This window comes from Sitophilus oryzae, unplaced genomic scaffold (genome assembly GCF_002938485.1).
Source record: "Sitophilus oryzae breed Bouriz unplaced genomic scaffold, Soryzae_2.0 scaffold_1576_pilon_pilon, whole genome shotgun sequence".
NCBI classification, from domain to species: domain Eukaryota; kingdom Metazoa; phylum Arthropoda; class Insecta; order Coleoptera; family Curculionidae; genus Sitophilus; species Sitophilus oryzae.
Window position 1 is genome coordinate 7,879,280 of NW_022146254.1, and position 240,624 is coordinate 8,119,903.

The 240,624-nt window shown below is 32.7% G+C and overlaps 4 protein-coding genes across 8 annotated transcripts; 2 read left to right on the forward strand and 2 right to left on the reverse strand.

Annotated features, from left to right (window-relative positions):
- Positions 1–8,721: 8,721 nt before the first annotated feature.
- Positions 8,722–16,094, reverse strand: LOC115879284 (26S proteasome non-ATPase regulatory subunit 12). Its single transcript, XM_030896030.1, has 7 exons — positions 16,010–16,094; positions 15,658–15,858; positions 15,419–15,602; positions 15,064–15,360; positions 14,847–15,012; positions 13,596–13,789; positions 8,722–9,263 (listed from the first exon to the last, which is right to left on the reverse strand). Exons 2-7 carry the CDS (start codon positions 15,851–15,853, stop codon positions 8,942–8,944), a joined length of 1,359 nt encoding a protein of 452 aa, XP_030751890.1. The 5' UTR covers positions 15,854–15,858; positions 16,010–16,094; the 3' UTR covers positions 8,722–8,941.
- Positions 16,095–18,451: 2,357 nt separating this feature from the next.
- Positions 18,452–51,133, forward strand: LOC115879355 (testis-expressed protein 2). Of its 3 annotated transcripts, XM_030896133.1 has the most exons (18): positions 18,455–18,708; positions 18,838–18,968; positions 19,255–19,407; positions 21,044–21,174; positions 21,248–21,467; positions 21,526–21,830; positions 21,882–22,066; positions 23,285–23,522; positions 34,581–34,819; positions 34,884–35,067; positions 41,767–41,859; positions 41,915–42,019; positions 42,091–42,294; positions 42,365–42,473; positions 43,787–44,071; positions 49,559–49,789; positions 49,848–50,065; positions 50,129–51,133. In XM_030896133.1, exons 2-18 carry the CDS (start codon positions 18,923–18,925, stop codon positions 50,195–50,197), a joined length of 3,015 nt encoding a protein of 1,004 aa, XP_030751993.1. In that variant the 5' UTR covers positions 18,455–18,708; positions 18,838–18,922; the 3' UTR covers positions 50,198–51,133. The 3 variants fall into 3 exon arrangements, with proteins under 3 accessions (XP_030751995.1, XP_030751993.1, XP_030751994.1); XM_030896135.1 differs by lacking the exon at positions 18,838–18,968 and having other exon boundaries at positions 18,452–18,548; XM_030896134.1 differs by lacking the exon at positions 18,838–18,968.
- A 2,826-nt stretch (positions 51,134–53,959) lies between these two features.
- On the reverse strand, positions 53,960–83,919 carry LOC115879356 (ankyrin repeat and zinc finger domain-containing protein 1-like). 2 transcript variants are annotated; one of them, XM_030896136.1, is made up of 11 exons: positions 83,869–83,919; positions 82,352–82,486; positions 74,538–74,732; positions 74,344–74,486; positions 71,811–72,080; positions 67,157–67,382; positions 66,956–67,097; positions 61,100–61,291; positions 60,654–61,044; positions 58,503–58,670; positions 53,960–54,150 (listed from the first exon to the last, which is right to left on the reverse strand). In XM_030896136.1, the coding sequence occupies exons 2-11, from the start codon at positions 82,470–82,472 to the stop codon at positions 53,986–53,988; spliced, it is 2,013 nt and encodes a 670-aa protein (XP_030751996.1). In that variant the 5' UTR covers positions 82,473–82,486; positions 83,869–83,919; the 3' UTR covers positions 53,960–53,985. The 2 variants fall into 2 exon arrangements, with proteins under 2 accessions (XP_030751996.1, XP_030751998.1); XM_030896138.1 differs by lacking the exon at positions 83,869–83,919 and adding an exon at positions 83,224–83,360.
- A 5,149-nt stretch (positions 83,920–89,068) lies between these two features.
- LOC115879126 (unconventional myosin ID) lies at positions 89,069–197,636 on the forward strand. Of its 2 annotated transcripts, XM_030895787.1 has the most exons (14): positions 89,069–89,306; positions 154,340–154,446; positions 157,233–157,406; positions 162,905–162,940; positions 163,237–163,478; positions 165,883–166,041; positions 175,305–175,881; positions 178,742–179,061; positions 179,923–180,167; positions 189,156–189,373; positions 189,431–189,609; positions 191,491–191,893; positions 193,671–193,812; positions 197,114–197,636. In XM_030895787.1, the coding sequence occupies exons 1-14, from the start codon at positions 89,218–89,220 to the stop codon at positions 197,310–197,312; spliced, it is 3,090 nt and encodes a 1,029-aa protein (XP_030751647.1). In that variant the 5' UTR covers positions 89,069–89,217; the 3' UTR covers positions 197,313–197,636. The 2 variants fall into 2 exon arrangements, with proteins under 2 accessions (XP_030751647.1, XP_030751648.1); XM_030895788.1 differs by lacking the exon at positions 162,905–162,940.
- Positions 197,637–240,624: the final 42,988 nt, after the last annotated feature.

Here is a 240,624-nt window from a genome sequence, read left to right on the forward strand (position 1 = left end):
TTTAGGACATACGTTTATACGAACTTTTTTACTTATTTTTATCTGCAGAATATGCTGCCAAAGTTTCCGGAATACAATTCGGACCACCCTGTATAGTAACGCATCGAGATGTCTAGAAAGTTTCATACCTCAACAACAATTTTTAAATTACTCTCTCGTTTGGCGATTCTATTTCATTTTTGTAAGAGCGAAAAATGTTTTTTTTTGTACAATTAATCACCTCGAATTTTTTAAAAACAACACATTGGGCATATCGTCCCATTGCTGCCAAAATTCACTAACTTACTTTTTATTACTTCCGAGAAAAATGCGTCTAAAGATTAATTGCATTGCATAAAGATGTCATAGTTAGTAACTATTCGGTATTAAAATAAAACATAAATAGCCAGAAATCGTAGTTAATGACTTTTGCAATCGATTATCCGCTTCAAAGTCCGCTTCAAAACATAGTTAGTGATTGAATTTGGTTGTTCGGAAAAATGTTAGTTAGTGACTTTTGGCAGCAATAGGACGATATATCTATAGGTTTCTATAAATAAATACATATACAGGGTGTCCCAATATTCCGTGGACATAGAACTGCTGCGTATTTTTGGAATCAAAATAAATTCATTGGACACAATTTACCTCTATGCAAAGGGTCGGGAGCCTACCTCCTACCTCTAAACCCAACAGGCGACACAAGCTACCGTTTCGTCTACCCGGCCTGGGTCGTAGCTCCTCGACTGTGAGGGACACGGGTCTCCGTAGGAAGTCCTGGGACTGTATGATGAGTTATAACTCAAGAAAGGGGGACACAAGAGATCTCTAAGGTCGCAGAGATTAACCCCCCTCCCACTTATTCTAATTCTAATTCTACCTCTATGCAAAAGTGCTTCGTTTGTCCGCTAGAGGGCATCAAACTTTAAAAAAACATAAAAATACACATTTTTTCAGGTATTTTAAGAACCGTCATTCCGATTTGAATGAGATTTTGGGTGTCTGGTTTGTTAAGTGCTTTACCATTTGGCTTTCTCAAAAATCAAGAAAAAATACGGGAAGACTGAAAACTACCCCCACTCCTACATAAATTTTAGTACATACATTTTTTCCAACTCGACCAACGACCGTTTTTTTTCGTAAAATGGAAGTGAAAGAAAAGAAAAAGAAGAAAACGCCACGACGAAGAAGGTGACTTCCAAAAAATGTTTTTTTGTCAGATCAAACTATCGAAGCACATAAAATCTATTATGCTCGAATAATCTAGATGGCGAGAATATGGAATTTTATGTTGGTATCAAAAATAATAATTGACAATAGCTTCATAAAAAGCTTAAAAAATTAATAAATTTTAAATTAATTAACTTCCGGGTTCATTTTTGATTGATGCATGTCCTCTAACGGACAAACGAAGCACTTTTGTATATAAGTAAATTATGCGCAACTAACTTATTTTGATTCAAAAACTACGTAGTTGTTCTATGTCCATGAAATATCGGAAGCCCCTGTATATTTATTAGAGGTCTGCTTTGGAAAAATAAATTCCCCAAAAATATTTTTCTAAAAAAACTATGCGATGTGGTCTTTTTGACAAGAGGCAAAAAATGTAGTAAATACTCTAGAGGGACCATTATACTAAAATAAAATCTGTCGTCGGTGGAGTTGGAAAATACTTATACTAAAATTTATCTAGGAGTGGGGGTAGTTTTCACCATTACAATAAGTCAAATATTAAAGCACTTACCAAAACATAGACACGCAAAATCTCATTCAAATTGGAATAACGGTTCTTAAAATATATGAAGAAATGAGTTTATTTTTTTAACATTTGATGCCCTCTAGCGGACAAACGAAGCACTTTTGTATAGAGGTAAATTGTACCCAATGAACTTATTTTGATTCCAAAAATACGTAGCAGTTGGATATCCTGCATATGTATTTATTTATAGAAACCTATAGATATATGCCCAATGTGTTGTTTTTAAAAAAATCGAGGCGATTAATTGTACAAAAAAAAATGTTTCGCTCTTACAAAAATGAAATAGAATCGCCAAACGAGAGAGCAATTTAAAAATTGTTGTTGAGGTATAAAACTTTCTAGCCATCTCGACATGTTACTATACAGAGTGGTCCGAATTGTATTCCGGGTGTCCCAATATTCCATTCACGGAATGTTGGGACACCTCGTGGGACAGGGTGACGCCTCTCATACGCCACGGAGGCTCCAAGAAGAACGATATTTTATATCGAAATGAAATTTTGGCCGCATATGTAGGTTAACTGAAAGCATTTTATAAAAATATATAGAATTATACAGGGTGTCCCCAAAAAAAGTTACACATCAAAGTTGTGTTTTTTCTAATGGAACACCCTATATATTAATTGATTTTTGGATTCTAGGAAAAAAATAAAGGTGAGTTTTATCAAAGAAGCTTATACCTAAAATCTAAGGATTTAGACCATAGATTTAGACATATTTCACATCTTGTGAAAATAAAAAGAGTTAATTTTAAATTTCGATAACAGCTACCTAAATTTTAGTTGACCTTATATAGCCTGATATTGAATTACAGTAACCATTGTACCTATGTTAAACCAAATTGAAATTTCAACCGAAAAGTTATACAGGGTGAGACAAAATTAATATAGAACATTAGTCACTTTTAAAAGCAAAGTTACTCCTTTATTTTAAACGGAACACCCGATATACTTTTCCGGTGTTCCATTGGGAATTTACACATATATCTTCAAAATATTATTAAGGTTGCCCAACCTAACCCCTCAGACAAAGATTTTCCTAGATATTTTAATTTTTATGATTTTGCGGCAATAGATCTTAATTATTTTAAAAAAACTAGATGTCTGTGTGATAACCTTTTGTTAATTTAACAAAAATAAAAGATGGTGGAGTAAAATACCCAACGGTAATAAACGCGTTTAAAACAAATTTTAATTATTATAGAATTAAAACTAGATATAAACCTATAATTATGTGACAAAAATTAGCTGGATGAAATCAAATGCTCAAAATGCTTCCTTTCCTGTTAACTGCATAAAATGATTGTCTTTTCAAAAGGATATTTTCATTTTAAAAGGCATATGTGGAGTTCTACCTATATATACAATAATTTCTCTCATATTGTCGACAATAGTTTGGTCGAGTTTTGTAAACACTAATAATTGGTGAATGCACACTGCATTCACCAACTAATAGAATCATATCAATTCTCTCTGATGTAGGATGTTTGCATTTTCGGTAAATTTCTGAGAATTTTTTTTCTTTTAACTCACACAAAAAGATAACTAGTTATTAAAGTTGGACTAATTAGACAGCTATGATGAAGTAACGTCAGACATATCACAGCCACCTAGATTTTATCAAATAATAAAGATCTACTCAGATCAAATCATGTAAATGAAAATATCTAGGAAAATCTTTGTTTGAGGGGTAGGCAACCTTAATAGTATTTTGAAGAGACATAAATTCTCCATTGAATATCGGAATAATATTCTGGATGTTCCATTTAAAATAAAAGAGTAACATGCTTTTAAAGGTGATCGGCCAATGTTCAATATTAATTTTGTCTAACCCTGTATAACTTTTTGGATCAAGTTCTAATTTCATTTAAAGTACAATAGTTAATTTAACTACAGATTAGGCTATACCGGGTAAATTCCAATTTAGGTAACTTTTATTGTAATTTAAAAATTGTTCTTTTTCTAGAAAATGTTAAATATGTCAAAAACCTTACATTTTAGTCATATACTTCTCTCATAAAACTCACCTTTATTTTTCTCCCAGAATCCGAAAATCAATTAATATATAGGGTGTTCCATTACAAAAAACACAACCTTGATAATATGTAACTTCTTTTTCCTCTATATTTTTAAAAAGTGCTCTGAATTAACCTACATATTCTCACAAAATTTCATTTCAAAACAAACTGTCGTTCTCCTTGGAGCCTCCGCGGCGTATGAGAGGCGCCACCCTGTATATTATGACGTTGACATAAGTTCACATCTCATGTTTCCAAATTATGTAGGAAAGAAATCAACAATCTTTATCGGTGTACTTAAATATAAAGACCGCCCTGAATATATTTAGCGTTCATTAAATAAAAGAGTAATCAATTATTTTAAATATAGATTATGATATTATCTAAAAGTAATTTATTAATTGAAAATCCAAAAAAATACATAATAATGGAGATATACAATAATAATTAATTATTATCATTAGGTATAGAAAAATAGGGTTTTCAATTACAAAACGAATTTTTGGAATTTTTTTTAGTTTTTAGTTAAAAGACATAGTTTGCTGATAATATGGCAACATAAGTAGTAAATTAAATTTACAAATAAGAAAATCCAGAAAAGATCCAGTGGTTCTCAAAATTTCAGCAAAAATTTTTTTTTTTTGGAAATTTTCGTAAGTGAATAAAATAACTCGGTTATTTTGGATTTCTTTGAAAAAACGGTAAAGAAAAAATATGTTTCTTTTCTCGATATCTACCAGCCCTGAAAATATTTGCACTTACTTAAGACTCGCCCTGTATATTTGTGGTAATAACAATTTCACGTGGTAATAAAATTCGTTATAGCGAGTATAATAAATTATTTATTTATCTGTGAAACAATAAATCCTTTCGCAATATGATTACGATGCAATAAATTCATTAAGCAATTATATCCGCATATTAAGATTGTAAATGACAGTGCCGTAGGTAGGTATACTTAATTTTTTCTAAATGTAATAGAAATCTGGGTCACAACTCACGCCTGAACTGGTAATGAATAACTTCTACTATATATTATATCTCCGATCTAAAATACTTCTTATTATGATAAAACAACCATTTTGATCATAAGCATTTCAAATCCAAACTCGGATAAAATAAAATATGTTTTGTGCCTTACACAGAAAGTGTCAAACGTTAGTAGCGTATCGGTAATTTATAAATCTTGTGATGTATGTTAGATAATACCTTTATTATTATTAGAAAACAGATTTTTATATTCGGTTTTAAACTCAAAATAAATAAAATTGTATAACGTACACCACTGCCTACAAATTAACAAATGACTGGGATTAAAAAATTCAACGATATTAAAACGGAATATGGAACGACAGCTTAATCGTAACCAGCCTGTCGACTTACTTTTTTTACTTACTCATCATTTAAGGTTTTCATGAACGTACGTGACCAAAATCTGTATTTTATTATATCAATGAAAAATAATGAATCGCTTATAGGGAAACAAACTACAGTGCGGCGGGACGCGGACGCCAGCCATCGCGTCGCTAGGAAATCACATCTTTACATGGAAATGTGCGAGCCTACTTTATTCGTTAATTTTATGTTACATACCCATTTAACGTACCTAACAAGCAAGTGGGAATCCGAATAATACACTGAAACTTCGCTTAAAAAATACGACTAGTGTTCAAACTACTGGCATGTTAGAGAAGATGACTATTGAAAATAATCAACTATTTAAAGTTGTTTTTATTTGTTTGGATGTGAGTCAAAATAAAACTCTTTGGCAACTGCTGACCGCAGGTATTTGATATCGTTTAAAAAACACGCAAATAGACCTGCAATTTTTCGAAAGAAATTAACGTTTTTTATAGTCCCCGAAATTTTGAATTTTGACTATATTTGGTTCTGAGAGAGTGAAAAAAATAAACGATGATATACGTATTGCCTTTTATATTTAAATATTTAATGTTAATAACCTTATTGTTTTCAGTTAAAACCGCTAAATTCTATAATATATATTTTTTTAACTACTATTTATTTGTCTAGAGTTGTATATTTTTATTTTATCTTTTGTTAATTCTACTTTTTTGTATTCAATCTATTTGTCTTATTTGTATTTATACTATTTGGAAGATTTTCGAATACACTTTCAAAAAGGTATTCAATCAATGCGCACTACCTGTTCTAACGTATGGTGCGGAGACCCTAATATTAACCAACAAAACTGTAAGCAAAACCAGAATATCGCAAAGAGCAATGAAAAGATCAATGTTGGAGCTATCGCTGAGAAACAAAGTACCGAATATCGAAGTACGGAGGAGACAGAACAAAAGTCATGGATACCATAGAGAAAATAACTAAAGTATGTCTACTGGATCTATGTCTATGAAAGGAATGCGAACAAAAAAAATATTTAAATAAACAGCAATATATTTTATACGTCGACTTGACGAGTATGTCACCGCAAATCGCTCCGCCCACTCATTTTATTGGCTACTTGCAAATTTGTCGAATTTTTATTGCTGGGATGTGTCGTATAATTTTTTACGAATAACATCGAGAGATATCGTTTCCCTTCTCACGGATACCCCGTGGCTACAGAACGGACAGACGTACTGTACTTTAAATTACTATATAAATTGTTAGTAGTTAAATATTATTTAAATTGTTAGTATATGACATAAATTGGGATTGATTGACGTATTCAATTGTTTTCGGTCACTTCCGGTGTCACTGGAAATTACTAAAACTTTTGATGGTTATTTAAATGGCACCCTCGGTATTTTTTTACTCTATTCGATAAACTGTTAAATTGACACTGTCATATGACACTCTGAATCGAATGACGTATCACATGTCAACTTTTGACATTTTCGCATATGGTTTATTTGAAATTGTAACATGCGGTTTATAACGACAATTTGACTCGAAATACCAAGTGTGTGGTATCAAATTATTCGTAAAAAATGCTTTTTCCAAAAATGCTAATGAGTAGTGATGGGAAAAACCGATTAATTTCAATAATCGAGTACTCGAGTATCAAGCGATTGCAATAACCGAGTGATCACTCGAGCGAAATATCGCTCGTATTTAAAAATACGGTTTTTTGTCCGTCGCATGTTGTAAGTACTCGTTAAGGTCAAGCGCCAAGCAGTAAGCTGGGTGGCAAGGGCACACATTCTTTCGATAATGAACGGGAAGTAGTATGCGGCGAGCGTATTTGGCGGCGGGCGATTCGCTTGATCGCCTGATTTAGTTTATTTCGAAGCATTGTCGATGTAGGTCGTAAAATTTTGTCTCTCAGATACGCAACGGATAAATGTACCGGATTGTCTCAAAAGTGGATCATCCCCTATAATTTTTTTATTTTTTCAGATAAAACAACGAGATTTGGTATGTTAATATATGACATAAATTAGGATTGATTGACATATTCAACTGTTTTCGGTCACTTCACCGGAAATGACTGCAACTTTTGATTTTTAAATCGCACAGTCGGTATTTTTTTACTTTATTCGGTAGAAAATGACCTCTGAATAGAATGACATATCACATGTCAACTTTTGACATTTTCGCATATGGTTTATTTGAAATTGTAACATGCAGTTCATAACGACAATTTAACTCGAAGTATCAAGTGTGTGGTATCAAATTATTCGTAAAAAAATTCTTTTTCGAAATATGCTAATGACCCACCTTCGTTCCATTTGAAAAAAAATGAGATATGATCAAAAATACGATTTGGACATATTTTAACCGGCCAGGGCAAGACACTAAAAACATTAGACAATCAAATCTATTTTTCCAAGGCTCCTTGATTAAAAATTAGTGTTTTTAACACAGCAATTTAAAATACAATTTGTTTTTAAGCGAATATGTCAAAAGTTGACATATAATACGTCATTCTATTTAGAATGTCATTTTCTATCGAATAGGGTAAAAAAATACCGAGGGTGCCATTTAAAAATCAAAAATTGTAGTCATTTCCGGTGAAACACGAAGTGACAGAAAACAATTGAATACGTCAATCACTCCTAATTTATGTCATATACTAACATACCAAATCTCAATTTTTTATCTAAAAAAATAAAAAAGTAATAGGGGTGAGCCACTTTTGAGACGCACCCATATATACGGCGTCGTATAAATTTGCTACCTGCAATGTATGTAGAAAATTCGCTCGGCTTTTTATCGAGTAGGTCACATTAAAATCGGATTTCAATTTATTTCATTCTAGGATCGCTTGGTACTCGTCACTTGCATCGCTCGTTCATAATCGAGCGATGTCGGTTATTTCAATAATCGAGTACTCGAGCGAATTTTCGCTCGAGTTATTCCATCACTACTAATGAGCCACCCTTGTTCCATTTGAAAAAATTGAGATATTATTAAAAATACGATTTAGGCATCTTTTAACCGGCCAGGACAAGACACTAAAAACATTAGACGATCAAATGTATTTTTCCAAGGCTTCTTGATTAAAAATTAGTGTTTTTAACAATTCCGCGGTACTCTAGATTGAATTTTAAAATACAATTTGTTTTTGAGTGACTATGTCAAAAGTTGACATATGATATGTAATTAGATTCACAGTGTCATTTTCTATTGAATAAAGTAAAAAAATACCGAAGATGCCATTTAAAAATCAAAAGTTAAGTAGTAGAAAGTTAGTAAGTAGTCATTTCCGTTGAAACCGGAAGTGACCGAAAACAGTAATTATTGAATACGTCAGTCAATCCCAATTTATGTCATATATTAACACACCAAATCTCGTCTTTATCTGAAAAAATAAAAAAGTTATATATTAGTTATATAAGAAACGCACCCGGTATGTACACCTAACTCGTTTTGAATTAACAATTCGAACAAAAATACTTACTTTTTAAGTTTTATTTATTATGTGTTGAAAAAATTGGCTATTAATATTTTCAAATATTCTTTAATAAATACTATGTTTTCTCAGAATAGATATGCTTTTAAACAGAGGCAAAATGTATTAGATTAGTAGATGTTATATGTAATAAAAGGTCAGTAAAACACAATAAATTTTATAAAAAAATCATATCGTCCACACTTCAAAAAAATCCATATTAATTAATATCTTGAATTTATGTAGTAGAAATAACTTAAGTTAAAGTACACTACTAAAAATAAGACACACTGTCTCTATAAAAAAATCGCGACGATATGGTCTCATACTCTCATGCACTGGTAGCTTGTAAATGTTTGTGGACACATTCCTCCTTATTAATGAGATGAGTCGTCTTGTTGACCAGTTGCATTAACGAAGACAAGTCCCTCGCCCAGTCATTAAGAACGTCACTAGGATCTTTCTGTTGTTGGAAATTCACAACGCCAGCCGGTCTATCTGTTTTAGCTTGGACAGTCTTATTTACGACCATATTTGACAAGAATTCCTCGGTTTCGGCCGGTGACAGGTCTAGGAGTTGTGCCATGCGAGTTATCTTGATTCGTGTGTAATATTTTGCCATTACACGTATATTGTGTTCTACTACTCTAGACCTAGTAAAAAGGCAAAAAACATATTATTAAGTGGTGAGAATTGAATTAGGGAGAACGTGCTGATGCTTGACGAGGAAAGTAATAAGAAAAAAGGTAATAAAAAACGAGAAAATTCAGAATAAAATTTAAAAAAACAACTAATTGATTTTCAACTCAATTTTCTTCGGGGTAATTATAAATTCTAGACATTTGCTCGTTTATATATTCGTTCGTTCTCGAGGAATGTTTTCCATAATAGATTTTCGAACATTTTACAACAGTATAGGTGGTTTAAAGGAATTTTACAACAATTCAGAAATTAAAACCGCAAATAAACAAATGGTATAAATATACAGGGTGGTACGAACTGTTCCGGAAACTTCGGCAGCATATTCTGCAGATAAAAATAAGTAAAAAAGTTTGTATAAATGTATGTCCTAAAATGTTTAGTTTTTTCGATTTTCTCCAAATAATTTATGAAGCAACGTTAATATTATATGAACGATATATCCCTGGAAGTAACGTCAATATTTGGATAAAAATTGGTATCTAGGAGTTTTAAGACAGGAGAAATTTGATTTTGATGTCAATATGACTCCTATTTGTAGGAGACGCCACCTACATGTCGTTTAACTGTTTTGAAGAGTAATAACCTTTCATCGGTACCTGTATAAAACTATTGTGAAAAAATATACATTTCCGTGATTTTCTACATAAAAAATGTCTCTTTGTAAAAATCGCTAGGAGCAACCTATCTCGATATATTTAGAATGGCAATAATCAATACATGTCATTATTATCAAAAAATAACATGTTGAGTAGATAGTTATTTGACTGAAATGATAAATTTGGGAACTTTTTATTTTTTTTTAAATTAATCATAAATTTTTCTTCGAAAAAATAATGATAAAACAGTTTCTGTTGAACTTTTGCCACAAAAACATTTCAAATTTATGATTTCAGTCTAACAGCTATTTAGGCTGTATTCCGTTGGAAAACCAGGCGAACCAGACCGGTAAACTACGGTAAAGAGCGGTTCCTGAAAAACATCGGTTTGATACGGAACGGTTTGGTAAAATACTGGAAACGTCAAATGTTGACGTTTTTTAAATTTCAATATTATAAAATTTATCTTTTATGCATTTTTAATGTACCTATTCTCTGCTTTTAAGTTTGCTTCTTCTTTTCAATGGAATTTAACCCTTAACAGGCGTGGTCGGAAATTTTAGCACTCTATGCGTTGCGGAGTCCCTAGGACTCCAAAATATACAGGTGCGCTGTATTAGTGTTATCATAACATAATATTTTTTTTCGTTATATACATCGTTAAACACTTACAAGGAAATATATTTTTATTTTTACAGCCGTATTATTTACACAATAAAGTAAAAAAAGCAAACAAACCAAAAGTAATAGAGTTTGTACAAAATGAACATTATCAAAGTTCTACAGTTAATTTTCACTCGATTTTTCCTCCACTTGACTTCAAAAGACACAAAACACACGTAATAACACGAATCAAAATGCATCATCGTCCAAAACGCAGAGTATTTGACAAAAGTTGTCACAAAATTATAACCTATAATTTGGCAAGACTTTGACAAACGTCAAAAATCTAAAGGCGAGTTCATACGCATCGACGTCCGTTTGTCGTTCATCGTTCCGTCAAACCAATAAAATTGAAATACGATCTGTCATTTTTGAAATAAACCAATAAAACTGGTTAAAAACAACAAGTGACGACGCATGACGAATTTATATTTAACCCTTAACTGGTCCGGTAATAGATATGTATCATAAACGGTTCGGCGTAGTCTGTGGGACTACGCCTTCTAAAAAGTGAAAAAAACACACAAAAACTAAAAAATAAGAAATTTTTATTTTATTATATATGATATTATGTATTATTGAACTAATATAGACAAAAATGGGTTCAATTAATATAAACTTTAAGAAAATATAGTACAAAATAAAATAACATAGGTACATATAAATTTGAAAAAAAAAACAAAATAGATTTTTACTAAGCTCTAAAAAATAAAACCAAATTACTAACAGTCATTACAATATAGAAATATGTTTTTAGTACTATATATAAAAAAAAATAAGCTATAAAACTGAAATTAAAGAAAAGGTTTTTAGTTACAGCATGAGGCAAAGTTCATTGTTTTCCTGAACATGTTTTACAAAATGAATTCGTACATTCTAAGCATTAAAAATAATTAAACTAGGACATAACATTGTCTTTAACTAGGATAAGAACTCTGGGATAAGAATATCTCCATGGGCGCGTTCTGGTTGTACAGGAATTGCAAGTATTCTACCAATTGTAAAGTATATTTCTCTTGGAATATTTGACATTGTCAAACGCATTTGTCTGGCAGATTGTCATATTGTCACTGTCACAGTCCTCATCATATCATTTTAATAGAGTTTCTTCATAACTAGAGTCTCGTAAACGCACTCTTTTCGAAGGCCTGGCCATATTTTACAAAAGTTTATCAAACACAAAATCTTACGCAAACGGTCCGGCGTCGTCTGAGAGACTACGGCTTAAGTAACTTCTGCCATAACTTCTAAAAAACTAATCCAGTTTGGGCATAAATATGACTATCAGTAGTTGACCGAGAGGGGGAGGATTAGCTGGAACGCCAATTGTGTGGGCGGTCCCAGTAACTAATGAGAATGAGTTAATTATTTGGCGTAGTCTGTCAGACGACGCCGGACCAGTTAAGGGTTAAACCCATCCATAGTTAACTTAAAAATTATTAGAAACTTTTTTTAGTAAAATAAATAGATTGGTATGGGATGTCATCTGCTTTTCTTCTGTCATCGTCTGTCGAAATCTTACCTGAGAAAAAAACAGAGTATAGCTCTCGTACTATCCATCTCATCTTGATCATCAGATTCATTGGCAGACATCTCACTCGCCATGTCGTGATCACTTGTGATAACATTTTCTGTTGTAACATGGCTCTCAGGTTCTCCATCTTGGTCAGAAAACTTTTCCTCACTTTCATCAAACCATCTTAACATAGTTTCTTCAAAGTTAGGATCTGTGGCTTTAGCCACCTTTAATTTCTTAGACATAGTCCCAAAATTGATATCATTACACTAACGGCGTCACGGACTCCCACGGACTCTAAGATGTTTGTTAGATGCACTTGCCGTGATAACAGATCGAAGTCGTCTCAACATCCGACGGGTACCATCACCATAGGAAGCTACTAGACGACGCGCATCGCTTGGTCGACAAATACGAAAGTTATAAAACAATTTATTTTTACTAGAGTCCCAGGGACTCCGCAACGCCGGTTAAAGGTTAATATTGAAAAGTGCTTTATTAATAAACTGTTAAACTCGTTAGACAGCTCAAGTGAAGATTTGCAGGTCCAATATTAAAACAGATCAATAATAAATAAACAAATCTAATCAATATTTATATTTTTATAGCTTACAAAACATTCACGATTACTTGTTGTCTTGTTTTTCATGTTTTCTTTAAATGTAGCTGACTTTAAGAAACAATGGCTGCATGATAAGTTTAAATGGTCCTAAAAAGTCATTCTATTTAGTTAATGAAATTTATTTATCTTTACTGCCTACCTCCATTTCTTTTGGATGTAAATACAAAAAATTATTACAAATTTTAGAAATTAAATGATAATTTTACTTGAACTTCCAATATTTGCTTGATTTCTGTCACATAAATGACATTGATTGACAAACAAAACCAAAAAACCCAGCCTTCTCGCGCTGGTTAGTTTGGTGACAGTTATAACCGAATTTTTCAGGAACCGTGTTCCGTAATAAGAAAACTTTCAGGAAACCAATAGAAACGAAACATAAAACCATAACCAAGGTAAGCAACGGAATACACCCTTAGTCAACATGTTTAATTTATGTCAATAATGACAAGTATTTATAATTTCGATTCCAAATATCTCGAGAACCATTACTCGTAGCGATTTTTACCAAGAGACCTTTTTTACGTAAAAAACGTCGTAAATGTGTATTTTTTCTCAGCAGTTTTATATACATAGGTACGGACGAAAAGTTATTACTCTTCAAAACAGTTAAACCACATGTAGATGGCGCCTCCTACAGATAGGAGTTATGTTAACATCAAAATCAAAAATTAAATTAAAAAAATCCCAGACACCAATTTTCATCGAAATAAAAATGAAACTTCCACACCCTGTATCTTCCGAAACTAAACATTTTAGAGCATACATTTATACGAACTTTTTTACTCATTTTTATCTGCAGAATATTTATGCTGGTGAAGTTTCTGGAATATAGTTCGGACCAACCTGTATATAAAAAATATATTATAGTGAAATTCAAACTTACTTCAGATCTGCCCATCGTTTAGTAGCTTGATCATCTCCACTAAATACTGGTGTAGACTTAAGTTCTTTTTCATATAATTCACATAAACCTGACCACTTTATCAACTCTGGAGTAGTAAAAAGTTTTAAAAGAGACTTGTACAATGGTATTTCTTCTAAAACTTTGTCTGCTATAACTCTATAGGTAAGATCAGACTAAAATAAAAATACTAGTTAGATCACGCCTAGTTTTATTAAATTATTACAAAAATTATTTCAGGAAAAACATAATTTAAGTCTTTATTTTGACTAGGTCTTTTAGCTGTATAAGATGTCAATTACTTATACAGAGCGGATAAGCTTCCATTGAAGCGGGTGATACGTCGCATCCCTTCAAAATATTGTTTATTTAAAAGTCACTGAGATCTATAATACATTAAAATTTTCAATAAATTTATTCAAATAAAATTCAATTTCAATTATTTAATGTGTGTATTGGTTGAGCCTTAGATATAAAGCTAAACGCTAAAAAATCTCGACAGCGCGATGATGCGACTGTCCTCGTTACTTCTTGAACGCCGCCAAACGCGAGCCGAGGTCAGCGAACTTTCCGGCCGCGATTTCGTCTCCCGTTCGCCTATTTAGTCGATGGGTGACGCGGTTTCATAACCACATCGTCCGCGGAAAAAAATAAAAAAAGACCGTCGCGCATCGTGATGAACGGTTCGATAGTAGAGAGCAGGTATGCGTTCTTCTCCTTCATTTCAAGAAAATGTAATAAAAGTTTTTGGAAATATGCATATACTGGACGAATTTATCTCTAAACCAAACAGATACTTTCACAGATTTGTTGTTTTGTACCTAAAATTTAATTCTTTATTTAAATTGCTTTATTTTTTTAACCTGTTACATTTTTTGAATTTTTTATTTTTGTAACTTTAAAATTAAATATTTTAATAAAAAAAAAAAACTTTAATGCGTTAATAAAATGTTAATTGCAGTTGCTTATTACATCCCCTTGTATTCACGCCACGCTACGCCGCTGCTTATACAGGGTGGTGACCCAGTGCTCAGAAAAAGCTTTTTATTTTGTGTCTGGCTCGATATTATCACTCCAACCTTAGTTATAAAGTATATGGATATGGATAATAATAGTGCACATTTTAAAAATAACTTTGGCAGTCTACAGATCAACATATTTTGAAACTAAAGATATATATTCTTAAATGGAATGTTATACATATATTTTTTGATTCCAACAAACAATTCTTACCTGTTCATTATCATAGGGGGCTAATATTAAATATAATACTACTGCTTTAGCTGATTTTTGCCTTTCTTCGGGAGATGCTTGTATGCTTGGCGTGTTTAAAACAGCCCTGTAATGCTTACACGTGGCCAAGTAAGATCCTTCATGCTGGTCTAAATCCATCATTAATCTAAAAGATAGAATTTTGAATAAAGTTTAATCGCTCCATAAAACAAGTTACCTGTAATATTTTAATTTTAAATCTTGTGTTCCTTCGTCCTCAAAGAATTTCGTATTAATCTTTTTGGAAATTATTTGAGTTCTGATATAATCTTGTTTTGCCAAGCACAATCGCATTTGTTCTAATATTAGCTCAACTTTTTCACGCTTCTCCATAGAACCATAAGTTTCTACTTGAAGTTCCTGAATAATATTAGCAGCCTCTTGTATATCACCTTCATCTTCACGGAGTTTAGCCAATTTGTGAGTTAAGCGAGCTCTTTCAACTTCTACATAAATTTTTCCCTCTGTCACTTGCCTATAAGAAACAAATACCAACTTATATTCTATACATTTTAAATAATAAAAGTTATTACCTCAATGTATCAATTAGTTTTATCATGGTATCTTTGTCTGGTGTTTGATCGACATAAGAACAGCATTCCTGAACCATTTTAGCAACAGCCTGTTTCAATTGGGATCTACGTTTTGTAAGCATCACAATATGTTCATTTAAGGCATTCCAATTTTTAGCTTCTTTACAAATTTGGCATATCGCAACTGTAAATTAAAGAAAATAAACTTTAATTTATTTTTGTTAACTATCGTCTTATACCCAAAACTCTGCCAGTAGATATCATATCAGCCCCTGTTCGAGTCTGTTTCTCAAGAGCCAAGAGCTGATCAAGTGCATCATGTAGTTTTCCCGATTTTGCTAGTTTTTCACATTCGGGAATCTTTTCATCACAAGTAGAACTATAGTCTACTTCCATTTTAACAATTTTGCCAGAATCCGTAGCTATTGACTCCATTTTTACTAAAAACAAAGAATTTAGTTATACTCTTCTGAATGTTAAAAAATTAACAATTTAAATATTCCACCATTCTTAAACTGCAATGGAACATAGTTAAATATATCTAGGTATACCCATATCTATTTTACGTATTATTATTTTTGGTATACTTACATTCTTAGGAATTATCTTTTATTTTAGTTTATTCTCCAAATTTTCAAAACAATCCGCAAGTCACTGCCAGAGAAAAATGAGAATTGACAACGTCAACGTCAAAGAATGTTTTATCTTATCTATGCCTTATACCATAGATGTAGAAAACAGGAAGTTACCATTGTAACCAGGGTTCGAAAGTAGTTAACTAAGACGTAATTTACCTGATTAACTACGTGTAGTTTTTCTTCAAAAATTACGTCTTTTCCCGTTCATTAACTACATGAAAAGTACGTTAATAAACTATGTATTGATATTATGAATAATTTTCCGGTAATGGTGTGGATCCGGTGGCTGACCTTGAAACGAGTTTTTGCTGCATATAGTCACAGACACTACGCATGCGCACATCTTCGATGTTGCCAGATTGCAAGTTATTTTGGAATTATTTTCAGTAGAAAACAAATATATGCTTTTCAGTGTTTTTTTGTCAATATATACCGTATGATCAAAAAAACGGCGTCCAGTTGGCTGGGAAATAACGATTGAGGACATTTCCCATATAAAATAACAGAACGATCTTTATTTCATAGTCATCGCCAGGGTTCGGAAAACTACATGTTACTTTTAAAAACTACATAAACTACATTACATGACTCATCGCTGCCGCTATTTTTTTTCAATCATAGTACGCGGCATTATTTATATTATTATTTTAATATTTCGCACAACACGTGAACGCTTATTATGTATTTTCATAGTCAATAAAATTAAATAGAAATAAAACTCTAGATTCCTATAATTAATCAAATTGCTCTAGATTATTATGCTACGTTTAAAAAGGGCTTTATTAAAAATTCGGGAAATTAAAAGGGATGTGTCCAAGTTTTTTCTTTTTTTTTTAATTTTTAAATGCTGTAGCTTCATGTCATGTTCATAATAGTTTTTTTAACATTCCATCAAAACTACGGAGGCCTTAAAAGGCCTTTTAGCCTCCGTAATTAAAATTGTGTAGAATCAGCTTCAGCAACATTAACAGTTACCTTGTTTAATCCTGCTTATACATATATTGCATTAATTTTTCTGCTACCTTAAGATTTCTTTATTCTTACACCTAATTTATGTGATTTTCTTAGCAAAATATGATTTATAAACCATATTTTTCCTAATGGAAGGATGGAATAGGATATGCAAAATTAAGATATTTAACATTTATTTTCCAGACAAAGCATAATATAGTATTAAGATTAAGACATAACAAATATTATAAGAAAGATCTTAATAAATCACAAACTAAGTCTTAATTTGGTCTTGTATAAACACAGGTATAAAACTAATAAGATAAAAACTCAACCTTCACCATATTGACAACATTTGGCATTATAGGAAACAAAAAATTACAGTAAATTAAGAAAAGAATATCAAACTACACGATATTAAATACTGTAATTCTACGACACAAACCATCTCCCTTATAAAGAGAAATTAAAGATAAAACATAAAGCTTATTTTAGTCTTATCACCACACTCTTCGATAAAATATATGTCTAAAATTGCTATTAATCCACTAACTTGATATTTTTAAGAAATTATGATACAAACATTATAATCAAAGTATATTATATTAGTAACATTATAGGTAAAATGTTACCTCTATCTCCCATTGACGTGTATTGTTCTATAAGACTCGTCATGGGAGTACACTCAATACATCAATACATATAATCAGAACTATTGTTGCCTGTAAATAACTAGAAATTAAATAACTTGAAAGAAATAAAATAATTCTAATAAGTTTAAAACCATTAAGAAAAAATTCGTAAATGATAATTTTTAATTCTAATGTAAATATATAAATAAATGTTATTAATATTACAATTTTATATATTCAATTTTATATATTATTCCTTAAGTTTGGATATCAAGATAAATCTGAAATTATAAAATTAATTAGAGAATTTGTATTATTATTGATTAACACTGAAAAGAAAATTTTCAACTGCAAATAATTCGAAAATAAAGTGCAATTTGGCAATATCGACGATGTGCGCTTGCGTAGTATCGATGATCAAATGCAGCAAATATAGGCTTCAAGGTCAGCCACCGGATCCACACCTTTACCTATTTTGTTTTTTACAAGTAAATCAACAAAATTTTTATAACCCCATCCCTGTTTATCTGATTCAGCAAATTTCATTTATAATCTGTGGTATTTGGAGTAATATATATGATTTTTTTATATCTTTATAAAAATTGTTTTAACCAGTTATTAAGTGAATCTGTGAAGTAGTGAATTATGTAAAAGTGTGCTTGTCTATGTGGTACATAAAACTTCTCACTGTAATTATTCTTTGAATAAAAAATTATTAATAGAAATCTGAAAATGCATAATATATATGACGCAAATTCTACTAGAATATGACTAGGATTCTACAAATTGACAGTCAGCTGATTTTGATTTTTTTCATTTATGAATCAATCGATTAGAAATTAGAAATAAGAATAATTAAAATAAGATAGTAAAAGTTGTGTGCATCAGTTTTATAAAAAAAACTTTGAAGTATGTTTGCTACACCATTTACTAAAATAGTTGCTTTCTTAAAATGACTTTAGTGCACATATAATAAGCATCAATTAGTACTAAAATTTTAAATCGTACCTGTTCATGTGTTTTACATTGGTTTTACCTATAGCTATTTAAACAATGGATTCAAAAAAAGGTGCGTACTAAATTTGTAACATTTCACTTTATGTAATTTAAAAAAGAAAAATACCCGCTTATACTTGTTTAAGTGAAACTTTATTATTGATCAATTGGTGTGCTTCTATGCTAGTACTTGTCATTTCAGCAAAATTAACGTTTCTACTAGCTGTATGCGTCTTCTATTTTGTAAGTGTCTCCTACTAGTAACTTAGTTTACTTGACTTAATAAAATGACATCCAAAAAAGATGGCAAAATTACTTTGGCGATGTTAAAAGGTAACTGTAAATGTGTTGCTTGACTCTTCAAATATTTATTAGTAATATGTCTGCAAGAGTTTTAAGTTCCTTCTTTTTTTAGTATTTTAATTTTTAATTTTGTATTTATGCACAGTATGCACCCAGTTCGTTTTCTTTTTTTTTTGAATTCATTGTTGCTATTACACAATTGTTTTTCTTGAATCTATATATTGGTTGTATGATTATGTTTTTTGAGAATAGTTTCTAATTACTTAATATAAAATATTTTAGTAAAAATTATTTAGATTGTTACTGATGTTTTTAGGAAAACCTGTAACAACTTCTGTACCATCAATATCAATCAAGTTTCATGCAAATGCTGAGCAAATTGAAGAACTGAGATTTAGTGATGATGATACTCCAAATTCAGATGAGAAGAATCACCAATTTGAGAATTTAAACCTGGTGTCAAGTTCAAGTAAGCATTTATAAAATGTTAAATTAATTATATGTATATTATATATTTTACCCTTGTACCTTTTATCTTTTCTGAAAAATAAATAATAATGAAAATTGTTTGTATAGCAGGATTTAAATGATTTGAAACATATTGAACTTTTGTCAAAAATAATGATGTTTATGTATTGTAAATACACCTCCTTAAATGTAAATATACATACACATAGAGATAACACACATAAATTTCTTTATTTTTGAATGTTTATCTATTTTAAACTTATACAGAGTGACCCTTTCATTCCAAAAATATACATACACATAGAGATAACTCATGTAAATTTCTTTATGATTTTTGAATGTTTACCCATTTTGAACTTTACAGGATGAGTCAGCGTTCTGAAAAGGTCTATTATAAATTTATAGTGTGAAATTTTTACTATCCAGTAATCTTTTTTCTCAAATAGGTTTTGTAAAATGACATATCAAACCAAAGTTGTATTTTTTTAAATGGCATATTGTATATCCTTTTAAGCATAGCGGATTTGCCACTTAATTCCCCAAAAAAAGTTACATTTCTAAGTTATGTTTTTTGTAACGGAACACCCTATATATTAATTGATTTTCGGATTCCAGGAGAAAAATAAAGGTGAGTTTTATTAAAGAAGCATATACCTAAATATTTCATATTTTGTGAAATTTGACCCGAAAAGTTATACAGTGAGACAAAATTAATATAGAACATTAGTCACTTTTAAAAGCAAGTTACTCCTTTATTTGGAACACCCAGTATATTTTTCCGGTGTTCAATGGGGAATTTACATATCTTCAAAATATTATTAAGGTTGGTCCTCAGACAAAGATTTTCCTAAATATTTTAATTTTTATGATTTTGCCTCAGTGGTTCTTTATTATTTGAAAAAATCTAGGTAAGTGCAATGAATTTTTTACTTGGCAAAAAAATAAATATATGTTATTGTACTGATGCTGTTGGAATTTATCATTATAAAACAGAAAATTAGTGTTATAAATATGTATATTGGATATGAACATAATTTATGTCATAAAATACAGTGTGATCCATTTGAAATAGTGGAGAAAAATAAAACGTGGATAAGTGGGCCGAAACACTCTGTATATTTCGTGTAATATAGTGAAAGAAAACTATATTATAAACTAATTAATTACAGTTATTAAAGAATGTAACTTAGCTTAAATGGAAAGAAAATTTGGTCTAAAAACTTATATTTGAAAAAATATTTTCAAAACCGCTCTGTAAAGAATATGATTATTTGACACAAGTTACTTTTGGAAAGGGAATTTAATAGCAAATTGATTATTCAATTTTAGCTGAAAATATGTTTCAATCACTCTATGTATGGACAAAGATATTTTAAAAATGTACTTTAGAACTTTAAACAAGTATTTTGTAAAGAATGGAATAAAAATATCAAACCAAAAACCCGATACAGAACTTTTCAGAGCGCTTAGTCACGCTGTACCTCCTTAATCGTAAAACTAATACATCCTTATGATTTTTAAATGTTTGTCCATTTTGAATTGATATTTATACTGTTTATAAACCTTTCCAATTTTTATATTAAGAAGAAATAACGTAGTTACCTCATCACTCGTTTGAATTTTATTTATATATTTAGGTGACCAAGATACAAGTCCTTTAAAATTATTCCCAAAATTAGTGAAACGATCCACTAGTATAGATGTGTCAGCACAAAGTTTAAGTTCTTCCCCCCCTAGTGATCCATGGAGATTTTTTTCAGATATCAAGGTCGGTTTTTCCATTAGATGTATTTTTTTAACTTTCGAACAATTAATTTTTTATGTGAGAATTTTATCGACAGGGAAAAATCACTAAAAGTGTTGAAGAAAAAATTACAGAAATTAAAGCTAGACATGATGAAGGTTCACCACTGCACAAATCAAAATCTGAACTAAAGTCTAGCAAAGAGACAAAGTCAGAAAAAGACCCTACCAACAAAGATAGTTCCAGTTTGTCAGACTCTGAGGACCAGTCTGAAAGTAGTATATCTAAAACTTGTGGTGTTATCTCTACAACTGAAGGTTGCAAAAGTTTCCAAAACATAAAATAAAATTTAATGGCCAGTAAATTATCTTGTAGGAGTGGAAATGTCTTCCGATGATGACACGCCTTCCATAAACAAAGATAAGAAATTACACTCTCCAAATATTCGTCATCGTTTTCGTTTTCTCAAAAGTCACGGGAAAAGTCAAACAAAAGAAGGAACTATTAACATTAATAATTTCTCTAAGTTGTACAATATTAATGCTGAAAATGTTGATCAGGCGCTTCCAGAACATAACGAAGACATAGAGAGCGCTGTAGATGCTCTAGAAGAGACTGTTTTTATGGATACCTCGGGAAATATTGAAAAGGGGATATCCAATGAAGATATATTAGAAAAGGTAACAAATACTAATATAAAAAATGTATTATTTTAACGCTATTTGCGATAGGTTGCTCAAAAAATTGATAATATAGACTTAGGCCCGGATAAAGTTATAAATATAAAAGAAGTGGCAGGTGAAGATCTTAAAAAAAGTTTTTTTGCTGGAGATAATAAAATGAAAACTGTATTTGCGCCTGTTGGATTTGTTGATGTTAGAACAACTAATTTTAAAAAGGATGAAAAAAACATTATGTAAGTACAATATTATTTTTATTTGTAGTTTGTAGAATAACTTAAACAAATAATAGGGGGTAAGTATAAAAATAGAAATCAGCCAATAACTACTTACTTCACTATTGTATCTATATCAAAATTAAAAAAATTGCCTATATCACACATTCTCTACATCATTATTCAGACTTCAAAGTAAAGTATTTTAGGTGAACTAACGTTTTGTTTTGCATAACACCAAAGGTTTCATCTCAACCGTTTCGATCATATCATTATTACAGTGGAATCATATTTGTTAGACAATAAAGTTATTATTTATTTATATTTTTTATTTTAAGGGATATCTATTTTTCCACATAAAAATAAGATAGTTATTGAGTATCCTTTATAGGCTTGGTGCATTCTCTGCTAGTGCTGCCACCATTGGAGAATCCCGTAAACAACCGGGTCATACAAATACACAAGCTTAAATAGCGAGTACACGAAAAATGTATTAAAATATTATTTGAAAAGTGCTATTTGGTCTGTAATGAAATTTTTTAAAGGTACATAATTATAATTTTAGAAGCTTAGAAGATTAAAAAAAATATACCATTAATATTTATCAAATTATATGTTATCCTCATAATATATGCCTATTCATTTTTTTTATTACATAATGGGAACTGTATTTACTCAGTTGTTTTGTCGAATTGCCTGAATCCATTTTTGCTTTTGATCAAATCGGTGTGAGAAGGCTGAGAAGCTATAAAATGTTGTTCCCGGAGGTTGTTGCGCTCAACAACCATGCAGTTACACCCTCCTTTACATGTTAACATTTTTATGGCAATTTTATTATCATTTGAAATTTTCTTTCTTACTTAATTTTTACTACCCGAAACGGTGTTACATCACACAAACTTCATACCTGAAGAGTTTATAGTTTTAATAACTGCACTAAGTAAAAATCAAAATACTTTAATATTATTACATTACAACATGAACGGTAACCGGGACGGCATGAAGTAAAATAGCCGGGTAGTTCTGATTTCTGCCGTACCGAGCGCTGCTGTCGGAAAAAGTATTTGTTGTCAAACGCACCAAGCCTATTACCTACTCAATGTTAGTGATATGCTGAATATTTTTTTGTTAGTTGTATAAAAATTGTGTTGTCACAAAATTTGAATTATGTCTGTCAAAATTGTAATTTTTCTCATTGAACAGACTTTACATAGGAATTTACACCAACTTTTGTTTTAGACCATGGATAGTTTTAGGAATCTACTTTGTTTTGTATGCAATTCTACATACTTATATTCCATACCTTGCCGGCTTGCTTTTAGGCATTTCATTGGCCTTAATTTTTGGCTATATATACTTGAAACTTTACACAAACATTACTAGTCTAGATCCCACAGTCTATAATAAGCATATATTAAATAACAATATTATGGAAATACCAGCTGCGAAAGAATATCAGCCATTAACGAAATATGAGGTAAGTTTCAGATATATCGGGTATGTTTGAAGGTTCTGTATGTTCAAAACCATATCATTTTTATTCTTTGAACTGATCAGAAAAAAAATAGTGTTTTACTTGTCGGCACTTTCAGGGCCAAAATCATAATATAATATGGTTGAAAATAAAAAACTTGCTCAACAAAGCGCCTAGCATGCAGCTCACGTTTTTCTGTCAAGTATTCATTTGATTTTAAAACGCCTAGTTAGTTTTTGAACACATCCCAAGGACATTTATTAAAAATGCCAACCATTATACAGGGTGGTCCGAAATGTATTTCGGAAACTTTGGTAGCATATTCTGCAGATAAAAATAAGTAAAAAACTTCGTATAAATGCATGTCCTAAAATGCGTAGTTTCGGAGATACAGGGTGTAGAAATTTCATATTTATTTCGATTCTTTCTAAATAATTTCTAAAGTAACGTAAATATTTCGATGAAAATTGGTGTCTAGGAGTTTTTTGACATGAGAAATTTGATTTTTATGTCAATATGACTCCTATTTATAGGATGCACCACCTACATGTGTTTTAACTGTTTTGAAGAGTAATAACTTTTTGTCCGTACCTGTATAAAACTACTGAGTGAAAAAATATACATTTCTGTGATTTTTTACGTAAAAAATGTCTCTCGGTAAAAATCTACTAGCAACCGTTCAAAAGATATTTAGAATGGAAATAGTCAATACATGTCATTATTGCCAAAAAATAAACAGTTTGAGTATATTTTATAGTAGTTATTTGACTGAAATGATAAATTTGGGAACTTTTTATTTTTTTAAATTAATCATAAATTTTTCTTCAAAAAAATAATGATAAAACAGTTTCTGTTGAACTTTTGCCACAAAAACAGTTCAAATTTATGATTTCAGTCTAATAACTATTTAGTCGACATGTTTAATTATGTTAATGATGAGAGGTAGAGATAATTTTGATTCCAAATATCTCGAGAACTCGTAGCGATTTTTACCAAGAGACCTTTTTTATGTAGAAAGTGTCGCAAATGTATATTTTTTACTCAGTAGTTTTATACAGGTACGAACAAAAAGTTGTTACTCTTCAAACCAGTTAAAAAATATGTAGGTGGCGCCCTCTATAAGCAGGAGCCATATTAACATCAAAATCAAATTTCTCATGTCAAAAACCTCCCAGACACCAATTTTCATCCAAATATTGACGTTACTTCATAAATTATTTCGAAAACATCGAAATAAAAATGACCTCTACACCCTGTATCTCCGAAACTAAGCATTTTAGGAAATACATTTGTACGAACTTTTTTACTTATTTTTATCTGCAGAATATGCTGCCGAAGTTTCCGGAATACAGTTCGGACCACCCTGTATATTTTTGTAAGCTTTTTCAAGTCATTTAAGCAAAGATTATTTTGAGTCATTTATTAAAGTAGAGATATTAAAGTAAACGTTATTATGTAAATATAAAAATAGTTTTTAGATATTTTAAAAACAATATTTCCAAATGAGTCACCTAGATTAACCTGTTACAATTTTTTTATTAGGTTTGTTCTCACAGCGTGTTCCCAACATGTTTGTGACTTCTTCCAAACCGGTGTTAATGCGCAGGTCTCAAATAATGCAGTTTCTTGTCGATTTCAAACATGTTTCAAACTGTCTGTGCGAACAGCGAATCCCCTACTCTTCTTTTTTGATCTAATAATACCACTAATTTTAACTCCTACATATATATATATATATATATATATATATATATATATATATATATATATATATATATATATATATATATATATATATATATATATATATATATATATATATATATATATATATATATATATATATATATATATATATATATATATATATATATATATATATATATATATATATATATATATATATATATATATATATATATAAATATGTCATCTATATATATGTCATCTTTCAGATGAAGCGGAGCGTCCGCGTGTACCGTCCTCGCTGTTTTTGTGCTGCTTGTTATTTCAAGATAACCGTTAGACGAAATCATCCGGACGGGAGCATACGCGACTCATGTGAAATTGTTCATTTAAACTCATGGAACGCTCCATCTGAAAGCGCTGTTAATGCGACATATTTTAAAGCTAAAAAAGTGTCGACATATTCACCAGGGACGTGCATAAGGGTTATCACTGCAATATTTTTCTAAAAAAACATGTACCTCACTGATTTTTTTCTCCTGTTAGCGAATTAGTGTAAGCAGTTTAATGCCGATTAAAAGTTGTCTCTTGATTTTTCGTCGATTTCGGCTTCCTTAATGAGATAAAAACGCAATTTTATTAATTTGCCTGGATCCAAGTGTAATAGCAACCTTATTATTATTAGTTTTTTTTTGTAATTATCTTAAATACCATTATTTTATTTATTTAAAATTGCTGTAAGTTGGACTAATAGTAATAATAACTAATCGTGATAATATTTAATAATACATTAGGTAAAATATATAATTTATTAATTTTATTTTTATTTTAATTTTATTAATTGTGATTAATAAAATTGTGTTTATCTCAAGACCGAATTAGGGCTCGAACACACTGACGACCAGGCCGCACCGGCCAGGCCGCAGCACCTCTAAAACCATTAAATCAAATGATATAGCGCACACTAACGTCCTGGCCGTCCGTTGGTCGTTGCGACCAGAAGACTGCACGGAAATATTATTTTCTGCCGCTTGTTGCCGGTTTTCTTCCAAATTAATATTTTTTCAGATGAAATCCCTCAAATTCAAGGCATAATATTTGATTTTCTATAAGATATAGTGTTTTAGTGTAGTTTTTGCACACGTGCAGAAAATCCAAAGAAATAGTATACAGACTGGATCAAAGGTAAACTTAAATCTAATCCCTTTTTTTATCAAGGGTCGATTCTAGTAAAAACTCAAAACATTTTTATATGACATACCTACTCTATTTATAGTTGGTATGATACCTGTTATTATACCTTTGAGTTTCGAGGTTAAAAAATAAAAAAAATAATATTTAAAGTTTTTCTACAACCACTTGTTTTTTTTTATTAAATTAGTTTTTTTAGTTGTATTCTAGTCATGTACAAGGAGGACAACTGTATTTTAAATATTATATTTAATTTAACGTTTTTCAAACAGGGTTCATTAGACTATATTTCTACTAGGTACATTATTTTGAAAAAAAAATTTAAGAAAGTAACTTAAACATTCATAAAAACAAAAGTAATTATTGTTGTAGATTCTTCGTTATATTGTAAACATTGAAATAACTGGAAGCTAAACTTTCTACCTGCTTATATTTAGAGCCAGTGTCTGACGATCTTTTTTTACGATGGCCCTAATATGTTTGCTTCTAAAGTCGATAAGGGCGCCATATCAGTAGAAAAAAGAAACAGAATATCTCCCTTTTTGTCGGTCGCGCGTACACAATGCTTTTTGTTTGTTGTGAATAGCAACTTCGCTTTTTAGTTAACTCGGATATTTTAACATTTCTGAAACAATATTTTCTAGTTGGTAAAACGTAAAAAATCGTTAGATTTGACAACTCTGTTGAAACTGGTCGTTCATCTGGCCGCAGCTAAAACGCAATACATCCGGCCAGCCGACGGCCAGGTCGTTGCGACCTGGTCGTCAGTGAGTTCGAGCCCATAATTTGATATCAAAAGAACAAAAGTCAGTGGCCCACATGTTTTTTTTTAAAAAAATAATCCAATGATAACCTATATGCAGTAATATGCACGTCCCTAATGAATTTATCGACACTTTTTTAGCAGTAAAATATGTAGCATTTAAAGTAACTTTTACCCTCAAAATTTCATTTGAATCACTAAAAGTACTTGGAAAAAAATTATAATAAATCGAAATATTATTAAGACTTTAACACCCTGCAGCTACGAAACAAAGCAGAATCGGACCTATGTTGATATGAAAAATAAATCTTATTTTTACGTGAGGAATCTCCCCACGAGAGATAGCACATGTTTCTTGAAATACCCTGTATAGATGAAATTTTGTTACACATATATTTTAAGACAAAATTTCTTTCAATATAATATTTTCAATTTTTTTAAGACTGATTTTTAGACTGAAACTTAAAACATTATTTATCATTTCTGCTATATTACTACTTCATAATAATTAGTTTTGGCGTCAATAAAAAGGAACAATTAAAATAATTATTTCCATTTTGTTTACCATAAAAATTAACAACCTAGTATAAAACAAAACTATATAATTTGGTTAATTTATGCTTTTTTACACTGTGATTAAAATCCACCTTATTTGCTGAGTTAATTTTGTATGTCTTGTTTTCCATTCATTAATTAATAGGTTTACTAATTACAAGGGAGTTTCAAGAAATAAACTCGCCACGAAAGGTATAAGTATTATTCACCTATTAAAGGTAACGTAAATAATTATATATATATATATATATATATATATATATATATATATATATATATATATATATATATATATATATATATATATATATATATATATATATATATATATATATATATATATACGAGGCATGTTTTTAAGTAAGTACCGTTTTGGAATTAAAAAAAAACGTGCAAAGAATCGCAATAATTTTATTTTTACATGAAAGCCTGTACCTTAATCTATTTTTCTACATAATTTCCGTGAATATTGAGGCACTTGTCATAACGTGGCACCAGTTTTTCAATACCCTCCTCATAAAATTCTGCCGCCTGACTGGTTAACCACTGTATCACAACTGTTTTGACTTCGTTAACGTCTTGAAGACGCTGACCGCCCAGGTGTTTCTTCAAGTGCAGGAATAAATGGTAGTCACTGGGCGCCAGATCAGGGCTGTATGGAGGATGATCTAGAGTTTCCCATTTAAAAGATTTGATGAGATGTTTGGTCCGATTAGCCACATGTGGACGGGCATTGTCATGCAGCAAAACAATACCCTTACTCAACTTGCCACGTCTTTTGTTTTGGATTGCACGGCGCAGATTGTTCAATGTCTCACAATAAGATGCTGCACTGATTGTGTTACGAGGCAGAAACTCCACTAGCAATACTCCTTTTCTGTCCCAAAAAACTGTGCACATGATTTTCCAGGCAGAAATTGTTTGCTTAAACTTCACTGTTTTGGGTGATGATGAATGTCGCCATTCCATGGACTGTTGTTTCGATTCTGGTGTTTCGTAGGCCACCCATGTTTCGTCACCAGTAACAATTTTGTCTAAAAAATCTTCACCTTCATTGTGGTACTGCTCAAGGAAAGTCAATGCACTGCCTAAACGTTGGGTTTTGTGCAAATCCATCAACATTTTCGGAACCCAACGTGAACACAATTTCCGGTAATTCAAGTTCTCGGTCACAATGCGATACAAAACACTACGAGAACATTGAGGAAAGTAGTCGCACAATGATGAAATTGTAAAGCGTCTGTTTTCTTTCACCTCTTTGTCCACTTTCTGCACCGAATCTTCATTAACGACCGAAGGACGCCCACTCCGTTCTTCATCATGCACATTTGTGCGGCCATCTTTAAATGCTCTCACCCTTTTCCTTACCATTCCATCACTCATAATGGTTTGTCCGTAAACTTCACAGATCTCACGATGAATATCGATCGGTTTTACGCCTTTAGCACTAAGAAATCGTATGACAGCCCGTACTTCACAATCGGCGGGGCTCACGATTGTCGGAGGCATCTTAAACACTCAATAAACAACATATACAATGAAGAATCAGACTGTACTGGCGTCTGTGCATAGACAAGAGATGCAGGTAACCAGCGCGCATGCGCGGAACGCCGACCGTAGCGCTGCGGCGGCGGAATCGCAAAACGGTACTTACTTAAAAACATGCCTCGTATATATATATATATATATATATATATATATATATATATATATATATATATATATATATATATATATATATATATATATATATATAAAAAAAGGAAGTTATCGTGGAAACTATAAAAACGAAGAAAAAACGAAGAAGAATACTGGTCATGTATAAGAATAATGGTCATGTATCATGACTAATCTTTCTGTGGACTTGCCCAATAAATTCTTTCTTATATATATATATATATATATATATATATATATATATATATATATATATATATATATATATATATAATTATTTACATTACCTTTAATAGGTGAATAATACTTATACCTTTCGTGGCGAGTTTATTTCTTGAAACTCCCTTGTAATTAGTAAACCTATTAATTAATGAATAGAAAACAAGACATACAAAATTAACTCAGCAAATAAGGTGGATTTTAATCACAGTGTAAAAAAGCATAAATTAACCAAATTATATAGTTTTGTTTTATACTAGGTTGTTAATTTTTATGGTAAACAAAATGGAAATAATTATTTTAATTGTTCCTTTTTATTGACGCCAAAACTAATTATTATGAAGTAGTAATATAGCAGAAATGATAAATAATGTTTTAAGTTTCAGTCTAAAAATCAGTCTTAAAAAAATTGAAAATATTATATTGAAAGAAATTTTGTCTTAAAATATATGTGTAACAAAATTTCATCTATACAGGGTATTTCAAGAAACATGTGCTATCTCTCGTGGGGAGATTCCTCACGTAAAAATAAGATTTATTTTTCATATCAACATAGGTCCGATTCTGCTTTGTTTCGTAGCTGCAGGGTGTTAAAGTCTTAATAATATTTCGATTTATTATAATTTTTTTCCAAGTACTTTTAGTGATTCAAATGAAATTTTGAGGGTAAAAGTTACTTTAAATGCTACATATTTTACTGCTAAAAAAGTGTCGATAAATTCATTAGGGACGTGCATATTACTGCATATAGGTTATCATTGGATTATTTTTTTAAAAAAAAACATGTGGGCCACTGACTTTTGTTCTTTTGATATCAAAATTATGGGCTCGAACTCACTGACGACCAGGTCGCAACGGCCTGGCCGTCGGCTGGCCGGATGTATTGCGTTTTTAGCTGCGGCCAGATGAACGACCAGTTTCAACAGAGTTGTCAAATCTAACGATTTTTTACGTTTTACCAATTAGAAAATATTGTTTCAGAAATGTTAAAATATCCGAGTTAATTAAAAAGCGAAGTTGCTATTCACAACAAACAAAAAGCATTGTGTACGCACGACCGACAAAAAGGGAGATATTCTGTTTCTTTTTTCTACTGATATGGCGCCCTTATCGACTTTAGAAGTAAACATATTAGGGCTATCGTAAAAAAAAGATCGTCAGACACTGGCTCCAAATATAAGCAGGTAGAAAGTTTAGCTTCCAGTTATTTCAATGTTTACAATATAACGAAGAATCTACAACAGTAATTACTTCTATTTTTATGAATGTTTAAGTTACTTTCGTAATTTTTTTTTCAAAATAATGTACCTAGTAGAAATATAATCTAATGAACCCTGTTTGAAAAACGTTAAATTAAATATAATATTTAAAATACAGTTCTCCTCCTTGTACATGACTACAATACAACTAAAAAAACCAATTTAATAAAAAAAAACAAGTGGTTGTAGAAAAACTTTAAATATTATTTTTTTTATTTTTTAGCATCGAAACTCAACGGTATAATAACAGGTATCATACCAACCATAAATAGAGTAGGTATGTCATATAAAAATGTTTTGAATTTTTAATAGAATCGACCCTTGATAAAAAATGGACTAGATTTAAGTTTCCCTTTGATCCAGTCTGTATACTATTTCTTTGAATTTTCTGCACGTGTGCAAAAACTACACTAAAACACTATATCTTATAGAAAATCAAATATTATGCCTTGAATTTGAGGGATTTCATCTGAAAAAATATTAATTTGGAAGAAAACGGGCAACAAGCGGCAGAAAATAATATTTCCGTGCAGTCTTCTGGTCGCAACGACCAACGGACGGCCAGGACGTAATCACAATTAATAAAATTAAAATAAAATTAATAAATTATATATTTTACCTAATGTATTATTAAATATTATCACGATTAGTTATTATTACTATTAGTCCAACTTACAGCAATTTTAAATAAAAAAAAATAATGGTATTTAAGATAATTACAAAAAAAAAACTAATAATAATAAGGTTGCTATTACACTTGGATCCAGGCAAATTAATAAAATTGCGTTTTTATCTCATCAAGGAAGCCGAAATCGACGAAAAATCAAGAGACAACTTTTAATCGACATTAAACTGCTTACACTAATTCGCTAACAGGAGAAAAAAATCAGTGGGGTACATGTTTTTTTAGAAAAATATTGCAGTGATAACCCTTATGCACGTCCCTGGTGAATATGTCGACACTTTTTTAGCTTTAAAATATGTCGCATTAACAGCGCTTTCAGATGGAGCGTTCCATGAGTTTAAATGAACAATTTCACATGGGTCGCGTATGCTCCCGTCCGGATGATTTCGTCTAACGGTTATATTGAAATAACAAGCAGCACAAAAACAGCGCGGACGGTCCACGCGGACGCTCCGCTCCATCTGAAAGCGCTGTTATAATAAGTTTTACAGCGCTTTCAGATGGAGCGGACCGTCCGTCGTGTTTTTTCAAGATAGCCATCGGACGGAACATACGCGACCCATGTAAGATTGTTCATATAAACTCATAGTACTTGCTCGAAGTCGCGGACGGTCCGCTCCATCTGAAAACTCTATTACCCTCAAAATTTCATTCGAAACGCTAACAGTACTTGGAAGAAAATTATAATAAATCGAAAAAATATTAAGATATTAACACCCTGTAATTACGAAATAAAGCAGAATCGGACCTATGTTGATATGAAAAATAAATCTTGTTTTTACGTGAGGAATCTCCCCACGAGAGATGGCACATGTTTTTTGAAACACCCTGTATAAAGTATCTGTATATACAGGGTGGCCCATCGAAAACGTTCCGCAAGGCATAATGGCCAGGATATTTTTTTTTTTCAAAAAATCCAAAAACACGTCAATTTTGTTTGTGAGGGGGACAACTTTTGCCCCAAAAATGATTGCAAAATCTTCAACCCTCTAAGCGGGGGTGTCATCCCCAACTTTTTTCAAATGGGAAGGGGGGGTCAAGTGGTACCGCAATGAAAAGGGCTTTTTATTCTCTATACTTTCCCGCTTCGTTTTTGAAAATCGGTCGAGTCATTGAGTAAATATGAAGGATTGAAATTTGAAAAGTTTATTTAAACATTTATCAGAGTAAATGATAAGGATAAATTCCTTCGACCAATTTGCTGTTTTTTCTTATTATTTCTAGATGTTTACGCATTTTTTCACTTACCACAAGGTTGAACGATCAGGTGCGACAGTTGCTAGATAGTTGTTCTGTGACTTGTGCGTTGAAGTTCTTCTCAATATCGTTAAACTGACCTAAAATAGAATTTCCAAAAATACCAGCCCACACGTTCAATTTCTGAGGGTTTTGTGTGTGCACCTCGTGAAAAACCCCTCAGCCCAGTACCGACAGTTATGCCGATTAACTACACCGTTCAAAAAGAAAGTACACTCATCCGAAAACACACATTAAATAGGAAATTATTATCATTCGCCACTCGTTCACTCACAGTTTCACAAAATTGCAAGCGACGATCAAAATCGTCTTCGTTGAGTTCTCGTACCAACTGAATTTTGTGCGGGTGGAACTTGTGTTTTTTTAATATCCTTTGGACACTGGTACGATTCACGCCGGCTAATTTTGCATTGGCTGATTTTCTTGTACTCAGCGTACTATCCATGGCAACTTGGCCCAATACGAATACCTCCATAGCTTCATTTACTACAGGGTTTTCCCTCTGCCTCTTTTTATTCATAACGGAACCAGTTTCGCGAACAATTTTGCCATAAAGGTATTTTTCAGGATGGCATTCATTGAATATCTGCGGAACCCGATTGCTGCATTCATTATTTTGAAAATAAAGTTCGATTATTTCCACTTTTTCTGCAAGTGAGTACACCATAATTGTTAAAAAGTTTAACGATATTGAGAAGAACTTCAACGCACAAGTCACAGAACAACTATCTAGCAACTGTCGCACCTGATCGTTCAACCCAGTGGCAAGTGAAAAAATGCGTATAGTAAACGCCACGAATGTTTGGGAGCGATTCATCGGTCGCTACCATGTGAACTAATCTGTTCAAGGTCACATAAAACTTAATTCCAGTGCCGTTGTGTTTCAAGTCATATAATAATCAATATATAATCTGTTGTAATTTGTTGTTTTAACTGTCAAAGTCTTGTCAAAACATATATTTGGTTATAAATATAAAATGGAATGCCCCATTGGTCGCACTGCAGGCACACCAATGGACTGACGCACAAAAACGAATCAATCAAAGAAACGCGATATAGTATCGTCTTTGTCAATCACGCTAACATTTTAGAATAAGTAAGAGGAGAGCAGGCAGATGATTAGACCGGGCTTTAAAAACCTACGTCTGCGGTAAAAATTTACGTTTTTAATGTAAAAATGATAGCGCGCGTGTCGATTCTAACTTCATCAAGCGATGAATCACTCCCAAACATTCGTGGCGTTGACTCTAAACATCTAGAAATAATAAGAAAAAACAGCAAATTGGTCGAAGGAATTTATCCTTATCATTTACTCTGATAAATGTTTAAATAAACTTTTCAAATTTCAATCCTTCATATTTTCTCAACGACTCGACCGATTTTCAAAAACGAAGCGGGAAAGTATAGAGAATAAAAAGCCCTTTTCATTGCGGTACCACTTGACCCCCCTTCCCATTTGAAAAAAGTTGGGGGATGACACCCCCGCTTAGAGGGTTGAAGATTTTGCAATCATTTTTGGGGCAAAAGTTGTCCCCCTCACAAACAAAATTGACGTGTTTTTTAATTTTTGAAAAAAAAATTACCCTGGCCGTTATGCCTTGCGGAATGTTTTCGATGGGCCACCCTGTATGTTATTATAAGCGTTAAGGAAATTTTATTGCAGTCTAATTTAAGTCTAAAAGTATTTGATAACTGGATTTTATACAGTCTCTTTTATATCAGAATTTTCCTTGTCATTTTCTTATTCAAAGTTATACTTTGTATTACAGGGGTGGGTAAATGAATACCCTGAAACGTACGACCCTTCAACCTATCATATTTCACAAACACAATCAGTATTTTTACGCTTACAAGGGAATTTACTAAGAATTAGTCATTCTAAAAGTAAGGTGCCTAAAAGAGCTATGTGGAACGAACATGAAATTAAAGCACAATTCGCTAATCATAGGATATATAACCTGCTTGATGCTAAGCTATCATTGCTTCCGGATGGTTTGACTAAAATAAGGTAATAGTGTTTAATAAATTCTTAACTAAGTAATATTAGAGAAAATATAAATGAATATTTGCAGACTTTGGAGCAAAAAATATCCAATATGCATAACGCTGAGCAACGACCAAGCCAATTTTGACCCTTCCATTCTTAAAATGGAAATGGATGACGAGAAGGAAGAGAAAGAGAAGCAGACTGAAAAAAGAAAGTCGCCTAAATTGAAAAAGAAATTTATTTTTAAGAAAAAGGAATATCCATATATGGTAGGTAGTTTTATTTTTAACAGATTTTTTTCTCTCGCTAGCTACTTACACCAAACTATTGAACTTAAGTTAGCTTTTGTTGTATATTACACGAAAAAACTTTGTTCTGTTATACAATCAGAGCTGCCACAAGTCACTTTTTCAAAGACTTGTGTTTTAAGTAATTTCCGGTGAAACAGGAAGTGACCAAAAACAATGGGCTCTTTCACTATATTTTGGAATTAGCATAATTGAATAATGCAATTAATTCTAGAATCTTCTGCTATCTCACTTTCGAAAAATTTGAAGTCGTTCTTAAGAAAATAAATAAAAACAAAAAGCCCAGAATAAAAATCCGCACCTTATTTTTAATACGTCACACCTGGCATGTTGAAAAGCGGCAACACGGCCGGGCCACCATGCTGACCCACCACCACCTCCACACAAGGCCATTCAATCTTTTCCAATATGGCGGAGTTAGAAGTGCTTTATTTGGCGCGTATTTTAAAACCTCTTTTATTTCCAAATAGACATTTTTCACACAAATGTCGGGTTAGATTACGTAATATTTCACTAATTTTTTAATATACAGGGAGTCTAAAGCTCTCCACATAAGTATGGAATTTTTTGTATTATTACTTTTATGAAAACATCAGTTAGTTACTTTTTATAAAAAGGTCTGCTTTCTCAGAAAATAGGTAGGTAGTGTACTAGTTTGTAAATATTCAAACTTGAGGTAGCATATATAGGGGGTGTTCAAAATCATCGGAAAAAGAAATAACCAGAAATATATGACAGAAAATAGCAATATAAACTAAATATTCAATTGCAAACACTTACCTACCATAGTTTAGAATTTACTCCACGTTTGATAAATATATACTATTATGGACAGTATAGGAAGTTACTTGTCTTAGTAAAAGCCTTGGTAAATGCTCTTGGTATTATAAACTACACTGGCTTGGGTCAAAAAATATGGAATACTTTTCTTATGTTTTGCAGCATTACACAAATGGGAATAAATTTAAACTATAATAGGTGAGGATAACTAAAAAATATAATATGTGTTTCAAGATTTTATATAGAAAAAAAACTAAATACCTTTTTATAACGTCATTTCTTTTTTTTGCATAGTTCTTCAATAAAATATTGGATATTCTGAACAAGATGGATTTAATAATAAATTCTGACGTATGTGAGGGGTAATTGTGATCTAAAAAAAGACTTACATCCAGGCCATTTATATTTTCAAATGTGAATGTTGTCAATATCTTTCTGTGATCTTTTTGATGTAAAAAGCTTGACTATTCTCCCAATATTTTACTTGTAGCAAGGTAAGTGTAGGCTGTAGTCATAACCAGGGGGGTGACAGTGATATAGGAAAATTGGAAACAGTCATTAGTGTCATTCCTGTCATCTCCTGACGACAAGTATGGCCGCCTAGACAAGGACAGCAATGTTTCTCTCTAACTATTGTCTAACTTCACAGTTTAGAATTGACAGATTTCAGAGACAACTTCAGATTTGTTCTAGAACAAATTTCGACGCCATTTTAATTCTCTCCGTTTAGTTTTGTTTTGTAAATTCAATTTGATATTTCGGCAGAAATTTATAAATATAAAGGTAATAAAGCATATAAAACATATATTACATGAAAAATCCTGGAGAAAAAGACGTTTCTGCAGTACTAGGTATGTCCCATGTATATTAAAAATAGGTAGTAAATAAACACTATTTCTGTATTTTTTAGATGCAAGAAAATTTTGTTATGTTTATGATCGGCGATTTTTTTGAAAATGGAAACAATTTACAGCAAGGTAAGATCATTTTTAACTATAGCCAACATTAGTTATCTCCAGTATGTGCGATTTATTGTCAATAATGCAATAAATCTGACTGATACAATCCGATTGTTATCCGACTAAAAGTCTCTTTTTGCTTCTTTTTGATTTATAAACCAGGTCTCTTTTTTTCATGTTCCTGCCCCCGTTTTCTGTCCCTGATGGCTGTGAATACGTGTATTTATTTACAAATTACTGTAAGTCATGCTTACTAATTTACGTTAAAATTGCATATAATTAAGTAATTGCTGTTGAAATCATTCAATTCTTTATTTTTTATATATATATTTAGTCACGTTGTCTCATATTTCAAATAAATATGTTTGAATAAAATTTTGTTTTGTTTTACTTATGATAAGAAAGAGTACAAAATACATTTAAACTGAAAGAGGGCCCGCCATTGGATAACCGGAAACGGAAATAAATACGAAGCCATCATGTCAACCTGTCAATTGGAAAATTAGTTCTCCAGACGACAACGAAGGCTTTCGGTGGCGTATCGTGTTTCCACGATTTAACACAGAGTTGACACTTCTTTCTAGTTAATTATTTTATGGTCATAACTACATCCTCACTAGGGTAACAGAGGCTTTGGCCTTTGGCCTTTTTGAGGCATATTTAATGCACCGATCTTACCCTAGAACTACTAGTAGGAGTGAAATTATCTCTTTTAATAGCCGTCAACCATTTTTTACGAGGCTCGTCATTTTTGGGGAATATAAAAGCAGAAACCTTGGGACCCCCTCTATAATTATCGTGACAATTTGGAACAGAGCATGTAAAAGGTATGCTACAATAAAATGTTACTACCTATCTTTTGATTATTGTAAGTAACCATTATAAAGTACTATGCAGACTGGAGGTGAAGGCTTTTTAGTTCTTACCTTAAAATAATTAATAATAGGGTACGACAAGCACAAAAGTTCTCTATGTGGAATATCTGGTTTGGATTTTTATTACACTGTTATTTTATCACAATTTTCTGATCACACCTTGCACTGAACACTAAGAACTAAACAAACGTGTTGCAGAAGCACAACAAACTAGAGATAATTAATTATTTCTGGTATGCAATCGGAACGAGAAACCACTACCGGCTTTTCAGGTTAAAGGTAAACAATTTAATAATGCGCTGCCTTCGTCGCCATATTTGCCTTGCCCATATCATGTTGATTGGCCTTGAGTTGAGGTGGTGCTAGTCAAATCAAATCGCAATGTTGCCAGTTGTTGGCTGGCGCACGAGCACGGTTCTGCAGTGTGATTGGGCGTATTTTTCATACGTCATCAATTGGCGCTTTAAAATTATTTCAAATTAAAGCAATTTTGAGGGCCTATAAAAAAATTATTCAATGTCATGGAACTATTTTTTTTGGATAAATATACTGAAAATAGTCTTCTATTTCAGATTTTATCCTTGAATTGGGTATTTAATTTTTTGTGAAAGAGCCCATTGAATACGTCATCGATCCTAATTTATGTCATACTAACATACCACATTTCGTGTTTTTATCTGAAAAAATAAAAGATACATACATACGTACTGCCATTACTCGCTGACGAGTATTCGACACGCATCAAAAGATGGTCACGCAAGGCGTTTTCTTTCATGAGCTTTTCTGTGACTGAAAAGCCCGATACGTGATGTTATTTGCCTACCGCACTCCGGACATTCGAAAATCTCATTGCTTTGTTGCCTCTTTACTTTTTGGTTGTCGCTGTTAACTGAGTTTACAATTCTTCTTCATTGAGTTCTATTGTGAACTGCTTCTTCCCAATGATTCTGCATGTTAATCCCCTTTAAGTTTTCGTGGAAAATGTCCTTGTACCTTTTGAGCTGTCCACCTGGCCTCCTCTTACCGTCTGCAAGCTCACCGTAAAGCAGAGATTTTGGTATGCGGTTTTCTTGCATTCTGCATACGTGACCAGCCCATCTTAAGCGGGATTTTGTAACCATGTCTTCAATACTCTCGCAGTTAGCTTTTTCAAGGACCGATACATTTGAGACATGATGGAACCACCGGATTCTTAAGAGTTGTCTAAGGTGTCTCTGTTGCAACTTGTTTAAAGCGTTCATGTGTCGGCGGTACGGCACCCATGTTTCGCTCCCATATAACATGGTCGGGATTATAATTGCTCGGTACACTGCTAGTTTCGTTTTTGTACTCAAGTCATGATTGTAGAAAATCCTGTCTTTTAATTTCCAGAATGCTCTTGAGGCGCTGCTAATCCTGTGCTGAATTTCAGAGTCTATATTGGCCTTTTCGGAAATCAAACTGCCGAGGTAATTAAATTCCGCTACATATTCCAGTAGCTCTTCTCCGATTTTTATAGCATTGGAAAAAAAATAAAAAAGTTATTGGGGTGAGCCACTTTTGAGACGCGCCCGGTATATCGATTGCATAAGCTAAGGGCTGGAGGATTTTAAAGTACTCTTCGAGAGTTCGAGATAAATTTCTTTCGTTCATCTTTCGGGCTACATAACGGAGTCGGAGATTCACTTGAAAGACAACAGACTCACTACGCACGTGTTACATGACAATAATATTTAAATCTGGTTCCGAAAAACTAACGTTTTATTTGCTAGTGGTATTGAGCATTGTTTTTTTATTCTGTTACTTGGCTTTGTTTAAAAAGGTATACTGCTGTTAAAAATGTATCATACAAATATATAAAAATCTGACTTAAGTCTTTTATAAAAAGACTTAAATTTTTTTAGTGACTTAAGTTTTTTCTAAAAAGACTTAAATCTTTTTCTATTTCGGAATAAATTTAAATCAGAAGTCATTTTGAAAAAGACTTAAATTTTAAGTCTTAAGTCAGCTTTCGAAAAATGACTTAGTCATTAAAATTTGGGCTTGCAGCTCTGTACAGGGTAGCGCCTCTCATACGCCGCGGAAGCTCCAAGGAGAACGGTAGTTTATATTGAAATGAAATTTTGGCAGCATATGTACGTTAACTGAAAGCATTTTATAAAAATATATAGAATTATACAGGGTGTCCCCAAAAAAATACTCATCAAAGTTGTGTTTTTTGTAATGGAACACCCTATATATTAATTGATTTTTGCATTCTGGGAAAAAAATAAAGATGAGTTTTATTAAAGAAGTATATACCTAAAATCTAAGGATTTTGACATATTTCACATTTTATGAAAATGAAGAGTAAATTTTAAATTTCGATAACAGCTATCTAAATTTTAGTTGACTTTGTATAGCCTGATATTAAATTACAGTAACCATTGTATGTTAAACCAAATTGAAATTTGATTCGAAAAGTTATAAGAGATCAGTCACATTTAAAAGCAAGTTACTCATTTATTTTAAATGGAACACCCTGTATATTTTTCCGGTATTCAATGCAGAATTTATATATCTTTAAAATATTATTAAGGTTGCCTACCCCTCAGACAAAGAGATTCCTAGATATTTTAGTTTTTATGATTTTGCATCAGTAGATCTTTATTATTTGAGAAAATCTAGGGTGGCTGTGTGATATACCTTTTGTTAATTTAACAAAAATTAAAGATTGTAGAGTAAAATACTCAACGGTAATATAAAGATACACGTTTAAAACATATTTTAATTATTACAGAATTAAAACTAGATATAAACCTATAATTATGTGACAAAAATTAGCTAGATGAAATCAAATGATCAAAATGCTTTCTTTCCTGATGTTAACTGCATTAAATGATTGCCTTTTCAAAAGGATCTTTTTATTTTAAAAGGCATTATGTGGAGTTCTACCTCGGAAAGCAGCTACAATAATATCTCTCATGTTGTCGACAATAGTTGGTCGAGTTTTGTAAACATTGTCTTTAACACATCCCCATAAAAAAACAGACTAGATAAAATCAGGACCATTTTTCTATTAATTGGTGAATGCAGCGTGCATATAGAATCATATCAATTCTCTCTGATGTAGGATAAGTTTGCATTTTCGGCAAATTTCTGAGAATTTTTTTTGTTTTAACTGACACAAAATGATAACTAGTTGTTAAAGTTGGACTAATTAGACAGCTATGTTGAAGTAACGTCAGACATATCATAGCCACCTATATTTTATCAAATAATAAAGATCTACTCAGATCAAATCATGTAAATTAAAATATCTAGGAAAATCTTTGTTTGAGGTGTAGGCAACCTTAATAGTATTTTGAAGAGACATGAATTCTCCATTGAATGCCGGAATAATATACTGGGTGTTCCATTTAAAATAAAAGAGTATCATATCTCTTAAGTGCGACCAATGTTCAATATTAACTTTGTCTCACCCTGTATAACTTTTAGGATCAAGTTTTAATTTGATTTAAAGTACAATAGTTAATTTAACTACATATTAGGCCATACCGGGTAAATTCCAATTTAGATAGCTTTTATTGTAATTTAAAAATTGTTCTTTATTTCTAGAAAATGTTAAATATGTCAAAAACCTTACATTTTAGTCATATACTTTTCTTATAAAACTCACCTTTATTTTTCTAACAGAATCCGGAAATCAATTAATATATAGGATGTTCCATTACAAAAAACACAACTTTGATATGTAACTGTTTTTGGGGACACCCTGTAGAACTCTCTATATTTTTAAAAAGTGCTCTGAATTAACCTACATATACTCACAAAAGTTCACTTCAATACAAACTGTCGTTCTCCCAGGAGCCTCCGCAGCGTATGAGAGGCGCCACCAATATGATCGAAACAAAAACCGGCGTCTGCAATGGCTATGAAATGAAGATCCCTGTCATTTATATGTAAAATTACAGGAAGAATATCATCGATCGCCATTTCCAAGCCAACTGGAGTTTATATTACAACAAAAAAGACAAATACTCTTTATTACTATATTTATCAATAGGAACTTTCATCTGTTTTTTAAGGCTCAGCGATTTAGCAAGCTTTCTGAAGATCAAGATATGGATTTAGATTTAGATTCCGATTCCAGAGCAAGCACGCCTTCTTCAGAACCACCGGTAAACAAAACAAAAATGCGCAAATGATATAACATTTTTGAACTAATCATTTTAGGAGTCAAATCCAGAGGAAGTTTTTCAGCTCCAAAAACAAGATGACAAAAATGAAGATGATGATATGCATTCCATACAAGACGATTGGTCCGCGAGTTCACGAAATGTAAGCGTTGGTTTATTAAATTCTGAATTTAAAATTTGATGTAATTGTTTCTAAGCGGACTTACATTTTAGGGTAGTCCTGTAGAAATAAAGCTTTATATTTTTGGAAGAACTGACAGAGAAAAAGAAGACTGGTTTAGACGTTTGGCAGCAGCTACGCATCATCACGATGAAATAAGTGTAGATGAAACAGACAATCTTAAAGGCAACATAAATTTACTTGAAGATGCCAAGACTCAACTTGAATACATCAAATACATGACATTTTTTAACAAAGTAATTTCACACATATCCAGTTCTTTATAAATTCCTTGCGTATATAACATTCTTTTTGATTTTCTTTTAGCTTAATGTGAAAAAAACAAGGGATGAAAAGTCTGCTATAGAGAAACAAAATTCTGCAGATAAAGAAGATCCAAAAACTGAATCTCAGTTATGGTTAAATACTTTCATAGGTATTAGAGTGTATTCCATTTTTATATTTATATTTTTCAAAAAATTATTATTTAATGCCTATTTCTATTATACAGGGTGTCCCAGAAATAAGTGCAAATATTTTAACTGGTAGTATAATTCAACCCCAGAAACAATCCTATGAGGTTTTTAACGCGAAAAAATTTTTTTTGAAAATTCGAAATTTTTTTAAAAAAATTTTGGAAATTTTTTTTAGTTCTTAGTTAAAAACATAATAGACCGATAGCTGGCTACATAAAAAACCTTATCATCATTACGTGGCTAATTTTTTGTGTGAAGTATCCTTTTGTGTGGCCATTGTGAAATAGTCATGTCTGCCAGCGCGATCCCGGGGCTTAAAGCGGGGGTGGCCAATCGAAAGGGTGAAATTTTGACACTAAAAATATTATAAGGTACACGAGTTATAATTGCCAAATAGCTTTTATTTATTATTAGGAAACGTGTAAAATTGTTGACAGACATTTTTCTCGTGGCTGAAATGCCGGCAGACAACGCGAAAGAGGCATATAATTTTGACAAAAGAAAATCATCGCATACATGCATGTCGGTTGGTGGAATGTGTTGTTTATTGTTAATTAATTTAAAAAGCCGTATGCAAAAGGGCAGACAATAAAAATCGTTATTGAAATAATAAAAAAATATATTTATAATATAATCGTATATTATATGATTTATCTATACTTAAATGGATGAGGCGGCCAGCGTTCCCTGAATAAAACATGCCTCTTTCGCGTTGTCTGTCGGCATTTTGGCGACTAGAAAAATGTCTGCCAACAATTTTCCACGTTTCTTAATAATAAATAAAAGCTATTTTCGCAATTATAACTCATGTATCTTATAATATTTTTAGTGTCAAAATTTCACCCTTTCGATTGACCGCCCCCGCTTTAAGCACCGGGATCGCGCTGGCAGACATGACTATTTCTTAATGGCTACACAAAAGGATACTTTACACAAAAAATTAGCCATGTAACGATGATAATAAGGTCTCTTAGACTATAATTTCTTGATAATATGGCAACATAGGTGTTAGTTTAAATTTACAAGAAAGAAAATTCAGAAAAGATCCAGTGGTTCTCAAAATTTTAGCAAAAAATCATTTTTTTTTTTGGAAATTTCCAAAGTAAAATAACTCCGTTATTTTGGACTTATTTGGAAAACGATAAAGAGAAAATATGTTTTTTTTATTGAGATCTACCACTCCTTAAAATACTTGCACTTATTTCTGGGACACCCTCTATATTCAAATAAAGGAATTGTCGTGAGTTGTACAATATTTTTTATATCTTTACAGGAAGAATATTATTTGATTGTATGAGAAATCCAGATTTTATGAAAAAAGTTCAAAACCGAATACAGAAAAAGCTTCAAACAATTAAACTTCCATATTTTATTGAAGAGATTACCATTACTGAATTAAATTTGGGTAAAACGCCGGTTTTTATATTAAACAACGAGAAACCAGTCTTGGACGAGAGAGGATTGTGGGTAGATTTAGATGTTAATTATGAGGGATTGGTGGTACTGACATTACAAACAAAACTGAATCTAATGAAATTAAAGAATCCACCTGGAAATGGTAAGTTTTTATCGGTTTTTGTCTACATATGAATATAGGACATTTGAACTACTATTTTTTGCACCTTTGGAGTTATCCATTTACAAATTATGAAAATATTTAAAAAGAATTAAAACACGAAAGTCCTTAAAGAATAAAAATGGTATAGTAGTAGAAATAATATACATTACAAAACAATAGTCTAACGATGTCACTTGGAAATAGTAAGTTTCTCTCGGTTTTTGTACAGGGTGTCTCATTTTGGTTGAAATCATATGGGTGTCCATCAAGGGTGTCCCATTGTTAGTGAAGATAGAAGGGTGCGGTTTGCACAGATCTGTCCCACTTTTTGTCAAACGGAATATGTTGTAAACAAAATTTTCATATCCCTCTTCGTTTCTGAACTAAAGGGTCTTTTTGAAAATTTTGCAATTCGGTACACACCCCTTATCTCTGTTATTGTGAAAGGTATTGAGAAGGTAACGTAAATCTCTTGTCGTAGGTTTTAGTATCTTGGTAGTAGGCTTATTGGTCTATAGTTTCTGATATGTCTTCTTTGCTGCCTTTCTTATAAATTAGAATTATGTTGGCGCTATTCCAGTCTTGTGCTATGTGTTTTCTCCCTAGACCAGCTGGTGTATATAATTAAATAATATATTAAGAGAAATTACATTATATACAAACAAAATTGAATATAATGAAGTTGAAGAATTCACCTGGAAATAGTAAGATTTTCTAGGATTTTGTGCACATATTAATATGGGACATTGAAACTACTATCTTTTGCACCTTTGGAGTTCATTTACAAATTATGCAAATATTTAAATCCATAATAAAATAAAGATAGTTTATTAATATAATTATATACGTTTCTCTTGGTTTGTGTACATCTGTACAAACGAGACATTTGACCTACTATTTTTTGTTCCTTTGGAATTCATTAATAAATTGTTCAAGGGTCAATAATGAACGTTGACGACTCCCATGTTAACAATATTTGTGTATCACTCTCGGTCTTTGGAGCAATTTATCCGAGTTTAAGCCTGTCCATTGCCGCAAGTTCCTCAACCACGATAGCCTCTTGCGTCGAATCCACTTCTTCCCTTCGATTTTTCCATTAAGGATCAGTCGGAGAAACTGGAGGTCCTCTGGTTATATGGCCAAGCTATTCAAGTTTTCGGCGCTTGATAAAATTCAGAAGTAGTCTGTCATGCTCTATTCTTCGAAGAACTTCTTCATTTCTGGTGAACTATTTGAGAGCAGCGACTTAAACTTCTGAAATGCATTTCTTGCTTGTTCTACCGGTTCTATGCGACATCTGATTTCGTATGAAGGTCGATATGTTGGTTAATCCAACAGCCTAGGTATTTAAACTCCACGCCACTCTTTCCAACGTTTCTTCATTCAACAATAATGAGGTCTTGCCAGCATCTATTTTACTCACAACCATATATTTAGTAGTGATGGGTTGTTATTTAACTATCTGTTATTTTTTAACAATTATTTATAAATAACATAACGCAACCGTTACTACTTCTAAAAAATAACAGATATAAAATAACGACACGTAGAGATCGGCCGCTCGTGAAACGAAAAACGAAGTCAGCGCTCTGCACCGCCACGAAATTCTATGCTGCTCGAAGCAATTCCAAAAAACAACTAGTATGGTTTTAAAACCTGTTATTTCATCAGCCATCGATACAGGCGGCGAGACAACGGACAACGGAGTGGGGAATGCGCTACGGCGAACGTAGCTGCTTCGGTCGATACCGCTTAAAAATAATAGGATATAAAAGAAGCAGGTTCCAGGTGGATGACACTTCTTATGGGAGAACTGGAAATGGTTGAAAACTTGACTACAAGCGATTTTCTAGGAATCTTCCTTACCGATAAATTATTGACAAGAGTGACAGATAAAACCTTGACATTCTTTCAGTATAACTGTTCATCTCTTTTTCTTTCTAAAGTGTGCGTTGAAAGGAGACAAAAACAATTTTTTGTAACCCATAATTTGTTATTCGAACACCACTTTTCTCCTTGTCGGGTCGTTGACGTTGACTTGTCGCCATTTTATTTCTTTTGTTTACAAGCTGCAGTTTGCTTTTAAATTGAATACATAAATTATTTAGGCAAATATAGGTTTTTGATAAAACTCCTTGGACTAACGTGTAGGTAAGTGTTGATAAATAAGTTTTTTTTCATCTTAACAGGCTCATTGTCATTCTCCTGATTTAGGTGACAGAAAAGGATCATCAAATCAAATTGAATTTTATATTTTTTCATCCCAGGACCGATAATAAAATATATATTTTATGGATACCTTCCTAAACATCAACGAGATGAGCCATCGGAAGAAAGGGACCATAGTACAAAACAGAAGGGTGATCTTTTTTCTTTCCACTTAGGATATTGAAATTATTATATACTGTAGTCGTGTTCGGCATTATGCTCTGAGAAATATAGATAAACAAAGAACAACAGATATAAAGCATCCCAGAGGAAAGGAGAGGCAATACCTGTACTCTCTCTCTGATATTTGTGAAAGTTACGGCAAAGTATTATTGTTGTAAATGTCATCTTTTTAATCGACCTGAAAACTTCGAGCAAAAAGATGACACTTTCAACAATACCCTGACAGATATCAGAGACGATACAGGTTCTTCCTCTCTTTTCCCTGGAATACTTTTTTAATTTATTATTCTTTGTTTATCTAGATTTCTAAGAGCACTATGAACGAACTCAGCTTGTATGTTTGAAATAATCGTCCAGCTGGCTTAAAAATGATGATCGATGACATTAATAATATAACAATATATATATATACAATAATCCTATATAATTCATAGATGGCTTCATTTCTAAGCCATCTATGACGCCATTTTTTTCAGTTTTGTTATAATTAATTTTGTCTCTTGATCTACTTGTAACATTATTCTTTTAATTTTATTAATTTATTTTGTTGAAATTAATTTCTGTTGTATATTTGATAATGATATTAAACATATTTTTAAAAAATGGTGTATTTTTTGTGTTTTTATGTATGTCATAATTAAAAATAAATGAAGAATTAAAATTTTTTATTTTTTAAACTTCCCGCCATGCGTTACAATCTAGTCCGTAGTTCCTACAAGCGATATTGGGGGCGCTAGTAGCAGTAGACTTGTCAACAGTGTCAAATTTAAACGTCAATTTCGCTTTCCAATATTTAGCAAGGCGCTCGCACTTCTCCTTGTGTATGTGTTTTGTGGCAGGTTCTTTGAAACAGTTGCGGGCATAACGCCTGGCGGTTGAGATAACAGGAGTGGGAAAGTATCGCTGCTGCATCGGTCGATTGTCGATGGAGGTTCGAAACAGGTTGGAGAATAACGCATCAGTTGTTTTAGATACATTGTTTTTCAACCTGTTACGAGCATAACGGGCGGAGGTCGAGATATTATGGCGCTGTATGTTTCAGTACTTACTTATTAAGTTTCAACATTTAGGTATTTATTTATTCTGAAAAATTTTCAGAATAATATTTTAAGATTTTTTAAAAATGTATACAGGGTGTTATGAAAAAGCTGGTCATTGATTAAACACGATCCTGCTTAAAGCCCTTGACGTAAAAAGCTGATTTTTGGAAAACGGATTGACTTTAGCGTGTAGAGGTTCGATAAGAAGGGATTTTTCGAAACTAGAATTCTAAGGGGGTGAAACTACCCTCAAATATTAGAATATTTTGTTATTTAAAAACCGGTGAGTTTTTCGGAAAAACTCTTAAAACACGTAAATTTTATTATGTTGTTTTACATATTTTAAGATTTTTTAAAAATATATAGGGTGTTTCATAAAATATGACCATTGAGTAATCACTATTCTGCTTAAACTGCTTGACGTTTAAAGCTGATTTTTGGCAAACGGATTGACTGTGGGTTTGAGGTTCGATAAGGAGGGGTTTCTCGAATCTCAAATTCCAACAGGGTGAAAACGCCCCTCAAATATTACAATATTTGTTATTTAAAAACGATTAGTCTTTCGGGAAAACGCCTGGACACGCATAGTTTATTTTGTTTTTTTACATATTTTGAAATTTTTTAAAAAATCATACAGGGTGTTCCAAAACGTTGAGTAATTGATTAACCACGATTCTGCTTAAACTGCTTGACGTTTAAAGCTTATTTTTGGCAAATGTGAGCAAATTTTATCCAGTTTGTATGTTAATGGAAATTCTTGTTTTGCTTTATCATCACCATTAAAATTATTAATTCGACGCGAACGAAGTCGCGGGTACACGCTAGTTTAAGTGTAAAATTAATTCGAACTCTAGTGTGTAGTTGGTTTACTTATGAAGAATATACTACACATTTTCTTATATTGCTATTTTTTGACCGCAAATGGTAAAATCATAACTAAGAGCTTCTCGCCTGTCGAGTGAGATGCACCCTGTACACTGCTACGCAATTCAAGATCTACGCGGATCGAGGGGCAGGGCGTAGGTAGATCGGAATGTATAGGTATAGACGAGTGGCGGAATTTTGGCTTTTTTATATCGCAATTTGTAAACAGCGCTTATTTGTAAACAACCACCGTTTTTAGAGAGGTATTTTAGATAACAATCGATATTTAGAAATGTTTTGACACCCTTGAAATACTACCACCGAGCACGTCATTGTTGCAACTTACAACTGCGTTAATACGCCTGGCGGTGACCGCCTCATAATCTTTCAGATATTTAGCAGTAAAATAAAGAAACCTGTTATTTTTAAGCTGTTATTTTAAGCTGTTTTTTATAAATAACTATAACAGTTTCAACTGTTATCTAAAAATAACAGTTTTGCCCATCACTAATATTTAGTTTTATTTATGGTAATGGACGGCCCCCAGTTCTTACAAACTTCATTGACTGCTTACTAATTTTTGTAGATTTACGAGGTTTTCTGCTAAAATTACGGTATCGTCGGCATACCTGATATTATTGACTATTTCTCCTCCTATTACAATTCCTTTTTGGCCACTTATATGTTTTCTGAAAAAACGTTAAAGAGGGTGGGGGAGAGTGAACATATATAATTAATATATTAATCTTACGAAAGCATAGTGATTTCTCTTTTTACTTTTTTCTGTTATTGTTATTGTTAGAGGACTGTATTGTTCATAAATAAACAGAACATTACATTATATCGTGAGAGTGTACTGTCACACTAAAAAAAACGTTTATTAAAATAAACACATCTTTTCGACATTTTGACTGTTTGATAATAAAACAGAAACCTGTTATATTAAGCTGCTGTTCCAACTATTATTTATAAATAACCGATTTGTTCAACTCTGGTAGTCACGTACTAGGACTTCCGAATTTTTTTAACTATAAATGTGAATTTCTTTTAGTAGGCGGCAAGTTTGCGAGTTAATGTAGGTTTAAGAGAAATAAATACGGCATATTTATATTTTTATATGTTTATTTTAGCGATATTTTCACAAGAATAACTGCGATTTTAACTTTATTGCTTTCTTATTACATTGTTTTAGATAAAACTTTAGAAATAATAAGGTCTGCTATATACCATTCGGACGTAGACGACTCGGCAGAAAGCAGTTCAGATGAAGATGGACCGCAGGAAATACCACTGGATAAAGAATCAGGAAATCCCCCTCCAGCTCACGGAAGTAAAAAGTTTATCAAAATGGTCGACAAACTTACCGAGTCCAAGTTCTTTCAAGCCGCTACTGAGAACCGGTATATAAAAAAAGCGATGGAAGGTATAGGGCTGAATATTTTGTTGGAATATACTTTATTGAAATTCAAACTAAATTTTAGGGGTATCTAACACAGAACTGCGCCTTACGGTGGAAATTAAAGCAGTATCTGGGACTTTAGTATTGAATATCCCAACACCGCCCAGCGATAGAGTATGGGTAGGCTTTAGACCTGTTCCAGAGATTATTTTAACGGCAAAGCCTATAGTGGGCGACAGAAATGTCACCTATGCTATGGTAACCAGTTGGATAGAAAAGAAACTTTTTCAAGAATTTCAAGTAAACATTTATTTTTTACTTTAAACCTGTCAGAAGAAATATATATATATTTTTATTTTACAGAAAGTCATGGTAATTCCAAATATGGAAGATTTTCTTGTACCTGTGATGAATCCAAAATTGCCAGATTAAATTACTGATTGAATTGTTTCATATAGTACTTCATTGTTTATAGAAATACTGACGAATTTACAATACATTTATTCAAAAAATACTTTATATTCCAAAAATATATTTTTTCTTCTTATTTATTTCTGTTAAGCAGACTAACTATAAGTCTTGATTAAAATATATTAGAACAATTATTTTTGTACAAAATATAAAAAGAAACAAATAATGTACTGGAAATTGTCAGTTGATAAATTATTTTCTCCGAGCCATCACACGCAGCAACAAGCCAAACCTAAATTTTAAAGTACAGTAGATTCTCGATTATCTGACTCTCTATTTTTCAATCGCTAGGGTAAAGCCCACATTATCTCAGATAATTGAGAGTCTACTGCATTAAGTTTCTGTAAGTTACGTAACTTCAACACAACCAAGTTTGAGTATCATTAAAGACTATTATTATAGTCTGTACTACGAGCGTTCAAGGTTACGTCATCTTTATTTTTTTAATATAGATTTTTAGCACGTATATGTGATCAGTTCATATTTAGAAAATCTGAAGTACGTTCCGAAATTAGTAATTGAATGCGTTCCGTTTTTACTAATTTTAAGTAAAGTTTGTCCAATGAGTCACCAGAGATTTCGACAGACGACATCTAAGCATGATATAAAAATACGACTTATTTGTAAATTAAAATGACAGACAGTAACTGTCACTGCCAGGTATCCCCTGGTTGGACAGACTTTAGATATGTTTGGACTTCCGATTGTGCTTCGGTTTCCATTTTTAGATGTGCGTACCAGTTTTAGTATAAGCATTTATTTAAAAAACACCGGACTTAAATTTTGTTAGATTATTCAATTTTTTATTTTGACACTGATCGATATCTGATAACAGGATCATAACAATATACAGTGATTTACGAAATTACGTCTAGAATCTATTTCATTCCTTTTTAACTTGAGATAAAGACACTTTATCTCCGTGGTCTGTATTTTAACGCATGCGACAGAGTTTAGAAAACCAGTTTACCGACAGAGAGACCAAATAAAAAGCGGCATTACAGTGTTGCCGGTTTTTACGTGTGTCGGCGGGGATATGTGTGAATAGGTAATATACTTCGCACTTTTCTCTCTCCGACTTATAAGATCGGTATAGCGATTCACTTCTAGACGTAGGTAAACGCCACCAAGACCCTTCTTCTATCGATCCGGTATAAATATATTATTATCTTAGCCTTAAATAAATTAGAAAAAAAAAGCAGTTACATATTTTAAAAACTTTCATGTATATTACTGAAATGAAGATAATACATCTAAGCTAAATATAATCTATATCAGCTGTAGTCAAATGAGTAACTAATTGTGAAAAATAAAGTTCCAGTACTAGATCGTAAACGCCTACTTATGCGGTTTGAAATTTTGAGGCAAAATCCGACAATATCGCATAGAAGAAATGTATCAACCTAACTTATCTATTATACATTCGATTTTTCATTAAGCTGTCTACATCACTGTCTTAAGGGCCGTTTAGACTCTCAGATAATTTGCGCAAGCCACACTACAAAATTTGCGCAAACCTATTTTTTCGTTTACACATTCAGGTTATTTGTGCACAAAGAGCACAAACTGACGGATTTTATATAAATAACCCGAAAAGAAAATAAGCGTAACCTCATTTTTTATTTGTTTACGGCTTGGTACTTAAACTATATAAATATTTCTGGGAAACCAGTAGGTATTGTATAAACAAATATAATATTAAACTACCTATCTTAAAAAACTCACCTAACAATGAAATACAACAAGCGTCTAGAAAATACCCTGGCGTCATCTGATCACAGCTAGATTTGACAGGAGTGTGCATGCGCAATAACCCATAAACGATACTCGGTCGGGTATTTCGCGTGCAATCTAAACAAAAAATAACCCCAGAGGACGGCCCTACGGCGTGTTTTGATTGCTATTACCGACAGCTTTAAAAAAGTAAAACAAATTCTATATTTGTAGAATTCGAACCGTGGACCTCTCCAACCCCAAGCGACCGCCTTACCAATGGAGCCACAGCTGCTTTTGCAAATCAGCTATAGCTCGGCATTACTTAGTTCCGCCGTACAACCGAAGACAAATACTGTCAAAACAAACAGGATCAGATGTCGTCACGGCATTCTCTAGACGCTTCTTTAAATACACATTCGATAAACAAAACTTGTGAGGTTAAATGTTCACCAGCAAATGCCACAACTATCCAAAACCGTGGTAACGCCCGGTTAAAAATCAAGACGAGACAGATTTTACTCAAGCCAAATTTTTGAACTGCACAAACTAACGATTTCTGTTTACACTTTACGATTTATTGGTACAGTTTGGTTTGCGCAAATTATCTAAGAGCCTAAACGGCAGACCGTTTAAAATCCAGACCACGCTTTAGCGACGACCCGATCGATATACGTAAAATTAAACCTTGACATATACTTGATCACATCATAACCCCTACAATACTATGTTATTAATAAAACAAAATGCTTAAAAATTAAATCTGTTTTATGTGCAAAAATACAGAGTATGCGATTATTATACGTCAACAAAGTCTTTCCGGTTGTACTAACGTTGTGACGTACTTCACGTTGTGTAGTGTCCATAAAAGTCTATCTTTTAAATTAAAAGTATATCAGCAATTTTTATTTTAAGAGGGATTTTTCTTTGGTGATAATTAATTCTTACCATGTATTTTGTGACTTTTTATTTACTTGAAACATATAACATATACTTACAGCGCTTTCAGATGGAGCAGACCGTCCGCGACTTCGAGCAACAATTTCACATGGGTCGCGTATGCTCCGTCCGGATGATTTCGTCCGACGGCTATCTTCAAAAAACACGCGGACCATCTGAAAGCGCTGTTAGGGTTAGGTGAAAAAAATTAACCAGGTCTTAACCTTTCTCAAACCAACGAAAAATTATGATCTTCACTGAATTACATTGAGACAAATATTTCATGGATATAAAATGATTCTATCGAATGCAAGAATATATTTGTGACAGTTTCCTGTTATTTGATTGAAAAGTACAATCCATTTCTGTCATTTTTTTTTGATGTCGTTGTAGAAATCATAGCAACTAATTTTCGACAGACTATGTTCTAAATATATTTTTTCAGTTTCCTTTTAATCTGGTGATAGTTTCAAACACCTAAATTCTCTTCAGATACAATTTGATTGCTCAAGCAAATGGGACTGTTTAAGTTACGTCAAAGATTAAGGATCGTCTTTAGCCTTTTTTAAGCGATATTAATGCAAAATGAATATATGATAAAATACATTTATTAATAATTATTTTACCTACTTGTGATGTATAAGTGTATTTTTGCTTATTGAAAACTAAATGTGATATTTTATCATAGACAGGCGAGAATTTTTTGTTGAGTTTGTATAAAATTTACTATATTTGTGTTTTTCTGTTATAGTTTTATGTTGAATATATCTCTCAAATATTAATTTTAATCCTAAACACTATTTTATTATCCTACTATGGACCAAAAATAAATCAATATTAAAAAAACAATAAATATGAAAAAAGAATGTTCTTTGTGTAAAAGGCTTTTCAATAGATTTTATTTAAATATAAATAGGTAATTGATATTGACATCATCAAGTACCAAAGATATGTTGTGTTTTTTAGGTTGTTTTACATTTTATATTTTTTTAAGTAGGTATATCTAGTTTTTGATTAAAGATGAAAATTGTATTAAATAAAGATGTATGGAAAATATTAAAGACTTTTTAGTATTATTACAAATAAATTTATTTCCGTTAATGTATTTTCAATCTATGACTTTTTAAACATTCAATTGAACAAAACCTGTTTTCTAAATACTCAAATGGGGTTCGTCCAGCCATATCGGATCCACACAAAAAGCATCGTGATATTACTTTTCCGTGAGCATTTAAAATTCTTCTTTCTGCGGCCAGCGCCCTCTAGAAATATTTGAATAATTTAAAAAATCAACACGTCTAATATCGCATAAAAGTTTAAGTTACCAGAGATTAATAGAAGTCTACAGTATTTTTTAGGAATCAATGCAGTTACCTAATCATACAAAATAAGAGAGGGACTCAAAAAAAAGTAGGTAATGATTAGACGGTCGGTGGATCTTAAGTAAGGTTAATGTCTCGATAAGCGTGTTTTGATTGCTTTGATGTCAACCTTTTTGTGTTTTTCTGTGTTTTCGTTTTTCTTTGTTTTTTTTAATGCAAATTTGATTGCTTTGAATATTTAATTAAATTTATAATTTTAAAATTGAATGTTTTACATCAAGAACTAATAGGATTGCTCATCCTCATAAGACGTACGTTCGCCTCTTCCCGCGCTTCAGCTGACAGATGTGACGTCATTGCAGTCCTTGTCATGATAGTATGTATTATTGTTTGCCTATGGTAAACTAATAAAAAATAACAGCTGAGAAATTTTGAGTTAATTATTTTGTCGATTTTAAATGTGAAAAAGGTGTTTTTAAGGTTTTTAGAGTTATAGAGTTTATAAATACGTTCATTTTGTATTGTGGATTGTGACTAAGTGCTTACGATATTGTTTATATGGAAGTACTCTAAAAAGAATGCCTGTAAAAGGTGATGCTTGGAACTGCTGTTCTTAAAAATGCATTATGCGGTTATTTAATACGATTTATACAGTTAATTTTCTATACTGCACACATATAAGGTATAAGGTGTTTAATTAAATAAACTAAATAATGAATGTTTTGCATACGGCAACCAATAATACACACACTATCATCACAGATTAGGTATCCTATAAGTATACAGATAAAAATCTTGTCCCTAATTCGTGGTACGAAAATTGTTTTTTATGACGATGTGCAAACGAGTCAAATTTCCTGTGCGCGAAAATAAACTCGCGTAAAATAACAATAAACAGCGTAATAGAGAGATATCGCTAAACCGAATAGCGTGCATGGACGTTAATAAGGCCAGGTGTTATTTCCTTTACGTGAGGTGGTATTAACTCTCTTCATTTATAGTTATCGGATCGGAAAGAATTCTGATCGCGTCGCGTCCGCTATTTAAACTTAACCTAACTTTGAATTTAAAACTTTGAAATTGGTTTGTTTACTAGGTATTTTAAAACTAAAGGGCTAAAGTGCTTATTTCCAGTGCTTTATTGTTCAACGTCTGCCAGTGGGTTTAGGGCAACAAGCAACAAATTCTCTTAGAAGGGCTAAGTCGTCATCTGCTGTAAACCTAAGCCTCTCTGTAGATTCTTTAATATTGAAAGAGGTGGAATCCATATTTTGGGCCATATTTATTTAATTAAAACTAATCCCAGCTACTTAAATATCAAATTACCTAATAAAACTAAAGCAATAATTCAAAACAATTCAAACATAACCTAAAATAAAAGATCTCGCCGGCCGGCTCCGGTTGTCAAATACCCGCACATGCCCATAGACCATTCCAGAATGACGTCACTGACGGGTCGGCAAAATTTGCTGGGAGGCACACAATTAACTTTCTCTATGCACACAAACCAATTAATTTTCACGTTGTCCATATGTAAACACAATAATCCAAGGTTTAAACGAACTTAAAACAGTAAAAAATGCCTCATTTTTGTTGTTTTGTTAAGTGTTTAATGCGTGATAATGTCTAATTTTTCCCAAATCATGCTGCTTTGACCAACAGAGGAAATAATTTAAATGCATTATCTAATGTTCGAAGAGAAGTGTGGTTAAAAGCTTTGAAATGAAAGGCCCCTGTATGAAAGTGAGATTTAAAAGAAACGAATTTGTTCCAAAGACTTTATAACTGGTAAGTCCGTTTTGCAAAATTATCATTTATTGAGTTTAAATTAGCGAAAAATACGTTTTTGTTTTTAAGACAAATTATGTTAGGAGATAAGTCTAATTCAGCCAAAATTTGGGATATTCTTCCTTTCTCCAACTACTTCCTGTCTTCAACCCTACAAGTCATCTTCTAGATTTGACAGATTAAGAAAAAGATTTAAAAATGAATCAGAGGTTTGTTATTTATACTAAGATATATACAAGCGTATAAAGTATTTTTATTTTTAGTTAAAGATGTTGCTATAAAAGATGAAAATCGACCAGTGAATTTTCATAATCCTCCAATCGTTAATCAACTTTATTCAATTTAAATCGTCTGAGATAGAAGACGATAAACCCAAATACACGACAAGGATTGCACTTCTGGAAGATCAGCTGAATAAGAACGATAACAGGACTTTGGTCAGATCAAATATATACCAAGAATATTTTTCGTGAAGTCTCGGCTGAGTATGCCTATAATACAAGAACTGTGGATTTTGAAATCCTAAGATAGCTGAGCCTCTTTGAGAAGGATCCTTGGTACATGAGTGTAAAGTTGTTTAATAGGTTGCCACTTGAAGTCAAGTTAATAGAAGTAAAGAGTAGTTTGAGACAAGTAAAGAGTAGTTGCATAATTGAAAAATTTGTTAATTTGATATAGAGCCATATTTCTCAGATTTCCTGTAGACAAGTCAATAAATATTGTGTGACGTCATTTCATTTTCTGTATATACTATTTTGTATTTTTACATTTGTATGTTACATTCCTTGAAGTAAAGATTATTATTATTATTAACTACTAATAAATGTAATTTATTTAAATATAATACGATTTAAAAAAAATATGTGTTTATTTTTAATAGTATAAACCTTGGTTTATAAAGTTTAAATATTATAAATTTTAAATAATATCCGAACATCAATCCATGAGTTAAACCTGGCAGAAAAGCCTAACCACTTCACATAAAATTGTTTATTATTATTTTTCTGGTGGTGACCTAGCATTATTTCAACTAGATCAATACCAGGAGACTTTGTCTTTGTCTTCTGTAATTCGGCCTCATAAAAATACCCCTTAATTGGTTGACCTACTGATTCTAGGATAATTAAAATTGAGGATTAAAGAAAATTAAGAATTAAAAAAATATGTCTATAACGCTATAAAAGACTAAAAACACAAAGAAATGAATGCAAGTTAATAGTTAATTGATCCGCAAATTACGTCAGGCGGTAACGTTATTAGCGGGTGTTGCGTTAAAAATTGACTCGCGCATATCGTAACCATGATAAGGTACGCGTAAATACTGGATGACGCTATTCGGTTTTCCGATATCTCTCTAATAATTGTGCCGGTCAGACGCTGTGCACAATTTTAGAGGCCATAAGTGGGCGTGCTTTGTGCGCAAACTAGATACCTAAGTAGTGCCCGATTTCGAAAATTGGAACCACGAAAAACAATAAAGAAAAAACAAAGATTATAATCTGTATAATCTGTGCTATCATGACAATTTTTTTTACAATGACGTCACAAAGCGAAGAGTTTTCGCATGCACCTGACAGACACTTTCGGCTGAATGAGCAGTCCTATTAGACTAACTATTCTTGGTTTTACATCACATTTTTATGGTGCCTCTGTTGTCATACTTCCTCAGTCTTATATAATATTGCTGAAATATCAATTCGCGGCCAACAGGTTGGCAAAAAAACTTTTTTTGCTTGTAAAAAATCTTAAGGTGAGATCACTTATTTCGCAGCTGGTTTCGGCATCTTACTTAGTTTAAAAAGTTTTATTGGTGGGATCTTAAAACAAATAAAATATAAACGAATCTTTGAGAGACAAACAAATATATCACACGACAGATATGATAGAACGGCGTCTAAATTGTGTGTGAACTATCAATAGAATTAACTTTTATTTTCTTATTAAATCTGGCAACGCTGAAAAATTCCGGCAATCGAATGTCACGTTTGTAAGTGGGAGATGTTTATTAAGATTATACTCTTTTAAACCAAATATGGTGTAATAGCATTGATTCGTGCAAAATAATATCGTAGACTTTTTGATTTACAGTTTTTTGTAATATATGAGATACATCTTAAGTTGTTTGGAACAAAAAATGACCTAGTAAAATCAAATTATGAACTGAAAAAGGTAGTTGCATAGCACAAAATTTAAAATAGATTAGAGATTGCCTACGTGTATTCTATATAAAATTCAGTTATTTTGCTGTTGTAACACCAAAGGTTCCAATCCCCCAACCATAATAAAATTCAGTGTCTCATACACAATATAAAATCATGAAATGAGGAAAATTAGATTTCTGCTATAAAAAACTTGAAATTAATCCTGAAAATTCCCTTATACGACGATTAATTTTTTTAGTATCAACATACTGTATAGGAATACTACCCTTTGTAACTGCATCTCTATTATTCATAATTTTTAGTAAGTTTTACCAGTATTATGATTGAAATTATTGCACTAACCTTTTCTCTATCACTCAGATTTAAAAATCTATTTGTTTCTTCGTACTCTTTTTGTTTAATGTAGTTTTCTTTTTTCTTTTCCTTTTCTTTGTCTTTTTTTACTTTTCTTTGAGCTTTCTTCTTTTCCGCGATTTCTTGATCGGTTAAGACATTTAACGGTATCTGAGCCTGAAATAAAATTTAGTGGTGTTGTCAAATTTCACTTAAAACAAGTAATAAAAGAAAAGACATATCTAATATGATGACGAAATTTATCTATGACACTATAATATCTATGTATACAGTCTGTCTAACAAGAAATTACATGTCAGTGACAGTTGTTATATGAGTGTTATTTTACTTTACAAGTATATAAATAACATGATGTCATCAAAGTCATTTTTTAGATGTTGTCTGTCAAAATATCCCCTGACTCGAAAGGCTAGACGTTATACTTTATTTCTTTTGTTCGTATTTAGAGTAATTTATTATAATTAGTGTTGTAATAGAGAGAATCTTCCCACTCATGAAGAGAGAACGCTTCATTGTGTGGGAACGTTCCCTTAGAGCACGTATGAACACAAACGAGGATTCTACCTCTATTATATAGATTTAGCTATTCATTTGCCGTTTTAATTGGCTTCTTCTCAAATCTTCTTTTTTTCTAGATGTTCTCATTTTCTAGATGTTCTCAGTCTTCTCGAGAATAATAAGAAAAAAAAATAAGAAAATTCAGAATAAGTTTTATAAAACTTATCTGATAGCTTTTCCAACCTATTTTCATATATACAGGGTGTCTCAATATTCTGTGGACACAGAACTAACGTATTTTTGAAATCGAAATAAGTTCCACATAAGTTCATTGGACACAACTTATCTCTATACAAAAATGCTTCATATGTCCGCCAGGGGGCACCATACTTTAAAAAATTAAACACATTTTTTAAGAACCGGTATTTCGACTTGAATGAAATTTGGAGTACCTATGTTTTGCTATGCGTTTTAACATTTGACTTAAACATACCGTGCACTTGTGCGAAGCGCGGCGCAGCGCACATTATATTACATACAATTAATCCAATGCAGTTTCTCGCCGCGCAGCGCTTCGCATAAATGCGTGGTAAGCTATACACAGAAAATATACGAGAAGAGTGAAAACTACCCATCATACTCCTACATAAATTTTAGTAGAAATATATAAAACAATCCTTCTAGTGTTTACTACATTTTTGTCTCTCGTAAAAAAAACGCCATCGCGCATATTTGTTGAGAAAAAAACTAGTTTTCCGATCTGACTTACAAAAAAATATTTCTTGACACATCAACCTATGTAGGCGCAGAATGTGCTAGTACATACGGAAAATAAATGTTGTTATGTTAGTATCACAAATGGTATTTGACAATAAGCTTCAATGTTCTAGGTTATTTGATGCTCTTAATTTGATTGATGCCCTCCCGATAATGGACAAACGAAGCACTTTTGTATAGAGATAAATTGTGCGCAAATAACTTATTTTTATTAAAAAATACGTAGTTGTTCTGTCCACGGAATATTGAAAAACCCTGTATATTTTGTAGGTCTGGTATAAAAAAATATATTTTTTTTTCTTAAATACTATGCGATGTGGCGTTTTTACGAAGATAAAACATGTAGTAAATACAAGAAGTACCATTTTACGAAAAAAAATTTCATTGGTGGAGTTGGAAAATATTTCTACCAAAATTTATGTAGAGGTGGGGGGTAGTTTTCACCCTTCCCGTTCTTTTTCTTTTATTCTGTGAAAGTCAAATGTTTAAGCTCTTAGCAAAACATAGGGACCCCAAATCTCATTCAAATCAGAGTATCGGTTCTTAAAATAACTTAAAAAAATGTTTATTTTTTTAAAGTTTGATGCCACTTAGCGAACAAACGAAGCACTTTTGTATAGAGGTAAATTGTGCCCAATGAACTAATATTGATTTTAAAAATACGTAGTAGTTCTATGTCCACGGAATAATGGGACACCCTGTATTTCTACCCTATTTGCTCATTTATTCTCGTTCGTTTTCGGTGATTGTTCTCCGAAAATAAATGTTCTAGCATTTTAAAACACTAATTATAATAGAAAAAAAAACTGGGGAAACTAAAGGGAATTTGTTAGATGATTAACAATTAACACAGAGCGTACTTACCTTATTGTAATCATATTTATCTGGGTTCTCTTTTGCAAATTTCCGAAATACTTCTCTAACAGTTTTACTTTTTGTACAACTATAAGGGGTTTGTTGATTTTTATTCTTTGCACAAGGATCAGCGTTATTTTCTAAGAGATATTGTATCATTTCGTCGTGCTCGTTCAAAGCTGCAATATGTAAGAATCCATTTCCTTTATCATCTAGAACTTCACTATTGAAAAACTCCTTTGCTAGATCTGACTCTGGCATATTTGGAATATCTTGGAATGTTTTTAAACGTTCTTCAAAAAGCTCCTTCATTAATATCACATTCCCTTTAGTCAAAATATCTACCAAGTTCTTTTTCCTCGCCTCTTCTTTCTCCCGAAGTTTTTGGTTTTTACTTTTCCTACAAATTATTTAATGGCAGTCTTAATAAATAAACATATTATTTACTAATATACTTAGGTTTTCTTTTGTTTTGATGATTTCTTCTTTCCTCCGGGGTTAGACTATCTGCATATTCCTTCAAATCATCAAAAGACACTTCTAAAACATCAGATACAAGATTATCGTTTTCACCAGCATCCTCCAAATTTTCTGATTCTAGTCTGGCATAGTTTACATTAGAAATATTTTCCTCCGAGCTGCTATTCCTGAAAGTGATTCAGGAATTACTGAATATATAGTGTCCACTAACAAGGCTTCATCAATTTTTTTTCTGTTGTCAGAAGCAGGTAAAAATATCTGCTTATCTAAAAAAATTGACATGCCTTTATTTATTAAAATGTTTAAAAGTATTGTCTAGTTTTAAATTTTTTGCTATTTTCCAAATTTTGTTACCCTAAAAGCCCTACGATAATATCAATATTTTGACATTTTTTCAACTAATTTGACTAGTCCCTAAGGGAATCCAATCTGTGGAACCAGACCAACTACGGTCACTCGAGGATATTGCCAATGATAGGGAAAATCATGGCGAACACGAGTCCACATCTGCTAGACCAGAAAACGGACTATATGCTCACCAAACATGACTTGGAGAAAAGATAAGGATTCGCATCCCGACTAGAGAAGAATGGGAAAGCAATCTAGTAATGAACACTCAAGAGATAGCAGTCTACACAGATGCTTCCGTTACTTCAGGAGGCACAGATATAGGCATCTTCTCACAGGACCTAGACATCCGACGATCTTTAAGGCTATTGGTCATATACTCTGACAGCTTGGATAGTTTAAGAAGCATCTCCATGTAATCAGTGAGATCAAAAACTGTGATGGACTGCCAAGAAGCACTATTCTGGCTGCGTCAATATGCGGGGCTACTTTCTGCTGGGTGCCAGGCCACAACAATGTGGTGAGCAACCAAGAAGCGGACAGACTCGCCAAAGAGGGGGTCAGGGGAGAGGCCGTGACGGACGACCCACCACTTGTGACTATCAACTCACTGAAGGAAGCTATAGAAACTACCATCAAGGCCAAGCAGCAAGAGCCGTGGTAACACCGTGATTACTGCGCTAGAAGACTATGGCCAGTGGTAGATAGCAAAAAGACAAATCAACTACTAAAGTACAAAAAGAAGCCTAGTACGCATAATTGTAGGTATCGTCACGGGAAACTGTCCCACGGGGGTAAACCTGCAGAAAATTCGGAGAGGAAGAATAAACTATAGAGCACCTGCTGTACCACTGTCCGGCACTGGAAAACCGATGCTTTAAAACTTTAGTGCACGGTTTTTTGGACGGACTAAAGAACGCAGCAGAAGCCAACATCAGCAACATCGGGAACTTTGCGAAGAGCTGGAGGTTCTTTAACGCAAAGAAAGAATGAGAGATTGGCATCCAGTACGTATTCGCATCCAAGTTACGTAAATTAATACAATGGACCCAAGGCCTCCGAGTGAGGGATCAAATAAGATCCCAAACCCCAGCAACCTAACCTCACCTACCCTAAAAGCACTACAACAATATATTAAATTTCAATAAATACAGCAACAAGAGAAACTTCAATAAATACAGCAACGAAATAAAAACGTTCATAGAAGAAATGTCGACCAAATACAAGATACAAACACCAACAGAATGTGTGGACCAAATGTTGAAAACCACTAGGGAGTGTTCTTTATAGGTTGCCACATATAGTGGCAAATTGTAAACAAGGCACTCTCCTCTAACAATATATTAAAATCTAACATTTCTAATGAGTATTTAAATAGTTTAGTTTCTATAAACAGTAAAATATACTGTAGGCCAATAAATAAACAAAAATATTGCACAATATCGTGACAACTAAATGTTCGGACACTTTAAAAAGAACTGTTCTAATATGGCGTTACATCGGCATGAACTATTGCAACCACTGCATGTCTGTTTGGCATTGTTTTTATTAATGATTGACATACGCCAGAGTAAAAATTTTGTCATAATTCACTTAATATCATCGTCAAGTGGGCAACGGTTTCTTGAGGATCGTGGCACAGTTTTTGTTTTGTTTTATGCCATATATCTCGATAACATTAAGGTCCGGACTATGCGAAGGCCATGAGGGGACCTTGATGTTCATGTCCCTAAACCATTTTTAGTAGTTTTAGCCCAAGGACTGTATATATTCTAAAGGACTGTTCGATCGCGTCAAATCGCCGCTGTCGTAGTCGCCGTGGAATGCTACGTCACGCGCTGACCAGCGCTCCACAGTGCGGCGGATGGTTATTCTAGCGGGACAAAATCTCAAGAGCAATGTTTGGGACTTAAAATCTAAGAACGTAGCAAATGGTCTAATATATAGCAACTATATGGTTAAATTTATTTATTTATTAACAACTTAATTTATTAACAAATAAATACAAGATAATAAAAGTATGATATTATTCGTACATGACACACAAAAATCGTATTGTAAACTATTGCCAAATACATAAAATTATGATATCAAAAAACTCTTTAGCAGTTTTTTTTTAATTAATTTGTAATCTTGTGACACCCTCTATAATTTATTTAAAAAAAATATATATTTTATTTTGAAAATAATAAATAAGATAGATATTTTAATTTTAATTTTAACACTCGGTAATTGTAAATTCATATATAGTAAGTATCTAAGAAAATTTTTTAAACTCAATGCCTTTTGATGGAGTTGTTTTGTTTTTATACTATCCGATTGAAATTAATCTTTTTGTGCATTCACCTGTTAAGCTTGAACTCCCTGTGACTGTAACTACCTGTGTTGGTAACTACTGGTAACTCAAAAGATCTATATCATTCAATATATCGATATTTGAAAAAAAAGTGAAAGTTTGATATCTGCAGAACAAAGGCACGAAGGATTATAACAAATAATATACGTACAGTAGAAAAGTACATATCTTTGGCAATCTTCAACATAATTTGGCTTTCTAATAAAATGTATAAGCACTTGTAAATATTTTGTTTTCGTATAATCTCTGCCTTGCTGAGCAGAAAACGACCAAGTTTGGTTGATAAAAATGTATCGAAATACAACGAATATTCATACATTTTTGTATCAATTGGAATGTCTACTATTTATTCTTATCAGTACACATTTTTTGGCTTATTTCTAACCAAACGCTTTTGTCCCGCTAAATTTATCTTCCAACGCACTGTGCGCTCGTCCGTCAAATGCAAAAATAACTGTCACTGTCTAAAATCTTTAGCGCCAACTTCAACTCGGTCAGTAGATGACGTAAAAAAACTGACAGTGCAGGAAGATAGGAATCGAACTATCCTTATCTCTTTCAATAAGAAGACTAAGGAAGGAGCATATCAAAAATCTTAGGTACACCGCGATGGGCCTCAAATATGGCCGACTTAAATTCCGGTTTATCAATGTCGTTCTAATTTTATTTAAAAAATGTAAAACTATGATGTAGGGTAGACGTGGGGTAGACTCAATAATTTGTTGTTTTATTTTACGTTGTGAATAAATGTTGGTAGTTATTAAAATTGTTATAAAAATATATAATTCTAATAAAATAGATAAGTTATAATAAGTATTTATTAACACAAACATCCGATACGCTACTGAAGCAGGTAAGTCAAATTAACGTATCTAAATTCTTTGACAAGTAATAAATAAAAGCTAAAATGTAAGAAAAATATATAATTTAGTTAATTTAAGTGAATTTCATAAATGATCGGTTTACTACACGTATGTATATTATATAGTCACTTACTAGGAAAAGTTGTTCCATTATTTCCCTCAATTTTTGCCGAGATCTACCGCACGCTACACAACCAACTATTTTAGAGTCTTTTTCGATAAATCGCGATAGTGTCACTGTTAATTTAAGTTCTGCCACAATTTCCATCTAGATTTACTACCTTTATACAACTATCAGTAGTAGAATAAATAATAAATAACATAAAATAAGCCCCGTAAAGAGTGACAAATCCACAAAATTTCAAATCAAATTCAAATGTGTCAAATGAATCGTCAAACAGAACTGTCAAGGATCCCCACCCTAGAGTGCTTTTTCCGCCCACCATGCATGAATACATGGATAGCATTATGCTCCTTCCTTAGTCTTCTTATTCAAAGCCTTATCTCTTTAGTATCCTTGGTTTTAGCCATATCGCATGCTCCGCCATCCTGTTGAAATATAAAATTCATATCCTGGTAAAGGTCTCTCACACTTGGTACAAAACTGTTTTTCAAAAGTTCTTGATATTTTGACACATTAGTTGTGCCTTTCTACCACCTCATACCTTCCATAATGAAATGGATCCCAACTGGAAAAAGAAAACGCCGATGACTGGATGGACAGAAGGCAATGGCGGCAAGGAACCGGAAGGCGGATCACGCTGTAGAACCGGACTTTCCAATCGCAAATGGCAAGTGCACGAATTACATGTGCACATGAGCCACCTTAATATCGATATAATTAACACCGCTAGAGTGGAGAAGATTGCCTCCAAAAGACAGTGAAATTTCCTAAAAGCATTATGATTTGAAGGAGTATGTCCAAAATAGGCTCAGAAAAGTATGAGGTGGTAGAAGGCATAATTGATGCGTCAAAAAATCAAAAAATTTTGAAACATATTCTTGTGTCAAGTGGGAAGGACAAAGGTCCTTGTAACCAATTGTTCTGGCAAAGACCAGGACAATAATTTTATATTTCAACAGGATGGCGGGGCATGCCCTACAGCTGAAACTACTAAAAAATGGTTTAGGGACATGATCATCAAGGTCCCCTCATAGCCTTCGCACAGTCGAGACCTTAATGTTATCGACATGTGGCATAAAACAAAACAAAAATTGTGCTACAATCCCCAAGAAACCGTTGCCCATTTGACGATGATATTAAGTAAACTATGGCAAAATTTTTACTCTGCCGCATGTCAATCATTAATAAAAATAATGCCAAACAGGCTTGCAGTGGTTGCAAAAGTTCGTGCCGATGTAACGCCATATTAGAACAGTTATTTTTTAAAGTGTCCGAACATTTAGTTGTCACGATATTGTGCAATCTTTTTGTTTATTTATTGGCCTACAGTTTAATTTAATGTTTATAGAAACTAAACTAGTTAAATACTCATTAGAAATGTTAGATTTTAATATATTTTTAATGTACTTCTTAAATGTAAATAATTCAGTTAATGAAAATAAAAATTTTTAATAAATTTTTGTTTGTCCGAACATTTAGTTGTTAGGGCTCGTATATGCAAAATCGAAATATTACTTAATGTAACAACAACTATTTTCAGAAATATTTTAACTGCAGTCCTTTATTCTATTTAATTCTTAAGTACCGTCTACACATAACGTTTTACCCTACGCCTTAACTGTTCAGACAAAACGTGTTAAGTTTAAACACAGTATGTAGATGAAAAATCTACTTGAAAATAAAAAAATTACTTGAACTGAATTAAAACCGTTTAGAGAACTGACGGGATCACAGTTTCACAGCAAAACTATCGTTTTTTCTACACTAAAAACTATAAATGAAATTACAAAAAATATTCAGGGGAAAAACATGATAAGCGCCATTTTACTAATTTTACAGGAGAGTCAGAAAACTCTTCAGAACCTAATAATGTGGCAACTATTATACCTGCAATAATTATGTTTTGTAAGTTTACTGATTAACAATGATTAGTAATAAAATCACTGAGTAACAGGAAATGAAATAAACACAAAATTTTAATGAAAATGTGAACACCTAACAAACTTCTTTTTATGCGAGCAAAAATTAACTATGTCACTTATGTTTATCTGTTTGCTTTAATAAAAAAAAACTCATATGAAGCTGGCATTTTTACGCACACTGTGTAAACAAAAAAATATAGAAGTTTCAAATATTTTACCCTGTATCTCCTGGTAAGGGCCTCTGGATTATTTCTCGCGATTTTGCGCGATTTATACAACTTGAGCGAACCTTATTTCGTTTGGTTTCCTTCTCTGGCGATCTTTGTTTAGCAAATAAAGAAGCTGCTTCATCCAGTGTTTCTACAAGAATAAAAAATTTAATGCATGTCAATGAGAAAAAATGCTTCATTACTCATTACCATATATAACGCCTGAGACCAGTTCCAGATGCACCCTTTTAACTTCCTTAAATGTGGCCCTTCCTGTTGAAAATGGTATAGTTCTAAGCCTAGGATCATTTCGATCCAGTATTGGATCTTTTCCTCCAAAGAGAACTGACCGATTGTAAGGGCCCGAAGCTCTATAGAATATAAGACTGCAGTTCTTTATTTCTTCAGTCCATAGTTCCATTATACTTCGAACATGCTAAGATATAGGTAAAACTCAATCTCTTTGCTGAGACAAGACAAAGCCAAAAGATTGATGTTAATCGAAATAAATATAAATAAAATATATACAGAGTATTCAAGTCATTCCACACAAAATATATAATTGATTGATTCTCTTAAAATGTAACAGTTAGAGGTAATCATAAAGTATTTTTTGTGTGTAAATTACTGTTCTCTGTACCTACAATATATATCTCGAAAGTGTCTCACCCCCTATAACTTTTTTATTTTTTCAGATAAAAAAACGAGATTTGGTATGTTAGTATATGTATGACATAAATTAGGATTGATTGACTTATTAATTGTTTTATATATATATATATATATATATATATATATATATATATATATATATATATATATATATATATGGACATATGTATCATATATCAAATTCTGACATTTATTTAGCTTCATTTAGCTTTGGAAAAATAGATTTGATCGTCTAATGTTTTTCGTGTCTTGTCCTGGCCGGCTAAAAGCATAGATAAAGGAAATAAATTTAGATAGAAAAGCCCGTCAAAATATATGTATATTTGATTTGGGTCGCGACCATTGTACGCGATCTGGCGCTGCTATAGCCGTTGCTAAGAACAACCGCAAACAATAACAGAATTTTCTCTTGTCAAAGTCAGAATCTTCAAAAATTATAAAATCTTTCAAAATTTAAACCACCCTCATTGAAAAAATACCGAAAAGTGTTTAAAGCGTCCATTTTCAAGGAAATTATTGCTATCTTGTGCGTTTAATTTCAATTCTATTTACTCAAACCCGTGATAATTGTGAAAAAGTGGCATTAAAAACTTAAAAGGCTGTGTTGTGAACTGCAAAAACTATCATGGGCAGTGGCATAACGTCGGTTTCCAATGTTTCATAGGTATTTCATACATGTCCTTATATAAAATAAAGTTTCTTGTATGCAACACACTGTATTTTATTTATAAAATTGAAAGAAATTAGTAATAAATTTGAATAAACAATATTTGGCGAGAAAATTCCGGAAAAAGCCGAACTGATCCGAAATTATCAAAAGCTTTGGGTCGCGACCGTTGTCAGAATAGCGCCAAATAGTATTTACATTGTCTTTATGGGCACTTTCCAATCTAAACTTGTATCTTTTATCTATGGCTAAACGATGCCCAAATCGTATTTTTAATCATATCTCATTTTTTCTAATGGAACAAGGGTGGCTCGTTAGCATATTTGAAAAAAAAATATTTTTTTACGAATAATATGGTAATTTAGTGTTTTGCTGTTGTAACACAAAAGATTCCAACCCCCCACTGTAATAATTTGGTGCCACACTCTTGGTATTTCAAATAAACCATATGCGAAAATATCAAAAGTTGACATATGATATGTCATTCTATTCAGAGTCATTTTCTATCGAATGGTGCCATTTAAAAATCAAAAGTTGTAATCACTTCCGGTAAAACAGGAAGTGACCAAAAACAATACTCAATCAATCCTAATTTATATCATTATGCTAACAAGCCTAATCTGGTTTATTTATTTGAAAAAATAAAAAAGTTATAGAGGTGAGCCAATTTTGAGACGCACCCGGTATCAGTGATGTCGAATATCTCGATATTTCGATTGTCGAAAAATATTAAAAACACGCAGGCTTATCTCTGCTTACATGACTTCAGAAGCGACTAATGAGAATCGCATTCTCGAAGTTCTACGTAGTGTCGCCAGCGACACTGATTGACACTTCAAAGAACCAATAAGACTTGTACTAAATTTAAAATTGACAGCTGTTTGAATTTTGTACAAATCTTGTTGGTTCATTTGACGTGTCATTGGCGACAATACGAAGTTTTGAGAACGGGATTTTAGATACCCTACTGAAGTTAATGTCATTATTTTAAAATACAACATTTAATCAATAAGAAAAATGCATTGTATATTTACCTATAAATACATAAATACACATAGAGAAAAACATTGAAACTGTTCAAAAGAATTACATTTTTGTGAGGAAAGCCATAACTAAATTTATCACTATTTCGTTTAACTAAACATGTACTAATATACAGAATGTTCCATTTAAATAAATAAAATTAAGGGTTTTTCAATATTTCTTATTTATTTGGCACTCTTTTTTATTTATTTGGACTCTCTCTAGCTGTTAAAAATAATTTTAAATTGTAGCTTTAATAGATACTATAACAATTAAACAAAAAAACTCTTCTTTTTTTAAATCAATTTATTTATATTATTAGTGTTGAATGACATGGATAACCTTTAATACAGGGTCCGGCAATAGTGCGTCGGGCATCTGTAGCTCCCAGAATAAAAAATTTGGACGTTTTGTTTAAGTGCAAACCTAAAGTATGCATCAGGATGTATTTCAGGAAAATATTTTAACTTCTATAGGGTGGCTCTATTATATGGATGATTTTTTTTAAATGGAACACCCTGGATATTATTGCATTTTTGGCTTCCTTTCTGATCACTTTACATAATCCTAAGATATGAGTAAATATATTTCGATAGTTTCAGAGATATTAAAAAATAAATCAAAAATATTATATTTTTCAACCCTTCTTAAAAAAATTATTAAAAATACAAGAACTGTTCTGAAATCAAAACTATATTAGGTATTCATTTTAGATAGTCTGTTCTTACTTTGCTATAAATATGGTAATCGTAAATCATACAGGATGTTCAATATTCTACGCCAAACTTTCTAAAATATAAAATATTTTTTCTTTGTTTTTTTTTAAATAGAACACCCTTTATATTATTTTTTTATTATATGGAGAGTTAAAAAATGAACATTTTTTGTATTTAAAGTATTTCAAAATTCTTAATAGTTTTGCAGATACACGCAGTATTATTTCATATGGCGCATTCAATGGTAAAATACGAGAGAAAAATTATTGGGTGGCTTTGATAAAAATTTACTGTGGAAAATGCCATATGAAATATAAAACCGCGAATATTTGCGAAACCGTTAAAAATTTTGAAATACTCTAAATAAAAAAAATCTTAATTTTTAATTCTCCATCTATTGAAAAAATAATCTACAGGGTATTCCATTTAAAAAAACGAAGAAAAATTATTTTATATTTTAGAAAGTTTAGCGTAGAATTTTGAACATTCTGTACGATTTACGATTTCCATAATTATAGCAAAGTAAGTACAGACCATCTAAAGTAAATATCTAATATACTTTTGATTTTTTTTTGAAGACAGTTCTTGAATTATTAATAATTTTTTTAAGAGAGGCTGAAAAACTTATAATTTTTATTTATTTATTAATAGCTCGGTTCGTTTTCCTGTTATTATCGATTCGGAATGGTCCTAGAACTCTCCAGCGCATGCGCAAATGAAATAATGTCTTCATATTTCCTTCTGCGCATACGCATCACAATTCTAGGACGGTTCAAAATCGGTAATAACAGGAAAACGAAAAAAGCTTTTATCTCTGCAACTATCAAAATATTTTTATTTTTTATAAAAGAGACTCTTATCTTAGGATTATGTAAAGTGATCTGAAAGGAAGCCAAAAATGCAATAATATACAGGGTGTTCCATTTAAAAAAAACTCATCCCGATCCACTCACACTTTTAGAATTTAGAATAAGTGGGAGGGGGTTAATCTCTGCGACCTTAGAGATCTATTGTGTCCCCCTTTCTTGAGTTATAACTCATCATACAGTCCCAGGACTTCCTACGGAGACCCGTGTCATTCACAGTCGAGGAGCTACGACCCAGGCCGGGTAGACGAAACGGTAGCTTGTGTCGCCTGTTGGGTTTAGAGGTAGGAGGTAGGCTCCCGACCCAGGAGGTGGTAACTTGTATGCCACTTGCGGAGGATGGTCTCACGCAAGTGTCAGCCACCTCTCATTGTTACTGTTCCCAGTGTTGCTAGGGGGTTTCCCCACAGCTTCACCGGTGATGTTTTTATTACTATTATTACCAGATCTCATAGTGTTCCCATGAGTCGCTAGGGACAGTCGGTCCACTTCTACAGAGCCCCGCATGTAGAAGTAAGGGGTAAATACAATGGCCCCCGGTGCCCCAAGGTTGAGGCTGTCCGTAGCCCCGCCCGGTATCGTTATATGTCTTGGTGCAATTCCCTGGCCACGACACTACAGTCAGGGACAAGACGATGAGTGAGATGCTTCTTAGACCAAGCCAAGTGCTAGGGGGGATTCCCCCCAGCACCTGACCAAGAGCTTCCCCACCAACGACAATGTCTTGCATCTCCTAGGAGAAGTCCACTTTTTTGAGCCACCCTATAGAAGTTAAAATATTTTCCTGAAATACATCCTCGTACATACTTTAGGTTTACACTTAAACAAAACTCCCAAGTTTTTTATTCTAGGAGCTACAGATGTCCGACGTACTATTGCCGGACCCTGTATTTTGGACAATCTAAACTAGAGAGACTTACATCTACTAATGCTTGCTCATTATATCTTCTCAAAGAAGCTCCCGCGCTCTTTGGATGGGAACCACCCGATTTACTATCTCTGGACGACTGCGATCCTCCCTGTCCAGCCCGGACAGTGTAACAATGAAAAGTCTTATGAACCACCGGAGTCAAATAATCGAATATAGCCCCAGCGAAATGACCTCCTCCTAACATTAACACTGCCCACTTCTTATTATCAGCGCAGTTCTGGATATACTGTTTATAAAAATCTACATTGCTAAGTTCCCCCTAAAAGATTATTCTATAATGCCTTCTTAAGAAATAATCTAGTCATATCAGGGTGCAATGATTTAAATCAATGGATTTTTTTATTTTAATCATGGATTTAAATCAAAATATTCAACTTGTTTAAAAATTTATCATGAATTGAAAGATAACTGTAAAAATTATAAAAACTTTTCCTATAAAGCTATAAAAAAGTATTCCTATATTAAATATACCCTATATCTATTCATCAAATAAGCACAAAGTTATACTTGCTGTTGTAACGTTTAAATACTTTAATAGATCGAAAAATAATTGTAAAAGATTATAGCACATAACACATATCCCCAATATCTATTCATTTATTAAAATGTTGGACCGATTTTTGAAGTTACTTCGTGTAAATCCATTACACTTCCAAATAAAAGAGATTTATTTTGGAACTGTCAAGTGCCAGAAATCCGGTATTTGAATACATTTCATTCGCAAAGTTCTAGTGCAGAACTATATAGTTTCTTCTGATATCAGGCTATATTTATATTCCCGAGGACTAATCAATGTCAAAAGATAAACTAGAGTCATACTAGAGTCAAGGCTGTTTTACACCTTTTTGAAACGCCTGGGCCGTCATTTTCTGTAACTTTGACATAAAAACGTTACGCTTTCAAAGCGGTGAGCGCAAGTATTCGATCAGCGAAACGCAAGGCAGTCGATTTTGGTATTCTCGTTGCCATGCGAATCGTGTTCTGGATACGCGTTGAGCACATATTGGCAACATCACAATGTCTAATGTAGGTAATAGTCAAAAGTTGATAACTGATGGATGTAACAATGAAAAATGTCATTGTTACGTGAATTTCATAACCTATTGTTGAGTTATGTCAAGCTCTATTTTCTATGGATATGTCATTATTCTTATTATACGAGGGAAGTGTTGAAGTTTGCTTCTCAGCATTTTCGATGTTTTGAACAATATTTATAGCTGCGGCAAGTCGTAAATTATCAATTATTGAGGAATTTATAGAAGAAGTAGTAATTTTCACTAAAGAGCAAGATAACGCAAAAATCACAATTTTTTCGATTTTCACTGACGGTTCGACAAGCGTAAACGATCCTTTAAGGCAACCGTTTTCAAAGCGCTTTATTTTTATCAGTAAAGACGCTAAGCGCGTCAGACGAGAATACTGAAATCGACCGTATGCGCGCTCAGCGAAAATTGAACGTCATATACGCTGAGCGTCTAAAAGCGCTTATGCCGTTGTTCTCTATTATTTGAATTAGATGGAAGATATGGAATGGGATATATTGAATAGAATGTCAGTGATGTCAATGGCTAGGGGGCGGAGTACCCCCGGGTGAGTCTTACTATTTAACTATCAATTTTATCCAGATCAGTAAATGTTTGTTTTGTTATTTTCATGAACAATGAGAGAGTGCTTGCCAATGACCAACTAAATGGATATTTGAGGTGAATTTGCATTGTGAGACCCGGTTGAGTAAGCCCCAAAAATTACGATTTTACACCATCTTTTTGTGAAAATAGGGGTATCGGCAAAGTTTACAGAATAAAATATATCGGTGACCCATGTGGAAAAACGACACGCGTCGTAGTAATGTTAATATTGTCAATATCGGGCAGAGTTACAAAGATTACATTTAGGATAGGACTTTAAATAGAAAATTGATTAAAATTAAAAAAATCCGGTTAAAATAAAAAAAAATCTGATTAAAATATAACAAAATGATTTTTTTTTAAATCATGACTTTGTGCACCCTGAGTCATATTGTACTCAAAAAAGCCTTTTGTAGGAAAATTTTGGGGTAGTTCTGATTTCTCTGTTTATTATGTTTTTGGGGGTGCCCAATTCGTAAATATTAAAAATAATTATTATATTAATAATTAAATTAACATTAACTCTATTCAAAATTAAAGTAAATATAATTTTCTATAAAGGTACATTCAGGTTGAGAGCGTCGAGCGTCGCGTCGCGTTTGCGTCGCGTCCGCGTGTCGAAATGGAATCAATTGACTTAACTTAAATTAGACCGTTCAGGTAGACAGCGTCGCGTTTGGCGTTGCGCTAGCGTCCGATGAGCGTCGGGGTTCGAGTTCAATGGGGCGGACGCGTCGCAAACGCGACGCGACGCTCGACGCTCTCAGCCTAAATGTACCTTAAGGATTCAGCGCCCCAAAAAACATAAAGAACAGAATAAATCAGAACTACCCCAAAACTTTCCACAAAAAATATAATTTGACTAAACCTGATTAGATAAAAAAAAGTAAACACCTTTTTATCAAGAAACAGTCCTCGATAAAGTGAAAAAACCTGTCCCTTTTTATTTTGCAAGAATATTTTTCCTTGAGCAGTAGCATACGTATCTAAACTGTCCTCTTCTTCAGTGTCTGATCCAGATATACTTGACACATCATCTAAAAAATTCCTTTAAAGTTCTGTTTAAAATTATAGTAAAGTCTACTCACCGTTTTCTGTTTTATTCAAAAATTCTTCTTCAGAAACTGGAGCTCTTGACTGAATTGATTGCTTTAGATTATACCTATGCCAATCTAATCGATAGTGTTCTCTTTGTTGTTGCACATTTGAAAAATCTGTTTGACAATAAGAACAAGACAAATTATTCTTACTGCTCCAGTTTGTTTGTTTCTTTTCCAAATCATCTAAAATTTAAAATTAAAAAAATATTGTGAGTGCACTATGTATGCATATTTGAGGTGAAACTTCTTACTAACATATTAATTAGTGGTGGGCAAAACTGTTATATTTAGATAACAGTTGAAACTGTTATAGTTATTTATAAAAAGTAGCTTAAAATAACAGCTTAAAAATAACAGGTTTCTTTATTTCCTCTTATAAAGACAATCCGGGGACATACTGTATAAACAAGGGTAATATCTAATTATAGTATTTCAAGAGATTAATTTTTCTTGGTGCGATTCCAAATAATTTGAAGTATGTATAATTTAGCCTTTACTTGTTTTAGTAGTTGAAAAGTAATATCTTTATTTAGTGTATTTTTAGTATCTACCGTTTGTTGTATCAGTATCTCTGAATAGTAAATTTGTTTTTTGAAGAGCTTTAAATCGCAGCAAAACCAACGAATATACATTATTTAAAATTAATATTATACTCAATGTGTTTGCTACGTTTTAAACAGTCTTTTCTTAACATAGTTTTTATTCTTATCACCATCTATAACAGTAATAGTCTTAGACAGTGGTGAAAATACAAAACTATTGCTTTGCAACTACTGTATTGTAATAATTTAAGACTAGGAAAATTTAGAAAAACTCAAAACTTTTTTTCTAAAGCATTTCTTTGGAAAAATATATATACTACTAAATAATTAATTAAATTGTTATTTCCATTTTTTATTAAGTACTTCTCATTATTATAATAAATAAATTAATCGCTAAATTTCTAAGCACCGTTCACAATTTCTTCAAGTAAATATACTAAAATTGTCTTTGAAGAGTTTTAATATTTAGCAAAAATAATTAAAGTATATATTTAAAGATATTAATAAAAATAACTAACTAACTGAAACTTAATAACTAAGTACTGAAACATACAGCGCCATAATATCTCGACCTCCGCCTGTGATGCTTGTAACAGGTTGAAAAGCGATGTATCTAAAACAACTGATGCGTTATTCTCCAACCTGTTTCGAACCTCCATCGACAATCGACCGATGCAGTAGCGTTACTTTCCTACTCCGATTATCTCGACCGCCGCCTGTTATGCTCGTAACAGGTTAAAAACCAACGTATCAAAATTGACTGCTTATTTTCTATACGTTATTCTCCAACCCGTTGCCTCCATCGACAATCGACCGATGCAGCAGCGTTACTTTCCCACTCCTGTTATCTTGACCGCCAGGCGTTATGCCCGCAAGTGTTTCAAAAAAGCTGCTTCTTTTATATATCTGTTGTCTGTATCTCGCCGCCTGTATAGATGGTTGTCGAAATAACATGTTTTCCATCCATACTAGTTGTTTTTTGGAATTGCTTCGAGCCGCATAGAATTTCGTGGCGGTGCAGAGCGCAGACTTTGTTTCACGAGCTGTCGATCTGTACGTGTCGTTATTTTATATCTGTTATTTTTTAGAAGTAGTAACGGTTGCGTTATATTATTTCTAAATAATTGTTATAAAATACCATATAGTTAAATAACAACCCATCACTAATATTAATTATTAAATTGAAGGACTTGAAGGACATGTTTGAGAAAGTGTAGTTTGAAATGTTGAAAAAGTAATAAACTAAAAATTAATAAATAATTTGATTCACTTTCACAAAATTTGTATTAAAATGACCGTCTGTCTGTCTGGGGACTCCATTCGGGTACCTCTATCCCCGTGCCCAGTTTGGTTCCAATCGACACACAATTAAGAAAAATGATGATGATTTCGTCCATTTAGAGGCATCGGTTCGAAACGTCGACAGCGTCATCCTCTAGCCCGTCCCCAATTATGCAGAAATCGACCCACATTTTCCTTCAATATCAAATCCTTAGTCCCACCCTGAAGAAGATGTAAAAGAAACGTTGTATCCAACTTTGCAGAGTGGGAACCGTGTGCACCGTCGCTCACAGTTCGCGATCGGACATCAACTTTTGCCGTTTCTTACGTCATAACTAACTGTAACAGTGACACGTGTCGTACACGGTCAAATTGGCTTTGGTCCAATCTATCGACATACCAAATTTCACTTAAATTAGACAATTTTTTCTAAGCCGTAAGCTGACCTTACCACTTTTCCCCTCGCCTGTCATGTCGCATGTGGTGTCACGACGTTGAGTTGTCACAACATCCTGTATTTTTTACAATAAATCGAAGCAGATTCAAATGCTCTTTCAAACTAAACTTGCGTGCATAGAAATCGGCCCACTGTAAACTTTTGACTTTAACTGTGTCTTTTAGAATCTATTTATCAGACCAAGAAAAAAATATGAGCTGTTTCAAAGACAATTTAACATGCTTTAATATGAGTATAAATTTATCCAAAGTACTTATCGTTTTTATGCGTAGCAACGGGTAAACAAATGAAAAGCATTTGTGTTGTGGTGACAATATGGTGACAATAAGAATAAAAAACTTATCAAATACTGCAATTTACTGTTACTTTGTAATCAAAATTTGCACATTGTTCTTTTATTGTTTGATTTGTTGTGTTTCATTGTTTGATTAGTGTTTCAAAGTAATCGCTTTAATCGAAAATGGACTTCTTAAACAGAGAGCCGCAGCTCGGCAATTGCATATGACACGCGGAGCGGTTCGAAGAGTGTGTGAACGATAAGAGGAGACTCGATCCTTTCGTAGGCGACCTGGAACTGGTAGAAAGAGATATACAACGGATCGTGATGACCGCTTTATTGTGTCAAAAATATTAAGAAATCGGCATCTAAATGATATTCAGGTGCAACAACAGCTCCGTGAAACACGAGGAGTGACTGTTAGTCAGAGGACAGTAAGACGAAGATTGAAGGAAAGTAACATGACCCCCAAAATACCCGCAATTGGTCCAAAACTTACCCCAGCTGATCGTCAAACACGACTGCCTTTTGCACGGAACATCTGAATTGAACACTAGAACAATGGGAATGTGTTTTATTCTCAGGTGAGACCAGGATATGCCTCTATGGTAGCGACCGAAGAAGAAAAGTGTTCCAGAGGCCAGGTGAACGATTCGCAGAATGCTGCATTGAGGAGCGGATTTGCTTATGGAGGTGGTTTCTGCATGATCTGGGGTACAATTTCTATGACTGCGCGAGCCGACCCAGTTTTTATCCGTTGGGACGACCGTGGGTACGGGAGAGGAGGTTTAACTGGTGCTACGTATATTGAGGAGATTTTAGCAGTTCATGTGGTACCTTACGTCGACTAGATTGGGAGCGAATTCACTTTTATGCATGACAATGCGCGAGCAGACACATCAAGAATCGTACACGATTACATTTCAGAAGTCGGTTTTCGGGTTATGGAATGGTCAGCATGCAGTCCAGACTCAAACACGATAGAACATTTATGGGATGAGCTAAAATGAAGGATTTGTGCTAGACAAAGAGCCCCAACCTCTATCCCAGAACTCCTTGTTGCTGTATAAGAAGAGTGGCTTAACATACCGCAAGCAACAATATCAAACTTGATTTAATCTATGCCAAACTGTATGAGAGATGTTGTAAGAGCAAAAGGGGGTTATACGCATTATTGAAAATTTATTTTAGTTAATTGTCAATAAATAAATAAATATATAATGGCATACATCTTAGTAATAAAAAACGATAATTTGTTTCATGCATTAATTTAATAATTTTAATCCAAAGAAACCGAAATACAAATTAATATCTCTAAACTCTTTTCAAAGAATATAAAACTGTCTTTCAAACAGTATATACTTTTTCTTAATCTGACAAATATATTCTAAAAAATATATAGTTAACTTCAAAAGTTTGTCTTGGGCCGATTTCTATGCACGCAAGTGTATATTAGAGTTTCCTATACCTATCTAGCTCAGATTTTGCATAAAAAACGATTTTTAAATAAAATCAGGGGCGGGAAAGTGAAATAGCAACAGCGGTTCCACCGTTTCCACGGAAATCTCAAATAAAGTAGTTCAAGCCCTAGCCACTAGGTGGTAGTGCAATTAATTTTTAGGTTAAGAAGTTGCTACTAGTTATTGCCAGATGGCGTTAAATCAGAATTTTTTTGTAGTTTCCATAGTTTCCAACGGCCATTGTCATATTATTGTCAAATTCTCAAAAAATATTGTCGTTGTCATAGCGCCAATCATAATATTATCAAATAAATGATTATCAAAATGTTTTTCAAACTATAATTTGTTATATGTGTTTTAATTAGACAATTCCTTTTGTTTGTGGCCCTAAAAATATAATGTAAGTCTTTTATTTTTGCATAATTTAAGTACCTATTTATATTTACTTCATTTACAAAACTTTGGGCGTATTACGTTGGTCTTGTTTTATTATAATAAACGACGTTATAGTTATTAACGTAATAAGGCCGATAAACAACAAATAACGGCCGGGCTGAAGTTTGTGATCCGAGGCGATAGCCGAGGATCATAAGCAGCCAAGGCCGTTATTTGTTATCGGCCGTGTTGCGTTCTAGATTTTTCGTCATACTGCAGATTTTTTAGAGCAATAAACACTACTATTTAATAACAAATTTTATTGAACAATAAGGAGTATAATATTTACAAGTAAGGATAAAAAATACATAATGTCTTATACTAAAATTCATTTTTCATGATAATGAACATGGAAATTAAAAGTGCACTTGTTGTTCTTAGAAATCTGTAATCCTTCCCAGGGATTTACAGATTTTATAGAAGAAGATGATGCTACTGAAGAATGGCAAATATTTGTATCCACTAAAGACACATTATTTTTTGGAGCTATCATGAAAAAGTTGATTTGTTATTTTCATTCTTTTGAAAACTGATTTTTCTATGTAAGTTTCTGCCACTGTTGAAGACTCCCATCCTCCTAGCTCCTTTAGCGATAGTAAATCACCACCATTTTCGGCGAGCATGGTTGCTGATGATCTACGAAATGAATGCCCTGTATAACGTTCTGGATTCTCCAAGTTCAAAAATTTTGCAATTTTCTGCGGTACGCTCCCGATGGTATGTATACCGACGATTTGTTTAACACACTTGCCTTTCTTGTAACCAATGAAAAATTTTGGATTGTCAAAGTTACGAGGACGCAGGTTGATGTATTTTTTGTATAAACCATAGGCATCAAACGGAAGGCCCGTTTTGGAATAAGAAATTTCCTATCTTTCTTATTTTAGTATTTCTTAATGAGACAAGAATATTTTTCTCCGAATCTTCGAAATCATCAACTGTGAGTGACCAAAGCTCGCTGCGCCTACAAGCTCCAAGAATACCAAGCACCAATACAATTTTTTCGAGTAACCAGGTGTAATCATCGGCATCCAGTAGAAAATTATTTATGTCATTCTCCGACAGAACTTTGGCTTTTTTGGTGAATAACCTTCGTTTTTGCGCCTCAGAAACATGAACAGTTTACCAAATCTATGAACAAATATAATTTAGATGAGTATGATTAAATATCGAAGAATATAATGGCTTTTACCTTGATATGTCGATGTTTTCATATACTCTCAACGCAAGCTTCAGCATGGATATCTTTGTCCACAGTGATGTAGGAGAATACATTTCAGACATTCTTTTAGCATAAGCCAGCAATACCGCTTCATTTACGCTGTTTATACTTCTATCCTGCCGCCACTTCAAAAATTGTCATATTCCTGCTGATATCTCTCTCTGGTTATAGTCGGAAGTAAATTTTGAGTAGCCGCAGCCGCTTCCTCCTGTATTTCCAACGGAATTTCTCGCGACATCTCGCTATGGTCTATTTTCCCAATTTTTGAAAAGTCCAACTGACAATAAATAGTCATTGTTGCAGGTGACAGACGTTACGATTACCTTAGAAACTTAACGGCCGCCGGCCGTTATGATAACGTCCGGCGGACGTTATATGTATCTTTTCCATTCTGATTTTGCTTATGTTATAATAATATAACAATATAGTATGACGAAAAATATTTGACTTATAAATAAAAACTTTAAATAATAAATAATATTTCACATGTTTGGCTTTAATTCTATTTAATAATTGTATAAATTATACTGTTAAATCTTATTTTTTACACATCACAACGATACTTGTTATTAGTTTGTTGAATTTGTGTAAAAAATAAGATTTAATAATCAAATGTAATTATATATTTTAGAGTAAAATTCAATAAATACGCTCATTTAAAAAGCCCGCGCTTCGATCCATTTAAAACAATCCCTACTCAATAGATGGCGCCACTTCTGTAGGACCCTTTTTCAGTATGGCAGAGTCTATTCTTTTTCTAGCTAGGTATATTCTTTGAATAAAATTGCAATCAAAATGATTCGTGTCGCCATGGCAATTTTTTAGTGACAGTAACTATTTTCAAAGTCGACGTTAGTTTATGGACATTCTTGTTTATAATCTGCTGGCGGAACAAATATATATGTTACTAGTAATTTTATTTTGTGAGGAAAATTGCTTCTTGCCCACAAGGGCTTATGCTCAAAGATAAATCCAAATAGGAATCTTCCTGATAAGCGTTCCTTTGAAAAACTACTTGTCCTATTTCGCCGAGCTGGTAGTGTGGTTTATAAAAAACCTATTAGGCAGAAACCTGTCGTTGGAAGTGAAGAATATGAATTTGCCGTAATTGGCTCTTTTATAGAAAATCCATATATCTACAAGTCATCGTAAAATAAATCAAAGAACTACTTCTTCGTTTTTCTTGATAGAATAATAAATACCGTAATCGAATAAAAACGGCGTCAGCGATGGCTATGAAATGACAATCGATAACATTTCCCATTTAAATTTACATATAAAATGACAGCGATCTTCATTTCATAGCCATCGCTGACGCCGTTTTTATTCCATCATACGATATTATTTATTAAACTATTGTAGGTAAATTAAATAAAAGTAAACTGGTATAAATTTAAATAAGTCCATAAACTAATTTCGATTTTGAAAATAGCTACTGTCACTAGAAACTTGCTATGACGGCACTAGCCCTCTTGGTTGCCATTTTATTGAAAAAATTGCTCTTTATTCAAAATCTGAGCTAGATAAGTATAGGTAGTATATTAGGAAACCCTAATATAGTTTGAAAGAGCATTTGAATCTGCTTCGATTTATTTAAAAAATACAGGGTGTTGTATTTGAAATAACGAAGTTTTTATGTAAAATAAATTAGTAAAATAGATCAGCAAATTTTGGTACTCCTGTATAAATTTAAGGAAGCAATAACATTTTTCTGTAAAGTTTATTTCTCTACCTTTAAACTCTGCACAAGAGTTAATTCTGAAAAGTAATGTACAGGGTGTTAATAATCTATTCTATTGCAGCATGCAAATTTAAATGTCTTTTAATATCTCAAAAACCAAAAATTTTAAATATATTTAACCCTAATGCCTTTTTTTTGGGCCCAAGAATCCAAAAATGAAATAAAATACCGGGTGTTCCATAAGAAAAAATATAACTTTGGTATGGATCTTAGTTTTGAAACACCATGTATATTTCAAAATAATTTTAAATTGTGCACATTGCCTCCCCACATATACCCATCAAATATTTTGTTTCTACATCTTTCCGTTTTCGTATAATCAACCGAGGCGAACGAGGTGCGCCACCCTGTATTTTTGTAAATTACAATTGAATTTTTTGTACATACCTTTAGTATCAGTGACTTTCTCTAATATACCATCTAAAAGGACTGGCTTTACATTTTCATCAAATGCTTGGTAAAATGTTTCATTAAATACAACTTCATTAATGATTTCCCGTTTCGACATGGTGCTTTAATTTACTACAACAAAATAGAATGTATAAATTCCTAGTTTATCTTTGAATATAAGAATATCACAAGTGTTTCTCTTGGAAAACACACACTTACTAACTGTGGACTAAGCTAAGATAAATTAAATACTTCAATATTGCACAATCTAAAATAATGTTTATAATTATTGTCTTGTAAATAGGTGTTCCAAGAATATGATCTGTAATGGGACATTTAAAAAAAGGTTGTTCACTGGGATGTTCGTTTATAAATATTTATTTGAAAAATATATAACTATAATAATCTACTATAAATTACAATTATGCTTGTATCAATTGAATAAGTGATGCTTAAGTATAATTCTAGCAATTATGTATACAATTTTAATAGTCTGATTAAATTATAAGCTACCAAAATAATTATCTACATAATTGTAACTTTGTTACAAAAAGAATTGGAAGTAAAATATACCACCAAAATATTGCAAAAATTGACTATTCGTTTAAATATATAATATAATAAAAATATAAAATGAGATGCAATTTAATAAATTATAAAGCTGCTTATGTAAATGAGTTAAAAGTCTATACTATTTCCATTGCACTTAATACTGTATTGAGACACCTTTTAGATACATAAAAGATGTAACTAGTAAGCCGAGTAACACAGCAAAGACATAATTAAGATGAAAAGTGTGACCCGACTGAATTCTAAAACAACATAAATTTTGTATTTGTAATTTAGAAAATAGTCTTTATAAAACAAACCTTATTTTCTGAGGCGATAATGGACTGGGCGGATTTACGCCTGGTACACTTGAATCCAAATAAACACACATCCATGTAAAGTACGTAGTTAAAAAGCCACATAAAATGGGTAGCCAAAATTTGCTAAATCTTACTGCTGTTTTCCAGGAATTTGTAAACATAACTTGTCCATTCTCGGTTATAACAGTATAGGACACTAGTTTTCGCTCTAGGATAATATTCTGGATGGCTTCATCTGAAAATATCAAGCAAAAAACTTAAATTACTATTTGCTTTACCTTTTTTCGCCATATCTTTGACGGATGGCGTAATCTCTAACCTCTAAAAGCTTTTCTGATGTACCTGTTCTAATAAATACATTAAATCGGAAATAAACTTACAGTTTCCATAATAGAGTTTCCCAAAAACCACCAGCAACGAAAAAAATAGCCCAATAACAGCCCATCTTCTTTCATTAGTCCACGATTCTTCTGGTATATATTTTCTACTTTTAGGAGTTGCATTTACACCATTTTTGACAAACTTTTCACTCAACCGATTTTGAAACATCGCGATTTTTTCTTTCTTGGCTTTTTCGCACGGTAAATTTAATTTAAAAACCAGAGAAAAATTGAGTTCTAACAGAATATAAAAATATTGACTTACCTTCTGATTTTACTGATGACGTCATTGACGTCACCCGTCAGATTCAAATGTAAATAAAGAAATATGAACTAATCCACGGCAAACGTAAATACTGGGTAGACTGCATTCCAAATAATATGCTATCTTTTAGTTCTAACTTTTAACTCTATGTTATTTACCATTTTTAAATAACAAATATATCTATATCAAACAAATATTAGACACAATATTTTATTTTGCTATTTAATTTTAATAGTTTTTGTTTTTTAAAACATAAATAAGATATACCAGGTGCGTCTCCAAAATGGCCTACCACTATAGCCTTTTTATTTTTTCAGACAAAAGAAGAGACTTGGTATGTTTAGTATATTATGCCATAAATTAGCATAGATTGACGTATTCAATAATTGTTTTTGGTCGCTTCCTGTGTCACGGGAAATGACTAAAACTTTTGATTTTTAAATTGCACCCTCTATATTTTTTTTCACTTTATTCGATAGAAAATGACATTCTGAATTTCTATTCAGAATGAGATATCATATGTCAACTTTTGATATTCTCGCTTAAAAAAATCGTATTTTAAACTTCAATCTAGAGTGCCATGGCCTTGTATATATATATATATGTTTAAAGTAGATCAACCTAAGACGTTTATGTACTAAGACTACTAGATGGCAGGAACGGTTTCCCAACAGAAAAATATTTTTTGTTACTCTGAATTTTGAAGCTACCAATAGAAACAGAGAAAATAAAAATCGATAATTTTCGGAGTGTGCCAATTGGTTACTAATCGACCAGATACTTTTTGTCTATTAGATATGCTAAAAAAGCCGGCAATTATACAATTCGACCATTGTAAATACCCGACAAATTCTTCAATACCGACAAGGCCGATGTTTCTCACTGATAAGAAATAAAAATGTTTGTTTAGATAATTTTCGAGATATTTTTTCTTTCTGAATGCACATTTTAAAGTATTTTATATTCTTTGCCCCCTTTACCTATTATCCTGGTTGCACGTATGGAAGTTCTGTTTCTTCTAGTTTTAGAAAATGTTCTTATTTCTTTTTTCTTTGTAGTTGTAGTGTAAAATTAGATTAATTTATTAAGTTTAATTTTATAGTGTTTAGTGTAGCATGTTAGTGTAGTCTACCAAAAATAGTTAAGTAGTGTTTTTATAGTTTATTTTGTAGTTAAGTAGTAGGTGAAGGGATAATTTTGTTATTTTTTCTTTTTGTTTGATAAATTAGTAAGTTTGATAATTTGTTCAGTGTAGAATACAAGAATAAGTAGCTGTGTAGTGTTTTTAAGATATTATATTCGTTTATTTTGTAGTTGAGTAGTAGGTGAAGGGGTAATTGGGTATTTCTTCTTTTTGTTTTTCTTGAAATAATTGTAGCACTTCTATTAAGTATTGTGATAGATACACTATATCTGCCTTCAACTTCGTTGAAAAGTGCGTTATCATATAATCTTGGTTTTCTGGTAGCAGAATATACGAAAAAAAATATGATCAAATTTATTTGAAATTAAATTAATCTAGTCTTATTAATCAAATTAAACTAGTCAAATAATAATAATAGTTAGTTTCAAAATACTATACAGTGTGAGTTTCCTACGATGTTCTCTATGGGTATCTCGAAAACTACTGGAGATAGAGAGTCGGTTAATGGGGAAAGAATTGCAGTTTTGTGGGGTCATAAATATGCGCCTTTCGGATTTTTGAAAAAGTTTATCGCCTACTAGATATTTCGAAAAAAAAACAAATTTTGGTTATTTTAAAACTTGTCCCTAATTCCATTATAATCTATTTTAGGCAAAAAGTTTTCAGATAAAAGTTGTAGATAATCACATACCTAATGAGTTTGTGTTTTCTGATTTTTTCTAAAGCCTGTAATTTTTGACCATAGTTGGCCATGACTTCATAAAAATTGCCATTTTTAAGCTTTTCAGCGATATAGGTATATATGTTTTTTTCGAAAAATTACAGTTAGATACAGAGTTATAGTTATAGCCAATTTTTTTCTTTCTTGGCTAATTTCACTTAGTTAGCATGGTATTTTTACACTGTTATGATTTATAACATAAAAACATAGAATATGTTATTAAACGGTTCTTTACGATTTATATTACGCAAACTAAAACTTCATAATATCACTACCCCATACGCTTAAGTTATTTTAGAAATGTTCTCCCGTACCGCCTCTATTTTCCTTTGCATAATTGTGATATAAATAATTTTTAACATTTCTTTCATTATGGGGGGGGGGGAGATGTCATAATGAAAGTCATGTTGGAACCACCCTATTGATGCGCGACTATCTAAATTTAACTTTTCTAACATGTCTTGAAAACCGTTCTCTAAAAAACGTAAATAGCGTTCAACGGTCAACGTATCCTGGAAAATGTATGGTCATGAAAAGTTGAACCAATAATCCTACACGCTTTTCTTCATTTAAAAAATTCATATTTACAATTTTTGTTTATTTTAATTTACAATTTTGAATTGGAGAGTTTTGCATTTCTGAAGGCAACGACGATTGAACTTGTTTCCATGGCTAACTAAGTAAAATTGTTTTAAAATTATAAGAATTGACTATACTATAACTCAATAATTTTTTCGAAAAAAAACATATTATAGCTTATATCGCTATAAAGCTTAAAAAATGGTGCTTTTTATGATGTCATGGCCATACAGGGTTCTGAAAACTACATGTTACTTTTAAAAACTACATAAACTACATTACATGTAGTTAATGTAGTTTATGTAGAGGGTGTAGTTTATGTAACCTATGTCAAATATCAAAGGTTTGAGGTCAGGTTATAATAAGTTGAAGCTTTAAAAACACATAATGAATTTAAGAAAACAGAAGAAATATGGCTTTAAATATAATATTTACATCATATTATCTCTATAACACCTCATACAAAGGAAAATTATTCATAATATCAATACATAGTTTATTAACGTAGTTTTCTTGTAGTTAATGAACGGGAAAAGACGTAGTTTTTGAAGAAAAACTACACGTAGTTAATCAGGTAAATTACGTCTTAATTAACTACTTCCGAACCCTCATGGCCAACTATGGTTTCCATTTAAAAAAAAAACATGTTTGTCTCATATGTCAAAAATGACAGGCTTTAGAAAAAACAGAGGACGCAATCTCATTAAGGATGTGATTATCTACAACTGTTATCTGAAAACTTTTTGATTAAAACAGACTATAATGGAATTAAGGACAATTTTTAAAATAGCCAAAGTTTTTTTTTCGAAATATCTAGTAATCCATGAACTGTTTCAAAAATCTGAAAGGCGCATATTTGTGACCTCACAAAACTGCAATTCTTTCCCCATTTAACCGACTCTTTATCTCCAGTAGTTTTCGAAAAACCCATAGAGAACGTCGCACTATATACTAGAGATAAGAGACCCTGTGTATTGAAAATACTGAAGACCATATGAAACAGAATAAAAAATAAATCTTGCATTATCTAATTAAATTATTTTCCTGATACATTTTTTTTAATGAAAATGTACTTGAATTATTTCAGTTAGACATGTATCCTGCTTTTAGAAAGTTTTATGGTTTAACGGGATTTGTGTGTGAGTTAAATAATGAAATTTTTATTTTTTATTTCTTCACACATACAAAGTTAAAGCAAACTTGATTTTAAAACTCGGCTATATTTTACATTAATAAAGATTTAATTGGTGTAATAAAGATTTAAATGGTGTATTAAGTACAATATATTTATTTTAATGTCAAATAATATTGAAGCAAGTTGCAATTTTTTGAACATTTAATGAAGAATGTAAAAAGTTTTATGTTTTCAAAAAAAATATAGTAAAATTCGTAAAACACTCAATTTAGAATAAAATAATCTAAGAATGAAATGATTCTTTTATGCACTGCATTAAATCAAATTAAAGTAGGTATGTAACTTTTTTTAAATATTAATTAACAGTAATTAGCATTATCATAAATTATAAAAAATGTACCAACATATCAAAATAATAATTTCTTTGTTAATACGGTTTAGAATTTTTAAAATAACAGGCAAAAATAATGCACAATCTACAATAAAATAAAAGTTTCGTTTGAATTTCTTAATCAGCCGATCACTGTTAAAGATGAGTAGGAGATATTAGCCGATTGGGCTCCTCCACATGCGCAGTTCGCTTGACCTTGACATATGTGGCTTTCAAACCTCCTTGAGTGATTCCAGAAAGAACCTTGTTGTGAGACCTTAAACGACCTTTAAGGTTGACTTTCAGATGTATTTGAAATGCGTTTGTGTACCCTTCACAAGCAGCACAATTTGTCTAGCCGGTTGAGCAACTTAAAGAATATATAAACAAGAGCCATGGCTATGTTAAAAACACTAATATTTAATCATGGAGCTTTGAAAAAATAGATTTGATCGTCTAATTTTCTTCGTATCTTGTCCTGGCCGGGTAAGAGATGTCCAAATCTTATTTTTAATCATATCTTATATTTTTCCAAATGGAAGGGTGGCTCATTAGCATAATCGGAAAAAGCATTATTTACTATAATAATTTGGTACCACACACTTGGTATCTTTGCTTTTAATTGAAAATGTTAAAAGTTAACGTATGCTATGTCATTCTATTCAGAATGACTTTTTCTATCAAACGAAGTAAAAAATATCAACGGTGTCATTTAAAAATCAAATGTTGTAGTAATTTCCGGTGAAACATGAAGTGACTGAAAAGAATTGAATACGGTCGATCAATCCTAATTTATGTCATATCCTAACATACCAAATATCGTTTTTTTAACCTGAAAAATTAAAAATGTTATAGTTAAAAATTAAAAATGTTATAATTTAAAATGTTATACTTTTGAGACGCCCCCGGTAGAAACGGTTATAGGCTTTTTGATTTTTTATAGGGAACAAATTATACTTATCTGCGGCGGCCGTCTGTTCTAGTATCATATTCTCTTTGAATCACGGGCAATATTGCCAAGTTTTATTTTGGTACTTTTAAATATATCTTTCTGTGATTTTCTAATAATTTTATAATATACAGTTGCTTCTTTTCGTTATTTTCAATTTAATTTAGTTCCTGGTTTGCAACTAGTTACATTAAAACAGTTTAATCATTGATAATCCGTTTTTGATGTTACAGAATTAAAAGGCTTATGTTTATATGGCAACACTGTACTTAACCTGTCAAAGAAAAACCCGATTCTACTCACGAAAAATATTCGTTGGTGGTTCACTTTCGTGGGAAACGGTACTACTCGCCGTAAAGTGCGGTTAGTTCATACGCGCGGCTTTTCGAAGGAGAACTTGAAAATATGCAAAAAACTATTTATTAGACCGGTAGTGATTTTTAACTAAACAATGGCAACAACTAGAGAAGTTGGTGTGGGAGATTTTGTCCTCATGGACAAAATCGACTTGGACAATTTTATGGAAAACTTACAGCTGAGGTAGGCAGGTGTACAATATTTTTTCAAAACAAACCACAATAGTTAGCTAACATATTAAGTTGTATCACATTAAGATCCATGCCAATATCTAATCCTATGCAATAGTTGTTCAAAGAATATGTTATATAAAAAAATATTAACTTAGTGTTATTTTGAAGTACAGTACCACGATTTGTTTTTGGTCAATTCAAAGTATTTATTTTGTCTGTCCTATTAATAAGTTTGTTATTTACAAAAATGCACTTTTAAACCTACACCAAAATGATCAAAACAAATCGTGCCATGGACATTGTGTATTGTTGATTTTGAATAGGTACTTCTTTTGAATGCTAATGATTCTTGAAACGGTATCTTATACATATAAATATTCCTAAGTACTTGTGTAATTGAGTTTCGTTGACCGAATTTTCTATAAATATTACTTGTTATTTGAGGCTTATGTAGGTAAAATGAAGTGATATCAGTGTTATCTGTTTTTTGTATGTTATAACATATTTTTTCTATTAGGTTTTTATACTATAGCAGGTACTTATTCATTGGGTTATTACAGTTGAGTAATCTTTATCAGATTCTAAATTACTCATTTATGAAATCATTCTACTCATATTTACATAAATGTTAGAAGGTATTTTGTTATTTAAATTTAGTATCTTTTTTATTTAATGACTAATATTGACAGGAAAACAATATAACATTTTATTAATTGACATTTTCAACAAATTAGTGCATGTTTTAAAAATTTACTATTAAACTCAACTTGAACAAAACCTAGTTTTAGGTAGTCAAATTTTGATTAAAATCTATTTGGTGGTATTTTTGCAGCTAGCGCATAAATTCCTTAATAATTGCCAAGTTAATTTTTTGTGAAAGGTAGCAAATAAGTAGTAATTTTACCCATTTGGTAATAAATATTTAGGTATGTGAAATTTATCTGTATAATACAGGTGTCTAATGTCAGTTACACAAAGCGATACGAGGGCTAATCCAATTTATAGGGCTTTTTTAGTTAGTGTGTCAAATTTATATTTTCTATGCAATTCAGTTTAATAACAGGTCTATAACCAAAGAGTGGAGAATAATACGATTTCTAAATAAAATGCTCGACAAAAAGTATATGGAGGAGCGGACTTTCTATAGATGCATTTTGTCCAAGTTTTCGAATTTTGGTAAACAAAGAAAAACTGCCATGCTTTTTGCAAGAAACTTGCCGAAGTGTGCTTGAAAAATGGATAAAAAATCATAAAAATAGTACACCTACATGTAAAAAATCTAGTTTTGATGATATCTGAAAAAATTGAAAAAAGCTGTTGACTGTCCTTTAGACGTGAAATTTCGCTTTATTTTCCTGCTACCACGGTCCGTATCCTCAACTACATGATTCCCAGTCGTAGTTCCATTCATTATGTTAAGTACCTAGTATTATTTAAAAAATAGAAGTTGCAATACAAAAAAATCTTTATCTGGCAATGACAAACAAACAGCAGTATATCCACAGCAAAGGACATATTTTTGTTTGTTTGTCTACTGCCAATGGACATAAAGCACATATAAAGTCTAAGGCAATATTGGTTTAAGGTATTTTCGCCATTTAATTCGAATGGGATAAAATGTATTTAACGCGTCGCGTCGTGTCGTTTCTGGCATCATATTTTAACTCTGTGTATGTAGTTTGCAATACCACCTGTGGTTGAAAATCTTAAAAAATGGACAAAATGCATTTAGTAGGTCTGCTTCTCGGTCTTTACTTCTCATCTGATATTATGAATTATAATAATTTCCAACAGGTGTTTTAAAAATTATAAACAGAATTTGGGTTAGAATATACCCGGCGCACTAAGGGGTATTTAACCCAAAAAGTTGGCCAATATTCAAAAATCTAAATTCAAGATATCAACCAACCGATACCAGGAATTATTTGTATAAACGTATGTATTCGAGGGTGGGTGGTAGGGGTCAATGTCCCCCCGTGTTACAATCCGCGCCAATCACAAATTGTTCTTCGAATAGACGGGCTGTGTATTGCTGTGCTTTTACAAAATTTACTTAATAATTATCTTAGTTTTTCTTACTAATCGCGATCTTTTATTGATCTTATATTAGTTTGGAGTATAATATGGAGTATTAGGGTACGAACATAGTGGAGTCAGGTTTCTGCTTTCCGGCAGCCAGCGCCGTCTCTGAGCACCTATTGTTGATCACTCGCATCTTCAAATATCGCTCACATCTCGCATCTCCGAAAAAGCCAGATAACAATACACGTGATGCGTAACTTTGCGTATATGCATCACGTGTATTGTTATATGGCTTTTTCGGAGATGCGAGCAGGGTTCGGAAGTAGCTGATTAAGAGGAAATTTACCTGATCAACTAACCTAACCTAACCTAACCATATTGAAACGCCGCGCCCGCCGCGCCGGGGCCGCACATAGGGGTATTTGGTCTATAAACCTAGCCAAAAGTGATATTTTTTTATTTTTATTTTCATTTTTTATCTTAACTGAATACAAATCTATAAATACTAAATGTAAGCACGTTTATTAGCTTTTTTAAGTCGTAAGTTGACTATCAAATAAATAATATATTTCAATTATAAGTATGAATTATCTTGAGTGTATTCTGAATATTTCTAAGATTATAAAATAGTGGAATTGTTTGTAGTGCTTTTTTTGCAAATTGTTTATAATAACTGTCATGATGGATACAGAGCCAGCTGGCAAGTCCTGTTTTATGCCATATTTTTATTTTGAAACGTTTCCTTCTATTCTATTTCTTTATAATGTTTTATATTTAAAAAATCAGAGGCATTTTTATAAGGTGTAAGACTATTCGGCAATATTCCGCATGGAAATTAGCATCCGTTCAATGCTTAAAGTCTCCAGCTTTGGAATATGTACAAAAATCTTGCCAATATTTGCCACGGCCAAAAAAACATTGATTTAAATAGATTCTTAAAGAAAATAGTCTTTACTCTATAACACCCATCCTCACTCAAATATCGTCGATAATATACAAATTACTTTCTTGTTGCTTGGTTTTGCACAGAATGGCCCTATTTGATCGGGATGGAAAGGGTTTCAGAGTAGAGGAAAAAATATTGTGTAGGAAAAACAAAATGAGGTTCCATATTAGCACCCTCTCCTCTAATAATTAATATTACTAGCAAAAAGCAAAAAATCATAAAACATAATTTTGGCCAACTTTTAGTTCTTAATACCCTCTGTGCGCCGTCGGCGCCTGCAAAAGCAGAAATAAATAAATTTTCGTTCCGGTAAAAGCGAGAACGCCGATGAACGCTAGTTGACGGCGCCTACCTGCTTTCACTGTGAACTAGCCGATTTGATAACACGCTTTAATTTTTCAAGGTTATAAGCGCGAGGCGGCGCGGCGCGGCGCTACTATGTAACCATATACAGGGTGTCCCAGAAATACGTGCAAGTATTTTAACTTAACTGGTAGTATAGTTCAACCCCAGAAACACGCCTATGAGGTTTTTTCTAAATATTTTTTTTGAAAATTCGAATTTTTTGATAATATTTTTGCAATTTTTTTGCAATTTTTTTTAGTTTTTATTTAAAAAAATAATTTCTTGATAATATGGCAACATAGGTAGTAGATTAAATTTATAAGAAAGAAAATCCAGAAAAGATCCAGTGGTTCTCAAACAAATCTCGAAGTATTGGAAAGAATATGTAAGGACCAAGAACTATTAGAGAACGCCGGCACACGGTCGAATTGGCTGCTGCTGACACGTATACGTAGACGTAAAGAATCTTTTACGTGTATAAAAAATAAGAAATATCAGAAATGCGCATGCGTACGTAAACGTTTACGTGTTTTTAGGCCGACTCGACGGTATGCCGTTGTTCTCTATTGACTACAATAAAACGACGGAAAGCAGCATATTTTGGTCATATTTTTCGAAATAACAAATATAGTTTCCTACAGCTGATCGTTGAGGGAAAGATTGAAGGACGACGAGGCATCGGGCGTAAACGGTTTTCCTGGTTGCGGAATTTGCGCCAGTGGTTTAATATAGGAGAGGCAAGTGCAATTATCCGTTTAGCCCAAGACAGGGAGGAATTCCAATTGATGGTCGCCAACCTCCGATGAGGAGAAGGCACATGAAAAAAGGTTCTCAAAATTTTAGCAAAAAATCATTTTTTGGAAATTTTCAAAGTAAAATAACAAGAGAAAATATGTTTCTTTTATCGAGATCTACCACCCTTTAAAATACTTGCACTTATTTCTGGGATACCCTGTTTATAACAATACACGTGATGCGTATACGCAAAGTTGCGAACGATGTCAAGAATAGGTACCCAGATTGGCGCTGACTACCAGTAAGCGGCAAACCTGCTTGCACTGTGTTCGCACACTTACTCTTTAGTATAACTGTTATTTTGTAGTTAGAACAATATTAATCTGCTAGTTCAATAATAGACATATTATTTCATTTATAACAGAATGTTTATGTAAACTTTCAGTATGTAATCGAACCTTGTAAATGTAGTGTTTTTCACTTTCAACACCCTGTATCTTAGAAACAATGCATTTCTGGACCTATGTTTATGGGAACTTTTCTCCATAAAATGACCTGAGGAATCACTCAATAACATGACAATACTCGAGGGAGTCTCGACTTAATCTTGTCAATAAAAAAACGCTAAGTATGTATTCAAATTTGAAGCAATTTCTTTATTTTCTCACGTTTTAAAAGGCGAAAGAATGCAAAAAAAAATAAAAATACTATTGGCCAGGTTTTGAGGTAAAATACCCCATAGTGCGGCGTTGAAAACAGGAAGTCCCATGCAAATTTTGAACTTTCAAAATATTGTGATTTTGAAACTCGATTGTGACAGAATTTAGTGCACCACGGGCCATACATTTGGGTATTCCCAGTACTGGCTCTGGACAAAGATAGGCTGCCGATAATCCTTGCCCATCTAGTTCATCGGCTTTTTCGTTGCCTTGGATGTGCCGCTGAGGCCCGACACCCAGATTAATTTAATTATGTTCCTTCGTGCCAGAACTCCCAGTTCACCTAGGCATTCCCAGACGAGTCTCGACGGTACCTTTGGCCTCATAAGCGCCCCAAGTGCCCGCCTGACTGTCCGAGCGTATATTGATGAGCTTACCTGAATAAGTTTTTCTGTTGTTTTCTCTCTCACATTGTAGAATGGAGAAGTTTTCTGCCTGGAATACGGTTGAGCAACCCAAGGCAAGCAACCCAAGGAAAATGATAAGCTTACCCTTGGTCTTTCCCCAAATACTCCAGCTCTTGTTGAATCTTATATCTGTTCACATTCCTCGATCCATTTGGATTAGAGGTCTCCCGATAGAATTCCCCATCTTTAAGTGTCCTGTTTCTGTCCTATTTCCCAGAGACAACACATTTTGTTGTCGATAGAGTCCCATTCTTGCCTCCGCCTGGATCACTATGTGAAGAGGCGGAAGGTCCAGAAGCGCCACCATTGATGAAGTGGGCTTTAATTTCATCGCCCTTGTTATGCTCAGACAAGCAAGTCTTTGCATCTTAGGCCACTATACCAAGGATTCATATGTTACTGAAAGCCTCACTACCCCAGTGCGTACAGCCAGTTCACCATTTGTAGTCTGAGGCCCCAAATTTTTCCATGAAGTCGTCTGTGTACCGCTAGTGTAGTCACCGCCCTCCTTGTGACATTTTTCAAATGTCGCACATACGGGTATTTTGATTATTTAAGCGGCTAAAAGTCAATTTCGTAGAACTCATTGCAGATGGAAATAGGGTAGACCTGGCGGGAGTTGAATAGCGGCAGAATAATAGGCAACCCTGTATTCAACGGCCAACACGAAATTGGATCAGTAATATCAAGTCACCTTTGATCCTCTTTTACAAACGTTTAGTTTCAACAGTGTGTACATTAATTATCCAAGATATATATAAAAAACTAAATAATGGATCCTGATATTGCTGGTAAGTGGTTACATATTTAATATTTAAAAGATTTTAAGTATTCTTAAACACCTTTAGCAGTGTGCAAAATCATTGCATTAGTTTTGCTGTCATTTTAAATAATTCTTTCACATAGCTAAATTTTTTTTGTTATACTTCAGGGTTCGTCCCACATATTTAATAAAGTTCAGTGTCAACTTGAGTGTATATAGAAAATGATTATCACTAGTTTAGCTGCTAACAGCTGCGAAATATTGTGTTATGCAGGTTTTAAATTTCTTTGTATAAAATGCAACATTAATAATTCTAGAACAATTTCGATTCGAAGAGTGTCTAACTTTGTTTCAGGGTCGTCAAATACTCGAGTAGTAAGTCGGAAGTACTTGTGTGATAAAATGCAAGAGCAAGATTTGCCTACTTTTGACGATAAATTAGAGTATCTTGAAAATAATATTTTGGCATACCAAAATTATTCCGAAGACCAAATAAAAGATTTAAAGCACACATTCTCGTACGAGAATATGTTTAAATCTTTTATTTTTTAATTAAATTATGACTTAATTAATGCTTAAATTGTAATTTTAATTAAATTATGACTTAATTAATGCTTAATTAAATTATGACTTGATGTACATCAAGTCACAATTTAAGAAAAAATGGTCTAATGTCTAATGCCCATCGAAATCTTGATAACTTCCTTAAAAAAAACTATGCCTGGTTAGAAGGAACGTTTGAACAACCTTTGGTAGCACACCGTTCAGGGCGTCCACCAAAGGAATTTGCTGAATTAAGCGAAAGAAGTCAACGAAGACGAACTGAAGAACTACGAAGTACAAGTATGGAAATGTCGCTTCAGGTAGCACAAATAGCACTTCAAACCTCGGGAAAAAGAAGTGCCTCGCAGATGCTTAAAGAGATGGTCATTTCACCTAATTGTGCAACAAAATATAAAACTGCATACACTAAAACTCTACAGAATAAAGAAGACAATAAACTGGCACCTATGCGCACTTTCAATGTTTGTTGAGGCTGATCTGATTAGGCGGCAATACGAAATTATTAGAAACACAAATAAAAAATTGTATCCTTGCTATAGTGTATTACAAAAAGCAAAACAACACAAAAAATCGGATAAAACCACTGTTTTGTTTGTGTTTAAACTAAATATACTTTTGGCCGCCTAAATAATCAAAATACCCCTATGTGTGTCGGTTCCAGGTCAGTTTGGTATCCAGCGTGATTTCTAGATACTTGACCTCCTCCGAGAGAGGAATCTCTTCACCGCAGAGTTGTAGAGGTCCTAGTCCTTCCAAAATTCTTCGCTTGGTGAAGGGGATTATTACGGTCTTTATAGGACTAATATTTAGTTCCTCCCGTGTCACCCACGATTCCACAATCTTCAGGGCCTTTAATGGGCTTACTACCAGTTGGTTTAAAGGAGGTTGTATTTTATTTTTATATTGATGTAAAATTATTTTTAAATGGTGTAGTTTAAAATTCGAGAAAAAATATTTTTTTGGAAATAGATTTGTGTCTGAAACCGCTCTATCCATTTTTAATCTTTCTATAATTAGTTTTATGCGAGGTTTTATGTCACTTTTTAGTAAATGACGTCTAGATATTGGCCTCATCAAATTTCATCGTTTGTCATTCCCCAGCCGTCTTTGGCGCCTTTTTTTCGTTCATACTTTTTTTTAATTTTCTATAATGTTTTTGTTGTACAACGTACAAATAAATGTAATCTAAGTAGAGATGTTCGTATTTAGTTAGCTGTAATATAATCTAAGATTTTTAGGTATTTTGCAGAAGTACCTAAGACATATTTAGTAATACCATTGTCATTTTTACGTTTTGGGAGTTCGTTTTCAGTTTTTTTATCAACAATTTAAATTAGTGTAACAGTAATCCAGAAAAGCGAAAATAGATTTTTTTGTCGTGAGAATATTTCAAATTTCAATTTGGCTTCACAGTCACGAGATCCACAGTCCACACCTTTGTGACCTAAAAAGTATACTTCAGTTGTAAATAGGGAAAACCATTAATCCGAAATTCTACTATCCCTATGATTATTGATTGTTGGAACAAGTGGAAAAATTTATAGGTAGATACCTTGATAAAATACCTAGTAGGTAGGTAATAATGATATTTACATAATGATGTTTTATTAATTTGTAAAACTATGTTTCAAAAAAATTGAATTGAAATTATTTTATAATCCGGTTTTTCGGAAATGCTATTAGAAAGCCATAGTTCGATTTCTATCTGCTATCACTACTTTGTAAACTTTCATGTTTAGAGATCCTTTGAGTCGTGATAGTAGAATTCATTGTAAGAAATCTCCGTTTTTTAAATATAAACTACATTTTGTAATTGTTAAACAAATTCCTTAATAGGTATTCCATAATTTCCACAACAAAGAAACTATATTATGTAAAAATTAATGAACCCTTATAAAGATATAATAATAGAATCGTAATAGTATCAGAGTCAATCCACACCATCGTATTAGAGGGTATTAGGTAAAGCAGAATGGCGGATCGGCGTATCGATCTCCACCAATTCTATTGGCTGAAACTTTTGACAGATGAATTTTCGAAAAATTTCAGCCAATAGAACCGCTGCGGTTTGATACGCTGATTCGGCTTTCAGTCTATTCTTTCTGCCTTTCTGCCCTGAAAATATTTGCACTTTAAGACTCACCCTGTATTTCGTTAGTCTTTAGTTAGTTCCAAACATAATTTTGTTAAACGTTTCAATTATTTTATTACTATTTCCTATTTCCACTTGGCGACCTATTTTTACCAGTTAAAAATAGTATAAATGTCACAAAAATTGTACAAATCAACGGTTTGGGAACAATTTTTTGATGGTTTGTGATACGGCTTATAATACAGGGTGGCCCATCGAAAACGTTCCGCAAGGCATAACAGCCAGGGTATTTTTTTTTTCGAAAAATCCAAAAACATGTCAATTTTGTTTGTAAGGGGGACAACTTTTGCCCCAAAAATGATTGCAAAATCTTCAACCCACTAAGCGGGGATGTCATCCCCCAACTTTTTTCAAAACAAGTGGCGTCGCAATGAAAAGGGCTTTCTATTTTCTATATTTCCCCGTTTCGTTTTTAAAAATCGGTCGAGTCATTTTGAAAATATGAAAGACTGAAACTTGAAAAGTACTTTTATGCAAAAAACGCATAAATTGAATTAATTAAAAAAAACTTATCTTATTAATGAAGAAAATGCTGAAAATGTTGCCCGTCAACCTCCATACAGTAATACAAATTATTTTCAACCCGTTCTAGAACATTCTGAAGAACTTGCGGGGTCACTTCGCAACAAACATCAATAATTCGTCTTCGCAGGTCTTCTAATGAGGCGGGTGGAGTGCTATACACTTTACTTTTTATGTGTCCCCATAGAAAAAAGTTTAAAGGAGTCAAGTCGGGTGACCGGGGAGGCCACTCAATTGCACCCGTTCGTCCTATCCACCGAACGGGAAAGTTATTGTTTAAATAATTACGCACATTTTGAGAGTAATGTGGAGGTGCACCGTCTTGTTAAAATATTAGTTCCGCTTTAACGTATCCAGGATTGTTCTCTATGATGTCAGTTAGGGCTGGGTCGATGGTATTTTCCAGTAAATCCAAGTACATATCACCTGTTAGATTTCCAGGAAGAAAAAAAGGACTCACAATAGAATTTCTAAAAATACCAGCCCACACGTTCAATTTCTTAGGGTTTTGTTTGTGCACCTCGTGAAAAACCCTGGGGTTGTCCTCAGCCCAGTACCGACAGTTGTGCCGATTAACTACACCTTTCAAAAAGAAAGTACACTCTACCTATCCCGATCGTTCATCCTTGTGGCAAGTGAAAAAATGCGTAAACATCTAGAAATAATAAGAAAAAAACAGCAAACTGGTTCAAGGAATTTATCCTTATCATTTAAGTATGGAATGGTAATATACGGAAGTACAAATGAACTACATAAAATATTTTTAGTTCAGAAAAAAGTCCTACGCGTTATGTTAGGCATGAAAATTGGCGAATCATGTAGAAATAAGTTTAAAGAGAATAACATACTAACAGTGACAGCTATTTTAATTCAGGAGGGCACTTTATTTTTCTTTAAAAATAAAAACCTATTTAACATTGATAAGCCACAGATAGTATAGGTATAACACCAGGCATTCTGATTATAATTATCCAGTCCACAGGCTTAAATTAACAGAATTAGGACCATATTATTATTGTTTGAAATTATTTAATAACCTACCTGATTATATGAAACAAATAGATAATATCGTACCTTTCAAAAATCATTTGTATAAATTTTTAATAGATTTTGAACCATATAATTTAAAGGATTGCCTATCTGTAAATTAATATAAATTAATCATAAAACTAGGTTAAGTTATTTTTGTTTTTGACTCTGTTTCGTTTTATGTTATTTAACATACTTTTGAAATAAAGATTATTTATTATTATTATTTACCGATTTTTTGCACTTTCTCAGCCGTAGCTGGAAAACTTTTACCTACCCCTTATCTGTCTCTAGTGTATGGGGTTAGGCTCGGACGTATCGAAGGAGAACTTCATCTCATCTCTCTCCGCCCAAAAACTTTCTCACTATATGGTATGTTTGCAATAGTACTGCTTTCTGCATAGTTGTTATGACTGCTAGTGGTATCTGCAGTTTACTTAGGTTGTTTTGAAGGCTCTTTGGAATCATGCCTGTTGCCGAGATGATTATAGGAATACTGCTAACTTCTTTTAATTTCCATACATGTTTTATCTCAATTGCTAGATTCTCATATTTTCTAACTTTTTCAGACTCGGTCTTCTGCAGGTTGTAGCTATTCGGGCAAGCAACATCAATTATCTTTGCTGTTTTGGTATCTTTATTTATCAGCACAATGTCGGGCCTATTATAGTCTACTGTTCTGTCGGTGAGAATTGGTCTGTCCCAGTATAGAACATATTCTGAAGATTCAAGGACTGGTTCAGGGTCATATTTGAAATATGGTGGAAGATTCTTCTTAAGTTTAAGGTTGTTGGCCATCTTTGAGTGAATAATTTTGCTACTTGGTTGTGTCTGCCTAAATATGCATTAGCAGAGAGCGCCGAGCAACCTGTTGTTATATGAGCAATTGTTTCTCCTGGTTTATGGCATTTTCTACACACATCCTCAACTCCATTCTTCAGAATATTTCTCTCGTAGTTTCTAGTTCTTATGACCTCGTCTTGTATTGCTACAATAAAACCTTCAGTCTCTGGATAAAGAAACCCTCTTCTTAGCCATTCCAGAGACCGCTCTTGTCCACATTCTGCTGCTCTAGGGATGCAGGATATCTTCCATGGAGAACTTTTTTCCCGCCACTGTCTGTTCCTTAGTTCTATTAGTTGTTGGTTTTCAAACTGGTCTCGGCAGTCCTTAAGGTTTAACGCAGAGTAATTGTTATCTGCATCCACTATCATCTGGGTAAGCGGGCTGTTGTTTTGTTGGAAATATGTTCTCATTTTGTGCTCTTGATTTTACACAACTCATACAAATTCAGAAGCCCCCTTCCACCTTCTATTCTCTTAAGATACATTCTTTCCACAGCAGACTTAGGGTGGTGCATTCTAAATTTAGTCATTAGTACCCCAGTGAGTCGATCTAGATCACGCAAATCTGTATCAGAATACTTAAGTACGCCAAACGAATATATCAGTACAGGTACAGCCCATGCATTTATTGCTTTTATTAAGTTTCCAGATGATAAATTTGTATTTAAGAGTTTTGTAAGTCTTTTTTTGTACTTTTCTTTAAACTCACTTTTTAGCTTTGTGTGGTCGATGGACCGGTGTTGTGCCATACCTAAATACTTGTACGTCTGATTTAGCGGTAGTGGATCTATATGTTCATTGACGTTTTCTAATTTAATACATCCTTTGCTAATAGTTACGGTGGCACATTTATTTAAACCAAAAGACATACTTATATCGTCGCTGAATGTTTTTGTTGTTTTGAGTAGCGTTTGTAGTTGCGTTTTACTTTCCGCGTATATTTTTATATCATCCATAAATAGTAGATGGTTTATTCGTGTTTCGTCCTTTACTTTTAAGCGATATCCACAAGAGGTATTGTTTAATAGGGAAGGTAGTGGGTTGAGTGCCAAGATAAACCACAAAGGACTGAGAGCGTCGCCCTGGAATATACCTTTTTTTATTTCAATTTCTCCTAAATCTTTGTTGCTTAAATCTATATATATAAATCTGACTGTCCTGACTGATACTGACTCATCAACGCCCAGACCAAACCCTTGACCCTAGAAAGCTGAAATTTTGCACAGGGGTTCCTTTTATGATGTTTACGTAAGATAAGAAAGGATTTTAAAAATTCATCCCCTAAGGGGTAAAAAGGGGTGGAATATTACAATATTTTTTATTTAAAAACGGTCAAGTTTCCGAAAAAACGCTTAAACACGTATATTTTATTTTCTTTTTTTACATATTTTAAGATTTTTAAAATGTATACAGGGTGTTTCGAAAAATCTGGTCACTGATTAATCACGATCCTGCTTAAAGCGCTTGACGTAAAAGCTGATTTTTGGAAAACGGATTGACTTTAGGATGTAGAGGTTCGATAAGAAGGGATTTTTCGAAACTCGAATTCTAAGGGGTGAAACCGCCCTCAAATATTAGAATATTTTTATTTAAAAACGGTCAAGTTTCCGAAAAACGCTGAAACACGTATATTTTATTTTCTTTTTTACATATTTTCAGATTTTTTAAAAATGTATACAGGGTGTTTCAGAAAATCTGGTCATTGATTAATCACGATCCTGCTTAAAGCGCTTGACGTAAAAAGCTGATTTTTGGAAAACGGATTGACTTTTAGGTGTAGAGGTTCGATAAGAAGGATTTTTCGAAACTCGAATTCTAAGGGGGTGAAACCGCCCCTCAAATATTAGAATATTTTATTTAAAAAACGGTCAAGTTTCCGAAAAACGTTTGAACGCGTATATTTTATTTTGTTGTTTTACATATTTTAAGATTTTTTAAATGTATACAGGGTGTTTCGAAAATCTGGTCACTGATTAATCACGATCCTGCTTAAAGCGCTTGACGTAAAAAGCTGATTTTTGGAAAACGGATTGACTTTAGGGTGTAGAGGTTCGATAAGAAGGGATTTTCGAAACTCGAATTCTAAGGGGGTGAAACCGCCCCAAATATTAGAATATTTTTATTTAAAAAACGGTCAAGTTTCCGAAAAACGCTTAAACACGTATATTTTATTTTCTTTTTTTACATATTTTAAGATTTTTAAAAATGTATACAGGGTGTTTCGAAAAATCTGGTCACTGATTAATCACGATCCTGCTTAAAGCGCTTGACGTAAAAAAGCTGATTTTTGAAAACGGATTGACTTTAGGGTGTAGAGGTTCGATAAGAAGGGATTTTTCGAAACTCGAATTCTAAAGGGGTGAAACCGCCCCTCAAATATTAGAATATTTTTATTTAAAAACGGTCAAGTTTCCGAAAAAAAACTTGAACGCGTATATTTTATTTTGTTGTTTTACATATTTTAAAGATTTTTAAAAATGTATACAGGGTGTTTCGAAAAATCTGGTCACTGATTAATCACGATCCTGCTTAAAGCGCTTGACGTAAAAAGCTGATTTTTGGAAAACGGATTGACTTTAGGGTGTAGAGGTTCGATAAGAAGGGATTTTCGAAACTCGAATTCTAAGGGGGTGAAACCGCCCCTCAAATATTAGAATATTTTTTATTTAAAAACGGTCAAGTTTCCGAAAAACGCTTAAACACGTATATTTTATTTTCTTTTTTACATATTTTAAGATTTTTAAAAATGTATACAGGGTGTTTCGAAAAAATCTGGTCACTGATTAATCACGATCCTGCTTAAAGCGCTTGACGTAAAAAGCTGATTTTTTGGGAAAACGGATTGACTTTAGGATGTAGAGGTTCGATAAGAAGGGATTTTCGAAACTCGAATTCTAAGGGGTGAAACCGCCCTCAAATATTAGAATATTTTTATTTAAAAACGGTCAAGTTTCCGAAAAAACGCTTAAACACGTATATTTTATTTTCTTTTTTACATATTTTAAGATTTTTAAAAATGTATACAGGGTGTTTCGAAAAATCTGGTCACTGATTAATCACGATCCTGCTTAAATCGCTTGACGTAAAAGCTGATTTTTGGAAAACGGATTGACTTTAGGGTGTAGAGGTTCGATAAGAAGGGATTTTCGAAACTCGAATTCTAAGGGGTGAAACCGCCCCTCAAATATTAGAATATTTTTTTAAAAAAACGTCAAGTTTCCGAAAAAACGCTTAAGCACGTATAATTTATTTTCTTTTTTTGCATATTTTAAGATTTTTTAAAAATGTATACAGGGTGTTTCGAAAAATTGATTAATTGGTCATTGATTAATCACGATTCTGCTTAAAGCGCTTGACGTAAAAAGCTGATTTTTGGAAAACGGATTGACTTTAGGGTGTAGAGGTTCGATAAGAAGGGATTTTTCGAAACTCGAATTCTGAGGGTGTGAAACCACCCCTCAAATATTAGAATATTTTTTATTTAAAAACCGGTGAGTTTTTCGGAAAAATTCTTAAACATGTATATTTTATTTCGTTGTTTTACATATTTTAAGATTTTTTAAAAATTTATACAGGGTGTTTCATAAAATATAACCATTGAGTAATCACGATTCTACTTAAACTGTTTGACTTTTAAAGCTGATTTTTGGCAAACGGATTTACTGTGGGGTGTAGAGGTTCGATAAGGAGGGGTTTTTCGAATTTCAAATTCCAAGCGGATGAAAACGACCCACAAATATTACAATATATGTTATTTAAATACGGCGAGCCTTTCGGGAAAACACTTGGACACGCATAATTGATTTTGTTTTTTACATATTTTGAAATTTTTAAAAAATCATACAGGGTGTTCCAAAAGTTGGGTAATTGATTAATCACGATTCTGCTTAAACTGCTTGACGTAAAAAGCTTATTTTTGGCAAACGGATTTTCGAAAGTCAAATTCCAACGAGATGAAACTACCCCTCAAATATTATACCAAGTTATATAATAATATCGCCATATTGTTTTTTCTCATGCTGACATAAATGTAAGAAAATTTTATCTTAGTTTGTATGTTAATGGAAATTCTTGCTTTGCTTGATCATCACCATTACAAATGATTAATCCGACGCGAACGAAGTCGCGGGTACACACTAGTGATTAAATAAATTTCAAGAATTTCGAAGAGCCAATCGTGGGGAACCGAATCGTAGGCCTTCCTATAGTCGATAAAGCATGTACTAAGGTTCCTTTTCTTTACTACAGCCTGTCTCGTAACAGCAGTATCCACGGTGAGCTGCTCTTTACAGCCAAGTGATCGGCGTATGCAACCTTCTGTTCAGGGAGCTATTATGTTTTGGGCTGCACAGTGTTCATAAATTTTTGAGTATATCACCGATGTAAACAATTTGTATACAACTGACAAACACGTAATTGGCCTGAAGTTTTGAGGGTCATTTTGGTTTCCTCCCTTATATAGTAAATAGGTGTTTCCTGTAGCAAGATATTTCGGAATTCCTGGGGGTTCTGAAGAGCTTGTTCAAAACATCGGACAATCACGAGAGGTAGACATTTAAAGTGTTTCATCCAAAAAGTTATGTATATTGTCCGGGCCTGCCGCTTCCAATTCTTGAGCTTTTTTATGGCATATTTGATGTCCTCTTCTGTGATAGGTACACTAGTCATTTCTATGATGTTTTTGGCTTTATCTTGTTCCCATTGCACCCAGGCAGCTTTTTTATTATATTCTGCAGGCTTTGACCACATACTGCTCCAGTATTTAAGAAACTCCTCTTTATTAGCATTTTCCACAGTTACTTCTTCTTTGTTATGGTTTTCCAGTGTTTGATAGAATTTCTTCTGGTTTTTTTGAAATTCTCGATTCTGTTCCTTTCGTTTAGTTGTTTTATTGTATCGTTTTAGTCTAGCCCCTTTCACTTTAAATTTTTGTCTAAGCTCATCTCTAAAGCATGTAAGTTTTCGGTTGAATTCTGGGTCAGATTTCTCGAGCTTGATCGTTTTAAGAATATCCTCTATCTTATGCCTTACTTTTCTGCTTGTATTTCCGTTGATGTATTCATGTATCACGTCCGCCCTTGCTCTTAATTTGTCTATTTGGGATAGTAGTCTATTCTTCCAACAATATATTCCGCAAAGAAAAGTCGTTCGCTTCAGATCAAAAGGATTTTTTTCAAACGTCTCAAAAGTATTAATTTTTTGTCATTTTAACCCCTAGGCATAAAAGTAAAGCACTGTTACGCCTAAGCACAGAAGTGCAAAAATATATTATTAAACTGATATTAAGTGTCGAATTCAACGACTGTACAAATTGTTGTTCGATTACTGTTTATATTATTTGCAATGTTTGAAATTGATTAAAAAATAATTTGTAATGTTTAAAAAAAATAGTATGTTCTATGTATTTTTTGTGCCTCCCTGTAACATTGGAATAGCTTTACGATGGTCCTTCAAAGGTATAGCATCGTCAAAAAAAGCATAATTTTTACTCCTAATAAAACAATACACTATTGTTCGGAAATAGTCTTAAGTCGAGAATGAAATTAGTATGTATTATCTAATATCAAAGTGAGTACTTACTCCAGATCAAAATGTCGGTAGGAATTTGGAAAGATACAACCGTTTCAAAAAAAAAATAAAACAACATATTTTCTGACAACAATTATAGATTCTCGGGAATAAAGATATAATCTCTATATTACAAGAACCTAGTTCTACACTAGACTTTGGGAATGATATGTATTTGAACAGCGAATTTTTGTCACTTATACAGAAATTTTAAAATAAATCCTTGTGTTTAGCGGACTAATGGATTCACAGGAAATTAGTTCAAAAATCGGTCCAACAATTAAATTGATGAATAGATATTTTTATATAGTTTTATAACATTTACAATTATTTTTCGATTTATTATCTGCTACATCTGATATAGAAAATGTTTATAGTTTTCTAGGAGACATTTTTATAACTTTTACAGTTATTTTTTGATTTATTATAAAGTTTCAGTAAAATTATTTTTTTTTTATTTAAATCACATGATTAAAGCCTATCTATTATTCCGAGCTATCTATTATTACTGCTCCACATTTGTTTGCAAAGGCTATGTAAGCCCTATTTTAGAATATTTAGGATTTCATTATATACCATATTGGCAAGACAGTCTTGAGTCAGTATATACATACATGTTTAACATAAACATAACACTTTACCACCATACATAACCTTACCATACATAACTTAATCAGACGCTATATTTCATGCACCGCATGAAAATCGGCACCTAAAACCATACCCTGCCATCCTGCATCCTGTATAGAAAATATGCTAAGATGGTTATATAACATACCTTGAAATTAAGGTGTAAGTGTGTTAAGTTTTTCTATTATAGCGAAATATTATCCGTCAAAGCAATTAAAATCCGTCTTATTGAACAACTGGGCTGATGCGGATAACTGCATGCTGCATATCTGCAAAAAAGGAATACCTAATAAATCTTTAGAAAATACAGCAACCAATCATCTTGATAAGTTGGCATATTTGTATCTTACAATTAATTTAATTAGTATTGCTCGGTGCTAACAAAAGTAAATGAACAATTATTTCTCTGTTTTTTTTTTGCATATAAATAATACAAGTATGGACGACGCGCGGTATGACATGATGACATCATTGCGAACAATTTAATTTCTTGCTCGGAATTCTGTGGTGCGCCTTGACTTGGAAGATGAGTCAGTCGCTGTGCCGTTTTATATTTACGTAATTTTAATCTAAATTAGGAAACAAGCAAATAAAATGTTGCTTTTAAGATTGCTAGATAGCATACAGAGTAACTCAAAATAAAATTTATTAGGAAAATTTTATATACATATCAATAATACGTGATTATTTATTATTGCACAAACTGATTCGAATAATGTAATTTAAAAGGGACATTAAGTCAAGTAAGATTAGTAAATGAAAGTAATGAGAGAGACACATAACAGAATAAATAATAACATAGGATAAAATTACAGCGGCAATATTGTAATTTGTTTAGAAGAAATTAAAGGTTTACGTTTAGACATTTCTTGACATTGTGTTTGGTGATAGTGGGGCATAACGAAATGCCAAAAATGACAATTTTTATTGTCATTTGTATGCTGTGATATTTTAAGCTTAATTTTTTACTAGCAGACCTTGCAGTTGAAAATTGCGTTTATTACGGAATGCATATACAAGATGCCGAAGCAGCTTAATAGCCATTGCAAAAAACTTTAGCACTTTTATTAGAATATTTTGAACGGGAAAGCGGTTGTAATGACCTTTATGCCTCTTAAATGCTGTTAAGGAGGCGTGTTTTGTTAATGTAAATAATAAATGTTTATACAATTTATAATTAATTAATTTTTGTTTCCTAAAATATTTTGACTAAAATGAAAATATGTAAAAGTCGGCAACATTGTGCCGGTCTTAATCACGTGACTAAAATTTTATTTGGCATGATCTTTACATATACAGGGTAAATAAATGTAGTGATATGACAGAATAAATATACAATATCGGATAAAATTAGAGGGACTATGGATTAAAACCGAAAATTACTCAATGTATTATTATTTTATTTAGAGAAAGTAAAGGAATTATCATTGTTTGGATATTTGATATTCTGTTTGGTTGTATTGTGAGTTAATCAATATGTACCTCCCAGGAGTGGATGGGGAAGTGGAAACCGGCCCGGGAATAACAGACAACCGGCCCAAATCCTCAAAAACAAAATGAGCATAACTGTTCATGATGAGCATAATAATTCTACTGTTTTATTTCCGTTATTAATTTGATCTTGAATAGGCTACGACTTTGAGAAACTTTAAGACTTCCTGTCATTCAGTCCAGCTGGCCCAATCCTCTGTGAAATACATTATTTTTAGCTTTTCAGGTATATACTTTCTGACAAAATGTAGAAAGAAATTCTCTCTTTTCTGGTACAGCAGAAGCCTCGACGTGTATACATGTTTTAATGTTTGATATAATTCTCAACACGTAACTTTTTTCTTGTTTCCTACATTTGGCATCTTGTATGATAATACCATGACTCAAACGAAGAAAACCTAGGTAATACCTAGGCAGTGGATCTAAATGTGTTCTGAGGTAGATGTTATGTTACGGTCCGTAATAAGAATATTTGGATTTTCGAGACATTAATATTTTATTATCTAATCTAATTTAAACATTATTTAACTCTTCTCTGCTGTTTCACTAATTTTTTCGTAAATTTATTTTAGCAACATTTAAAACAACAATTTAGACTTGACTTCTGGTTCTCAGACTTGGCTTTTAGTCCGTCCCCAATTCAAACCAAGCTTAGAGATAGCCATCTTTATGTTCTCATTCTCTGTCAACCGCAGAGTTCGCGTCAAATTCGTCTACCTTTTTACTCAGATCAACTCGAAAAATATTGCACCGAGGCCCCCAGTTGTCAAGCTAATACGTTAACGTATTCTTAGCTAATGATATTTACTCTTTTTTCTGTTGGACGCCCGAGTCGTTATTAGTTATTAATAAAAGAATAGTGGTAAAACTATACAGTGTCAGTCTTAAAAAAGTGCAAATATTTTCAGAGGTGGTACATTTCGACCCGAGGAACACGTCTATTAAGTTTTTTGGCAAAAAAAAGATGTTGAAAATCGTGCATTTTCTTTTAAATTTTGCTGTCCACCGCAAATTTTCCCACGGTATAGTTACTTAATCTTCGGTCTTAATCTTTGATATTACGATATTACTAAAAGAGATGCAAATACAGAAAAATTTCGAAAGGAATCTCAATTTTTTTTTTAAAATAAATCATTTTTTTTTAATTTCCAAACTTTAATAGCTCGGTTATTTTGGACTTATTTGAAACACGGTAAAGAGAATATATTATGTTTCTTTTATTGAGATCTACCAGCCCGCAAAATATTTGCACAAAGTAGCGCAAAAATAAGGTGCACTTATAGACTCACCTTGTATAATAAAACAATTCAAACGAACAACAAACAACAGATGTTTATTAAAATTATAAGTGTCTCATAGAAAGACATCTAACAATAGTTATTTTACAAATTGGTGTTTATGCAATATTTATATAAAAGCAACTGACGATTATATTGATGCAAATTGATTACTTAGTTAGGCAGTCACTAAGAATCTAATGGTGCGTTTAGACTTGAGCACGCACGAGCTGAGCGTGCGCGCACGGCATTCGTTCGCGCTCTCGGATCCGTTCAAATTAAAAACTTATTTTTCGACGAATGAAGTGATCCATTTGTGCGCGCACAGCAGAGTTGTGTTGGCGAAAATAATGGACGACCAAGAAATAGCCGAGGCTGCAGTCATTGTTATGCACAGCTTAATTATTAAAAAGGAGAAAAATCAAAAACATCGTCGCTGGTGGCTAACCCAATTTTTTAGAACTCGATATAATTTACTGCAACAACTTAGTGTCTGAGGAGGGCTATGATCAGTTCAAAAACTTTACAAGAATGACCAGGCTCGACTTTGAATATTTACAAAATTTAATAACACCAAAAATTACGAACAAAAGATACACATTTTAGAATAGCAATTTCATTAATATCGACATATTCAATATTAATTTTATTTACAACATCCCATAATATAGGCAACTTTTCATATTCTTCAATTAATACTAACGAAGATTCATTGATCCACTCCATAATTTTAATAAAGAAAACGAAAAAAAAGCAAACACGCACGCACGAACGCAGACAAAACAAATTGCCGGTGCAAACTGAGCGTTTGCGCACACATAAAATCTCTTTGAGCACGGACCAAAAACCGACTCCAGACGGCTCACGTTCGCGGCTTCTCGCGCACAGGCAGATTCAGAGTGAGCGTGCGCGCACAGCCGTTTACACTTGAGCATTCGCGGAGGATCAGTGCGTGCGTGCTCAAGTCTAAACGCACCATAACGTAACTTTAGTTTGAAGATTAGCCATTTAATTTTTGCCAAGCCAATCTTCCCACCGGCCCACCGGGAATTTTCCCGTTTTCCCATATGGCCCGTCCACCCCTGGAGTACCTCCTGTAGTGTAAAAACTGCATAAGGGCCGTATTTACAATATTTTAATACTACCCTATTTTAGTATATTTTTATAAATACATTTTTGTCGTCAAAAATAATTTAAATATATATATATATATATATATATATATATATATATATATATATATATATATATATATATATATATATATATATATATATATATATATATATATATATATATATATATATATATATATATATATATATATATATATATATATATATATATATATATATATATATATATATATATATATATATATATATATATATATATATATATATATATATATATATATATATATATATATATATATGGGGGTATATTGTCCCAAGAATCAAGAGGAAGAAACTAGAACACCACTTATTTATCAGATAATGTAATCATTAAATATTTGTTATATTTGTCGTACATTTTGTATTATTCCTTAATACTTTTAAAATGCTGATAAAGCAAGCTAAAAATAAAAACCAATAAACTGAAATAGGTGTTCCTATGTTGTTAATAATTGTCTATATTATTATATTTATACAACAACGTAAAAAATACCGTATGACCGAAAAAAAACGGCGTCCAGTTGACTAGAAAATGACGATCGATGACATTTCCCATATAAATTTACATATAAAATGACAGCGATCTTCATTTCATAGCCATCGCTGACGCCATTTTTTTTCGATCATCCGGTACCTACTTAATGAGTTGCTATTATATTTTGTCGGAGATTATGTGTTTGTTAAATACTAAATACTAGTCAACGATTAGGTGTGGATAAAATGCTTTAGATTTAATTTTTACATATTATTATACAATTTTAATGTCTTTATACTGACGGCTGATAGGTGGGTGTCTTGTCATATTTTGAAAAAAATATATGGAAGAAATTTAGTTTTATGAGTTATGAAATAATCTTCTGTGGGTATAGCTGTGTTGCCAAAATGGGCCATAAATTTCAATCAAATTTATTTATTTATATCACAACTCTATAATAATATACAGATTTTTAATTTTGGCCTATAGGGTGTCTCAAGTGAGGTCTCAATAATTGATTCAAAATATATAGTGGCATTTATTACCTACCTATTAAATTACGGTTTATATTGCTGGGAAACGATTTACTTTTATATTTAAGTCTTTACTTTAAAATCGTAACAGATGTGCATACACAACCAAGTAAATTTGAAAAAGACACATGTTTGAAAAATGTTTTATTAAATCTATATTTGAATATAGATTGTATGGTAGGGGAAAGTTAATCAACCCCACCTTAAGGCAGCTATACACGTTCATGCATACTTGACAAGTGTAGGTACTTGTGCAAGCGTATTTGTACAAGTTTGCATCGACTCCGCACGATACAAGCGTACTTGAACAGTTAAAGTATGGAATAGTAACAATGGACGAAGAAGACGCGCTAGCTCTTCCGATTATTGTTATTGTGCTTAAACAAAAAGAAAAAAGAAAACCCGTCAATCTTGGTGTAAAAACTGACTTCTAATGAGGAATATCTATTCGCAAACTAATATTTTAAACGAATTGAAGTTTTATCATGCTGATTGGCATAATTATTTACGAATGAACGAAGAAACATATTTTAAACTCTTATCACTCCATTCTTTTTTTGTTGAAAAGAAAGATATCATCGTGAGAGAAGCCATAAGTCCTAATAATATTAATGAACTGCTCCAATACCTCTCGCATACTTTTTTCATGTTCACTGGCCATTTTTATCTATCTTCTGGTACCAAACAAATAAGAAAGAAGTAATACACATACTAGAATCAACTTCAGGCTTGCGCAAGTTTCATACACACGTTCATGCATACTTGCGCAACTCATTGGGGGCATGAAGAAAATTCGTACAAGTCTATGTCACTTGCACAAGTCGAAATCTATACTAATATATAAAATCCTTAAGTGACTGACATACTGATTAATCACGATCCTGCTCAAACCACTCAACGTAAGAAGCTCAATTTTGGCATACAGATTGATTCTGGGGTGTAGAGGTTCGATAAGAAGGGATTTTCGAAATTCCAGTTCCAAGAGGGTGGTTATTAAAAAACGGCCAAGTTTCCGAAAAAACGCTTAAACACGTATATTTTATTTTGTTTTTTTTACATATTTTAAGATTTTTTAAAAATGTATACAGGTTGTTTCGAAAAATCTGGTCATTGATTAATCACGATCCTGCTTAAAGCGCTTGACATAAAAAGCTGATTTTTGGAAAGCAGATTGACTTTAGGGTGTAGAGGTTCGATAAGAAGGGATTTTTCGAAACTCGAATTCTAAGGGGGTGAAACTATCCCTCAAATATTAAAATATTTTTTATTTAAAAACCGGTGAGTTTTTCGGAAAAACTCTTAAACACATATATTTTATTTTGTTGTTTTACATATTTTAAGATTTTTTATTATAAATTTATACAGGGTGTTTCATAAAATATGACCATTGAGTAATCACATCATGACTTTTAAAGCTGATTTTTGGGAAACGGATTGACTGTGGGGTGTAGAGGTTCTATAAGGAGGGGTTTCTCGAATCTCAAATTCCAAGAGGGTGAAAACGTCCCTCAAAGATTACAATATTTGTTATTTAAAAAAACGGTTAGTCTTTCGGGAAAACGCTTGGACAAGCATAATTTATTTGGTTATTTTGAAATTTTTTAAAAAATCATACAGGGTGTTTCAAAAAGTTGGGTAATTTCTTAACCACAATTCTGCTTCAACTGCTTGACCTAAAAAGCTTATTTTTGGCAAACGGATTTCTCGGAAGTCAAATTCCAACGAGATGAAACTACCCCTCAAATATTACCAAGTTATATAATAATATCGCCATATTGTTTTTTCTCATGCTGACATAAATGTGAGAAAATTTTATCCAGTTTGTATGTTCATGGAAATTCTTGCTTTGCTTTATCATCACCATTACAAATTATTAATTCGATGCGAACGAAGTCGCTGGTAAGCGCTAGTACTTGTATAAGTTTGTTCCTATACACGCTCAAGATTCTTGTACAAGTACGCTTGCGCAGGTACAGTTACCAAGTAAACATAAATGTTTGTAGCGGCCTTTAGAGATCTATTGTGTCCCCCTTTCTCGAGTTATAACTCATCATACAGTCTTAGGGCTTTGACAATAGCCAGTATCTGAGACGGTTTTACAGTAGATAGTTCTCCATCTCCGATAACAGTCATACGAAAGTTTATGGCATCTTTGGTTTATGGTTGTTGTCTCGGCGCACTCAGTGATAAGGCGTTCTGGTGCTTCCCCATCTTCTCCACAGAATCTGCTGTATCTGCACGTTGTTTCCTAGCTTCAATCTAGTGAGGTGTTTATTGAGAAGACAGTGTCCTGTTAAAAACAACCCCGTGACAATCCGAAGATTGTTCTTACTTAAATCAAGGAAAAATGTCATATTTGAATATAGAGACTCTTTCGGCAGATTGTGATCATTTTGAAGTTTTGAAGAAATTTTTAATAAGTATAACTTTCAGTTAATTGGTTCTTGAAAAATAAGAATTAAAAATGTGTGTGAATTATCTAATATCTCAGTTAAAATCAGCAATTAAAATCCGTCTTATTGAATAACTGGGCTGATGCGGATAACTGCATGCTGCATATCTGCAAAAAAGGAATACCTAATAAATCTTTAGAAAATACAGCAACCAATCATCTTGATAAGTTGGCATATTTGTATCTTACAATTAATTTAATTAGTATTGCTCGGTGCTAACAAAAGTAAATGAACAATTATTTCTCTGTTTTTTTTTGCATATAAATAATACAAGTATGGACGACGCGCGGTATGACATGATGACATCATTGCGAACAATTTAATTTCTTGCTCGGAATTCTGTGGTACGCCTTGACTTGGAAGATGAGTCAGTCGCCGTTTTGTATTTACGTAATTTTAATCTAAATTAGGAAACAAGCAAATAAAATGTTGCTTTTCAGATTGCTAGATAGCATACAGAGTAACTCAAAATAAAATTTATTAGGAAAAATTTATATACATATCAATAATACGTGATTATTTATTATTGCACAAACTGATTCGAATAATGTAATTTAAAAGGGACATTAAGTCATGTAAAATTAGTACATGAAAGTAATGAGAGAGACACATAACAGAATAAATAATAACATAGGATAAAATTACAGCGGCAATATTGTAATTTGTTTAGAAGAAATTAAAGGTTTACGTTTAGACATTTCTTGACATTGTGTTTGGTGATAGTGGGGCATAACGAAATGCCAAAAAATGACAATTTTTATTGTCATTTGTATGCTGTGATATTTTAAGCTTAATTTTTTTACTAGCAGACCTTGCAGTTGAAAATTGCGTTTATTACGGAATGCATATACAAGATGCCGAAGCAGCTTAATAGCCGTTGCAAAAAAACTTTAGCACTTTTATTAGAATATTTTGAACGGGAAAGCGGTTGTAATGACCTTTTATGCCTCTTAAATGCTGTTAAGGAGGCGTGTTTTGTTGATGTAAATAATAACTGTTTATACAATTTATAATTAATTCATTTTTGTTTCCTAAAATATTTTGACTAAAATGAAAATATGTAAAAGTCGGCAACATTGTGCCGGTCTTAATCACGTGACTAAAAATTTATTTGGCATGATCTTTACATATACAGGGTAAATAAATGTAGTGATATGACAGAATAAATATACAATATCGGATAAAATTAGAGGGACTATGGATTAAAACCGAAAATTACTCAATGTATTATTATTTTATTTAGAGAAAGTAAAGGAATTATCATTGTTTGGATATTTGATATTCTGTTTGGTTGTATTGTGAGTTAATCAATATGTACCTCCCAGGAGTGGATGGGGAAGTGGAAACCGGCCCGGGAATAACAGACAACCGGCCCAAATCCTCAAAAACAAAATGAGCATAACTGTTCATGATGAGCATAATAATTCTACTGTTTTATGTTAATTTGATCTTGAATAGACTACGATTTTGAGAAACTTTAAGACTTCCTGTCATTCAGTCCAGCTGGCCCAATCCTCTGTGAAATACATTATTTTTAGCTTTTCAGGTATATACTTTCTGACAAAATGTAGAAAGAAATTCTCTCTTTTCTGGTACAGCAGAAGCCTCGACGTGTATACATGTTTTAATGTTTGATATAATTCTCAACACGTAACTTTTTCTTGTTTCCTACATTTGGCATCTTGTATGATAATACCATGACTCAAACGAAGAAACCCTAGGCAATACCTAGGCAGTGGATCTAAATGTGTTCTGAGGTAGATGTTATGTTACGGTCCGTAATAAGAATATTTGGATTTTCGAGACATTAATATTTTCTTATCTAATCTAGTTTAAACATTATTTAACTCTTCTCTGCTGTTTCACTAATTTTTCGTAAATTTATTTTAGCAACATTTAAAACAACAATTTAGACTTGACTTCTGGTTCTCAGACTTGGCTTTTAGTCCGTCCCCAATTCAAACCAAGCTTAGAGATAGCCATCTTTATGTTCTCATTCTCTGTCAACCGCAGAGTTCGCGTCAAATTCGTCTACCTTTTTACTCAGATGAACTCGAAAAATATTGCACCGAGGCCCCCAGTTGTCAAATTGTTTCCTAGCTTCAATCTAGTGAGGTGTTTATTGAGAAGACAGAAAAAACCCCGTGACAATCCGAAGATTGTTCTTACTTAAATCAAGAAAAAATGTCATATTTGAATATAGAGACTCTTTCGGCAGATTGTGATCATTTTGAAGTTTTGAAGAAATTTTTAATAAGTATAACTTTCAGTTAATTGGTTCTCGAAAAATAAGAATTAAAAATGTGTGTGTGAATTATCTAAATATCTCGTTAAAATCGCAAGTAAAATAGCATTTATGTTTAGCAATGATCTAAGCCGACACCTTAATCAGTAAATAACTGACGTGTCGTATGCAATAAAAAGTGATCTTGTAATCGTGATGTTTCTTAGTTATTTCAACAATGTCTATAAGGAGTGTTCGGATCTCTCTTAAGACGATCATTTTCTACGTTATAATTTTAAAAATTCGCATTTTTTGCAATAACGAGAGCGTTTATGACACGATGCATATACCAAAATTACGTTAAGAGCTCCAATAAAAGATAAGTCTTATCTAAATTGTATCTGTCGGTATTAAGATGGACGTATTCCGGGTTTATACAATAAAATTGATGAGTGGAATTATTAAACAAGTTACAAAAATAATTTCGTAATAAAATTGTAAAGTTGCTGTCATAGGCTATGTTGTGCCAGACTAAGTTATAGTTTTTCCAAAGTCAATTGGATTGGTTTGAGGCTCTTAAATTCGGCACTCTTACCTGTTACTGTTACTTTGTCATAGAATTAAATTCTGTGGTCTTTGTCGACGCCATTGTCGGCATCATCATCGGGCTACAAGCAAAACAATCCGATTTTTTCACAAAATTAAAAACATTAAGTACTAAAAATCAAAACGCGTTTCTATGATATTATAATTTCGTTTTCATTATTTGACAGATTGTTATTGACAGAATTTTAATTAACATCATATTTTATGCTGTTTTAAAACTTTAAAGAAGCACAAATATATTTAGTTTAATGTTGCAGAAAGGGTAATAATTAATAATAGTTATCGGAACAAAATTAGTAATAACCATCTATCAAAGAATGAAATCGAAATGATATTATCTACCATTACAGTTGAGGGTTGGAACCTTTGGTGTTAAACGGCAAAATAAAATACTAATTAACCACAATACACCAAAACACTTTTAGTCATTTGCTGATGATGCTAACATAGTTAGCGAACGAAACGCGCGTGCATTGCAACAGTAAAGGAAGAAAAAAATTGAAAGAACATGATTAACCATTTTAGAACAAGCAAAATTTCTATGAAGAATGCAATTTTTGAAAATTTCAATAATAAAAAAGTTTTTCCTCTTGCAAAAACAATCTGGGGACATATTATTTACTATAAATATTTGTAAAAACTTGTAAAAATCTGTATTAGTGTGCTTTGCTCGTAGACAGTATGGACAAACAAATTAAGCAAAACTATTAGCTAAATCAAGCTTAACTAGATAGTTCTAAACTAGTCCAATGGACTTTGGAAATACTATACAGGAATACACGAAATAATTTTATTGAATTAATTTTTAAGTTCTTAATTTTAGCTGAAATTATAGTGTATGCAATTCTGACATTTTCTAATAATAAAATATTATCATAGTTTGAAAGAAAGACACGTTTGCATGTCCCGTATTAGTCATTTTCTACTTTAGATGTTTAATCAAGAGTTAAAAATAATATCCAAACTTTATTATCGATTTGATTACACAAATTTCCACTCTGTGACACCAGTCTGTATTTTTCTGGCCCAAAATGTTCTTTATTGAGATAACCTGAGACTAAAAATTCAGTACTCGCTTATAATAAATCGTAATAATAAATGTAAGTTGGAGAGTAAAGAAGCAGATCTTGGCTGAATCCAAAAAACTGTTACAAGGGCAGTGGTGCTATCGTATATTTTGAGTTCAAGTTCATGTAACATTAATGCATTCTTTGTAACAATAGGCAAACTGTTAATATTAATTGAAGACCCATTAATAAGCCATTGCAGTTTTTGTTTGATAACGAATAAGTTAGCTTTCATTGTTATTTTTATTTGCATTATTTTCTGAATAATTTTTTTTCTGTAAATGCACGAAACAAATTCTAACTGATTTAATTAATTTAGGAATTATCGCCTCTCTTGTTTAATTCTATTTCACTATAAGGTTTAAATGAATTAAATCTATACTAATATATAAAATCATTAAGTGACTGACATACTGATTAATCACGATCCTGTTCAAACTACTCAACGACTCAACGTAAGAAACTCAATTTTGGCATACAGGTTGATTCTAGGGTGTAGCGGTTCGATAAGAAGGGATTTTTCGAAATTCCAGTTCCAAGAGGGTGAAACCGCTCCTCAAATATTACAATATTTTTTATTTACAAAAGGTTAAGTTTCCGAAAAAACGCTTAAACACGTATATTTTATTTTGTTTTTTTACATATTTTAAGATTTTTTAAAAATGTATACAGGGTGTTTCGAAAAATCTGGTCATTGAATAATCACGATCCTGCTTAAACCGCTTGACGTAAAAAGCCGATTTTTGGAAAACAGATTGACTTTAGGGTTTAGAGGTTCGATAAGAAGGGATTTTTTGAAACTCGAATTCTAAGGGGGTGAAACTATCCCTTAAATATTAAAATATTTTTTATTTAAAAACCGGTGAGTTTTTCGGAAAAACTCTTAAACACGTATATTTTATTATGTTGTGTTACATATTTTAAGATTTTTTAAAAATTTATACAGGGTGTTTCATAAAATATGACCATTGAGTAATCAGGATTCTGCTTAAACTGCTTGACGTTTAAAGCTGATTTTTGGCAAACGGATTGACTGTGGGGTGTAGAGGTTCGATAAGGAGGGGTTTCTCGAATCTCAAGTTCCAAGAAAACGCCACTGAAATATTACAATGTTTGTTATTTAATAAACGGTTAGTCGGGAAAACGCTTGGACAAGCATAATTTATTTGGTTTTTTTCAGGGTTGGCATGATTTAAATCAAATGATTTAAATCACGATTTAAATCGTGATTTAAATCAAGTGATTTTTTTAATTTCAATCATGTGATTTAAATCAAAAAAATAATTTTATTGAAACTTTATAATAAATCAAAAAGTAACTGTAAAAGTTATAAAAAATCTATCCTAGAAAACTATAAAAATATTTCTATAACAGATAATAAATCGAAAAATAATTGTAAATATTATAAAACTATATAAAAATATCTATTCATCAATTTAAATGTTGAACAGATTTTTGAAGTAATTTCGTGTGAATCCAGAAGACCGCTAAACGCAGGAATTTACTTTAACAGATAATAAATCGAAAAATAATTGTAAATATTATAAAACTATATAAAAATATCTATTCATCAATTTAAATGTTGAACCGATTTTTGAAATAATTTCGTGTGAATCCATAAGACCGCTAAACGCAGGAATTTACTTTAAAATTTATTTATGTGACAAAAATTCGCTTTTCGAATACATATTCGCCGACTTGTGCCAGAACTAGGTTCTTCTGATATAGACTATATCTTCATTCCCGAAAATCTATAATCGTTGTCAGAAAATATGTTGTTTTATATATATTTTTTTTTGAAACGTTGGTATGTTTCCAAATTCTTACCGACATTTTGATTTGCAGTAAGTACTTTACACTTTGACATTAGATAAAACTAATTTCATTCTCGACTTAAGACTATTTCCGAACAATAGTGTATTGTTTTATTAAGAGTAGAAATTATACTTTTTGACGATGCTGTAGATTTGAAGGACCATCGTAAAGCTATTCCGACGTTACAAGGAGGCACAAAAAGTACATTTTTACTCCGAATAAAACACTATTTTTTTAAAACATTACAAATAATTTTTTAATCAATTTCAAACATTGCATAATACAACCAGTAATCGAGAAACGATTTGTACACTCGTTGAATTTGACACCTAATATCAGCTTAATAATATATTTTTGTACTTTTGTGCTTAGGCGTAACAGTGCTTTACTTTTATGCCTATAGCCGTTAAAATGACAAAAATTAATACTTTTGAGACATTTGAAAAAAATCCTTTTGATCTGAAGCGAGTGACTTTTTTGCGGAATATATTGGTGACCGATGTGGAAAAATGACACGGGCCCGTAGAATTGTTAATGTTATCGGTATCGCTCAAAGTTAGTTAAAGATTTAGCCATTTAGGATAGGACTTTAATTGGAAATAAGTCCTAGTCATTTGGAAATCCGATTTAAATATTGTTTTGAATTAAAATAAAAAAAATCTGATTTAAATAAAAAAAAATCTGATTTAAATCAAAAAAATCCGATTTAAATAAAGAAAATCATGATTTTTCCAACCCTGTTTTTTTTACATATTTTGAAATTTTTTACAAAATATACAGGGTGTTCCAAAAATAATTTCTTAACCACGATTCTAAACACAATAGATCTGTAAGGTCGCGGTGACTAACTCCCCTCCTAAACATTCTACATTCTAACCACGATTCTGTTTAAACTGCTTGACGTAAAAAGCTTATTTTTGGCAAACGGATTTTTCGAAAGTCAAATTCCAACGAGATGAAACTACCCCTGAAATATTACCAAGTTATATAATAATATCGCCATATTGTTTTTTCTCATGCTGACATAAATGTGAGAAAATTTTATCCAGTTTGTATGTTAATGGAAATTCTTGCTTTTCTTTATCATCACCATTACAAATGATTAATTCGACGCGAACGAAGTCGCTGGTACACGCTAGTAATTAATAAAAGAATATGCTTAAAATTATATTATCCTGAATACTGCCTGTATTGTTACGGATTACGTTAGTGTCCACTATATTTGCCTCGGTCTTATTGTCACTTTGAAAATGCTGTCAAATGTAAAATGTGAATATCTTTCATGATCTTGTCTATAAAAAATATGTTTATTTGCTTACGTATTCTTGTTTTTTTTTATGTTTTTACTACTTCTATTTGTAAATGCTAATATTTTCTATTTTGTTTGTTTGGTTTGTATTCTATTTATACACTATATAGCTATATTTTTTTCATCGAGACTGACGTTTTTATATGTACCTATATTACCTACATTTTTACTTTATTATTTTCTTTAGTACATATTACTTATTAAAGAAGTACCTAGTAATTAGCCTAGTCAGTTGATCTTACAAATTCTAGTGTAGGTAGAGAAATGATGGTGCTAGCTGTAAATCCTTTTCTGCCATCCATTTAGAATTTCTCAAGAGGCCGGTGTTAGCTTTATTCATAAGTATTTCTTCGTTATTAGCAATCGGTACCAGAGCTACATCATCCGCGAAGCCAATGAGAGTAATACCCTCTGGCATATCGAACTTCAACAGGGGATTGGACAAAATATTCCATAATGTGGGACCAAGAATAGATCCCTGCGGAACTCCGGAATTTATTCTTGTCAATTTCGTTCTCCCTTCTTCTTTCCAATAAGATTTTTCTATGATTAGGCTATTTAGCAACAAGATTAGGCTATTTTTAATAGACCTCTCTCTCAGTTCTTCCAGAAATAACTGCCGTGACGCGCTATTAAAACCAAACATCCAGTGTTATCAGTGCAGATCTACCGTTTGGCGTCCTTTTCTAAATCCGCTGTTCTAAATCCGCTCCCCACTTCGCTGTTTAATCTTCCCAATATTAGGTGTACAAGTATCTTCCCTTCAACCTCCAGGAGACTGAGGGGCCTGTATGCAGTTTGTTCGCCTATATTTTTATTTTGTTTTAGGATTAATAATAACTTTGCAACTTTCCACTGAGTCGGAAAGCAGTTTGACCGGGAAAGTTGGTTATACACTGACAGTACATACTGGCTTCACCTTAGCTATCTGTTTAATAACTTCTGGAGGAATACTAGCAGACTCTGGTGCTTTATTATTCTTTAACCTATCACAAGCCATTAGTAATTCATCCTTTGTAAAACATTCATACTTATCTATAGATAAGTTGATGATATATCGCAGCACTTAAATATCACAGATTTGTGGTTAGGGAACAGATATTTTACCACTTCCTCCATTGCTGTCATGGGGAGATTTGGTTGAGGTGGAAAGCCGATCATCCCTTTAAATAACAATTTTATAATTATTCCCAAATATATCACAGTCAACTTTATCACAAAGCTTTTTCCAGCATTTTCGTTTGCCACTCTTTATTTCATCACGTTTTTTACTCTCCTTACAAACATTTAATAGAGCGTCCACTGAAGAGTATATGTTTAAGGCATTCTTTCTACAATTTTGCAATATTATCTCTTCACCAGTATACTGGCGGATGGGGCAGATGTCCCTTAGAGTCCGTTTTTTTGGCATTACTTTGTGGGACATATCCTACTCAAGAGAAATTATCTGCGGTGTATATTTTAGAGAAATTAGCTGCGGTACTATTTTTATTACACTCCTCTTGTTCAGTGACTTTAATTAATTTCTCGGGCTGCAATTTAATTATCTGCCAACCCTTAGAGTATTTTTTAGTGCTGTATAAGACTTTTCTACACCTACTACGAAAAAGATATAATTATGATTACTGAGAGACTCCTTCTCATGCACTTCCCAATTTTCTACACACGCCAGTGACCTATGTAAGATCTAGAATAATTGAAGTATAGCTTTCGCTTTCGAATGTTGGCTTATTTCCAGCGTTAGCAATTACTAACTGCAACGTGGCAATTCACTCGGTAAGAATATCTCCGCTTTTGTCTGTATATCCCATATCCCATACCCCATTGGGGGGATTTAGTATTGAAGTCGCCTGCTACAATTACCTGTTCATAACTACCTATATTTTCTTGTAAGCTTATTACTGACTCTTCTAAACTTTCCGTTGTTTTATTGCCAGAGAAATAGCAGCTAAATATGGTAAAATAACTTATTGTTATGAAGCAGTAACCTGGATCTTGTCCTTGTCTATCGATTCCTAAGGAATAATTCAATACATCGGCTCCTAAGAAATTATTCAATACTAAATTGCGGTATCCATATTTCTGTCATAAATCCAGTCCAGCCTGCCTGATAAGGTTTGATTCAGATACAGATATTTTGTCGAAGCTTTCAGCACGTTCTTCAGATCAACATTTGCTGGTCTATCCACCCCAACCTTAATCCAATATCCAAATACATTCAGATTTGCTTTTTGATTCATGCCAATACATGCTTTGGTTAATTTTTAATTTACAATTTAAGAGCGAAATGAACTGATCATGATTAATTTGCAATTTTTTCAATTATCATTACTTTTTGATGTAATTTTTTAGTGACGAGATGGTTTTGTAACCATTTTGGTAACGTCACATTATGCTGCATTGGATACTCTATACAGGGTGACGCCTCTCATACGCCGCGGAGGCTCCAAGGAGAACGACAATTTGTATTGAAATGAAATTTTGTGAGCATATGTAGATTAATTCAGAGCACTTTTTAAAAATATAGAGAGTTCTACAGGGTGTCCCCAAAAAAAGTTACATATCAAAGTTGTGTTTTTTGTAATGGAACACCCTATATATTAATTGATTTTCGGATTCTGGGAGAAAAATAAAGGTGAGTTTTATAAGAGAAGTATATGACTAAAATGTAAGGTTTTTGACATATTTAACATTATCTAGAAATAAAGAACAATTTTTAGATTACAATAAAAGCTACCTAAACTGGAATTTACCCGGTATAGCCTAATATGTAGTTAAATTAACTATTGTACTTTAAATCAAATTAAAACTTGATCCAAAAAGTTATACAGGGTGAGACAAAATTAATATTGAACATCGGTCACCTTTAAAAGCATGTTACTCTCTTATTTTAAATAGAACACCCAGTATATTATTCCGACATTCAATGGAGAATTCATGTCTCTTCAAAATACTATTAAGGTTGCCTACCCCTAAAACAAAGATTTTCCTAGATATTTTCATTTACATGATTTGACCTGAGTAGATCTTTATTATTTTGTAAAATCTAGATGGCTGTGATATGTCTGCGTTACGTCAACATAGCTGTCTAATTAGTCCAACTTTAACAACTAGTTATCATTTTGTGTCAGTGAAAACAAAAAAAATTCTCAGAAATTTGCCGAAAATGCATATTTATCCTACATCAGAGAAAATTGATATGATTCTATTAGTTAGTGAATGCAGTGTAGTAGTAATAGAATACTTAAATTCTCTTGATTTTATCTAGTCTGGTTTTTTTATGGGGATATGTTAAAAACAGTGTTTAAAAAACTCGACCAACCACTGTCGACAACATGAGAGAAATTATTGTAGCTGCTTTTCGAGGTAGAAGTCCACATATGCCTTTTAAAATGGAAAGATCCTTTTGAAAAGACAATCATTTTATGCAGTTAACAAGAAAGGAAGCATTTTTAACATTTGATCTAGCTAATTTTTGTCGCATAATTATAGGTTTATATCTAGTTTTAATTCTGTAATAAAATATGTTTTAAACTTATATCTTTTTATTACCCTTGAGTATTTTATTCTACATTCTTTAATTTTTGTTAAATTAACAAAAGTTATATCACACAGCCACCTAGATTTTTTCAAATAATAAAGATTTACGACGCAAAATCATAAAAATTAAAATATCTGGGAAAATCTTTGTCTGAGAGGTAGGAAACCTTAATAATATTTTGAAGATATATAAATTCCCCATTGAACACCAGAAAAATATACTGGGTATTCCATTTAAAATAAAGGAATAACTTGCTTTTAAAGGTGACTAATGTTCCATATTGATTTTGTCTCACCCTGTATAACTTTTCAAGTCAAATTTCAATTTGGTTTAACATACAATGGTTACTGTAATTAAATATCAGGCTATTCAAGGTCAACTAAAATTTAGGTAGCTGTTATCGAAATTTAAAATTTACTCTTCATTTTCACAAAATGTGAAATATGTCAAAATCCTTAGATTTTTGGTATATGTTTCTTTAATAAAACTCACCTTTATTTTTTTCCTAGAATCCAAAAATCAATTAATATATAGGGTGTTCCATTAGAAAAAACACAACTTTGATGTGTAACTTTTTTTGGGGACACCCTGTATAATTCTATATATTTTTATAAAATGCTTTCAGTCAACCTACATATGCTGCCAAAATTTCATTTCGATATATACTACCGTTCTTCTTGGAGCTTTCGCGGCGTATGAGAGGCGCCACCCTGTACATACTAAATTTAAAAAAAAGTTAAAAATTAACGATACAGTCCTGGATTTAATAAACATTCATAACGCAAACAGAACTAACGATATTAAAAAAAACATCTGTATTACTCAAGTATACAAACGGAAGAAAAAAATTGTAAAAATACCCTAATTCTTTGTATTGTCTCCCTTGGTTGCTACAACTGCCTGCAAACGTCCGTTAATACTGTCATTGAGACTGCATATATCATATTGCGTTATGCTTTCCCATTCTTCTTTAAGAACCAAACGAAGTTTATTTAATGCAGCTGGTACTGCTTCGCGACCTTTAACCTTCCTATCAAGCATTTACCAAACGTCGAATATGATGGGCAGTTCGTAGTAGTATATGGTTCACAATCATCATCAAAACCACCTCGCCATATTGAAAAATAACATCAAAAAGTAATGATAATTGAAAAAATTGCAAATTGTTGGTGGTAAGTTCATTTCGGTCTTAAAAATTAACCAAGGCATGTATTGATATGATTCAAAAAACAAAATGCTCAGGAGACATGGCTCTGACCGTAAAATTATATTTTAGGAAAATTTACATAAGAAATTATTGCACAGGGTGTTTTAAAGTTAAGGTAAAAAACAACTCCTCGTTTAACCCTGTATAGTATGCAAAATACTAAAGTTTATAAAAAAACTGAGTTTACGAATTAAAATTGATATAAATATATACAGCTTGCTAGAAAGTTCATGAAAATAGAGCTAAAAATAACAAAAAAATAACACTTTACATTTGACCAAAAATTTCTCCGTTGCGTTTTTTTTTGCATCTGAGTGTATATTAAGTAATTCCTTAAAGTTTAAAAAAATACAAATACCTTTTAATTTTTTTTGTAGCTTAACACCTACTAGGCTACGCCTGAATTAGTTTAATGAATTGATATCAGAAAACGTACAATGAATCATTTCGGTGGATTCTATCCAATCAAGTAAAATATCAATTAAATGCCTGTCGGATTTAGTCACTTTAATGGTTCGTTAGCTTTTATCGATCCTTATATTGCACGTTAAATTTCATTGTAATGGAGAAATTGACCGTAGAAAAATTTTATTCCTAATTAAATATCTACGCCTAGTGTAAAGTTTTCTTTTTGTTGCATTCGAAATCAGGAAATAAATGTACTTATATGTTCGAAAACCGATCGGTTCGAATTGCATGCATCGCCTTTACCGGTTCGGTTCACTTTCATTTTCCATTACCGCCATATAAAACTACACAATATTGCAATTAGACGTTACGAGAGTGAGGCCTAAAGTTGTTTTATTGTTTGGTTTCAATTAAATTATTGCTCGAATGGTGTTACATCATAGAAATAATTATAGTAATAATAACTGTCTGAAAAAAGAAAGAATAATCTCCGTTTTGTTTAAATTGATAGTAAATTCCGTACCTAAGATACTAAATATTAAGTTAGTTAATTATTAAGGTACATATTAGAATTAGGGTTTCCAAATCGGGATCCAGGTGTATGTTTATCACCGAAATCCCGATATTAAATTCCTGGATCCCAAAAATCTCGAAAAATGTACGTCCAATCTAAAACGATTAAACTTTATCATAGAGTTAAGACTTTATACACTAACTAATAGGGTGGTATTAATAAAAATTGAGTACATGCTCATAGCAGGTGCTCAACAAAACTCGGAGTAGATGCTAAAAAAATGAGTACATACTTATTTTTGGTATGAATAAATCTTCTATACCGAAATTGAGCAGCTACTTCGGCTTTTAAGTACCTGGTCCGAATTCTTGCTATCGCGTTTCTTCTTAGCTCTCCTCTGCCGTACAACTGCTTCACCATAATCTACAAGCTGGAAAGCATCATCTTCATTATTGTTGATATCTTCCAAAATCGGGAAATCTTCGTCGTGAAGGTATTCTGCAACATTATGCAAAATAAAGCAGCTCAATACAAGAGATGGGATTTTTTATTTTCACTCGGATTCTGTGGTGCAGTATAGGAAAACGTTGCTTCAGTTGATCAAAACACCTTTCTATTATAACACGTTCTTTGGCCAAACATCTGTTGTAGGAATGTTGCTCAGGGGTAACAACATCTCTGTATGGAGTCATAAGCCATGGAGTAAGTCCATAACCAGAGTCTCCAAGGAGAAGTGCATAATGCGTATTTTGTTGCATAATGTTATATACGCCGGAATTTCTCCATATTCGCGAGTCATGAACAGACTCCGGCCATGTTGCATCGACACGTGTAAACTCCTCTCGAGCATTGCAAGTTGCCTGTACGTTGAGACTACAAAATCCCTTTTGGTTAACATATTTATCCCCATGTACGATTGGTTTAAGGATGGGGATATGCGTGCAATCGATGGCACCTATAGCAAAAGGAAAGTTTTATTTATCTTGCCATTTATCTTTTTCTCCCTGCAATTGTTCTGCAGTTGACGGAAACCTTATCCATACATTTGACTTTCTTACTATAGCGTCACTTACTGTTGCAACTGTTAAATATACTGTTGTTTGGTGTACTCCTATATCTTCAGCAACACCACTTTGGAATCCCGGGTCACCCACGTAACGAAGAAAAATTCTCATTTTTGCAGTAGCCCTTAAAGCACCACCTCTACTTTCAAATTCGTCTCTTAAGAAATCAGCCAACCATTCCAAGCTATTTCTGTTAAATCTTTACAAAACCCGATAATCAAGAGACTGTCGACTCTTCGAAATTTATAATATTTTCATGCACGAGCAATGGGCATAAATTCGGCCATCACTTACAAAAATGCAGGATTATTACTGATTTTGAGCATCCCACAGAGGTACCTTAAAATAATGTGAGTATCTGCTTCACTTTTTTAGTATGTGCTCAATTTTATTCATTCCAAAATTAAAGTAGGTACTCGCTGTTGAGTAGATACTTAAAATTGGTGCAGGTGCTCTATAATTTATCATCTCCATCATTTTATTCATACCAAATGAACTACCTAGTACAAAAGTTTAAGCAAAAAGTACGAACTTAGTTTTATTCATATCACCCATTGCCTTTCTAAGATCATATTTTATTTATACTAAGCAGAACGTCAATATACAGGGTGGTCCGAACTGTATTCCGGAAACTTCGGCAACATATTCTGCATATAATAATAAGTAATAAGTAAAAAAGTTCGTATAAATGTATGCCCTAAAATCTAAAATGCTTAGTTTCGGAGATACAGGGTATGGAAGTTTCATTTTTATTTTGATTTTTTCTAAATAATTTACGAAGTAACGTGAATATTTAGATGAAAATTTGTGTCTGGAAGTTTTTTGACGAAAGAAATTTGATTTTGGTGTCAATATGACTCCTACTTGTAGAGAGCGCCACCTATACATATTTTTTAACTGGTTTGAAAAATTGTTATTCGCTGGTGCCGGGTTCGTTTATCTCATAAAGGAGGCCGAAATCAAGAGACAACTTTTAATCGACGTTAAACTGTTTACACTGTTTCGCTAACAGGAGAAAAAATGTCAGTGGCGTACATTCTATTTTTACAAAAATATTCCAGTGATAACCCATATGCACGTTTCTGGTAAATATGGCGACACTTTTTTAGCTTTAAAATATGTCCCATTTATAAAAAAATATTCCAGTGATAACCCATATTCACGTCCCTGGTAAATATGGCGACACTTTTTAGCTTTAAAATATGTCCCATTTATAGTAACTTTTACTCTCATAATATCATTCGAAACGCTAAAAGTGCTTGGAAGAAAATTATAATAAATCGAAAAAATATTAAGACTTGAACACCCTGTAGCTACGAAAGAAAGTAGAAGCGGACCTATGTTGATATGAAAAATAAATCGTATTTTTACTTCAGGAATCTCCCCACGAGAGATGGCACATGCTTTTGAAACACCCTGTATATCACTCTATTCATTTGTTTTCAAGGAACCTGGAGAAACCAGGTTTCACTAGTTATGAAAGTTTACACTGAAAATGTAATGATACATTTTAATGCTGGAGTTTTTTTAACTACCTAAGTAAAATATAAAATTTTTAGCCGACCATGCCAACAGGTATGGTAGGCTATTAAGATCGGCAAAAAAAGTTTTTTTAATTTCACTCAAACTGAGTTATTTGGGTCATAAATGACCTAAATACAAAATATTTTCATGGTGTCTGTCCGTTTGTCCGTCTGTCCGTTTGTCCGTCTGTCCGTCTGTAACACGATAACTCAAAAACCGCTAAACCGATTTTAACCAAATTTGACACAAAAATACTGTGGCACCCGAGAATCTGGCCATTAGTTTTTGGTGGGGGTGGGGGGTTGGTACCCCCTTACCAATGGGAGGGGGTTAAGAATTTAAAAAAATCGTAACTCCAAAATTACAGTAGCTAGCGAAACGCGGTTTTCAATTTAAGATTAGGAATAATATTTGCAACAAAATTTGTAATAACATCAAAATCAGTCAAAGTCGCAGTTTTTGAGATATTCCGTGTTTCCGTAGTCCGTTTTTGAGAAAATCCGTGTGGAAAACTCCAAACTCCAAACTCCAATTAGACGCGACCCCAGGTGGCGGATAGGGGAAATAACTGCGGACCAAAATTGGAAAAATTCCCTTACTTTGAAACTAAAAGAATTGCCTACCAACTTTTTATTAAAATATTTTAGTATGGGCGGCTATACGTGTCTCCCGGTGCCAATTTTTTTTGTAAAGGAATCGCAGATTTAACGTCAGACTCAGATTATTTTTTAGCTGAAGGAGTTACAGATTTGGCCACTTCTTTTTGCTTGAATCAACTGTTATTTTTATCTTATATGATTTATGGCTTAAACTTAGAGTTTATAAAGGACGTACATAAATGGTAAATTAGTATTTATTCAGCAAATCGCAAATAAGTAATTAGCCGTTTGTTAATGTTAACCTAATTTACGAATCACATTTTACGATTTAAAGAGCATTCATTGATTTGTTGATTTGATATTTATTGAAACAGTTATTGCACTTGTTTACTTTGAGAATTATAGCATTGTCTCTGATTTTAGGTCACTTTTGTTTCATTCGACACAAAACTGATTTGTTTAGCCGGATTAGCTCCCGATTGATATATTAAATGTGTTGAATATTTTTGTCCGATATTTTTGACATAATTTTGGAAATTCTTCGAATATCATAGTGTGTCACAAATCAGCTGTTGATCCACTTAACAAAAATATATTTTCTATAGGATAGACTTTAGCATTACTTCTAGATATATTAGTTAAGATGTTGGTTTAATTATTTCATAAATATCATGGTAAAATAAGTTGTATTATTAATATTTTTATAACCGTTAATATGATATCTGTGTATTGTTGATAATGGTCTCACCTCAGTTAGAAAAACAATATGGCTTACTTATACGCGATTTTGAACGCTTTTCTAGGAATACTTTTACCCCTAAATCGGAGCGCAGGACGCCCATAAATCAGATAGGGCGTGACATGCTTGAGACGCAGAAATACTTAGCAGGCACAAACTCTTAATATGTGTCGTTTTAAAACCTATGTTAAAAGAAATATTATTGGGAAAATAAACTCACGTTATAATCATCAACACAAAAATATTGTAGGAGTATGTTGACTTGATAGATGATACCTATTCCAAATTTTTCGAAAAAAATTATTGGAAATAATTTTGTCACTTAGTGAATAGCTTTTAATAGCTTAGAAAAATTAAAATGAAAGGAAATAATTCCTGTGCATTTCTGTTAATAGTTTCAGCTAGTGTTGTGACATTTTCAAATAATGTTAATAAAATTGATCAAAAAAATTTTAACGCGTAAAGGAGAGCGTAATTAGCGTGTTGTTGGGTGCAATAACATTCAATACCTAACTCAACTTTCCGGATATTCAACTCTCCCGAAATAACATTTTATAGCTTCATAATTTCTTACACCGATTTGATCAATAGCAAAAATGGATTCAAGCAGTTCGACGAAACAAGTGAGTAAACAAAGTGCTTGTTACATAATCAAAAAATTAAATAGACATATACTATAAGAGGATGAAATCGTTCCATTGCTGCCAAAAGTCACTAACTTACTTTTTATTACTTCCGAGAAAAATTCGTCTAAAGATGAATTGCATTGCATAAAGATGTTATAGTTAGTAACTATTCGGTATTAAAATAAAACATAAATAGCCAGAAATCGTAGTTAATGACTTTTGCAATCGATTCTCCGTTTCAAAACATAGTGATTGAATTTGGTTGTTCGGAAAAATGTTAGTTAGTGACTTTTGGCAGCAATAGGACGAAATATATCATCTAGTGATTAAATGTTTTATTAACATCTGCTACAATTATAATTATGTACCTTTAAACAATTTCGTTATAGCCGAAATAGCTCCAATTATGCCCCACTAGCAAAACCGGTGATAAAATTATGCTCGCTACTACCGTAGTTGAACTCATCTAAATTTTTTTTTTAACTGTTTGACTTGGCAATTATAATCAGTCATTATAATTATTATAGAAATAAAGATGGCTATAATATTAATACTAACAATTTATAACAAAATTGTTGAATAGGTGCTTAAAGAGAAACTAAATAAAATAAACTGACTTGGTTTTGCATGAGATCTCACTCAACTTTTTATAGCGGAGGAATTGTGTTGCGAGACTTGGCATTTTTTACATTCTATGTTTTTGCTGGGATCTTATTTCTTTTTGTAGGTTATCCTTCTATTTTTTTAGGTCATTCAAAATAATATTAAAGAAGTTTGACTATAATTCATAAACTTTGAATTACCGTATAATTAATTAAGTCAGATAATATCAATTGAATTAATTCTAGTTTTCTAACGACTTGTGTTTCCGCCTTTCGTTATAACTCAAATATCAACTTTAAAAATGTTTAACTCATGATTTTACCAACGCTTATTCAAAATTATTTTTTCGTCAATTTTACACATATTTTATTTTTTATCTCGAAAACTCTAAGAGATATGAGAGTAGTTTCCAAAAATGTAATAATGTACTACCATTTAAAATAATAAAGTGCTATCACTTTTCAAATGATCCGGCAACACTGTAACGCTGATAATATTTTAGATATATGGAACAGGTGCCTTTATATAAAAATCAAAATTTTTAAAACAATCCTATCACCTGTCCTCCTATTACCATCACCGGAAAGTCGGTTACCACTAGCGACTGAAGAAAATGAGGAGCTGCTTAAATGCAAGAAAGTTATCACGGTAATGAAGGCAGCAGTGGAGCGACAGAAAAATATCTCCCAAGATGTGAAAAAGGGCATTGGTTACCTGGAGCAGTCATTAAATATTATCTTCAGTCTCCGAGAATCTTTAAAGATCCTTGAAACTCAGCAGATGAACCTAAAAACACAAACATCTTCCAACCAAAGCACCTTCCGACACCCCCCAGATGACAAACGCCGAGGTCACACCGATGCTGACGGAAAATCGAAACGAAGCGGAAGGAAGAGAAAGAAGACCTGACGAAGTTTGGCATACGGTCAAAATAAAAAACAGGAAAAGAAAGCTAAGAAACGCGAAAATATAGGCCAAACCAACCCACCTACATCGCAGCAGAGCACCCATGGACATAAAGAAAATAAATATGTTACTCGGACACGAAGGACGGCTATCACAATTAAGCCGACAGAAAACCGAACCTATGCTCAAATATTGAAAGACATCAAAAGTAGTCCCAGACGGCATGCAGGCGGAAGTTCTTAAGATAGCACTTCAATCAAACCCTGATCTGTTGCTAACAACGTATAATGCTTGCCTGTTGACAGGAGTTTTTAGCAAGCGTTGGAAAGTTGCACGCCTTGTCCTTATCAGCAAAGGAAAAGGAGATCCAACAGAGCCGTCCTCATACCCACCATTGTGCATGCTTGACGCAGCGGGGAAAGTCTTGGAGAAATTACTGAAGCCACGATTGCTTAGCGCAATAGAAGATGCTGGGGGATTATCTCCTAAACAATATGGTTTTCGGTCTAGAAGATCTGAACTGATGCTGTCATAGAGGATCCGAACTGATGCTGTCATGGAGGTCGTCGAAGCTGTTCGAAGAGCGGAAAACCGCAACCGCCATTCACGCCGCATTGTCCTACTCGTGACCCTTGACGTTAGGAATGCATTCAATTCAGCAAACTGGAACGATGTGCTTACAGCCTTAGAAAAATCTTTTCACATACCGAAATATCTTCTACGAATGATAGACGACTACGTAAGAAATCGCGTTCTCATTTACGAAACTAAAGAAGGGTACAGAAGGAAGACGATAACATCGGGGGCTGCACAAGGATCTATCCTTGGTCCGGATCTATGGAATGCGTCTTACGATGGCCTATTGAGAACAAATATGCCCGAGGAAACAGTATTGGTCGGATACGCCGATGACGTCGCCGCACTTATTGCAGCTAGAGATATGGAGATGGCCCAAATCAAATTAAGGAGTGTGATGCTAACTATTAATAACTGGATGACGAACCATGGACTATCACTGGCTCTTATGAAAACAGGAATTGTGGTTCTCACAAAAAGCAGAATAAACACAGTGCTCCCATTCCACGTAGGGGGAGAGATAGTTACATCAAAACCAGCAGTAAAATATCTTGGCATCACCATAGACAATAAAATGATCTTCTGGGAACAGATAAAAATGACCGCAGGCAAGGCCGCTAAAGGTGTCACAGCACTGAGTAGACTTATCGCCAACACGAGTAGACCCAAGTCAAGTAAACGGCGATTATTGATGTCGACTGTTCAATCGGTTCTTCTATATGGCGCTGAGTTTTGGGCAGTAGTAGCTCTATCGAAGGAAAAATATAGAAAACGTTTGGCCCAAGTGCAGAGACAGGCAGCACTCAGAGTAGCTTCATCTTACCGCACAGTTTCCGAACCTGCAGTGCTGGTTATCGCAGGGATAGCAACTATAGCTCTAGTTGCCAGAGAATGGTATGCTATATACCAAAGAAAAACCGAATTGAACCAAAAAGAAGTTAAAAAGGAGGAAATCAACAGGACTTAATGAAGCATGGCAGAGATTGTGGGAACAGGAGAGTAGGGGTCGCTGGACTGCGCGACTTATTAAATCGGTGAAAACCTGGACACAAAGGGAACACGGGGAAATAAATTATTACTTGACCCAGTTTCTTAGCGACCACGGCTATTTTTTATCGTATCTTGAAAAAATGAGAAAGGTAACATCACTAGTATGCCTTTACTGCGAAGGTTATAACGACGCAGAACATACCTTTTTTACATGCGAGAGGTGGAGCGTATACAGAAGGAATATCGAGGAAAAAATTGAAGGACAACTATTCCCTCATAACATCGTCCAAAATATGCATCAAAGCCCTGAAAACTGGAACCGCATATCAAGGTATGTGGAAAAGATACTAAGGGAAAAGAAAAGCGACCTGGATAACCGCTGATACCATAAACAGAAGCGAGCCCGAGGGCGATACAAAACGGACTAGTCTCGAAGTAATGTGTTAAACGGTTCCGAACTAGAGTCCAAGACGTAAAAGGAGGTGTTTTAGTCGGTATTTATTAAGAGAGCCCGACACTTCGTGCGTAAATTGCATTTCACCTCCTTACAAAAAAAAACTAGCGACTAGACAGCTAACTTTTAATCCATAAGGATATTTCCAGATTTTTCATTTTTTCCTTTGGTTATAAGCTTAAAGCTACCTAAAATTCTAAATTTGGACTTTGTGACACATCTAGAACTACCTTAGAATTTTGATGATCTGTCAGTGAGTCAATGTCAAAATTAAAGAAATTTGACAAGCGATAATTCAGAAACTATGAGGGATAATTACTAGATATTTTGATAACCTAGCCAGCTGTAGTATGTCTTCAAGTGTATTGAAAATTAATATTCTTGCTTTATCCACAACGAAGTTACAGGGTGGTCAAAAGTGCCGCTAATACCTTCGAGAAAAGGATGGCACGGCTGTGCTCGACTTGGCGGGGGCACTGCCGCATGTCGTGCCTCCAGATACTAATTTTTTCGTTTACTCGCCATTTAAACCCGTGTATTTGTATGTATTCGTTATTTACGAGTTCTCCGGCGGTGGCAGCACCGGCGGAGAATGCACCAAGTTGACCAAGTCTATTGACTGTACCTACTTTTCGTGTACACGAAAATCGCCACCTAAGGCAAGACCTTGCCGACCGTGTATAACCCATGGCATGCTTTAATAAAAAATAGTTTTTGGATAAAAATAATTTAATAAAGACCTGAATCTAAAGTGTATTTATTTATCTTGAATCATAACTTACAGGTCGAAGTTATAATTAAATTATTTTTATTTCATTTGTTGGAATCCGTTATCAGTAACTTAGTATTTTTAACTATATCTGTTATCTGCTGATTTATGATTGTTAATAGGAAATATTGGATAATATATATTTTTACCATTATTTAATCTTAATTGTATTATTTATTTAGTACTTACTTTAATAGCATCTTATTTTATTAAGATTTATAATAAATAGTATTTATTTTTCTATCTCAATCTGTATTTATTTTAAAAGTTATTACTTATTAATTAAAAATTGTAATTGTGGTTACTAATTTATTATGAGTAAATAAAATAGTAAATCCTTAATTCTTCTTTTATTATATAATTATTTATCCAAGTGATATTTCCATATCCGGTGGCAGCGTAAATATTAACTTTAATTTCATGATCAATTCGATGGAAAATAGAGATTTTTTTGTTAAAAACACAGGCACTCGGAACATTTAACAGCCGTTCTCGGATACCACACAGTCATCAACAATCAATACGAACTCTTAAGCAAAACAAACCCTACGATAAATTAATCGTAAGAATAATATTTTAAGACATTTGTATATCATAAAATAGGTCTCGCTGTTCTTTTCCTGGATAATGAAATCTCTGGAAAAATAAAGCTGGAGGAATATTCCTCAGAAGCCAGAGACTGAGAGATAGATGACTTTTCAGAGAAAGAGAGATTTAAGATAAAGTATTTATATCAGACAAGGAGAGAAATAATTATTGTTAAAAAAAAACTAAAAAGGGAGTAATATTTTTACAAACTTTAAAATTCGGCTCCTTTGAAGTTCGTCATAATCAATTAACAATACTCTAAAATAATTATTAATATTCTATTTGAAATTCCGTTGAAGGTTCTAGTCTTTGAATAAAAAGATTTAAGGAAGAAGTTTAATGCTATCCATGTATCACGCATAACAAATCGACATGACAGTCATGACATATTGTCGAAACCTATGCCAAATGTTGGTTGACGCATCGTGTAGGACCGGCTTTATAGTACATAATAGTGGATAATGGTAAATCATCCTCAATTTCGTCATCTGGTTCTTCTTTCTCTTTCGTTAATTGTTCTATTAGGTACTTCGAAATCGATATCTTCTTCCATTTCTTTCTCAGCAGCTTCTACCATTCTTAGATGTTCTTCTCCATTTAGTAAATTTTAATTATGGACAATAAAAGTAAGTTTTCCACGATAAGTCTGTTTCTTCTTGGTCTTCTTTTCTTTTGTACCTGCGCCCCCCTTTAAAAAAAATTGTTGCGCCCCCTTAATTTTTCTAACTATCTAATTTTATAAATACTCAACTGATATTATAATTTATTTAATGGGCTACAAAATAATATACAATATTATGTAAAAATATGCATAAAAAATAATTATTAATTATAAGAAATAATAATGTTTAATGTAATAAAAACAAATCATACAAATTACTGGTAAATTTTTGGTTTGTATTCGAAAATGATATTTTGGAAACGGCTTGCAACAGTCTCGCACCCCCCTAGGGGGGCGGGCCGCACAGTTTGGCAACCACTGCCATAAGTACTCAAGGTTTTTTCGGTTGCGGCTGTTGACGATGGCAAATTTAAAATGTCTACAGCCAACATACTTATTTTAGAGCTGGGCACATGAAAAAGAGTAGAGTGGAAAGAAAGCAATATTTCCAATGTTACCGTTCATGCGGTAATATTACGTAATATTACCAAAATTACCGGTAATGTTACCCTTTACATTACTATTGTAGTCATACTACTGCAATGTAGTTGATTTAGGTTTTTCTCGAAACCCCATCGAACGGGTTTCGAGAAAAAAAGGAAAGAGGAAAAGTCGAAAATCTCAAGATATCAATCTTGTTAAAAAATTACGCTATTGGATCAAGTAGGAAAACAGCAGTTAAGAAACAAAAAACTGCCCTTAGATATACAGGGTGTTTCAAAAAACATGTGCTATCTCTTGTGGGAAGATTCCCCACGTAAAAATAATATTTATTTTTCCTATCAACATAGGTTTGATCCATCTGATTCTGCTTTGTTTCTTAGCTACAGGGTGTTAGTCTTAATAATCTTTCGATTTATAATTTTCTTCCAAGTACTTTTAGAATACATACACACAGCAATTTTAAATAAAAAAATAATGGTATTTCAGATAATTACAAAAAATCTAATTTTAAAAAGTTTTAACATCCTGTAACTCTAAAACTATGCATTGCCATACCCATGTTTATAGGAACTTTTTTCATGAGGAATCAATGAGTACTTATTTAAAACTTTCCCAAGTTAATGATATTAAAATTCTTTAATTGGTGCTATTAGACGTGGACCAAGGCAAATGAATAAAATTGCGTTTATCTCATCAAGGAGGACGAAATCGGCAAAATATCAAGAGACAACATTTAATCAGCATTAAACTGTTTACATTATTTCGCTAACAAGATAAAAAAGCCAGTGGCGTACATGCTTTATTTAGCAAAATATTCCAGTGATAACCCATATGCACGTCCCTAGTGAATATGTTGACACTTTTTTAGCCTTAAAATATGTCGCATTTATAGTAACTTTTATCTTCAAAATTTCATTCCAGACACTAAAAGTAGGTACTTGAAAGAAAATTATAATAAATCGAAAAAATATTAAAATTTTAACACCCTATAGCTACGAAACAAAGTAGAATCGGACCTATGTTGATATGAAGAATAAATATTATTTTTACGTGAGACATCTTCCCACGAGAGATGGCACATGTTTTTTTGAAACACCCTGTATATCTAGAAACAACCAACCAAAATTGAAGAAAACATCTAAAGTAATTTCCGACATATTGCGAGGAATCAGGCGCTGAAAATTTTGAGACTACCTAGGAAATACCCTGTATAATAATAATAATAATGGATAGCAAGAACCAATTAACAAAAAAGGCAAATCGAAAAAGAATCTAGAAAGCTAAGGGCTATAAACGAAACATGGAACGGAAATTGTATATTTTCTAATCATATACTTTAATAAAGTGGTTTATCATGTTGACCTCATTTTCCACATATTTTAGAAAAACATAATCGGCCGGTCGGAAATTGTCCTCTTATTTGTATCGAGTTCAACGTAAAGTGACAAAACCAATATTGAGTTGAAGGTAAAGAGCGACACGCTACACCAAAAAGCGAATATTAACCTGTGCAGACGTCCAAAAAGAAGAAAAGTAAATAAAAAGCTGCACTACGAACTCTATGTTCGGTGACTTTTACGATGTTATTCAAGCGAGCCCAAAACGATCATAAATCATATTCGAGTGTGACGTTTTTATTGTCCTCTTGTCTGTGACGCCCTTTTTACACCCTGGCCACAATTTTTGTCGATATAGCTTAAATTTTTCCTTTGTTCCTTGAAAACCAACAAAAAAAATAACGAGGTAAAGTCCGTTTATTCTCGGACATTATCTTCAAAGGAAATAAGGAAAAACAAAGTTTTGTTTTATGTATTTTATCTGTTAGACCCAGAGGAGCAATAAAAGGCATAGGTGCCGTCCGTATTAACACCACGGGTCTCTGTAACATCTAGTCAATATTTAGGCGATCGGTCAATGTTTGTCTTGTCTGACATTTTATTTAGTTTGTAATTTGTGTGTTATTATAGTTTATAGGCCAGTCAAATAGGATTTATTAAGGGGGTCATTTAAAACAAGTGTTGCAAAGTTAATTATTGATTTGACCCCTGCTCGAAGGAAGCCCAGAAGAACATTCTTGGACTTTTGAACAAATGAACCAATCTTTCCAACACTTTTCAAAGTGACCCCTCTAATTTAATTGGTCTATTATTAAATACACTCACCGGCACTAAAAACTGGCACCTTAAAATGTTGATGTATTTTAAAGTTTAATATATTTTATTCTAGTGGACCGATTTTGATGATTTTTAAGCAATTTGTAGCTAAATTATTTGACTTTTTAGTACCTCTATCTAATTAAAAAATAATGTTCCTATCTGTCAATTATACGAGGAAAAACAAAATGTTAATATTTTGATAAAAGTTTGAGCCACCCTGTGGAATATATTAACAAAACAAGTTATTTAAAAATAATTTTATTATCTAGGTACGTATTTTTTCGATAGTTTGTTTATTTATTCATCTCAATAGCTTTATTTTTATTGGGGATACTAGTGGCCCCACCCCCCACCTCACCATATTGTCAAGGTGTATTACTGGTTGCATAACTGCATACTGCTAAAAAATCGCAATGTGCATTGAGGAACCTGGCGCATTCGCCAGAAAGTAAAGAAAATTATAGAATTCTTTAGAAAAATCTAGAAACAACCGCCAGGGGGTATATAAGGCCCGCGCTTTGACAGTTGGACAAGTTTAAAGTTTGAAGTCTAAAGTCTGAAGATAGTCTGAAGTCTGAAGTTTGAAAATACCGCGAAATACCGTTCGAGTAATAGTAGTTGCATAAGTTGTGTTGTAAATAGTATAAGTTGTGTGTACAGAGTGAAACAAATAAATTCGTTAAGTATTTTATCGTGAGTTTAAATAGTGGATCCACGGAATCCGTAACAATATGATGAGGTGGTGGCACAATACAACGGTGCTATACTGCTCGCCACTGATCAAGAAGTTTAACTTGTGAAGGGTATGTTTTAATTTTTCTTTGAATGTGGTAGACAATAATTCAGTATTGAAACCTCGATTGAAACTAAAAGATTTTTGGACTTCACATTATATCAAATTGTATAACTGATTCATTGGTGCGCCGCCGCCGGCCTGACGAAGATGCCTACTCTTGACTGTACCATATGTAAGAGGAACAACAGAAAATATGAGGAGAATAGCCAAACAATATAACATTAAAACTCTTCAAATATGGAACGCCTCTAAGAAGCGTCTTAACAAAATCAAAACCGAAGACATCAAAACCAGAGAATGTGTGCATCTGCCAAGTCGCTTGTGAATGCGGTGAGTCGTATATTGGAGAGACAAAACGCCCTCTAAATGTACGATTGAACGAACATAAGAAACATGTACAAAGAGGTGAATGCAATGAAGTCAGGTATTGTAGACCATGTGTGCTCTAAGTAGCACATTATTAAGTGGTCGGAAGCGCGGGTTGTCCACAGTGAACCTCATTGGAACCTTTTATATCAAACAACAATAAAACCTTTAGCAGTCCATGTATGGAAATTTCTACGATATGGCTATTTCTTAATAAAACGCACCAATCAGTGATAAGGTGTTTTAGTGCTACCCATTTTCTCCACAAAATATGCATTCGCCGTTGTTTCTTAGCTTCAGTCTACTGAGCTACTGAGGTGTTCATTAAGGAGATAGTCTTGTTAAAAAAACCGTGGCAATACGAAGATTGTTCTTAATTTCAAGGAAATTCTGATTTTTCTAGGTCGTAACTTCTGAGAAATGTCTTCGAGTGTCTTAGACCGTTGGAGGATTCCCATTCCATGTTACGGATGGCGTCTTCCAGGTTGTTGAGTTCTGGTTTAAGTTAGTTTCCACATGGAAAGGAAAACGGTTCTGATCCAGTTAGTAGAGTGTTCGCTCCTTTCATAGCTAGATCGTTTGCTTTTTCATTACCTTCTAACCCTTTGTGGGCTGAAATCCGGAGTGGGAAGACTTTATTTTCTTTGCCTTATTTGTTCAGATTCTGTAGACATTTTTTGACAACTTTGAATTTAGGTACGATTTGTAGAAAAAAGAACGAAAGCAATTATAAATAGCCAAACAATACTTCAAAGTGATATATCTAGTATCATTTAATATTTCTGGTCAGTTAATTGATAATTTAACTACTGCTTGAAAAACAAACGGTAGTTTAGTACATAAAAGTTTAGTACAATTTGATTCTATCTTTCACGTTATAGTTTAACCATTACCTACCTATTTAGTTCTTGTTTTAATTCTCTCTCTTATTTTAAGTTTAGTTCAATTGTCCGAATCTTTTCGATCACACTGATTGAATCTTTTGATTCACATACGAGATTCAATCTTTTGAACTAGCGTGGTCGTAAAGTACACAGCTCTATTTTCAGATTTAGAATAGTTTACACTTGATAACGGCAAGATCAACATTGTTTCAGTGGCGACACTCTTCGAAGACTAAATTACGTTGAACCCTTCACCAAGATATAAATAGTATTTATTGTTGATCATAACAATCTAGGAGGTCGTCGTAATAAAGAAATGTCAGTTTTAGGAAAAAGTTCTTGTAAACTAATTTACCTATACGCTTTTATTGCTCTGAGGTTAGACCACCCTGCGAGAATTGAAGATTACTTCAGTTGAATGTCCCAGTGAGAACGGCTATATCTAGTGTATGTAATAAATGTATACAGCATATAAATTTAGAATAAAAAGACGTGATAAATAGTAATTTAGTATGGGTGAAAAATAAAAAATAGCTTTACTTTTTATTAACCAAAACATCGTCCGTTATTTCTTCAGTACTTCATTGAAAAATAATTTTTTTGTAAAAAGTCCATTTTTGTACGTTTGATGCAGATTTAAAATAGCATCAAACGTCAAAAATTCTACTGAAAGTAAATATTGATATTGTTTAACGCTTGGCTTCACTATTTAATATGTCAAATAACTCCAATATTCATAATGATCGGTTCACCCACACTTTTTCGGAGGTACCTTAAGATAATACCAAAGATAATACGTACGAACATTAGAAAGTGAAAAATAGAAAATAATTACAAAATAAAAGGAAAAGATAATTTTTTGGATATAAATATTGTGATATTCAATCTAACAGTGTTTGTATTATTTACAATTTTTTATTGAATGTAAAAGAAGGAACATATGGTGCGAAGATCATATCAGTCATGTTGGGAAAGTTTCGACCCTTTAATTAGAATGTCACAGTTGAAATCTGATACCTACGTATAATTTGTTAGTGTGTTATTTAAGTAGTTTTAGGGTGCTTTTTATTAGGGTTTTTGTTAGACCATTGGCGTACTTGAATGAACTGTAATAAATGTTCAATTACTCGTCAGAACAGCAGAAACGAAAACGATCTCGTTGAGAAGAGGCACCTGAAAAGAAGAAGAATCATATTATTGCAATTATTTAAAAAAAAATAATGGATTTTGGAATTGATTTGGTTTATATGGATTTTGGTAATATGCAAATAACTGTAATATGATCTTAGGAAAAGTAAATGTTATAGTATACTACTAGCTTTTTCCCGCGACTACGTTAGCGTTACACCTCGAATCGTTCATGCATCGATTTAAATGATTGTTTACTTCTTTATAAATAAAGCTAGTGAGCCTTACAAATGCATTTAAACTATGTTTTTAAGAGTTAAGAGCTACTCGTATTTATGAAAGTTAGCAATTGTCGATTTTCTGGGTACTATACAGGGCGGGTCTTGAATAAGCGCAAATATTTTTAGGGCTGGTAGATCTCGATAAAATAAACATATTTTTTTTATCGTTTTCCAAATAGCTCAAAAATAACCGAGTTATTTAACTTAAAATTTCTAAAAAAAATATTTTTTGCTTAAATTTGCAGGACCACTGGATCTTTTCGGGTTTTTCTGTCTGGTAAATTTAATCTATTACCAATGTTGCCGTATTATCAAGAAATTATGTTTTTTAACTAAAAACTAAAAAAAATTCAAAAAATTCCAATCTTTCAAAAAAAAATCGCGAAAAGAATCGTATTACTGGGGTGATAATCGTGTTTCTGCTGTCAAAATATACTAACGCTAAAAATATTTGCACTTGTTTAATACTCGCCCTGTATATTCTTTCAAAAAAATCGATTTTGTTATTTTTGACTTATTACTCATTTTTTACTTAAAATTTATAAAGAGCCGTCAATAGGCCAATTTCAAGAGCATCTTTATTCTCTTTAAATATTATTATGTATGTAAAAAAATCCGAAAATTTAAAAACCGTTTTTTCATCCCCTAGTATATAAATTTAGGACACACTTAGACCCGTCTGAAATAAATAATCTTAATAATTCTAGAAGTTATCGAAGTCAAATTATTTAAAAGAAGTTCAATTTTGGCCCCAAAATGATTTTGAAATCTTGCTTTTTAAAACTCTTTTTCAAATTTTTCTAACTACTTCCATTGACTGAAACTAATAATTATGTATGTTTGGATAGAGGATTTATGGCGCTCTTCTGTGGCGGTTTTTTATTCTTAATAATTATATATAGGGTGTTTTTTAGAACTCGAACCAAAGTCGAAATTTTGCAAAATCTGAAAAAAGAAAATCTCTCGAAAATAATAAATAGTGAAATGACATTTACCCTCTATGGATAGAACCCTACCTATGGTCCCATATAAACTGTATTACTAAAATAAATAGCTTTGACATATAAAGTTTTTAATTGTCGCTTTTCTTGATATACTCCCCTGATTTTATTTTATTTTTCCAGAGCATTAATACTCTCTTTATATGTTATTTTTTATTCCTAGAAGGATGATTTGAAAAAGAAATATTTCGTTCATATTATTGATGTCACTAAATAAACCCTTGTATAAAATGTTATACTTCTAGATGTTATAGTAATGCATTTTCGTACAGCAAACTTTCATTCCCTATTCTACTCCCTAAGGGTATGAATTTCATAAATTCCTATGTCCAAATAATTAACTCATGTCTTTTAAATGATCCTTTGTGCAAATTTTTATGTGTATAATCCAGAGGTCACGAAGGTTTATATAATTTTTTTACTAACTTTACCCATTTGGTTGATGAATTTCGAAAATCTCTTCTTATTCTTTCTGTAGAATTTCATTCTTCTAGACCAGATAGTAAAGGATTTTCATACAACAAATCGACATAATTTTACACTCTAAGAGGATGAATTTTCTAAAATCGCTTTGCATAACTAATTCACTAATCACTAATGTCCTTTAAACGAACCTTTGTTCTAATATTTATGTATCTAAAGCTGGCTGTATGAACTGACCCCTAAAATATCTAAAAACTTGATATATAATCTAACTGACAAACCACTGACAATGACAAATAATTTATTTCTGGAGGTATTGTGTGTAGGTGTTTTTCAGGTATGTTTTAATATTTAGTCGATTTACACAAAGAAATAGCCATTCAACAATTTAAAAATACTTCATAACAAATCTACACATATATACCTTTCATTTAAAAAAAGAATCATCAAGATTGGTGAAGCGGTTTCGGCGGGATGGATGTGACAAAAAAAAACCCTTGAGCTTTTATATATGTATATGGATTTTTAACTTGCATTGTGTTTTATACAGGGTGAGTCTTAAATAAGTACAAATATTTTGAGGACTGACGGATCTCGATAAAAGAAACATAATAATTTCGCTTTACCGTTTTTGAAATACCTCCAAAATAACCGAGTTATTTTTGAAAATTTAAAAAAATGTACTACCCCTAAATATATTTGCACTTTTTTAAGACTCATCTTGTATTTACAACTAAATTAATCTAGTTTATAGTTTATGATCAATTTAAAAACAAATCTTACGGGTGATACGAGGGTTCTATTTTATATTTTGTATATAGACTTAGAAGGTGCTTCTCAATATACATATATCAAATGTCAAAATTAACTTCCAAATTCGCGAAACTTTTCACGCAATAATTTTTTACAATTTTTGAAGACAGCTGTCTCAACATGAATGCCTTACCGAGCTAGTTTCTGTTTTCGGGAATGAAGCACTACATCAGTTGATAATTTCTCGTTGGTATGGAGAATTTAAACGTGGACGGGTTAGCCTTGGCGACCATCCAAGAACAGGTCCACCAACAACGGCAGTCATCCAGAAAAACGTCGATGCTGTACGCAAGCTGATCCAAGAAGATCGGCATGTCACATATCGTGAAACTGAAGCATCATTGGGCATTTTAAAGACCTCAATTAAAAAAAGAATACGAAGAATTAACTTTAAAAAAATTAGTTTCTCGTTGGATACCGCATCTGTTGTGTCAAAAAACTCTACACCGGTTTAACACTTAACACAGGAAATTAAAAAATATATACAGGATTGTCAGTGGTAACGAATTTTGGATTAATCCTGGCTCTTATGAACCCGAAAATAAACGTTAATCGGCTGTTTGGATGTTCCGAGATGAACCAAAACAGCGAAATTAAAGAACTGTTACTGCCGATTTGTACATATCTATTTATTTGCCGGAAGTAATTCGTGAGTTTCCAAAAATCAACCGTCAACACACGAGAAATGATCCTCCACCAAAACAATGCTAGTTCTCACAGAGCTCGAAAAACAACTGAGTTTTTAAAGCAAGAAAACATCGAATTGTTGGACCATCCTCCATACAGTCCCCACCTAACTCCTGATTTTTTTACTTTTCCAAAAATTGAGAACGAACTGCGATGTCCAGTCCCCAGAAGACACCAACAGGCGACTGGAATAACGACTGGAAGGCGACTGCAAAACTGCATTTCTCTTCCTGGGAAATACTTAGAAAAACAATAGTGTTTAAAACTTATCTACTGTTTTTTTCTCTGAATAAATAAGAAGGAAAATGCATTTTTTTGTTATATTATTCGCTTTATAAAAAAGCTTCACACTGACTATAGTAATATGACAATTAGCAATTGTCATATTGGACCTAGTATTGTGACATATAGATAATCATTAGGTATTGATAATAATTTAAAAAATTCCAAATCTACAAATTTTAAAGGAAAACTAACATTTTTATTCGAACTTATTTATTTACAGTCGATGTACAGGGTCCGGCAATAGTGCATCGGGCATCTGTAGCTCCTAGAATAAAAAACTTGAGAATTTTGTTTAAGGGCAAACGTAAAGTAGGTATGTTCAGGATGTAGTTCAGGAAAATATTTTAACTTCTATAGGGTAGCTCAAAAAAGTGTGAGTGGATCTGGGTGATTTTTTTTAAATGGAACACCCTGTATATTATTGCATTTTTGGCTTCCTTTCAGATCATTACATAATCCTAAGATATGAGTAAAATATATTTCGATAGGGGGATCCAGAGATATTACAAAATAAATAAAAAATATACAGGGTGGTCCGAATTGTATTCCGGAAACTTCGGCAGCCTATTCTGCAGATAAAAATAAGTAAAAAAGTTCGTATAAACGTATGACCTAAAATGCTTAGTTTCGGAAATACAGGGTGTAGAAGTTTAATTTTTATGTCGATTTTCTCCAAATAATTTATGAAGTAACGTCAATATTTGGATGAAAATTTCACACCTCTACTTTTCAACCAATAACATGCTTTAATGTTGACTAGTTACCATGGCAACTGAAAAAATTTCCGGAAATTTTTTCGAGGCGCCACGAAACTTTAGTGGAAATTTTTTGACAGTTGAAAAGGTAAACATAAGATCTACAATCATAATGTGAATGAACTACAATGTCTATATATTGAAATATTACCCATTTGAGTTTTAGCATTTGATGTAACTAAGGTTGGTAATATTTTTTATTTAAGGAAATATGTTAGATATACCTACATATGAATTTCTTCGAAATTGCCATGTTCTAAAAAATATAGTTCTGCCGCCTTTATTTAACTAAAGCTGGTATTTTTCTATTTAACGAAATATGATGGATATACACTTGATTTTGATTTTCGGGTGTTATCTGGTTTTATATTTTCAATTTCTTCTTTAATGACTTGTTGGTTTACTTTTCCAAATCGCGACATTTCGCTATACACTTCTTACTCTACGTACAGACGTTTTAAAACTAGTAATAGCTTAATGACAAATCGCAAACAAAAATGACAAAACACATAATATGTCAAAAACATCAATACCTTGGCCAACTTAACAAATTGAAATTATTTTAAAATGTCATGTTGGATTAATATTTTTTTTTTCAAATTTAGGTGTGAAATTTTCTTACCGAATACCACGCAAGCTTAAATTATTCCTGGAAATGTTCTTTCGGGCACGAATATTTTAGGAAAATTATCCCTCGTCTTCGACTCGGGATAATTTTTTATTATTTTATTATCCCTCGTCTTCGACTCGGGATAATTTTCAAAATATTCGTGCCCTCAAAAAAATTTCCGAAAATAATTTAAGCTCTTGTGATATTATAAGTGAAAATTGGTGCCTGGGAGTTTTTTGATATGAGAAACTTGATTTTGATGTCAATATGACTCCTACTTGTAGCGGGCGCCACCTACATATTTTTTAACTGGTTTGAAGAGTAATAACTTTTCGTCCGTACCTGTATAAAACTACTGAGTAAAAAATATACATTTACGAAGTTTTTTACGTAAAAAATGCCTTTTGGTAAAAATCGCTACGAGTAATGGTTCTCGAGATATTTGGAATCGAAATTATCAATACCTATCATAATTGACATAAATTAAACATGTTGACTCAATAGTTATTAAACTAAAATCATAAATTTGAAATGTTTTACTGTCAAAAGTTCAACAGAAACTGTTTTATCATCATTTTTCGCAGAAAAGTTTATGATTAAAAAAAAATAAAAATTTCTCAAATTTATTATTTCAGTCAAGTAACTATCTACTCAACGCGTGTTTATTTTTTGTCAATAATGACATGTATTGACTATTTTCATTCTAAATATCTTGAGAACGGTTGCTCGTAGCGATTTTTACCAAGAGACATTTTTTACGTAAAAAGTCATGGAAATGTATATTTTTTCACTCCATAGTTTTATACAAGTACGGACGAAAAGTTATTACTCTCCAAAACAGTTAAAACACACGTAGGTGGCGCCCTCTACAAGTAGGAGTCATATTGACATCAAGATCAAATTTCTCATGTCAAAGAACTCCCAGATACCAATTTCCATCCAAATATTGACGTTACTTCATAAATTATTTGGAAAAAATCGAAATAAAAATGAAACTTCTAGACCCTGTATCTCCGAAACTAATCATTTTAGGACATACATTGATACGAACTTTTTTACTTATTTTTATCTGCAGAATACGCTGCCGAAGTTTCCGGAATACAGTTCGGACTACCCTGTATATTTTTCAGCCCTTCTTAAAAAAATTATTAAAAATACAAGAACTGTTCTGAAATCAAAACTATATTAGGTATTTACTTTAGACGGTCTGTTCTTACCTTACTAATTTTGTATTTAAAGTATTTCAAAACTTTTAATAGTTTTGCAGATACACGCAGTATTATTTCATATGGCGCTTTCAATGGTAAAATTCGAGAGAAAAATTATGGGGTGGCTTTAATAAAAATTTACTGTGGAAAATACATATGAAATATATAACCGCGAATATCTGCAAAACCGTTAAAAATTTTAAAATACTCTAAATACAAAAAATGTTCATTTTTTAATTCTTCATCTATTGAAAAAATAATATACAGGGTGAGCCACTGAAAACTTACAATGGCTATAATTTTTAAACCAAGAAAGATATCAAAAAAATAAAAAATATCGTTTCTATAATATCGAGGGGGAACACATATGACGTATTTTTTGAACCACCACGACCTACCTCTTAGGCGATATCGCTACTCACTTGAAAATCTTAAATAGCAGCACCCCACTTGTGGCGCCTTTTTGAAAAGCCCATGAAAAATGCTAAACTATAAATAAATAAATATATAAAGTTTTTAGGGTGGAATTGAAAAACTACCCCTTACACGAAAAATTAGGTGGACATTAATGAAAAAAATGATTTTTTCAGCATAAGTGACAAATTGGGACCCAGCTAAATGAGGCATATGAGGTATTTTTCAAACCACCCCGACCCACCCCTAGGTGCCATCCCCTCACTTCTAATCTTATCAATGCAATTTTGAAACCATTGCAATTTTGAAGCTAAAAATAAAAAAAAACGTAGATAATAAAAAATGCAACACATGTTTTACTAATCGTTCAGCCGAATTTTGCGATAACGCAAATTCTTCCTTATCTATTTTTTTACTTTCAACAAACAGGAATCTTAAAACGGCCTATCTTTGCGTTTTTGCACTGTCTTCTATCGATTTTCAATCGTTTGCAAATTTGGTGGTATTTTAAACCTTTATTTGATTCGCTTATTTGAAAGAAAAATGGTTTATACTGTGGAAGAAAGAATTTAAGTAGTTTTTCTTTATGGTGCTGAAGGTATGTGCTATTTGAGAACGGCCCGTGCTTTCAATGAGAGAAATCCGGACAAAAACGTAAGTCACGTTTATGTTAGAGATTTTATTCTAAAGTTTCAAGAAACTGGGTCGGTCAAAAATAAAAAAGGACAGGGCCCAGGGTACTGAATGAAGAAATTCAGATGGAAGTTATTGGTCAGATATCGGTCAATCCAGAAATATCAACACGCCAGTTGGCATCAATCACAGGTATACCTCGAACATCTGTCAGAAGAGTATTGAAAATGAACAAATTCCATCCCTACAAAATGAAGATTCTGCAGGAACTTGGCGACGACGATTCAGATAGAGGCATTCAGTTCTGTGAACTAATGACGGAGGAAATTCGAAGGGAACCTTCACTCGCCAAAAATATTTGTTTTAGTGATAAACAGTTTAGAATTTAAGCAGAACTGCAGATACTGGAGCGATGACAATCCGCATATTGTTGTTGAAGGACACACATCCCCAAAAGCTCAATGTTTGGTGCGGAATACTAGGTGATAAAATTATTGATCCATTTTTCATCGACGGAAATTTGACTGGTGATGCTTATGTGGAAATGCTGAACAATTTGATAGAGCCAGCCATTGTAAATGAGGTGGAAAATCAAAGAGATTTGGAAGGAAATTTAACTCTTAATGAAGACCTCATACACTTTCAGCAAGATGGAGTCCCTCCGCATTATTCTATTGTCACAAGGTGGTGGTTGTGTAGATATTATCCAAGGCAATGGATTGGCAGAAGGGGTCCAATCGAGTAGCCGCTAAGGTCACCTGATCTCACTCCTTTAGACTTTTTCTTGTGGGGTTACACTAAATCCATAGTCTACAAGACAAAACCAGGAGAGAGACTTACCAAAAAGTGAGAGAAGAATTTGAAAATCGTTTGTATTTTTGTATGGAACAAAACGGCTGTCATTTTGGGCAATTGTTAAAATAAATTATTATTTTAAATTTCTCTTAAATTGTCACACCTACATTTCTTATCACTACATACCAGTAATTAAGTTAAAGTCTGTATGACCATCGTTTAGCAATTTCAATTAGCTTTCCAAAGAAGTGTCACAAGTGGGGTATCGCTATCTTGAGATTAGAAGTGAGAGGAATGAAGAAGTGGCACCTAGAGGTGGGTCGGGGTCGTTTGAAAAATACCTCATTTGCCTCATTTAGCTGGGCCCCAATTTGTAACTTATGCTGAAAAAATCCCTTTTTTTATTAATGCCCACCTAATTTTTCGTGTAAGGGGTAGTTTTTCAATTTCACCCTAAAAACTTTATGATCATCGTTTAGCATTTTTCATGGGCTTTCCAAAAATGTGCCAGAAGTGGGGTGTTGCCATTTAAGATATTCAAGTGAGTAGGGGTATCGCCTAAGGGGTAGGTCGGGGTGGTTCAAAAATACGTCATATGTCTCACCCCCTCGATATTATAGAAACGGTATTTTTTATTTTTTTGATGTCTTTTTTGGTTTAAAAATTATAGCCATTGTAAGTTTTCATTGGCCCACCCTGTATAGGGTGTTCCATTTAAAATGACAAAGAAAAATTATTTTATATCTTGGAAGGTTTGGCATAAAATTTTGAGCATCTCGTATGATTTACGATTTCCATATTTATAGCAAAGTAAGTACAGACCATCTAAAGTAAATACCTAATACAGTTTTGATTTCAGGACAGTTCTTGTATTATTAATAATTGTTTAAGAAAGTCTGAAAAATAGATATATAATTTTTATTTATTTATTAATCTCTGTGAAATTGTCGAAATATATTTACTCATGTCTTAGGATTATGTAAAGTGATCTGAAAAGAAGCCAAAAATGCAATAATATACAGGGTGTTCCGTTTAAAAAAAATCATCCCGATTCACTCACACTTCTTTGAGCCACCCTATATAAGTTAAAATATTTTCCTGAAATACATCCTAGTACATATTATGTACTTTAGGTTTGCACTTAAACAAAATTCCAAAGTTTTTTATTTTAGGAGCTACAGATACCCGACGCACTATTTCCGGACCCTGTATAAAATATATTTTTATATATGATAAATGTGAGACTGGTATAAAGGGGCATATTTAATTTATTCATTGTTTTATTGTTTACCAGGCGATGAGAATAAAAACGTGTGATGATAATTTTTCATTGTGACGCCAATGAGGGATAGCATTCAACTGTAAACACATATTGCCATTCGTTTGTATACAAATGCATATGTTGAAAATAAGTCAAAGTGCTGTGGGTGTAAACGGTTTAAAGATGAACTTAAATAAAATCTTACCATACATTGGATGCACAAAACTGATTGTATTGGTTTCTTTTCACAGATAACATAATGCTACCCATATTGCAAAAAACCCAATAAATAAAAAATACATATAATTTAAATAATAACAAAAAGAAAATAATTGGAGTAAATACATCGATCCAGTTTTAAAAATAACATTCTATTGAATGAGAATCAAAAATAGAATACTTTCGCTTGGCAAGAGGCATTTCAAGTATAGTATCAAAAACAAATTTAAATGTAGCAGATGTTTTAAAAGCTGGAAATTCATATGTTTTTTTTTTCATATCGATTCTTAATAATTTTTGTATGTTTTTTTTAATATACCAATTATACTATTTAATTTTGTACTTAACCATTAGAAGTGTTGATGGATTTAATTTTGTTATATTATCATGGATAGTTTTTATTTTTTAAGAAAATGGCCTTACGAGTGTATTACGCTGTACTTTCAGGTCGCTCTCGGGGGTCGGGTAAAGCGGGTGTGTGGCCGAAGGAAATATATATTATATTTCAGAAATCTGCCTAAGGCTTAGCTCGATCCTGTCGTGTTAAGCCACAACCAAAATTCCAAACACACGTACTTTGATTAAAGCTTGTTTAAGGTTTGCAGAGCATTTGCCATAAAACAGCGACCAATTTGTTATAAAACCATATAAATTATAAATCACTGAAATCATAAAACTTCAATCTATTTCCGTATTATAACGGAATTTTAAATTTTGTCTATATTTTCGAGAAAATTTAGTCCAAACATAAGGAATATTTTGTTGATTTTTGACCATCAAAGTCTTAAAAATAAAGAACTTGTCTAAAAATGTGCTACAATACGGATATAATATATAATTCTTTATATTTAATTTCCTTCTTCATTTGTGGTAAAAATACCTAGCCAGTTTTACATAAAACGTTAAATTCCAAACGCTTATTTTGCTACTTTTTCGGGTTAGTGAAATAGGCTCTTCTTAATATACATTGCACCATATGACCGAAAAAAACATTAATAATGTCTATACCTTTGCGGTGGGTTCGTTTCTTGATGAAATCCAGGTATTTCGCAACTAAAAAATATGTTTTTTTTTCGTAAACACGACTGGGTAGAATCCAAATGGAAAGTAGCTTACCTGTCAGTGGTTTTTTACTTGTAAATCAAATTTCTTTCGCCTTCAAAAAATGCTTAATGTTTCGCGAGGTATACCCGTCGTCAGAAAGAAAAACCAAAACAAAAAAACTATTTTAATTTTTGCATTGTTAAAATCTACTCTGCAGTGTCCTATGTCCCATGAATCTCCACAAATCTTAAACACCTTTTACACTGTGCCCGAAATATTTCTGAAAACGAGATGTAATTAACGAAATATCATCGTAATCGTGACAACAGATATTTTAGAAACGTCTATGTTTAAACGGCCCACAGAGATCCAATCTGTTGTACAACAAGTTGGGCGATTTGGTTTGATCCCACTGTTTGAACGATAATCGTAACGTTTGTGGGCTTGTCGTCCAACTTGTCGTTAAGACGCGGTTGAATCGTTTGGTAGTTCAGCATGTTTAAAAGTCTGTCCTACAACTTGGTTGGATGAACGACAAGTTTGAAAGTCTGTGGCTTTTTCACCGACTTGTTGCTACTGTGTTAATACAGAAATACATCGTGAGATTGTGGTGTTTCATCACGGAGGAAAGGCAGTTTTGGACAGAATTTATTGAAATTTATAGAGACTATTAAGCATTAAGTATATAGATTCATATGCGAATGAATATGTCTGCCATTTTTTACACCATACGCGCCTTTTCTTCTTTTGCACTTTATTACTATTATCATCCGAAAACAACGCGACTACTAAAGCAGCTACGGTTTTTTTGACATGGTTTGTGGCATAGTCAAACATACACTGAGTCACTGAACTAATTCATTTAAAACATTTAATTAATCGTACTACAAGTCGCTTTAGAATGTCGTTACGTTTGTGGCCAATAGTATCTACGGTCTGTCTGAACGATTTTTCGTCCAACCTATCGTACGATCAGTTGTACCACCGATTGTATCTTCTTTGGGCCCCTTTACTTATTTCACTAAGATTATGATAAAAAGTCCTTTGTCTCGGATATAGAAACCGACACGTCGCGTCGTGGAAGTAGCTCGAGACAAAACGAAACTGAACGAGACAACAGGAAACAACCGAAAGTAGCCAAAAAAATATCACCCACGCCCTTCTCCGCAATTTCATGAGTAGTTTCGAGGCGTTTTTAAGAAATGAAAGCAGGTCAAACAAGCGCAGAAAAGCCGAGACGAGACAAAGTTAGGCGAGGAAACACGACCTTGACCTGCTTCGAACTCTTTTTCGAATGGTGTAGAAGGTGTATAAGACTATTAAAACATTTGAAATTATTTATATATAGTATTTAAAATTGAGTTAAATCATTATTTAACTTTATATTTCTTATTTTCAGATTCAAGAATGGATTAATCTACACTTACATCGGGGAAGTATGCGTTTCGGTAAACCCTTACAAAACTATGAACATATATGACCAATCATATGTAGAAAAATACAAAGGTAAGAAAGTAATTTATTATTATATCTTAAGTTACATAAAAGAATTTATGTAACGGGTAGTAAATTTCTCTGTATAAAAGGTCTGCGTACTATGCAAGCAAATTGATTGATAGATCTACCAATTTTATATAATTTTATTGAAGAATCAAATTATTTTATATTTATTATAATAGGTATGGTAGGCTATTAAGATCGGCAACAAAAAGTTCTTTTAATTTCACTCAAAATGAGTTATTTGGGTCATAAATGACCTAAATTCAAAATATTTTCATGGTGTCTGTCTGTCTGTCTGTCCGTCTGTCCGTCTGTAACACGACAACTCAAAAACCGTTAAACCGATTTTAACCAAATTTGGCACAAAAATACTGTGGCACCCGAGAATCTGGCCATTAGTTTTTGATGGGGTTGGAAGGGGGTATGGAAGAGGGTTAAAAATTTTAAAAAATCGTAACACCAAAATTACAGTAGTTAGCGAAACGCGGTTTTCAATTTAAGATTAGGAATAATATTTGCAACAAAATTTGTAATAACATCAAAATCAGTCATAGTCGCAGTTTTTGAAATAAAAAAAAATTGGAAAAATTTCTTTACTTTGAAACTAAAAGAACTGCCTACCAACTTTTTATTAACATATTTTAGTATGGGCGGCTATACGTGCCTTCCGGCGCCAATTTTTTACATACACGTCCAAACCAACCTTCAACTGTTGTTAGTGAAAGTGTTCCAAACCAACATTTTAACGCCATAGTGGTAATAATTATATATTATCATAATCCACGTTTTTCTTTTTTAATTTAGAAATATATTGATATAAAAATATTATTTAATCATGTTCAGCGATGGTCACGTTATGGGATGTTAAAAGTTAAAGTTTTTACTACTTTTTACCGGACTCCTGTATCTTCCTAAAAAGACCCAAGCGAAGTAATTTTTGAAATGGCTTTTACTTAGCCAATTAGAGGTCAAAACTCGATGATGTCCGCTTTTTTTGCGAACAACCCCTCGAATTAGTCAAATGTGACCCCCTCGCATTCCATGTCTTTTATTAGTTAATTCAACCCCTTTTTGTTAGATGTCCTTAGTTTGTCATTTTTTGCATTTAAGCACACAGAGCACACACACACACACATACCTAAATTATCTGTTATCAATTACATACCGATGTTAAAGATTGACATAAAAAACGAACCTGCAATTCAAGTAATTTTTATTTCTCTATCATATTCCGTTATAACATATTAGATTTATTAAGATATTAGAACGCTGAAATATTGTGATATAATTAACTAGTGTTTTGTAGATTTAAGCCGGGACCCCATTACGCCACACACCACGCCACGCTATCCCACGTATCCCACGTGTTGCGATATGGGAAAGAGTACATATGAGATATGGAACAGGCGAATCGCCCATCAGTGTAATACCGTGGGATGGCGTGGCATGGGGTGGCGTGTGGCCCTAATGGGGTCCCGGCTTAAGTCTTTTAATAACCAGTGTTCTTATCGTGTGTCTAAATGAAGGGTCCACGGAATCCGTAACAATAATATTATTTTGGTTTATTAAGATTAATCTATAGCCACATCACTGTCGTATTTGGCAACTAAATTGATAAGCTGATAAAACAAATTTGTTATAAAAAATCACTATATGAACGATTAATTGGCGAGATTATTATTTTATGAGCCAAAATAATATTTTCACACCTGACAGTTTTTAAGTTGCATTACGGTCAGTCTAAATATACCTACTTCTATGTATTTACCTTACGTGATATTTCAGGAACTTATCAGCATAAGATTTATTTTTAAAATAGAAGAAAAAAGTGTTAATAAAAATAAATATGATTTCAATTTTCTCATAAATGATATTTCAAGTGTGTGATTCACATCTTTTTTATCTTTTATTTGAAAATTATATTATACATATTATGCATCGGATAATACATAAAATAATTAAATTAGTATCTCATAATATTATTTGTTTTAATATATTTGTACTTTAATATCTATCTCGTCTACATTGCTGAAATATATTATACCGGGTGGTGCATCGGCGTTGGAAACATAGGAAATCCCATGCAAAGTTTGAATTGTCCAAATATTGGCTCCTCTGTTCCCTGTTGATTTTTAATAGCGATGTCATTAGGTTTATTAAAGATCTACGTATGCTGAATACCCATGTCAAATTTGAACAATATTGGACAAGCCGTTTTTAACTAATTTAAGAAAAACCGCATTTATTTTTAAATTAAAACTGAACAGATGACAATGAAAAACCAGGCAAATGTCAACATACCTTAAGTTGTCAACCTATGATTGAATGCAATTTGTTGTGCTGTTGACGCTACTATGTTATAGTACCTATACGGTTAGTGTGCCCGATATGCATTTTTGTAATTTAAAACTTGTTCAAATTAGATAAAAGCCTCGACAAAAGCCTAAGGTTTAGGAAATATAATTTGACATTGACAAAATTATAAGTTGATAACTTAAGGTGTGTTGGCATTTGCCTGGTCTTGCATCTGTTTGGTTATAATTTAGAGTAGATGCAGTTTTTCTTAAATTAGTTGAAAACGACAAATTTGTTGTTGTACACCTTAAAGAAATCCACTTACTTCTTTCTGTTACCATCTTTCGAAATCTTCCCTGAGTCATTAATAATAATAATATAATAATTTTTTCTCTACATAAATGTATAATAGGACTTGCCGTGATTAACCCTGTACATTACTTCAAGAGATAAAATAAGTGATATTTTTTACTGTGAACATTTCTTTTTTCTTCTAGGTAGAGAATTATTTGAAAATCCTCCCCATATATTCGCCATAGCTGATGCTTCGCACAAAGTCATGAAACAACAGAGAAAAGACACATGTATCGTAATCAGTGGAGAGTCCGGTTCTGGCAAAACTGAAGCTTCGAAGATTATAATGAAGTATATTGCAGCTGTTACTAATCAAGGTAAATATTGGGATATGTTGTTTATATCAGAGTAAGTGGTTACTATATAATGTAACTATGGGGAAATTAAAATAACTTTGGTTGCACATCATAATACGATCACAAGCAGACTCCATAAGACGACGCATGGTGTCATTGATGACGTGCAACGAAAGTTGTTTTAATTTCCCTTTATATAATGTAAACACAGCTCGAAAAACAATTTATGGGGTGGCTTCAATAACCAGGCAGCTCCACTTTTTTTCAAAAATAAGATTTTTAATGAATTACCTCTAAAAAAATTGGCCGATTATTTCCTGCAACAGTCAGTTAATCTCAATATTCTTCTTCTTCTTTACGTGCCGTCTTTTTCGTGGAGGTTGGCGATCACATTGGCAAAATCTTCACGATTCTCGGCTTTCCTTATAAGTTCTTCAAAAGTTAGGTGAGTCCAGTTTCTGATGTTTCTCAACCAAGATAGTTTCTTCCTGCCGAGACCTCTCTTTCCTTCAATCTTACCCTTAACTATCAATTGTAAGACGTGGTATTTTTCATTTCTCAATATATGCCCTAAGTATGATGTTTTTCTTATTTTTATTATATTGAGCAATTCTCTCTCTCTGCCTATTCTGTTGTAGACTTCGGTATTTGTGATATGGGCTGTCCAATCTCAATATAACAGTACATAAATGGCGACGTTAGTTGGAGCTGTCTTGCTCTGGGTTTGCAGCAAGAACCGTGCAGCTCTTTTTCGACTTCCCACAAATTTGTTAAAATGGAGCCGCAGCAGGTTATTGCAGCCACCCCTTCAATTGAGTTTTTAAAACAAGAAACCATCGAATTGTTGGATCATTCTCCATACAGTCCCGACCTAAGTCCTAACAACTTATTTACTTTTCTAAAAATTGAGAATGAACTGGATGGTCAAAGGTTTCGGTCCCCAGAGATGCAGTCAGCGCCTTCAAAAACGCAATTTTGAAGGTACCAATAGGGAGTAGAATAACTACTTTCAGAATTTGTTCCAACGCAACGGATGCAAAAATGCATTTCTCTTCGTGAAGAATACTTCGAAAAACAATAGTGTTTAAAAGTTATCTCTTATTTTTTTTTCTAACTATATGCCAAATATAAAAAACAACTCTCGTAATATGTTATCTCTTCATGAAACATTCCATATTTCTGCCTTAAGAATGTTTGTTATATACTGAACTAAAAGAATAACTGTTAAGAACATCTGACTTAAGTTTCATTAGTATTCCATTCTTTTTAAAAACTCCCGGTATTTTAGCTGTTTATCAGTATGCCTCACATCACTAATTATATAAAAATGTGTTCAAAGGAACCAAATGTGCTAGTCACGAAAAAATTCTAATAAAAACGTTTAATAGACCTAAATATTGACAGATTTTCTAGCAAGTCATATATTAGGCCTTCTCGAAATTTTTAGTGGCTTACATTAATAATTTACTATTAAGCCTTTGAAATTGATTTACAACCAATTATTACATATAATCTGGTTTGACAATGGGTAATTAAAGTCGTTAATTTTACATAGATGGATCATTTTTAATGCCAAGAAAGACAACGAGAATTATTCTACAAGTTAGACATCAGACATGTACGGGGTGTCTCATTTTGGTTGAAATCATACGGTTTCTCTGTTATTAGTGAAGATAGAAGATAGGTAATTTGTGATAGAAGCGTGCGGTTTGCACCTCTCCCACTTTTTTGTCAAACGGAAGATGCCATAAACAAAATTTTTATAGTCCTCCTCGTTTCTGTCTCTATATGTCCCTTGTTTTATTTTGGGAGCCACTAATAAATTCTTTATACAGGGTGGTCCGAACTTTATTCCGGAAACATATTCGGCAGCATATTCTACAGATAAAAATAAGCAAAAAAGTTCGTATAATTGTATGTCTTAAAATGCTTAGTTTCGGAGATACAGGGTGTAGAAGTATTGGATGGAAATATTTGGATGAAAATTGTTGTCTGGGAGTTTTTTGACACGAGACATTTGATTTTGATTACAACATGACTCCTATTTGTAGGGGGCGCCACCTACTTGTGTTTTAACAGTTTTGAAGAGTAATAACTTTTCATCCGTACCTGTATAAAACTACTGAGTGAAAGAATATACATTTTCGTAATATTTTACGTAATAAACTTCTCTTGGTAGAAATCGCTACGTGCAACCGTTGTCAAGATATTTAGAATGGAAATAGTGAATACATGCCATTATTGACAAAAAATAAACATGTTGAGTAGTTATTTCACGGAAATAATAAATTTGGAAAACTTTATTTTTTTAAAAAATTAATCTTAAATTTTTCTTCGAAAAAATGATAAAGAGTTTCTGTTGGACTTTTGGCACAATACGTTTCAAATTTATAATTTCAGTCTAATAACCATTCAGTCAACATGTTTAATTTATATCAATGATGATAGGTATTGATAATTTCGATTCCAAATATCTCGAGAACCATTACTCGTAACGATTTTTACCAAGAAACTTACGTTCAGTAATTATTTGGAAAAAATCTAAATAAAAATGAAACTTCAACACCCTGTATTTTTGAAACTAAGCATTTTAGGACATACATTTATACGAACTTTTTTACTTATTTTTATGTGCAGAATATGCTGCCGAAGTTTCCGGAATACAGTTCGGACCACCCTGTATATCAGGGAAGGATTTCTTTAGCTAATTTACGTGAAATATACTTTCAGCAAGATGGGGCTCCCACTCGTTAGGTTGAAAATATTATAGTTTTGTTAAATTACTATTTCCCAAATCAATGAATTGGAGCCAACGGACCCATACCATGGCTTTCTTGACTCCCTGATTTGTCCGTTCTCGATTTCTGTATTTGGGGATTTTTGAAATATGGAATATATCGTGGCAACTACAACATTGTCAAACACCTGGAAAATGCTATCAGGAAAGCTTTTAGATATTTGCAAACCTATCGCGTTATAATAAATCTCATAAATCTCGTTATAAAAAAAGAAAAATATATTCAGAGATCCATTGGTAACAGTTCAAAAGTAAAATATTTCAATCTCAAATAAAATTTTATGTGTATGATTATTTTAGTAAATACCATTTTGATGTTTTTATTATCTATCACTGCTTACTAATAAGAAAATGATATCTTTTAAATATTGCAGTAAATAGTGAAAATAAATATAGAGTGATATACATATATTTTTGAGAAGCTGATAGCACGGATCATATGATTTATAAATATACAGGGTTGTAGCGTTTTTTATAAACATTACCACTGCGAACGGCAGCTTTTCATTGGTAGAGCAGTCGTGGATAAGGTATTTCACTGGAAAGAACTAATTAACAATAATAACTCGAAATTATAAATATTGGGCGCCAGGTATGGCAGAGAAAGAAAACACAGTTGTTTATTACTTAAAACTAGTGACTATATTCATTCATGATGTTCTTTGCTGGTACATAACATTGTAAAGTTCTAGTAAATATATAGTGGTTATATGTCAAAGAAAGTGGTGTTAAGAGTTGTACTAAATATCTATGAAAACAACTATGATAAAATACAAGACATGTAAAGTTTAAGAGAATGTATGAAATGTAGTATTACTTTAATTAATTTGATATATTTTATGTGATGTTAAATCGAAGATGTTGCAACCTTTAGATTCTAGAATCTATGTTTGGTTATTCATCTGTTAAAATAGTGCAATAATAATATCTATAAAAGTAATACCATTACAAGACGTAATGCAATGAAACCTAAGATCTAAATTATATTTTAAACATTAAATCGACATGAATGTTCTTAACAATCTAACCACTAAACATAGTCTGTACGATATTACTTAAGATGTACGTTATTGTTTAAGACTGAAAATGTGTTAAATGTTAAATATAAGCTAAAACTTAAATCTAAACTTAGCTGTTCTTTATATAATCTTGCTTTAAACAGTAACAGCGTGAGGTGGGCTCACATCTCTGTACTCGGCCATTCAATACAACAAAAGGGGCCAGAATGAGGACACCGTGAATTGGAACAGCCGTAACTACTAACTAGCTTATGGATGGGAACGAAGCAGCATTGGGCTCAAGCTACATCCACGCTGGGGCACTTTATATGCAAGAAAAATCATTCCTACTGGGGACACTCGTTCACAGGACATCCGTACATAGGATAATGGTACAAGGGAACACTACCCGTACCTTGGACCATAACCTAGGACTATAACCTTGGAAATAGTCCGTACCTTGAACCCTATAAATACGAAACTCTTGTTTAAAATCAAACCAGGTCTAATAAACAAAATGAACCTACCTCGAATTACTTCCGAGGGCTCACTAAATAATAAAGAACATGTCCTTTCTTCCATGTGACATTCTGGAGGACAAAAGAAAAGGGACGCCAACGTGCCAGCAAAATACAAATACAAGTTAGGTTGGGACATCCAAAACTCTATCCTAAAAATACGCAGTAATAATAACGAATCAAAAAAGATAATATCTCATTTTTACCTGTAACTTCGAAATAGCAGCTGATTCAAATTATACAGCAAGATTTTTATAATTGCAGTTTTCGAAGCAAGGATTTTTTGACGGTGACAGTCGGACGGTCAAAGCCAAGTGAAGTTAAGCACGGAGAGAGTTGACAGAAGCGATGTTGACAGCGCCTCCACAGAACAGTGAAACGATAGCAGGGTTGCCGACTAGAGAACGTAAAAATTACGCGTCAAATAAACTATCCGGCCTGAACGAGAGGGAATTCGGTGATGATATGCCAGACATCATATATTATATATAAAAAAGACATGTAACGAACTAAAAACGTTACAGGGTGTTCCATTTGAAAAAAACATAACTTTAGTTCATATTTTCAAAATTATTTTTTTCGTAGAACGACAGACTACGCCACTGTATTCTACGTAAAAAGTTCTACAAGAGTTTTCACCTTCTCGATATCAATATTCTTTGATATCATCCACAATAACGCAGATACGGGGGGTGTCCCAAATTGCAAAATTTTCGAACTTAACCCTGCTCAGAAATGAGCAGGGTTATGAAAATTTTGTTTACAGCATCTTCCGTTTGACAAAAAGTGGGACAGGTTTGTGCAAACCGCACCTATTTATCTTTACTAATAACGAAACGAAAAAATCGAAATAAAAATGCGGGTAGCGCCCTCTGCTAGTAGGAGTAATATTGACATCAAAATCAAATTTCTCATGTCAAAAAAAAAACTCTCAGACATCAATTTTCATCCAAATATTGACGTTACATCAGAAATTATTTGGAAAAAATCGAAATAAAAATGAAACTTCTACACCCTGTATTTCCGAAACGAAGCATTTTAGGACATACATTTATACGAACTTTTTTACTTATTTTTATCTGCAGAATATGCTGCCGAAGTTTCCCGAAATAATTCGCACCACCCTGTATTTATAAACACTATACACATATTACAGTATGAACTCATTTTCGTGTTCTATTGATAATAACAGTTTAATTTTCCTAGGAGTTTTACCACGTCTGGACGGCACCGACAGAGCAAGTAAATACTGGATGTTTGGATTATGTGTTTTCCTTTGCAACTGTCAAAATAAACTATAATTATTTTCGCCTAGCTTATAACCTTTGTCTTGCGGCGAATTCGTTATTTTGATGCGTTACTAATAAGCTTATTCCAATAATTTAACCTACTCTTTTTGACATATTTGTTTTGTCCGTTAAATAAAAAGTGGTACTAATCCACACCCAGTGTCGTTTTTTTGTATACACAGTGTGTAGATTAACACGTCGTAATCAATATTATTCTCGTTCAAACTCTACTTAAAATATTTCTTTTAGAGGGTAAACATGAAATAGAGAGGGTGAAGAACGTATTGATACAATCCAATTCCATCCTGGAAGCCTTCGGAAATGCCAAAACCAACAGAAATGACAATTCGTCTCGATTTGGAAAATACATGGACATTCATTTCGATTTCAAAGGCGATCCCATCGGCGGCCATATTAGCAATTATCTTCTGGAGAAGTCCAGAGTTACGACACAGCAAGCAGGAGAACGAAACTTTCACTGTTTCTATCAGGTAAAAACTAAGTATAGTTAAGATAAATATATACCGTCTATAATCATCTGCTGATGATGCTAACATGGTTAGCGAAACGCGCGTCCAGTGTAAAAGTAAAAGTGTTTTGGTGTATTGTGGTGATTTAGTGTTTTATTTTGCTTTAACCACTTTATATATTGAAACTTTTTTTTATTTTGAAGATTGTATCTTTTACAATATGTTTATATAAGAAAAATTCGATAAGGTTGTTTTTTTCCATTCAAAAATTGTAAACAACCCATTCATTTACTTTTAGAGCATAACAATTTTCAGCAATCGTGTATTTTTTTATTGATAAAGATTTTCACATACTTGTAAAACTTGGATAATAAGTTCGTCATAATAATGCTTTTATTTATTCACTATTCTAATAAACAATATGCATTCCTTCGGAAACTCTCTATTTATTTATCTAAATGTTAATGTAATGCTAAAACACTCTATTTGAAAGTCGATTAGAGAAAATAGTATGATTCATTGGCAAGCGATGTAAATATTTGTGATCAGGTAAAATTGTGATGTAAGAGGAGGCTTAGCTTGCCGGCGCGCGGCAGGTCGGTCAGTAGTTGATAGGCCGGCCGGCTGTGTAGTGTTGTGTTTTGTCACAGAGCTGACAAATGGGGGTTGCGAGTCTTTTGACTAACATAGTTGCAAGTCGTTTGACTGTAAGCCAACGGGGTCGTTTGACCACAGGAAGAAAACCACTTGTGACGTCCTGCCTTCGAGTTGGTCTTGAGAGTTTGAGGTCTCCATAATGTCTTCTCGATTGACGATGCGGCGTTGGGGTAGTGAGCTACCCCAATTAGCTTATTCGATTGGGATGCGAATCTGTTTAGCGGCAGAATTGCGTCTGGGGGAAGCCCCTATACTATTTCAGGTGACACTAGCTAGTTGTTGAAGATTATTAACCAATAGATCCGAATAATATTTGAATTAGATGGAAGATATGGAATGTGATATATTAAATAGAATGTCAGTGATGTCAGTGGTTAGGGGGCGGAGTACCCCCGGGTGAGTCTTACTATTTAACTATCAATTTTATCCAGATCAGTAAATGTTTGTTTTGTTATTTTCATGTACAATGAGAGAGTGCTTGCCAATGACCAACTAAATGGATATTTGAGGTGAATTTGCATTGTGAGACCCGGTTGAGTATGCCCCAAAAATAGCGATTTTGCATACTATCTAGGAAGAAAATACAGCAGAAATATTAAGCCAGTTTTTGAAAAAACTACAATCAATTATTTCTAATAGATTTTGAGATATCGATTTTTGAATTTAGAGTTCTAATAGCGCGACCACTGTCGAACACCAATTCAATTCCACTTATTTTTACCAAAAATGCAAGTGTTTCTAGCTTGCACTTAAACATTTTCAAGCTATAGGGAAAATTACAACGACTCGTGGATAAATAAACAAATAAAATATCACGAGGCGTAATTAAATTGCGAAGCTGAACGCATGATGTACACCTTTCCCTAGAACTTTAAGTACTGACAGAGGTACTGATTGGGTCGACCGGTCAACTGCGACAAATCTGCTATATCCCCTTCCACGTCTTTTAGCAATGTGCACAGTTTCTCGGTTTATTTCATACGTTTGGCAACGTGTTTACTGTTCTCTCTTTGTACAGTACATTATAAACGCATTGTACTCTTCTTACATACGGCAATCTCGACCCAAGACTAACCCTTGACAGCCCTTAGTAGAAAAGAAGAATCCCGATATTGAATTCCGGGATGCTAAAAATGTTTGCAACAAGAATTGTATTTCTTTACTTACTAAATATGAATGTTACTTTGTTTTGTCTATTTTAATAAAGCTTTTTTCTCATTTTGTTTTTGATATATGCAGCGACATTTTTATTATTTCTTTAGTTTAAATTTCTCATTCTGATAGTCAATCTCTCTTTTCAAAACGGGATCCCGATCTCGAAAATTAGAAACCCTAATATAGATAGTATACAGGTGAGTCTTAAATTGTGCATTGAGTCTTATTTTCAGCTACTAGCCCTGAAAATATTTGCACATATTTAAGGCTCGATAAAAGAAACAGATTTTCTCTTTGGCGATTTTCAAATAAGTCCAAAATAACCAAAATAGTTATTTTGGACAATCTTGTTTTCAATCTTGTTGATATTGATGCACCACAAGATTGAAAAAAAATCTTACTTCATTTTTATGTTACATATTACCTACGAAGTGTTTTTTCTTTTTAAATTTAATAATTGTTTAGTAAAAAATACATTCTACATATAAATTATTATATTTTTATTAATATTAATAAAGATAAGTATTTTTTTAAACTGGCGCTGTTTATAACTGTTTTTATTTTTTTATTTTTATTAACACATTATATTATAGTTTATTATTGTTTTTTTCAGCTACTTACAGGAGCCAACGAGGACTTACTAAAAAGACTGAGCATAACCCGCAATCCAGATCAGTATTTCTTTGTGAGACAGGGCAACGCAGCCAAAGTGGGAACCATCAACGATAAGTTCGAGTTCAGGGACGTCACAACATCGCTTAATACTTTACAGGTATATTTATGTAATTTTGCAATCAGCTTATCCACGTAGTTCTCCTTAATATAGAATTTGATCAGTACAATCCTTTGAATTAAATTCTAATTCTATTATTATCTCCTATATTTCTTGCGGTAGTATGTACATGAGGTATACCGGGTGGCATTTAAGCAAAATGTACCATTATATAGTCCATAATATGTACGTCTCTGTAACACAGACAGGTATATGTGGTCAATGTACATAATTTAAAATTATTTTGAAATGTACAAGATGTGTCAGAACTAAGATCCATACCAAAGTTATATTTTTTCTTATGGAACACCAGGTATTTTATTTCACTTTTAGATTTTTGAACATAAAATAAGGCATTTATTATAAGGGTTTAATATGCTTTGGTTTTTGAGATATTTAAAGATATTTAAATATGCATGCTATGATAAAAAAGTTTGTCAACACCTTGTACATTACTTTTCAGAATTAATTCTTAAATTTGATTGCTTCCTTAAATGTATACAGGGGTATCAAAAATTGCATTATACATAGAAATAACGAAGTTTTTATGTAAAATAAATATTTAAAATAGACCAGCAATTTTTGATACCCCTGTATACATTTAAGAAAGCAATACATTGTTTTAGTAAAGTTAATTTCTCTGGCTTCAAAGTCACCACAAGAATAAACTGAAAAGTAATGTACAGGGTGTTGACAAACTTTTTTATTAGAGCATGTATATTTAAATGTCTTTAAATATCTCAAAAACCAAAGCATCTAAATATATTAAACCCTTATAATAAATGCCCTATTGTAAGCCCAAGAATCCAAAAGTGAAATAAAATGGAATAGTATGGATCTGTATCTGTAAAATGAATAGTATGGATCTTAGTTTTAACACACCCTGTACATCTTCTTTTGATTTTTGTCCCAAAGCCACCTCCATACAGCCTGTCCAATACGGAAAGAACAAAGTAAAAGTTCGTCGTACAATCCAGGCAACTGAATTTAGTCGCGAAAATTCTGAAATTCATGCGTCGCAATCTTCTGCTGTTTTTAGTTCAGCATAAATAATGCTACCTTAAACCAAATCTAATTTTATACTGAATCGAAATTGATCCGGTAAAATATACGTCAAACCTTCAGATGTCATGATAGATATCAATTAAAAATGCTAAAGTTTATTCAACAAAACAACGTTTACACAAAAACAACGTCTGTCTAATGAAAACTACTTGAGAAAAGCGTATAACGGCGGCGTGTTTTTGGCGTATTTGTCATATCAATCCGTCAATTCTTTTATATTTTTCTCAGGGCTATTGAAAAGGTTAATGCCATTCGATCTCAGGCATAATACACCACGTTTTAGTGTTTAGCAACATGTACCTGCGTTTGGAATGCCTTACGCTAACGTGGCAAAATGTACCGTATTGTAGTCATGTTTGACAAAACGCACCAGCGTTTAATCTCGACCAATGAGAGCAGGGAAAATCACATTATGGACTAAATAATGGTACATTTTGCTTAAATGCTACCGGGTGCGTCTCAAAAGTGGCCCACCCATATAACTTTTTTATTTTTTCAAAAAAAAAAACGAATTTTGGTGTATTAGTATATGACATAAATTAGGATTGGTTGACGTATTCAATTGTTTTTGGTCACTTTCTGTTTTCCCGGAAATGATTACAACTTTTGATTTTTAAATGGAACCCTCTTTATTTTTATACTTTATTCGATAGAAAATGACATTCTGAATAGAATGACATATCATATGTCATATTTTGACATTCTCGCTTATTAAAAATTTGTATTTTAAAATTGAATCTAGAGTGCTAGGGCTATGTCAAAAGCACTAATTCTTAATCAAGGACCCTTGGAAAAATAGATTTGATTGTCTAATGTTTTTACTGTCTTGTCCTAGCTAGTTAGAAAATGCTCAAATCGTATTTTTAATAATATCTCAATTTTTTCAAATGGAATGAGGGTGGCTCATTAGCATATCCGGAAAGGGTATTTTTTTACGAATAATTTAATACCACACACTTGGTATTTTGAGTCAAATTTTCGTTACGAACCGCAAGTTATAATTTTAAATAAACCATATGCGAAAATGTCAAAAGTTGACATATGATGACATTCAGAGTGGTATTTTCTATCGAATAAAGTAAAAAAATACCGAGGGTGCCAAAATACCGAGGGTGTTAAAAATCAAAAGTTGTACTCATTTCCGGTGAAACAGGAAGTGACCGAAAACAATTGAATACGTCAATCAATCCAAATTTATCTCATATACTAACATACCAAATCTCATTTTTTTATCTAAAAAAATAAAAAAGTTATAGGAGTGAGCCACTTTTGAGACGCACCCGGTACGAATGAATATAATACGACTCTGACTTTTATGTAATATTTTTGGATTTCATTGTCGAAAACATATATTTCATATATTCTCCCATTGAATAAGCTATAATTGTCATTTTACGTCAAAAATATTTTATTTCAAACTTTTTATATTTGAAAAGAAAAACAGAAGACATAAACATAGACTAATGTCATACACTAGAGATAGATGAGACACTGATATAAAACACATAAAGCTAAATTTTCATGCGTCCGTTAACCGTTGATACGATGGTTTGACGGCGCCGCGCGCCGGCGCTCTAATAGCGTTTTCACGCCACTTTTCATCCGTAAATTTTTTACTCCAGCCCGTCAACGGAGAAAGATCGTACGATAACGGACGTTTTGACACTTTTTTGACAAATGTAATCTAACCTTAATAAAAATATAATAGTACAAAAGCTAGCTACGTCGGGAAAACGAGAATTTTAAGAAAGCTGGTTCTTTAATATACAGGATGGTCCGAACTGTATTCCGGAAACTTCGGCAGCATATTCTGAAGATAAAAATAAATAAAAAAGTTCGTATAAATGTATGTCCTAAAGTGCTTAGTTTCGGAGATACAGGGTGTTGAAATTTCATTTTTATTTCGATTTTTTCCCAATAATTTCTGAAGTAACATCAATATTAGGATGAAAATTGGTGGATGGGTGTTTTTTGACATGAGAAATTTGGATTTTGATGTCAATATGACTCCCATTTGTAGGTGGCGCCACCTACATGTGTTTTAACTGTTTTGAAGAGTAATAACTTTTCGTCGGTACCTGTATAAAACTACTGAGTAAAAAAATATACATTTACGACTTTTTTTACATAAAAAAGGTCTCTTGGTAAAAATCGCTACGAGTAATGGTTCTCGAGATATTTGGAATCGAAATTATCAATACCTGTCATCATTGACATAGATTAAACATGTTGACTAAATAGTAATTAGACTGAAATCATAAATTTGAAATCTTTTTGTGTCAAAAGTTCAAAGGAAACTGTTTAATCATAATTTTTTCGCAGAAAAACTTATGATTAATTTAAAAAAATAAAAATGTATTATTTCAGTCAAGTAACTACACTCAACGTATGCTTATTTTTTGTCAATAATGACATGTATTGACTATTTCCATTCTAAATATCTTGAGAACGGTTATCAAGAGGCATTATTTACATAAAAAGTCATGGAAATGTATATTTTTTTAGTCAGTGGTTTTATACAGGTACGGTCGAAAAGTTATTACTCTTCAGAACAGTTAAAACACATGTAGGTGGCGCCCCCTACAAATAGGAGTAATTTTGACATCAAAATCAAATTTCTCGTGTCACAAAACTCCCAGATACCAATTTCCATCCAAATATTGACGTTACTTCATAAATTATTTGGAAAAAATCGAAATAAAAATGAAACTTCTACACCCTGTATCTCCGAAACTAAGCATTTTAGGACATACATTTATACGAACTTATTTTGATCTGTAGAATATCCTGCCGAAGTTTCCGGAATACAATTCGGACCACCCTGTATATCTTTTGCTATGCTCTCCTGACCAAAGCGCGGGCCGTCTGGCTGCCCTGTATATGTCGTTACAGTGATATATATTTTATATTTTTCATCATGCTTTGGACGCCCCTGATAATATAACCTCAAATTGTTTAGCGACTTTACCTTTGATAGTATTTATTGTAGGAACTCCACACTTAAGGGTCAATTCTTTCAATAAATTATCAAATCCTTTGCCTTCCGCAACTAGTTCCTAGTTTGTCGTTTTTTCATCTCGAGTATGATTTATAGCTAGAGCGAGTTTAGACAATAATCTGTTTTTAACAGCTCTGTTACACGCAATAATTTTTAACCGCGTTTATTATAAATGGGGGTTCTCAAGCGTTAAGACGTAATCATTCCCATAACATAGAGGAATACAGTATAATTTAATATCGCTTATATATAACCTGTCTTAATGTAAAAGTGCAGTTAAATAATATCTGTATAGAAATATTACGTTAATATTGTGTGATGATTTATGATGGCTAGTTATGTTAATATAAGAAAATAAAAAAACTTTAGCACGCGTTAAATAAGAAATTTGCAGTAGAAGAGGACCGGAGGAACGTGTTGGTGCAAATTGACATTGATATGATTCTGGTTTGCCCTTGATAAGCGATTAACTTTGTAGGGATACGTGTAACTAATTGAATATATGAAAAACTCTTTTATATCACCAATATCACCACCCGAGTTTGCTTGCATTTATTTAATAACACCCTGTAAAAAAATGAAAGAGAGAGCTTAATCAAAAGCATCTTATTTATCTTGTGTCGCTTTTGATTTACCGTAAATTATCAATTTTGTATTTTCTTATTGTTTTGTTATTTAATTTAAAAGATAATGATAGTTAATTACTATATTTCATTATCCAAGGAATTTCCAACCTTGTGAAAATATTAATTTTCTATGATTAATAAATATATTTATACTAGAAAATCTGGATTATTACTGCTAATACAGCAAACTTTTTTTTTTATCTAACAACAATAATTTTATAACCCACAAACACAAGATTTACCCACAAAAGTTCCGCAGATAGTGGCTCTTTACTTGTAGAGCCAATGAGAAGCTTTGTTAGACAAAAAATAATTTCTCTAATCAATAAACCATCAAATAAAAATCTTTATAGAGTATATCCCCGGATTGTCTTTACAAGAGGAAAAACTTTTTTATTATAGACATTTTTAGAAGAATGCATTATACAAATTTTTGCTTGTTCTAAAATGGTTAATCCAGTTTATACTTTTCCAAATTTCTTCTTTTTAGAGAAAATTTAAAAAATCATGAAAATATAGTTGAATTAGTCCTAAGATCAAAAGGGGTAAATGGTAATATCATTTCGATTTCATTCTTTCACAGATCGTTATTAATAGAATTTTAATTAACGTCGTATTTTTTGCTGTTCTCAAATGTAAAAGAAGTACTAAATTTATTTTTAGTTGAATTCTACGGAAAGGGTGATAATAGTTATCGGAAAATGTGATATTTTAACAACAGTAAAAAATATGACTTTAATGGAAATTATTAATAACCATCTATCAAAGAATTAAGTCTAAATGATAGCTTCCTTCCAACGACGCGACGCAACGTAGAGAACCGTACTCGGTACGGTAACGCTTCTGCGCAGTGGAGAAAAAGCGTTCCAACCACGAGAGAATCGTTTAGTGAACGTTCCAACAAAAGTTGTCACCGTTAGTGAATCGATTCCGGAACCGTATTTTCGATACCAGCCTGAAAGCAAGAATCATAGGGACTGACCTGCGCATTAAGAGTGTGTGAGCAGATTTTTTGATTTTTTTCTGGACTTTAAATACCTTTAGCCATTTCTCTTTTTAATTTTGACAGTTTATTTATCTGTTGTTTTGACGATGTTTTGAAGCTTAAAGTGTTATTTGAGAGAACTCCAATTCTACTACTACTCTATTTTTGAACTATGATGAGTGACGACGGGGACAGTGATATCGAGTCTTTGTTGGATATCAGCAAAAATGATTTGAACGAATGATTTCAAACGTACAAATAAATCTCCCTCCCAATTTATTAAAAAATGTCTTATAGTGTTTAGTTTAAGCCCGTAAATACCGTACGATCGAGAAAAAACGGCGTCCAGTTGGTTTGGAAATGATGATCAATGCCATTCTCCATATAATTTTACATATAAAAATTGACAGCGATCTTCATTTCATAGCCATCGCTAACGCCGGTTTTTTTTTGATCATACGGTATATTACTCATTTTGAATCCTTTAGATAATAAAAATCTATCTAACCAATAACAATAACAAAAAGTAAGGTTATGATATAAATTCCTGCGTAAGGCGCCACAGCGGCCAGGGCGAATTCTAAAATCGATTCCCAAACCGTTCCAACTGCATTTAATTTTGGTATCGTAACAGAACTGTCCTAGTCGACACATGCGCACAAATTCGATCCCGGCGATACCAATAACCGTTCTAGAACGGTCCTAATTTCTGCGTTGGAACCAAGCTGATGCTGATATTACCTTGATATTACCATAGAAACGTCTTTTGATTTTTAGGACTTAGGAAAAAATTCAACTATATTTTCATGTTTTTTTTTTAGTTTTCTCTAAAACGGCATGGAAATTTGAAAAAGTATAAACGGGATTAACAATTTTAGAATAAGCATAATTTTTTATGAATAATGCATTTTTCTCAAAATGTCAATAATAAAAAAGTTTTTTTTCCTCTTGTAAAGACAATCCGGGGACATACTGTAGGCTGCAGATAAGTCTGTTTTTTTTTATTTTCTGATAGACATTAGAGAAATTGAAATTTAGAATTAATAATTATTACTATCTAGTCACACTTACCTAATAAATCTTATAGACGATTTATTTTAAAGTATATGAACATGTATGATCAAAAAGTAATGAATTAAAAGACTTTTTTACTAGTGAAATAAAAAAGTAAGTTTCTATTTGGAAAAAATGATTTATGATAATTTTTTAACCTCTCATTTCCATGACAGCTACAGCCAATATTATATGACATTAAAACAATTTAATTTTTGAAATAGATAGCCACATATCTTCTCTTTATGGCACAGTGGTAATCACTAAATTTGACGTTTAAGCTATACAGGGTTGTTCACCACATACGACACGGAATATTGTAGCTAAACGATTAGATTTTTACAAATTGTAAGTTTTGGGTTCGTTGAAGGACTATTAGAGCTACAATTTAAAAATATTTTTACAAGTTAGAGAGTGTCCCAAATAAATAAAAAATATCAAAGTTGTATTTTTTTAAATGGAACACCCTGTATATTATTACATTTTTCGATTAAAATAAAGGTAAATTTGATTAAGGTTTATTTACACTTAAACCTTACCGTTTTTGAAATATTTTCAATTTTGTGAAATTGCAGTATAAATTTTAAGGCTTCATTTCTCCGAGGGTATCAAAGTTTTTAATACTAAATATTTACTGAAGTTTATTTATTGATTAGTTATTGTGTTGCAATAATAAAAATTTTACTATCTTATACCGAGTGTCTAAATATTTATTTTAAATAATTATTAGCTTTAAACGGCAATAACTTGTTTAATTTAAATGGAACACCCTGTATATTTTATGAGAATCAGATGCACAATTTAATTGTCTATCAAATTGTATTATGCCATTTTTTACCTATCACTTCACGCTTCCGTAGAAAATGCATTTTCTTGAAATTTAGAACTCATTTATCAATATACCCATGGAATACTGACATTTTAGATTATTTTTAAAGATGTACCAAATTTTTAAAGAGTACAGATACTAATATTGTCATTATAGTTCGTTTATTTCATTAAAAAATAAAAAAACTGTTTAAATATTTGTTAAAGAGAACCAATTAATATGATTCCAGTATTCAAACTACATTAATTGACTGTTTGCGTTGATTAATAATAATTGCTCCAAATACTAAAAAACTGAATTATTTATGTGTATTAGACAGTGTGGTAAAAAAACTAACACCTTAAAAATGATATTTCATTTTTTGACAAATGCTTATTTATAACAACAGAGACATTCATTTTCATAACTTATTATTATATTGATTTCTTATTCAAATCCACATTTATTTAGAATAATTTATTAACGAAGACAATTAAATATGTAATTAATTAGTATTTGGGCGGAAATACTGGTGGTATATTTAATTAATGGTATACTCTTTTATAAAGATCTAAATAGTTTTCTTTTTGCATACAAATGGGCTAGTAATATCATCGTTTTACTAAAAACGATGACTAGCCTGTACATTTTGTACATTTGTTGTTTTAAAAACAATCTAAAATGTCAATATTCCATGGGTATATTGATAAATGAGATCTAAATTATAAAAAAATGCATTTTCTAGGAAAACTTGAAGAGATAGGTAGAAAGTCGTATAATACAATTTGATAGACAATTAAATTGTGCATCTGATTCTTGTAAAATATACAGGGTATTCTATTTAAATTAAACAAGTTATTGCCGTTTAAAGCTAGTAATTATTAAAAATAAATTTTTAGACACTCTGTGTAAGGTAGTATAATTTTTATTATTGCAACACAATAAATGGTCAAAAAATAAACTTCAGTAAATATTTAGTATTAAAAACTTTGATACCCTCGGAGAAATGAAGCCGTAAAATTTATACTGCAATTTTACAAAATTCAAAATATTTCAAAAACGGTAAGGTTTAAGTGTAATAAGCCTTAATCAAATTTACCTTTATTTTAATCGTAGAAGCTAAAAATGCAATAATATACAGGGTGTTCCATTTAAAAAAATACAATTTTGATATTTATTATTTATTTGGGACACTCTGTATCTTGTAAAAATATTTTTAAATCGTAGCTCTAATAGTCCTTCAACGAACCCAAAACTTACTATTTGTAAAAATCTAATCGTTTAGCTACAATACTCCGTGTCGTATGTGGTGAACAACCCTGTATACAATTTTTTTTTTGACAGGCAGTTTTTTTCCAAATATTTTATTTTTTTTGTTTTTCTTCTAAAGAACGGTTAATGTTTGATATTATAGAGTATTAGATATAAAAATTCATAAAATTTTATAGAGAATTTAAATATGTAATAAAAAATGGGGGTACCCTTTTAAAATAAGAAAGTTGCTGTCAACTTCCGGTATTTCCGGAAGAGCCGCCATATTAAAATATTTCTAATCGACAGATCTCATTGTGAAACAATAAGGTGCGAAAAACTTTCGATCTAGATACGATAGTCCTCTAGAAACTTCTAATGCATGCTCAGCCTGGGACACCCTGTATATCCAGATTTTCCAGTTATGAACCTGTCACAGATGTACAGACATTATTATTATTATTCATTATTTTTCAGTTCTCCCAAGCTGACCAGGAGACGCTATGGCGTGTAATAGCTGCCATTCTCCACCTGGGTAACGTGGAATTCGATATCAACGAAGAAAAATTGGAAATTAAAAAGTCGAAAAGCGTCGATCACGTTGCCGACCTGCTCCAGGTCCCAAAAAGAGACTTAGAGACCGCTTTAAGCGAAAGAGTTATCGCCGCGCGTGGTGATATTATGAGAAAGGAACATACCGAAACAGAGGCTTCGTTTGGCCGAGACGCCTTTGCCAAAGCCATCTACGAGCGTCTATTCAACTGGATAGTCAAGAAGATTAACGCTGCCATCGCTGTAGATTCCTCGAACTTCCAGAAGAACTACCAGAGTTCGCTGATCGGCGTTCTGGACATTTACGGCTTCGAAATATTCGATAACAACAGTTTCGAACAGTTCTGTATAAACTACTGTAACGAGAAACTGCAGCAGCTCTTTATCGAACTAGTACTCAAGCAGGAACAAGAGGAATATAACAGGGAGGGCATCGAATGGACGAATATCGAGTATTTTAATAATCAGATTATTTGTGATCTAGTCGAGGCTCCTCACAAAGGTATGTAAAATTATACTCGACGTTTTATGTTTCAGGGGATATTGAATATTAAGTTCTATAAAATCATCATCATTTTTATTTTATTGTTTTATTATTTTGCATTATGTTTGAGAATCGAACAACAATGATTTTAGTCTTTGATATTTTCTATAATGTATCGTCGATGTCATTAGTAGGTATGGGCGATATTTTTCTCCTCCTGCAAAGTATATGGAAGAGAGGAAATATCTACCTACCCGTCACACGGTGGGGTATTAGCATGAAAAAGGTGATCGAAATTCGAAAAAGCAAATGTCTTTAAGATTTCCCAAAAAAAGATAAATGATAAGTTAAATCATCTCTGCCATGAATGGCGTTGCTATGGTGTGTTTAGTTGCATTCATTTGTTTCAACGAAACGTCAAAGTTGTTACTTCTCACAGATAAGAGGTAAATGGCTAAATTTTATGTTTAAAATTATAAATTGTTGTTGTTCTTGTGCTCTTTTTACGTTTATATTATCGTTTTGATTGAAAATGGCTCAGCAAGCTACAGGTATGTATTCTACAAAAACGTATTATTTATTTTGATATTCTCTATACTAACGATTTTTTTTGCAACTAAAAGTTAGGCGTTCAGAAAATTTGATTAAATTTGTGACATTTTTATTATACTTAGAGATTTAGTTGCGCATTTCGAAGAATTCAGCATATTGTCTATATACGTTTTACTTAGTAAACATTGGGCTTTCATACAGTAAAATAAAATACTGCGACTTTTTGCGATTTTGCTGATAAAATGAGAAAAACATTCTTGGTTTCCTCCAATTTGCCAATCAGTGATATACTAATGCGAGGTGTAAACCGCGATGGCATTGTTGTGTACAAAGCGATCGCATTAGTGCCATTAGCAGTATAGCACAATTTGGCATTAGTAGCGGCTTTAGTGGTATGGGCATTGCTCGCGGATCAGTCGTAGCATTAGTAGTAGTAGTTGCGATATTACTACTGGCACTGACCGTGGAAACACTGGAACAGTGATTTTTCTTTCTTTTTTTAGAATCGACGAATTATCCTTTATTTTGTTCATATTATTTCCTCTTTAATTGAAAATAGCAATAATTTATATAAGGTCTACATAAAAAAATTTCGATCAACTGTCAGTGTCAAATACCCCACTGTGCGTCAGTGGCGTGCATATAATGTAGGCAAAAAGACGTTGCCTACCCAGACAAAATCATATAATACAGGGTTGTTCACCACATACGACACGGAGTATTGTAGCTAAACGATTAGATTTTTAGAAATTGTAAGTTTTGGGTTCCTTGAAGGACTATTAGAACTACAATTTAAAAATACTTTACAAGATACATAGTGTCCCAAAGAAATAAAAAATATCAAAGTTGTGTTTTTTTAAACGGAACACCCTGTATATTATTACATTTTTAGTTTTTACGATTAAAATAAAGGTAAAAAAATTTGATTAAGGTTTATCACATTTAAACCTTACCGTTTTTGAAATATTTTCAATTTTGTAAAATTGCAGTAAAAATTTTAAGGCTTCATTTCGCCAAGAGTATCAAAGTTTTTAATACTAAATATTTACTGAAGATTATTTATTGATCAGTTATTGTGTTGCGATAATAAAAATAATTCTGCCTCATACAGAGTGTCTAAAAATTTATTTTAAATATTTTCTAGCTTTAAACGGCAATATAACTTGTTTAACTTAAATGGAACAGCCTGCATATTTTAGGAGAATCAGATGTACACTTAATTGTCTATCAAATTGTAGCCATTTTCTACCTATCCCTTCAAGTTTTCATAGAAAATGCATTTTCTTATAATTTAGACCTCATTTATCAATGTACCCATGGAATATTGACATTTTAGTTTGTTTTTAAAGAAACGAATGTACCAAATCTACAGGTGCTAAAAACGAAAATATTACTAGCCTATTTTTATACAAAAAGAAAACTATTTAAATCTTTATAAAAGAGTATACCATTAATTAAATATACCACCATTATTTCCGCCCAACGCCCAAATATTAATTAATTACATACTTAATTGTGTTAGTTAATAAATTATTCTAAATAAATGTGGATTTGAATCAGAAATCAATATAATAATAAGTTATGAAAATGAACGTCTCTGTTGTTATAAATTGGCATTCGTCAAAAAATTAAATAAATTGTTTAAGTTGTTACTTTTTACCACACTATCTAATTCACATACAAAATTCAATTTTTTAGTATTTGGAGCAATTATTGTTAATCAACGCAAACAGTCAATTAATGTAGTTTGAATACTGGAATCATATTAATTGGTCCTCTTTAACAAATATTTGAACAGGATATATCGACAATATTAGTATCTGTACTCTTTAAAAATTGTTACATCTTAATCAAAAATAATCTAAAATGTCAATATTCTATAGGTATATTGATAAATTAGGTCTAAATTATAAGAAAATGCATTTTCTACGAGAACTTGAAGAGATAGGTATATAATGATATAATACAATTTGATAGACAATTAAATTGTGCATCTGATTCTCATACATACAGGGTGTTTCCATTTAAATTAAAAAAATTATTGCCGTTTAAAGCTAGTAATTATATAAAATAAATTTTTAGACACTCTGTGTAAGGTAGTATAATTTTTATTATTGCAACACAAATTTTAGTAAATAGAAATACTTCAGTACAATATTTGGTTTTAAAAACTTAAATACGCATAGAGAAATAGGACATTAAAATTATTACTGTATTTTGACAAAAACCTAAATATTTCAAAAACGGTAAGATTAAAATGCGATAAAAATAATTTATTCATTTAAAGATTTCCATAATCATATTTATAGTATAATAATCACTCTAGGCGTAATGGCAATTATGGACGATGCCTGCAAAATGACCGCTGAAAAAGTAACCGATGAAATGCTTCTGGAAAACATGGATAGGCAACTCCAAGGCCACAAACACTTCATGTCTCGACAAACCAAGCAAAGCGAGAAAAGTCTGAGACACAAAATCGACTTCAGAATAACTCACTACGCCGGAGACGTCACATACTGTATTATTGGATTCTTGGACAAAAATAAAGATACTTTATTCCAAGATTTTAAGCGATTGTTGTACAGTTCTAAAGATCCAAACCTGAAGGATATGTGGCCCGAAGGTGCACAACATATAACACAGGTAAATATATATTTCTTATAACAGGGTGGTCCGAATTGTATTCGGAAAACTGGACAGCATAATCTGCAGATAATAAGTAAAAAAAACGTATTGTTACGGATTCCGTGGGTCCACTGATTTAAACTCACGATAAAATACTTAACGAATTTATTTGTCTCACTCTGTACACACAACTTATACTATTTACAACACAATTTATGCAACTACTATTACTCTAACGGTATTTCACTATTTAAAGCGCGGTATATTCAAACTTCAAACTGTCCAACTGGCGTAAGCGCTCCTTTTATATAGCTGTGGTGAGTGTTTCGCGAACAGTCCAAAATTATCGGGAAGGGTCCGCCATCTACTAGTACATTCTATTGTCTGCTTCGCTTACTTGTCGACTTGGTTAAGAGATGGCGCTACAACAAAAAAATGTCTTCAGATTTCTTGACACGTTGCGGTTTTAGTTGCTTGCTTCTCCGACAGATGGCGCCACATACACCTTGACAGTATAAATGTATGTCCTAAAATGCTTCGTTTCGGAAAATTTATTGCTTTTCAGAACCGTTAAAAAATGTAGGTGGCGTCCCATACAAGTAGGAATTATATAATATTGAAATCAAATTTATCATGTCAAAAAACACCCAGACGCAAGGTTTTGTCCAAATGTCGACGTTAGTTCAGAAGTTATTTGAAAAAATCGATATATCAATGACATTTCTACACCAGCTATCTCCGAAACGAAGCATTTTATGACATTAATGTATACCAACTTTTTTACTTATTTTTATCTGCAGAATATGCCGCTGAAGTTTCCCGAATACAATTCGGACCACCCTGTATACCTAATTTATTTATTTAAGAAATACTTTATAGATCACCAAAAGGCCTCCAACTGCAGGTACACTATTCAAAACTTCCATGCAAGAACTTGTTAAAACTTTAATAAGTAAGGAACCCCACTATATCCGCTGTATTAAACCTAATGAAGTGAAGTCGCCTACAAATTTTGATTATGAGAGAGTAAAACATCAGGTCAGTTATCTGGGACTTATTGAAAATGTTAGAGTGAGAAGAGCAGGATTTGCTTACAGGCAGAGATATGACAAATTCCTCAAGAGGTTAGTATAAGTATACGTAGCAGGGTGTAGTATTGTAAAATATTATTAAAACGCGCTTAAAAAATAGTTACTTTTAATATTTATTCTGAATTTTCACGTTTTTTTCTTATTTTTCTCGAGGAACTGAGAATGTTTTAAATTCCTAGCGAGGGAATTCATCTCCTGAGATTGAGAATATGGTTGAAAGGAGGCATGAGTATATCCATTTTCAGTAATTCACAATGTACCTATCAATTTATTTAACTTTGAGGCTAGAAAATGCCGTTTTATTTCTTAAAATTATTGCCAGAAGACTTAAGACAAAACCTACCAATAATCTCTACTAACAATAAAACTTCCTACCTACGCTGCGAAACCTACTAGATTCAGTAGGGTTTCTAATGTGTTTGCCACACTGTTCAGAACAGGGCATCCTTCTTTCTTTCGATCATACGGTATAATACTATACTGGTGAATCCCCGAACTCATAATTTCGGCGACACTAAACGGGCCACAATTTTCCTCATAACCACTTTAATGACAAACAAATCGTCAATGAAACTTCTTAACCTGCTAACTCCATTTTATACTTTATATACCTTTAATACGTAATTTTTACGATAACATTTTAAATAAATATTGAGTTTTATTGTTCCCCAACAAATATTATTGTTATCACTTTATCATATTGTTGCGAGCCGGTGTGGACTCGACCTAACCTCACAATATGGCCCGCCCTCGGATGACCTTAACATCGCACAGACACCGCAATGATTCATTCGTTCGAGAAGAATCGAGACCCACTAGAATGGACTCGTACATACGAGAACATTCGAAAACCTTCTCTATGCGCCTAACGATCTTTGGACTATTCTAGATTTCTTTTACCTGTCGGTATAAAAGCCGGCGGCAGTGGCCTAGAGAGGGCAGTTATAAATATACAGTTGACGCGCTAAAATTCAAAAATAAATTCTTAGTTATAAATCGTTTGTAAATAGTTCTATAAGTCTTTTATCGTTATTGTTTTTGTTAATTAGTGTTAAATAAATAGTGTTTAAATAAATTGGGACTTTCTATCCACACGGAACCGACGAAAAACGTAACAATTGGTGTCAAGTGTGGCGTGTGTGATAGACAAGAAAAATAAAAAGACTGACCATGGCTCTAAAAAATTGTTGAAAGACTTGAAAGTGTCCGAACTGAAATGCATTTTGGAAGAGAGAGAGCAGCGAGACAGATGGAAGGAAAAGCATTTTGCAAGCTAGACTGAGAGACGTTTTGGTGGAGGAAGGTGAGGATCCTGACACATTTTGCTTTGAGTTGGAAGGTGACCTTGACTCGTGCCTACAAAAATTAGAAAATAAAATGACAGAGAATTCTCAAAAATTAGACGACAACTTGAACAATTTGAATAGTAAAATGATTAACTTGGAAGAGAATTTGAATGATAAAATGACAGAGAATTCTCAAAAATTAGAAGACAGTTTGAAAGATAAAATTATGGAAAATTCCCAGGATTTAATTAATATTTTAGAGGATAAAATCATAGAAAATTCTAAAGATCTACAAGCCAGTTTCAATGACAAAATACTTAATTTAGAAGAAAGTTTAAACAATAAGATTATAGAGAATTCTACGGAACTACAAGACAAAATAACGGAGATTGAGGAAGATGTAAATAGAAAAATCGAAATTTTGAAAGAACAAATAGCAAAGACAAATTCACCAAAATTTCAAGAAACATCGGAGGCACCGAAACTAGTCGAAAATAAGTATATCTCAAAGTCAGTTATTAAGCCTCCACAGTTTGACGGAAAAACCGCTTGGGCCAATTATTTTTGCCAGTTTGAGGCCGCTGGGAGAGCGAACGGATGGACAATCGCCGAAAAGGCTACCGCTTTGACTGTCGCACTGCGAGGAGATGCGACTGATATTCTGCAGACATTGTCACCATCGGAACAGGGAGATTATCAGCAATTGGTACGACATTTAGAAATGAGGTACGGCCAAGCTTATTTGGAACATGTCTATCATTCCCAGCTAAAAAATCGCATTCAAAAGTCAAATGAGTCTCTGCAGGAGTTTGAAGCCGACGTAGCCCGCCTGGTTCGCCTTGCGTATCCTGCTACGCCCGAGAATGTTATGGAGCGGTTGGCAGTACAGACATTCTCCGATGGCTTACGTGACAGGGAGACAAGGCAAGCGCTTCTTCTAGCCCACCCAACGCGCTTGGTGGATGCTTTAGCACGTGCCCTAGAATTTGAGGCCGCGAAACAGTTCTCGGTCTCTAGTGAGAGTACGGGCGGTCAACCAATGTTCCGACAAATCCGTGGAAAGCATTGTACGGAAAGTCATGGAGGAGTACATGGGCAAGAAAGGACCGACTTGTTGCTGGAATTGCGGCCAGGCAGGACACGTAAGAAGTCACTGTCAAGAAAAAGACGTGGACTCGGTTTCGCCAAGTGTCGAATCAAAGGGACACATATGGAGCAGTACCCAACAGGTTCCAACGAAAACTGTTCAAGTCGCATCGCTACAACACAAGTTCAACAGCATTTTTGTGGCTAGTTTCGTGGATGGAGAGTTACGGACCATGCTGTTGGATACGGGTGCGACCAAAACGATCATCAGGCCGGATATCCTTAAAACATCAAAAAGGATTAAAACAACACAATGGCGACTACGTACAGCTACAGGAAGCTGCGCTCTCATCCATGGAGAGGTAGATCTTAATTTTGTTATCGGAAGCACCTGTTTTAATCATCGAGTGTTAGTAGCAGACATCGAAGATGAACTTATTCTCGGAATGGACATCGTGACCACTAGAGGTTTTGAACTAAACCTCAAACAAGAAATTTTGAAAATAAATGAAGAAGAAGTGGTTCTACATCGAAAATGTGAGGAGACGCTTCGCGTGGTAGTAGCAGAAGATGTTTCGATCCCTGAGCGCTGTGAGATATTTTTGGATGGTCGCCTGGAAGGTAAAACGAATAATGGGAGTATTATTCTGTTGGAGCCAAGGAACCATGACAGCGAAATAGGACGAGGGGTCGCTGTTGGAAAACCCCTGCTACGAGCGAAGAAGTCTGTACCGGTAAGAGTAATGAACACGAATTATCATTCTGTATCCTTGAAGAAGGGAACCCTGTTAGGGTACTGTTGTTCGGCCTCCTCAGTCATTCGAAGCGTGGAAGCCTCCAAAGTTTCGATTTCAAAAATTCCGGACAAAATGGTTAAGGAGTTAGTAAACGTTAAGGGATTATTTCCCGAAGATAGTAGAAAATTGAGAAACCTGATAATCAAGTATCAAGATGTGTTTGATAAAGGAGAAGCAGGACATAGAGGTCGTACCAATTTAGTACAACATAAAATTGACACCGGAGATGCACGACCAATCAAACAAAATCCGAGTAGACTGCCGCTCGCCAAACGTGAAGAAGCTGACAAAATCCTTCGAGAAATGAAAGAAGAGGGTGTCATCGAACCATCTAACAGCCCGTGGACATCGCCGGTAGTACTAGTAAAGAAGAAAGACGGTACCACCAGGTTCTGTGTTGATTATCGGCAACTTAATAATGTTACCAAGAAGGATAGCTATCCCCTGCCGAGGATAGACGATACTCTAGACACGCTGGCGGGGTCAACGATATTCTCTACGTTAGATCTGAAGAGTGGATATTGGCAAGTCGACATGGCGCCGAAAGACAGAGAGAAGACAGCGTTCTCGGTGGGCTCCGGACTGTGGCAATTTACCGTCATGCCTTTTGGATTGTGCAACGCGCCAGCTACCTTTGAGAGACTAATGGAGTCTGTGTTAAAGGGACTATTGGACTACCTGTTTAGTGTACCTGGATGACATCATAGTGGTTGGGAAATCCTTTGACGATCATCTGAAGAATTTGGAAGAAGTTTTCAAGCGACTAGGGAGCTCCGGTTTGAAACTTAGCCCCAAGAAATGTCATCTGTGTCAAGAAAAGGTACACTACTTGGGCCATGTAGTCTCCTCCCAAGGAGTTGCGGTAGATCCACAGAAGACCAAGACAGTGGAAGAGTGGCCGATACCTAAAGATAAACATGAACTACGAAGCTTTTTGGGACTATGCATATACTATCGACGCTATGTACAGGGTTTCGCCACCATCGCAAAACCATTGACCAGACTTACCGAAGGCGAGAGGCGTTTCTCTTGGGACTCAGATTCTGACGAAGCATTCCGAAAATTGAAGAAGGCCCTGACTAGTGCGCCCATACTTAGCTACCCTCTTGGCAACGGAAACTTTATATTGGATACCGACGCTAGCAATGTTGCGTTAGGCGCTGTTCTGTCTCAGATCCAGGATGGTCAAGAAAAAGTCATTGGTTATTTTAGTAAGACCTTGTCAAAACCGGAAAGGAACTACTGTGTAACCAGACGAGAATTACTAGCAGTAGTTAAAGCAGTGGAACACTTCTACAAGTATCTCTATGGAAGAAAGTTCTTGTTAAGAACAGACCATGCTGCTTTGAAATGGCTGTTGCAGTTTAAGAATCCTGAAGGGCAGGTAGCTAGATGGATTGAACGATTACAAGAATTTGACTTCGACACAGAACATCGAACTGGGGCAATCCATCGGAATGCCGACGCACTTTCCAGAAGACCTTGCCCTAAGGACTGTAAGCATTGTTCCCGAGCAGAAGAGAAAGAAGTGAAACTCCTAAGAACAACTGTGGTTAATGATAGTTGGCAACCCGAAGATCTTGCAAATGACCAAACCAGTGACCCAGAATTAGGTTTAGTAATTAACTGGAAAAACACAGGCCAAAGACCAACGTGGGAAGAAGTTTGCAGATATTCGCCGAACGTAAAGTCGTACTGGGCCCAGTGGAATTCCTTGGTAATAGATAACGGATTACTTCGCCGTGTGATCGAGAGACCGGAGGGACAAGAAGAGAGAAGGCAGATCGTCATTCCAAAGAAGAGGGTCCCAGAAGTCTTGGAGGAAGTTCACAATGGAACCAGCGGAGGACATCTTGGTGTTACCAAGACACTGGCAAGGTGCGTGAACGGTTCTACTGGGTGAACTGCAAAGAAGATGTGAGGGCCTGGTGTAAGAAATGTGACATTTGCGCAGCCATTAATGGGCCACAAAAGCGTGGTAAAGCCCCTATGCGCCAGTACAATGTTGGTAGTCCCTTCGAACGAATAGCGATCGACGTGGCTGGTCCTTTCCCGGAGACGAACGATGGCAACAAATACATTGTGGTAGTAATGGATTACTTCAGCAAATGGGTCGAGGCCTACGCGTTGCCAAATCAAGAAGCGTCCACGATTGCTGATGCCCTTGTTAAAGAATGGATCTGCAGGTTTGGTGTTCCCATGGAGCTTCATTCAGATCAGGGAAGAAACTTTGAGTCCAATCTGTTCCAAGGCGTCTGTGAAGTCCTGAACATCCGCAAGACCAGGACGACTGCTCTACATCCACAATCCGATGGGATGGTTGAACGCATGAACAGAACTATCAACCGTTATCTGGCCAAAGTAGTCTCTGACCACCAAAGAGACTGGGACAAATTTCTTCACCTGTTCCTGTTGGCCTACCGTTCATCCGTCCAAGAATCTACAGGGCAAACTCCAGCCAGCATCGTTATGGGACGGGAAGTGCGCCTACCCTGTGATCTGAAATTTGGTTGCCGACCGGGAGAAGAAGTCGCCGGAGAAGATTATGTCCACACACTACGTCAAAGGATGGACGACATTCATCAGAGAGTCCGCCTAAATATTCAAAGTGCTAGTGACCGAATGAAGGAACACTACGACATTCAAGCTGAGCATGGAGGATACCAACCAGGGAAGTTGGTGTGGCTATATAACCCGCAGAGACGTCGTGGGTTATCTCCGAAGCTACAATCCTCGTGGGAAGGGCCATACGAAGTCATGGATAGAATTAATGACGTCGTATACCGTATCAGAAAATTGCCAAAAGGAAAACCGAGGGTAGTCCATTTCAACCGTTTGAGCCCCTACCAAGGCGAAATAGAAGATCGTGCTGGGACCGTGAGAACCTGCAGCTTTGATCCCCCTGATTCGGAGATGTCCTTTGACGATTTCATGGCCCGATACAACAGCAGTGAGAAGGCTCGCTATGGTGTAACCAAAGAAGATCAACGAGACCTCTTTTCCGTGCCTCCTGATTATTCGCTCGCTCATTGTGTGGCTCGAGATTTGCGGATGTCCAGAGGAATCGCTGCGACGTTCAATGAGAAGTTTGGGCGTGTCGGAGAACTACGCCGACAGGATCCAGAGGTTGGAAGCGTCTTGAGGCTAACCGACAATGCACATGGTCAAGCAAGGCACATCTTCTACCTGGTCACCAAGGAATGGTCCCCGAGTAAGCCGACTTATCTCAATCTATGGAAGACCCTGATTGAACTGAGAGAAGCCCTGCTAAACAATAACATTGCACGATTAGCCATTCCGAAGCTGGCGTGTGGACTCGATGGTTTGAGTTGGCGTACAATCCGGAACATGATTGAAGTCTTGTTCAGATTTACGGGAATCGAGATCCTCGTTTGCTGCTACAACCCAAAGCTGAGATCGGGAGAGAAAACGGTAGACTGCTATTTCTACCAGACTTCGCAATGTACCAGGGGCCAGCTTTGCAAATACCTTCATTCACCGTATACATCTCAGGACGAGCATGTGCCTAAGAAGGGGGCAGTGTTGCGAGCCGGTGTGGACTCGACCTAACCTCACAATATGGCCCGCCCTCGGATGACCTTAACATCGCAAGACACCGCAATGATTCATTCGTTCGAGAAGAATCGAGACCCACTAGAATGGACTCGTACATACGAGAACATTCGAAAACCTTCTCTATGCGCCTAACGATCTTTGGACTATTCTAGATTTCTTTTACCTGTCGGTATAAAATCCGGCGGCAGTGGCCTAGAGAGGGCAGTTATAAATATACAGTTGACGCGCTAAAATTCAAAAATAAATTCTTAGTTATAAATCGTTTGTAAATAGTTCTATAAGTCTTTTATCGTTATTGTTTTTTGTTAATTAGTGTTAAATAAATAGTGTTTAAATAAATTGGGACTTTCTATCCACACGGAACCGACGAAAAACGTAACAATTGGTGTCAAGTGTGGCGTGTGATAGACAAGAAAAATAAAAGAAGACTGACCATGGCTCTAAAAATTGTTGAAAGACTTGAAAGTGTCCGAACTGAAATGCATTTTGGAAGAGAGAGAGTGCGAGACACTTTCAAGTCTTTCAACAATTTCCTTTAAGAGCCATGGTCAATTTTATTTTCTTGTCTATCACACACGCCAACACTTGACATGACTGTTAGCTAAAGTTCCCAGTGTGGATAGAAAGTTATTTATTTACGAACACTAATTTATTTAACACTAATAGACAGGCGCGTACTAACGATAAAAAATCTAGAAATTTACAACGATTTATAACTGCGTCAACTATTTTGATGAAGGTCAAACTGGTAACCGAACTGTCAACTGCCGTGTTCTCGATTATAGTCTGGTCGTGCGATCAAACAGGTGCAGAGCAGCCAGGGTCGTCGTGCTGTGTCTGTGAAGGTCAGGATTCTTTCTCTGGGCGGGTTAGTCAGCTGTGACTGAAAGGCGGCCGATCTCGGATTGTGGCAAGCAAACAGTCTCATTCCCGCAAATCTGAACAGTTTCAATCATGATTCGAAATTGCTCGCAGCTCAGCTCAATCACGCAAGCGCAATGTCGCGGGTGTCCGCAACAATCAGGGTCTTCAGAGATCAGCGATGAGTCGGACCTTGCTGAAGATGCGGCTGTTGACTCATGTGCTGCTGTCGACATTAGCCTCAAGACGCTTCCAACCTCGACGAAGCCGGTTCTTCGTTCTTCTCCTTACAACGGCTTCGCACGAGGTTGGAAGCGTCTTGAGGCTAACCGACAATGCACATGGTCAAGCAAGGCACATCTTCTACCTGGTCACCAAGGAATGGTCCCCGAGTAAGCCGACTTATCTCAATCTATGGAAGACCCTGATTGAACTGAGAGAAGCCCTGCTAAACAACAACATTGCACGATTAGCCATTCCGAAGCTGGCGTGTGGACTCGATGGTTTGAGTTGGCGTACAATCCGGAACATGATTGAAGTCTTGTTCAGATTTACGGGAATCGAGATCCTCGTTTGCGATTTGGTTTGGTTTGAAAACTGTAGACTGCTATTTCTACCAGACTTCGCAATGTACCAGGGGCCAGCTTTGCAAATACCTTCATTCCCCGTATACATCTCGGGACGAGCATGTGCCTAAGAAGGGGGCAGTGTTGCGAGCCGGTGTGGACTCGACCTAACCTCACAATATGGCCCGCCCTCGGATGACCTTAACATCGCACAGACACCGCAATGATTCATTCGTTCGAGAAGAATCGAGACCCACTAGAATGGACTCGTACATACGAGAACATTCGAAAACCTTCTCTATACGCCTAACGATCTTTGGACTATTCTAGATTTCTTTTACCTGTCGGTATAAAAGCCGGCGGCAGTGGCCTAGAGAGGGCAGTTATAAATATACAGTTGACGCGCTAAAATTCAAAATAAATTCTTAGTTATAAATCGTTTGTAAATAGTTCTATAAGTCTTTTATCGTTATTATTTTTGTTCATTAGTGTTAAATAAATAGTGTTTAAATAAATTGTGACTTTCTATCCACACGGAACCGACGAAAAACGTAACAATATTAACGCATGAATATACTTGCTACATATGTATACATTTTTTGTGCCGCTTTTTTTTGCACTTCTGTAAAATTAGGAATAATGGAGTTAGCAGTTTAACACATTTCCCTGATGAAATTTTAATAACCGGCAACTGTCAAAAACGTACTATTTCAATACATACACTGTGAATGCATCATTTTGCAATAAAATAAATTAAAAGTTTTTCAAACCAAAACAATCCCTACATGCTAATTCAGATTAATGTTGTTCTAACATAGTAAATAAAATTAATATAGATATTTTTTAAAGATATAAAATGATTTCCCAATTTACTTGGCCCAATTTCCGTAATGGATCGGATCACGATGCCGTTCGAGTTCTTATGGACGAAAAAGGATACGCCGATGATGTGAAATACGGGAAAACAAAGATTTTTATCCGATCCCCTAAAACATTATTTGCTTTGGAAAATGCCAGAAATCAACTTCTTCCTGGAATTGTTACACTTATTCAGAAAACTTGGAAAGGTAACGTTATACATAAGGCACAATGTGGTGTGAATATTTACTATTTATATTATGTAGGGTACCAAGCAAGGCAACAATACAAGCGTATGAAGGCGCTCATGGTAATGATTAATGCCTATCGTTTGAAAAAGATGAGAACGTACATTAACGCCTTGCAACAGAAATTCAGTAGAGCAAAGTCAATGAGAGATTATGGAAAAAGTATTATGTGGCCAGCGCCACCTAAGGGAGTGCAGGCAAGTTACTTAACCTCTTACACTGCTTAATAATTTAATACTACTTAAGCATCATTACAGCGGCATAACAGTAATAGTTTTATATTTTTGAAATATTGAAAGAATAGATAATTATAAACAAAATAAGGTGAAGATATATCAGGTAACAGTCTGTTAAAACTCATTTGCTTTAATATCTCGATATTTCGTCAATTCTTTATTGACTTCATCAGGAGACGGCTCGCATCTATAAACCACCAACCATAGATTCAATATACATGTCAAATATTTTTTCTCATAATTTCTAAAAACTGTAGTTTAGGCATAGAGGCAACCCTAGCATTAGCCTTTAGAATATAAAATATCCCATATTTTTAGACCTGTTAATGTTAAGATTGCGGAATTTACACCATGATTGCTGGCATTCGTTCATGTTGATTCATATTCCTGAGATTATGACTAATGTTATTGTGAGGGTTAAGATTGGAATCAGCCATCAGGGTTTTACAAGTGCGTCTCATTAAAACAGAGACTTGTAGCTTATTAATTTGGTTGTATTTTGTTTCTAAAATTGAAAAAATCCGAGGGGCAAACCGCTGCCAAAAATGGTGTACAATAAATACCAATTTTGGGAAAACAGTACCAAAAATACCAAATTATTTCCAAAAAAATACCAAATTAGAACCAAAAATACCAAATTAGTATTATTCTTTTTAGTATCTAAAAAATTTAAGATATTTGGAGCTTTAGGGCCTATTCATGTCAAACTACGATAATTAGGTCAGAAAAACATATAAGTTTAATTCGAGTTCCAAAAAAGTACGGTTCTAGAATGGTTTAAAAATATCGCACAGTCTAATTACGACAATCATTCATGTCAAAAGTTGCAAAAAATCATATAGTGCCAGTGTTTTGAATCGTTCTAGAACCATTCTAAAACCGTACTTTTTGGGAACTCGAATAAAGCTACTGTCATGACACGTTTAAAAAGTCATTTTAACGGTTCCATTAACATCGATACTTCAAAAATTTATTAAATAAAAACTAGACATAAAAAGTAATTTAATTTTTTGTTATTTGCGCTATTTGTTACTTATAAGCTCAAAAATATAATTATATGCACAAGAAAAATAAGAAATTCTAACTAGATCCATATTATGTTTCCATGATGCGAGTTCTTTAATTATTTCCCGACATTTTTTCATATGACGCTATGTACCGTTTTTGCGTAAAAACCATTTTTATGTATTTAAAAATTGCAAGCTTGGCAATTAATATCGGGTAAAAATAACCTCGAAACACAAGTAATTATTCTTAAGTATGTATATTACCAGGTATATTTTATTGTTAAGTAGGTACTTAACCTTGGACACTAAATATAAAAACTTTAAAATACTTCATATAAAATAGGTCAACACCAAAAAATTTTGATCATGTAAAGAGCGCGAAGGCGGCTCATTTTCAATGCAAATGGGCTAGAAATCTACATCCACCGTTGCCAGATGTCCAACAAAATACCTGTTTAATACCAATTTAATACCAAATAAAACCAGTTAATTACCAAATAATACCAGTTTATTACCAAATAATACCAAATTAGTACCAAAAATACCAAATTAGTACCAAAAGTACCAAAAAATACCAGTATTACCAAGTGCTTGTACAATAAATACCACCAGAGGTTTGCCCCTCGAAAAAATCTATTACCTACAATTTGTAAACAGCAATTTTTATAATACCTTGAACATAAGATTCAATATGATCAAAAAGTTTTATTTACAGAAACATTTCATTCAAAGTCAAAGCCTGCTTGACTTGGCTTGCATAAAACTTTATTATAACTATAATATAATATATATTATCTACTAAGCTATATAAATAAAAATTATTTTTTTATTCTAGCCTACTGCCCATCTACTTCGATCGGCTTACAACAGATGGCGGGCTTATATGATCCTAAGCCGAATACCTAAAGGCGATTGGCCGCAGATGAAAGTTAAAGTCAGCGCTGCAAGCGCACTGGTTAACAAACGTTCAACTTACGGACTCAATCGCAAATGGGAGGGTAATTATTTGTGCAGATTGGACGAAAATAGCAATTATACCACTTTCAACGAGGCGGTAAATAATCTGAAAAACACCAAGCGTTTTAGTCAGGTCTTGTTTTCTTCTTATGTAACGAAATTCAACAAGTTCAATAAAGTGGCCGAGAGAGTTATGTTGGTGACTGACGAGTACATTTTCAAACTTGACTGCGAAAAATTCAGGAATATGAAGGAAGGGGTACTTTTGAGAGATTTAACAGGTAAATATTATATTTATAATAAATTTTACTACAGAGTGATACTTTCTAAAATCCTTAAATTCGGATAATTGTCTTTTGGTTCCTTAGATTCAGTTAATAAATCCGTCCTGATAAAGTAAACAATATATCTTGATATACTAACCTGTATTGTATTTTTTAAAAAGGTATCTGCATAAATACAGTTGAGCAAAATAATTTATCACTAGTGTTTATAGATCATATTAATTGTGATTACTTGACTTGAATTTTACAATGAAAATCAATGTTTGACTATAATAAATTCCCAGAATCAGTTTATAAAGTTTTAATTGTGTGTATGACAAAACTTTAACTTTGAGTCATATATTTCACTCAGTTATCATACCAAAAAAGCATATATTGTTGGAAGATACACTCACCGTATTATAAGGCCCAATCAGCTAATAGTCTCGCTCTTTATACCATTTATCTGACAAACGGATCTGAAACAGTAAAAGGAAATCAATGTTTCCTAATTTCACAATAAAAAGCAAAATTGCTCGATATTACCTATAAATTTAATATATTCTTAATTCATTCTAGCACACATAATTATATACATATATGTACAGGGTGGCCCATTAGTGCGAGGAAGTCCAACATCGTCGTCGTTGTCGAAGATATGAAAAAAAGTTTGATACAGATGTTGCATGGTTTATAAAGGGGCGTATCCTAAAAATATTTTGTTGGATACAGGGTGTCACAAAAAAAGTTATGATAAAGTTTTAAGTTTTTTTAATTATACCCCCCATTTTTCTATAGATAATTGGATTCAGCATAAAATTCTGCATCTAGTAGACTATTTTTTATATGAAGCACTGTGCCGTGTCGCCATTCTATTTCTTATTTACTAAAACTTTGGTTAAAAACACTATATCGGAAAATTGGTTAAAAACTGGAGTGAATTTAACTTTTTTAATGCTTAGTTATACTTTCGTAACACCGAGGAAAACAATAAACCCCCCAAAGAACAATTTACTTTATCTAAAGAGAGTAATTTTTATGGTGTCGCCTACATCGCAATATTTAAATTGCTATATCTCAGTTTAAAAAAAAACTTATAACTTTATCATAACTTTTTTTGTGACACCCTTTATTCTTGTATACAACAAAATATTTTTAGGATATGCACCATTATAAACCATGCAACATTTGTATTAAATTTTTTGCATTAAATCTTGGATAACAACGACGATATTGGACTTCCTCGCAGTAATGGGCCATCCTGTATATATTTTTTAATAACCTTTTTAATTTAATTTTCATTCTGATTGATGGAGATTCTCGCACGTTTCTTTGCCAAGTGGATGGCATGCGCATAACGTTTTCCTATTGGCCGGTGCTACTCCTAATTATATGCTCTTCCCTGGTTGTAGTAAAAGTATTGACTAGTATTGAAATATCCAGTGGCGGTATATTTGATGATTGTATGATTTTTACTGTATTTGTAAAGATTAAAATTAGTACATGCTTTCTAACAAACAATACTCTGTTTAGCAAATCTCCGAGTATATTAGTAATAATCACCGCAAACAAAACGCGTATATATTTAAAGCTAAAAAAATTATATAAAGTTTAGTGAAAGATATAGAAATTCCCGATATATTTTAATAAAACAGCGCACGTTCCTTGATATTTTATGAATGCCATTAGCGAAATACATGGGATCTGCGCTCCCTTTAGCGATGCCCCGTTGTTTTATATCCATTTGTCCAACTGTAAATATGCTTTTAGATATTTATATATGCTTATTTACCAGGTATAAGTGTGAGTCCTGGCCAAGACCAATTGATAGTACTGCATTGTCCCGGAGGCAACGATCTTGTGGTATCTTTACATTGTCTTAAACAAGAGGACAGAATCGGAGAGTGCGTCGGGACCATATGCAATAAATTTTTCCAGTAAGTACAAATTACAATTTTAATTCTAAAACTGTCATTATACCAAACGATCGTATGAAAACGTCATAGTAGTCATGACAGTTTATTTCAAGTTTTACTGTGTCTATTGCCGAAAATCTTGTCAGTTGTAATAGGTGATAGATCATAAATACATTATAACGAATATATTACACAACAAAATATTATGGCACTTATTTTTAATATTATCAACACCAACTTAATCCAAAGCTAGATAGCTCAAACCTCTCACGACGTCATTAGAGAAGGTCTTTAGTTCAAAAGTTTTCCCCGACTCCCTTCGATTTATAAACGATTTTTCATTATTTTATGTAGCGTAAATCTTTTTTGAGACATCCTGTACAAGTGAACATATTTTCCTTAGTATACATTTACGTCTGTATAGTGAATGACTTAATATAAATTTTAGTTTGTAGCTATAAGTTCGATCCTATAAAAAATAAGGAAGGAGTGTAATGCTATCGATGTATTCATGCATGGTCGAGGGAAAGAGGACTCTAGGGTAGGGATCCTTGACAGTTGTGTTTGATAATTAATTTGACACATTTGAATTTGATTTGAACTTCATTTGTCACTCTTTTCTGAGCTTATTTAAGGTTATCTATTATTTATTCTACTACTGATAGTTGTTTAAAGGTAGTAAATCTAGACGGAAATTGTGGCAAAGCTTAAATTAACAGTGACACTATTGCGATTTATCGAAAAAAAACTGTAAAATAGTGGGTTGTGTAGCGTGCAGTAGATCTCAGTCAAAGATCGAGGGAAATAACGAAATAACTTTTCGCGAGTAAGTGACTATAATAATACATACATGTAGTAAACCGATCATTTATGAAATTCACTTAAAATTAACTAATCTTATATTTTTCTTGTATTTTTGCTTTTATTTACTGCTTGTCAAAGATTAGATGCCAAAAATTTTAGATACGTCTATTTGACTTACTTGCTTCAGTAGTCACGTATCGGATGTTTCTATTTTTATTAGAACTATATTTTTATAACAGTTTTAAAAACTACCAACATTTATTCACAACGTAAAATAAAACAACAAATTATTAAGTCTACCCCACGTCTACCCTATATAATATTTTTACACATTTTGAATAAAATTAGAACGGCACTGATAAACCGGAATTTAATTCGGCTATTTTAGGAGCCCGTCGTGTTGGATCTAAGATTTTTGATATACTCCTTCCATAATCCTTTTATTCAAAGGTTCGATCCATGTCTCTAAAGCCACGTCTACCAATAACGTTTTACCTGTCACTCTTACCTGTTCAGTGAAAAGGTATCAAGTAAAACCTTGCGTTTAGGCGAAAAACGGACCATTTTACTGAAGAACTGACGGGATAATTCGGTTTTACAAAACTGTCGTTTTGACTAGACCGAAAAAAATACAAGTAAGTTTACTAAAATAATAGGGATATATTATATACCGGGTGCGTCTCAAAAGTGGCTCACCCCTATAACTTTTTTATTTTTTTAGTTAAAAAAACGAGGTTTGATATGTTAGTATATGACATAAATTAGGATTGATTGACGTATTCAATTGTTTTCGGTCACTTCCGGTTTCACCGGATATTACTACAACTTTTGATTTTTAAATGGCACCCCCGGTATTTTTTTACTTTATTTGATAGAAAATGACATTCTGAATAGAACGACACATCATATGTCAACTTTTGACATTTTCGCATATGGTTTAATTGAAATTATAACTTGCGGTTCGTAACGTAAATTTGACTCGAAATTCCAAGTGTGTGGTATCAAATTATTCGTAAAAAATGCTTTTTCCAAATATGCTAATGAGCCACCCTCGTTCTATTTGAAAAAATTGAGATATAATTAAAAATACGATTTGAGCATTTTCTAACTGGCCAAGACAAGACACTAAAAACATTAAACGATCAAATCTATTTTTCCAAGGCTCCTTGATTAAGAATTAGTGGTTTTAACATAGCCATGGCACTCTAGATTGAATTTTAAAATACAAATTTTTATTAAGCGAGAATGTCAAAAGTTGACCTATAATGTGTCATTCTATTCCGAATGTCATTCTCTATCGAATAAAGGAAAAAAATACCGAGAGTGCCATTTAAAAATCAAAAGTTGTAGTGATTTCCGGTGAAATAGGAAGTGACCAAAAACAATTGCATGCGCTAATCAATCCTAATTTATGTCGTATACTAACATACCAAATCTCGTTTTTTTATCTAAAAAAATAAAAAGTTATAGGGGTGAGCCACTTTTGAGACGCACCCGGTATAGCATATTTAAAAAGCGACTTTTAAAAATCTAGGTTTTTGCATAGTTTCACAAAATATGTTATTTTACAAAAATGTTTAGAGATATTTATAATGATTATTACCAAACCATATTTTTTCACAATTCGATTGGTAAGTTTAGAAATGAAATTTAAACCATAAATACGCTTTTGTAGTATAATTCCGTGTTTTTGAAGTGAAACTTCTTTACGCGCGCCGGGAGTAAAATAATAATATAAAGTTTATATTCACTGTCACAGTTAGTTTTGACGTAAGAAACGTCAAAAGTTCATGTCGTCCGATCGCGATCAAATTTGGTGGGTAGCGACGCCGAAATGTGAGCGACGCGACGGTGCACACGGTCCCATCCTGCAAATTTGGATACGACGTTTCGTTTAAATTTTCATCAGGGTGGGACTATTGTTGATATTGAAGAAAAATGGGAATCGATTTCGGCGTAATTGGGGACGGGCTACAGGATGACGCCGTCGGCGTTTTGAACCGATGCTTCTAAATGGACGAAATCATCAGGATTTTTCTTAATTATGGGTCGATTGGAACCAAACTCTGCACGTGGATAGAGGTACCCGAATGGAGTCCGACGCGACGGTCAATTTAGTACAAATTTTGTGAAAGAGAATCAGATTGTTTATTAATTTTTAATTTATTACTTTTTCAATATTTCAAACTACACTTTTTCAAACATGTCCTTCAAATCCTTCAATTTAATAGCTGTCAGTAACAAGTTTGACTTCAAATATGCGCACATAGAGCACACACAATCTTTTTTCAACTGCACCAAACACAATGCTATAAGTTACAAAACCGCAGGCAAAACTTTCGGTGTATACGTTTGTTTTTAATCCGCCTTACCTGACAGGTAAAACCGAGAGTAAAACGTGATGTTCAGGCGGTGCTTAATGTTGGACGTTACGCATAAGCCATCAAGCCTTGTATTAAGTTGGTATGAGAATTATACAGCAGTATACACTAGACTAATAGAAAATAATTTGTTTTAGATTACGAAAAACTGATTTACCGGTGAAAGTATCCAAAACTTTACAATGCTCTTTAGGAGGCAAACAACGATTAATCAACATCAGCGTTTCTGCTGAGTTGCAAACACCCACGTTCAGGAAAGACGGGAACAATATTTTATACTTGGTACCATCTAATTTTGCCATTTTGGAAAATGGAAATAATCACATTAAAAATTAGGACTCCGCCTTTTTATAATCCTTTATGGGCCATATTTAACTTTGATTACTTTAAAACAGGAAATATTTTTACTAAACGTCCTCCAAAGATATACATTTACGTATTTTTTAAATATAAAGTTTCTACAACAGGTGTGCCTTGATTAACAAAGAAGTATATATTTTTTAAATATAAAAGTATGGAGATTTTTTATATGGGATATATTTAGTCTGGAATCTTGAAGCTCTATCCAAATTTATTTACATTTTTGAAGTATAAACTCAATAATTATTTATAATTTGAAATAAAATATATCTTAAAAAATGTCTATACCTATGTGGCGGATTCATCTCTCCAATAAAATCCTTTATGAGTATTTCGCCACTGCACTGCAAGAAAATCTACAAAATAAAATAGTTATTTTTTGTAAACACTTCTGCGTTAAACCTAAACGGACACTGCTGGTCAGAAGTTATGTTTACAGTTATACAAAATTTGTCTAACAAAGAAAAAAATGCTTAACGTTTCGGAAAGTTTATCTTTTTCCGTCGTTGGAAGCAAAAAAAATACAAAGAATAAGAAAAAAACTTTAAAATATTTAAATTCAACTATATATAAGAAACCGTTAATTTAAATATTTTAAATAGTTTTTTTCTTATTCTTTCTATTTTTTTGCTTCCGACGACGGAAAGAGATAAACTTTCCGAAACGTTAAGCATTTTTTTCTTTGTTAGGCAAATTTTATATAACTGTAAACATAACTTCTGACAAGCAGTGTCTGTTTAGGTTTAACGCAGAAGTGTTTATAAAAAATAACTATTTATCTTGTAGATTTTCCTGCAGTGCAGTGGCGAAATACCCATAAAGGATTTTTTTGGGGAAAATATATCTTATAATATTTAATATAGCATTAAAGGCATGTGCGCTTTAAATGATTCCAGTTTATATACATCTAAAATAACTTATTATTGTAAGCCTTATTCTTCCATAATACCCGTCAATTATGCAATCAATATATTACTTATTGCAATAATTAACTAAGTGGACACTATTAAATTTTACCTGAAAGGTACTTACGTTGCTTAGGTATTAAATATTAAGCATTAGTACATTTTTTCCAGACACATATACAGTCTGAATAAATTAATTTACATATTCTGTGTTATGCTACATTTTTAATTAAATTTAAGTAGCTTGTACTTAAAATTAAGCATTTTTAAGTTTTCAGTAGATGTTTATTTACAAAATGGTTACTTTTTCATATGCATGGAATTTACCTTACGTGTTTGTTAAATATTCTAAAATATTTCTGAGGTTATTTTGAAATATAAATTTTTATTAAAAAAATAATCTGTTGGTTTCTGAATTATTTTATAATATTTGAGGATCACTTGTTATAATGATTTAAATGTGAGTATTTTTCTTATAGCAACGAATTTGTTTCTAAGCATAATGTGATTTATTTCAGCTACCATTTTTTTTAAATTAATGCGCTAATTTAATAAGAGTTTTTACTGTAAAGTATTTTTAATGGTTCTTATGTGTTAATATTATTAATGTAACTTCCACAAAGCGTGTTAAAAAGTTAGAGATTCCTTTTTACATTACTTATTATTCATTTTAAATGAATTATTTTTTTACACAAGATTGAACTTTATTGTGATAAGTTTCCTATTCGGTATTTTTCTGAAACTAGTCTATTTTTTAACATTAACTGGCATTATTTGACACGCTTTGCTAAAAAGAAAATAAGCATTTGTTAGTGCCATTATTTTTTTTACTTCTATTTTTGTATCCAAGATACTTATATACATATGTTATAGTTGCTAATGTGCCTTGAAAATATTATTTTATAAATATTTGGAAATATATAGAAGCAAATATACTTTTATCAATAATACTCTCGTTTTATTTATATCGGTACGTAAAAGAATGACGCTATCATAATGTAGATTACATTATTAAAAAAATATATTTAAAATATAAAAGTGATATAAAGCCTATTTCTCCAACGTGATTTGAATGAAAAACTTAAAATGGAAAGACATTTCTTAGTAGGGATTTGTAATGTCAGTTGATTTAACATCGAAATTTATGGATTGTACAATTTGGAATCCATAGGACTGGGAACCATTTTTGTAGAAAATTGTGTCAGCGTTAATTTTGTATGCCTGAAGGTGGGTATTCACTTGTAACAAAACACTCCGAACGAACCAAACGCGCCACGCGCGCTTTAACAAATTTGTGTAGTCAGTTCGTTGCGCCGAACCGAACCGAACGCGCCAAACATTTTCCGAAGCTTGTCGGTAAACGGGATTTGCTCAAAAGGATTTATTCGCCAGCTGGTGTTCAGTGGATACGGCAATTTTGAATGTTCGTTGTGTTTGTGGTGTTTTTAAAATGTGCCTGGCTATGGAGTGGAACAGAGAAAACTGTGTTAATAATTGATGAGTTTGAAAGGCAGCCTATTTTATGGGATCCGACAAATGGGACATATTATAACAAAGTAAAGAAGCATAATGCTTGGGTGGTAATTGCTAATATAGGGTGCACCGCAACGGACGTGAAAAAAGAATGGAAAGTCTTCTATCGAGTTTTAGACGATCTTATACAGGAATTGCCTTTCGAAATGACGTATCTTTCTTGGTTATTCTAGGGCATACTAAATTTTTTTTTTGCCTTTATTGTCAAAAAATTTTTCAATTTGTAGACAAAGGTAAACTAACAAACAAAGTAAAAAAAACAAGGTACACAAACAAACAAACATAAGATAATACAAAACATTATACAAATAATATTGTCAGTCTTAATGTTAAAATAAACATTTATAAATGTTTACAATGTCAAAGAACAAAAAAAAATTAAAATAATATTCAAAAATATTTAGCCAGTTTATAGTAAAATATCAATGACCTCTAAATAAATTAATTTCGATGTCATTAGTAAATATAGCAATAGGAAACATTAGACCAGTGTTTTCAAGATCAAATTCGATTTTCAATTCAAATATAATTCATTTACGGCGTAGAAAGCCTTGTCTAGTAAATAAGAGTTCAATGCTCTGCGAAATGAAAAAAATGATGTTATGGATTTGATTTCAAATGGCAGGTGATTGTGCATTTTTTTCGAGTTGTATAATATTGAACTTTTAACTAACTCTGAGCGTGGGTTGGTAGATAAAGATCTTGCTCCGCGTTCCTGAGTGGATAAGTGTGAGATGGCCTTTCTTGAGAAGCTGATACATGTTTACGTATTAGGCAAACGGATTCAAATATAAGTAAGGAAGGAAGAGTCAATATTTTTAATTCTCTAAAAAAGCCCCGGCAATGAGTTCTGCTGTTTAGTCCCAGTGAATATCGAACAGCTCTCTTCTGGAGCTTGAAAATGCGGTCAAATTGAGCCGCACAACACGTACCCCAGAATGGAAGGGCATACCTGAGGTGCGACTCAAAAAGTGCATAATAAACAGTTCTAGCCACTGACAAGTTAAGCTCCTTAGAAACAGACCTTAATGCAAAACAGGCAGAGCTCAATTTTTTCGACAAAGCTTCGATATATATGTCCCATTTCAGAGAATTGTCCACAACAAGCCCTAAGAATTTTACAGATTTTACGACGTCAATGGTGGTGTTGTCAAAAGCCTTAGTTTTAGAAATGTTGAGACTCAGGAGGTTCGAATCGCACCAAGATTTGATGGTGATTAAGTCATTTGATATAATCCTATGAAGTGCCGCGATGTCCTTGTTGCTCCAAGAGAAGCTAGTGTCGTCCGCAAAAAGACATATTTTGCCACTGATGTTTATGTTAGCAATGTCGTTAATAAAAAGAAGAAACAAAATAGGGCCTAGTACTGAGCCTTGTGGTACTCCACATTCTATTGGCTTGCTAGAAGACAACGTGGTATCCACCCTCACAAGTTGACTTCTGTTGCTCAGATACGACTTAAACCATTCGAGAGATGATCCCCTGAACCCATAGTGCTGCAGTTTATTAATTAGGATCTTATGATCTACACAATCGAACGCCTTAGAAAAATCACAGAAAATTGTTGCTGTAGAATTCTCAAAATCTTCTGCAGCCCCATCCTTGTAAAATTTTTCATAGATATAACAAATATATAGATAAACAATAGATATGAGTAAGTATCAGTGATGGGGGATAAATGAAACCTCGGTTTGTACCTGTACATTTAAATGAACACCTTAATTTTAGGTGTAGGGTATATTTACCCATTGAGAAATATTGTAGATATATTCTTATATACACGGTGGTCCGAACTATATTCCGGAAACTTCGGCAGCATATTCTGCAGATAAAAATAAGTAAAAAAGTTCGTATAAATGTCTTAAAATGCTTACTTTCAGAGATACAGGGTGTAGGGGAAGTTTCATTTTAATTTCGATTTTTTCTAAATAATTTCTGAAGTAACGTTAATATTTGGATGAAAATTGGTGTCTGGGAGTTTTTTGACATGAGAAATTGGATTTTGGTATCAATATGACTCCTTCTAGTAGAGGGCGCCACCTACATATGTTTTAACTGTTTTGAGGCGTAATAACTTTTTGTCCTTACCTGTATAAAACTACCGAGCGAAAAAATATCCATCTCTGTTACTTTTTACGTAAAAAAATATCTCTTTGTAAAAATCACTACGAGCAACCGTCCTTAAGATATTTAGAATGTAAATAGACAATACATGTCATTATTGACGAAAAATAAACACGTTGAATAGATAGTTTTCTATTAATTAGATAGTTATTACTATTTCACTGAAATAATAAATTTAGGAAATTTTTATTTTTTTAAATTAATCATAAATTTTTCTGCAAAAAATGATGATAAAATAGTTTCTGTTGAACTTTTGGCACAAAAACATTTCAAATTTATGCTTTCAGTCTAAGAACTATTTAGTCAACATGTTAATTTATGTCAATGATGACAGGTATTGATAAATTCGATTCCAAATATCTCGAAAACCATTACTCGTAGCGATTTTTACCAAGAGACCCTTTTCACGTAAAAAACGTCGTAAGTGTATGTTTTTTTACTCAGTAGTTTTATACAGGTACGGACGAAAAGTTATTACTCTTCATACCAGTTAAAAAATATGTAGGTGGCGCTCTCTACTAGTAGGAGTCATATTAACATCAAAATCAAATTTCTCATGTCACCAATTTTGATCCAAATATTGACATTACTTCAGAAATTATTTGGAAAAAGTCGAAATAAAAATGAAACTTCTACACCCTGTATCTCCGAAATTAAACATTTTAGGATATACATTTATACGAACTTTTTTACTTATTTTTATGCTGCCGAAGTTTCCGGAATACAGTTCGGACCACCCTGTATATTGTATATTCGTGGTATTAAACCGGGTATTTACAATGCGGTCGTCGGGTACTCCTTTTATAAAATTTGGGTGTTCATCTAAATGTACAGGTATATACCCAAATTTTATATATCTACCCGTTGAGTATTTACCCATCGTCCATATAGTAGGTATACACAACAGTATTAATCTGTCATGTTGATTAAAATAAAAAATATATAAATTTTCTATCCTTTGTGTGTAATAATCCATGTCTAATAATTTTTAATATGTTTATTAATTAAAGTGCAAATTGTTTAAACGAATATTAATAAATTTAATTGCATACTTTTCCATTGTCTATTACATTATCTCCTTTCTGACAATTGAGTAATTTAAGGGGATTTCCATTTATTTTTTCACGAAATTATAAATATTATATCAAAATATAGATAATCAACATTACTCAAATATCTACAAAAAACAACACTGTATGATTTAATATTAGTTCTTAAAACTTATAGTTCTGGTAAATTTTTAGTTGATTTAGTAAATGAATTGTTGGAAACAAATCCTTTCATCTCAAATCGAATTAGGCAAAATAGCATTCTACATCTTATTTTTAATGTTGATGTTCATGATAGCGATGTAACTCTGGACTCTGGACAAGATTAACACCATGCAGTATTATAATCCGAAAAATTTTATCATGGCTAATGATTTTATGTATTTTAACTTTCTATTTGACAAAAAATTTAATCTCAATTTTTGTGATTTTTTTTATTTCTTTCTATGTTAATTTTTTTTATTTGTTTTTAACGTTTGAATTAATTATTAATTTTGGCCCCTTTTCCGCTACTCGTATTTTGTTTATTTAATTATTAATTGTTTATTTTAATATTAGTTAGTTTCCTTTTGTTTTTGCTTGTTCTAATGTGATCTCGTTTTACATTAAGAATCTCCGGTAGACTGTTGTGTATCGATTGTTCTCCAGGGGCGGATACAGGAATTTATTTTAGGGGGGTGCCAAATAAAAAATAATGTAGAATATGCTTTTAGGGCGCCATTTTTAACCCAAAAGTCTAATATTTAAGCTAATGTATGGATTTTAGGGGGGCCCGGGCCCCATGGGCCGCCCCTTTGTATCCGCTACTGTTGTTCTCCACCACTGTCAGTGTGACATATTAATAGCCCCCCATGCACCAAAAGATTTGGACTGCGGAGTTTAGTCCGCGGACTTGTTCTGTCACGTACCAAAACTGCCGTTTTTTTTTGTCTAAAGACTTGGCTTACCGATTAGATCTCGATGTCCGATTAAATATTCACGTTTGGGACAAAATTTCACGTTTTATAGCAGTTTTTGTATACTATTGCTACTACTACTACTACTGCCATTAATCTCTCACGATTATTGACACTCATCAGAAGATGGTTAGGCAAGTTTTCTTTCATGAGCTTTTATGTGACTCAAAACCCCGATAAGGGATATTATCTCTCTTCCACACTCCGGACATTCAAAAGTCTCATTACTTTGTTGCCTCGTTACTTTTTGGTTGTCGCTGTTAACTGAACTTACAATTCTGCTCCATTGCGTTCTATTGTGCGCTGCTTCTTCCCACTTATTCTGCATGCTTATCACCTTTAAGTTTTCGTGGAAAATATCTTTGTAACTTTTCAGTTGTCCTCTCGGTTTCCTTTTACTTCTTACAAGCTCACCGTAAGAAGATATTATTATGGTAGACGGTTTATTGCATGCTGCGTAATATGTGACCAGCTCATCTTAAGCGAGTTTTAGTAATCATGACTTCAATGCTCTCGAGTTTTTGTATAGATAAATATTTATCGAAATAAAAACTGCCGCTTAGAAAGAGAATTATAAGTTCGCCGACTTTATCTTTCGTTCGTTTTTTTTAGAACAATCTAATTTGAAAGATCAAGTCGTGTCCGCCAAAGGCTTGGCCTGCTACAGACTTGCCCGTCTATCTTCTAGTGTATGGGCGACTATTGAGTAATGTAGAATGTAGAATGACTAAGAGGGGGGTTAGATTGTTCCTTGAGTCATCACACAGTCTATAACCCATCATACCCCTGTTGTAGAGGGTACAGGATATTTCCCATCCCCCTCTGATAACACTTCTTCCTCCGAGGGTACACACCCTACCACGGTTGGAGTTTGGCCCTCCGTGCCGCCCTTCACAGTCGAGGAGCTTGCCTCCAGCTGACGAACCCGTGAGGTGGAGGCTGGAGGATCTGTCTCCATTTTCTCCACCTCTTTAACTTGGTCTCTCCTTAGACCTGATACCGGTTTTGTCCCGTATCTATAATAGAGGATATGTCCCTCTTTCTCTATTGCCTTCTTGGATTTGAGGTCAATTCCTATTGTGAGGACCTGAACATGACTCCCCTCCCTCGAGTTGATGACTCCCCAACTCGATGTCCTTACATTGAAGTTCTGACCCTGGATAAGGCTCAGCAGGTAGGTGGTGTCTTTCCCCTTGCTCCTCGGCAGAAGGACCGTGATGGCCGCTCCTTTATAGATGTTTTCTCCCTTCACTGCAGCCAGTTCCGGCCCTTGCCAATTTTTAAACTTAGGTGCGATTTCCACCAACCAATTCGCCGATTCTTGAGATACACAATCTATGAGGATCATGCCCACCCGAAAGTGTATCGCAGCAAAACGCAGCTGACACACATTTTGTAGATCGTTGTGTTGCGATCCAATCGCCACTACTTCGTCTAGTATAGCCTCTTCTAGAGACGTTTGCTGGTCGGTGGTCAGAGCAACCTCTGGGAAATCCTTTGGCAGCACCGCCATTTTCACTTGTCCAGCAATAGCGGCAAAGTTGGTGATACGTCCATTGCTGCTCCGCTAAGACCTACTCTCAGAGGCTCGTCTAGCCCGCCTAGTTGGCCCAGGCCGGGTAGACGAAACAGTAGCTTGTGTCGCTTATTGGGTCTAGAGGTAGGCTTCCGACCCTTGCTGGAGAAGGTGGTAGCTTGTGTGCCACTTGTGGAGGATGATCCCAAGCAAGTGTCAGCCGCCCCTCTTGTAGTTTCCTTTGGATTTGGTCTCTTGGAACTTTCATTTGTAATGTTCCCAGTGTCGCTAGGAGGTTTCCCAACAGCTTCACCGGTGGTGTTTTTAATGCTAGATCTCATAGTGTTCTCACGAGTCGCTAGGGATAGTCGGTCCACTTCTACAGAGCTCCCCATGTAGAAGTAAGGGGTAAATACAATGGGGTGCCCCCCTGATGCCCCAAGGTTGAGGCCAGTGATGGCTTGTCCTCTATCTAGCCACGCATCCCTTTGACCTGGTCCCGCCATCATCGTAGGATTTAGGTTTTTGCTGAGGTTGTCTACTCTTGGCCCGGGCGGTTAACCTCTACCCGCGAGACATGACCACAGTCAGTAGAGGGTTCCTGGTATGACGGACAGGGGTAGCCTCGTCCGGCATCGTTATATGTCTTGGTGCAATTCCCTAGCCACGACACTATAGCCAGGGACAAGACGATGAGTGAGATGCTTGTTAGACCAAGCCATGCGCTAGGGGGATTCCCCCCAGCACCTGGCCAGGAGCTTCCAACGACAAGGTCTTGCATCTCCTAGGGGAAGGACTATTGAGTAACTTTTCTTGAATGTTTACTAACTCATTGTAGGTACGTGATCATAATCTGCCTGTCATTTATGTTTATATTTAGGTCTACTTCATTGCTGACGAAAAATAGCAGAATCGGAGCTATGTTGACATGAAAAATAAATGTCATTTTTACTCGATGAATCTCCTCATTAGAGATGGCACATGTTTTTTGAAACGCTCTGTATAACAAGAGTTCTGTTAGTGAGGATTATTCTAAAGGGTTTTGTCCTTTTGTGTATCAGATGTAATAAACATGTTAGTCTGCAGTCTGCAGTAGTTCTTGATGTTTTCTTAACTGCCTTTTCTATGGATCAGTGTTACTCTCATATAAGTATAATATGTTTAATGATATTATTATCACTTTTTGTAAATGCAAACAAGTGAGAACAAAAACAGATTTTTATAAAAATCGTCCAAAAGCCAATTAAAAGTGTGCACCCACGTAAGTTGAAAACACGCACAGCTTTTACACAAATAGCGAGATTAATTGTCGGAGATAAAATTATGTTTGCCTCTTTATATCTGTTATTTGTTACGCGATTAAGACTATTCTATTTTGTTTTCTTTGGCATAAATTTTCTGTACTGTAAAAAAGTAGAAAAAGGGCTTAAGTCTAGGTAATAATTTTAAGAAAGTAGTAGCAGCGCAGCGGTAAGTAAAAATTTTTTTTCGTTAAATTTTCTTATGTTAATTATAAGTTAGTAAGTCATTTTGTTTAGTTAAATTTAGTTACAAAATATATAGCAGTGTTACAAGAAGTAATACATTTTGATATTTGTATGTATTATAAATTGAGGTACTTAATTATTCATTTAATGTCTTGATTTACATTCCTTTCGGCATACATTTAATAATAATAATTATATACATACTATCAATACCTTCTATTTATTTTTACTATTCTTATCATCTTATCTGAGATGTAAAGAAGGTACTTAACTGTTTATGAGGATATAGATTAAAGTATCTTAGATTTTTGTTTGCATAGTGTTATTAACACATAGATAAGCGTGAAAAAAAGATAAAAGATCAACGTGATATACTGATAAGATTAATCTGAAAAGGTGAATAAACAAGATATTTAGGACAAATGAAGAGTACAAATTAAAGACCACATATACGGTTGCATAAAGAAACTGAGACAGCTGATAGAGGAAATGTTTTTAAATGTTTCTTACTGTAGGCTGTATGCATTAAGTATATTTAAGAATTATTGTATTATACATAAACATTGGGAAGATCTGATAATCCAGATATTTTTGCCGACTTTTTTTAAACCAGCCACCATTTTTTTTAAACAAACTTTTTTTATTGGTGTTTAATAGACTTATTGCACCTTCAATTATAAATTAAACTAAGTCTAAACACAATTATTGGTGTTATTTTTATGACCACTGTATAATTAAAAGTGTGATATATTTTGCTCGGGATCGATTTTTGAAGTGAAACTTCTTTACGCGCGACGGGAGTGAAAATTCAAGGTCGCGACACGTGAGGCGACACACTAGCTAGCGAGACGCAAAGTGGTAACAATCGAAAAAGTGGCAAGCCAACGAAGTTGAAATGGGTCTTTGGGGCGTCGTAATTCGGGCGTATGTGAGTTAGGGGGCTGAAACTAGGAATGTTGATGGGCCTCGAAAAGCCTCATCTTTTCATGATATTTTGACGACGTGTTTCTTGCACTATGAAACCCCATCATCAATGGCGAAAAAATCGTCCGATTTAAATGAAATTTGGTATGTCGATGATTGGACCAAGGCCAACTTGACGTGTACGTCACTGTGACAATTAGTTTTGACGTAAGAAACGTCAAAAGTTTATGTCGTCCGATCGCGACCAAATTTGGTGGGTAGACTATGAGAGCGACGGTGCACACGGTCCTACCCTGCGAAGTTGGATACGACGTTTCATTTTCATCTTCATCAGGGTGGGACGGACAGACAAACGGCGAGACGGACAGACAGATGGACAGACCGACGGACAGATAGACAGAAAGAAGTGTCACTTCAAATATGCGCACATAGTGCATACAGAATATTTTTTTAGTAGAAAACCGAAATTATTTTTGAATTAATAGTAATTTTCGTCACCACAAATATAAAAAATAATGTAAGTTGTAAAATATAACCTGTGGCGCCACGTTTAATTGATACCGTTTTTATGATAAAAATATGATAGATATTATGTTTTATATAGTATTTATTAATTAAAAAATTGCATTATTTTGATATTAATACTTGATGGTATATTTTTTATAAACCCTAATCTTATCTTTTTAAATAATTCAAGATTAGGTACACGGGCATCAGTAAATTCTTGTATTGATATAAGAATATAAGTTATAGGTGTACTCTGAGAGGTACTTTTACGATGAAATCATCTTATATGTACCTTATGATTGCTTATGATGATATCTTCTTACATACACTTAAATTAAATATACTTCCATATTTGGAATGGCAAATACAACTATTTGATAGTATCAGAGTGCATGACTTTTTGTCTACTATTGAATTTACATTTATATTTCAATTAATAGACCTGTAATATGGATAGATATTCTCGAATAGAAATGTTATACTGCTTTGGATTTTTCATAGATAGGCGGGATTGAAAATAATTTCCTCCAGTTTAAAGATATTTTATAAATATAACTTTCTATTATAAAACCTCCGAAATTTGATAGTTTTTTACGTGACAGCAAACGTGACAGACATTAACATAACAGCTACGGAAATATTCTTCAGGAAGATAACGGGTAAAGGTGTTACCTTCTTGATAAATAGTAAGTACTTAACTACCTTACAGTGGTTCAAATTAATTAATAATGTTTGGGCAGGATGGACAATCATAAAGGAGTGGTAACAAAAAAGCTAACCAACCGAATAAGAAAAGCCTATGGCTTAGAAAAAATCTTCCGATTTAAATGAAATTTGGTAAGTCGATAGATTGGAGCAAGTCCAACTCGACCGTGTAAGACATGTGTCACTGTGACAGTTAATTTTGACGTAAGAAACGTCAAAAGTTGATGTCGTCCGATCGCGACTAACTTTAGTGGGTAGGCTGTGAGCGACGGTGCACACCATGGTGCACACGGTCCTGATGAAGATGCGGACATGTTGTACATCTTCATCAGGGTGGGACTATGGATTTGATAAAAAATGTGGGTCGATTTCGGCATAATTGGGGACGGGCTGCAGAATGACGCCCTCGACATTTCGAACCGATCGATGTCTCTAAACAGACGATATCATCAGGATTTTTGTTAAATAATGGTCGATTGGAACCAAACTTGACAGGTGGATAGAGGTACCCGAATGGAGTCCTCAGACAGACAGACGGTCATTTTAATACAAATTTTGTGAAAGTGAATCAAATTATTTAATTTTTAATTTATTACTATTTCAATATTTCAAACTACACTTTTTCAAACATGTCCTTCAAATCCTTCAATTTAATAGCTGTTAGAAAAAAGTTCCACTTTTCGCACAGTGCACACACAATAATTTTTTTCAAATCCAGATTTATAGACTCTACTTAATTTTTGTGATTCCTATGAAAGGTTTGAGTCTACAGAAGAGGGTATCGTTTAGACCTTTTTGCAAGAGTATTTTTATAGCATGTCATAATATTGTAATAAATAAAATAAGTGGTTTATTGCAATCAATTTAGATATGCAGAGCTGCATATGTAAATCCATTATTCTATATTGATCCGATTTATAATCAAATATTATTAAAATTACGCGTATCCAGGACTAAATTAATACTCTTCCTTGTGAGTTTACTCAACAGCGCTTTAAATGTTTAATGAATTTAAAAATTCAATCGCCAGTTGTTTCTGGTTACGATACGGAGTTTTATCGTAATAAACCCTTAGAGCCGAGGTCGATGACATGGATGAAGGGATATATTGTGACCTGCATATGAAAAAATGTTATGATATAAAAGTTTATTTTTTGTCGTTCCTTCACAGGCAGTTATTATGATATAAATAAAAATATAATAGTTCTTATTAGCGGTATTTTACAACTAAACTATTAACTCAATTATTTTTTTATTGGCGTATAACTTCTATATATGCTGATATATACTATATAACTTCGTATATACTTCTATATATACTATATATACTTTTGCTGTTAAGTAGTTTTCTTTTAATGAAATTTTAAGTCAAAGGTAAAGCGATAAAGCTTTATAGATAAAAAGATAACCAGAATATTGTCAAGGTGTATGACGACATCTGTCGGAAGAGCGAGAAAACATTAAGCGTGTGTATAGGCTTGGTGCATCACAGTTGATTTTAAAAATTCCGACCGTAGCGCTCTATACGGCAGAAATCAGAAATTTTCGCTATGTATTTCACGCCGTCCCGGTTACAGATTATGTTGATCGCATTAAAATAATTTTGAAATCGTGGCTTTGTCATAATATTAAGTATTTTAGTTTTTGCTAGTGCAGTTATTGAATTACGTGATTGTTGGATGCAATAACATTCAATAACTCAACTTTCCCGAATATTCAACTCTTCCGAGTCAACAATTTATAGCTTCACAGCTTCTCAAACCGATTTGATCAAAAGCAAAATTGGATTCAAGCAGCTCTACATAATAAAAACTTTAAATAGACATATACTATGAGAGGATAAGATATAATTGGCAATATTAATGGTATACTCTTTTTTTAATCAACTAGTGCTTAAATTTTTTATGAATATCTTCTAAAATTATAATTATAGTTATAATAAACGAAAATCAACTTCTAGTTAGAATTAATTAATTAACTTTATTCACTTTAACAAAAAATAGCAAGGTGAAAAACAATAAGAATTACAAAAAGCTGTGTACGTTACAATGGTCAAATGAATCTGCCACATTAAGATTTTCCATGCGAGCCCGTAGGGTCGCTCTCGAAAAAAAAAGAACACTTAAAGCTGTCATTCATATATGAACCAGGCCTATCGGACCGTATTCCTTGAACCACTTATCGATGCCTCGACACTCGACACTAAATTAGATGGAGACACAAACTGTCACATACATAATATTATGTACCTTCAAAAAATTTCGGTATAGCCGAAATAGCCTACGTTATGTCCCCCACTAGCAAAACCAGTGCGTAAAACTATCGTATTTGAACTAATCTAAAAAGTTTTATTAGCTTGAATAATAAGTTAGACAAATTGTTAGCAAAATATTTACTTTTTTATTTTTTTTAGAATTTTCACAAATTATACTTCCGAACACTTTTAGAATAATTATATAAACTTTTTTTCGTATTCTCGCAATTTAAACCCGTGTATTTGTATATACCGATTGTTTACGATATTCTCCGATGGTGGCAGCACCGACGGAGAATGCACCAAGCCTATATTGTTAAGAAACCTGGCGACATCTTTCGGGAATTGAGTAGCCACAGTAATTCGACCTTAGACAAGGAAAGAGAGGGGACAGGTAACACGGCAGCTGGAAGTGAGGCAAGTTGTCACCTGCCGAAATTCTCCAATGGCGTAGCATCAGAAATTAGCTTGTACCTAGACGGTACAAAATATTTATTAAAACGTAAACTAATATATCGTTCATTTTTGAGTAATGCATATACAATTTTGTATTTTATAGTCTCACCTTTATAATATTAGAATATCTAAGTCGATAATGCAAAATTTATTTAACAGTCACAGTGGACTGATTATCAAGACAATGATTTATTAACGTGTGTATAATGTATAATTAAATAAAAAATAATATAATAACATATATTTTAAACGTGTATATACATATATACTGTATGATCGAAACAACGGCGTCTTGTTTGTTTGGAAATGACAATTTCACAAATGAATATTAAAAATTACATTATTCATTGAATATTGAATCCGTAAGCAAGTGTGAAGAGAATTGGCTAGATTCATTATTATACTGTATAATCGAAAAAAAAACGACGTCCAGTTGGCTTGTAAATTACGATCGATGACATTCCCCATATAATTCTACATATAAAATGACATAAAAACTATACAAAACGACATCGAAAAAAGACGGCGTCAGCGATGGCTATGAAATGAAGATCGCTGTCATTTTATATGTAAAATTATATGGGGAATGTCGTCGATCGTCATTTACAAGCCAACTGGACGTCGTTTTTTTTTCGACCATACGGTATAATAATGAATCTAGCCATTACCCTTCACACTTGCGTACGGATTCAATGAATAATGTAATTTTTAATATTTGTTACCTTCAATCATAAGAATATCCTATTTTTAAGAATATCCGAATTTATTCACACAAAAATTAAACAATTCTGGAAGCTTTGTGTTATTTTATTTATTTTTAAATTTTTATTAATTACTCACTGAAACTATTATTATACACTTAAATTAGCAAATATTTTGAAAGAATATTTAAAAAAATATATGTATGTAATAACAAGTAGCCCACCACAAGTTTGTCCACCCCCAACAAATCTTGGCAGGTAAATTTAAGTTTTATATAACTATACATAGGTATATATTTTTTATCACTAGAATTTTTCATTTTTTATAGTTTACAATTATTTTACATATTTGATAACAATACTTTACACTTTTTTTACATGTAAAATATATAAAAAAATGTTTATTGCAGAAATTGTATTTCTCTGATTATAATTCCCTACGCCACTGGTGAAATCCGGTCTGAGTAGCAATATTTATAGTTTCAAACATTAATTATAATACAGGATATTGAAAATACTACTTGAAATTAATAAAAATAGTTTGGTTTGGATGTGGTACAAGACATATTAAAAGCATTTTACATATTTTTACTGCTATAATGAAAAAATGTACATTTTATGACCACATAACAAAAGTTGTGTATCGATTTTTACCTGTGAAATGTAATTCCAGCCACTTTTTTCTCGCTTCGGCCTTTGCAGCCATACTCTGAACATCTCACCATACTAAACAACACAGTTTATAAATTTAAAACAAAACAGTTGTCACAAAAAGCATAAAAATTCGCTCGGTGTCACCTCTAAATCTTGTCACCAAAGTATGGCCGCCGATCGAATTTTGGCCTCACTATCCGATCACGGGAGAATATGCGTGTTACCCGTCCCCTCTCTTTCCTTGTCTGAGAATTCGACAGACTCCTAGAATAGATGCAAAGAGAATGCCACAGATAACTCTGGAAAGTACGCGAAACTACCGTTTACCGCGTACCGCTTAGGTATTTAAAGAGTTTTCCGCCCTCGACAGTTTTTTTAGTTTAGTTTTTGAACAAAGGTCTGTAAATTGTGACAAATTGGCGAAGGTTTTAGTGTTATATTTAATGGGCTCTTTCAGAAAAAATAAAATACCCAATTCAAGGACAAAATCTGAAATAGAAGACTATTTTCAGTATATTTATCCAAAAAAAATAGTTCCATGACATTGCATAATTTTTTTAATAGGTCCTCAAAATTGCTTTAATTTGAAATAATTTTAAAGCGCCAATTGATGACGTATGAAAAATACGCCCAATCACATTGCAGAACCGTGCTCGTGCGCCAGCCAACAACTGGCAACATTGCGATTTGATTTGACCAGCACCACCTCAACTCAAGGCCTATCAACATGATATGGGCAAGGCAAATATGGCGGCGAAGGCAGCGCATTATTAAATTGTTTACCTTTAACCTGAAAAGCCGGTAGTGGTTTCTCGTTCCGATTGCATACCAGATATAATTAATTATCTCTAGTTTGTTGTGCTTCTGCAACACGTTTGTTTAGTTCTTAGTGTTCAGTGCATGGTGTGATCAGAAAATTGTGATAAAATAACAGTGTACTAAAAATCCAAACCAGACATTCCACATAGGGAACTTCAAACTTTTGTGCTTGTCGTACTCCTCTATTATTAATTATTTTAAGGTAAGAAGTAGAAGTATTTATCAATATATTATACCTAAATGAGTAAAAAGCCTTCGCCGCCAGTCTGCATAGTACTTTATAATGGTTACTTACAATAATCAAAAGATAGGTATTAAAGGGTAGGTATTAACATTTTATTTAGTAGTGGGAAGTATCGAATGAATACTATTGAAACATTCGATAGTTGCAATTCATTCGAATAATTCGATAGTTAGTAAGAAAACATTCGTTGAAAACTATTCGAATAAAAATTATCGAATAGATCCGTCATCTGCCTTGAAATATTGTATTCTAGTAATTCGGCAGCAAAAACCATTCATTTATAAAATTCATTCATTTATGAAATTCATTTATTCGTCAGGATCGATTATAATAAAATATTAACTGAATTCTAGTTGTCGCCCGGCGACGTAGATTTCTTTCCGAGAAGCCCGACAGCGGTCGGTGGCAATGCTATGAAAGAAGCCGGCATCTTTGATTTTTTGGGGAGTCAGATATAGATAAGAACACATTATTTTTTTTATTGAGGTGCTAGTATTTACACAGAAAATACATTATGAAGGGCGCTGTTGCCATATTTTGGTATTAGTTGATATTAGCAAAGAATATCATTGTTTGGCTTTAGTTAGGTAGGAATAGTATGCCTATATATTCTGCATTTTTTTTATTAATATTCTGTTGTTACACTGCAATAATACTTATTATTTTGGATGTAGGAAAATGATTTTTAATGTTTTTAAGCAAAAACTGGTTTAATAAATAATAATAACAGTAATAATTTGTTATACCTATTAACAACAAAATTTAAAATCATTTAATATAAATATTTTTTTAAGTAGTAGCAAAATATAAACAACAAATTAGATGTTAAAATTATTTATATTAGATCCTATTTAAAAATAATATAGTCTCTAATTTTTTTGTGTGGCAACGTTGGTTTATTAAATAATAATAATTACACAACTAATTTGTTATATTAACAACAAATTTTAAAATCATGAAATATAAACATTTATTAATTTTCTAAGCATGCAGTGTAATGGAAGGAAAATATAAAATAAAAATTAGAAATCAAAATTATTTATATTAGGTGCTTTATATTACTATTTAAAAATTATATTTACTTTTACTGGCATTTACTTTAAAAAATAAATGAAATATTTCTTCGCAAAAACTACATGTAAGAGAATTAGCATAAACAAAATACAAACATCGTTAACTTTTTTTTTTAAATTGGCACGTGTAAAACTTTCATTTTAATTTTCTCACCCCATAGTTTGAGTTCGATAACCATTTACTTAACCATATTACTTAAATATGATTATTAAGTTCAACTAATTCATATTATTAAAACATCTAAAATACAAATATGTATTTTTAAAATTAATTGTAACTTCATCTCATCTCTCTTAAAAATTGCTACTTCTCAAAATTTCCCATTAAAAAATAGACCATATACCATATAAAATTAAATAATTGAAAGATCGGACTACGGAACACCACACAAATTTTCGGAAAAATGTTGACCACCTGCACATGCACACAATCGTCAATAAATAAAATTAAAAACGCAAAAATAGCACAGTATTTATACGGCGAAGTTATAAAAATTTGGAAGAACTAATAATGCACTGACGCATACAAAAATCAAAGGAATAAATCATTAAATAAATTTCATTTATCAAAAGCATTCGATAGTCGTGGCTCAACGATAACCATTTAGTCGCACGGCGAGGTTGTCACATATGCTTTAGTATACAAATGAATGAATGATTTTATTCGAATAAAACCATTCGATAGTTGAAATCATTCATTCATTAACCATTCGATAGTCTAATTCATTCGATAGTTCCCATCGCTAATTTTATTGTACCTGCATGCCTTTTATATGCTCTGTTCCAAATTGTTACGGGAATTATAGAGGGGGTCCCAAGGTTTCTGCTTTTATATTCCCCAAAAATTACGAGCTTCGTAAAAAATGGTTGACAGCTATTAAAAGAGATAATTTCACTCCTACTAGTAGTTCTCGGGTAAGAAGTGCATTAAATATGCCTCAAAAAGACCAAAGGCCAAAGCCTCTGTTACTCTAGTGAGGATGTAGTTATGGCTACTGCTTACACTTACCTCACTATAAGTAAAATATTGGAAGAAGAATCAAGCTTTTTACATCAAAAAAATCACAGAAAGATATTGATACCATTGACATTTGAAAATATAAATGGCCTGGATGTAAGTCTTTTTTTAGGTCACAATTGCCCTTCAGATACGTCAGAATTTATTATTAAATCTATCTTGTTCAGAATGTCCAATACTTTATTGAAGAACTATGCAAAAAAAAAGAAATGACGTCTTTATCACAAAGACAATGCCCTATGTAAAGAGAAAGAGTAAAGAAGACTGAAGACTGAAGCTAAGGCGTAAGTTTTACTTACGAACCCTCAAAAAGCTATTTATTTTTTTTTCTAAATTAAATAGAAGACACATTACATTCTTTATATGAAGACTTGAGAGACATATTATATTTTTTATTTATCCTCACCTATTATAGTTTAAATTTATTCCCATTTGTGTAATGCTGCAAAACATAGAAAAAATATTCCATATTTTTTGACCCAAGCCAGTGTAGTTTATAATTCCAAGAGCATTTACCAAGGCTTTTACTAAGACAAGAAACTTCCTATACTGTCCATAATAGTATATATTTATCAAACGTTCAGTAAATTCTAAACTATGGTAGGTAAGTGTTTGCAATTGAATATTTATTTTATATTGCTATTTCCTGTCATATATTTCTGGTTATTTCTTTTTCCGATGATTTTGAACACCCTATATATGCTACCTCAAGTTTGAATATTTTAACACTACCTACCTATTTTCTGAGAAAGCAGACCTTTTTATACAAAGTAACTAACTGATGTTTTCATAAAAGTAATAATACAAAAAATTCCATACTTATGTGGAGAACTTTAGACTAGTATATTAAAAAATTAGTGAAATATTACGTAATCTAACCCGACATTTGTGTGAAAAATGTCGGGTGTATTTGGAAATAAAACAGGTTTTAAAATACGCGCCAAATAAAGCACTTCTATCTCCGCCATATTGGAAAAGGTTGAATGGCCTTGTGTGGAGGTGGTGGTGTGTCAGCATGGTGGCCCGGCCGCGGCCGTGTTGCCGCTTTTCAACATGCTAGGTGTGACGTATTAAAAATAAAGTGCACATTTTTATTCTAGGCTTTTTTGTTTTTATTTATTTTCTTAAGAACGACTTCAAATTTTTCGAAAGTGAGATAGCAGAAAATTCTAGATTTAATTGCTTTATTCAATTATGCTAATTCCAAAATATAGTGAAAGAGCCCATATTGGGTGTTTGGAAAATAAACACGTTAAGTGTTTTATCGTGTGTTTTGGATTAAAGGAACCCCGGAATCCATAACAATATGAAAATCTTTTTTTCAAGTTGTTTCATCCTGTATAACTTTATTAAAAATTATATTCTATTAATTATGATAGTAGGAATAATTAATTTGAAATAATAGAGGATCTAAATTAACAGCATTATTAAAATGTAAACAATTATCAATTCGGCGATTACGTTCTGAAACGTCCTCAAAAAATACCTAAACATCTGACATTGTCTACTTTAGTCCATATGCATCTGACCTCGTCATTCGCCAACTCAGCGTTGACACTGAGAATTCTATACATACGCAACTCTTGATATATAAAAAGCGCCTGATATTCCTTATCAAGCATTACAAAGATTAGATAAGAATAAAAAAGTAAACACTGTGGGATAATGAACGTATCAGTCTTATTTCGAAAAAGTGACCGTCAACATCGCAGTGATCGAGCTACGAGAATTCTCACACTATTTCGTTCGTTTCTAGAGAGAGACAACCTGATTTGGACAGCTGGATTCGAAAAAGGATTGTTCATTAAGGTATAGCGAATTGTCAAACTGAAAATTCACAACGATTGAATCCAATTCAATCAAGCCTTCCAAAAGGTAGATTAATGTCAATTTATAAATACAATAAATAAAAATAAACCAGTTATCAATTGCTATGTAAATTATATATAAAATAATTTCTGAATACATTACTAAATTTTACTTTTAATAAAAACATACTCAAAGTATTTTTTATATTCTTTAATAACTGTTTATTTGAAAGTAATATATTTTTAACTTATACCTAGATTAAAAGAAATGACAATCTAATAAGTTTGAAGTGTTCAAAATAGTAAAGGTATTATCATCTATAATTAATTACAAATTAGAATTTTAAGTAGCTGAAGATGATAGTAAGTGCCGAAAAAATGTGACCACAAAAATCATATCTCTAGTATATTTATTTGGGTATACCTTTATTTGTTAATAATTAAACACCTAAATACTATTTATTTATATTTTTATAACTCATAGACTGTAGACAAGAAAATACTACCAATATTTTCACCCAAGTATTATTTCCGATTGGTACTTTTCCTGGCCACCCTGTATATTGTAAATAGAGATGTAGATTTTATGGGAGGGGGGAAGTTAATCACCTCGATCGGAACTTAATCATCTTCTTATAGATCTATTGTGTCCCCCTTTCTTGAGTTATAACTCGTCATACAGTCCCAGCGGTTTTATGAAAGCCAGTATCTGAGACGGTTTCACGGAGGGTAGTTCTCAATCTTCGACATCAGTCGTACCAATGTTATGGCACGAATGGTTCTCGTCTCAGCGCCACAAATTACCTATGAAATTACGTATAAAATAAAAATACATTTTCAAAAAATGCTGTATATCATTTAAGATCGTAAATTTTTCAAGTTACTCTGGTAGATAAAAACTGGATAAGGTACAATTTAACAAAAGCTTCTTTTTCAATTGCCCTCATATTTGTACTCAGGACAGTTAGTAATTAAATTGAATTATTAGAGTGAACTGAAAAAAGTGAACGACCTCAACAAAAAATAAGCGAAGTAAAGCAGAAATAAAAAAAAAATAATATTTGAGTTATGAAGGTAGACATTGAAGAGAAAAATATTATTTATATCATTTATAGAGGTAGGTAATATGACTGATGGTTGTAAACTAAAGAATATTGTATTAAGATTAAGTGTATTAAGATTAAGTGACAAAAAATTTACTAATGTTGTGGTGCTTTTCATTATTGGTTTTGTATGTAAATTAAGGGGACATAATATACATCTTTTTCATTGACAATGGATTTCTGTAAAATAATGAATCAAATGGCGAAATTAGAAAAATATATACATATGTATACAGGGTGTCAAAAAAATTGTGTATCTAACTTCATTGGGTGATTCTACAGATAAAAATAAAACAAAAAGTTCCTAGGAACATATGCCCTAAAATGCTCCCCGAAGAAATTACAGCCCTCGAAAGGTTAAAAAAAAATATATTTTGTTCATTTGTAAGAACACTGGTAAACCGGTAAAAAAAATTTGGTACTCTCAAACCACAACCAACATGAGATATAAGAATATGACGTTAGCCACGCTTAAACACATTTTAATGCCAAATCGAATGGCGATATTGTGAAAAATTCCGTAACAGCTCTCAAAGGGTACTTTCCAATAGGATAGAGTGTACTACTTACTGGTGGTACTTCTTTTATCCGTATAGATACTGATAAATCAAAATTAAAGCTGGGACTTCTTTATGTAAAAAAAGCGATTCGTTTAATTCGAAATAGTGAACGGTTTTGCGTTTAAAAGTCCCGATGCATCGATTTTAGCCATTAGCGAATGCAAATGCCCTCGCAAACGCCATTTTTGACATAAAATATAAATATTTTAAAATTGGTAATATTCTATGGTAATATGCAGGGAGAGTCTTAAATAAGTCCAAATATTTTTAGGAGTAGTATGTTTCAACCCCAGGAAACAGGTCTATGGGTTTTTTCTCGAAAAAGAAATTTTCATAATGTGGCAACGTAGGTAGTAGACTAAATGTACAAGAAAAAAAAACCAGTAACGAACCAGTGGTTCTCAAAATTTAAGCTATTTTTTTTTAATTTTCAAAGTAAAATATCTCTAGAAATTCATTTACCCACTAGTAGTTATAAACAGCATTTTTGGTAAACTCTGTCTCTAATAGTTTCTGAAATATAAAATTAAATTTTTTAAAAAGGTCCGATTAAATTTATATCTCCGAAACTAAAGTTCCAAAAAAAATCGTAATATATCTAGAAATTCATTTACCCACTAGTAGTTATAAAAAGCATTTTTGGTAAACTCTGTCTCTAATAGTTTCTGAAAAATAAAATTATTTTTTTTTAAAATGTCCTATTAAATGTATATCTCCGAAACTAAAGTTCCAAAAAAATTCGTAATATATCTATATATCGGTTATTTGAGAAAAGGTAAAGGGAAAATATGTTTCTTTTATCCAAATCTATAAGCCCTGAAAATATTTGCACTTATTTATGACTCACCCTGTATAAGTAGAGAATGTTGGGTACCTATGCATAAATAAATTATATTGTACAAATAAATATTAAATCTATACTAATATATAAAATCCTTAAGTGACTGACTCACTGATTAATCACGATCCTGCTCAAAACACTCAACGTAAGAAGCTCAATTTTGGCATACAGGTTGATTCTAGGGTGTAGAGGTTCGATAAGAAGGGATTTTTTGAAATTCTTGTTCCAAGAGGGTGAAACCGCCCCTCAAATATTACAATATTTTTATTTAAAAAACGGTCAAGTTTCCGAAAAAACACTTAAACACGTATATTTTATTTTGTTTTTTTACATATTTAAAAATTTTTAAAAATCTATACAGGGTGTTTCGAAAAAATCTAATCATTGATTAATCACAATCCTGCTTAAAACGCTTGACGTAAAACGCTGATTTTTGAAAAACAGGTTGACTTTAGGGCGTAGAGGTTCGATAAGAAGGGATTTTTCGAAACTTGAATTCTAAGGGAGTGAAACCACCCCTTAAACATTAGAATATTTTTTATTTAAAAACCGGCGAGTTTTTCGGAAAAACTCTTAATCACGACTCTGCTTAAACTGCTTGACGTTTAAAGCTGATTTTTGGTAAACGGATTGACTGTGGGGTGTATAGGTTCGATAAGGAGGGGTTTCTCGAATCTCAAATTCCAAGAGGGTGAAAACGTCTCTCAAATATTACAATATTTATTATTTAAAAAACGGTTAGTCTTTCAGGAAAACGCTGGGACACGCATAATTTATTTTGTTTTTTTACATATTTTAAATGTTTTTAAAAAATTATACAGGTTGTTCCAAAAAGTTGGGTAATTGATTAACGACGATTCTGCTTAAACTGCTAGACGTAAGAAGCTTATTTTTGGCAAACGGATTTTTCGAAAGTCAAATTCCAACGAGATAAAACTACCCCTCAACTATTACCAAGTTATATAATAATATCGCCATTGTTTTTTCTCATGCTCAGTTTGTATGTTAATGGAAATTCTTGCTTTGCTTTATCATCACCGTTACAAATGACTAATTCGACGCGAACGAAGCCGCGGGTACACGCTAGTATCTATATTATAAAATAAATTCTAATTCATATGTAGGAGTTTGATTGTGCTTGTTTTGCGCATATTTCGCCCATTTTGGGAGTTTGATTATGCATATAATCTGATGTCTAATTAATTGTAACCGAAAACCGATAGCTAGACATTAAAAAATGAGTTTTAGTTCATTTTCACAATTGTGTAATATAAATTCCAAGAATATTCCATAATGAAACAACTTTCCTATAGCAAGGAAATTTTACTTTTATTTAATAACGTTTATATCAAAGAAGGAAGCTGATAATAAGAAATTTAATATGTATGTAATATATGTCATTCAGAGCGTTATGCATGGCTATATAATTTATTTCCGTTCACTGAGCTTTTGGTATTGATGAAAACATATGAAATACTTAAAAATTGGTCAAGTGCGAGTCGGACTCGCGCACGAAGGGTTCCGTACCATTCATTATCTAAACAACATTAGATACTATATTATTATAAACTTTTTTTCCGATTTAGCTGAAATTTGAATGCGCGTATAAGTAATTTAAAAAAAATGAAGAAACACATTACTAAAAATTGTATTAATCAATAATAAATATGTAAAAAGTAAAAATAAATATGTAAAAATATGTAAAAAATAAAAAAAAATCGATTAAAAGAAAGTCGCCTTGACTAGGATTCGAACCTGCCTTACTACGGGCTCCAACGTCATAGCAGCGTAAATCCTAACGCTTTAATCACGCGGCCACCGAGGACTTGAAAGATTCTATGTAAAATGCTTACTTAAAAGATAATGTTTAGTGAAAGTACTTTTTTATTTATAAACATTGATTTAAATCTGTTTTTAGTATTTGTTCTTATAGCGGCAACATAGATACATTATCTGTAAAAATTTCAACTGTCTAGCTATAACGGTTCATAAGATAGACCTTGGTGACAGACGGACGGACGGATAGCGAAGTCTAGTAATAGGATTCCCGTTTTTACCCTTTAGGTACGGAACCCTAAAAATGATCGTTTTTTTCTTGTTGCCTGCCTACATTTGAATACTATATTATTTTAACTATTGCAATACCTCCCGCAGTTGAAAGTAAAGAATAATATATTAATATTGGATACATGTAAATATCAACTAAAACGCTTTGAATGTTTTTTATTAATTATACAGGGTGAGTCTTAAATAAGTGCAAATATTTTCAGGGCTGGTAGAACTCGATAAAAGAAACATATTGTCTCTTTACCGTTTTTTAATTAAGTCCAAAATATCCGTTTTATGTTACTTTGAAAATTTAAAAAAAATATTTTTTGCTCAAATTTTGAGAACCACTGGATCTTTTCTGTTTTTTTTCTTGTAAATTTAATCTACTCCCTATGTTGTCATATTATCAAGAAATTGTGTTTTTTAACTAAAAACTAAAAAAAATCCAGAAAATGTTTAAAAAAATTCCAAATTTTCAAAAAAAATTTTCGCGGAAGAAACCTCATAATCGTGTTTCTAAGGTCGAAATATACTACCCTTAAAATATTTGCACTTAATTAAGACTCATCCTGTATACGTCTCTTTAATTTTTGAAATATTTATACATCATAAAAAATATCTGGACATATCTGTTGAAAATCAAAATAATGTACCTCAAATGTACTTCTATAAAAATATATATATTTAATAACCATTATGCACAAATGTTCAAAATAATTTAATATTATGAGACTTGAGAAAATTTTGGATTTGACCCCAAAAACATCAAAGTCTGCTATTTACATTATGCATCATTTTGTATAACAGAAAATAGATTTGAGATAAATCGAGAGATAAACCTGTTAATAGAATTATTAATATGTAAAATTTTAATAATATGTAATGATGTTATGAACGAGATGTTAAGAAAATAGGGTCTCACATAATCTGTCGTATCTACAATCTTGATTTGAAAAATGAGAGTCGCATATCATTTATTACAATTATTAACGAAGTCATTTAGCCGTCATAGTATTTTGCATATACAGGGTGTTTCAAAAAACATGTGCCATCTCTCGTGAAGAGGTACCTCACTTAACTTAAAAATAAGATTTATTTTTCATAGCAACATAGGTCCGGTTCTGCTTTGTTTCGTAGCTACAGGGTGTTAAAGGCTTATTATTTTTTCCATTTACTATAATTTTCTTCCAAGTACTTTTAGCGTTTCGAATGAAATTTTGAGAATAAAAGTTACTATAAAACTATAAATGCGACATATTTTAATACTAAAAAAGTGTCGATATATTCACCAGGTATGTGCATATGGGTTATCACTGGAATATTTTTCTAAAAATAGCATGTACGCCACTGACTTTTTCCTTGTTAGTGAAATAGTGTAAGCAGTTTAATGCCGATCAAAAGCTGTCTCTTGATATTTTGTCGATTTCGGCCTCCTTGATGAGATAAACGCAATTTTATTAATTTGCCTTGATCCAAAAGTCTAATAGCAAAAATTTTTAAATATCATTAACTTGCGAAAGTTTTAAATAAGTACCCATTAATTGTTGATTCCTTATGAAAAGATATGAGAAAAAGTTCCTATAAACATGGGTATGGAAATGCATAGTTTTGGAGTTACAGGATGTTAAAAATTTTTAAAATTAGGTTTTTTGTACCTAATTATCTTAAATACTGTTATTTTTTTATTTGAAATTGCTGTAGGTTGGACTAATAGTAATAATAACTAATGTTAATATTAATTAATAATAAATTAGGTAAAATGTATAATTTATTAAATTTATTTTTATTTCATTTAATTAATTGTAATTAATAAAATTACGTTTATCTCATCAAGGAGGCCGAATTCGACAAAACATCAAGAGATACCTTTTAATTGGCATTAAACGGCCAATACAATTTTGATATCAAAAGAAAAGAGTCAGTGGCGCACATGTTTTTTTGAAAAATATTCCATTGATAACCCATATGCACGTCCCTGATGAATTTATCGACACTTTTTTAGCATTAAAATATGTAACACTGTGTATAGTGTATAGTAACTTTTATCCTCAAAATTTCATTTGAAACTATAAGTACTTACTTGGAAGAAAATTATAATAAATCGAAAGATTATTAAGATTTTTACACCCTGTAGCTACGAAACAAAGCAGAATCGGACCTATGTTGGTATGAAAAATAAATCTTATTTTTACATGAAGAATGAATTTTTACACGAGATATGGCACGTGTTTTTTGAAACACCTTGTACATATTACTCTCAATTGTGGCAAAAGGCACCTATTTAACTATTTTTTTAAGTTATGTTTTTATAAAGCAGATTAAAAATTGCATGGAAAACAAAACCTACTAAGAGAATTGGCCAGGATACTGAAATATTAAACAAAAAATAGATATAACCCTTGTATATGAATTTAACAACAAGGATATAACATATGAAATAATAAAAACATTGTTAATTGTTGGTAGGGTTTCCATACAAGTTTTTGGAAATTCCGGACAAGTGAGGTCTGAAATCCGGAAAAAATCCGAACTTCGTCGAAAAATAAATTATGAATTTATTTATGCAAATTTTGTGAGAGTCTACCAAATAGTGGGGTTTGTTGTCTGTCAGTTTAATTCACAGGTAAATTGTATTTTTGGTCATTGTTTAGATATCGTCTGACAATATTCTTACCTAACTCGGTAGACTGACAGGTAGACACTTTACTTTAAACGGGAAATCAAAGCGAGAAATTAAAAGCATTTGAAAAAGTATTAAGTAAACCCTTTTTCCTTTGGGAGCAGCACAAACATTTGTACTGCATAAGTTGCAAATGATATCAGGTTACTCAAATCAAAATGCATTATTCCTTGTTTTCATAAGTTTTTCACCCTCAACTGGCGCGCCAGTTGGCGTGGTGAATTTTTGTACCGCTCATGGCGTTTTGGGGTCATGGACCCCAATTTTTTTCAGTTAAAAATAAATTATGAAGAGATTTTATAAAAAGTTTGTTATTTTAACACTGTTTATAATATATTCAAAGTTGTGAACAATCAGTTTCATTAATTTTCAATAAATTAATAAGAACGCTCACGAAAATAAAGTAAAACGCATTTTTTAGAAATTTTTGACAACAGAAATATAACTTGGCTAAGAAACCCATTGAAATTAAAAACATATACATTTTATGATTTTCCCGTATTATTAAACATACAAACAACTGAAATGTGAAGCTTAATTAATAAACATAAATTATTTTTAACAAATCTGCAAACCTTAAATGTACATAACCTTTTCAAATACAGTTCATGCTAACATAGGATCTGCAGTTGCCGCACACGGATTGTATGCAAATTTAATTTATGAGATTTTTGTTTTCTGTCATTTCTTCGTTGATATATACCAATACCACATCTCTTTCTTTTCTGGTATTGATTATTCAATTTTCTCTGTTCTACAACTAAGAGATTCAGAATCAGAGTTATGGTTACTCCTCGGAGAAAAATCAATATCTCGATTATCTTCATCTCACTTAAGCCTCTTTAAGTTCATCAAACAAAATTAGCGCCCCCGTGAGGCACCATTTTTAGACTACCCGTCATCCTAATAATGAAACGTTCTTTGCGTGGTGGTGCCACACAGACCCCTATGAAACTTTAGCCTCCGCTGGTAGGAAAAATACTTGATAAAAACAAGTGCGCCTTTAACAGTTGCATATAGGTACCCTAACTTAAAGATAAATGGCGCGGTGAAGCCTAAATCTTAAACGTGAAAATTTTACATAGGTTTACATAGTGCTTGGGATCTGCTAGACCCCACCACGCCAGTTGAGGGTTAAGATAAAAAAATTGTTTTTGTCGAAAAATTAAGGTAGTGCTTGTAATACTACTTGACGAGCCGCCACTGTGTATTATTCATCTTCAGAGAAGGTTGTTATCTGCTAGATTTTGTTTTGTTGTATGATTATGATTGCAATAGAAGTGTCGAACAAATTTTCCAGAAATATAACATTACTAACACACAAACTTTCTTGAATTACAAATTGGTTTAGTCACGTTGTGGGGTATGTACCGGGTGTTACAAATTCAACTCTCACCATTGGGATCTCATCAGAAGCGGGAAGAAAATAGGGTGACTTAAATTGGGCCAAAGTTGTAGTACTGAACTTATCTTTGTCACATCCGGAAATATGGTTGAAAAACGGAAATTTACGAAATATAAGAATATCTTTTTTTACCCTTATTCCTACCAACTAGGTACCTGATTGGTACCTACACCATTGGTAAAACATCTGGCTGTCCCGTAGGCGGTGCCTGCTTTCGAAAAATACATTTCTGTTTACTTTTCCAGAGTGCGTTGCTGAATACGGGTGTTTTGTCTTTCGTTCAGAATTCGATACTTAACGGTAAATCGTCTTAAGTTGGTGTGAGTGTGCCCTTCCTGTTTTCTAAATTAGCCTAAATTAGGTAAGTCTATGCTCACGGACAAATGAATTTACTTTTATTTACATTTTCTTTAATTATTAATTATTGATATACATATATTTCGTTTATTCTTTACTGAGCAATTAATTATACTTATTTCAATATGGGTTATACCTAGGCCTTTTATCTGTCGTTCAGATAACAATAGACACAGTCGTTCGTGTCTAAAAGAGGCTGTCGTTCATTTCATTCAATTAAAATTATTATTCCTGTCGTTCAGAAATGGGCATTGCTGTTAATGCCAACACCCGACTGTCGATCAGTACAGGATGGCGCCTCTCATACGCCGCAGAGGCTCCAAGGAGAACGACAGTTTGTATTGAAATGAAATTTTGTGAACATACGTAGGTTAATTCAGAGCACTTTTTAAAAATATCGAGTTCTACAGGATGTCCCCAAAAAAAGTTACATATCAAAGTTGTGTTTCTTGTAATGGAACACCCCATATATTATTTGATTTTCGGATTCTGGGAGAAAAATAAAGGTGAGTTTTATAAGAGAAGTATATTTGCCGAAGAAATTTGCTGAAAATGCAAACTTATCCTAGGTATATCAGAGAGAATTGATATGATTCTATTAGTTGATGAATGCAGTGTGCATTCACCAATTAATAGAATACTTAAATGCACCTGATTTTATCTAGTCTGGTTTTTTTTATGGGGATATGTTAAAGACAGTGTTTACAAAACTCGACTAACTAGTGTCGACAACATGAGAGAAACTATTGTAGCTGCTTTTCGCGGTAAAACTCCACATATTTCTTTTAAAATGGAAAGATCCTTTTGAAAAGACAATCATTTTATGCAGTTAACAAAATAGGAAGCATTTTGGGCATTTCATTTCATCTAGCTAATTTTTGTCGCATAATTATAGGTTTATATCTAGTTTTAATTCTGTAATAATTAAAATATGTTTTAAACGTGTATCTTTTTATTACCCTTGAGTATTTTACTCTACAATCTTTAATTTTTGTTAAATTAACAAAAGGTATATCACACAGCCACCTAGATTTTTTCAAATAATAAAGATTTACTGACGCAAAATCATAAAAATTAAAATATCTGGGAAAATCTTTGTCTGAGGGGTAGGCAACCTTAATACTATTTTGAAGATATATAAATTCCCCATTGAACACCGGAAAAATATACTGGGTGTTCCATTTAAAATAAAGGAGTAACTTGCTTTTATAAGTGACTAATGTTCCATATTAATTTTGTCTCACCCTGTATAACTTTTCGGGTCAAATTTCATTTTGGTTTAACATGTTACTGAAATTAAATATCGGGCTATACAAGGTCAACTAAAATTTAGGTAGCTGTTATCGAAATTTAAAATTTACTCTTCATTTTCACTAAATGTGAAATATGTCAAAATCTTTAGATTTTAAGTATATGCTTCTTTAATAAACCTCACCTTTATTTTTTTCCTAGAATCCGAAAATCAATTAATATATAGGGTGTTCCATTAGAGAAAACACAAGTTTGATGTGTAACTTTTTTTGGGGACACCCTGTATAATTTTATATATTTTTATAAAATACTTTCAGTTAACCTACATATGCTGCCAAAATTTAATTTCGATATAAACTACCGTTCTTCCTGGAGCTTCCGCAGCGTATGAGAGGCGCCACCCTGTATATTATGGCCACTAATAGTTGTAATAATAATGATTGATAATTAATGAGTAATTAATTAATATGTAAACGAATAACTTTGAATTTGACAGTTCCCGCGGGCTTTTCTAGTGTTAATTTTATTAGGTTAGCACTTTGAATAGGAAGACTAAGGAAGGAGCATAATGCTATCCATGTATTCATGCATGGTGGGCGGAAAAGCTACCATAAAAGCTCTCTAGGGTGGGGATCCTTGACAGTTCTGTTTGACGATTCATTTGACACATTTGAATTTGATTTGAAATTTTGTGGATTTGTCAGTCTTTACGGAGCTTATTTTATGTTATTTATTATTTATTCTACTACTGATAGTTGTATAAAGGTAGTAAATCTAGATGGAAATTGTGGCAAAACTTAAATTAACAGTGACACTATCCACATATTTTTTAAAATTATTATTCTTAACACTAAAACTATCTACATTGACTATGGACAGAGACAACATCTAGCTGCATCCATAGTATCTAGCATCCATAGCATCTCTGCTATGGAGTACGACTTCAGCCATGAATATTTTATATGTAATTTTTTGGATTATATTCGACACTATTTTTTTCATATGACACAACACTGATGAGGGCTATAATGTTAGCCGAAACGGCCGAAACGTTTTTTTTAAATCAAATAAAAATAATCAAAAACCAAATGAAAACTTAATCAGCGTTTTTCCCGCACCTAAATCCCAAGAAAATCAAAAATTTTAGAATAATTTTACATATAAAATGACAGCGATCTTTATTTCATAGCCTTCGCTGACACATTTTTTTCTATGATATTGTGTTATTTGCAAATATAATTTTTCGAACATTGATACTTGCAAAATATTCATATAAGTTTTGTGAATGCAAATAATAATACATCACTATTAGTAGATATTGAATATTTTTTGTTAAATTGTTTTTTTTTTGTTAAAACACCAAAATTTAAAATATATTTTACATTTTACCCATTATCTTATGTACCTATTCATTATTTGTATATTGTAAAACATTTGCTGCATTTGTATGGTTCATAGTTTTGTCAAACTATTTATTACTATAAATAGGTATATATATTGTATTTATTAACTGTATATTATGTATATTTCATGTAAACTATATAATTTTTAAAATACAAACCAAAAATACGAGGAATAATTATGTTTTCCATGTATTCTACAACATATTTATTAATCCGTAGTATCTAACTAGCGTGATGTCATAAATCTCGCTCCGAGGCTGTTCTATTAGAGACGGTATTGGTCTGATATTTAGAAATATCTTTGAATAAGAAGACTAAAAAAGGAGCATATCAAAAATCTTAGGTACACCGCGATGGGCCTCAAATATGGCCGACTTAAATTCCTGTTTATCAGTGTCGTTCTAATTTTATTTAAAAAATATAAAACTATGATGTAGGGTAGACGTGGGGTAGACTCAATAATTTTTCGTTTTATTCTACGTTGTGAATAAATGTTGGTAGTTACTAAAATTATTATAAAAATATATAATTCTAATAAAAATAGATAAGTTATTAATATAGTTAGTAATAAGTATTTATTAACACAAACATCCGATACGCTACTGAAGCAGGTAAGTCAAATTAACGTATCTAAATTCTTTGACATCTAATCTTTGACAAGTAATAAATAAAAGCTAAAATGCAAGAAAAATATATAATTTAGTTAATTTAAGTGAATTTCATAAATGATCGGTTTACTACACGTATGTATATTATATAGTCACTTACTAGCGAAAAGTTGTTCCATTATTTCACTCAATTTTTGCCGAGATCTACCGCACGCTACACAACCAACTATTTTAGGGTCTTTTTCGATAAATCGCGATAGTGTCACTGTTAATTTAAGTTCCGCCACAATTTCCACCTAGATTTACTACCTTTATACAACTATCAGTAGTAGAATAAATAATAAATAACATAAAATAAGCTCCGTAAAGACTGACAAATCCACAAAATTTCAAATCAAATTCAAATGTGTCAAATGAATCGTCAAACAGAACTGTCAAGGATCCCCACCCTAGAGAGCTTTTATGGTGGCCTTTCCGCCCACCATGCATAAATACATGGATAGCATTATGCTCCTTCCTTAGTCTTCTTATTCAAAGAGAAATATCAAAAGCTGATGACATTTTACTTTTGACAATTATACCATATGCCATTTCGTGTTGATTTTTGCAAGAAGAGGAAGAACTGTCACTTGTTTTATTGTTTTCCTTTTCTATTTCACGAAAGTAAAAAGAGTTACCTATCTGATTCGTTCATGCACTCAATTTAAAGAATATCAGCAACTTTTTTGGTAGAGGGATTTTATATTTGCCATGTTGTTAAAAAATAACGGTCAAAATTCAAAGTTATTAAACACATTAAATTTTATAGACTATAGCAAAAAAATTAAAATAAAACTCATAAATTAGATTTATTTATTTGGCTGAATTCTTATGCTCAGATACTGTTTCTTTAATTACATGTAAAGATCTAAAAGCCTCAACAAAGACGGTTATATTAAGGCAGCTTGGTTATTCGTTATTTCGTTAAGACAATTCTATTAGTTGTATCGTAAATTGTAAGTAGCGCCTACTTTTGTAAGTAAATATTAAAAAAATAAAAAAATAATCACAGAATTAAGTGGTCTTTCAGGAATTATTTATATTTTAATAGTTTATTTTGACAGTGTAAACAAAAAAAAAATTCTTAAAGAAACTTTTTTAGCTTCATAATTTGGTGACGCGAAAGATCACTTACGACGTTTCGTTTTTCTAGAACCACTGTTAACTTATTTTTATTATATCCTCCTTGCTATACATGGTGAGTCCTAAATAAGTGCAAATATTTTTAGGGCTGGGAGATTTTACTTTGAAAATTTAAAAAAAAAAAGTTTTTTGCTTAAATTTTGAGAACCACTGGATGTTTTCTGGGTTTTCGTTCTTGTAAATTTAAATAAATTTCCATTTTCCACTATACAGCGTTACCCAGGAATAAGTGCAAGTATTTTAACTGGTACTATATTTCGGCCTCAGAAACACGCCTATGAGCTTTTTTTGCAAAAAAAAAATTTGAAAATTTGGAATTTTTTGAAAAAAAATTGGAAGTTTTTTAGTTTTAAGTTAAAAAACATAATTTCTTGATAATATGGCAACATGGGTAGTAGATTAAACTTACATGAAAGAAAATCCAGAAAAGATCCAGTGGTTCTCAAAGTTTAAGCAAAAAAGTATTTTTTGTTTCAATTTTCAAAGTAAAATAACTTGGTTATTTTGGACTTATTTGAAAAATGGTAAATAGAAAAAGTGTTTCTTTTGACCAGATCTACCACCCCTTAAAATACTTGCACTTATTTCTGGGACACCCTGTATTTCCGAAAATGATAAAGGTAAATTCAATTACTAAATGGATCATCATTGGGCTCACTAACAGGTCACTTTCCAAAGTAGTCCCAAATTTAAGCCATCCTGTATATCTTACGACTCTTTCCGAGATCCCAATGGTGAGAGCCGAATCTGAAACCCTCTGTATAAAAAATATTATGTGATTAAAGAAAGTTTTTTGATCGAGTACGTTATGGATTAATTTTTGGAAATTATTTAGATCGAAAATTACATTAGAATTTCCAAATGTGGTTCATTCTATCACCGTCTATAGTCAGCTTAGTCATAAAATATTTTGACCATACGGTATTATCTTAGATTAAGAATAAAAAGGTTATGATCGAAAAAAAACGGCGTCCGGTTGGCTTCAAAATGACGATCGATAACACTCCCCATATAATTTTACATATAAAATGACAGCGATTTTCATTTCATAGCCATCGTTCATGCCGTTTTTTTTTTCGACCATGCTGTACCAACTACCATTTAAATAAAAATGAATGTTTCCATATATGCTTATGAACAAAAAGCACTCAACTAAATTGATATATTTTACTAATTATTAAAAGTATCTATACATAATTAATTTGTAAAGGGTTGCCCATTTAGTGTAACAAGTAGGGGAGAGTTGGGTAGCGTGGGACACTAAAACTTTTATTTTTTTATAAAAAAGTGAAGACGTTATCGATGACAAATTCACATAGTTATTATATCTAAAGATTAGGAGTTTTAAGATTTTGACTAAAAGTAACACAAGTGACACGAATTTGACTGAATTTAAAGCTTTAAAAAAATAAGTAAATTATTGAAATAAATAATTTTGGAGGGTAGCCTGAGACAGATAACTAATTTCAAAGAAGTGTCATACAAATTTATTTAAACACGTAAATTACTTCTTACATTCACAGAAATCACATGTATAATATTATAGGGATGTCATTTCAATATCTGCACACTCTTAGTGTGTCCATTTTTGGCATTTGTTACATCTATCCAATCTTCGTCAAAAATATCTCATGGTATCCAACCATAATCAACTTAGCCATCTTGAAAGAAAAATACCAAATGTGGTAAATAAACATTGTCCCAGGATACTCGATTTTAACCTGTCCCGAGCTACCAGAATTTCAACAAAACAGTTCAGTAAATTATGTATCCAAAATAACCAACATTCAAATAACTTAAAGTTAAGAATTTAATTGAGAATGATTAAGTTATAATTTGGATAAGAGAGAAACTTAATAACTTACCTAAGTAGCTAGTGATGCACTTTGATATTATAAACGAAAAACAAAACAATAAAACTTACATCTAATAATAAAAATTTGAAATAACTTGTCTTCTCCTTGAGTGATAAACTTAAACTCTTTGTAGTTCCCTATTTGTTGGCAAACACGTCTATCCAAAGTGTGTTGGTAGTAACTAAGACCCTAAAAGCATTATAAATAGCAATGTGCCGGGCTACTCGGTCGGTGTCCCGCGCTACACGACTTTCCCCAATTACCTAAACGCAAAATAATGGAAGTAAAAGTAGTATTAGCAAAGTGTAACCCTTGTTTATAGGGTATAACATAAAAATATGTTTTAATATACATATTTACCAGTAGCGCATCTAGGAGATTGAGTATAGGATGGGTAGTTGCCGCAATGTTTACGTAAAGTACTAGATATAAATTAAATTTGCGCTGTATTCTGGGGGGGGGACTGTGGAAAAGAATACACTTGGATAGTTCTGGATTTTCTGTTTTGGTTGCTGGTATTATTAATTTCTTTTATGACAATTTTATTTTTATACTATTGCTAATAGGTTTACATTACCCCTCCCGTATATATCCCCGCGTTAAGTTCAAAGAAGGTTTCCTTTGATAAAAATTAAGAATATTACAATCAAAAATATACTAGAAAATATAATAAATATACGAGAGTGATGAACTACAAAAAGGTAATTTTTACAAACATACTACGACATTAAAAAAACTAGCTAGAATAAAATAACTTTAAACATTTTAATAAAGAAGCTATAGGTTCAAATGAAGAAAGGAAGTATTTAAGGGTAGGTAAGCATAGGCATGATGATGATACTGATGAAAAAGTATAAAAGTTGTAAGGTATTTTTAGTCGAGTTTTAATACATATTACCACAGAGGTAATATATTTTTATAATTAGTTATGTTATATGTGATATTACTAAACATGTAATACCCAGTCAAATTTCACAGTTATTGATATAAAGTATATATTTTTTAAATTGAACACCCTCACCCTATATATCAGAAATGCCATTTTTGCAGATCATTATAACTAAAAATGGCAAATGGTTGCTTTTCTCTGCCTCCATCGTTAACAATTCATGCTTGTATTAAGTTGTTGATGATATTAAGAAACTTGCCTATAAGAACTTGAAGTTCCATTGACTGTTATTGAAGGGTTATTGAAATAATTAAACTTCAATTTAAAAGATCGGTAAGAGCTGCCAAGAATAAAAAGATGTGATTTTGACATGTCTGTAGTTAAATTTAAAAGTCTTGACCATCTCACAGAACAAAAAACGTTATGAATAAAACCCAAACCAAATTATGGCGCCCAACGTGGGGCACCATAATGCGGTGAGTAAAGAAATGCGGTAAATAAATCCCTTGCCACTTTAACTGCTAACTGGTCATCATTGCTAGTTTTTGAGCACCAGCCCTTCATCTGCCGCTCTTGTTCTCGTCTTAATTTGTGTTCTCGTACACATGCAGCCAGTCAGAGCACCAGTCTTGATAGTTTTTATAAACGGAGCTTCAATGGTGCCCAGAATCCGACTTGTTATATACCATATTATAAGCAAATATCTAGGTAAGCACGCAGAATTGTGTTGTACTGTGGTTCCAGCCACTACGTCTATTATACAAATAAGAACTGCTTTATTTCCATTAATATTCACTTGAATTTGCTTTGAGATAGTTGCTAACCGAAACGTTGTGTAATATTTAAAACTTGTGATACAATTCATCTTCAAAAAGCGTCGTTTACTAAAAAGCCAACATTATCTATAAACCTCAATAAGCAAATAGGTACTTCCCCTCGCTCAACATACAGTAAATATCTTTAAATTTTTAATTACGTTCCAACATAATGGAATTATAATAGAATGTTTTTCTCCTTTCAGCTCTTAATATATTACGAACTCGGCAGACACAACGGACGTAAAAATATCCTTCTTTATCCCTCGTATTAATATACGTACAAAAATATTATATTAATAAAGGAAATTACGGTGGAGTAATCGATAGACCAGCGGAAGAATTCATTTCTGACGTGTAGCCATTCGACAGGGCGACACAGTGTCCCTTTGACCACCATTCCCTTGGCTGACGTGGGGGTAGAGGAATAGCATCACCGAGCGGTCAGTAACGGAAGGGGTCATCGCATGCACTACAGATTAGAAAACAGGTGAGGGCAACAAATAAATGCGAATATTTCAGAGTAGTTCAGTGATTTTTGAGACTTTTAAAAATACTTTTCATGTTAGAAATCAAATAAATAAGAAAAAATATGTGTATTTGAGATAAGACTGATAATGGTTTCTTTTATAAATTAGCTGGATTTGAAACAAACTGCAGAAACAGCAAAGAACGTAAGTTAAAAAAATATTTTCTTTAGTAATTGAAAATAAAGGATTTTTTTGAAATTCTAAAGCTTCATTCAGCACGAAATTAGTGGTTTCAATTACACTTATACTTAAAGAGTTTACGCTCATTCACAATGTCTAAAAAATAGGATATCGTAGCAGCTTGCGGTAGTCAGTTGTATCCATAAAGAAAGCCAAAAGGCAGCGGCGTGCGGTGACAATTATAGGCGGGGAAGCGAATCGGTAAAAAACCCTATTTTGAGACATTACTTATTACTTTTATATTTTCTTTCGAAAATTCCGAGGCCAATTCCATTGTTCGATTAAAATTCTACCGAAAATTTTTAAAGAGACAAAAACACATAAAGTTGTAATAGTTAAAATACGATATTTTAAATTAATTTTCCGAAGCACTTGACGCGCGATAGGCACCTATTTGTATTTGAGGTCTATTCGTGTATCAGCCATTGCAAATTTGTCTATAACCAATTTTGACCCGTTCATTATGCAGTTTGCTACTAATTTTTAATTGATTATCCAAACTATGTTCAATTCGAATTGTGCCAAAATTTTTTCCTTTTATAGTAGCAGTTAAATGTCATTTACTATTATAATTGACATGCCTTTTTACACTTTTGTGAAAATTATTTAAATCTGTAATCCCGGCTACGTTCCAGTTAGTCTTCTCACTTATATTAAAAAGTAAACAGGGCCAACAAAATAATTTGGATAATTTATTGCAGCCGGTTAACCACTCATATTTCTGGTAAAACCCAACATGAAAAATCTAGTGAATTTTTTTACTGACTTCTCCACTCTGGTCTCAAAATTGATAGGAACCGTTGGCCTGCCAGACTTAATAATGTCACTTTTTTCTTGGAAGTTCCGACTAGAAAATCCCTTTTTTAATAACACACATACAACACAAACACAGTCTAAATTATTTTCTACACTAGCAGAAGATTGTCCTTCTTGACCCTCCATTACAAACGAAACACTAAACACTAAGTTAAATCCGAAAAAAATACAATATTACCTATAAAATCCCAAGCGAATCCGTCCCGATAAATTAAAAGTCGCGGAAGGCGGCCGAAAGATCGCTGCCGCGGCTAGCAACTGTGCGCGATTTTCCGGCTTAAATTTGTCGTTTGCGTTCGAGGTCAATAACACCTGAAGGAGGGATAGGCCGACCGGTGACGATTTCCAGACGCGCATCCATGCAGGCTAATTAAATATACTACGTTTAGGTAAGGTTTCAAATAAATAATTTTAACAAATTAAATTAATCTTTTGTTATAAAATAACAGTTTTATTAACGTTTAACTATTTATTTTTTTTATCTTTAAAAAGTTTAGGGAAGCGGTGCTTCCCCCGCTTCCATGGACCGCAGGCCGCTGCCAAAAGGTGAGTTTATATATGCATCCCTTTTATACGTCGCGCGTCGCCCGTCGTTCCGTCACTCCAATTATATTTAAAAGGTAAGTATGAGCTGTCATTTTTTAAATAAACTAATGAAATTACATTAAATCAGTGACGGAGAATAAAAGATGAACACTCTGATACAGGTAAACCCACGCTAATAATTAGCTTATAAAACAGGAAGAAAATCTAAACCCAATTTCTGTTGACGGATCAAAGGTCAAAATGATATTACTCGCAAGTATAATTTAATGGAAGAAGCCAGTGAGTTTGTTAACTTTTTCAACTAATTGAAAATTACTATCAATAATATTGACGTTCTAAATGCTTACATTGAAATTAGAGGAAGAAACTTTTAAGCTAAAGCCTCATTCAGAACCTCAAAACTAGTGGAATAAATTAGTGGTTTCTATTATACTTTATACTTAAAAATTTACGATCATTCGCATTCTCTAAAATAACACAATCACAAAACATCCCCCTTTAGAACTACGTCTATCAAGTAAATAATAAAGCGCCTCTCGTGTTTGTTCGCACTCAAAAAATTTCAATTAATGCCTGTTTATATTTTTAATATATTTTTTAAATTTGTATTTTTTTAATTGAAAAGTAATATATTACATTTAAATGGAATATATTACATAACAATTATGTCAATTACAGGATTACAAGCTTGTTTTCTAACATTTTTTAAATAAAACGAATTATAAAATTTCAATATATGTATATTTGTCGTAGCCTTGTTTATATATTCTTAAAGTTGGTCAACCTCTTGACAAAATGTGCTGCCTCTGGTGAACAAATCGTAAAGCTTAATATTAATCATAAAAGAATGAAGCATGTGATTAGGGGCGGAGTCAAAAATATCGATTATTTGCGGTATTTCCCTCAGAGTAATGTAATAATATAGCTCGGATTTTTGCGAATTATAATAGGGCTCAGCTGATTAAGAAATTTAAACAAAACTATTATTTCATTGTTGATTTTCGATTATTTTTGCTGTTATTTTAAGGATTCTAAACCGTATTTAACAAAGAAATAACAATTTTCAATATGTTGGTACATTAATGCTAATTACTGGAAATTATTAATATTTAAAAAAAGTTACATACACTCACTTTATTTCGATTTGACCCAGGGCTATAAAATTTTATTTCATTCTTCGATCATTTTATTCTAAATTGAGGTTTTACGAATTTAAGATAATTTTTTTTTGAAAACAAAACGTTTATACATTCTTGATTAATTTTTTTCTTAATTAAAAATAAAACTTGGCACTTGTTTCAATAATATTATTTGACATTTAAATAAATATTATGTACTTAATACACCATTTAAAATCTTTATTACACGAAATAAATCTTTCTTAGCGTAAAACATGGTCAGAGTCAAGTTTGCTTTAACTTTGTACCATATGAAAAAAAAACGGCGTCCAGTTGGCAGGGAAATGACGATCGACGACATTTCCCACATAAATTTACATATAAAATGACAGCGATCTTCATTTCATAGCCATCGCTGACGCCGTTTATTTTCGATCAAGAATTATAAAAACTGAAAATATCATTATGTTTTAACTCACAAAGCCCGTTAAACCATAAAACTTTCTAGTATATTGTTTTATTAGGAGTAAAAATGACACTTTTCGTGGCGAGACTGTAGGTTTGATATACAGCCGAAGCACAAAAGTCATTTTTACTCCGAATAGAACATGCTATTTTTTTCAAAAGCCACAAATAATGTTTTAAACAATTTCAAACGTTCCAAATAATATAAAAATATTTAAAACTCATACCTTGTAAGTAATTATCATGATACAAAAAAAAGAAGGTATGATATTGCGCAGGTTGGTCACCACGTCACAGGTGATAAACGGCAATATTGGTCGGCAAGCTCCACGCGCCAATTTCAAATTTTCAAACAGATGACACATAATAAATGTGTATAATGTGTCATAACTTTTCAAATGTCCAGCTCGATGATTTTACATAACTTTAGGGGTTATTTAATTCTTCCCTATTTTAGGTCTTTTTTTATTAGTGGCAATTGAACAATACGGATATTTTGTTGTATGGCATATGACGTTACAGGCGATATGCGCAAACTGAACGAAATTGGAGACGCTATCGACCTTTGAATAAGAAGACTAAGGAAGGAGCATATCAAAAATCTTAGGTACACCGCGATGGGCCTCAAATATGGGCGACCTAAATTCCGGTTTATCAGTGTCGTTCTAATTTTATTTAAAAAACGTAAAACTATGATGTAGGGTAGACGTGGGGTAGACTCAATAATTTGTTGTTTTATTTTACGTTGTGAATAAATGTTGGTAGTTATTAAAATTGTTATAAAAATATATAATTCTAATAAAAATAGATAAGTTATAATAAGTATTTATTAACACAAACATCCGATACGCTACTGAAGCAGGTAAGTCAAATTAACGTATCTAAATTCTTTGACATCTAATCTTTGACAAGTAATAAATAAAAGTTAAAATGCAAGAAAAATATATAATTTAGTTAATTTAAGTGAATTTCATAAATGATCGGTTTACTACACGTATGTATATTATATAGTCACTTACTAGCGAAAAGTTGTTCCATTATTTCACTCAATTTTTGCCGAGATCTACCGCACGCTACACAACGAACTATTTTAGAGTCTTTTTTGATAAATCGCGATAGTGTCACTGTTAATTTAAGTTCTGCCACAATTTCCATCTAGATTTACTACCTTTATACAACTATCAGTAGTAGAATAAATAATAAATAACATAAAATAAGCTCCGTAAAGACTGACAAATCCACAAAATTTCAAATCAAATTCAAATTTGTCAAATGAATCGTCAAACAGAACTGTCAAGGATCCCCACCCTAGAGAGCCTTTATGGTGGCTTTTCCGCCCACCATGCATGAATACATGGATAGCATTATGCTCCTTCCTTAGTCTTCTTATTCAAAGCTATCGACCATACCTTGTTTTCAAGTTTGCTTTGTACCATGAGTAATTATATATCGAGAAACTATGGTTACGGCTCGTTGAATTTGAGACTTATGTCATTTTAATAATATATTTTCATACTTTTATGCCTAGGCGTTAAAATGACTTTTTTATATTGTCAATCACGTCGCAAAAATTAATACTTTTGTGACGTTTGAAAAAAAAAATAATATTTTGAAACTAACTGGTATATTTTTCTGCCACAACAAAGTTATTATACAGTGATAAATGATAAGATCATATTGAAATACGCTACTGGGTAAAAAGAATGGCTAAATTTTATCAATAATACTCCATTTCAAAGTTATTTTCCAAAATAATTAATATTTTTCAATAATTGATTGCAATTAATATTATTTTACTAGTTTAATTTGATTAATTAATAAGACTAGATTAATTTCATTTAAAATAAATTTGATCAGATTTTTTTCGTATATTCAACTACCAGAAAAGTAGAAGGAAGAT

Bases quoted from the DNA above. Each gene is read 5' to 3' on its own strand.
- LOC115879126 (XM_030895787.1), top strand. From the start codon at position 89,218: ATGGCAACAACTAGAGAAGTTGGTGTGGGAGATTTTGTCCTCATGGAC. The intron at 163,479-165,882 runs GTAAAAACTAAG...TGTTTTTTTCAG, and splicing joins ACTTTCACTGTTTCTATCAG to CTACTTACAGGAGCCAACGA. The intron at 193,813-197,113 runs GTAAGTACAAAT...AATTTGTTTTAG, and splicing joins ATATGCAATAAATTTTTCCA to ATTACGAAAAACTGATTTAC.
- LOC115879356 (XM_030896136.1), bottom strand. From the start codon at position 82,472: ATGTCGAAACGGGAAATCATTAATGAAGTTGTATTTAATGAAACATTT. The intron at 74,487-74,537 runs GTGAGTAGACTT...GGAATTTTTTAG, and splicing joins TTTGAATAAAACAGAAAACG to ATGATGTGTCAAGTATATCT. The intron at 72,081-74,343 runs GTGTTTACTTTT...ATAATCTTTTAG, and splicing joins GACTGTTTCTTGATAAAAAG to GGGGAACTTAGCAATGTAGA.
- LOC115879284 (XM_030896030.1), bottom strand. From the start codon at position 15,853: ATGGAGTCAATAGCTACGGATTCTGGCAAAATTGTTAAAATGGAAGTA. The intron at 15,361-15,418 runs GTAATAACTTTT...TGTTTCTTATAG, and splicing joins AAACTAATTGATACATTGAG to GCAAGTGACAGAGGGAAAAA. The intron at 9,264-13,595 runs GTAAGTTTGAAT...CCTTTTTACTAG, and splicing joins AAACGATGGGCAGATCTGAA to GTCTAGAGTAGTAGAACACA.
- LOC115879355 (XM_030896133.1), top strand. From the start codon at position 18,923: ATGACATCCAAAAAAGATGGCAAAATTACTTTGGCGATGTTAAAAG. The intron at 21,175-21,247 runs GTCGGTTTTTCC...TTTTATCGACAG, and splicing joins GATTTTTTTCAGATATCAAG to GGAAAAATCACTAAAAGTGT. The intron at 23,523-34,580 runs GTAAGTTTCAGA...TTTGTATTACAG, and splicing joins AGCCATTAACGAAATATGAG to GGGTGGGTAAATGAATACCC.